Consider the following 215,549-nt stretch of genomic DNA (forward strand, 5'->3'; position numbering starts at 1 on the left):
ACTGGAAGAAGATGGTGATAAGCATAACTGTTATTAAAGCATCAGAGCAAAACAGGTGCTTGGAAGGAAACTCTGTAGCTTTCAATGAATTTCTGAAGGCATTAGCTGTGCTAAGTGAGGGTGACTTAAGTATTTGGACAGTGCAGGAGGGCCCAAACCTTGAATGTCATGCTGTAGCACAAGTTTGCATGGACATATTTTCTCTGATTTTGAAATTGCTTCTTCGGACTGTCAAAGAAGCAGGAGTTACCAAATTTGGCCAGTGGCCCTGCAGTTCTCTGAACCACAGCAATGAATGAAATGGGAGCTTGAGCATATTTGATCTTTATGTTTTCTAAAATCTGGTTTACGTTTTCCTGTTGTCTTTCAAGAACAGGAATCAGTACTAAAGGATTGATTCAGTGGGTCAGCTCTCCAGGGTTGCATAAACTATCACGGCCTGTGTTAAGGTAATTCTAATGAAGCCATTTGGGTTTACACTTACCCAAAAATCTTACCCAAGATGGCCGTTATTTCATTTTGGCACATTTACACTTCTGTGTTTCATCAAATGACTGGTATTGGTGTGAGAAAACAGGGAAAAGAAAACCATGTGGATATTTACATTCAAAGCTAGATGTTACTAACTTATTTGTTCCTAAACCCAAGGGAACTTGCAAGGGCAGGGAATTTTCCTTGCTTTGAATTCTTACCTTTGTGGTCCGGAATATATCAACCAAAAATTAAAAAGCAGGGATGTCACAGTTTCTTGCACGTTGGTCCCAGGCTCTGTACATTGCCTGGTGCTGGCAGGGCAGAGGAGCCCTGGCTGTAACATTTCCAGCAGCAGACTGAAGTGCTTGACACCAGTGAGTGCCAGACAAAGTGTGTTACTGAGCTGTGTATGATAAGCCTATCTCTCTAACAGCAACAACTACTGTAACTTATCCAACTCATTCCCATACCAATTGACATTTTAACTGCACACACACTGCCTAAAGGATCTAGGGAATTTGACAAGGGATTAGTTCAGATAACTTAGCATTATCACCATCCTACCAGCATTGTATCTTCTCTCTACAACGATATGCTTAACAGCATTGTCTGGTAAGCAGCAGGCCTCAGCTTGTTACTGTCCTTCAGGTTAAGTTTTTAAATCTTGGCAAACAGAATTAGGAACACTCCTGAATAATACTGCACAGCAGTCTGTTCCCTCACACTGACCTGGTAGACATCTGGTATGCTACAGAAATGCTTCCAGGAGAGTTGCCTAAGTAGGAGGGAACTGGGTTGGGATGTCCTCTTTAATCCTGTTTACCTGCAATTACCTATGGTGATAAAAACATGAGTACAAATTAGAGATTGCTTTGAACTCCTTCAGAAAATACAGACAAATATTAAACAAGAAGGCAGGTCAACTGTCCAGCACGGTCCATGGAAGTTCCTCTTCTCCAGGAAAATTGGTTCATGTCACTCCAAGTTAGATGCATATTCACATCCCTGCAAAGCTCTTTAGGAACTAGAGCAGTGTAAGATCAAAGCACCTCTCACCTCTCAGCATTTCATCTTGCCAAATATCTCTGTGAGGTTTGTGTGCAATTATGCGACTTTATAGATGAGGTAGAGGCTAAAAGACACGAGTGAGGTCATACAGGAAGTCTGTGGGAGGATGAGGTATTGGACTGACTGCTGTCATCTCTTGGGTGAGGCACCATCTCCAGTGAGGCACTGGAGGTTTGCCTTTTTCACTGCAGTAGTCTGAAAGAAAACAAGGGGAGTCCCTGCTGACAGTGAATGCATCCATGTGAACACATAAAGGGAAGGAATGAAGGGAATTCTATGTGAGGCTTTACAGCTTTGATCCATTTGTTTACGGCACTGTGATGTTAACAGAGAAAAGCAAGTCTCCTTGGGAAACCTAGAAAGAATGTAGCTCCTCTCCCTGCCATGGTAGGCTCTGAAACCACTTGGGATGAGAATCTTGGTTAAAGCTGTAGGATATTTATTGATGTAAAATAATAGCTGATTATTTTTCACTGCTTTTGATTGTAACACACTCTGCACAGTAGACTTGCTGTGCTGGATGTGGTATTTCTGACATACTGACACTTGAAGAGCTCCATGAAGAGCCAGATGTTGTTTTGGTCCCACACCACTGATGCTGAGGGAAGGAAATGTGGCAAGAATTAAGAATGCAATGATTTAGCTTGGAATTGAGCCAGAAACACCCAGCTTCTTTAAAAAACATATAATTAGATGTTCAAGTAACAAAATATGGAAAGATTAAAAAACCCTAGGACCATAAGTTTTTCCCATGCTTCAAGTCAAGGACTGGGAATTTTCTCAGGATGATATTATCAAGACTCATTCAAGTTTATCATTGTACTTTCAGAGCTGCTACCCTATGACATCTCTAGGCCAGGATGCAGCATCTCCCTCAGTGGCAGCATCCTTTTGTTTCTTGCAAAGGCAAATGAACAGCCAATTCTTATATATGACAGACTCTGCTTCTATTTTCCTTCAAGGCCTGTAGGCATGTCAGTGTCTTGGCAGAGCTGCTTGGAGCTGCAGACCACATCCTGGAGTGTCTGTATCACACTGGGTAGTGCAGGGCCAGACCAGACAGCTCTCAGCTCTGTCTTCAGCCTGGGAACTGAGTGTTGCAAATGGAAGACTTCTGCACTCCTGCACCATGTTGCTGGGAATTCCCAGTTCTGTGGGCATGTCTATGTAAGGAAGCATAACCTGCTTGCAGATCTACCCGTGTATCCATCTGAATAATAAGGCAGTCTAAGCAATGTCTGTTTCATTGGTGTGTCAGGTTAAAACTCACAGATGGCCACAGAACTGAATGTTGCTTTGAGCTGACAGGAGAACATGCACCTTCTTTCCTTTGTTAAATAACAGTTCCTGTTTCTACAGCCAGCCTTTCCCTATGCCTGAGGAGATCATTCTGTGTAGTTTTTGTTTAATTTAAAAGAAAGCAAACCAACCAAATGATAAACCCCAGAATTTCAAACACTGCTTTATAGACCCAGTGAGGTATTTAAGTGTGGTATTAAGAGGTATTTAATCTAGCACCCTCGCACCAGACTACACCATTTATGCCCAGAAACAGGTGGCTTTCAGACCTGCTCTAGGGTAGAAAGGCACACAGTCATTAGCCTTTTCAACTTTTTGGTTCTAATGAAGACCAAAACTATCCAGGTGTAACACTGAAGCTACCAGTGCCACCCTGTAGCTTTAACTGAGCCAAAGGAACTAATTTTGCATAAGATTAGCAGTGCAGATGAGAACACTCCTTCCTTGTGAATCAGATGACAGCACAGAACCCACTCAAAAGAAGGGAGTAAAGCGTGCTAGACCATGTTTCAAGTGTGCTAAAGATGTTTCATCATGTTTAGCTCATGTTAAAATCACCAAAAGATTTCTTTGTCCTTCTTCTTAAAAGATGGGATTGGCTTCTAGCTGGGGTATGGTACTGAGGAGACACCAGGCTGGGCTGAGGTGTGCAGTTCCACAGGACTGAGAAGGGTTTGAATCCTAATGGGAGAGTAGTCACAGGCACTCACTCGCTGCACCCTGAAGCAAGTGAATTGAGACATAACTTAGTCAAAGCCTCTCCCATTCTTTCAGGAAAACAGTTAGAAAAAGCCAGCTGGGACCCTGGGGAACTACAGCAACAATATGTAACAAACAGCTGGTATGGCTGATATGAGTACTGGCAAATAGACATTTATTTCTGAAGGTGAACATGACTTTTAAAAAGATATCTCGTGCTAAAGATGTTTCATCATGTTTGGCTCATGTTAAAATCACCAAAAGGTTTCTTTGTCCTTCTTCTTAAACAGATGGGATTGGCTTCTAGCTGGGGTATGGCACTGAGGAGACACCAGGCTGGACTGAGGTGTGCAGTTCCACAGGACTGAGAAGGGTTTGAATCCTAATGGGAGAGTAGTCACAGGCACTCACTCGCTGCACCCTGAAGCAAGTGAATTGAGACATAACTTAGTCAAAGCCTCTCCCATTCTTTCAGGAAAACAGTTAGAAAAAGCCAGCTGGGACCCTGGAGAACTACAGCAACAATATGTAACAAACAGCTGGTATGGCTGATATGAGTACTGGCAAATAGACATTTATTTCTGAAGGTGAACATGACTTTTAAAAAGATATCTCATGAAATTACTGAGGGAAAAATACTTGGTCTATTAAGCACAACGAGTCTGTGGAGATTTATTAGTCTCCACCTTTGTTTTTCCCTAGATTTTAGGGGCAGATGAAAAGTTTTATGTACACTTGCTGCTTACTCTTCTCTGTCCTGTCTCCATCACAGCCTTTTCAGCATGAAAAGCTTCAAGACTGCTGTGGTTAAAATCTAAATTGTCCCCTTGTTTTATCAAGCACTATAATATAATGGTCTGTTTTCTAGCATACATCCTAATTTCCTAAGGGATGTGGTGAAATTACCCAGTGCATGGAGACTGACTTCAGTTGTTTTGAAAGTCTGATTTTCTGTTTCTTTTTCAAAATGGTCAGCATCTCTTTAAGGCTGTTTGACAAGTCTGAAAATGGACAGTAGAGCTTTCTAATGCATGTTTAATAGCAGTCAGGGAATGTTAACAGGATACAAAAGCATTCTCTGCAACCAGACAGGGACTATGAAGAGAAGTGGCCAAATATGGTCCTGCTTCAGCATTCCAAAATGCCTTTGCAGATGCATGAGTCTGAGCAGCAGCAAGTTTTCATCACCACACACAAGAAGTGGACTACAACAGAGTATATTTGCATTGTTGCATTTTTACTGAAAAAACCCTACAAGTAGTCATACACAAACCCCCCCCCCCTTTTTTTTTTTTTTTAACGTAAGGTAGTGCCTTGGAGAGTGCAAGGGTGATGGCTAGAGGAGGGTCCTTCCACACCAGTGCAACTGAGCCCTTGCCAGAGGCTTTGTCTGTTAGCAAATATTAAGGAGCCAAACTACACAGCCCTGCTCTGGGAAGAGTTTCAGAGCTCCCTGGGGACAATTGCTGGCATCCAAGTTAACACTGAAGGCATTTTGGTGTGGTTACTGCTTCACTGTGGGCACAGCAGCTAAGTTAAATAAGGACAGAGGAGGTGTATTGTGTGGAACTGCAGTCCTGATCATGCTGACAATAGAGGAAGTGGTTAATAATTGCACTTTTGTATACAAAATGGATCTTTTTCTGCCTTTCCACAACAATGACTTGTACCTCAAAGAAGAATTATCCTGACAAGAAGGCATACATAGACTTGGTGTTAGCTTCTTCCATTTATAGCATTTGATTTCTCAAAGAAATATAGCAGAGAGGTACTCAAACTACTCCTAAATGAGAGATTGGACACCAGAAGTAGTAATATGAAAAAAAAAATACTTCTGAGGAAGTCACTCCCTTGTCCTTAATGCTAATATTGAGACATTTCGCCCATTTTGTTTCCTTTTCCTGTCCAGAGAAGTTGATTCTGAGCCAAACATAGTAAGAATGAGAAAAACTGTTAACAGTTTAGTTTGAGGAGGAAAAAAGGGAAGAAGCTTTCTATCACTGTACTTCCTAGGTCTCATGCCTGTGTGCAATACTCTTCTGATTGAATTTTATTTTTAAAACAGTTCAAATAGAGCTGTCTGCAACAATTTGAGAACTAAATGAAGAGAAAATAGCTTATTGACCATTCCTGCAATGAAGTTCAGTGTTTTATACCAAAAGTTGTTATACCAAGTGGTTTCCCCTCCAAATCCTGTATGTTAAGATACCTGAAGAAGGATGCTTCACCAATCTCTAATTTTTAAAGACCCCTGACCATACAAACCTTTTCCCAGGTTATAGGAAGAGTTCTCCACAGGTATGTGAAATAACTTGTTTTCCTATGTCCCCCATGCCTGATGAGCACTAGTTCCACTTGTGCTTCTGTGGATTTTAGAGGTGTGGGAGAACTCTTTCCATGAGAAGGGGGCAGGAATAGGACCTGGCTGTGCTGCTGGTAACTTGGGGTAAGTGTTGTGCTGGATCTGAACTGTGGCTATTCCAAGGTATGTTTAAAGGAGGTAATTTTCACTGCTTGGTCTACCTCACCCAAATGTCTTTGGAGATACAAATAAAGAGGAAGCAAAATAGGTTAAAAGATAACCTAACAAGAGGCAGAATTAACACTAAAGGTTATCCCATTTTTGAAACTGTTGTGTTATCCTTTTGACTTAAAATAGTTTAGAGGTTATGCCAAATTAACTCTTTGCCTAAGTTAAACATTGATTACCTCTCTCTAAAGAGAAAAATAAAAATGAATTCCATTACCTATATTCACTGAAAGAAGAGAGGAAAATTGCCAAGAGCCATATAGCTGAGTGGTAGAAGAAATTCAGCTCTCAGGCTTGAGGGCTGTAAATTCTCAATGTTAGTGGAAGTTTTACACAGTCAAAGAGTGAAAGTACAATTTCTGTGTAGCAATAGTGACAACAGTATGGGGGAGAGCTTAGCATGTTAAAGCAGACACACAAATTCCACCCAGCTCCTTGTTCCTTTGTTTCCCAACATTTGTTGAATTCTTCCTACTTTCCATGGTTTATTTAGGAGTTCTTGCAGATGTTTTAGATTTCATCTACTCAAAGGCACTGCTTATGTTGGGTTTTTTTAAAACAATATGAAATACATAATTTAGTATTAAGCTCCATTTTCCAAAACCTCTGTTCCCCTGTGCCTTTTGTTCTCACGTTACCCATTATAAAAATGGACTTACTAACTAGAAATTATTTCTCTAATATTTTCAATATTGACTATTCTGTCTGTTGGTAAAAATTTCATCTATCTCTGTAGTGCAAGAATGCTGTGTGGAATTGTGCTCACTAGTATATTTGCAGTTTCACACTTCACCTGAATTAAAACTCTGATGCAGTTCAGCATTGCTTGCTGAAGAGGTTGAACTGTATTTGTGGTTTGGGATGAGGTGGTGGAGCACAAGCAGCAGCTTTTTCAGGCACAGACCAGCTGACACAAATGGGAGAAATCAGCAACTCTTCCTAGAAATAACACTCTTCCTGCTTTCCACTGCACATCCCTGCAGCTGGGCAGTGCAAACAGCATCAGTGGCTGGGAGTGAGCAAAGCAGGAGCATTGCTCATCTCTGCCACCCCTGCGAGGGTGTGGCTTGATCTCATGTTCTGCTGTAGCTCAAACCCTGCCTTGAAGACTCTGCAGCTCCCAGACCACCTTCGTGCCAGAGGTGCTTGCAGCTCAAAGCAGCTTTGAGAGGAGACACGTCTGGAGCAACATCAACAAAGCTAATTTTGTTTGGTGGGATGAGGTCAGCTGTGAGTCACTGCTGAAAGCAAGATCCTCCAGAGAGTCCATTGCAGGATGATGAAGTTTTCCTACTTCCTTCCTTCCTTCATCTCTTCAGTCCCTCTGCTCCTCTCAAGCAAAGCCAAATTAAGAGGTTCCAAGCAGCTGTATGCCAGAAACACCAGTTAAATTTCACAAAGCTTTTCTCTTACGTTCAGTCCACAAGCAAGGAACAAATGGAAGATGAAAAAGTGAAACTTCACCCAAAATCACTTCCTGAAACAATCACTTTCTCATCAACTCACCTCTCTTTGGTGGGCTAAAAGAGAGTGAGCGGACAAATGTGAGTAGGAAATGCTTTGCAGTCCAACCCTCCCAGCGATCAAGTGCAAAGACAGCAGAAATGGGTCATTCACACAGGCATGCAGGAACTGTCAGCACCAGCAGGCTGGCTGAAGAAGAGCAAGGGGAAAGCTCCAAGCTCACAGTCAAATCATCACCAGAGGAAGTGGAGAGAGAGTCTGAGATTGCAAGACACATTGAGTTTCTACAGTGACAGCACTCTTCTGCTATTAATAGGTTTAATCTTGTCTGTTGTGGCATTTGTCCACTAGGTGGGTGGTTTCCTTAAATCCTAGGATTTATTCCCTAGTGAAAAGGTGCAATCCAATCGAAGAACAAAGCCATGGAATTGTCCTTTTTGGTTTGGTACACAAATCCAGATACTGTTCTGTCTCTCAAATGAAAGGAGTTGAAAATTCACATACAGAGAATATACAACACTTGCAAGGGAAGACAGGGTACTGTTTTACATCAAGTTTCAGCCATACCTGCACCCCAGGGTGGAGTTTACCTGACACATTCTGGAGGCAAGTAGGATCTTGGTAGTGACTTTCCCCCATTTAACACAGGCCTGCATGTTAAGAAAGGTACTAAGCTTCTAGCTAACTCATGTGGACTCTCTCCCTTAGCTATTTCTCTCCTTGGCTCCTGGAAGCAGCTGGTTTTAAGTGATATTTATAGAGCAGGGTGTGCTTCTAACTCATCCAAACGGTAGGCCTCCTGCAAACTTTTAAGAGGCCTCTGCTTGTAGCAGCCATAATTTTCTAGATCTTATTAAATGTTTTTCTGGGCACTAGTCTATACCCTTGTGAAATTCCTTGCTGAGCAGATTATAAGGACAGGCAGTGACCCAATAACCTTCATTTTCCTGGGATGATGCAATAGCTGCTTCATGCTCAGGAAGTAGAGCGGGCTGAGCAGAACGAAATGAGCTGCTGAAATTCCCAAGTCAGCATTTTGTTCCCATGCCATTGAGGATAGAATTTCAAAGTGTAGAATGGTCCTTCAAGTTCTGTCTTTTATGAGGTCAGGCTAAATGCTTCCCTTTTATATATGAAGAGAGGGTGATCTTTGCCAGAGTCTGCACTGGGTTTGCTCTTATTTTGATTTCTGCTTTGGTTGAGAGCTGTGTGTAGCAGGAAACACAGTTTTCAACAGCAGTTCAGGCTCTGCTGGAAAGTGGCCCCTGCAAGAAGCAGTGGGCTGCAAAAGCATCAAAGCAAATTAGCAGCAGAGACTCTGTCACTCAAATTTCTCTTTTCTACTCAGTCTCAGCTTCAAGACTATATTTGATTTGGGGCAGTGAAAACCATGAATGAAGAACAAAGCTCTGAAGAGGTGGCCAGGCTGTGAGAGAAGTGTAAGGATGTCAACATAAACCTGATACTGAAGGGCAGGTTATAAACACCCAGGATTCTTGAAAAGAAAAACCTTTAAGAGCAGTCTACAGGGATCTCCAGAAAAGCATTAAAAAGTATATTAAAACTGGTAGATTGGGTGAAATCACCAGAAAAAGTTTTCTACAGTAGTACTTGCAATAGCAGAGAAACAGACTGGATGCACTAACACACTTGTACATGCATTGGCTTGACTGCAGGGACTGAAAGTAATCTGGGCAGCTGTTTAAATTCAGTCACTCAGGATGATTACCCTGGAACCCTAACACTGGGTTCCCATCACAAAGTAAACACTCTGTAAAGGGCAGAGACACAAAGGCCCTGAGGCCAAACCCTTACTGTGACTGTTAAAGCCTGTCTCCCATTCTTGATGTCAAGGCAATTTGACCTCTCAAAGACTAGTCCAGAATTTTCTTCCTGCCTAATCTAATTTAGGACCAATACATATCAATTCCTCTTATGCCAACACTACTGTGAATTTAAATAGCACCCTGTCTCCCAAATCTGCACTCACCTTCTTGCTGTTTGTATCCAGTGGAGCCATATCTGGCTTAGTCTCTTATGCTTAAACAAAACACTTCTTCCTTTGGCTCTCAGAACAGACTCTCATTTCCTTTTGATTTCAGAATTTCTGCCCTTTGAAATGCTGTGCTTAGCAGTTCAAGATTTCTGACCATGGAAGTTTCTGCAGGGGAAAAAAAGGTGTCAGAGCATTCAAAACTGGTCCCTAGAATGAGTCCTGCAGGAGCAGCTCTTTACAGAGCTCGTGGGGCTCTGGGGAAGCAGTTAGGCTGAAGAGCTGCCAAGTGGTTTTTGAGCAAAGAGATGCATTTTTCTTTGAAAATCTAAACAAAGCAACAGGAACTCACTGCTGATGGAAGGGGCTGGACATGAGACTGGACAAGTACTGCTAACACAAGACAATTTTCCAGGGACAATTTTCTAATGTGTGGAAACAAAGCTGCAGCGAGATGCAAAATTTCTCCTTAGGGCTGCAGCATAAAGAATAGTCTGTTCTTAGTCCAGAAGGAAACAAAATCAGATGAATTTGATCCCAAGTAGTGAACAAAAAAATGCCAGGCATTTTCTGGATGTCTGTGTTATTACAGGGAACAGCCAGGGATGAATTATTTGTCTTTGAGCTATACAGCTGTTAAAGTTCTAAGAAATGAAGTCATGGCTTTTAACATGCCCCAGTTACTGCATATATTTTTGTTTGAACTCTAAGGTGGCTTGGACTCTCAGAAATGCACAGATGTCTCAAAAGCCACTATTTACTTTTCTGCAAGATCAGAAGGGACTAAAACAACATTTGAGTTCACCTGATTTTAAATATAATTCTGTAATTCCCCATAAGTGGTGTCACTGCAAGTGTAACTTACCCTTTTGACACTGCCATTTTTACTGGCAGGGACAAGTAGAGATGGTATAATCCTTCTGGAAGCAAATATCTGAAACAAGCCTCAAATGGTCTTCTTGCTGTCTCAATTAATGTATTTTTGCAGTTTTGCTAAACCATTCTATGAACTTGAAAGTAACACGACATTTACCTGCTAGGAAAATCCAAGTGAAGTTCCCCCAGTCCTTATCCTGTTTCCCTTTTGCAATAAAGATGCTGCAGTGTCTTTCATTTTGTCTATTAAAGGATGGAAAGCTGTTACCTCATGTTCTGACCCCCAAACTTTGGTCACAGGGATTATTTTTTTTGTCTCCAGCACAGGATTTAGACTTGCCTGTGTTGCAGTGTTTGCCCAGCCCCATTTCTAGGACACATTCCCACATATCCAAAGCTGTGCTGGCTTCTCAGTTCCAGTGCAATAATGTGGAACCACCAGAGAGAGACCTCTGCAAATCACAAAGCCACTCCCTAACCTGTGCCTGCCCTTACAGCCCCAGAAGGAAACTACAGGCAACTTTCTGTTCTGTATCCAGCAGCTCTCCCTCCACTCAGAGGCAGCCAGGATACCAGGAACCACACAGCATGTTTGGCAGGGTGGAGGAAGGGTGTGAAACAACACAATAAAGGGGAGTACCTGCTCTCTTCATCAACTGACATTGTGAATCTACTCATTATGAATCTACACAGGGATCAAGCAGTTTGAACTCTGTTGTAAGCAAATACTTTTGAAAAATGACCAAATGGAAGGTTCTCTTTTAATGGGTGTTATCCTTAAGATAGGGAAGAAGATCTGAATAGGCCTGACCTCTTCTGAGATGGGTTCAATGGCAGCCTGCTTTATTTTACAGAACATTTAGTCTACAAAATACTCAGCATATTCAGTTTTTCCAGTTCCAGGGGAGAAGTAGGACATCCTATGAAGATAAATGTCTGCATCTAGCCTATTTTCAAATAAAAAGATCTTGAACAAACCAAAATAGGAGGGATCTGGTCATGTAGTAAAGAGCCACTCCTGTGATTTGGACGAGATCTGAGATGACTCCTGAGCAGTCAAGAAACTAACCAGAAAATTTTCTCTGTGGCCTGAATTGCTGAGCTACAGCATCTGGAAGCATCACAGGCATGTCACGGCAGTGGTTTAGTTTGAGAATTACCCTAAATAGCCTTATTATCACCACTAAATGATAGAGTATAGCAACTGGAATGCAAGCCAAACACAGTGGAATGACCGATGAAGCTCTTTTTCTGAGGTCATCTTGTTGAACTCTTATTTTTTTTCCCCACAGTTTTCACATGTGAAATCTCAGTAACACAAGTCCCAGATCAGAAAAGATCAGCAATATATATGAGATCAGCAACATGTCATTAAAATTCTCACTCACTTTCATTTTTCTAAGACAAAAAGAAACATTCTTAAAGTTACACTCACACACAAACATTTAGCTAAAATCACTACTGACTTCATAAAGCAAAAGTTCAGTCTTAAAAAAAATTATGTCTTAAAACATAATCATCAGACTGGATCTTGAGAAACTGTGCTAGCCTTTTAGAAATATAGTGTCATTTCAACTCATTTATCATTAAAAAATGCAAACAAAAGATGAATATTTAGAAGAGAGAAAATACTCATGCTTATGTAGCTGAAGGCAAAGAGTAAGTAATTCAGACAGACCAGAATCACTGCAGCTGATTAAAGGCATCTCTGACTAAATTTCAAAACAGGTTCTGTGGCTAAAAGTGTCACACTAAAGGCTTCAGTGCCTCAGGATTGTCATCATATTTTCCAGGAAGCTTTGGGAAAGCAGGAGGCTGATTTAAATAAGCTGCAAAGCTTTTGTCCAAATTATTAAAGCTGTCACTTCTCTTGTAGAAAAATCCAGAGAAAAAGAGTGCATTAAGTCCTAAATGGAAGGGAACTGAGGCTGGTGCCTTAACAGAAGTGGTTACAACATAAGGCAAAGCCAAGGAACTGAGCAAAGATTCTTGCAGCTTAAATTCAACTCTGGAAGACAGGATGTTTGTCTAAAACCTTGGCAGTGAAAGATGGTTATTCTTGGCTCTAATCACAATCACTGTTTAAGTCCCTCTGCTATACAGTTACCAATAAAGAATGCATTTCATTTCTCTGGAACTGACAGAGTGCAGAAACATTAATGCACAAAATAATGTATATATGAACTAGATGGGAATATAAGTATTAACTCTTTGCTGAACATGGCCCCCACTGGTCCATCTAGTTGTGTGTAGATCACACAAACTGGACTAGTTATTGCATTCAGGGCAACCTGCTCTATGGATTTGAACAAATTATCTCCCTTCCTGCAACATAATTTTGCCATCTTTAAAATAGGAGTTGCTCATTTGTAGTGCTCTACAAAGGACAAATGAGGAATGGGTTTCTAAGACTAGATTAGTTTTATTAATGCTTGAAATCTGCTGTGGTGATCTTGGAATGGGTATGATGGAGAAGGTGGTTCTAGCAGCATAGCAGTAAAGCCCCCAGGCCAAGCATTGTCTCTCTGAGGTCTGAAACACTGTCATTTAGAAATCTCTTAAGCATGGGCTTAATTCCAAATTGAGGCAACTGTATTGCAGACAGAATATGAAAGATTTAAAAAAAAAATAATGTGAATATATGCTGCAGCGTTTGGTGAACTGGGACTTGAATACTTTTTCTGGTTTGTAACCAAGGCTGATGAACTACTGTCTGGCAGTACATCCTTAATACACATAATGTAGTATGGGTGAACTGGAAAGTGTACAATACAGTGCAAACACATTTATAACATACCCACTGCCCCAGAATCTGACCATTCTTTCCAACACTTAATCAGCTCAACAGTTTGGTGACTTATATTCAAATTAATTTTAATCAATAACTTAGAATATGCAATGCAATTTGAATGCAAATATCATCGACTATAATGCTGGAGGAAGCCTCCCTGCTAACCTTTTTACTTGGTCAGTTGCCACTCACAAAATACAAAGAGCCACAAAGACCTGATTTTGAACCATGTTCAGAGAAGATGGAGCATAGTACAGGCAGTTATTCTATAACCAAAGGGTTATACTAACAGCCCAGGCAGTGCTGAATATTGATCTGTGTGGCATTGAAGATTCCAATTACTTTTATTAAATTCAGCACTTTAAGAGCAACAAACGTATTTAGAAAATAGCCAGTGACATTTTCTCACTGTCTTAATGCAGCTTCTTTTCCACAACTTGAAAATGCCTCTGACTGTTAAATTAACATTTGATTCAGTACTATGAGCCAGTTTTCATCATCATAAGTTCTGGCCTTCTAAACTTAATGCTCCATGTAATTTTTTAATAAAGAGATGTTTAACTTCATAGCAAAACTTGTTACATATAACCGTGCCAAAAGAAACCTCCTTCACCTGGATAAACCCTCACAGTGGACATTTTAGAATGGTACAAAGTCAGCAGCCCTTGTTATCCATTTTAAAAATCAAGAAAATAACCAGGATGGAAATAAAATCATGTTTGTCAGAGAAGCTTTACACCATCCAAATTAGGCAGTATGCACAGAGTTGTATTTGACATGGAAAAATGTCAAATTTTACAAATTTTTTACATTTAGAAATGTAAATCATTAAAATATGAAAGCAAAACATGACTTCCCCCCAAAAAACCCTGAACAACAGCAAGTATTGAACATCCTTGAATAACTGGTGTTTGATTTTTCCATATATTTGCGTGGTTCACATGTACTTTAAGGGTATTGAACAGTCCCAAAGGATACCTGATACAAAGATAGTGACATATCATAAAGTAAGCACTCCTAGTTTTCTCTGTGCAGCAGAACTTGAAATGGAACATTCTTCTCTGTCACTTGGGAATTTTAACCTCTTGCAGGCAACTTCAGCCTTATTTTGCTTAAGGAGAAAAATATTCCTTTGCATGACCACCAGTGTGCACAAGTCACAAATACCTGAAAGGGGAAAGAGAAAAAAAAAAGAAAAAAATCTTTCAAGGGGCTTTTGGCTTATTGTTGGTGAAGACCAAACTAAAATATATTACCTATTTATTTTTATGGCCAGATGAATACTACACAAAATGGTGTGGCAGCATGACCACAAACTTCATTGTGCCACTCTTGGGGTTAAAACTTTAAAAGGAAAGGAAGACATTAAAGTGAGAGCTGAAACCCCTAGAAACTTCAGCATAAAATTTCAAAACTATCTTGAACAGAAGGTTCTTCCACTGCAACAAAGTGCTAGTTTGAGAAAAAACAGGGTTTGTACTGTTTTTTATGTTTTAAAATGTTTTTTTTTAAAGTGACAAAATGGCACTTATAGCTCGGTAAATGAGGGCAATTTCTAACAGAGTGGTGACTCATGTGACTAAACAGTTTTTGCATTTGGCATCACAAACTGTGCCACAGAAATATGTTCTTCCATTAACATGACCAACCACAATGTGTTTAATGTAAGTAACATGAATATGGAAAAGCAGGTTTCAGAAATCATGACAATTATGGGCAGATAATGCTCTTTGTTAACCATGATGCAATTACATAAGGAGAAAACTTACAGTGAAAGCTACCTGCCCCTAAACCAAGCCCACTCCTAAAGGGGAAAAAACCCAAAACCCAAGAGGTTACAGAATATGTAGGGATGGTAAATGCCATACTCCTGGGCTGAACATCTTACCAGTTTGATAAGACTGATGAAAAACAGAAATGCACTCATGATCTCAACATATATAGGTTGAGGAGGTTTCTAGATTGCACTCCTCCCTTCATTAGCAATTAAGTAATGAACATGCAGAAAATCAAAGGGAAAGGGACATAAGAAAAAAGTCTGAATTCAGTTTTTGTTTCAGTTTTGAGGCTTCTGAAGTATAAAAGTTTAGACAAACAATGAAATATTCAATTTTTTGAACAGTTGGGAAATGACATTACACTATTTGTACACAAAGAACTTTGAGGCATTTTGTTTTTAATTTGCATACAATTCTCAGAGTGGATTTCACATGAAGAAGGGTGAGATACAACAGAGCTCATTCATCATTTCACAAGTTAACAGAACAAAGTAAACATCTGTCCTTCTTATTAATTAGCATCTACCCCTTACTCCAACTTGTCACTTCCTGCTGCAAGTTCCCATGCCAAAGAAATGGATGGACTAGTTCCAAACTCCACAGATGTTCACATGTGAACTTCAGCAACACTGCAAATTATAACAGCAAGGAATAAGTTGAAAGACTTTGGATGACCTTATATTAATGGTTCACAAATGAAGACCTAAAATTCTGAGTAAAAAAATACTTCAGTTGTCCAGCTCAGCTATTCACCTGACTGTGGTTCCTCTATCGAGCACCCAGCTAAGGAAAAAATACTTTCTGTCATGTAAGAGGGGGCACTAAATCAGAAATAGAGAAGTCTCAAAACAGCTGTGCTAAAATGGACTTCCCAAACACTTTTCTCTGGAGCACAATTTGAACATGCTCTTACCTTCTACATACTGATAAAGTTTTCTAGCTATATAATTTCCATACATAGCTGCATTTGACAAGGTTTTTTTGGTTTATATCAAACTGGCAAATACCATCCTGACCCAAGTATATTACATCAGTATTATCCCTACAATAAAATAGTGGCATGATGTTAAAGAGAGCATCATCTTTCTTCATGCTTTAATGAGATCAAATAACAGTTAAAGGTAGGTTGAAAGGGAAGTAGTAGCAAATCTGTCTTGCAGATCTTTCTGAAAGAGATCAGAAAGTGAAGCTGTCCAGGTAAGAAAAGGAAAGGCATAAGCTGTAAAGGAGTTGAACCTACCAAAAGGAGCAGAAAATCCCCGTCACTTGAGCAGTCTTTATTTAGGTCTTACAACAATAAACACCAGTTTAGCCTTCTGCCCAAAGACTTACAGAAGCCTTTTTCTCGGTGGAGGATTCCAGACTGTGACACTGTTCACAGTGAGTTGAACATAAACCCGAACTGTGTTGAAGTAGCAAACGAAAGAACTCAGAATAGCACATCTCTGATAGTACAGGGTTTGCATTGCACACACACATCACAGCACATCTGTCAATGCCAGTGATTCCATTTGAGACACACCATTTTTTTCTCATGATTGTGGATTTTCCAGCGACTCTACTGAATCTGAAATATGTCAGTATCAGAGAAGAGACAATAAAAACCTTTTTACACTTCAATATTTATTAATTCTTTAGCGGATTTTTGCTATATATTTAGTACTAGTGTAACAAAATTCCTGATAATTCTGTCTCATGCAGGTAACTTAAATGAGGAGTTAGCACTATCTAAACTGATGAATCTACCATTAGGGGGTTACTGGGGAGTCTACAAGACAGGTGTTTTCTGCAGCAAGGACAACTAGGTGGGTATGCACAGAACACAAGTCAGGCTCAGCTGAATGTACCTGGCTGGATGCAAGGACAGCACAGCCTTCAGAAGGACTGGAGGGGCACATCCTTTGACCTAAACACACTTGTCATTATTGTTAGGAGGGCTTGAGTGGAGTTGGAGACATGTTGGAAACTACTGTTAGGAGAGATGGTGTTTCTGTAGTTATTCAAACAGTTTAGCTTTTGCTACTTAAAGTTGCTGTGATTTGTGTTCTCTTTTTCACATAGTAAAATATGTTACTCTACCCAAGTTGCTATTGTTTAGGTCACAACAGAGATACTGAGAGCATACTGTACCTTTCTGCACAAAGATTGCTGACAGACTGCTGCTATTTCTTCTCTGTAATTCCTTGGTGAATACTTTTTCATCAATAGCAACTATGAAAACAAACTCTCTAGAGTCCAAATTTTTAAAAAATATATTACAGGAAAAACTGTAAATCTACTTGTAAATCACTTATTCTTTTCTCCTACAATTCCCACAGGTTTCAAAACATAATAATTATAAATGTAATTATTAAAATAATAACAAGAGTTGTGATAGTCTTTTGTTGTACTGGGCATTTCCCTTTTTTAACTGAGATACATTCTAACAGAAATACCACAGTACGAACCAGATAATTTCAATAAAAAAACAAAATGCAAACTATTCAGTCCAATGTTAGAGCATGTGTATGTGTGTATAATACTGTAAAAGTAGTCACACATTAGAGGTATATAATTGAAACAGCATTTTCTTTCATGAACCTGCTATTATTGAGGCAGTGACAAGGTTTCCATTTCTTTGTTTTTTGAGCTCTTTAAAGAATGGCTATTGCCACATTATGTAAACCTAAATACTGTACAAGCAGAAGCTTGTTGTATCAGGTAAGGAATAATACTAGTAGTGCAAACAGCTGCAGAGACAATTCCTCCAGTTTTGGGGTGAACCAGCTATATAACACTGAAAGAGGACAGGCTTCTTCTTCAAACCCACACTCGTGCGTGTTTCTCCACTCAGCTATACATCCTTCTCCATCTTGGTCTTCTTTTTACAAGGGTTCTTGGGGGACAACCACCAGCTCATGTGATATTTATCATATGAAAGATTTCTTGACTCTTTTCCTAATATTATCAATATTTTAGAACAAGTCAAGGAACGATAAATACCTCAAGCATCAGGAAAGTGACAATAATACTGACTTAGTATCTTTAGTAAAAAGTGAAACATTCTCTCCTGAGATATAAATCAAGGGAGGAACAGGAATGATGAACCTAACACTGTACCATTATTTGATCATCATGCACCTCAGCTGAGCAGGTGGGAAAGAACAAGTGTTTATTGCCCTCTGCTCATCCAAAGCTATGACAGGCAGTTTATTTAGCTAAGTGCTTGGCATATCAGTATGCTGTCAGAGCAGTTCTCAATGTGCTGTCCCCCTTTAGCTTATTTCTTTAAAAGAAAAAAAGGAAAAAAAAAAAGAAAACAAAAGAATAAAAAGGAAGAAAAATCTCAGCAGGTTAAAGTTAACCCTCATCTTCTCTCAGCTCTGTGGGTAGAAATTTGTATTGCTGTTGGCGGATCTGAGCCAGTTTTTTCCTTGCCTCTTCCAGCTCTCTCTCCTTCTTCAGCATTTCTTCTTGGGCTGCAATAATCTAGAAAACAGAAGCAGCAAGGAATACTGTCTGAAAAATAGTATTTCTTTCTCTATGACACCACAGTCACAGCTGGCCCATGTGAGCATTCTCCAGAGAAGCACCTAATTTCAATGACTTCATCAGGAATTGCTCAAATATTTCCAGATGCCAGGACTAGCCATCAAGAAAAGTATTTCATTTCCACTTGAAAAAAAAGAATCTACCACTATAGTTTTACCATGCACCCATGATGAGTTTTACAGCTCTGCATTCTCCCAACATTCAGCAGGGTGGGGGTTTAGAACATGTAGAATAAGCACCATATCTTAACAGAATGTCTGAGTGACAGTAAAATTGAACATTCCTTACTGCAGGTATGCACAGTATTTTCCTGCATCTCAGAGTGCCAAAGAAAAAATGACAGCAGTACAGACATGCAGAAATAATCAAGTCCAGTATCTTTTAAGTAGCAAGTACAGTATATGATGTACCTCATTCATTAAAAGGAATCTAGAAGTTGGTACCTCAGAGCCTTAAAATCTACTTTTAAATATTGTTATAATTTCCCAATAATTACTATGGTCACAGTAACAAAACATCATTGGTTTTTATCTCTCATTCTCTATTTCTTTGCTTAAATATATGCAAAATCACTGTTTCATTAAGATTTGGGAACATTTGAAGTACATAAGAGAATCCTGAAAAGATCCATTCATTTAATCAGAACAAAAGTAAAAGCAATTGGACGATGGTAACTGCTATTACAGCAATGCTCAGTGGAGAAGTGCAGCTACCACGCAGGACATCACTGTGCCCTTATGTCAGGGGATCATGATAATGAGGCATCAAGTAATTGATCATAGATTTCTCAATAATTTGTCCAGCCTGCAATGCAGCAGGTGGACATTGTAACACCCCTCATTTCTGTGATGGCTTTTCCCTGCTTTATGTCAGGAGTGATTGTACCAACCTGAGCGATGCCACCCACAAACTTTGTTTTGACCACAACATCATCATCCTCTGCTTTTCCAAATGCTGCTTTTTGGGCTGCCCTGACGAGATTGTCTGATGCACGCTTGACAGCATTTCCTGCAGCCTTTGAGAACAAGAAGAAATTTAGTAATAAGGGAAATACATAACTAATATGGATTTGTCTGAACATCAAAACAAACATCTTTGCTTGACTGTACAGGAAAGGTATGGGGGTTTTTTCCCCAGTGAAAAGCAAATTAATCTTTGAAAATCAGTGGTACAGAGAGAACAAAATTCCTTTGTTTAAGAAGTTGAAAGTTGGAGAAGTCACAAATGAGATTTTTTTTCCCCTGCAGTTTGAAATAAAGCAGTGGATGAAATTACGAGTTATATTATGCTGATCGACTTTTTTTTTTTTTTTTTGAGAAAGAAGAACAGAAACTAAAAACTACTGTATAAAGATCTTGTAAACCAATTAAGTTTTTGAATTAATGGACTTCAATCAGGGCAAGTTAGCAACTCCCACAGCCATAGTTATCTCACATTTAAACTTTTTTTTCCTAAAAATTCTCAGATTTCTAGAGAGAAACAGTCAAACATGTGTAATACATCTTTTGTTGTCTGAACTGGATACTGCCAGCAGCCCAAAACAGCCTGCTCCCACATGCTAGAGACACACTGGCACAGGGAAGGGAAGGCACAGCTTCCAACCTTCCCTCCTTCCTAGGCAGGACCAGCTCTGAACCTGTCCCCCTGCCTTTCCCTGGCCCTATCCCATATTTCCAGCTGCATCTCACTTTCAAATATTCCTTACCAAAATGATCCAAGGATAAATTATTTAAAATTTGCTCTGCTCAGTCTGGAGCTCATCCAGAAAGAATGGAAACATTTCCAATTGCTTCATTAAGTTTTGGAAGATTCTCTAACAGCGCTTTCCAAATTTACATTCATGGGAAATGCAGTTCACATTGGGGTATGAAGGAAAAAACCAAGACACTCTAAGTCCTGAATCCAGTCTATTGATTAAAGCTATGTAAAACATTTCTGCTGGGGGCAAAGCCAGCTGAAAAGTCTCAGTAGTTTTGGCATGTCCACCAGTAAAAATATTTAGTAGACATCAACTCACTGTTTTTGCTATGATAAAGGACATGATTTCCAAGTGCAAACTGCTCTTCCTTTCATTATTCATTCTGGGACTGAAATGCAGCTTGGTAAAATGGCAGAGTTCAATTTCAGTCCATGCTTGGGCTTGTTTCCTTTTCACATTCCCTTCCAATTTCTCACATTTGATGTCTATTTAATAATATTTGCCCACAATGACAGAGAACCCCAAATTTCCTGTCAGAACTGAGAAAGTCTCTAGTAGTTGAATTTTTCCTGTTTCTGTTGTTTGTTCTGCATTTAAAATTCCTTTGGACCCATCTTAGCACATAGATATTACGGAAGAAATTGCACTATTCCAGTTACTGCCACCTTCCCCACACCCTTTGGCAAAGTCAGTCTTTGACTTTGAAGGATTCAAAGGAACAAGGATTCAGTATAAAGCACTAAAACCATCTCAGCCTTATAACTGCCCTATGACATTCCACTGTTTTCCGTAGAAACAAACAGATTTTTCACATATTTTTTTTCTCCTAAATATTGAAACCGTTTTTCTACTTTCAAAAAAAATGATGACATCAGTTCCTCATGCTCAGACAGATACTGAGTCATGTGTATTTCTGTTAAATTTGATTCTGCCTAGCCATACATGAACTGTTGCACTGAGTGTCCATTAGCAGCAGCTGTGCAAGTACAAGAAAAAGGGGAATTTTCACTGTTCACCAAAGGTGGTATAAAAAAGGCAGCTGAAATAGTTGTATGTATGTTCCAGGCTGAGCCTGCAGGGCATGATGTCAGAGAAGGCTGTAGTCATTTTAAAAATTACCATCCTCAAACAAAACTTTTAGAGACTTTAGATTTTACCCATCAAAATACAGTGTTAATTCAGCAGCAGCTGAGAGAAGCTCCACATGAAATGGATGTGTAACATAAAAGGGAACCAGTTTTATGTAAAGAAGCTCACTCAGACTTCAGTTGAGATGTTGCGTTAGATTCTCCTCTGATTTTTGTCTAACAATGATTCTCCATTTTAGAAATGCTCTATCTGCACCTGCTGTCTCTTGACTCCTAGAAACAAAGGAAGTCTGACCACAGCCCAGGCTAGCACTTAGAGAAATACTTGTTGAACACATGCATAACCTTGGAGTGCTGAAGCTCTGTTTACACAACACTGCCATGGGCTCTCAGTAATTAAAACACAAGTACCTGTAGCCTCCTCATGGCTTCAGAGTCGTGATCAGCCTTCACTTTGCAAGCCACAAGCAACTGTGCTGTAGAAGCTGCAACTTGTTTGGCAGATGAGATGAGTTTCTCCTCACTGGCATGGCCCTGAACTGAGGCATTTGCTGCTTCACAGAGATTGCTGGTTGCAGCTGCCACCATTCGGGCCTAGAAGGCAGGAAAAAAAAGTCACTGTGTGTTCTCACAGGACATTATTTCTTCAGAGAACGTGCCAGTTTTCTCAAGAGAAGTAGTTACTCACAGCAGAAATAAGTCCCTGAGACCACTGTCCATCATCAGCTGCATTTGCAGGGATTGCTCCAACCTGAAAAAACAGTTCAGAGATGGCTTACAAGAAAACAGAAAATAAAATTGCTCTCTCTCAGACAAGCAGTAATCCATGAAAAAAGGAAACACCTGTACCTATGACTCTGCTCAGCACATTCAAGAGCAGAAAATCCAACTGGAAGTCAGTTGTCACAGTAACTGTGCTTCCAGCACACATCTGCCTGCTCAGCAAGTGTCCAACTAACTATACTGCTTCAGCTGACCCATTCTTGGAACACACAGAAGTAATTACCACAACAACCAGTAATTAGCAGACTACTGGTGGTTGAAGCCATAGCTGAAGCAGCAGTTCCTTAAGTCCCAGGCTTTAAAATAACTTACTTCTCTCTCCATAATACATTTGAATTAACATTATTCTTTCATCTCTTCTCATTTGAGCACTGTGGGAAGGTACAGATCAGAAAGCTTGACAGGAAAGCCCCTTAAGTGCCTTCATGCCTAATAATGGCACTTTAGGAGAGCAGCCCACTTTTCTGCATGGCTTTTCCACTGAAGTGTTCATGGCATCAGCAGTACCAGCAACAATTTGAAGACAGTTTTCTTCCCATATTAGTTGAAAGCAATTAAACTCTAGAGTTGGTTGCCAGACCCACACCCCCAGCTGCATGGGTCTGGGTGGTTTTTGGAGAGAAGCTGAAAGATGTGAAATGTAAACATGGTCCAAAAACTTGTGGTTTAAAAGAAATGGAAACAGGCATTTAAGCATAATGAAAATTCCAGGGAATTAAATCAAATCACTAAGTGCAGCATCAACATAAACAGAAGATATGTTCTCTCATAAATATCGTGACACTTATGTAACTAAAAAAAAAAATCAGTTATACAAAAAAAACCCACTAGGTCCCTAAAGTATTTAGGTTTCAAGTCTTTCTTTCCTCATCATCCCCTGAACAGGTATTTTTAAGCAGACCACAGATGAAGTGCTTGTTGGTCCTGTTAGAAACAAAAGCACAAGCTTTCCAGAACCCAGGCTGAAGCAGACATCGTAGCCTGATTGGGGGACCCATGATAGAGCCTGCTCTGAGTTAAAATCAGGTGAAAATGGAAACCATAGCTATACAACAACAATGGTCCTATAATAAATTGTTCTCAGAGGCAACATACCTGGTTGATGTTTAGATTTTATCTTTCAGAATATACTGACTGTGAAAAATAGTGATGGATGTGAAATGATTTACAGAATCTCAGTTCTGACCACACCAAAAGGATGCCACGTGTTGTAAACACTCCTTGCATTGATTCTAACAGTAACTACAGGCATGGCCACTTAAATGTCCTGAATTCACATGCAGGCCTGTGTCCCCATTGAATCACAAGACACTGAGGGCACAATTACTTAAGCCTTTTGCTGTTCTGGTCCAGAGCAGTATTGTGCATGGTGACATTTGGGTTTGGATCCTCAAACTGTTGTGTGGGTCTATACATTACCAGCTTGAATCACAGATCTTCATGAAGTGAAAAACCCTCACAGCAAAACTCCCAACAACTGAGTAATTTGAAGAGCCAAGCACTTGATTACACTTGTGAGGTTTGAATAAATGTAACTGTGGTATTTTTTAAATAGGTCTGGGCCATGTATTGTAATGAGCAGTTAGCAATTTACATTTTCATTAGTCATTCCCAAGCTCCTTTCCTACTGTTTTTAACAGAACCTTTAGGAAACTAGATGAAATTTTGATGCTTTCCCCCACTACTGTTGTTACATGTCCTGTTTACCCACCTTTCCCTGAGCCACCAGTTCCCTCTGGGCTGCTGAAGCTGACTTCACAAGGGCACTGGTAGCAGCTGCAATGGATTTAGCTGCTTCCAGGATCTGTTCTTCGAAATCCAGAGTCTCATCTGCTTGCTATAACCAAGAAAAAACAATGTTACACATTCACCTGAAAGCAATTATACTTTCAAGACTGAGGACATATACAAAGACAAGAAGATTCTGGAACACATCAGTAAAGTCAGTAAGACCTATAACATCATTTTCTGCAAAGGAGTTTTGTGTGGACTAAAGCTGGGAGTCAACATAAAGTATTTGCTTGCCCTTGTGCCTGCTCACACTGAAACAGAGCATCACACAAGATACTTAAAGCCATCAGCTTTCTAATGCATTGCCTCCACTAGAGCTACTCTAAGCCACATTCAGAAAAGTGCAGGTCTGAAAAGAAATTCTTGTATTTGCTATCAAGATTATCTCTGTAGTGCCATAATAGTGGCTTCCAAGATTGCTAAACTAGGGAAAGCATTTTCTAAATACTTAAAGATTTAAGGCATTGAAAAAGAACAATGATGAATATGTGCTGTCTCATTCACCTGCAGTAAGGAATGTAAAGTAGGTACCAAGTAAGAGCACAGATTTGACAGAGCTGTCATTGCACAGAAAGCAGCTTTGTGCAGCAGTCCAGTTCAGTGATCTTGGAGGTAGGAAGCTCCAAAGGTCTGTCTGGAACACTTCAGTCATCCAACAAGCATGTGCAAAACCTCCTAATGAGGTTTCTTACTATTTAAGATGTAAATTTATTGTTCTATAAAAACTTTCCTGACCTTCAAATAATTTAAACAAATATTGAAAACATTTGTCCATCTAAGCATGCTTACTAGCCTTTGAACAGTTAACAAAATTAGATAGACATGAACAGTTATTGTTATTTTAAACAGAACCAGGCCTGGGCCTTGTATTCTGATAGTTTTTTATGTAAAATAATCCAACAGAATGTATTTTTTGTGAACCAGTCACAAGCCTACTGGAATCCAAGGCTGTATGACAAGTAGGGCTAGTGGCTACAGTATCAGGACATCCTATTTTGTGAGAGAAAAGGCTGGTGAAATACAGGTTTATTCTAACTACAACCACAACATTCTTGTGTCACACAACTAACTTTAGAAACACCAGCCAGGTGGGCTAGGAGTTAAAAAATCGGGCACTTCATTTGCAAGTCTAAGCACATCCATCTAAATTTAAGTCAGGTTTAGTTCTCCTGTTACTGCAGTTTGATGAAATAGTCAATTATAAAATAATAAAGGATAATGATAAGTAATTACAAAATGACCCATCAAGCAGCACTCAGTCCTACAGCACTTCACACAACTGTCACATAGCTAAAAGTCCAGGAGATGAAACAACAGTATCCACAGACACCAGAAAAACTGAACCATCTGAAAATCAAAACTGATGTGTAGATAAAGGTGTTTGGCACTTTAATGTTTTTCTGTTTTTTAGGAAAAGCCACCTAATCCATGAAAGAATATTTATCTTGCCTTGCTATTGAGCTATTCCCATCAACTAAAGTATATGTCTTTGTAATAAAAGAAATTGCTTTGGAAAGTGAGCAAGTCATGTTCCACATAAAATTTTGGCAGTGCTTGCAATGCCACATCATGACCATTATTATACCAAAGTACAATCACACTGGCCCTCTACAGGCCTCAAGCCTTATTGATGAAACTGTTCTTTCAGTCATGACATTGCCAGAGTGATTAAATGGAATCCAGTAGAGTATCTATCAGAATTATTGTCCTTATTAAAACAGATGCATTATTGACTTTGATTTGACTAAAGACAAACAGGAATATCAACAAAAGTCCCACTGACTGACAGTCAATTTAGCAGACTGTTATTGTACTTTTACTTTTGTCCAAGATTTCTTGCTATCAAGTTCTAAAATTCTCATTTCCAACATAAAATATATTATGTGCATTACTCTTTATATGTCAGCACTGTCAGGAATTCAAACTCAAATGAGTGAGAACTTCAATATCTGCTTATTTATTACAAAGGAGGTGTCAGTCTTTGTTGACGTTTAATAAAGTGCTCATGGCCATAGTGTGATCTACTGGACAGCTGTGTATGTGCCCAAATGGAATTCAATTTGTGAAAAAACAGCCACCAAAAAGATGCTGAACAAAAGCAGTCGTAAGTCAGTTCAGGGTAGTGAGTAGACTAAATATTGCACACAGTTCCCTAGCAAAAATTAGTCCTTTGTAAAGAGAATGCCAAGAAATCAAAGGTTGCATTATCAGAGTGCCATTGTACAATGGCTGGATTAACTTCCACTCTGGAGCAGCAGGTGAAGCTCAACAGGAAAACAGACAGCTAAACCTTAGTATCTCGTCTAGTAACAGATTTTTTTCTCCCCTGTTTACCAAGTCACTTTCTTTCCAATTATACTGAAAACCGGGCTTGGGAAATCAAGCCATAGGTCAAGTTTCTCAAACTTCCAAGTCTTGCATTTTCTGACATCTCACAACTTCTTTTACTTCTGGGACAAAACCTCTTGACAGTTGATCCCTTCCGTGAAGAATTTATTTTTGGAGCAGCCTTACACAGCACTCAAACTGTTGAATGCCTGTAGGCTTTTCATCTTTTCTAACAAATCCTTCTTTTCCAGTCCTTCTCTGTGGTTTTCCCTTCACCACTCTCAGGTGTGACACACATCTAAGGGCTGGATACTCAGTGGGGGAGGGGCAGTGCTCAGCCAGCACTGTCGGTGTGCTACTGCCAAAGCTCTACCAAGAGCATTCCCTAGCAATAAGGACAGGAAGCAGCACAAGACTGAGCACAGCAAAATGGCCTACAAGAAAAGTAAATATTCCACCATTCCCACTGTTAAAAGTGTGTGTCTCCTGGACTGTCTTAAGTTCACACTTGTAAACAGTACTTTCACAATGTGTCAGTTCACAGTCTTCATGAATAAAGTTGAGAGCAGAAAATATCACATTGTGAGATTTTAGAGCAGGTATCTTTAGAAAAGCAGATCTATGACAAAAGTGATTAGCTTCTCCTTCCTCAAGCAGCCGCCATGAAGATCAGCATCTCATTTTCCTCACGCCTGAACTAATGTGCTGTTATTAACCATGTGCAGCTATAAATGGATTGGAAAATTAAGTCACCAGAATAGACAAACATTAGACTCAAGACAAAGTCTTTAGAATATATTATCCTTAAAATGTTGATTATGCCACTGAAAGCAAAACAAAAAGATATGGTTTTGTAGGGTATTTTAACCATTTTTCTACAGCATCCCATTATTAGGGGTAGCATAAATAAAGTCAGGGTTAATAGGAAATAGGAAAACAAATGAGCCACCAGTCTCATTGCAAGACAGTAGCAAAAATTGCAAAAGACAAACCATTTTATTTTCAAGCACCTCTAATCTACCTTATAATGAGCAAACTAATATGAGTAAGTTACTGCACTGAGCCATGGAAAGCACAATAACCATTTCAGTGAAAGTCAGTTCTTGGTGCAGCTGCTGCTCACTGTCACAAAGAGCCCTACACACCTTAGAAGTCCCACCAAGAGCAACTCTACTGATACAGGAGCACTCCATGTATGTATTTTATACCAGATTAGATTAGGAGTCTACAGGAAGTCTTCTAAACCTGCTTGTGAGTGACTGTACTCCTTCACATTGCCTTCTACTATGTTAAAACCCCCGGAGACAGGGCAGGACACTGTAGGAATATGTTTGATATATAGTTGGATTAAATAACAACCTAATATATCAAACATATCACACAGAGTCCTGCAGAAAATGGCATCCAGATTTGATTCATCTTGGGTTAAAAAAACAAAGGACCAACTGCTGAAAGCTACCAGCAGGGAACTCTTACTGACAAGACACCCGTGTCTGGAGGCAGAGGCCTGCACAGAAGCATGAAGAGCAGACAGAACAGGGTAGGGACAGCAATGCTCTCTCCTGTCATACCTCAGTGTTTTTTGCCCAGTATTAGCGTGAAGATTTTACTAGATGAAATAGTTTTCTTCTTCTGAAAATTACTAGTTTTGGGGGTTGTTATTTTACAGGAAGTAGCATATTTGCATAACAGAAGGAACATGTATCTGCATTGCAATACAACTGACTCTCCAAATGGAAAACAGAAAAAATAAGAGTCCACATTCAGGAAAAATGATTGTACTTAAAGGAAACATGACAGCCAACTCCTGCATGATAAACCATCAAGATCTCATTGCTTCTCAGATCATTTCCCACCTTGAACACTGCAAGGAGAACACTGAACATGTTTGGTGTTACAGATAGTAGTAACACCAGCTTCTTAGGAGAACCTCAAAGTTCTTCCAAGATATGAGCTCAGAAGACATGGTTCTGTGTTACAGACAGTAGTAACACCAGCTGCTCAGGAGAATCCTCAAAGTTCTTCCAAGATATGAGCTCAGAAGACATACAGATATTTACAGGGTGTCACTGGGGCTGTGGACTACTGGACTAAGCATTTTGGGAGCACATTGACCTGCAGCCAAACAACCAGGATTTAAAGCAAACAAAATAAGCATTGTACAACAAAGCACGGGCAGCAGTTAGCAGGACTGTGTCTCATTTGAAATTGTTCTCTGGGATAAGATGATTCCCAGTTGCAGAAAATGAAGAAGGCTCATGCTATTTGTGTCAGTTTAAGACATCAAGGGGGTATGACAGGTACAAAAATAATGAAGAGGAAGCAAGGAAAAGAAGGAAATTAAAAAATCCAAAAGTTAAAAAAAAAAAAAGGTGAAACAAATGAGAAGAAACCCTACCTTCAACTATTAGGGTTTTTTTAGAGGTAAAAGACAAACTGGAACACGAAGATCAAAATTTCAAGCTGAAATCAAATTACTCCCATTCCCTGCACTAATAAAAAAACTATATCAAAAAACAGAGAATCAGCCACCACCTAGTAATGATGAAGATGATGGATTTCCTGCAGGTAGACGTTCTAAAATTACCAACTGAGGACTCCTCTTCAAGTACACTTGATGATGATTGCTGCTAACCAAACAGGTTACTGTCTAGATAGTCTGTTCCATTGTAGAAAATAACTCCTATTCGTGCCTTTCATAGACTGAGCACAATACAAAGCAACCCTTACCTAGTCTACTATTCCTACTACAAGACTCTGTGTGTTGTCAAAGATGGGCATTAGAAAGCCAGAGCCTGTTCACCAGAGGAAATCCTACTCTGGGAGGATATAAGCTACAAGTCAGCAGCAGAAAAAGTGCTATTTGAGCCACTCTGTGATCTTCCTAGTAGCTTTTGATGTGGATTATAATCCCTATTGTGAAAGAGATTAAATATCTGAAAAGGATGCAGAAGCTGCTGAAATCCCAAATCAAACAAACAGCTGGATATGAATTTTAGTTTTGGAAAATGACAAACAAACCAGTAAGCCACAAGCAGACTGGATACCCAAATTAATATGTTAAATGATGAGCAGGTGTGAGGACTGTATTCACTGGGAAATTACAATGACCCTGGAGGGGCTTAGATGTTGGAAGGAAACTGCTCCATGGTTACCAGGCAACACACATGTGCTATTGTGCAGTGACTGTGTAGAAAAGGTGATGGAGGACTTTTCTACTCCTCAGACTCAGCCTGTGGAATCTCATTAAAAAGGACCATTTTTCTTTATAAACAAAATGGATGTACTTGTTGAAAAATGCAGACAAAGAGCATTTTTTTTTTTTCATGAGCTAATTTATTCTTACCACTACACAGGGAGTGGGGGGTGGGAGGTCCTCAAAGGCTGAAACTTCCAAGAACTATTTCATCTGATGCTCCTAAATAACAAAATACTACCCTGCACCAATACAATCATCCAACACTGAATGAATGGTCTTGAAGCTCTGCTTTTTAGAAAGACTTCTCATTAGCTTTACTTTGAAAACAGATTTGCACCTACAAAGCAGCATAAAGAGGAAAGTAGATACATAGTCCTTTCCTGACATCAATTACACAGCCCAAACATGTTTTTCATTTCAAAGAGATGTAACATAGTAATTTCTACTAAAACCTGCCTGTTAATACCAGGCAAAAGGTAGCAAGTCTCTGGGTTCCACCAGTTTCATATATTCCCTCTGTTCTGCATGTGAAAATAGTTGGCTTAATTTTATAGTATCTGCAGAGACACACTTGAAATGACCTGGCAACATGCAACACTACTTGATGTCATAATGAACTGTAATTTAATTTCCTTCAGGAAAATGACACAGAAGATCATACAATGTATCTGATTCTATACTGAAACAGCTACTCTCTAAGCATGGCATAAAATGCTGGTCTTAGTCTTAGAAAATCCTGCAGGTCATTTGCATTCTCTTGATCCCAACTGTGTTACTGCTGCTTTCTCCTGCTGTACTACACAAATTCAGATGTGAACAAAGGGTCTTCAAAAGAAAGCAAGTAAGAATGACTACACAGCAGTAAAATATGTTTGGAAACAGAAAGGTAAACAATCAACAGTAATGATGCCATAACTCTTATAAGCATTTCTAACATTTGGCTCCTCTTCCTTTGCTTGGTTATGGCTGGTGCTTGACTCACTCCCTGAAAAGCACCTTTTTACCCTCTGCCCTCAGGGGTAAGTGCCATCCAGAGCAGCATTTTGTGGCACTGAGACTCATGCAAGGTTTGATTGCTTACACCATTATTGTGGCCAGTAGCAAAAAGTGCATCCTCTGCCTTGTTAACCTCAAACAAACAATGGGGATGGACACTCACCTTGGGCTTGGCTCTTGGTTTCAGCTGCTCTAACTTCTTTGCTGCAGCCTCAATTGATGCTGCAGCCCCTAATAGCTCTGTCTCTGCAATGACTGTTGGGTCTTCTGGATCCACCCACTCTGTCCCTGAAATTAAAGGAGATGGAGACAATAACTTCAGTGTCACTGTGAGCTGCCACTCAAACAGAGGGAATTCCAATCACCCCTCAAGTGTCCAATACAGAATGTACACCACAGAAGGCTGATTTTAGTGCCATAATGGCATGAAAACAGTGGTTTATGTCACAGAAAACTGTAAAGCAGAGAGGAAAGAATTATTTAGTAGGATTATTCTTTCATGAAAGTAACTTAATAATTGTGTAAGCAAAGAAGCTTCCAAAGGGGATACTGTCCATACTGGGAACAAAACCAGCTGTCACTCAACTTGTGTTTATCAAAGGTGCTACTCAGATGGCTCCTAATTTGACCAAGCCATAGGGAACATTGAGAAGTCTGACACAGTGGTAGAGAGAACAGGCTACAGCCAACAGAGTCCCCCCCAGCACACTCTGCAGTCAGCCCTGCACTGACCTGGCAGTCTGTTCACTGGCAGTGGCTGGGGATGAAGTTAGCCCTGACTGAAGGAAGCACACTTTTGGCTAAAAGTGTGTGTCTAACAGTGATGTAGAAAAGGCCAAAGCAATTTCTGTATCACATCTGAGGGGTAACTTTTTTTTGCTGTTGACTTTTTGTGTTTCTCAAAGAAATTTTGTAGATGAGCAAAATGAATACTTGATATTTTGGAAGTTGTCAATGCATTATTATTTTTGACTTCCTAACATCATTCTCTGAATTGCAAGATTCAGAAAGCATCCATATTCTGAATTGAGGGAAACAATGAAACAGCCAGAAGTTCACAACTTCTGAGGGCATGGTCTAAAAGCCATTTCTCAGCTCAAATGCTGTACAGGATGAAGATGTTCTATATTAAATCCTAATACTGGCTGAAAAACAGGATAAAGAAAAAAAAGAAGGCAGCAAGTATAAATGCAGTCAACCCCAAATTTGTAAAATGTAGTAGTTCCTCTTCAAAAAAAGGCATTTCACAAAGTTTAAAACATTTACATGTTGAATTTGTGTACCTATAAATGAAAATGAGGAAAGAAAATTGTGAATGGCTAAAACACATTTTACTTCCCACAAAAAAAAGCTTCTAAAGTGAATAAAGACATCTTCTACAGGCAGCATTTGAAAAAAAGAAATAAGAAGTGGTTTTTGATTTTAGTGAATATGAATTAAAATGCAAAAATTGCCAGAAATTAATAAATGCATCCAAAGATGAGAACGATATAGAGATTTATAAAAAACACTTAGGGAATAGAAGAAGTCTAATATTGGCTTGCCTTGTTAGCAAATGGAACAGAAATTTTGAAATATAAGAGAATGTAGGAAAAGCTGAAGAATTCAATAAAGCTACTTGAACAGGGAAATGCATAATGTAGATGACTGTTCTATGAAAAAGAGTAGCTCTATTAAGAGATAAGGAGAGAAGGAGGAAAGAAAAAATGTATTCCCATTTATGAAAATTGCTTATAGTTCAGATTCATTTCCAAGGATCATGTCGTGGTAACAGCAGGAAATAACTGAGGAGACCCTGCAGTGTATGTGACACACAATATCAGGTCATTATTTCTGGAGTAATGAGCACACCACACTGGTAGCCTGGCTTCCCAACTCACCCTTCATTGCTTCTGCTGATTGGATAAGCTCTGTGACAGCATTTGCCACCCGCTTGGAGAAAGAGGCCAGCTGATGCTTTAGCTCTGGAGTTGCTTTTTGAAGAATCTAGAGAAAGAGAATGCACATTATTAAGGATTCCAGGATGCTGGAAGATTCCCAAGGCACTCTAGTGAAAGATTTATTTTGTATAGCAATTGTCTGAGAGCCCAGTGAGAGACCTGTAACTGTCAGTGAAGCACCAGGAGCAAAGGCTTACACTGCAATGTTGGGTGCACACCAGGAAAGTGGCACTGCCTTGTACAGCTCCAGACTTCCCCTCAACTCAGGATGGATCAACACTGACCAGGATGGGGCATATGGATGTGCAGGAGGTCAGGTCAGTCTTGATTCTCACTAGTACAGCTTACAAGGAGTTTTACTCAGATGTGCAGGCAATTCAGCTGGAGTTAGCATGTTCCTGGCCCTACCCCTAGCTAGTTGATTAGTGGAGTAGTCCTTTGAGCAAATAAGTCACTTTGTGCCACTTGCCCACCCCTAGCTAGTTGATTAGTGGAGTAGTCCTTTGAGCAAATAAGTCACTTTGTGCCACTTGCCCAATGCAACCTCTACACAAGTTAATACACTGGCTTGAGAAATTTTAGATACTGCACCTGACAACTCTTGCACCCAACATGTATAATTTTCAAAGAAATATGGCTGCTGAATGCCCCTTGGCATCCCTGTGTTGAGGCACCCATGCAAGCGTGCCTAGCCTGACCACTGAGGGTATAGCTGAACTGACAACTGCATCACAGGGTGCCAGATGGACCAGTTAGATTCCTAATCCTATATGATCTGCATTTCTGGAGGTTATAAATTAATGAGATTGCAGACCTAGGGGCTCTAAACCACCAGACACAGCCAACACTGCAGAAGGGGCACAGGGTGGTACAAGGGGGCAGAACTTGCTCGTGGCTTCAGGGCACTGAATGTTAAAAGGCTTAAGGTAGAAAAGGCCTGTTACTTGGATAAAATGGAATATGACTTTCTTACCCTAAGCCTCTTGACTTGGTAGAGAGATAGAAATAAAATGAGCAAAACTGATTCAAGTGTTTGGTCTGTTCTGGCACTTAGTTTGAAACACATAGTGCTAGTCACTATGTGTTTAAAAAAAAAAAATTCCCCACAGTCCTCTAAACTAAAAATGGATCAGACATGTAATGCTAAATCACTTACTGCAATACAGCTCTAAGAATTCCACTAGCAAGTTCCAGTTTTTTTGAACTATTTTACCTGATAGTGGCAAGCACAACTGTGGCTGGACTTTTACTTTATATATAAATTTCAGCGAGTTGATGCAAATAATTACCATGCTCTGTTCTCAGCAGAAAAACTGATTTGGGTTTGCTAATCTGCAGTTATGGCTGCAAATTTCAGTTTCAGAGACTGTAATATGTCAGCTGAGAGCCACCTAAAAGAAATTGCTGATCATCCATGAGCTGATTGCTGATTTAAGTCTTCTCCAGAAACTTCAGTATCTCATAAATGTTAGTTCAAACACATTTTATTGCTTCCTACAAAAGTAAGAGCAACAGAGGAACAAATATTGTGGGATAACCAATATATTATGGGATAATTATGTATGGTCAAGCAAAGCCCACTGACAGCAGGATTCATGAGTTTGGATTTGAGGTACAAGTGTCATGCAGAGCTTTGGGGGTGCCATATCTGATGTGTTGGAGAGTTCTTTGTGAGGCAGTGCTGGCTGGGGATTTTGGGATGGCTTGGAGTAGGTGTGGCTGTGAGAGGCATGTAACAGTGCCTCCATAAAGATTGTGTAACCTCTTCAGTCTGGGGGACAGGCCTGTGCCTAATATGTCTAGTGTTTCTTGAGGGCTTAAAAGAATGCTGAAATGTCTTATTTTAATTCCTGTGTCAGGAACCTTTTTTAGGTTCAGATCCATATTGCCTCCACTCTGATCCAGAATTCCATTTAAGTACTCCAGTATTCCTTCTGTCTCACAGTTAGAGCTGAAGTATTGAGTTTCCATTAACTTTCTCTGACAAAAAACTTCATAACCTTGTGACAAACTGATAAAAACGTATCACTAGCAGTCACTATGGAATGAGGGCAGAGAGATGACTCTCCTTGAAGCAACCCAGTATCTGCATGCAGGTGACTCCTTACCAGGAGAACATGCTCCAGGAGCTCCAGGTAGCCCAGGGTACATTCCGTTCCAAAGCGCAGGGCTCTCTCCCGAACTTCCTCACTCACATCTGGGTGATAGGATGCTTGCTGAGGAGGCAAAACAACATTAGCATCCAAAATGGCTCCCACAAGAGATCAGTACAGAGATGGGGGAAAGAGAAGGGAGGAGATTTTTTTCTAGTGTGCAAATGACATTTGAGCTTAAGGGCCGGCTGTTTCATTAATGGTGTTAGCTTGACAGAGAGATTTAACACAGCAATAGCAGTGCTGGAACCGTCTGTTTAAATACAGAGAGAAGCTGCAGCACTGTCAAGTCTTTGTGAGGATTTCCACCAAGTGTAATGTCTGGCATCTGACATAGGCCCGACTAATTAAACCATTTTATTTTTAATAAAAATGAAACCTGCAGCCTCTTGAAGCCTTGTATTTTCTACAATAAACTTCTAGGGAACTTTTTTATTGAGCAGAAGTACCACTTGCTGCCAAGTGGAAGTTCCCAAAACGCATAGCATTTCCTCTCACAGAACAGTTCCTTCCATTCCTGCGCCTCTTATCTCCGTTGAGATGGGGATTATCTCACGGCTCACTTATTTTCGGCCCTTCCTGCAGCCCCGGGCGGGCGCTGGGCTCCGGGCTCCCTCTGCAGGGGAGCTCGGGATGAGCGGAGCACGGACGGCCCGAGGAGCCGCCTCCGCTCCTCGTCCTGCACCACCCTGGCCGAGGGCAGGACATGGGAGGAACAGGACTGATTTTCCTCATCTCCGGCATACTTCAAACAGCTCCCGAAGCCAAAAAAGTTCAGAACAGTTTTGGTGTTTTTTTTGAATTTTCAAACAGGGCAAAGGGCCCCGGAGTGTTTCTTATGTATACATTGTAAAGCATCCTAAAATGTCTCTTCTGCAGTTAAATATTACTGTAACACAGGGAATTAGAGCAAGCATCTGTAGGAGGGAAATAGAAAGTTCCTTCTGTGTTTTGCATACGTAGCCAAGACTGGTATCAGAGTATTTTGGGAGTATTTTTAAGGTTCAGTATAAATTCTATGTACTTCACAGCAGCCTAAAGAGGTGACAGAAGTTGTTTTAGTAAATAGTTTCTGTAACCCAGACATCTCACTACACCATGGGGGAGTCACAACAGAAATGTCTTCTCCTCCAGCAAAGTTGCTTTAGTAAATAGTTTCTGTAACCCAGAACCATCTGAACACACATCTCACTACACCATGGGGGAGTCACAACAGAAATGTCTTCTCCTCCAGCCCTGGGCAGGTCTGCCCAAACATCTCAAACTGAAACGTGTCTGAAGAAGCAGAACACGTATTTGTTTCCTCATGCTGAGGCTCCCTTCACTATCAGCCCTCCTTTTCTCCCCAGTGCTTTCCCAGCAGTAAGGCAGCCAGCACTGCTGCCTCTGGCACAGCTCCTAGCCCGTCAGCAGCACGGTGCCTCGGGCAGGAAGGTGTGTGGGGGCTGCTGGGAGCTCCCCCGGGGCCATCCCTTCCCTGCTGAACCACAGCTGGGCTGTGTCTTCTCCCAGGGCCTGTGCTCCAGCCTGGGCTCTGCTTCTGCCTCCAGTGCTGAGAAAAGGTGAGAAGTCGTTTCCCTCAATCTACTGCCTATGGAATGATTGCTCACTTCCATTGCTTCCCATGGGTTTGATGGGCCTTTCATATCTGCTTCCTTTCCAACAGCAATCACTACAAATAGTGATACTGTGCACAGGTTAATTATGGCATTATTTTATACAAACATGTAATAAAAAACCGAAATTGTTAGCTTAGGGCCTGCTCTAATGTTCAATAAATGTAATTACAGCATTTCCACTGACTTTAATGAGAGTTGTCTCAGTACATCCCACAATAAGCATGCTTATTGTCTTTTGAAATGGCATCTGCTCATAACAACTGAATTAGTAATGAGCACTGTAAATTCATCTCAGCAGACCGAGCACAGGCATCTACATAACTGTTAATTCAAGCTCCTTATACTACTTGCCTTAGGCAAGAGGCAATTAAATAGAACTTGCATTCAAATTCCTGGCACTGGGGATGTCAGAGCTATGTTCTGTTCAATTCTACCATAGATCATAGACATGCACTTTTTTCTCAGCCCAAAGAACATAAAAATCTGATCATCTATCTGTGCTATTTCTACAGAGTAACTTAATACCACTATAAAACCCCTCCAGTGTTTGTCAAATATCACAAAACCTAAGTCCCATTGCATCACACAGTTTTTACAGCATAGTAGGGCTAAGACTGCTGGTTCCTATCCCTAAAATTCAAGGAATGTGGCTTATCATGGAAATGTCACATCCAGTTTGTAGAATTAATGGCATAAGTTTTCTAAGACTCTGATCAAAATTTGTAGAAACAAGATTTTCTAAATCAAGTCTGGTTAAAACTCTGCATTTAAAATCTTTGTTAAATGATACAGCTATTTTCTCATACATTTTAGGTAATGCATAAAATTAGTGTTCTTGGAGACTTTTATTCTTGTTTGTCCAATAAATGCTCTTGGTCTTAAGAAAGTGGACTACATCTCAGGCATTGGCACTGTATCCTTACAGCAAGTAAAATGATCCCCAGCCCTTTTCCTTCTGTTGATTCCTTTCTTTGTGAAAGCAACTCCCTGGGAGATCACAAAGGCTTTTCCAGCATCCCAGACCTCCACTGGTCTATTTACAGGAAGTTTCATCCTGTCAGCCACTTACAGTGCACAAACGACTCAAAATCATTAAATTAACTGGGAGCAAATGTAAACAAGAAACATAAAAAAGGAATGTTCATAAATAGATGTTTGAAGGTATGTACTGGGCTGTGCATGCATGGAAGTATTTTATAACATTACTAAAATCAGAGGTTTCTGTTCTTGAGACTTTGCTGTCTGTTTGGAAAGACAAATCAAAATCTGAAGCATGCAAAGTGGTCAAGAATTGTTAGACATTAAAAAACCTGCTACAAAACTAAGTCAATATACAAAGTTTCATTCAATGGTTTAGTATAAAGGCAGTTCTAAATTAGAACTTGCACTTTTGAAAAAGAATCATTTTAAAAACAAACATAACCCTTCTGTTTGGGCAGTATTAGGCCAAAAACCAGTCTGGGACTGATGTAGGCAGTTAGGATTTGATCAGATACTGAAAATCAGACACCACACACAGAGCACCATTATTTTACTGTCACCTTCCATACATGGAAAAGCAAAAGTAACTGATTTACAGGCAAAGGCAGTTTACTACTACAGTTACTACTGAAAATTAAATGGAATGAGATCTTCATAATCCCATTTCTTAATCATTTATGCCTAGATATTTTTATCATCAGAACAAGGCCAAATGGCTTAACAGTCATTTATGTAGCATACAGTGTAGAAAATAGAGCTACACTATTTTTATAGGGCTACAGCTTTTTTTATTAAAAAAAATTGCAATAAAAATTGCACACATTTTTGAAAAGCACAAAAGAAATTGAGCAAACCAACAGATTTAGTCAAGGGGAAGAGAACTGCTAAAGATAGATCAGAGTGATTTCTTCACCAATCCTTTCACTGTTCTAGGAATATTGAAATTATATTTGTGACCACAGGAATATTGGTATATTCTACTACTTGCACAAATTGTTGTCTTCTGACTGGAAACCAGGGAATTTCAGCTCAAATAAAATTCCTCATTTTCACAAAAAGAACAGTGAAACAGTGAATATTAGTGCTGGGTTTTGGTTTGTTTTTTTTTTTTTGCATGGTACAAAAAATCCTGAGAGAAGTTCCCTTAAAATTATGAATATTAGTGCTGGGTTTTGTTTTTTTTTTTTTAGTTTTTTTTTGCATGGTACAAAAAATCCTGAGAGAAGTTCCCTTAAAATTTTCTTCAATTTCTCATATGAAAAGCAGAAAACCGAAAATATATAATGCTCTATGGATTTGGAAGCACGCAAACACAAAAAGACCAATCTTAGGCAAGGAAGGGAATCTTTACCTTACAAGCTGTTAGCATGTCAGCTACTGCTTTGCGGCTCAGATTTGCTGTAGCAATCACATCCTCCTGCCTGCACGAGTTCCCAGCTGCAACGGCTTTGGCAGTTGCCATGGTGATTCCTTTCGTCATCCGGATTGATTCTTCAGGTGATGATGTCTTCTCTGGAACCTCGCTCGACTGAAACACCTAAAAGTGAAAGCAGAAGGAAAGTCTGATACCAGTCAAGTCAAAGCAGAGCAACCTTGAGAAAGAGACAGCGAATGGAAGCAGCCTTTAAGCAGCAGGAAATCAGAAACACATTTGGAGTACTTGGATATCATTCCTGCTTGTCATGGGCCTGGATCTGATAAGCCTGCTCACCTACAGACACCAGAGAGGAGCATTAAGCTGAGGGAAGGAGACAATAAAAAAGGTTAACCCATTCATCTCATCTGCATTTAACTACAGGCAGCTGTTCAGAGGCTAACCAGATGAAAAGAATTACTGCTCCCTTCATTATATTCTTTTCTTGTTTAGACTGCTGTTTAGACTTCTCTGCTCACATGAGGAGATCCTTCCCCTGCAGAGGCTGGACCTTACCAAGGGCTTGTTGATAGCACAGAGCAATAGAGACTGAGAACATCACCACTAAAATATTCAAATGTGTCTTAAAAAAGCAGAGGTGGAGCGTTGTCTCTGTGACTATATTTAGTCTCCCTTAGAAACCTGAAGACAGAATTTTGCAGGGTGAATAATGTGAAAGTAGTTCAAATTATCTGATAAAACACAAATTCTGGAATACAGGAACTGTGGGAAGACATGGGTAACAAGAGCTGCACAACCTTACTTTGATCACATATTTTCTTTAGTCTGTATTTGCTTGCCTTTCTTTTAATATACAGCCTCTATTTGCTTGCCCTTCTTTTACTGTGCAGGGGCAATTTGGAGTGCACAATTAATTAGGAGATTTCTTGACCACACACAGTGCAACCTAAGCAGGCCAGTGGTTTCAGAATGCAAATGTCTGGACAAAAATGAGCCTGGTCTATCCTGTGCTCCTGGTAAATCAGTTTTTCACTTCCTCTCTCCAGAAACAGAAGCAATGTTAAAAAATTTATTCTAGTTATACATGTGAAGACATCCCTCGATGTTGCTCAGAGTCAGCCCCTGGAATTCCAAATCAAGCCTGACACATTTTCTCAAGTACCTATGTGTCACTCTGTTCTCTCCATGAATGAGATGACAACACCACAACCAGAGGTCCATCCCTCAGCAAAGCTGACAAAAGCAAGAGGAACATTTCAAACAGATACCAACCAAACTCAGAAAGACATGATAATCCAGTGACAGATCTGAGCAGGTTTTAGCTTAGAGTTACAGGATGGGATGTAACAGCCAGGCCTTCATGAGGTACACGACAGTAACTTGTGAGATATTGTACAGAACGTGCCTGATCAGGTACCAGATCAGGAGGTTTTATGACTGCCATATGAATTCCCAATAACTATAAACAGATGGTTAAAAAGAAAATATTTTAAAATAAATTTCCTCATTACAACAGCTTTGCTCACACAGTGAAAACTGGATGTTTGATGGAGAGCATTTGACAAGAAAAAATGGTGCCACAGTGCAGTTATGGTGTAAGAATTGCTAATCCACAGCCTGTATAACAAAGCATTTCCTGCTGAAGACTGTGTCTACAGGGTTTTTCAATAAAAATGGACTGAAAGTAAAGGAAGGAAAAAATCAGGCTTCTTCACAATCATGCAGGTTTAATTTATGTCATTCACGATTATACTAGTAAAAGGTATAGTCAGGGGTTTTTCTTTACTAGTATAATGTCTTAAGAGGAAAAAAAATAATTGCCATGGTATAACACCTAATGTGAGAGAGAATTCCACACTATCATTAATTCCTGCTTACACAGGATATCAATAGCAGGCCATCTATCACAGGTATGATCATTCCATAATAAAGGAAAAATAGAAACGAGTTTAAACTGCAGACACAGTATGAGAGTGATGTTGAGGAGAACCTACCAAAGCCAGGATCAAAAAAAAGTGAACAGCATCAGATCACAAAACAGTACCTGTACTGAAAGCTTAAGGTCTAAAGAAAAAGGAATCAGTTGCTCCCAGCTTCTATAAGGACACACTTGCAAAACCCACTAGGACAATTTCGTTCTGTACCGTGAGCTCCTGTTTGATGTACTCAATTGTGGCCTCAAGGGCTCTTGTCCCTCGAGTAGCTTCATCTTCTACTGCTTTAACCGTCTTCAAGAGGGATGTGACATTTGTTACCATCACCTGAAGGAGAGAAACGAAGACAATAACATGTGAATCCTTCCTCCTGTTTTCAGGGTATGAAGCAAGGCAAGCTGGGAGGCATTGTTACTTCTAATAGGACCTAAGAGACTTCATGAATTCTACTTGTTACAGGACTAAATATCAACTCTTGTGTTGGCCATGATACCATGATAATTAAACAAAGGAGTTTTCAGGCAGTTAGATATTGCTGAAGTCAAAATTCCACGTGTTTATCACATGTGATTGCACAGACATTTGCAAATAAAATTTAAGACTATGGTTTTACCTTGGCAGCACCTTTCAGCTGGTACATGGATGGATCATCTGCTGGTTTGCTGGCAGCTCCTTTGGTAGCACCAATGAGATCAGAAAGGGCCTTTGCAACATCCTTGATAGCATTGATTAGAACAACCTATGGAATGAGAAATAGCCATAAGGCTCAGGCAATAAAGTGTGTCTGCATGAGGGTGTGATTTTTAGAACACAGCTAAAACAATCTGTGTCTTTTTCAAACATCTGCAGTATTCTTGCCTGCTTCCATTTTACTGAGATCCAAACAAGAAACTGAAGAAATATTAGGGATAATCCACATGAAAATGTTGTAGTGTTAATTGAAAAACAAGACACATATAGCTGGAGAATGGCAAGAGTTTGTCAGCCTACACAAATAACACACAGCACAGTCCAGACATAAGCTGGATAAAGCAGCTTTAAAGACCTGCAAGCTCTTCAGAACAAAAATGGGATGAGCCAGAGTTCCATTCACAAGTTAATAAAAAGAAACCAAATACTTTGCCAGAAGCATCCCAGCTGGAAGACAGCAGTGAAGTAAAAGCAGAAGGATTATACAAAGGTCTGACTAGTTCCAATCAATGCTTGAGCCTTTTGACTGTATTCTAAACAAGTGATATCTGAGTAAACCCAGAAAAGTCCCAGAGGAGAAGAACCATATTGTTTGTCTTAAATCATTAAGTCACACAAAGTTCTGCCAAATGAAAACTGTCCTCTGTAAGAGTATCAGAAAATCTTAAAACATCTTACCTGTGTTTCAGGATCATCAGATCCTAAGCTAGCTGCTCCCAATTTTACTACCTCAGCAAGCTGAGTGATGGTGTTAGCTGATGACTGAGCTGCTTGGGCCAGTTTGTCCTGACTTGAGGCAGCACCAGAAACCAACAACTTTGTGTCTTCAACTAAAGCTTTTGCTGTTTTCAGGATATTTTCCCTGTGGCAAAATAAGTGGAAGCAGGGAAGGAGTGGAAAATGAGAAGAGGGGAAAAATGTGTTTTCCACTGTTATGGTGACTAAAAGCTACATGAGAGAGCTGATCTAAATCATCATATCAGTGTCCGTTCATAACATAACACAACACAGGTCAAGGGTGTAAGTTAAAAGAAAAAAACAAACCAAAAAACAACTATTAAAACAGCAGCAGAGCATCTGGGGCAAATGCAGGGCAGTATAATAAAATGAGCCCATCTTGAAAAGAAAGAGATTGGGCAGTAGCATGGGAGAGCATTGTATGTGAATGCTAAAAGAAAATCTGGCCATGCTGTGAGAGAAGTACCAGCTGTTGAACACCCATAATAATCAACATATTGTAAGAAAAACTAAAGTAATTACAGCTGAGGAAGGTAGAAGGAAAAATGGCAACAGGAACAGCAAGTGTGTCCTGGTCAGGGTTCCCCACCCCCTCCCACCCATATCCATGTATTGACATGTCAGGACAACAAATCCAAAGCAACATTTGGGTAAAAGAAGAAATAATTTTGAGCATGCAGTTCACAAACTCAAATCCCAGGTTTCCTATTCCTCCTCTCACTCCCCTGCCTCATTGAATTTCATTCGCAGGAATACAAAAAAGTAAAAATTCATCTCCGTGTCCCAGTCTCTTCAGTTCCACTGTTCCCCTGGGCATGCACTCTTCCATCTTTGTCAGCAACACTGACCTGTGATCTGCAAATGATTATGCAGTTCACAAACAAGTCAAATCCCAGGTTTCCTATTCCTCCTCTCACTCCCCTGCCTCATTGAATTTCATTCGCAGGAATACAAAAAAGTAAAAATTCATCTCCGTGTCCCAGTCTCTTCAGTTCCACTGTTCCCCTGGGCATGCACTCTTCCATCTTTGTCAGCAACACTGACCTGTGATCTGCAAATGATTCATTGTTCTCAGCATTAAGGGTTCCAGCAGTAGCAAACATGATAGTGGTGTCCAGATCTGCAATTATCCCAGACACAGCACTGGCTGCAGTAATACAGGCCTGTGTGCCTTTGTTCCCTGCCTGGAGGGCAGATAAAACCAAGGAGACCTGGAAACAGCAAAAAGCAACAAGGTGGTCATCGAAAGAAGGTTGGTCCTCTCTTTATCAGCTTTAACTTGAATTACAAGGTATTGTCTGTCTAAATTTGGAATTGTCACTACTCCCAGTCATCGAAAGAAGGTTGGTCCTGTGAATCATTACTGCTCTCTTTATCAGCTTTACCTTGAATTACAAGGTATTGTCTGTCTAAATTTGGAATTGTCACTACTCCTGGGATACATCATGAAGCTGGTACAGAGAGCACACTAACACAGGCTGAAGCGATGGTGTTTGGTGAGATCTGAAAAGTGCTGGCACCAACTCTCAGTGTTCATGTCCAATAAAAGGAGAGAGATGCCATCAAACAGGTTCAACAAAACTACCCAGGCCATTTATTTGAAGGGGATGTTTCCAAGGAACAAGAAGCCCCAGAGTTTGAAGGTGCTGTTCTAGGCAGTTACTTCTGTCCTAAAAGGGGAGGACATTGCTGCATGAAACCACAAGTCACCGACCAACCTCACAGAGTGGCCAGAGAGTGCCTCATAAGGCACAAGAGCCATCTCACATCTTAGGATATTGTTTTGGACCAATCTCCCTCTGACAGGAGGTTGAAGTTTTATTGCAAGGCCTGAGGAAGAACTAATCATGGGCTAATCCAGCACAGGAACACTGAATGCTTGAAAGAAAAGCAAGACTTTTGGTAATTCAGACACTATTGTACTACAATGCAAAGTTAAAAGAAACAGTTTTCTGAATCCAGTTTGACTGGTTTACTCCCAGTGGAAGCCATCTTACCTTTTCTGTGACTGCACGAGCACATTCTATCAACTCCCTTTTGGTGTAGCTGTCTGTAGGGCAAATCTGGAGAGCTCCAGCTTTTTGTACAAGAAAGATACACCCATGGCCAAGTTCCTGCACCCGAGTCCTGATCTGGAACCCAATCTAGATGGTAAAGAAGGCATAGGGAAAAGGAAGAAAGAAGAAAGCAAATAAATAAATGCCATGCTGGTACACTGTGTCAACAGAAATGGAAACACCATCTCTCTGGTGAATACCAATATTCTGCCCACCACTATATCCTCTGCAAAGATTAGAAAAAAAAGCACAGATGTAATTCCATCTACACACAAACCACAACGATATAAAAGGCTCCCTGAAGAAACAGGGCAGGAATGACTTGGGAAAAAGAAAGGGTAGGGTAGGTAACCAAGTCAAAGGGACATAATTCAACTTCATATTTAAACAATGCTACTTCATCATCCAGAACTGCCCTGTCAGCATAAGCTGTACTCAAGGTATGTGCAACAGGTAAAAGCACAAGATACTGTACATTGCTGAAACTGGGTAAAAAAGTACATAAATATGTGATTCTCTTTGATTGGTTTTGAAGCTTTCACAGTCCTCACTCTCCAGAATCAATCACATCCATGTGGAGCACTGAAATGGGGAAAATCCTGCTATTACTGCTTCCAGTTTATTAATAATCCCACATCCTGAGATGTGCGGTCCCCGTTTTGAAACATGATAGCTGTAGTCCCCGCATGTATGCTGTCATTCCAGTGTGATTTGGGATTAATACATGAGCAGGAATCACAGCCATTAGTATCACAAACTGAATTATTTTAACCTCAGGCACAAACATGCAGAAATCGTAATTCAATTTAACAATATTGAGCCAAGTGCAAGGCATTGCTTTTCCCGTAGCTACTGAGCACAAAACATTTAATTAAGTCTATCAGCAGGATGTGTAAGCACAAAGTCAAAAACTCTTTAAAGGACTTTTAGGTAGATAATCTGATACATCTGGAGAAGGTGAGATACCCTGTACCCCACCTTGACAAAGTTTGTCTATGCTCCAGTAAGAAGAGAGGGGTGAAAGGGCTGTGCAGTTGTGCTCAGAGAGGATGCAGCAACTCCCACAACAGGTTAATGCAACTGAGGTGAACAGCCCGTCCTCCTCACTTAGCATGAGGCAGGTAAGATACTTCTCCCACATCACATTCCAGCTCTGAGCTGTGGAGGATGTCCTTCAGCAAAAGACACTTGTGCCCCAACTGCTTGCATGAATTTCACTTTCAGGATAGCAAGTTATACTTAAAATCACTTACAGGCAAGATAAAAAAAGCATATAAATATTTGTAACTTGTCAAAACATGCAAGATTGAAGTAAAGCCACATAATAACAAGTTAAGAGTTTTAAGAGTTTTCATTGTATTTGCAAGTTGCCTGTAAGTGAAAGCTCAAAGTAATTTAGGAGGTTCTGTTGTATTCTACGGAATTATCCACTTTTATCCCGAGCTGTTTCTTTCTGAAGCCAGACAGAGGTTTTGACAAAGGGTTTCTGTTCTTTGACTGGGCAATTCTTACAACAAGGCTTGTCACCTTTACTGTGTTCTTCACAGTAAAAGAACACCCTTGTTAACACCACCATGTACAGAGAATAAAGAGGTCTAAAAAGCGCAGACCTCCTCTGGTTCTGCCGTAGCTGCAGCCATTCGGCCCTGGAGAGCCAAATGCCCATAGTCATTGGTCATTTGCGATGCAAGTCCTCCCAGCTCCTCCGGGTTAGTAACCGACTTAGTCATCTGAAAAAAGAACACAGGCAAGAGAAACAGAAAATTGACAGGCATGAGAATAACTTGTTAATACACCCCAGATTAGAAGCACACTCATCCGTTTGGCCACGCTGATAAAATGGAGTAATCCGCTTGCCATGGAAGGGACGTGTCCTCCAGCAAGAATTCCAGAGGAAACCCAAGCAAACATGCTTTATTAGAGTCATGGCAACTGGGCAATTGCTGCAGATACAGAGGAATCCAAGAGCAGCAGTTAGAGCCAATATTTCACTCTTTGACACAGAGGGACCATTGGCCAGGTACAGCTGTTCAGACTGGGAAGGAAAGTGGGGTTTGTATGTCACAGCCACCTTATTTTGTCAAAGGTGAGCTAATCCCATCAGCCTCAGCTGAGACGTGGAAGTACAGAAACAGAAAAAATCTGAGGACTGATGCAAAACACATCTCAGATGAGGGAACAGGATGGAGAAGAAATAGGCAGGATGACACAGAATGTCTCAGTAGAATGTCAGTACAAATAACTGAATTTCTCTTTAGAAAATTCCTACCTTTTAACAGAGATAGTTCTTCTGTCTCAAATTAATGTAAGTAAGAGCAAAGGAAGTCCATTCCTGGGACAAAACTAGTTTTAGACAAATTTCTACTGTCATAGATAGCAGAATTATGGACCTGCCTTGACTGCAAGAGCAATTGACTTCGTGAAAAATCCTGTCTGTAGCACTCATGAACAGCCACCTCAACTCTCTCAACAACAAATTAGCAACCACTGTACTGTTCCAAGGGAAGATACATTATGCATTACTGTGAAACACAAGTCAAGAAAAATCTCAGTTCAACAGGTGTCACTTTTTTCTTTTTTTAAACCCAGGTGAGTCATAGAAATGAAAGAAAAGGACAGTGTGGGATGTTGATTTGCATTCATTCATTAAGCATTATAGAGATCTGAAAACACTGATATTTCACTGGCTACATGAAACAGTAAGTGTGAAAAAGTATCCCAAAGTCACTGATAAACAAAAGGTGTCATTTCAGCTCAGTTAAGTGGGTTGATGAAAAAAACATGTGATTTTCCTTTTATTTCTTCTCAAAAATGAGCCAAATAAAGAGCTTTTGTGCAGAAGAGCCACGACACAATCCAGAGCTCCTTCTGTAGAGGACCCCTGGATGATCACACCACTAAGATCCAAGAGTCAAATTGACAACATCATCACTCCTTTTGCTCCATTACCCCAAAAGAGATAAGATTATTGAAATTTTGATGATCAAGAGTCTCAACACTGTGCAAATAATTCCATGTTCCTTATGTACACAGAGTTTGGACCCTGTTAAGGTAAATTCTTACCATTTCTTGTGCTGTAACAGCAATGGCTTTAGAATATTTCACCACAGTGGTCTGATAATCAACAAAAGTTCCTTTTGGATCTGGAGGTGTACCTTCATCCAGCTGCAAGACAGAGGGATAACCATGGCATTAAAAAGTCACAATAAACAGCATACTTTACAGTAAAATGTTATTATATATTCAATTCTGTGATCTCCTCCCTCAAGATACACAAGTGAAAATACTGTACCAGGATGTGTGCAAAGAAGCTCAGCAAAAACTTGAGCCCAGGTTATGAGCATGGAAGATGCAGAGAATATACAGGGCAAAGTACAGTTTTTGAGCATGAGGTTTGCTTCTCATGCAAGATCAATCAATCTGCTCTTCTCAGCTAATAGAGAAAGGAAGGTGCAATAGTTACAGGCCAAAACGTTCATGACAGAAGATAATGTAACATTTCTTTATGTGCTACAGTCTTCAAATCTTTAAGTCAGGATAGGAAGAGCCATATATTTGGATTTAACTTATGTACACTTTGCAACTATGCATCTTCAGGAGAATGCATTACAAAGCACAGCATTTCAGGTTTTGACATCATCTTCTCTGCAAGTACCTTGCTTCAAGGTTGGCCTGCTGTTCATTTAAGAGACTGACATGAAAGATAAGGGGAAAAAACGGAAGCAAAAATAAGAAGTCGCTTACCTAAGACGATAGTTAAATGCCAGAATATTACTGAGCAAACTGTTTTGTAGGAATTCTATTGACATGTGGTTGTAAACATGACCACCATGGCCCACATCAATTTTATTTTACAATATGCAAAATCAAATAATTTTCATGTTTCCAGTGACAACATTTCATAACTGACCACTAAATCAGCACCAGTTTGTCCAAAGCTCTGCAATGTGGATCAGCTTTCAAACACAAAGTGAAAAAGAGGTTTATTTCTATGCTCACCTTGGTCATTGCCTCTGCAATTGAGTCTACCATACCTCCAACCATGCCAACTTCACTTGCAGCTTCATTTAAAGTGACCATGATGTCATCCACAGCCTCCTTCATCAGCTGTGCAGCCTCAGTGATGGCATCGTGAGTGTGAGATGCCTGGAGGACACAGAATGAGAGAACTGAGATAGTCAGAGGATGTTCTCTCTGCAAAACAATGTGTGAATCAGAAATTAAAACAGTAAAGGCACTGAAATTAGCACTTCTGGGCAAAGATGACAAGTAGAACACTGCAGCAAAGCAGACAGAACAAAACTTTTTAATCCTACAAGGAGCTGTGGCACACGACACTTTCAGCCTCAGGTGCCTTTTACAGTCTTTTTAAATGTCCTCTGAAGACAGCGGCTCTCTGTGAGGCACAAATCGCACCCGAGTTACGAACGGCTGCGTAATGCTGCTCTCTCCTGCCAAGGGTTCCCATCCCATTGGGCCAGACAAGCCCTGCTTTTTAACCATGTACTTTCTCTATGAGAGCCTAGATAGCTGCTGCCATACCCTTTGTGTCCCCTGACACAGTGCTGTAAGAAGACTGGAATCCTGTCTTGGAGAAATGTTTTCACTCTCAGGAGACACCAGGAGAGCTGCCACTGGCACTTTGACTGCAAACATATCCCTTAACTGTACAGCAGATACGTGCTGGGTTTTCTGCCATACTTGCCTTCCTCTCTCACCCTTAATGCCACACAACCACCTTACCTTGGGGTTTCCTCCCCCTTCTTTGGCAGCATACAGTATCTGTAAGGCAGATTCTGCTAGAGTCTTGCTCTGGTCCAAAATGGTCATCTGTTGCTGATGATTCAGTGTCTTGGATGCCACACCAACTGCAGCTAAAACAAGGGGCTCGAAGTAACTTGCCAGCTGTGTTACCTAAGAAAGCCAGAACAACCCCAGAAAGCCATTAACCACACCTCTCAGGTGAAACAGAGAAAACAATTCCCTGCTTACCACTGGGATGTGGGTTAGCTCAAGGAGCACAATGCTCCTGCACTGTATGGCACTGGGTTTGGATCACGTGCCCAGGGATTGTGTCTCCCCTCACTGCCAAACTCCTCTGCAAAGCCACACTTCTCCTCCTCCAGAAACACAAGGTCCCTTGAGGTTACATGTTCAAGACTGTCACAGGAGCCATGTGCTATTCAAGAGCATCCCTGAAAAGCATCTCCTCTGGGCAAGGCAGGAGCCTCTCAATCTTTGTTGCCACTGCAGTTTTTACTCTCAAGAATATACAGGATAAGAACTTGCTATTTGAGAAACTTCTAACTCTTGCAATAACCATGGTAAATATGCTTTTGGTATGTGCATTCTAACATTTGTTTTTTGGGACAGACATCCTACAAGCATGAGTTTGACTCTACTTACACTCCACTTAACAGAGGAGAGAGAGACATTTACACAAAGCCCCTAGCCAAAAACCTCAATAAGAATCTCTCCCCTCTGGCCCAAAATGTAAAAAGTTTTATTTGGTCTTGGCTCTCAGTATTTGAAAATTCCATTTTTTTTTTCTCATTACAAATGTATTCTTCTGCTCTCCCATAGGAAGAGAAACTGCTATGAAATTGGGGTCTCCCCTAACATTCAGCTGTCCAAGATTTCAAATGCCTTTGTCATGGCAGCACAGTACCTTGTGCCCCAGCTGAGCTGCCTCTCCCCGAGCTGCGGTGGCTATGGGATCAATGAGGTGGCCAATTTCCTGTACAACTGACGTCAGCTGCTCCTGTAGAGCCTAAAAGAAAGAGAAATTGTCAGTTGCTATCACAGCTGTTCTCTCATCCAGATATACCACACTTGACAATCACCCTTGGACCAGCCAACATCCTCAAAGCTGCTCAAGTGACCTGCTGTGGCAGAATGCAGAAATCCACACTGCTAGTTTTTCTCACATACTGGCTCATTTCTTCTCCCTTATCCTCTTTCAACAACAGCAACCCTGAGATGGGCCTGCTCCTCTTAGGTTTATATGACAGATCTGGGGAGAGAGTGCTGACACTAGCAAACTCAGGGCTAGGTGTTCTTTCTCACTGCAATGTGATTAAGGGTCCCCCTGACAACTCCCAAGCTATTTTTGTCCTGATAAAGATTTAGTATCACTGTACCAATCAGAAAATTGTCAGGAGCACTGATTTAAGTGTGAAGAAACATTTTTCAAAGCAGAAAATACAATGCAAGAACAAAAATTTGGCCTCGGATTTTGAAGCAAGTGGGACAAGTACACTGGCAAAGGAAAAATGTCACATCTCTGAAGGACAGAGATGAGGAGTGACCTCCTGAATAGAATCTGCAGGAGAGGAGTAAACAAATTAGAAGCATATTAGTGGCCTGGTCAAGACATAAATACTGGCTTTTAATTCAGAGGCACTTGATGTCTTGGCAGCCATCAGGATTAAGGTCACTCTCATAATAGGCAAGAGAAAAAAAATTATTTTTGCCCTTTGTTACATTCTTTTACTGCTTTATAACTGCCATTTTTGGTAACATTTACTTCAGTTCAACATGGTGAACACAATAACTTCATTTCAAATAAAATGAATGATAACATTTCCTGCAATGACTTCTTTTGCACAGCTTCATTTGGTCTGACATGTTTCTAATATGCAGTGTTACAGCCTGAGGAAACCACTCCAATAAACATGTCATTTCAAGAAGCAATAGTATGGAAATACATAAATACCAAGATGAGAATCTCAACGTGAGCTGAGACACTGAAGTGGGCAGAGAAGGAAGCTTTCTTAAAGTGAACCCATCAATATCAACTTCAAATTTCACTTACTAAAGGACAAACTAGGCATTAAGAAAAAAGAACATTGACATTTATGTCATTGGACTTCTACTAATAGACCAACTTCTGAAACAAATTTATTAAGAATCTTCAGAAACTGATCCTGGCTTCCACATGGCAAGGCACCACAAAAACTCAGTCTGTCATAGCACCATAGGAAGTCAGTAATATATGGGTGGCAGTAAAAAATAACTACTTTCACCCCTACTACTCCCTGGTGATTTTGGGCTCTTTGAAGAAGTGATACACTTTTGTCTGTGTATGACTTTGCCTAGCAAGACCCCTGTAAGGACACGTCTCCCCTCACTGGCAGTGGATTGTGCTGTGATTGAGCAGCAGGGTGTCCAGCACTCTGTGTTTGTGCCCGTGCTCTCTGCCTCACCTCCACGGAGATGTCATCCCTGGTGGCCAGGCTCTGGCTCACAGCAGCGAGCGAGGCCTGCTCGATGTCCCTGATGCACCTGTTGATGCCATCGATGGAGAAATCACATTCTCGCTGCCCTGGGGCCTTGTCCCTGCAAGACAGAGACACTCCACTGAGCACAGTGGCAAGGAGCAGGGTCTTTCCTGAATGCACACAGAAGCACTTTAAAAAAAATAAAAGGAAAAAAAGAAGCTATTTCCCACATATTGCGTGTTGGTACATGATCTATATGGAGGTAATATTAGCTAGTGTTCATTTTCCACAGCATTCTTTATTATATTTACCTTCGAGTGAATTGGGGGTTGAACCAATGAAGGAGAACAGAACACAAACACAGCCCTTTGCTGCAGGCTGCTGCAGTCATCAATTATGATTAAACACCCAGTGTAACTGGGGAGATATTGTGCATCACAGAGCAATTTCCATCAGTGAAAAATAACACAGTGCTAATGGCCATATGGCATTTTTCTTTATGAACAGTTGCTCAATTACTACAAAAGACATACCTGATAGAGGTAATAAGACTCTTGATAGAATCTGAGACTGTATGAGAATGCCCTGCTAGTACAGACCATGTAGGAGGGTCTTTGGGATTGATAGCCAGAGAACGGGCAGTTTTGATCAATAAAGATGAGCTCTCCAACATGGTCCTAGCAGAAACCAGAATTGGCTCCTGTGCTTGTGATCCCTGTGGTCAGGAAGGTATAAGAACAGAAAGAACATTTGAATTATTATTCGAGTTCATCCACACTTTCTGCTCCTAAAAGTCTATTTAATTAACAGCATTAAAAGGGAATTATAATCTCCTCCATTGTACTATTATTATATTCACAGATAGTCAGCACAGAAATAGAACAAAAACAATCAGTTCAACAGCTTTCTTTAAAACATACTTAAGAAACATGTCTCAAGTTAACAAGTGCATTTTCCAGCTGAAAAATGAGAAACAATGACTAGTCCAGTTGCAGACTACAGAAATATCATTGAAAATACACTTTGTCACAAAAATTGTTGTCATCAACAGATGTGCCCTTTCCCCAGTCAGACTACTAACTCCAAGTGATGACTGATGACTCTTGACTGGGATATCATCTGTGTATCTATTTTATTTTATAATCTGATAAACCCAGGTACCACAGACCTGGAGGACACATTTAGATTTCAGTTACAGCCCCACAGCTGTAAGATTGCAACAGCTACTGCATCATCTGATACTGCCATCTGGAGCAGAGCCTGACAAAAGCTGGAAGCAGCCCTTGGAGGGCCAGTAACAACACTTGACCTCTACTCCAAAGCTTTTACAGAGCTTGAGGGGTTTGCTTTTTTATCTCTTTTCCTTGAGGAAAAAATCCAAACCCAATGAATCCTTTATTAGTCTCTTAACATTCTATTCTGCTGTATTTACAAGTTTGAGGATGGAGAACTTGTGGTAAAAAATGAAAAAATACAGCAACATCCCTTTAATTCTTGTCAGAAGTAACTAGGTTCCACTTGTTAAAACTGCTCTTGAGGGAAAACAAAGGATATTTACAATTGTATTGCATGTAAGAACCCAGCTACTAAAATATGCAAATCACCTGTGCTGTATGGCTTTGCTAACAGCAGACTTGCAGCACCTACTGTAGCCAAACTGCATCCTACTGGTAAAAAAGTCAAGGTCAGAGGTTAAACACAACACAGCAGAATGCCCTGTGAATGCCCTGAAATCCAAGGAAATACTTTGGGCTCTTTACACTCACTGTCTCCCAACATGTGATTAATTCAACATTTTCAGCTTTTGGAAGATGGAAATGCAGTATCCTGCCTTACCTCAGTGCTGATCTGTGCTGGGATGCTGACAAATTCTGGGTTTGAAGCAAATGCTGTCAAATTTTCCACAGCCTCTATTAGCGGTGCCGTGGCAATTCTGCACTTGTTGCGGTTCTCCTCCGAGAAATCTCCATCCAGCGCCTGGAAATGAAATGGGGATCGAGCTCTGTCTGAACGAGTTTCTTTAGCAAAATGGAAAGAAGATGGCTCAAGTCTTCCTAGTTTTAAACCACTGCATGTTGATGATATTTGAAAGCTCCTTCCCAAAAAAGATTGACGCAAAGAACGTGATCTTTCAGGAGTGTGTTTGCTTCCTCAGCTGGTTACTGACCCTAAACTTTAAACTGCTGCAGGTTTTCTGTCATTGCACTCTGAGTCTCTCAAGTCTCTCAAGTGTCCCAGGACCTCACACTCCAAAGGGTGGAAGGGGCCAACTCCCACCTTTTTGTGGTTTGTCAACATGGCTGTTTCCTACAGACTGATTTTGAAAATTTTTAGTTATTTCTGTTTTAAGCAAATCAGTAATGTATTGCTCTCATTTTCAGCCAAGTCAATTGATCTCTCTCACAATCTCAGAATAAACATTTCAGCTAATGAAATCAGATTAGATCAGTTAATGGCTTCCAGAAGGGTTCAGAATTGTGAATTCTCCACAGCTTCGTAAGTATTACTTCTGCTTGTATGAAAAAAACCTACCCCCTACAAATTGGAAGGAATCTGGAAAATAAAAGGCAACTATTAACAGGAGACTACTAGCAACATAAATTACTTCTGTTTGGTTCCCATTATTATTTATTTCCTTTTTTTCTCTGTTGATAAAGTAAAGCTTTCAGAAATAGCTCCAAAAATCTCCATATACTAGGGAACTTAACACCATTAAAAACCTTCACATTCAGTTGCTTGCAGATGATTCTTATGGTGCAAGCTCATTAAATACATCAATCCTGAGGGTCTCATATTGGATGGGCCAGCTGCCTCTCCTAATATTAAAACTAACCCATTTTTTTCAATTTGAATTCAGCAGTTGCACCACTGAACACATTTTTTCCAATTCAGATCTTCAAAAATTTAATTAGTGATTTTTTAAACCATGCATACCCAAGAAAATAAAAAGATACTTCTAACTGTTCTGATTTTGTCTCAACAGGGGGGAAAAAACCAAATGAGAAAATCCTCTAAATCACAAAGGAAGAAGAAAGCACAACTAAGCAGCATTTGTACCTTGATAGTTTTAACCAGGTTAGCAGTGCTGTTTGCAACTTCCTTGGCAGATTGCACAAAGTGTCTCTTGGCAACAGGATTTGCTGTTTTTGATGAAGCAATGCGACAAGCGTTGCACAGAGCAGACGTGTGCTTGGCCACGATGGTGGCAGCTGATAAGACCTGTAAAAACCAGCACAGAACAGGCACAACGTCAGAGGGGTGGGACAGCAACCACACTGCAGCTCTGCAACGTCAGCATCCAAATCCAGGAAGCAGAGTCAAAGCAAAACTCCTTGGACTGGACAGGAACGAAGCGAAGCCCCGTGTCCCAAGAGGGACGTTTCCCTGCAGTCACCTGGGATGGGCTGCTGGCTGGATCCACCAGGTTCTGGCAAGCCATCTGGATCGCTTGGTTGGCACGCGCAAACTGAATCGGGTCAACGAGGCCCTGCTGACCAGCCTGGCTGTTTGGATCTGAGATACCGACCAGGTAAGCAGCCTACAAATGGGGAAAAGAAGAAAACAATCCTAGTAAATCATGCTAATTCTGTCTAGGATCTCTGGTAAGCTGGCCATATGTCATAGCACATGGTGGACAGAGATTATTCAAAATCATACTGTGAAATACAATTACCATTTGTTTTTAGCAATACATCTCCAGAATCAACTGAAACCAAGAAAATATACCCTTACACTTGAGAAATTTAATTAGATGAAACAAAACTAATAGTCCACTGTTTAGACAACTGCTATCCCTGAAAACATGGCTTGTTACTTGCACAGCCAATGGAGAGAGCTTTAAAGATTAGAGGTGCTGGCAAATATTTACTGTATTAGCCACGGTTGGAGGCAGTGGAGGTTTTTGTCAAGACTATAAAAGCAATCCAGCAAAGGCACTTCTGCTGAGTGCAGGTCCCATCAGGCCTGCAGCTGCTGGTCTCACTGCAGCCCACAGTGTCTGATGAACCTTACCTTCTCTCAGTTATAAGTTTCATGCCTCTCAACAACCACAACTTAACTGAACTGTCACAATCATATCTGAAGATTCCTCATATCTCTTACAGATAGAATTATCTGTCACCTTAATATGCCAGTAAGGCAACTCAGAGTTAGAAGTGGAGGAGATTTAGTCCATACCGAGGCATTACACATTTGGGGAAATCAAGAAGAGGTATTCAGATGCAGAGCACAATCCCCCACAGCCAAATCCTTCACCAAGGTGACTGTATCAGGCTTTATAGTTCACTCAGTTATCAGACCAGTGAAACCACAGAGATCAGACCCAAATTTAGAATTTTGGTTATTCCAGAAGTATCTGAACAGCTGAAACAGGTTTCTTCTTAGTTACAATGGCTGAAATTTGTAGTGCTCCTTAAGAACTTCTACAAACTAGAACTTGATACATTACTTTTAACTGGGGCTTTTTTGTGCATTTCTCTATGATATAATAGTTCTGAGCTTGAGCTGCAAACCTGAATTCCATATGCTGCAGCTTTGCTTTATCCTCAGCAAAGCTTTCTTCTAGATGGCATTTCTCTTCCTTAGAAAACACTCATGTTATTGCACTCTGCTCCTCCTGCAGTTTGTGCAATTTCTGTGATATACACAGAACACACTGTGTAAAACAAAGTCATCACTTGCTTGCCCACAGGGAAGTGAATTTCAGATTTACAAACCCAGAACATGAGCTTGCTAAAAAATAAAAACTCAATTGCTTTACATCCTTCAGTCTCTTACCTGAGCTGCTGCCTCTGTGAGGCCACAAAGAGCCTTGGATGCAACTCCAACACATTCTCCAAAGACTAGAAGATCCCCAGTTTTTGCATTCTGGGAAATGCCTGCCATTGATTCTCCAAGAACCTCAGAAATTAAAAAAACAAAGTTATCTTCCAAATATGCTTTCCTACCACTTGGAGGCAAGCAATTGCTGGCCTGAAACCAATTTTGGCCCACAAATCCCCTGGACTTAGCTTCAGAATTTTAGACTTCTCTAAACTGGGCACGTTCCTCTGCGTGGTGTGAGGGCTCAGGCACGCACACTGACACTGGATTGACAGGGAACAGAAGCACTACTGCAGCTCAAATCACTAAGAGGGTACAGAATTACCCCTCAGTATTTTGCTGTCACCCATTAGTCATCACAGCTAAGCTGGCACCAGGTGCATTTCATGCAGACTGCATGACAGTCCTGCAGATGCTGTTGACACCTACAGGATCATCTTTGTAACCAAACTCACTGAAGCTCAGTGGGAATGAAACTGCACCTAGACTTGTGGAACCATCTCAGTGTCAGAATGCACATGAATTCCCACATTATGCCTCACTGAATTCAGTTCACATGGCTTTAAAATTCAAAATGAGCTCTGACTGCAGTACAGCATTAGATGCAAGATGATACACACACCCATAAGGTACTTTCTTTTTCTTTTAGAGAAGGAATATGAGACAATTCCAACAAATCAAATAATAAGGACACAAAAGCCAGCTTCAAAGGAAGATGTACAGCACGGTTTGATTAAAAGTAACTGAAGAGGTTTCCCACAGGTTTTCTGATGTGGTGGGGCGTCTGGACTGCTCAGACATTTGGCAAAGCTGCTCTGCACAGAACAACACAATGGGATTTCATTGCCCAGCCTTCCCATTCATGCTTTGGGCTGTTCTAGCACAGCTGCAGTCAAAATACAGCACCCCAAAGTATGACATGCTGTCTAGTGCATGTCAAAGAGAGGAAAGGAGAGAGGAGAAGCTTTCAGAGCATTGTGTACCAGTCACTTAATTAAAAACTTCTTACTGAGGCAATACACCTTCTAAGTGACCAAAACCTGCAATTACCTGTAACAGACCTATCTCAGGCAGAGTTTATCAAGGAGTGTGGCAGACATTTTAGCTGTAAACACTGACTGCACCTCTAACATTCAATATGCATGTGGAAACTTTTGAAAATCCAAACACATTTTATAACTGATACAAAGGTGGGAAAAAGAAGTTACCTTTGAGTTTTCCATTACGCCCTCAATACAATCAAAATACGAGAGATCGCTCACAGGTTCATTTGGGTTATCCAGCATTCCCTTAACTGTCTGAAATAATGAAAGAAACTGATTATTGACAGAGTCTGAAATACTGAGCTGAGAAGAACACAGACCATCATGCCTATTCTGCTTATCCCAGTGTAATTTGACATGTTTGTCTCCAGCAAGCAGCCAAAGCTATACACTCCCTGAGGGTGTGCCATGCAGGAAACCACACCCGACGGGAACTGAGCTGTGGGAACTCCATGTTTGTGCACCACCAATCCCTTGGAAGTTCAGGTTTGCCTCGTGTTTATGATGAGTGATATATGGTCAGAGGTGCTCAGCTTGACATGAGGCAATCTGGTTTTCTGTCAGGTGTTAACAGTGTGACTCATGTTTTCAGTACTATTTTAAATTTCCTAATGTCTCCAGCAAGCAGCCAAAGCTACACACGCCCTGAGGGTGTGAGGGTGTGCCATGCAGGAAACCACACCCGACAGGAACTGAGCTGTGGGAACTCCATGTTTGTGCACCACCAATCCCTTGGAAGTTCAGGTTTGCCTCGTGTTTGTGATGAGTGATATATGGTCAGAGGTGCTCAGCTTGACATGAGGCAATCTGGTTTTCTGTCAGGTGTTAACAGTGTGACTCATGTTTTCAGTACTATTTTAAATTTCCTAAACAGATTTAAAGAAGTGATAAGAAAAACAGTTGCCATTTGTTGAGCACTGTCTGGAAACACAAAGGGTTACTGAACTGAGTACACATCCACCACCTGTCTGCCTCTTACAGTGTCAACAGATTCCCCCAACACAGAAAGATTTTCTGTCAGGAAACTACATATAGTTGGGTTTAAATTCTTTTTTTGACGTGATTCTGAGTCCTGAATATAACAATGTGACAATCAGTCACATACTCATTGAGAAAAATGAATGCTCTTAGATAACAGAACTTGTAAAAAGCTGCAAAATGTAGGAGGCTAATTCTTTTATACATAGAAATATCTGTAGCACACCTTTTTTCAAGTCTTAAGGAACACTATTTTACTGCCAAATATCATGCTGAAAAGACTTGCAATCCTTCTGATGAAAGTGAAATCAATTAAGTAGAGAAAGATACTAGCAGCTGTATCTGACATTTCCTTTCCACCGAAAGGAAATCAAGGCATGATTTTAAACACTTGGACTTTTCTGGTAACACAGCTTCTAACTTTAACATATTACTGAGACACCTACAGTATATTTAACAGCTCAGCTGTTGCTTTGTAAAAGTTTGTCTTAAAGCCTTACAGCAATTAAAAAAGAGAAGAAGGTGAGGTGTCTAGAAAGCAATTTCCAGTTGTCTCTGTCTGTCAGTTCTCACTAACATTGCAGCATCTCTTCATGTTGTGCTCTATTAAATAACTACTTGAAAAGCAAACCAGGTTCCTACAGCACTTACACTGCTTTGGGGACAGAGGCCTTCAGCATATAAGGGACAGAATGGCAAAACACAAGCCAGGACAAACTTCTCACTATCATACATTGGCAATTACTGCAACAACCATGGTACTCTTTTCAGCTGCAATTCTGGGCAAGTTTAGCTACCTCATGGAAGGTTAGACATAAGGTCCTCTCTAAAAACAGTTTTCCAGCGTCTTCAAAGTAGGCCACAGAGACTACTGACAGTATAAAATCCATGCTGAGACACATTCTTCCTATAGAAACAAGGATTTTTAGTAGTTAAGAAGCCCAGGAAAGACTAGGAATAGTATGTGATGACTTCAGGAAATGAAGGGAAGAAGCAAAAGTTTAATCACTGTAAAGAGAAATTAAAAATTAAGACTTCTAAAATTTCATTGGTTTCTCCAGTTACTTTGATATGAGCCTCCAGTCTGATTTCAGGACTGTTTGCTTTTGCCTTGGTTTCCCTTTTTCCAGAAATTAATCTAATTCCATATATCCAGGCTTTTCTCACTAACTCACTCTCTCTGGGAAGTTCAACATGCCACAGATGTTCCTGCTGCCCTTTGCTGGCCCTGCTGACAATCCATGGCAGCATGTGCCATTCTGTGCTATTGGCACAGAACCCTCTGTAAGGGCTTTTAAGGCTATTCTGCCCTACATTTCTTCTCTAAGCTCTCAGTTTTCCATGGTTTATCAGCTGGAGATTCTCACCTTTCACATCCCTGCCATTGCACCCATCTCTCCCTATTAGTGTTTCAGGAAGTCCTGAGGAAAAGCACTTCATTCCCCCTGCTTGCTCCTTCACATTACAGCCTGATTTCCTGGTTTCTATTCTTTGGATTTGCTGCCACTCCCTGTGACCAAGGAGAGAACACTTAGGAAGCTAAAAATTCAGGAGGACAAAGTGGCTCCTAGGGGATCTCCTATAACATTTTGGGATGATAACTGTGGACTTGCATATTAAGAAAACTCACAATATCCTGGAATGACTTTTGTATCCTTATGATACTAAGAGCTAGAAATAAAAAGTTTAATGGTATTTTATGCTCTTGACACAGGCCAGTCACCCCTTGATGTTTTGACCTTGACAGTAAACAACAAATATCTAGTTTAAATTAAAATATTATTTCCTACTACTGAAAGTGGCCCTGTCTGTGATCAGTGGAGGTCTTTCAACTGACCCATTATTTAGCCAGCCAAACCTTTTACTCAGGATAAAGAAGGTGTCTTGCAAGAGCCTGTATTGACACACCCATTGTATCAGTTTGACAGGGAAGGCAGAAACAAGGCATTAAAAGTCCACACTAAGAAAGGTCAAGGTAGAAGATTGCAAACACATCCTAAAGCGGGACGTCAGCAACAACATCTTGCAAGTGGAAAAACCAAGATATTGCAGCTCCCTCCAGTGCACTGGTGGTAGTAGAAATGTCCATCTTGTCATGATTCTTCCTTAAGTAACAGTAAGTATGAATAATAGGGACTAAAGTGTATCTTTGGAGGGCAGGACAGAGGGGATGGGGACAGGGTAGCAAATGTCATTCTGGCCAAACCTACAAGATGTTTACATGGGCTCCATGCTCACCTTGTGCACAGTTAGAATCCCTGCCACAGATAAAGTGAGAAGACAGTAACAGGAGCTATTCAGACACAGAATACAAGGAAAACAGACATTTACAAGGGTCCATTTTTATTTATAGGAACTTTTGAAATATAGTAATACCTCCAGTTCTCTGAGTGCATTATCACATTCCTTCTGCCCGGGAGCTTGTTGGGTGCACAGTGTGATGAGCTGGTTTATACTCTCAGTCACAGCTCTGGGGAGAGTAGGAGGAAAAAAGGTGGATTTTAAAATTCAACTATTCCTCTCAGTAAAACTTTTGTCATTAAATGTATTCTGCATAAAGACATAACACTTGGATAATCTACTACACTGCAGTCACTGTCTGTCTTTCTGATGAATGCTCTGATAATAGGCAAAACTCATTATAACTACATTCATTTCAGACTCATGACTAAAAACCCAGGAAAGTGGCATCTAGATGAAAAAAATCAGTGAAATTGGAGTGCATGGAGAATATGCTTTCCTCTGGCCTTGGAAACTGAATGGCATTTGCATTACTTTCCCTTTCAGAAAACAGGCACTTGATAACTTATCAATAACATGATTACCTGGCTGGATGGTATCCTACTGTTACAAAAGGAAACAATGTGCTTATTGTATTTAACATGTTTATGTTAAATTCCAGGGCAAAAAGAATGGAAACTAATAGACATACTTGTTTAACTGAGACTCCTACCCTTTTCAGCAGCTTTGGTGTCCTTGTGGAGGACCAGGTATTGACCTGCTGAATATCAGTGATTTCTATGCATCACAAAATAATCATTGCATACAGACACAGGAATATATGACAAAAATTGAAAGTTCTGTTCACTCCCAGAGAAACTTCACACAAAAAGATTTTGTCTGCTGTTGATTTTAATCTGAGAGAATTCATACTGACTCAGAGAATATCAGCAATTGAAGAGAGAGAATTATCAGCTTTCCAGAGGAGGCCACATGTCTCACAAATACCATTGTTACACACAAGGTACCTCTCCCAGGAATCCATCCAGTGTACAAACATTTCTCTGAAAACCATCTGGACACAGCAGAACCAGGAAAGTGGCCCATCAAACACCAATTCCAGTGTGGAAGAGGACTGCTAGGACTCCAAAGGCCACATTTGTTTTCATCAAATACAACACACAAATACTTGGACCCTGCAGGGAACTCAGCCAGGGCTGCAGTCCTGCCAGAGGTGGTCAAGAAAAACGCCTCCACAAGGAAGACAAGACTACTGAGAAAGGTGGTGTCTCTTACACCTGGTGCAAATGGGGAAGAAAGCAAAACAAACCCAGCAAAAACCCCAGACTAATCACAGTACCATAGATGATGAGAGAAAAATGAGAAGAAAAGCTATCTTATAATAAGGAAGCTGTGCCTCTTCTTTCATTTTCATCAGAGAGAAAGTAAAAATATTTGACCGTGACCGTATCATAGCAGGGAAAGAGAAGAGAGCCCTGGCAAGCTTGTCACAAGCCAAACAGAGGATCTGAGAAGGGAAGTACAGTGTCTCCTTAGCACCTTAAACACAAACTGAGAACTGGTGCAGTATTTACTTCCCACAGGTGTGTGGTGTCTGTGTAAGGTCTCACACATGCACACACACAGAACAGCTAAAGGCTTGACCTGGCTCACCTCCCTTTTTCTATCACATGCTTCCACAGAGGGAATACCAACCTGGCAGGAACTTACAACTACCTGGTTTCACTGGGGTGAAATTCCTCTACACTCCAATCAGGAATGCTCCAAGCCTAAAGCACAAATCTGGAGCAGTTGATGCTGCAGCAGTAACAAAATCTCATGTGACTCCTTCACTTTTAAGCAGCCTGTCTTTGGTTATCCATAATTTTCATAACATCTATTTATTCCCAGGGAGACAAGACATTTGTAATTTTCTTTTTAAACAAAATACGACAAAGTAAAGTAGCATAAGTTCTTAAGGAAGCCCTTTACTCAGGGAGTGGATTTATAATCCTTAAGTAAGGGTATGCTCCACTGCAGAAATGTAGCATCTAACCCTTCCAGGCATTCCTGATCACACACATGCACACTGTTAGCAACAGGTACCTACACTTTTTAAGCACATTTTATCTAAGAGTATTATTCAATTTCTTTTCTTTCAGGGATTGAGAAGCTTAATGTTAGCTATTGCCTTGTCAGAACACAGATGGTGAGAAAACAGTAAATAAAGTACACTGGTTCCTTTCAAAAACCAGGCCAAGTCTTCAAATGCTGGTTCCTATTTCCAAGGGTAACAAGTTATATCCGTTGAGGAACTACTCCAACATAAGCAACTCTCCTCTGGCCTACTTCCATTTAATCAGAGCTGCAGGTTGCAGCCACTCACTTAACTGTCAATAGTAGAAGAATGTATAAGCACAATATAAATACCACAGAGAAAGGCAAATATCTCAGGAAAACAAAGCAAGCAACACATCCTTACCTTGCTGCAGCTGCTAAGAGGTTCTTGGCATTAGGAGCTCCGGGATCAACCGACAGAGACTTGGCAGCCAGTAACAGCTTGCTGGAAGCCATAGAGATGCTCTTGAGGTTACCTATGACTTGAATCTGGTCCTCTTTAGTCTGGAAAGCCAGAGCAGCATAACATTAAGTACAAAATTAGCAATCAAGAGAGTGTGCTAAAACCACACATGGAAATCCCGTTTGTCTATCTACCTGAAATCACTGACCTACGTGAGCTCAGAGACGGATGGCTCAAGCCATCCTTCACCCAGACAGGTGCCTCCAGCTTCACTTAAATAACAGAAAAAGACCCTTACAACAAATAGCTTGGCTTCTAACAGTGGTAGTATTCACAAATGAGCAATGGAGAAACTTCCCTACTTGTTGAACAATGCTTTTGTTGTCAAGACTCTTATGTGTCTCTGCCTGGCACAACTGCTTTACATTATTCAGCCAGTGTATGCTCTCTGTATTCTGGCATCCTTTGTGCAGCCCACAGGCTCCTCTAGCATCTAACTGGGATTGCTCACACAATATCCTCCAGGAAGTCATCTTTCCCAATAAAATAAGTTTCTATAAGCCTACTTCGGTCAACATTCTGACTTGGATGTTCTATTACTTATTTTAAGCCATTGCTTGAAAAGGGAAACCTGTATTTAAATCCAGTTACAGAAAAGTATTGCATCTTCACAGTGAACAGCTGTGACTAGATTACTCTGCCAATGATCAGTAGAAGTGAACCCATTTTTTCTAACAGTCACTTCATAGTTTTAGGTAAAGGGGTTGCATAATATTCAGCTGATGGAATAGCTTTTACTCTGTATTTACTACATTCTACTTCCTCCTTACTTCTACATTTTGCTAGTCACCTAAAATACCTGGTATTGCTTTTGTTCAGGCCAAATAACTACACACAGAAGGCCTTCTCATTTGAAAGATCAACCATTAATAATTAAGAATAATAACCACCCTGTGTCAGCAGGATCAGCAAATTCACAAAGGCAACAAGGTCATCAGCAGCTGGATTCTCATTTCAAGCAGCCATGTGCAGCATTGTTTCTAAAGGCCTTCTCATTTGAAAGATCAACTATTAATAATTAAGAATAATATCCACTCCGTGTCAGCAGGATCAGCAAATTCACAAGGGCAACAAGGTCATCAGCAGCTGGATTCTCATTTCAAGCAGCCATGTGCAACATCGTTTCTACCTTTGCCTTCATTGAATTGCCTCAAACAGAACATTCTAAAAGTCAATGTGGTCCACAGCTAAAGAGACAGTCAGGTACCTCACTACTGCTCACTTTCAGAGAGTCAGCTGTATATGGAGCTTAACTCACTTCACACATCTGGAACCTGAATGATGAAGTTCTGATGGAGAATAACCACCAACCACTGTCAGATGTCTCTACTCAGTTCTGTCTGCAAAGTATCTGCTTTAGAGAGACATTTCATAAATAACTTCAAAGAACTGACACACTCAGGACCTTCTGGCCATTTTCCAGTGGCAATCATTTATTAGGTGTGCAGGGTCCTCCTACTAACCAGGGTAAAACCATCTGCAGATTCTTTTTTCTGCAAGTCCTCCCATCTCTTCTGATACACAATTCCTTTTTATATGCTGACATGTGTTATGCTAAATCATTGCCAAATGACCAATTACTGAGCTCAGCACAACTCTATCCAGTAAGATAAACTGAAGGTGGTATCTCCAACTACCAGGAATGAGCTCAGCAACATATGACAACATTCCTGATTGTTAGAGCTCATCAGAGTAGAACTCTGCCAGATTTTAAATCACTGAACACAAGTCCAAGTGCTTGCTGTCAGATCCAAGGATGGCATTTTAGGCAGCCCTCTTCAAGAGCTTGCTGCACTCTGTAGCAGGTCCACAGCACCATGGAGCAATATAAAAGCATCATTTCCTCCATCCACTTAAAGCATTTCAAAAGCAGCAAAAAAAGGTGCTACATTTTGAAGAGTGTTCACCTAAATTATGCTCCATGCTAGCTCCACCAAAAGGAAGCAACCCTTTCCACAAGCTCAGAGTTTCAGCACACCTTTGCACCTTTGCAGTTCAAACTACACAGAGGAGTAGGAAGTTTTATGTCTGACTGGACACAGAAACAAATACCAACATCCTGTGAGAGATGCAAATGCTGAGTTCTCCTCACACCAAACATCTCCTCACACAGCAGCACATTTATGCTGCCACATAAACAATGTACTGCACTGCCAGAGGTTAGGCCAAGATGATCCCTCAATCAGCATGGTCAAGAACTTACTTGTGCTTGGCCAGCCATTTCAATACCAGCATCAAGAAATTCATCAAAGTCATCACTGAATTTCCCAGAGGCTGCAGCCAGCTCCCCACTTTGGCCCCGTGTAGCATGGACAACTTCTCCAGCTGACTGATTCAGGTCTGCTGCTGCCTGGTTCAGTTCACTCTGAGCTTCTTGAAATGACTTAGAACTTGGAGGTAGCTGTAAGAGACAAAGTTCAGTATTTTACTGTCACATCACACCAGCCTTTCATGACTGGAGAGTTCAACACGTGCTGAGAATACCAAACGCAACAGAGCAGTGAGCTGGAACTGTGGCACAGCTGTCAACCAGAAATCTGTCCAGCAACTTGTGTCCTGCTGTTTCTTTCAAGGGACAGACAAGTCTGTAAGCTTTTCAAGGGACACAAGTATTGGCAGCTCTTCAAAATTACCCTAAACTCTCTCTAGTAAACCAGTTTAGTAAACCTGGTTTCATCAAAAAGAATTGCACAAACATATCAAAATACAATTCCTCCTTCATTCACAGGATAACAAGGTCAGTGATAAATGCAGCAAAAAAAGCTGTTTAAATAGTATAACCTTCTGGAAAATTACCAATACAAAAAGGATTTTTTGACATGAATGCAGTTAAACAAAGTAACTCTAAACTCTCTCTAGTAAACCAGCTTGGTAAAAAACCCCTGGTTTCATCAAAAGGCATTGCACAAACATATCAAAATACAATTCCTCCTTCATTCACAGGATAACAAGGTCAGTGATAAATGCAGCAAAAAAAGCTGTTTAAATAGTATAACCTTCTGGAAAATTACCAATACAAAAAGGATTTTTTGACATGAATGCAGTTAAACAAAGTAACAATTCTACTCTTTACACAAAATGACCAGGCATTTGTTGACAGATCACAATTCTCCTTCAAGTAAACTGATCACTTCTAGGTGGGAGATGAACTATAATTTTCTAATTTTCATATTCTTCAGAATGTCAAGTCATAGTTGCCATTTTCAAAACTGAAAAGTTAATACCAATCTATGACAATTTTAATGTTGCCTTCACAAATCATAGACACATTTCACCTTGCCCATAAAACTACAAAAATGGTATTTCAGTCTAAATAGCAGCTGCCTAAAGGTGCATACACTTAAAACACAGCTTACATGAAGTATACTTAGGGGTCATTTACTAATTAATGATTTGACACATGGGGAACTCAGATCTGCTCTTCAGTTTTCTAAAATATATTTCCACATGAAAATCCATCTTACCGAATCAACAAGGAGCTTCTTGCTGGATTCCCCAATACTCTTTAAGGCCACATCCACATCCTTTTGTCCAGGCAGACAATTCACACAGTTATTCAAGGAGTGAGACACTGCTTTTGCCACCTACAACACACAAGTGAACACATTCACACTGAGAGAGGTTTAAGTGCTCATTAACAGGAGGCACAGCCTCTACTCCATAGCCAGCAATTCCTACATTCTGACCCTTACAGGAACATTTTTGAGGCTTTCAGCTTTCTCAGTTTGCTGGCCTGCAGTCTTGATTTAGGCTCATCCATTGGATAGGATGGTGTTGGCAGAGCAGCCCCACAACTGCTCCTGACACTGGGATAAAGGCTGCAGCACTGCAGATAAGGGAATCCCCTGAAGTTATCTATATACTAATCACAGAAATTCTTTGCATGCTACTTTTTACAAAGTTCTGCTACTTTTTACAAAGTACCTTTTAAAACAAAGATATCTTCATAAGAAATTATTTACAATGCAGGCAAATTCTAGAACTTTTCAAATCAGTAAAACCAGAATTTGTCACTCCTAAAGAACTCAAACATAGTGGTGCCACTCATGAAGAAAACATGCACTCCCTTTTTGAATGTAACATGGATACAGATCTTTTCTTTGAAAAATATCAGTTTAATGGCTGTCTCACTTTTGCAGTCAAGCAGTCTCCCCACGTATGTTGTGGGTAAAAGCACAGAGCTGCATCTTTCTATATTTTTCTAAGAGATTACTAAAATACCATAATTTATACCATCTGCATTGTTTAACCTAGGCATGATGTTATTCTCTGAGAGCTGTTAAAAGGAACAGAAAGCTGATATACCTAGCAGCCTTATTTTCTGTCATTCTCTCTCCTTATTCAATGCTGATTTGGAGTAAATTCACTGCATGTTTGACAACTCATGCAGCTTCTCAAGTCCCAGCTTACCTGGGCTAGTCTCTGCTGACTGTCTGCATCCCCTGGGGCAGCCAGGGCCTGCTTGGCCTCCTGGATCAGCATGGCAGAGCCTTCCATGACATCCCTGGCTGAATCCAGCATGGCATGGGCTGCCACAGGGTCACTGGTAGATGCTGCAACCCCTCGAGCTGCCTGAGCCAAAGTCTTCAAGGCCTGAGCAGTTTCTCTGGCAGCAACTCCTGTGGTCACATTTCACAAGGATTTTATTAGTACCTTTAAAGATAACCTCTGTATTTCGTGACATGATCTTGCAGGTGATGATCCTATTGCAAAATAACACTGCAAATGCAATTTAAAAGAAAATCTTCACACAGGAACAAATTTGAATTACACAGTATCATTTGCTTATATTTAAATGCCTGTAATGAAGCCATAAAGTAAATGTTATAGCCCAAAGACCACATTCTGGACACAGCTCTCTAATCCAGTGACTACATCCTAATGAAGCACTGAAAAAGAAGAAAAGCTAAAACCTGTAGATGAGGAAAAACTCATACTCCAAGCTATGGGGAAAGTGATTGTTTGCAAGAATGGTGAACAGGAGTTCAGAGCCACAGCACAACAATAGTTTAACTTCAAGCAATCAAAAAAGAGGTTATTAGGAATGATACAACTTGATATAATCTACCATCACTGTGAGTAAAAACATATAAAAATAACTGAATGAAGTCACAGGGATGTAATAAAATTACCTTCTGTGATCTGTCTGGCCAGTGTTAAAGGACATCTCCCAACTCCAGTGCTAAGGTGTAGGACCATGTGAATAATGGTCTCCTTCTACTTATGAAATTATTGAAAAGGAACTCATTGCTTTGTAGGGTTTCCTACAATCTGATGATAAGAGAGCTACCAGATTTAGCTATTCATTATCAGCTGCAAATATCTGTACTCCCTTGCCTGGTACTCAGTGCCTACTTCTGCACAACTATGTGATAGAAACGTGAACCATCTTGATGAAATTCCATCTGCTTCAAATGAAAGCAACTCTAAGTTCTAGAGCCCAGATGCAATTATAACCAATGAAGTGGTAATTACCATAACACATTTTATCAGTAATATTAGATAAAAAATCTTATGGGAGCATTTGCAACAACAGCTTTCATTTCTAACAGAAATAAGGACATAGAACATTTTAACATCTACAAGTAAACTTTTGTCCTTCCTGTAGAGCATTTTTCTTATTAAGGTGTTTTTATTTCTAAACTAAAAGAACAGGTACAAAAATAAATTGTAGAATCTGTGTGTCCATGTTTCCTGTTGGAAAACCATGCAAATGTGCTCAAACCATGCAAAGGTGCTCAATGAATCAGCCAGAGCAGCTGCATTGTACACATGAACTGGTAACACCGAGGAAGAGATGCAGTTCTGAATGTCACCAAGCTGTACCCACTATGTTCATATCCTGTAGCTTCAAAACATATCCGAGGCACCCTTTAAACCTTCTGTAAGGACATAGCAACATTTCCAGTGGCACTGACCTTTAAAATGCAATACATTTTATTTCAGCCTTTCAGAGAGTTTCAGTGGCACATATTTTCAAAAACAACAGATGTCCCAATCCAGTCTGATTAAAGACAGAGCAGATTGCATCACTGTTCTTTTATGAAGCGCGAGTCACACTCAGTTCTTTATAACTTACCACAATTCACTATCAGCACTCAAAAAAGTGAAGTAATTTCTTGATTTAAGTAGTCTGTGACAAGAAAACCTTTCATCAAGGTGATGGAAAGCAGAGGTTTCCCAGAGCCATTATGAATAAAGCAGTACCTGTGTAGTGCTCGTTGCCCTGAGCAGCACAAGTTAACAACTGGGCCATTGAAGAACCGACTGCTTTGGATGTGCTTCCCAGGTCCTGAGTGCATTTCTCAAGCTGTAAAAAATTGCAAAGGACAAATTACTTAGTTTAAGCTCAACAAAAATACACTTGGTTTTAAATAGTACTGAAAATTTCCTCATTCCACAAACACCTAAACTTTCACCTCAGCTACTGAACACAAACACAATTTCTCTGAAATCTGACTAACATGTTTTCCCTGTTCAGAATGCAATAAATTAACATATTAGGTAGTGTTAACAATAAAACTATTTTACAATTAGCAATGGAAGTAAATACCTTCATCCAAGGAAAGGCGCTTTTTTTTTCCCAAATAAACCATTTCAGTTTCTAAGCCTACTAGAACTGGCTGTCCTGAGTTCTTATCATTGTCACTATTGAAAAGAAATTCTTTTTGACAAGACCAAAACATTACTGTTACCAAATTGTAATTTGTACAATAGAGAAGGAAACCCTACAGTCCTATGAGTAACTCTACTACAGAACATACTGTTGCTGTAGTAGTAACATATACTCTTTTTAAGAGAATCAGTGCAAAATCCTGTCAGCATGATCATTATCCAGAGCTTCATTACTTGTTTTGCCTCTAATATTTAAGTTTTTAACAGCTAACTTGGTTTGTTTTTAAATGAAGAACATCCTTCCTCAATTACAGTTTCTCCTGGGAGAGGTTTTAACTGTCCATCCACAGCTGCCATCTTCGCATCTTGCAGTTCATTTTTGAGTGTCTGGACTGTATTCAAAGCAGAATCAATTTCCATTGGGCCACAAGCTTCGTGAGCCTATTCAGAAATCAGATCAGTACCATTGTTAGCAGCTGTATGCAACTTTCAGAAACAGTAAATGCTTCAGATCTAATCTTCCCTCCCATATTATTTCTCTTCCTACTTTAGAGGCCATTGTGAGCCCTCTAAGGGTTATACATCATGGATTCCATGGTTCCTGAAGAATATTTTCAGTCTGTGAAGACAATAACACCCTGCTAAGAGGCACCAGGGGAATGAGGTGCACTTGCCTTGTGTGCATGTCCCTTCACAGCAGGCAGCCCAGGGACTGAGAAAGTAACTGCTGCACTCTGGACTTCCCCTTGTGCATCATGACCAAAATCCCACTGACTCCCTGATGTGGCAGCCCACACTCATCAGTATGAGATGGAAATTCTAGCATTAGCTCGGGTGTAGCCACCTCAATGCCACAATCCTGGTTTCAGGCCTCAGTGTACACACACGCACACAAAAAAGATCAGACTTTCCACTTGCATTTTTTTAAGCCCCACATAGTTTAGAAACCTCTGTGTGAAACAGAGCATCTGCTTCCCTGAATTTTAGAGATGATGATTCCAGTTCACAATTACAGCACAGCAGAGCTGTAGCTGGATTCTCACTGGCTTGGTGGGGCACAAGATGTGTTCCCTTTTCCCTGCTCTCCCTTGAATGTAACAGCAGCTCAGTCTTGATGTGCTGCTCTGTTACTCTGCTCCCATGTCTGGTGTGGAAAGGGCAGCACAAGCTTTTTCAGTTTTCTTGTCACTTCTTGCTCCCCTTTCTCTCACGATACAGAGGTCACCTGGGAGTCTGAGCAAATTTTTGTGCACAAAATACAGCAGTGAGAGGTGAGCACTGCATGGGCCACTCCTCAGGGGAGACAAGAAGTCCTCTTGTTTGAGCTGATTGAAAGCAGTATTTACCTACCTTCTGGGAGGCTGTTCTCAGCTCAGCTAAGCTGGTAGCAAGATTCTTTGCACACTGACTGAGCTGCATTGCTGCTGCCTGATCAGTCACTGTGGGGACAGCAGCTTTAGCAGATGCCACCATTTTACTTCCAGGCTGTTCAAAGAACAACAGTGAACACAATTAGTTTTACCAGCTCATTTTCTTTAAAGAAAGCCTAGGATTCAATAAAACTGCTTCCTCCATTCACACACTCATGAGGTTTCTAGATTTTTCTTTAATGACTAGCACATTCCTGCTCCTTAAGCTGGAACATCCTGTCAGAATTCTGCCACATTTCCAAGTCCTCTGCAGCAGGACTCATCGTGCTTTACTGGGACAATGACTACTCCACTGGTTCCAATGTCTGCCTGAGGCCTTTGAATACTCACACAGACTACTTAAAAATACTGAAATGTGAAATTTTGCCACTTAGCATTCATGTACAATCAGATCATGGTGGCAGAGATGGCAAATTTCTCTCTATGTTTCTAAGTATTAACCTCTGCCAAAATTCTATGAAATTAAAATTGTAATTCAAGCAGTGCCTCTACACAGGGATTACTGCTGATACAACTAAAAACCTTTGCTGATTCTCATCATCACCACTGTACACACATACAGCCCCAGGGGAGATGGATCAATAATGTGAATGACTCCAGAGGGAATCATAAAGCAAATACTTAAACAGAGTGAGAAGATGGTTTGTGATCCCTCTGCCTACACAGGACCACAAAAACCTGCTAACAGCCACCACATTTCAGGTAAGACTAACTGATGCCAAGTAATGATCACGCCATTACACAGAGAATTGGTTTCTGGTGTTGTTCCCTGTAATGTTACCAATAAGCCAATAGTTTTGTTATCAATACTCAATATTCTACCTTTCTATTTTAAGGTGTTTTAGAAAAAGCATACAGTCAAATTTTGTGTTTTTCCCAAACCATCAATCTAGATCTATTATTCAGGCTAATATCTAAAAAACCATGCTAGTGTTCCCTTTTATTTCTGAGGAATTCTGAAACTTGTTGCTGCAACACTAAGTTTACCTTGCCTAAAAAGGTTACAACAGCCTGTCACATATTCAGACTCAGGCCTCTACTTAGAGAGATACTAAATTCTCTCCATTTTGCTCTTTAAACTCTAACCCAGAAGACAAGTGTACAGCACTGAATGTTTCTTCTCCATAAGCATACTTTTGTCTTGTTACTTTTAACCTCAGTGTCAGCAGTCCTCACTCTCCACAGCTACAATGTATTTTAGCCACCTAACCTGAGGAACCAAATTCTGCCTATCTATGGCTCACAGCAGTGAACTTCTTTACATGGTTCTTAACAGTTTATTGGTTATTTATCACAAATTAAAACATGCAGCACTAAAAAAAAAAGCTTTTTACATCTACTGCAATTATTGGTTCACTTCACCTGAAGAAAATTCTGGCTGGAATTGATTAAAGCAAGCTGGGCACTGAGGTCTTCTGCCTGAGCTTGACTTCCTCTTACACCCTGCACCAGCTGAGGAATGTGGTCTGCAACATTCTAAAATGGACAAAGGGAAAAGAATTTTAGTAAGAAAATAAAAACTCAAAATCCTCTGAAAATAAAACAAGCAGGTTTCCCACTTTTCTTAAAGACAACTGCAATATTCCTGAGTAAATTATTTCTGCACTGTCATAGAATTAATTTAGGATGCATGGAACCAAATTAATATGCAATAGGACTTTTTTTAGAGATGTTCTACTTAAGAAATCATTATTCAATCTACTTGTTTGTTAAAGGCTCCTACAGGAAATCCAAGATATTTATGCAAATATATGTGATGTACACAATACTTGTGTACATCAAGTATTAATTATTTCCTTTGCATGTTCAAATGCCAATAGTGACGGTGATAGATTTCTGAAAGCAGAACATTCTCTTACACACGAGCACCTCAGCCTACTTTTCCTTGGCTTTCAGAAACACAAAACATCATACATGGCTGGAGCATTTGCAAGCATATATTGCTAAAACTTGATTCCTGGACTGTTCACATTTATGGGCTTTGTCCATCCATTTCACAACAACACTTGAGCAGTGCAATACTAAATTACCACCACCACAAAAATGTAAAAAAGTAGATACTGAATCTTCTCTGTCATTTGAGAAATGAGCATCAAGAAAAAAATAGAATGAACAATAAACAATAGTTATCAGGTTGCACTTTTAAAAAATTCATTCTGAAATAGCAGCTCTCTACAACACAATTCTGAAGTATACTTGAGCTATCTTATTTCATTCCAACATTTCTTAGGATTGCACCATGACAAGAAGTAATTGCAGAATGTTGATGTGGGTTTTAACAATACCATCTTTAATGGCTTTGTTCTTGTTCCCCTCTTAAATGCCCTTGGATGCAGAAGAAAATCCTTCTGCATTCTGCATCCTGTCTTCTGCAAATACGGCTTAAACACAAAAGGAAAACAGCTTCTCATCAGACTCTGAATTCTAGCTTGGAAGTATAAAAATGTGCTTGACTTCAGGCATACCTTGAAATCTGTGATCCTACAGCTTTAGCTTCAAGCTAGGAATCATGGTAACCCCACTGTAAGGTCTGTCACTTATGTTTTTATGGTGACATTTAAGATCCCAGTTGCTTGGAGGTGGAACAGCAGAATAGCAGGAGCAGCTGTCAGTTATATGATCTCTTATATAACTGATAAGTTAAATAAGAATTTCACTCCATTATAGTAAAAATCACTATTGCTACTCCATCCTTCATTACAGAAAATCCAAAGGTTCCCTTTATCCCACAACAGACCTCAGCCCCATTTCACTGCATGTATGATTCAAAAGCCTGTTTTGATGATCATGAGGATCACACTCACACACTGAATGCAGGGCCAAGGCTTAGAATCACAGTCAAGGAATCACAAATTCCTGAGCAACTGGACCCCTCTGTACAGCCTGTTTTGATGATCAGGAAGATCACACTCACACACAATGAATGCAGGGCCAAGGCTTAGAATCACAGTCAAGGAATCACAAATTCCTGAGCAACTGGACCCCTCTGTACAGTGCTTCCAGTACAGCTCTGCACATGTTCCATCGCTGGCTGATCTGCACCAAAACTTGTAGTAAAAGTACTTCAGGAGAGTTGGTTGTTACTGAGCAGTTACACACCTGTGCATCCTTTGCTAAGGTGTGTGTTAGTGCCAAGTGTTACATGGCACTAACAGTAGCTCAGCAATGCACAGATAACACAGTAAATGTGAGCTCTCCAGAATCCACACACGTGAACACATACAGTGTTGCTCTGTTTTTCTTTTTTTAAAGCTTCTTTTGAGGTTGCAACACTATTATAGAAGGTGATCCTCATCCCCAAAAAGAATTGTTCAAGCATTATCTGTCATGGGCTTGCTGTGTTTACCTTGCAGCTCTGCACAAGTTGCTGGTGGGCTGCTGTGTTCTTATTGGAAACAGCTGCATTCTGAGAAGCTGCAATAGTCTGAGTAGCAGCAGCTGCAGCTTGTTTAGCTGCAATCTTTGGAGAAAAAGAAAGTTAAATCAGTGCTAAAAGGGAGTAATTCAGAGGATGAAACACACATTACTATAGGTAGCTTTGACAGTAACAACATTGACAAATTAATACATTTTATCCCTTAATTTGATTTGCCTTAAGGAAACCTCAACTAACCACCATTGCTCTTCTCTCAAGGTGAGAATGATTGGAATACTGTTATCCATCTCTGATTTGCCAATCAACTGCCAAAGAAAAAGGCAGACTTAAAAGCATTCTATGCCCTTACTCTTTCACAGCTTAGGTTTCAGCAGGAGGAAGATAAGTGAACTACAAACAGCAGAAATGGTCTAAACAATGAGATCCTTTTGAAGGCCAGAGGAAACAGGCAAAGCACACACAGTGCTGCACACTGCTGCACTGATACCTCTGATCCAGGACTCAAGGGAGCCAATTTCTGCTGAGACTGCTCTATGGCAAAAGCAAAGATCCTAAAATGACACAGAGGTACAGAATACTGCAATTTCTGAGTCTAAAAGCTCTGACCCATAGACTGCTCTATGGCAAAAGCAAAGATCCTAAAATGACACAGAGGTACAGAATACTGCAATTTCTGAGTCTAAAAGCATTCTGAAGACCTTCAAATGTTATTATCAATATCTCCCTGTTACAAAAATAAAAATTCAACAATTTATCCAAGGTACTTCCAACATGTCGTACAACACTAACTGGCCCACTAAATAGAAGCAAGCATGAAGTTTATTACCCATTTTACTCCTTTGTAAGGCAGTATATGTTATAACAGCAAAACATCCAAAATTCTCTTTTCATAAAACTTTCTTGAATGCAATTAGAAAATTACAGACATCAGCCTTTATTTCCTAAAGTACTCCTAATTTTTAGTTCAAGACAGACACAGGAACCTTAGTGTATTTCTGGAACATGGTCACCTTACTGCATTTGAACCAGACTAATGCAAAAATCACAGTTACAAACTAGGAACTATGAAAAGTTTCTTCTTTCAATCTGTCTTTTCCTCATTTTAGTTGAGAATGTGAAGATCAAACTTTGCCCTCAAAACAAACTTCCGTGGTATTTTATCCTTACTAAATTGTCTTTCTCCCTCTTGGCTGGGCCACTAGACAGGATCTATCTTTTTACTTTGTTTCTCTTTCCTGATCCTGAGTAATTTCCCAGTTTAAATGGACATGCTGAGACCCTCCTAACTTTGCTCAGAAATTCATCTGGAACTGTATATCCTAGTAAAGGCACAAGAGGTACTGAGGGTAAATGGCACACCACAGAGACAAATTAACAAAGCAATGAAGCCATTTCAGCTCAGCTCTTTAATTTTAGGACTAAGCCACCATCTAATGCCTTCTGAGTCAAATCCTTACACCACTTTACCACTTTATCTGTGATACAAGTTACTCAGCTTTCTGAGGACTATGTTATGATATACTGGCATGTCTAATTCTAAGCTTTGTACTCTGGAACTGAGCTTCCAGCACTGTCATTCTCTGCTTAGCACTTTCACTATATGGTTTCCAACCTCTAATCTGTTGACAATTTTCTTCTTGATGGCATTCTGTGCAGCAGCATTGGTAGCAACCCGCAGTCCCTCTGCTGCTTCTCTCAGACGTTGCTGTTGATCTTCATTTTCAGGATTGGCTGCAGCTCCCTGCACAAAATTTCCAAGCAAAACAAGTAAGTCTGAGTAAAAATGACTGGAGAAAATGTGGATGAGCATCAAGACTTAAGTTCAGACAGCATCTGCTACATCAGCATTAATTTTCCTTAAATTATCATAAGGAAGGTAGAAGAACACTGAAGTATTACAAAACTGCAGAAAGTCTGTTTCTAGTGGAAGGCTGTTACTGTCTAAGTCTGGTACTTAGAGGAAGAAAGCTGAACATTTGCTTCATACACCACTTCAGGTGCTTGGGAAAGAAGCCTTTTTAAACTGCTTCTCCTTTGATCTGAAATAATGTATGAATATAGGTTTTTGAAAAAAAACCCACAGTTTCTAAAATTCCCAATTCAATATGTCTTTCAGTAACTGCAGTCCAAAAATTGAAGTTTAACACAGTAGATCTTCTCCATCTGAAGTCAGAAAAGACTGCAAAGTCAAGGATAGGCAGACAGGCACACAGGACTTCTGGAGTTCCAGCAAGAATGGTTGGCCCTGCTGCAGTAAAAATAATTTCAGTGCAGGATCTGGGAAACAATTCAAAGGCATATTCCTCCCTAGCAGACTGAAACAGGTTTCCAGCACAGAAAGGGAAGAAAAAGTGTGATATTTGTCTCTTGTGAAAACAAGGAGGGAAGGATGTGGAAGGGAACAACACAGGCAAGATTCCTCAGGTGAAGGAAACTGTTTCTTAGACAGAGGGGAGTTGCTTTGTAATGACTCCAGTGAGAGATTGCTGTGGTTCTGTTGTTCCACTTGCACTGGTACAAGACCCTGCACCAGGCCTCAGGGCTGGTGGTAGCTGCCCTACATGGCTTGAGTCATGGCCACTATGCACACAGGAAAGCAAAAGCAGTGCAAGATGATCTTTTAAAACAAAAAAAAATCCAGGTAGCTAATAAATTGATTTTTGGAATGTAGCAAGTCATTAAAGAACTTTTACAGGACAAGAGAAACCATCTTTACTACCAGCCAGATGCTATTTATAAATCCCACACACCCTCTCTTCATTGTGTACAGCCTCACAATGTTAAGCTGACATTTCCCCGGTACCTTTGCAGCTTCAACCATGCGGGCTGTGGAATCTGCCAGGAGCTTTGCAGCAGCCAGAAGCTTCTTGGAGTTCTCCATGTCGATCTCTGCTTCTGCATCAGACCTCATGGCATTGACGAGATCCGAGGTGGCCTGAGCCAGCACCCGCGCCTGCCGCACCATCTCACCTGCGGAGCACAGCTGCATTGTTACTGCTCCTCTCTGCATTTCAGTCTTGGCTTCAAAACTCAGCATCGTTTCACAAGGCAAACAGGAAGTTATATTTGCTGAAGTATTTTTTTACTTGAAAATTATATATATATATATAAAACTTGAAAGTTTCACAAACAAATCTTGTATCCCAATGTAAATGAAACCACTACAGTGTAGATGAAGAAAAAAGAGCAGCATTTGCAATCTAGATAATAAGGCAAAAACACACCATCAGTATTTTTAGGTAATTTTGAATATACAGCTCAAGGAAACTCCTGTCCCAGTAAAGATTAACAACTTTGCTTTCAAATCACAGCCAAGATTTCACTCCTTCAATAACAATTACCCATCTTCTTCCTGTGTTTCTAGGGAATTATCTTTTGTCTAATATAAACTGAGAACTTTCTCAGAAAACAGTTAGCACCATTGAAATGGCTCTAACCAAAAACATCTTGTTTCTTGTTTTAGAAGCTGCACTTTTTAGAAACATCTCAGAAGAAAAAGCAGATGTAAGTTTAAAAACCTACAACCAAATCTATGCATAGTAACACCAATGGCTGTGAAGTACTTGACCAGGTGCCTGTCTTCTTATTTGGAGATGAGAAATTGCTATACAATACTATGAAGTGAAGCAGTGGCAGAAAACAGACAAAATATTACAGTGTTCCTTTAGCGTGGTATTGATAGTTTTCACTGAATATTTACTCCATCTAGCACACAGCTACATGCACACTACTGATTTATATATGGGCTGGATCACTACCCATGACAACAGCACCAACTTAGAAGCAGACAACAGAGAAGAAGGATTTTTATTTTCTTGACTTAAAAGGTGCACGTGTGAACCGCGGCAAGCTACCGCTCCTCGAAGGAACTCACCGGCGTCCCCCATGGAGCTGAAGATGCTCTCGGTGACACACATGATGGTGTCTGTGGCCTGGTCGTAGCGCCCGATGGGCTCTCCCCTGCTGGCGAACTGCCGCACGTGCTGCAGCAGGTCATTGAGGGCCTGGCTGACGATGCTGGCGGCAGCGCTGACCTGCTTCAGCAGCTCGCTGTCATCCGTGGCGGCCTGGCAGGCCCGCACGCAGTTCTCCACCGAGCGGTCCACCAGCTTCCCTGCCTCGATCAGCTGCTCCTGACACACCGGGGAGCTGATGGTGGGACTCACCACCTGCATGGGGAGAGCACCCAGAGCACTCAGAAAAGGTTTAAGAGTCCATTCTCAAGGGCGTTGGGAACGCAGCAGCACTCACTGGACACGAGGCTCTGCCCCTTCACAAACACCTCTGCCTCACCTTAGCGCAAGCCACAAGCTGGGAAGTAGAGAGTGCACACTGGGTAGCAGCAGCAATGACCCTGTTCTGCAGGACGGTGTCCTCAGCCACCTGTGCCACGTTCTTGGCTTTCAGCACCAACATGGCAGCAGCGTTGGCAACAGCTTTGGCCAAACTCATCAGAACATCCTGGTGAAGTAAAAGGAAAACTCAGTCTGTGACATGAAAACACATCCAGGTATAAATTCCTGTAGTCACTAAGTTCAAATAATTCCTATTTCCCCACTTAAAATCCCACCCATATACTTCAGTTTTTTCCTAATGCCTCTACTGTTAAAATGACCTGGTTTTCCAGCAAAGGAAATACCTCCAATACACTTATTTATAATTTCAACATGACAGCAGGCAGAAAAAAACCCATTATATTTAATGAGAAGAAATACAGTGCAAAAAGCTCTCCATGAAGCATCTGTATGATGCACAGAATGAAGTAGGGGTTACTATGAAATCAGCACTCTGTGATTGTGCAGTTAAAACCAACTTCAAAATGGATTTAATTAGCATAGAGAAACTTCAGCATTTTTTAACCACACTTTGAGCAGCCTGGTTTTATGCAGGGCTCTCCTCATTACAAAACTGCACAGTTCTGACAGTGACCAGCAACCCCTCATTACCTGGAACCTTTCATCTGTTTCATTCTCCCCAATTTGTCTCAGTAGCTCCCCGCTGGCTTGTCCAATGCTGCCAGCTGCAGTCAGAACTGTCTGGCGAGGCTGGGAAGAGGTAACAGTGAAATGCATTAATCCACAGAAAATGAACTTCACTTGCATTTTTTATTTCCTCAAGGAACTTGTGCATTAGTGTGCAAGCAATATGGCCAAAAAGAGGGAACCTGAGAAGTTTTTCTTTACTCACCTCTCCTGAAGTAGGCTGCACAGCCTTCAGCAAGTCTGAGACAGCACTGGCCAAGGTTCGAGCAGCTTTCAGGAGATCTTCTCCACTTCCAACTTCATCATCCATGAGAGCAGCAAGCAGTTTCACACCTTTGGACATCTCAGTGAGGTTGGAGGAGATGGTTGTAATTGCACATCCCACAGCAGTGTAATCAGTGTCAACTGGGTCCCCTGCAGAGCAAATGTTTTTCAATGATCAGAATGCTTTAGTGGCTAAAAGGGAAACAGCAGCAGCTACAACAAGCTACACTCTGGTGAGAGATAAAAGAGACATTTCAAGACAGCCAAGCAATGCCTACTAAGTAATGTGTCACTTAAAAAAACATTAAATTGTTGTAAATTTTCTCATTTCTACATTTTTTCTGCAATAATCTATCCTCTAATAGAATGTTTCTTCATTCAATGTAATTTGCTGAGAAATCCACAATTTCAGTCTCCTTCAATACTGAAAGAACCTAAGGCAATATAATTTTGTCTCCTTTAAGCCACTTGCAGCTCCCTCAACCTGTAATTTGCTGAAGAAAAATAAATACACTGTCAATAAAAACAATCTCTCCTTAACAGCTGCCAGATCAATGATGCTTTCTTGTAGTAACCTTGCAAATACTCTCTGTTGGATAAGCCAGCTACATTTTATCTTCACTGACTGTTACACCTTCAGAGAAACTAAAGATAGATAAGAACATAGAAAAAAATGTGCTGGGAGGGACACCAAGTTTGTTCCACACATTAATGCACTTAGCTATCGGTGTGTTTTAAACAAAATTTTCTGCAGCTTCCCCCTACTCTGTTAATATGTTTCTTGATTTAGATTGACAAATAGTTAGGAGACTGCAAGGAAATCCTTCCCATTGAAATTTACCTGCTGTGAGGTTAACAACAGATGCAGTTCCTGCAGTGATTGCGTCAACCTGAGAGTGTATTTCATGTTTTGATTCATCAACTTTGTTCTGAACCCATACTCTTGATGCCTGAAGAGCAATAATGAAAAGAAGAATTAAGGACTGCAGTGAGGTTCTGTAAGACAAGATACTAGGTACATATTCCATTCCTTTGTGAACTTTTAAAAGGGAAACAGAAGACAAGCAGCAGGCCTTAAAGTGAAATATGAATGCAAGCATTTTCTTCTGCTGATTCATTCATTACAGATTTGCTCTCACATTTCAACAGCTGCCCTTTTAAGGTAAATGCCATAAGAAAGGCTAAACACTCTTGACTGACAGTCCCCCATAAGCAATAACCCTCTGGCTCTGTCCTCCTGCCCTAACCTGGATCAAGAACAACAGACTCATATTTTGTTCTTATTTTCCATGTCTCTGGGAGGCAGTAAGTCCCACCATTAATACTGTCCATAGTTTGTGTTTAACTGTACATATGCCCACAAAAAAAGAACATTCCAGGCAGGTTTATGCAAGGAAGTCTGCTACACCTGGTCTCAGGAGACTGATTAGAGTGAAGTGGGCCACTGTACATGAATTCCTTAAAGAGAGCACAACATTTTTACCCCATCTTAAAAGCTTTAGCAGTATCACTTTAGATCTGGGGACAATGACTAAACTGGTCTGCAAACAACCCAAAGCCCAAGGCTCATTTGTGTGTGGATCAGAACTCACCATGTCCTGCCCCAGAGGTGGCAGGTTGTCCACTTCGCTGAGGTCGGCCTGTGCCTGCTGCACCGCGTGCATGCTGGTGTTGATGGTCCCCATCAGGGCCTGCTGAGCTGAGGTCTGCAAGGCAGAGAAGGAAATGGCTGGGCTGTGCTCCAGAGGGCACTTCAGGCACAAGCCACATGTGCATGAAGACAGCCTGAGTGACAGCAGTCCAGCAACCACACCATTTCAGAGAGGCCATTTCAGAGAGTTGCCTTTTCCTGGCACAGTGGAGAAAGCAAAGCCCTCAAACTCTTCTCACAGTCCTGAATCTGCTCATGCCATTTTACACTCTGTGCTACTTTCACACATATATAAAGTGCTCAGCATTCTCAGCTCAAACCATGGCCAACAGACACACACAACCCCACTGAGCTGTTTTACTGACCAGCATTTGAGCAGCATGAAACCTCAATTTGCTTTGGAGATCATTACTGACTTCCTGGGACAGCCTCCCAGTGCAATCAAGGATGATCCTAAAACTAAATTGTCATCAACATGCATAAGCTACCAGAAAACTGAAGGGGTTTAGGCAGAGCAGGACGCTGTCTGTATTCAGTGTCTGTGGCAGAAATTTTAGCAGCAGGGGTGGCCTTTAGGAGAATTAGTCAGAGGCTGCCCCATGCTGGGCACAGCTGGCTCTAGACAGCTCCAACAGACCCAACACAGCTGAGTGCAGCAGCCAAACTGATGGCACCTCTGGGAAAACATTGGTGACAAAGGGCAGTGAGGGCAAAAAGGAGTTCAAGAAACAGCCTTGAAAATGCCAGTGCCTGACAGGGATGTGGAGGGCATGCTCAAGACAGCACAGCTGAGTTTCCTTAGCCTGTGGGAGAGAGCAAAGTACAACAGGTAATTCTCTGCAGTCTGTGGAGAGGGCTGTGTTGGAGCAGATACCCCATATCTGCCCTGCAGACCACAGAGGACCCCACAGTCAGCAGGTGGATATCTCCCTGAAAGGAACTGCAGCCCATGGAGAGGCTGTGCTGGAGCAGGGCCTTGCAAGGAAGGAGCCCAGGGCTGGAGCAGGCTCTCCTGAAGTGAACTGCAGCCCACAGGAAGGACAGGACGGACATGCTGGAGCAAGGAGAAGCAGAGAGGGGCTGTTACAAGTTGGGTACTTGTGAGCAAGGAGTAGTAGAACAGCCATAACTGAAGGAGTGAAATTGAGTCTGAGTAAAAAAAGGGGGTGGGTGAGAAGAATTTTTAGTTTTCATCTGTTTCTCACCATCCAACTGTATTTTAATTGACAGTAAACTAAATTAATTTTCTCCAACCTGTTTTGTCCATGATTTTGATTCTGTTTTGCCCATGAACACAATTGATGATCTCCCTGTCTTTATCTTGACCTATATTGATATAAAGCTTTTTTTAATCTTCTATATCCTCCATACAGACTTCTTGAGCTGAGGAGTAAGAGTGCCTGCTGGGCAGGCATCTGGCAAACAGCCAAGGTCAATTCACTACACAGACTGTTCTTCTAGTAGTATGTAATGATTTTAAGCACTGATTATATTCTCTAAATGCTGTTTAGGGCTTGTGAAAGTCTTTCAATTTAAATGAAAAAAGCACCATCGGTTTTGGGCCTCCTAAAAAATTTCTAAGTTGGTGGGCTAGTGATAAGTTAGAAGTAAGCCTTATCCTTAAAATTGCTTACTTTTGCCAGTCTTTAAACCTTTTTATTTTGCCCTTTGAATACTTAGTTTTAACTACTTACAAGTAAAGAAAAGGCTGGAAGAGCCTGCTTTAAAGAAAATGAGGAAATAAATCAAAAAGTGACACCCTAAATATTTAAGGGATACTCATAACTTCTGCTTGGTAGAACAGTCAGGACACTACAGCCAGGACTCCCGGTCTTAGAAATGCGCCTAACATTCTCTTTCTGACTACTTGCTGCACAGAGAGGTTTCACACACAAAACAAGGGGGTTTCTCACAAGAGGGGGCATATGTCCTCTGTGCATCTGGCCAGTTGTCACTTGCTGCTGAGGGGAAGGCATGATGCCAACGTTGAAAGTCTCGGGGCCGCTGGAGCCGGAGCGCATCACAGCCGGCAGCGCCACGGAGCCGTGCTCCACCTTCCCGGTGCGGTTGAACTGCTGCTGCAGGATGGTGGGTCTGGGGAAACAGCCAGCACACAGTCAGTCAGCTCCTGCAAACTGAGCTCTGTCAGCTCTGCTTCTTCTAGGATTTCAAATGCATTTCACAACGTTTGGAGAAGCTGGAGAATTTGATGGTTTTTCTTTCTAACCATTTTCTAATGTATTGGAAAAAAGATAATCAGGGGCTTCTGGCAGATCAGTTATTAATAGCACTAATGAGCAGGCACCAAGGAAAGATGGCAATGTGCAGTTTTGTTAAACATGATACAATAGCTTTACCCCTTTTAGACACAGAGCAGACAGAACCAGAACCAGGTTTATGGCATAACAACTGTTTTGTTTCAGTTGTATCACCGGCTGAACAATACAAAATAGAAGCACAAACCTTGTGGAGATATTTTGCTAGTATTCCCTAGAATTGGGATAAAAACTTACTTTCTTCCCCCTTTATACAAACAAGCACACACAGTACTTGCAAATAATCTGGCAGTCCCCCAGATACTGGACTGGAGAATAATAAATAAAGTTACTGCCATCCACGGTCCTGAACTGCCTTGCCAGATATACTGCTCATATTTAAACATGATTCAACCTTTAATAGCTAGAAGTGTTGACAGAAATTCAGGCTCTAACAACAACACTCTGCTGAGGGGAAGAAAAAAGTGATTTCAACTATGAAAAAATCCTGTATTTATCTACTACAAGTTTTGGGCTTTTCTGCACAGCACTTAACTAACAGTATATTCTGGAAGTGATTTGGAAAGGGCCATGTCAAAATAAAGCACATCTGAACATGTGTGATCCATCAAAAGATGAAATTTCCCATAAGGCCACATGAAATACCTAACAAATCTATCTCATATAAACTGTAGGCTTAACAATAAATCAAATGGACTTTTCACATACACACTGCTGACACTGCCACCCTCAAAAGCTCCAAGAAAAGACTTGAGTAGCTCATTACAGCTTATAATGTCACAAATCTGTTTTTATGGTCTCACTGCACAGAAAGATCTGACATTCCTTTTCAAGAGTGTGGCCAGCTCTACAGTTCTGTGTTTCCCTATGTTCAGTTACTCTCCCATCAAAACCATAACCTGACCTACTTGTACCAAAGCCTTTCCCCTACCACACCACACATCTGATGGCTTTGGCTGGTGAAATAAGCCAGCTCTGCTCATAACACTGTGTACAACTAAACTGACAGGTGTCAAATCTACTGGAAACCATGGAACTGGCAGACACAAGCAACCAAAACCATGTAAATCACACATGAAGATGAAAAAAAATACTACAACTTTTCAGCTCTGCTTCATTATCCCCCTCTCTGCCCCAGCATTTTACTGAATTACAGCCTGAGTGCCTTTGTTCAAGACTCAAGTTGATGTTGCCATTGCTTGTTGCCCTAACCAACAATTTTGTGACAAATATCTGCTCTTCAATCCTTGAATGAAGCTAGGAGTCTGCTGAATTGCCTGGGGACAGTACTTCCTTCTATTGAAATACTCTGTAGAAAATCATTCTTTCACAGTAATAACTGTATTACTTCATTTGAAAAGGCTGCTACAGCTAAATGTGGCACTCTTACAAACAGACCATTTCCTCCTGTTGCATGCACTCACTTCTTAGGTGAAACAGATTCTTCCAACATGGTTGATTCCTCATCACCTTCAAGCCCAAATCTATCTTTACTTTGTTTCTGGAGGGGGAAGAAAAAAAGATAAGTTAAACAAATGTGTGCTGTTTCTTGCTTTCTCTCCACCATTTCCTTGCCATTTATCACAAACCTAAACAAATGACCTGCAGAGTCTTGTCTGGTGCTGAACACCATGCTCTTGGGCAGTGAGTGAGAACACAACCTCCCCAGAGAAGAGGTACTCTTCAGCATTCAACAGCCCAGGTTCTAAACTCTGGCAGATGAAGTATCTAAAGGAAAAAAACCTGCTGGTTCCTTTTTGAACAAAGGTATAAGGAAAGTGCTGAAGTGTTACTGTATGGTGCTACCTGCTGATGCCTAAAGATTTCAGCCTTTATATTTTTGAAATCTTGTACTGCAATAGTGCATAACTCTAAACTCCATATAAAGTGTTAGTTACCTGTCCACATTTTGGTCAGACAAAACAATCCCTCTAGGTCTGAGATCCAAGGGCACCCTACAGCCTCAGGCCCCAAAAAGTAAAAACAAAAGTGAATTGGGGGGGAGCAAACTGGGGGAATGTGACTTCATCACCTGAAGCTGTAAATGGAGTACTAACTCCTGATATGTAAATGGACAAAACTTATATCTGTCTGAAAAACTCATGATGACCATCATCCATTCTGGGTGTAGCCCCTTGAGGAGGGTCTGTCTGCTCTTAATTCACCTGAAGGCCCTTCATTAAATATATCCACTTTTATTCTTTATCTTTGTCTGGCCTCTGTTTCTGGGTAAGCTCAAAAAAGGCATCACAACCAGCAGGAAGCACATGCCACAAGTAAAGACAATAAATTGAATAGTGTCTCCAAGTCATTTTATCATAGGTACTTTAAAGTTCAGGACAGTCTGACTTCAGGCTGAAGACTGAGGCAGGGGTTTTTCAGTGCTAAGAGATTTGTACATGTACCTAAGGGCAGTAAGTCTAAACCACTAGAAACAACAGGAAACTACAAATCACAGAAATAGTGCCTTATAAATAGTCTATTTCTACTTGTTGCCTAGTGAAGAGAAACTGTCTGCTTTCCCTCTTGCTACATGATTTGTAGTCTGAGTCCTTAGAGATGAATCTAAACAGAGAAGTATCCACTGTGACCTTCCATCCAAGAGGAACTCCTCATGCACATCTATGTGAACACACAACTCCAGAGAAAGAAGTTCTTACTATTAGAGTTTGATTTTATGCAGGAACTGAAACTCCCTATTTCTAGTTATGATTGTGCTTTACTTCCATAATAATGTGAAGTAAAAAACACCTACTGTTTTTAATTTAGATATATGCTACTCAAGTTCTGGGTTCTCTGTCAGCTGATTAATGACCAATCACTAAAATTGCAGGAGATGAGGGGTTGGGTGGAGTGGGGGGGAACACTATACTAATAACACTTGAGCAGAAAAAATGTATCTATGCACACCGGAGAAAAGGAGTTTGACCAGCCCAAAACAGAGCAAGAATTAACAATATGCAACTGAAAGCAACAAACCCCACTTTGATGCATCCATCACAGAGATTATGTGTGAGCTCCAGAACTATGAACTGCAGCTTCTCATATGAATCAGGGATGTTTATGATTTAACTCATTCCTAATTCATTAATTTCAAACTGGCTGTGTCAGCAGATGATAGAGAAAAAAAAAATCAAAGAACTGGGAGTGTAAATTTGCACATTTGTATTCAATCAACACAGAATGCTGCTTTCATTTGGCACTAGACAGCAATGCTACTTTTGAATCAAGTTTTAAACCATCTACACAAACCTGCAATTTATTTGATGTTTATTAAACCTGAGCCTGACAGCCTCAGAGAAAAAGGCATGTGATGAATTCTGTGTGATGAATTCTGGCAATCCTCCTGAACCTCTCATTACATAACCCTTAGTGTTACATCTTACACTGCTCACTAACAAAGGCAATAAATTCTTCTGGGTTACTTAACTTTGTGATTTCTTACTACTAAACTCTATTACGGTAAAGAATGATGTGGTTTGAATGTCAAAGAAGTAAAATTTTGACAAGAATGACTCAGTGCTGTTTGGAACACCTCACTTTTCTATATAACATGCTTAGAATGGGACTATTCAGCTCCATGTTTGTTGGCAAACTTGCCATTTTTTGCTGTTGCACTTGCTAGCTTGGGAATATTTTGAATACTGGAAATTTTATCAGCCCTTCCTCTCTCCTGCCAGGCACATTCTACAAAAACAAGTTTCAAGGCAGTCTGACCTCTTCACAAACACTGATTTTATCCCCCTCTGCACAACTGAGGTCAAATCCTTTGCTTTGCTAATCACAGTGGTTTTAAAGCAATGTACTGTTGGGGCTTTTTGGTTTGTTTTTCTGGCCAAAAACTTTCACCTTTGATACATTATATACAAGAGCAACTGGACAACTATTGTGTAGTCCTGGCTGTAGTTTTAAATACTGCTTCTAGAGTAATTTCTTCCCATCTGATTCATCCCTATAGCTTAAAAATCTAAAGCTGAAGCTTTGGACTCTTCCCCGGGTACACACTCACAGCCACCAGGTCACCTTCTAGATGGAAAAACAGCCCAGGAGTGCTGTACTGAGCCTGACACGTGCTAGAGATGTAATAAATAGCCTTGATTTTTCCAGAAGCAGCACCTTACTTGAAGGTAAAAATATATAACATCAAAACATAACAAGACATAACACTGAGAGAAAAACTGCAGTTTGCACATATCCGAATTTTTGCTTTTTCCTTTTTGCTACATGCCAAGATGTTAATACTGTACCTTCTTTAGGATGATATCAATGTAACCTGCAATTAATTGAGAGATCTGTTCTCCTTCAGTGGTCTGTACTGAGTAATAGCTTTCCTGATATTCACCAAAATCCTGAAGAAAAAGGGGAAAAAACCCAAAACTTATTTGAAAGTGTGAAGTAAGTAAATGCAGAAACAGTACCAAATATGACTGAGAAAATTCAAATGCTGAAATTGTTTAGACATTTTATTATATCCAACAGTAAGTTAAACTTGTCCAAGATTCTAGACCAGTCTATATGTGAGACTGAGGGAAGAGAGAAGAATGCTTTTTATTTCAGTTTACTCACAGATGTTCCATAAATTCAAATGCCCAAGAGATATTTCATCTAACTTTATCAGATTCAGTCACTTGAGGATGAAGAAAAGTATTTTTAGAATTTAATCCTAGAGCATAATCATCCATGCAACTGGAAATTAGATGCACATGAATCAAGTGAATGCAATTTTCTAGCTTCTGCCTCTTGCTCCATCACTTCAAACAACCTTTTCATATGCAAAATATACATTGCAGTGGTCTCCCATTGACCAAATAATTAGCAAAATATCACATTCATGAAGCTTCTCTAAATTCATAATTATCAAATACATGAATGAGCCAGCTGACTTTGTTTATGTTCACATCTTACAAGGCACAACATACATTATGAATGACAAGCATCATAACTATTTACACCAGTGGGAATAATAATGCTTTCTTAACTGGTTCATTAGTTAGGCACAAACCAGATTTAAACAGTGGCTTGTTGAAAGATTTAAGCAGTACTTCTGAGGAACTGGTCTGTCCAGAAGCACCAAACTACAGATTGAACCTGCATTACTGTATCTGCCAGTTTATTACTTGAGGACTCAGTGACTCTATCAGGCTATAAAATCAGAGACAGAACAAGTTACAGTACACAAACTGTTCTAAGCCTCCCTGCCACATAACTCCCTTGTCCTCTGAATACACACACAAAGATTACCAAAGTGAAGCTTTTAGGTGAGGCAGCCCAACGTTTCACAGTTGTCAGTGGCCATTCCTGCAGCACCTCCTTGGTCTTCTCATCCACACGCATCACGGAGTCTTTGGTGACCCCCAGCAAACGAGGAACCAGCTTGTTTTTGCCTTTCATTTTTTCCTACAACAAGGTGTGCAAGATCGTTTTCCTTACAAATGCCAGCTTTCCACAGGACAAAGGAAAAGCAAGATAGAATACACTGCAAAGGGAAGCAACTGGCATGCAGACAGTGACAATTTGAAACTCCAGGCTTACTTTTTCTGTTTACAGACAATGATTTTCAAGCAATGCATTAAGCAGCTCTGGTCTTTAGTGCATCTTTACTATTCAGTTCAAAAGACACCCCCTCTTCTCACTCTTCCAGAAAACTGGAATATCTTAGTGGTTGAGGTAGCAACCCTTAGCTTAGAGAGGGACCTGAGATCACCCATAACCAAGGACACAGGATGGCCACAACAAGAGCTACGTTACCTTAACAAGGAAAAACGACACGCCGTAGGTGCGCAGGGAACGCGCCAGCTTCACATACTTCACTTTGGCTTCTATTTCTGTCATCTCACCACAGTTTTTGTGCTCCTGTAACAGAGTTCAGTATCAATTAGGCAGAACCAAAGCTTCTAGAAAGAAACAGAAAAAGGGTACAGCTTTTATCTATTTCAGGATGCTTAGTTCATAATCATTGCAACTAGAATATCTGAAAAAAATACTGGGTAGAAATGTTAGCAAAACTATCAGATAACACCTCACATGAGAGAAAATAACTAACTTGGGCAAACAGAACACTCCTCTTTGACCATCAACCATTCAATCTGTGCCTCAGACCATGCACATTAAACCCCTTTTGACACAGTTTAAAATTCTAGGTATTCCTGCTATTTGACCCCATTAGGTTTCATACAATTAATGCCTCTTCACTCAGCTTTTAAACATTGTTTAAGTGTACCCGCACCCTTTTTTTTCCTCCCAGAAACAGATTATTTATTCCTGCTTTGTGCCCAAAACTTCTGAATCATGACAGCCTCACACCTTGTACTTGAGACCATTTCTCATGTCTTGTAGGTACTTCCCATGGGCCTTTTTGCCAGTTGCAGCATTATCCAAAATTGTTTTCTATCACAGGAAAATATCTCTACAGCTGAGGAACAAACAATGATTTTTCTGAATAGCGTGTCCTGAAATACTCAACTAAGTGTGTCCTGTAACTCAGTCTCTTTTTACTGTTTAAACAACTTGGTCATTAGTAGATTGATGATTATGTGTAAGTAACAACAGGTACCCATCTTATGTATTTAAATTTATTACATTTAAGTAGCATCTTCTCTCCTATCCAGACCACTGTGCTGAAATCCACATCCCAATGTCTCGCTATTTAAATCCTGTTTGTGGGACTCCCTGTCCCACCCCTCTCAAGTGCCGGCTGCCACATCTTCCATGCTGCCTGATGGCAGCAGGGGGAGCACCAGGAACATGGGAAATGCCTTCTTATTCCACTTGTTCCCACCTCAACAGTGTGGGAGCTTCCAAGGGAGAGCACTGAGAGGAGCAACTGCAACTCCAAAACCTCTTGCATCCCAAGAACACAGGCTGCTCCCATCTGTCAACTTCAGCAGAGAACACAACCGAGATCCCAAAAGAACAAGGAGCACAGATGTAGCGCCTGCCAAGCTCCAGAACTTCATGGCTTGGGAAACAGCTGAGTTTTTCCCAAAAAGACAGCTCACATATTCTACCTTGTCAAATCTTTGCCCAGATCAGTGCCCGCACTGATGAGCTTTTGGTCCATGCACTAAAGCACATAATGATAGGAAGTACTCACAGGTCATATCTGACATGGGCAAAAATCCCGTGCTATGAAAAGCATGGCTGTGATTCAGAAGTGAATGAATCTGGTTTTTGCTTAAACTGCAATATCACTGCACATTGACTTAAAGGTGCACAGAAAAGTGCCAGACACACTCACCTACAAGGAAGTACTGAAGAGTCAAGGCAGAAGAGACTCACTAACTTATAGGATTCTTCAGCTGGGAGTGTAGCAGACAAAAGAAAGGATGTAACCTGTTCCTGCTCTTGAACTTGTCTCCCTAGCTGGGATCACAGATCTCTGGTGTGTCCTTCCAGAAACCATGAGACTTTATCTCACCTGTTGACCTCAGAATTTTCCAGCTTCCATCGCATTGCCAAACTTGTATTTCAGTGGGCAGAATTACCTGGTGCATCTACAGTACTCAGACTCTGAGACCACTTCTAACAATACCAGTCCATTTTACCATTTATACTCAATTGCTCCTGTCTTTTACAATGGGCTGATTCCCACACACACCACTGAATTCATGCATTAACAAGTAGAATTGAGGCTCATGTTTGAACAAAGCACAAAATTAAAACTGGCTTTCCTAAACACGTGTCTATTTTAATACAAATATGCATCTTTATATTTCAAAGCAACTGACAAAGAGATCTTAAAAAGATCTCTCTCCATTTAACAAAGCACATTGGATAATCATCAGTTTAAAAAAAATGACCAGGAGAATATATCCTCTGAAGAAATAAAATAAAAGCTGTCAAATACTTGATACTTCATTTTCTGATAGCTATTTAGTTCAAAGTTCTTGGTATACATACAAAGTATACACCTGGGAATTTCAGACTTTTCTGATAAAGGTAGTGAAACTATAGTAGTTTTTTTGGCCTCACAATTACCTGAAATATTCTCTTTTCAGCCCCTCTTTGTTTGGTATATTCTTTAGGCAGGAATTCTTTCAGGCTAGGGAAAAAAAAAATCCAAAGTTAATGGCTCCTCCTTGAGGAAGGATGCTTTCCATACATCTTTACTAGCACTAGGTCCCCCAGGCTTCCTAATGTGGGTGCTAAATATCTCCACAACAAAACAAAACTCAGTAGAGCAAGTGTTTGTCTTACCACTTGAGTTGCTGCCCCATGTAGTACCTTTTCATGTTCTCAAAATCCATCAAAAACAAACAATAGCTGGGACACTTTCCAATTTAAAATTATAGGATGTCTCTCAGCAGCTCAGAGGGTTTCATATCTAAATGGAACTACATTTATTGTGATCTGGGACAAGGGAACATGGAGGCTGGAGCCAGCTCTGAGTTCAGACACTGCTGTTACTTGACAGCAGCACTTTGATTTATTGATGTGTGGGACCAAGCTCTTTCTCTGTGATAGCCAAGAAATGTTAGAACACTACTACTGTACTGAAAAACTAGAAAGCAATTTAAGTGGACTCTTAACATCACTGTGTTGTCTCAAAGTAAAAAAAGAAGCAGTTTTGATTTCTGCAGCACTCAGGTTCTAAGGCTCTCAGAACATGGATTAAATTAAACAAGTTCAGCCTCCACAACAGAGTTCAGTCAGAAGGAATCCTTCAACACCTCATCTTCCCCTCCTTGCTGTATAATAAAATAACCCTTTATCTCAGCCAGATTTCACCCTAACCTGAGGGCATAGCAGCATCAGGTTTTAACAAATAACTGTTCTGGATTGTACCTTCCCATCTGGAATATTCTACTCTGATGAAACCATGTCATATATTCAGCAGGTCATTTTCCACCTGAAAAAACTTGCAGAGTTAAAATAATTAGTCTCTAAGGATTCCCCCTGCTTTGGACTATTATGACTGGAGAATGTCCTCCTTATTCTGATGTATTCAGTAAAAAAGCAACATTTAACACTGAAGGCTAGACTACCTACCTACTAGGATACAAAGTTAGATGTTTTGAGAAGGATGGATTGTTTTAAACAAGATTGGCAAAAAAACTGCTCAACTGTTCTGTGGGAGTTGCTTCGTTTTTATATCTTGAAGGTGTTTTTGTTGGGTTTTTTGTTTATATTACTGTGCACTTTTTTTGTGTTTTTAAACACAAAAGACTGCCATTGCAGACAATAAAAAATGATCTCAAAATACTAAATTAGTATTTTGTGTTTCAAAAATACTACTCAGTACCGAGGTCACACATTTTGTCTTTTCCATGTTATAAAACAAAGTAAGAACAACTGTCCTTGCTAAACTTTGTTCTCATGTTCTCATAGCTACATCTCACTTATCCATGATAAAGAAATCTCTTCTTGGGGACTTATTTACAAAGACACATCATGGGGTAGGGAAGGCTGAAGAGTCAGATTAAAACTGTAGACAAGGACTGAATACAGCTTATTATCTTAAAAAGCTGGTGTATCTATTATGAAACAACTGGTGCTTTTATACAGAATTTCACAGGTTCAAACCAGTTTAGTTGAATTCAATTCTAAGGCAAATTAAGAAAACAACAAACCCAAACCTGAATTAAACAAAGTTTCATTCTGGAAATCTATTTATATAAACAAATAAATTATAGCTATCAACACACTTTAAATAATCATCTTTTATTAGCTAATTTTCTCAGTTATCTGTATACAGATAAACTATCAAAACTGTTACCTTTTAAAGTTTGTCTACTTAATTTTTAATTAATATAACACTTTAAAAAACATTTCTAAGCAAACATTACTTGGAGCCTCACAAGCACCAAGGACTAAGAAAACAACTTGGTGCTTTGTCCACTAAGCAGCAATTGCAATACCCCTGCACATGTGGGTGGCAATTGGATTGGAAGTATTTTCCTTCCATCACCTTCCACTATTTTTAAATCAAGAGGCAAGTGATCACCTTATCTCAAAGGGTGAAATGCCAGTTGTGAACTGAAATCACATTAATTCTACCCTATAATCCAGATATTTTCCTTACAGACAGTTTCACTTTATTTTGCAGCTTTTTAATGCAGCTAGCAAAAAGAATGGAAATATCATTTAGCCTTCTTTAATCCCTTAAATTACACATATTAGAATGTGTACATTGAACTCAGGTTAAAAAACAGTTAACAGCAAGCAGGGTTGATTTAACCTGGCTTACACTGAGTTTCATCTTCCAGTTCCTTAAAAAGTTACACGAGTGCCAACACTTTGATTGTTTCTCATTAACATAAATGTGCTCTTGAAAAATGCAGCTTAATTCAGCAAACCAGGTTAGATTCAAGAACTGAGCTCAGCATCAAGCTCACTCATCATGTGCAGCTTGTCTGTTTGCCAGTGTGCTTGCACACAAGTGGAGGTGTGCAGTTTGAGGTGCTCCTTTCCTACTGCAGAGGAACAGTGTGAGCTCTTTATTAGATATTCTCTCAGCAAATTCAGCCCCAGGGCTGCCTCTACAGGTGCCATGCCAAACTAGATCTGTACCATGATGGAGTTCTTCTAAATTGACAGTTTAATCCTTTCACAATATACTTTGGCATGAGCTTCATGTTGAATTCCAACAACCAATACCAATGTCTTAGCAAGATGCAGGCAAAAATCTCCATCTGTGCCAAGAATATTTTAACAACAAGAAAAAAAGATACAAAAGGTGTCTCTACACAAACATATTGTATACAGGCAACTAAACTAAGCTGTTTCCAAACAATATCATTAAATACTAGTGCTGTTCTGTTCTGTGCTGGTTTTTGTATGAGCTGACAAATTCTCCTTAAGGGAACCTGTAGCATCTTAATGTTTCAGTAGTGAGTGACTGGATACCTCTCAAATGTATTTCACATACTGAGATACAGCATGCAGTTTATATAAAAGAAAACTACTTTCTTACTTGAAAAGCATCAGTGTTTATGCACCAAACAGTAGAAAACAGTTGGATGAAACTTTACAAAAAGCTCATTCATTTTCAAGGGAATAAAAAAACCATGATTTTTTTTTTTCTGAAAGGATAAGAAATGCAACTTCAGAAAAAAATAATGAGCATTTAACTACACTTTTCTCTATATTGTTCATAGTGAGCCAGGATCATTTGGCTCACTTAGACTCACAAAACAAAAGCATGAGGTTTCACAACAAGGCTGCCATGAGGGCTATGTAAAATAAAGATATCACCACTAAATCATAAACATATACATTTCAAATTAGGAGACAATGACCAGGGACTTACAGTTCTGCAGCAGGTTCATCTACAGAGGAAAAAACTCAATTACCTCCAAATAAGAAATGCCTAATTTTATGAAACTGATGAAACACCAGGACAGAGAGCAATTACATTTGGTTACCTGCCAAGTTTGGTTCAAATACAATCAAAGCCCTAAATGAAAATGAAACAAGAGCAGAGAAAAATGCCTACAGAGTATAAGAAGGTTCTGAATTCTGGAATACTGATTCAAAATGGTTTCCACTGGAGTAACATTCCTTTTCTAATAGATCACTCAGCTTTCATCTCTACTAGGATTAAAAAACATAATGCACATTTTATGAGTGATGACTGTTTCATGATGGGCTCCAAACTACCCAGCACTGCATACAAAGTACAAGTAGTACATGCATACAAAGCAGCTTCAGTACATCATAAAGCACACTCACTATATGGGAGCTTAAGAAAAGAGAAAGGAACTTTCCACTGAAAAAACCAAGCAGCACACTAGAAAATCCTAAAAAATATAAGCAACTGAATGCTGTTCAGCCGTTTGCAAAAGCCACTGGTTAAGCCTGTGGGAAATTACTGCTTTAAAAATTAAAAGCAACTATTTCTGGGAACACCTAACTCTTGAAATCATTACCATGACACAATATTAGCTTAGCATGACATAATACCCCAATGGTTTGCTGCAGGAATACTCTTCAGTGAGTGGAGTGAGAAGGGAAGAATAAGCAGACAATGGACAAATCCCAGAGAAACACTGTTGTCTAACTGGTCACAGTTCTAGGAAATAAAAACCAGGAGTGCACTGAAGCTGTTGCAGTGGGGCCCTGTAATTCTTAGACATCAGTAGTTCTAATAGGAAAGATTCATGGGCCAATCAGGATCAGATAGAGTAAAAAGAAAAGCAGATTATTATTTGAACTGAAAGCTGTTTATTTGTATAACTGAAGTGCTGCTTCAGGAATAGGCTTCAGAAGCAAAGTGTTTCAGACAACCAGAGCTGCAGCACTGCACGTTCCACAGCAAGACACCACCTCAAAGTGCTTCCCTGAGACACCATAAACCCCAAAGGGGCTCACAAAGGAAGCCTGAGGCAGCACTGAGCCCTCTGCCAGTGGAACAGGACACAAACCAAATACGCACCCATTGTTGTGTGCCTCCAGGTAAGGGATTTATGAGCCTCACGTAGGCAAGGCTTGATGGACTGGGCAGTAAATAGCTCTCTTTTACCTTCCTACATTGCTTTCCTCAGACTTCAGCCCTTGGTTAATTCTACTGCAGGTAAACCATTCAGAAAATCCATTCAGTAGAAAAATGGGACAGCTACATTTCAGTCAAACTTAACTTGCCCTCCTGATAGCAGTAAATTAAGTGTCACAATGAAGATGAAAGGATGTGCCTCTTGTGAGCAGGACTTCTGTCCATGCCTGAAACAAATAGCACAGGTCTAGAATTCCATTCATACAACACCATGAGAGGCTGAATCTGACCAAGTGATTAATGCCACTAAAAAGTTTGGAAAATTTAATTTCCACACACAGGAGTATTCACTTTATTCAAATGACAAAACTTCTTTACACTCTTGTACTTTCCTGGTACTAAGTGTGTACTTAACTGGCACTCTGGGAAGAGTCAGTGCCCTTATTAGTGCTGTCTAATAAGCCACTGCCAAAGGTCCCCTCATCAGCTGAGGTTGCTGATTTGTGCAATAAAGCTCCTTTCACTGGGAGATTTGCTACTGAAAATACACTGAATCTGATTACCTCTGCTTGGAGTAATAAAATGTGCTTAATCTGTGACAACTCAACATTAGTTACACTTGAGGTCACCCAAATTTAGAAGTTAGAAGTGTTTACTCTAAAAATCCAGGTTTATGTTTGTGTTCTACATGAGGTCCAAACTGGATCTGTGCTTGAAAGCCTCCAAATTCACAAGCCTTCTCAAAGGAGACGGGATGGGAACCATTCAGAATGTCATCACGAGCCTAGAGGAGACAAACAAAGATGTGTCAGAGACACCCTAACAACTAACCCACCTCAAATTCCTTAAAAACTTGAATACAGCCAGCAACACACCCTTTTCCTTCTGAAGGTCTTTATCATTCCATTCTGGATGTGTATGTGACTAATAAAACAAAGGGTTAGATTATTTCATTGTGAGTATCTACAGAGACTTATTGAAGCTATGATTGTATCAGCTTTGATCAAAAAGAGAATTTGACAGCCATTTCCTGATGCATGTGTAAATAAAATACAACCTTCTTCTGTGTATGTACACACATAGGTACAGATGCATGTGTGTGCAAATACACACACTGGAAAGCTTTCATCCCACTGCCTCATACAGGAGGGAAAAAGATCTCCATAATTAGAAGGTAAAAACAAAATTACTGTTACGGATATGGTAACAGGGACAGGCACACAGCATTTTTCTTCCTTCTGTGTAAATTTGGTGGCCATTGAAGATGACAGATTTTATAGCTCTGGCAACAGAAGGCTCACCTACCCATACACAAAGCAATGACAAAGCATTATCAGCACATACTGTCATGCCAGCCTGAAGGAAATATTTTAGTGGCAGGAGAACAGCTCAGTGTGATAGTCCTCTGAAATACTTCAAAAAGGTACTGCTGTTCTATAAGCAATAGAACAGCCTTGACTTTTGCCTCAGATTTTTAAAATGTAATTTATATAATAACAAGTACATAAGCACATTCCATCAAATTTTCAAATTTTTTTATTTGAAAAAAAACCCCAAAACATTAAAAAATAATTTAAAGCCTACTTTTTTTCAGACTGAATTGCAGGCAACTGCAATGGCAGCTTCACTTAAATACTATCTTCTGCATAAAGTTCCTGGCTTTGCTAAGGTATGCACAGTCCCTCTGACAGTTTAGGAAACCTGTGCAGATGGACTCCTACTGTGTTACATGACACGGTCCCCTTTGATGGAAAGCCTTCCTGCCTTGTGTGCTGTCTGGATTGAAGATTGGAAAGAAGTGCAGAAAAAGTTCTCTCACTGATCAGGCAGAAGACAAAAAGACATGAGAAACAGAAAGCTGTCCACAAGACTGGCCTGAGGTTCCACATGACACAGAGAGCACCATCCAGAGAAGAGAAGAGGAAGTAAAAAGAGCAGCTCGGGACTAAAGACATGTACCAATGTTAAGGAAGCAGGATGTCAAAGCCAGTGGATTTTTGGCTCAGTGTCCATTACTGAGTTCAAAGCATTGGATTAAAAAAATCAGCAAAGCCTCTGTACTATCATGTGTTTTTGGAGGGCTAGACAAAAGAGCAAAACTAAAGCACATCCAGAACTGGAATTCTAGAAGATGGAGTATTTGAGCAGTGTATTTTTTCCAATTAACCTACATGGGTTTCCTCAGACAAGGTAGAAAGTACTGTACCTGAACATAGAGCAAATTAAGCTGGACAGGATCTCTTGAATCTACATTCTGGTCTGAATAAAAGAACTTCCGTCTCAAGAGCAGCGTTTCATTTTCATCCACTCCTTGCTCTCGGAAGGTCCGGCTGTGATCCAGCCAATTCACTGCAACAGAGCCACAGCCATGCACACTGTTAAACCCACACTGCTGCAGCCCTCACAGCCCTTGTGAAACTCTGGGGATAGCTGGCTTTTCCACTGTGGGGGGAAACTCCACAAGAAATGTTACTTTTATTTCTGGTGCTAGTTATCGGTGCTGAAGGTTTGCTACAAATGAGAACTGAAAAACAGCACTGCTGAGTAACAAGGATATACTGCAGCAAACATTGTTAATATTGAAGAAACAACTACAGTAATGTTTTACTAGTAAATTTATATCTTTAAAGCTTCACAACAAAGTAAGTGTACCACATTTTACTTCTAAAACAAATTATTCTGTTTACCTTTCTTATCCCTGAACACAATTTTAAAACATCTTCCTGCCACTTACAGTTAACCTTAGTGTCTTACAGTAAAACAGAAAAAACAATTATCATGACTTAGCACACCAAACAAATCAAATACCATCTTAGTTGTTCTTTGGCAAACTTCACTTACAGTTAAAACTTACACCTTCAAACACAAAACTACCTTTTGATGGCTTTCAGTAGGCATCAAACAACCCTTCACACTTAAGTTGAAATACCCCTACCAAACACATACCAAAAAGCATTTCAAAACACCTGCTAACTCTCAAACTTACCCATTCACTTAATTTAAAAAATACTCAATTGCAGACAGCACTGCATACAAGGGGATGCAAAATACAGCCAGGAACCAACTGAAATGGCCACTGCATGGCTTCTTTGCATTATACTGTGGAAAGATATTAATCTAAGAATTTCTCTGGGATACATGACTCACAATCATCATCTGTGTGAAGCTTTGCCTTCAGTTTTTCCATTTTTCTTTCATCACGTAACAGGGTCCTATCCTTCTTCAGTGTTCCTGTACTCTCCTCTTTCTTCTCTTCGATGCTCTCCTGGATTAATGAATATTCCTCATAATTTGTTATTCCTGGAATTATAAATAAATCCAATATCTGACCTCATCTTTCCAATACAGGATTTCTTTGTCATATGCTGCATTTGCCACTTTGAGAAAGGTATTAAGTATAAGGTATTTTTTTTCTGCTGCCTACCCAAGAGAAGCTGCCAGTTTAAAAACATGATGGAATGCAAAATAACTGTAAATTCCAAAAGGGAGACAGGCTATAGTAAATTTCCATTCATGGATGCCTACAATTGCTTCCTGAGGACTGAGTAATTTCAGCTTGCCCATGATGTAAAAGAAATGTGGCAGAGCCAACTGAGGAACAGAAACCATGTGAAATTCATGATTTTTTTGTTTAAAGTGTTATGACTCAACTCTTCCTGTGAATTTTACATGAAATTGAATCAAAAATCAGTTCAAAATATTTAGCATATATGCTAAGTTGTTCCCATTTCTTTGTTCTGTTTGGTTTTTCTGTACTGTTTGGGAAAGCATGTTTATGTTGTACCAGACAGCAAATTAAATGCTCGCCTACATGACCACATTCATGAAAATAAATCAAAGTAATTTTTGAGGTAAATTAGTTACAGCACAGGAGAATCCAACATACAAAGCCTCAAAACTGAAATAGATTATTCCCCTTCCAAGTAAGGTAATATAAATCAAATTAGGGCCGCTTGCACTCTAAACGAGATTTAAGCAGTTTTAAGACTTAAATCATTCCATGTTGGATGCATACTTGTAGTGCATGTATTAAATACAAATTTGTTTTTAAAAATGTCTATTTAGCTAAGTATTGAGACAGACTATAAGCAATATGACACATTTTTGACCAGCTGCTCTGGATGGCTTCTGTACGTGTTTTTACAAATGACACAATTTTGTGATCAACTCAATCATAACAACACAAAGTCCTAAGCTTGGGTACATTCCAAGGTCAGCAATGTTCCTCTTTTATCCCGTTAACACCGAGTATAAATTCAGTTCTAAACCTTTATCTCATAGCAGGAAAGACTACATAAGTGTAATGTACAATAAAAAATTGGTACCTGTACTGTTGGATAACTTTGTTCCTTCAACTGCTAAATCCTGAAGTCTAAGGATACAGCTGACTCTCTACAGACTTTGATAAAACCTGGACAACAGGTTTCAAGAAAGTGTTTGGTAAGTAGTAACTTAAAAAACAAATTTCAATTTTTCACATGTATGCCAACTTCTAGCCACATAACATCCTAACAATCATAACTTAAATATGACAGAACAAATTCTTAAGCATGTGGGTCACAAAACCTTACCTATCCTGCTGCAAATGGTAACCAGCAATTCACCCACTGTTTTAGAATCATCCACCATGACTGTTTTCACTGAACCATCCAACATACGTATTTTCTGAGGTCTCTGTTTCTTTTTGTACTCCAGTATATCCTAGGAAATAAACACAACTGTTTCTAAATGCTTTTGGAAGCCACCACAAGCCAAACCACTACCTTAGATGCCTAAAACTGGATTCCCTTCCCACTCTCCAAGTCAGATTTTTCCTTTGTTACAGTACAGGCAAATCTACTCATTTAATAAACTTGAGCAGTGACTGCTTTTAGATCTGCCAATGTCATTTTTCAATGATTGTTCTAAGTGGCAAGACCTAGTCAGGGCAGGATAGACCAAAGTACCCTGTGCTGTGAAATCTAGTCCAGCATTTTAAAAGGACTGCAATGCTGTGGTTGCAGCAAGCTGGCCAGAACAGGAGCCAGTGTGACCTCACCACCTCCAGTATACAAGAAACCAACTCTAACACAAGGTCACATCAAATATAAAGTATATAACCAAAGTTATTTTTCAACTTTCTGTTAATCATTCTGTGAAGCCACTACTGACCACAGTAGCACACAGTCACAACCTGAGTGCAGGAAAAAAACTGATCTCTGAGGCAGAGCAAGGAAGAGACTAGGTCAAGCTCAGGAACAGACTCAAGACCCTCCTACCCCTCCAAATGCTCAACATTCTTCTTGCTATTTAGGAAACAAGTTTTCTAAGGATATGGTGATGAAGGAAGCAAGAGACTTGCAGCATACCCCATTTCTCAGCATGTAGTAATCCAGTGTCCTTCCAGCCTCCAGCCATATACCTTTTCGAGGATCATCATCTGACAAGAACAGTCCATAGTCAGAGGCTGTGGGACAGAACAGAGACACATTGAAAAACATCAGACCTAATAAAACCTAATAAAAGCCAACATGGTTTTATTCAAGGCTATTCAGATTCAGAGTTAAGCCTGAATTAAATATATTACACTTACCTTCCATTCTCAATAAATTTGGATAGACTATTTTTCTGTGCTTCAAGAAAAATTCAGTTTAGCAGCAGATAGCAGGGTACATTATGCTTTACAGAAGACTTGGAAAAAAGCTTCACTATGCCATCACATCTTCACATGTCACATCTACTGTGTACTATATTTGTAACTACTTTTTTTTGAGACAACCTTTTTAAAATGCTCACAGGTCCTGCTTTGGAATTGACTAACCAAAAATATAAGCAAGTTTGGCCTTAACAACAGTGTACTATTTCAAGCAGCAGTTCTATTTTCAAAACACAGTTTGCTTTCAACTCTCCACAAAATGAGTTTATTATAAACTTGGGACTCTTTTGGGTAGGTGATTCAGGTTTAGGTATTTAAAAATATACAAAGCTTCTAGAATTATATCCACAGCAAATACAGCAAAACCTTCTATATTTTGAAGGCTAAACAATGTAACTTGATTATTTCAGAAGTAAATGATAAAATTTTCACTGCTACACAAAACCAAACCCAGGCTTAGGTTTCAAAGATTAAACTCCAGATACACAAAATGAAGCATCATGACTGTTAATTTAAGGCCTATCCATATGCATGAAGAATCAATACAGATTATGCTTCACAAACAACAAACAACCATTCAGCAGCTGAGCCTGCTCTGTTTGCAGTTCTGCAGGTTAAGCTGATGCCCCTTCTCAGGGTCAGCAGTGCAGAGTCTGCTACAGCAGCTCTGGGCCATACCTTGTTTACTGTCAGCCATGTGTTAGGAGCCTTTGGCCAGAAAGCCAGGTAAAAATAACTACAATTTTCAGATAATATTTCATCCTTAAATGCCCTGTATAGCAATAATTTACATTTAACAGCATTTACCTTAATCACATGTTTATTTATGCAATTAAATAAAAGATCTTGCCCTTAACTGAGAGAAGTGCAACTGACTTAGATACCCAATTTAAAAGGAAGAACCCTTCCAAAAGCAACTAAGAAAAATGAAAGAATTTCTGAGTGACCTTAATTAAAACTCCCCTGAAAGCTCAAGTGATCTGTACATAGAGGGATATTTATGATACAGATTCAATACAGAATCACTTCTGTAAGATTTTAGAATTTGTGCCTACAAGTAGGTTGTGACCTTTAGAAGCAAAGTGCCTTGCACAGAGCACAGAAGTACCAAGGAAGCACAGACTGCTCTGATACTCATTAGTGGAGCATGCACCTGGTAATGAACCAGCAGGAGCTGTGCAACTTGTACGTGGAAATCATGGCCACCTTTGTGCTGGGACCAGGCTTGTGGGAGAAGTGAAACATGCACAGCTGACAGCCATAAGTACATTTTCTGTTGTGCAGAACCAGTTTGTCAACTGTACTGCACCACTGTGAGTCTTCTGAACTAACAGGCAAACACACACATTTTAACAGCCACCAAGAAAGGGAAAGGATATGTTGGAAACATTTCTATTCATCACTTAATCTCATTTTTAGAAGACTCTAACTGCACTGCAATCATAAGTAAAGGAAAAGCCCTACTATAAAATCTGAGAACTCCTTGGCTTTTCTTTGAGGTTCATGATGTTCAGGGATATTTATCATTCAACTTCTCCAAATTCAACAGCTGTCTACAACCACTGCCTTGAGAGACCATGGTAAAAATGCACAATTTTTATCTGAAAACTGAAGCTCTGTGACTAGATTTTCAAAGAACTCCTGCAAAGAAGAAGTAAACTCAGTAATAGTAATTAAGTCCATTACTAGTAAGTTTTTCTAACAAGATTTTTGAAATGGCTGTAAAGTTTGAGAGCTTGAACCTCAATAAACAACCTGCTTTAAGAATTACATTCCAATAGCATTACATAAAATGCAGCACCAAAGGGTTTTGAAGTATCTGAATTTTTTTACATTTTTGGCTGTGTTAAAACCAGTTCTTTTTTCCATGGTGTTTCCCAGTCTGTATTCACCTAATTTGCTCAATAGGTACAGAGACAGTTACAGCTGATTAACATGTAGCATCATGGTAACTATGGTATGCACAGCATGGTGGTGATTTTAGTTGTTAACCAGTTTCAAACATTTCTCCTTGCACATTTTGGAGGTACCCAGCCATTCTTTTGTAATTTGTGCTGATGCTTCCTTTGCTGAGGCACAAAATAAGTCTGCACAGATTTTCTTAGAACACATTGCCAGAAACACCGCTTTAAGTAGGCAATAACAAAAAAAATAAAAATGCTCTCCAAGCAGGAGAGCAATTTCTCGTCTTTAAGGCAAACAAGATATTTATTCAAGAAATCTAAAAACATCCATTGCAAGAAAACCTTTGTCAGGACAAAAGGAAGAAAAACAACTCAGATACTTTCTATTGCTTAAAAAATCTGTTTGCACTTGTTTCTTTTCACTCCAGACCCCTACAACTTAAATTTAAAAAGAAACAAACAAATCCTCCATCAGGACAATGTAAAAAACCCCTCTGGGTTCACGATTATTTTCAATTCAGCCAATGAAGTGAGTAAGGACAAACTGAGGACCTCACCTTGCCCTGTCTGAGCCTCTGGCACTCGCTCACGGATAACTCGGCAGGCGTCGTACACGGCAGTGGACGGCTCAAACTGCATCGTCTTCACCACGTTGCACTGCCGCACACAGATCTTCAAGGAAAGAGCTACCATGGTGCCAAGTCACTTGTAAGTTCCTGCTAAAGTACCTGAAAAAGCAGTAGTGGCATTGTTGGCTTAGTTTTTCATTTAATGCTTTAATATAATCAGCTTTTCATTAAACAAATGAAATTCATTCAGTAAAATTACATTTATTCAAGTGCAGTTATATATAAAGTCTCATTAAGATAGAAACTAGCCAAAACATGTATTTTTCTTGTTGTAATGGAAATTCATTTTTCAAAAACTTGTGTACACACACTAAATGTTCATACTTTCTATCAGGTAGGTTAAAATGGTGCATAAATCCCAACACACTTATTGGGTATATTGGCAAGATATTTACTGCTGACAGAAAATTCTTTTTCTCTCACCACATATTTTTATTAGATCATCTAGACTAGCTTGTAACCAACAGCTTAAAATAACTACTTCATCAAAAGTCGGATTTTCTTAGCACATAACTACTCTTTCCTGAAGATTCTGAAGTGTGCAATATAGTGTTATGGTTTTTCTCAAGTCTCCACATAGAACTGCTAGATGTTTTTAGCCGGCTGCACAGCTACAGAGAGCTTCAAGAATGAGTTATTTTTCATTTCAGCTATATTTAAAAAAACTACACCAAAATCTGACAGCATTTTTTTACAGAAACAGGAAGCTACAGATGCTTTTTGTATTGTTTCATTTTGCAGATAGTCTGGATTTTGTCTCCAGTGTCTTCCCTTGCTGTTTTAACAGTCCAAACTGCTCTTCCATCACTAGACTTTCCACAATGATCTCCAAGAACTCATCAGAACTTAAATCCATTCTCCATAAATACAGAATGCACTAGAATCCCCAAATAATTTCTGCATAAATTGATATGTGTGTTTTTAAAGAGGAGTTTCCCAGGGGGTCTTAGTGACTAACTTGAAGAGCTGGAAGCTTGTTTTCCTCAAGTTCAGGGCCCTGACTTTACTCTTCTTCTGACCCATATCCCTCAGAACTGGGCAATTCCAGAGTGCCTGGAGTCCAGATTGTCTCCAAACTCAGCGTCCCTGATGAGGCCCTGCTGGTCACCAGGACTGCACCCACCCTGGACGGGATGTCTATCACCTGCTGTACAAGTCACCCTCTCTGCACTCCCTGAGGCTCCTGCACTGCCCAGGCTCACAGTGCTGCTCTCCCAGCAGCTGCAGGAGTGGCACTTTGTCAGCAGGCTCCCCTGGATCAGGGGGCCTGCAGCAGACACCCACCACGAGTGGGTTTCTTTGTTTCCTCACACTCTGATTCTTATCGGCAGGCTTTCAACCTGCTCACAGCCATTCTTCAGATACAGCTCTTGGCACCCTCTCCTGATGTAGGGGGTAACACTTCCCCCTTACCTTCACTCCTGTCCCCTCTGAACTGCCAGAAGCCATTGAGAGTGACACTCCAGCCATGGGATTCATCTCACCAGGTTTCAGTAAGGCAACAGGGCCATGGCTTTCAAGCAGCAAGGTGTACTCTTGTTAGTGTGACACAATGCTCTTCTGGCTAATTTAAAAACAAGCAGGGGTCTTGTGTCTTAGAGAATGTTCTTTTAAAAGTACATTGTTTAGGTTTTATTACTTTCTAATATTTTCACTTTGTGATGGTGCACCCCATAAACCATAAACGTGCGTGTCAGAAAGAACATCAAAAGGCAGCCTAGCATAGTGCCTTGCATTGTAAAATGATGCCTCCCTTTGCTGTCCCTGCCAGATGCTCATTTAATCCATTCTGAAAAATCTCCATCAAAATCGGAGTCCACAATACCCACAGCTAAGCTGCTCCATTTTTCTTTTTCTTTTTACTATTTTTACATTTTGGATGGTTCTCCCTCATACAAGTTTTCAACTTAGGTTCTCCACTCTGCAAAAGAATGTTTTTTCTCCTCCCTACATAAACAGATATGCAAATTTATCCCTGATATCTTTAATGCACTTTTACAAGTTGGGAACCTGTTACTGTGTCCTCCCACCACCATTCCTATTTTTTTTTCCAGGGTCAAAGGCAACTCAAAGAATGAAGGACCTAAACAGATCAGCGGTCTGGTTTCCTTCAGTTCAGTGTTCTTGGTTTCAGAGACACCAAAGGATGCTTCATCTGAAAAAGAGCTTATGAAAAGAGCTCATGACTTATCAGCTTCCTTCAAGACTGTGTTCTCAAACTCAAGAGAAAGGTTTTTATTTGCCTCCTCCAGATTATCATCAGGCTCTAAATCTCTCCATTTGGCTTTCAGTAATAAATGGGATAGGCAGTTTCCATCTCCTGGGTAACAGCCAAAACAGGACAGCTGTTTTTTCTCAAAAGATCTGAGAACTTGGTCAAGAAAAAGGGCTGGGATCACAGAGAAAAACAAGGGGAAAATATCTTCCACATTCCCTTTATCTTCTATACATTGATTCACATCACATTTAAATATTTCTCTGTGCAAGTAATGGACTGTCTGCACCCCCAAAATCACTCAGTCTGTGGAATGGCTGATCAAAACTTTTTTTACAAAAATTTTACATGGAACAGTTTTCCTGGTACTGTCTAATTCTCTGTGAGTAATAAAGTAGGAAATTTCTAAATCAAACTGTGACTAATCTGTGCTTGTAAGGTGGGAGACTGAAATAATAAATTATGAATCTGACAGCTTTGGGAGAATAGCAGCAGCTCTGAGATCTTAAAAAAGCCACAGAACATAACTCAGAGAATCCAATGCCTGCAGATATATATCAAGAGTGTGTATGTCAAAGCCTGGAGCTGAACCACCACAGGGCTCACGTTCTGGAAAATCTGAACAAAACAGAATTCTAAGCAGTGCTTGAATTAAGATGAGCAGGCCTTGGTGTGCTCACAGGGATACCTTGCCAGCAAAGGAAACAAGCACAAATATTTCAAACACGTATTATCCAAGATAATAAGATATAAGGTGAAGCAATAAGATATTATCCCAAGATGTTATCAAGGACTGAAAAATAAAACAAGAATGAGGCAGCAGTAAGGTTCTTAAAAGTAACTTCAAGCTGGAGGAATGTGTGCCTCTGGGTTAAGGAGTGACTACACACCATTAGCCAGAAGATCTGTGGCAGGAGCACCCTCCAGCAGGGCAGCAGGAGGCAAACACTGCCCCAGCTGGCTCACCCTGGGCTCTGGTCCCTGTCCCTTGGCAGGACAAAGCCTGAGCAGACACTTCCATCCATTTGCACAGCCCTCCTGCAGGTCTCACCTGAGTTACTGTAACTTCCCCAAAAGCTCTCTGCCTGGATACATTCCCACTAGAGCTGGGATGCTGTTACATAAATTACAAAGGTGTGGGCTTAGAAGCAGATACATACTCCATGAGCAGTTAAAATATTTTTGTTTAATAATTTCTCTTCATTAAAATATGAAGAGAAAAATCTGAGAATTATAAAAATCTAAGGACTAATATTTACAAAACTAAACATCTCATCATAACTTGTAAAGTAGGTTTTTCAGCAAAGCAATTTGAACATTAAATTAAAAAAAAGTTATTGGATGAAAAATTTATACATGTTAAAAGATATTAAGTCTATTTTACCTGAAATGAAATAAATCTGTAAACTGCCTATTGCAAGTCACAAGCTATTAATTTGAACAGAAGCTTCAACATATTTGTTTGAGAAACGTTCACAAATTAACAGGAAGAAAGTTGAAGCCAAAACACCCCCACCCTTAATTTCCACTAGAAATTAATTTGAAATTGTTTTTACTCTTGGTGTCATTTAAGAGGAGCAAAACAGAACCAACCAACATCTAGTAGGACTGCCAAAGCTGAATTACAAATTAATTTATTCATATCCTCGTGCACCTCTTCCTCCATCAGTTCCAACAGTAATTTCTAGAAAGGTATTTTCTAACTAAACAGTAATTTTTACACTGTCTGTGCTACCATAACTAAATGAACAGCTTTTGCATAGATTTACTCTCAAACTTCCTTGTCCCACTTCTGCTTCAACAAGAAATGTCTTTCCCAACCAGCTCCTTAAAAAGCCTTCTGTAACAGCATGCAAAAATGAGTTTTGTCTGCTGTTTGTGAATGCATCTACGTTAAAATGTTCAAAGCGTTGAGATGGATGACACACATATGATCAAGTTCAGACTTGCCCTAATTAGAGAGCTTCTATGATTTTTTTTTGTCAGGCTCATTAAGAGAATACTAAATCAGTGTAGGATCCAACTCTACACTAGTGAAATTAGAGAAAATTTCACAAGTCAAATCAATACTCTGAATGTAAGCCTCAGGTAATACACAAAATGGGTCTCCATTCCACAATACCTTGCTGAGATAACTAGCATGATAAAACCAAAATTACTTAAATTCCAGAAAAGATTTCCCACAAAACTAAATTGTACCTGAGAGTCCAGCTCTGCTAGACTGGGAAGGTGGCACTGACCTCATCAGCTGCTGATGACAGAGACAGACCAAGGCAAGAGGCAGCAAAGTTATCTCAACAAGCATTTTACAAGACCTCTCAAGAGACATGTAACACAAGGTAAATAGCCGTTCCTCCCCATACTGACAAGGAGAGAAGTTTGTATCACATAATTTCAACAGGAATCAACTATCATCAAGCCAAAAGCATAAAATAAAATAAAACACAAAATAAACAAGCAGGGAGAAGGGGGATTTAGAGGGGAGACCAGACAGTGCACACTGACCTCCCTGATCATTTGCCTATGCACCTGGCTTAATTTGTACCATTCCCACCCTCATATCTACAGTGTCTGAGCTGACGAGGCCATGATTTTATCTGGATATTCTGAACTGCAGTGCTAAGCAAACAGAGAGTGCAAAATGTCAGCTCAATGCTATGAGGGCATGTGCATTTCACATCCTTGCCAAGCGAGTGCTGAGGTAACACATAGCGCAAAACCACCTGCGTTTCAAAACCAAGCAAACGTGGAACAGGCACCAGTGACACTGCCAAACACGGACCATGCCCATCCAGTTAAAGGAAAGTTGTCACTGCCAGTGCTATGGTTAAAAGCAAAGCTCTGCCATGATTTAGTAAAGGTCTGTCTCCCTGGAGATATTTCTTAACTGGTTCATTCAAGCTTGAGCAAACACAAATCTAGGTCATGAGACTGTCACAGCCTAAAAGCCTGTATGTGTACATGCTAGTAGAGGCAAAGCTATGTATTTTTATACCAGACTAACTTTGTAACAATATCCAATGGAACAGAAGTCCTCTACTCTCTTCAGAATCCCACCAACTACCTGCTGGCACTGGAGACCAGCAATACAGGACAGATGACATTTTCTGTTGTTCATAGATGTTGAACATCTAATTCTATTGTACATATGAAATACTTGTTTAGTGGACTGGTGCCTGCTAAGACCTCTGTGAGCAAAATGCACTCTGAAGTACAAACCCAGCTGAACTGATAGCTTTGTGTACTTCCATAATTTTGAATGCAAATGGAAGCATCATCCTTCAAAAACAGAGCATAATGGAACCATAAGGCAGGCAGACAGGCATAGAGAGTAACAACACCCATTTTACTCTAAACTCACAATGGGACCTGTGTTGGCATCTTATAAAAGAGGTGGAGGCTTCTCCTCCTTTCAAGGAGCTCTCTCTTTAGTGCTCCACTGCTGTCAATTTGTAACTCACTATGCCACAATCTCTTAAGGGCTGCCATTAACAGATTTTCTGAGACTGAGCTGATTCTCCAATATAGGAACCAAACTATCATCTGTGGGTTATATGTCTGAAATGTATGCCCACATGTCACAGCAAGGCCATAGTCAACTCCTTGCTGGACAAAACACTGGGAAGATGTCATCACTGGTTGTCGCCATTCCACTGGGAAATGTGTAGTGAGGTGCTTTCAGGGTAACTATCACTCATGCACAAATATCAGACTTGTAAGCACTGGACTGGAAGTTGTCTTGTCAGTAAGGTTAGAATCTCTTCTGGTCAGAAGGGAAACCAAACAATATCTCTTAGTTTCCCTCTAATCAGCTTAAAGCAGAAGGCAAGAGCAGTAAACCAACAGAGGAAAAGCTGATGTTCTAAATGGGCAGCAAGCACAAAGGTATCAACTTGGAAGGTCCAAAAGCAGCCTGACAACCTCAGACACCACACGCTGTCTGGGGTGGCTGATCAGAACTCTTGAAGTTTGAACAAGCAACCAACAAAAGCACAACCCTTCCTTCCATTGGTTAGAATACAAGGAACTTAACACTGTACAGTACTAAACATGGTTTATTCTTTTTGCAAGTATGCACAGACAATTAAAATGCAAGAACTCTCACATGCCCCCCTGCCCTAAGAAAATCCCTGCTCAACCACTGTGGCTGTATACACACACCACATGTGCTGATAAGCAAGTTTACCTTAAAAAACTTCAAGAATCTCAGGAAAAATTCACTGCATTTAGCTGTAGCATGCAGTACTAAATTTTACAAACAAACTGCTTGGAAAAAAATTCCCACAGTAAAACAAAGATGAACCAGGACAAGCTTTGAAAGGTTACTATGAGAGCAGGCTGTAATTACTAGTAAGCATTAATAGATACAGTTCATGCTTTATAGTCATATAGCAACAGCATCTATTTTGCTAAGAGCCCAGCAAGGAAGTTCCCTCAAGCAGAATTATGTAAGAGACCAAAATATTTGGGTCTAATTAAGAGTTGTTTATAAGACAGTCAACTTATTAGCAATTGAACTTCAGCTTGCTTTTTAAGTCAAAAGGCATATTTGCAAACTTGCTCGTATAAATCTTCAAAAGGAAGTATGAATTACAAGAACTACAGAAGGAATGTCACTGTCCCAGACAGAGCCGAAACAGTTTTTAGATAAGATAAGCAAAGAGCTTGACTGGAGCTAGTTGTAATAGAGAAATCACAAGCCTCAGCAGCAAGAGCCTTCACTATGGCAGTCAATGACATATCTTTGAAGAGGCTTTCCAGACTTTTTTCCTATTTTGCAAGAAGACTGCAAGAGAAAACAAAAACCAGAAGCATGAGTTCCTCTAGAAACCAGAAGAGAATCACATCCTATGGCCAGGTTCCTCCCCCAGAGTCCTTGGGAGAACAGTAGCAAATATATGCACAGACTATTACTAAAATAGTATCTGATGTATAGAAGACATTTTTATTTGCTGTGGGTTTGTTTTTCCCTCTTTTTAAAGGGTTTGTTGTTGGGTTTTGGAGGGGTGCTTTATTTTTTTTTAAACTCAACTCCTGTAAGGTAAATCTAGGTCCATCTCAAGCACTGCAACTTGCTTACAGTGGGACATATTTGCATATGTTTATACAGCTTCAAATATGTTTTCTGATCTCTAGTACCTAGGTAAATTATAGGATAAGAAAAATAAATTACAATTAAAAATAGCTCCTATTCTTTGGAATGATGTGGCTGACAAAATACTGATTTTCCAAAGCAGCGGATGTGATTATTTGAAACATTTCACCTAGATTCTAAATCACACTAAGAATAGTAATAGGTTGAACTAGAAAATGGGCTGTTAGATCCAGGCTAGAACAGTTCTGTATATTCACACTATTTTCTATTTTCAACTGCTTAAATACTGTAATGTTTTGAAGGACAATTTTAAATCTTTTTTGCCTCGGTCTACAACACCTGAGCACACTCAATTCAATGCTTTTTTCCCCCACTGAATTAATTGAAGGCACCACTCAAACTTCTGAGCTCCACCTGCCATTCTTGGGAGGCACCACAAAGTCAGATGTAATAAACCACTGGGAGTTCTTACCTGAGTCATTTAATGACACAGCTAGGCTATGACTTCTTGGGTTCACCTGCTGTGGTCTAACTATTACTCTGCATTTTCTACTTTACTTCTTAAGTGACATGTTTTGGCAGAGAAAGAGTATTGCAAAGTCCCAGATAAACTGTCATGGTAAATCATATATGGATTCTTCTTTTGCTTTCCTTTCACCCTCCTGAACATCATCTGATGCTGCCCAGGAACTTTTTTGCCATTTTCTTTATGAAGAACAGCAGTCAACAGTTACCTCAGACACATCTACTTGATTATCTACCTTAGGGAACATGAAGGCAACCAATAGGCTGCTTGAGTTTCTTACAGGCTTTATAACCAAGCTTCCTTATTTGTTCCAGAATCTGAACTACTTAATAATATGAAATTCACTTAGCTACTGCAATCACTGAAGTAAATCCATGCTGATAATTTTGATCAGCATCAGCATTCAGAATTAGATGGGGTTGATAAGTCTTCAAATACAGCTTTGCTATACAGAAGAAAATTAGTGAGGCTCAAATACAGTAATTTTTTGCCAGACCTGTAATGGGGTTTATATGGAATGGTTCTCTGCTCTCATTGATTCATCTGAAATGGTAGACTTAACAGGCACTGAAACTGCTCTCAGTAGGGTTTGATCCATTTGTCCCAAAAATCAATTAATTCAATTATTTAAAAGAGATCACTTAAACAGGAAGTGAGGCAGAAAAAATTAAACATTTATAAAATGTTATTTGAACAAATGTAATAGTAGTCTTAGTAAGTCAGCATTCCACTTATTTAGGTAAGGCCAGAAAATGTGGAGGACTCACACAACTGGCAGTCATGCTAGCATCCAAACTATGATCTCCACAATAAGCCTCAACTCTTCACCTAGAATCTTCACAAATTCGAGATGAAGGCAAAGAGATTTCTGACTTGGAAAACTGTTATTTCTTGCAGGCCCATTTGAAAAGCAGGAGGCTTGGTAAAGAGCTCGCTCATTTAGTGAAAATTCAGGTTGACAGCTTGGAGACTGACTGTCATTTATATTAGGGAAAGCATGGCAAAGTGGGTCCCAGTCAAAGCTACAGGTACTCTTTAAGAGTTCTTCAAGAACACAGAATGCATTAAATCCCTTCTATGTTCAAACAGCCATATACAGAACAATGAAATGCACTTTAAAATCACATAGCTCAGCATCATGTAAGTTCATTACTTTAGCATATTTTTTACCAGATAATACCTATTGGAGAATTCAAAACAAAGCCAAGCACTACTTAAATCTAAATTATAATTAATTCAGTTATACTTCTACCCTTTAAACCCTCAGGTCTCTATTCCATCTACTGTAGTACTACCCAGACAATTTTTTCCTCACAAGCTATCACAATTTGGTATCAACATGAGATTAACACAATTTTTAAAATAAATTGCCATTCTTTATCAATTTTCATTTCATAGAGATAGAAAATAGTTTATGAAAAACCACTAAAAATAAAAAAAGCTTCATGTCAGTGAAGACAGCAATTGTAATCCAACATTCATCCCTCATTAGAAAGGTGGTCACATGGAACTATCATCACATCCTGGCAATGCTGAAAAACTACAGGCAACAGTTTACACACAGTCTACAACTCAGATGGTGCCATGCCAAAGAGAAAATCAGCAGATCATGCAATTGCCTTCCAAAGGGTTTAAATAGCCACTAAAAAACTCTTTTCTTGCTCTTCCAACCTCCATCACCTCCCTGAGATTCACCACACACACATATAGTTTACCACACACACATTACCAGTCATAGTTCACAATTTTTAGAATAGCAATGCTTTGGCTGATGCTACTGCAGCAAGGTTGAGTGACCTTAGTGCATGCTCCCTTCATTTTCTGATGCCAGCACCCTGAACAGAGAGGGAAGGGAAGGAGCAACAAGATGTCTCAAAACTTAACCATTTCTCACCATTTCAAAGGCTGAGTGCCAGTTCTAAACTTTTTTTTTTGAACCTCAGGTTCAAGCAGAGATGTCAGACTCTGCTTTTTAATTACCAAATTATTTTTTATTTTAAAAAAACACTTCCAAAAGAAGAAACAAACAGGGAACGGCCAGTCAAAAGAGCTCTGAACAACTAATAGAAGGATAAAAAGGAAAAAAAAAGAAGAAGAGTAGCTGAGGAAAGGAAAAAGACCTATTGCTAGAGACTGCAGAAAGCTCAGTTACTACCAGAATCAGCAACACTAATGAAAACAGAAAAGCTCAGCAAGAACAGTGTGCTTGCACCCATCAAATTAACACCTCTGTCACAGCCACAGAACAGGACAACACAGATTGAGCTCCAGTTTTAAGAGCACTCCATACCCCCAAGTTAAAAAAAAATCTCACAACCACTGGATAAGGAAGGACAGAAATCAGGTGATGTAATCCTTATACAGATTTATGAGCAGGGTTTGAAAAAAACCTAGATTTCAGAATGGAACAGGACTGAACCCCAAAACATCCACTGCTTCTACAGCAGACAGAGGAACAAAGAAATCATGAAACACAGCTGAACTTTTAACAGGGGGCACAGTGTGTGCAAACATTACATGTCAATTAGATTATACTTAGTCTAGTACACTGCCAACTGTGTGCAAATGTGAACTCGAACCTCCTCCTACACCAAATGTGCTTCACCAAGAGCACATCTCACCAATAAGTTCAAAGTCAGCTTGGCAGACTTAAAATGGATGAAGCTAAATTCACATATTTTGTTATTTTTCTTAGCAAAGCCTACTTCAATGTGTACCTAAAACACCTTCATTTAACCTTGTCCTTAAACATATTTGACACAAACAGACACATTGCTTTAATTATAGGCTGCTTTGAAAGTTCACTGAAGACATTTTTCAAACATGGAGAATTGCAGGACAAAATTCCATTAGCGACCTTTCAGTATTTCAAGCTCCATTTCCAGATGAGCAGTCAAAGCCACAGACACATTTAGAACAGTAATGTGGACAAGGTCAAAGTAACTCCAAGAGATTAAGAACATGGGGTGAGATTTATCAACATCTTGCCCAAAGCCAATTTTACCATTTAGTGACATTCTCTTCTGAGAGCATTACAGTACAGAAGTGGTAATGTATTTGTGAAGTTATTCTAGTAATGATTTTTCCTTGCTCTTTTTGCCACCTTTTACATGTATTCAGATGAAAGAGTTAAGTCATCTTCTCAGCTATTTGTTTCATACCAATGAAAGGCATGGCCCTTTTTCCTAAGGCTTAGAGAAATCACTTATTACATGATCATATTCTCCAGTCTCCCTGGCAGCTGTTTCAAAACAGACAATGTCTGTCATAGTCAGGTTAATCTCCAGGCTGTTAATTACAATATTTATTTGGCACTTTGATATTCATACATCACATTTATTTTTTAGCTCAGATTCTCTCTTCATAAACACATCCACAGAAGTACATATTTCACATACTCTCTAAAGAAAATTTTATACTAATATGTACAAGTTTTTAAATTACTGTAGGTTTTATGTCATTATATGCATAACAAAGAAAATTAAACAAGACCTTACCTCAAAATTAAACTTCATTTAATAGAAAATTAGTTTGTCTGAAAGTACTGTTTGATCACATGGAAGGCTTCCAGCAACCAAGTCTGTAACACAAAATACAAATAAGTTAATTTCTTATCCCCAGTTCAGTAATTTCTGTTTTTCAAGTACCTTCTCTGTCAACACACTGGAAAGAAAACAACTCAGGAAGTTGTAAGTTTCCTTTTCCCTTCAGGAGTCAGAATTTGCATTGCCAAAATGTCTTTGTGCTCAAGAAAATAAATTTCAGTCCAGGTTTCTAAATTACTCACACATAAGAGCTCATAATAAATGAATTCATGAGTTTTTGCAGGTAAACACTTTGAAACTGCCAAAAGTGTCAGTTGTCAGAAAACACAGCCCAAGTCTGGGTGTTAACATAAATTAAACTATCACACTGACCTCTCAAAACCGTTTCTTTTGCATTAGCTGTGTTTTTCCATGGTTTACTGTCCCTGTGTGGAATGACAGTTTAAAGCACCACAACTCAGGCCTGTCTGGGCAATCTCCCTTCTGAAAGTATGATTGAAAAAAAAAGGTAAAAACAGAGTTTTGTTTTGTTTTTAAAAGATGACAAACTCTGTCTCAAGGCTTTGGCTGTTTTGAGGAGGTGGGTTTTCTTGCTTGGGTATTTTCAGGCTTTGTTTATTAGACTTTGCTTTCTTTATTTCCCCCTAGGTTTCTTAGGCTCATTTGTAAGTTTTTACTCTAAACAAAAGCTAATATATCATAGTGGTTTAATAATCATGAGGGTGGGCAAATCAGCTTGCACACAAGCCATTTAGCAATTCTGGATCTCCAGGGTGCTCTGAAATAAAAACCATCATCTCATCCAGTATGTCCAAACACCTCCAGGCACAGCATTATCCAGGCCTAGGTCTGGCTGCTGGCAAAGGCTTGTGTTCCATGTGTGCAGTTATGGAAGGCTCTCATCCCATTTTTATATCTCCTGGACAATCTAAAAATTCAAAATCTATCCAAATTTGAAACCAGTTTATGCATCATTTTAGAAAGACCAGGATGTTAAAGAATAAAGTTATGCTTTCATACAGCTACATGGCAGGGAATGCCTTTCAGCTGAGAAAAGCCCAAAGCAACAAAAGAGCTGCAGATTTTAACCAACCAAATTTGGCAAAAATATTTGTGATAAAAAAAAAATCATCACTGAATGTTTTTCTTGTCTTGGTTGGTTAGAAAAGTGATTTTTTGCTTTCAGTGGACTGTTAAGCAACATTAGCTCTATGCCAACACAACTATTAACTACAGGTTAACAGATTTAATGCAGGCCAGAGTAAATGCAGTATACATACCACAATTATTTCAGCACCCAATTGATCACCTGCACCTGCATTAAAATAGGCAATGCATTAGTTTTCTACTTGGAAATTTAGATCCTTGCTCACACTCATCCAACTTCTCAATGCCTCCCAAGTTTCCAGTAATGAGCAAGTAATGTACAATTAGATCTAATTAAAAAAATGCCAGCAGCCTGCACCTCATGGGCTTCCCACTCAAATATAAGGTGAGGATAAAAGCAAGTTCAGCTCCCAGGACACCTGAGGCATTCCCAGGGTGGCTGTATCAGGGCATAGGGGATTGATCTGCATTACAGTAACATGCCAATTCCTGTTCAGCACATAAACTCACAGCCACCCCACTTCCTGGACATCACTATGTCCTTCTCCATACCTGCACATATTTGAAAGTTCTAAAATTTGTATCAAGTGCAGTTGTGAAGTAGTTCAGTCACTTGCAACTGCCACCTATCTTTGTTCTCAGTCTTTGTTCACAAAGACAGCAGAAGCCCTTTCAAGTCCCCATGTTCTGCAAGCACAAAGCACCAGCTGAAGCATCTTCACCTCTATTCAGAACCACCACCAATGAAGGCTGACACTTTCTGGACTTGTATCAAAAGCTGAATGCCCACAGAACATACCACATCTAGCAAAGAGCAAAACCAGACATAGCAGAGAATAAAACGACCATCCCAATATTGCTTCCTTCTAGTTGCACTGCACAAAGGCCCTCAGAAAAATTTTCCAATTCAATATATGTTGTTACCATCATGATGATTTAAATAGTCGTGAAACTGCTTTGAAATTTGCCCTTTTCAAATGCAGTTCCAAAACAGAATCATTGCTTAAAATAAAAAGAAAAAAAAATCAAGCAAACCCAAAAAAACCCTCCAATAGTTTGTTTTTTTTTCAAGCTGTACACCAAACATGGGTAACTAAAAAGTTATTTTTCTGTAGTTTATCAGGAGGGTCTATCTACTTAAGTGTTTATGAGACTAGGAAGGAAGGGGGTAAGGCAACTGCTATCTTAACACTTTATATCAAGGGATGAAATAACACAACTCATTTGCAAGAACTACGAGAAGAACTCAATTAATACACTAGCATGTTTCAAAATGACAATTTTAAATTGTAGATTTTAAGTCATCAAAATACTTAAGAGTAGAAATTTTGATATATCTTGTGGAGTCTAAGGAAAACAAAAGTTGCTTGTACTATTATGTACTTTAAGACTAGCTGGAATAAATATGACTGTGGAAAAAACATTCATTTTTCAAGTGGGTTAATTACTGCTGAAGCAGCCATATATTTTTTTACATATCAACAGGGAGATAGAGTGTCCCTAAAAAAACCTATTAATCACTGTTTTTTCATTCCATTGTCCTCACTTCCTGGAATGTAGTCAGAGATGGAACTAGACTGCCTAGAAGCCCAGTCAGCAAAGCAGCTGCCCTGAACCCAGCATTTGTTTACAATTACTGGAGGGTGGGAGCAATGAGTGCATGAAGCACCCAACTGCAGAAGTTTACACAGGGCTTTCTGAGTATTTGGAGTATTTCTTAGCAGTAGCCCCCTGGCTTCCCCCTCCCCTTCTCTTAGCTGCAGCTACATTTCTGTGAACTTCTTTTGGTTCAAATGTTAGTGATGTTATTTACAGAACAAGAAAACTCAATAAAGAAAAGCACTGAAGAAGAATGTACTTTCTTAATTCTACTGTAGATTCCTACACGATGAATTAGAAGTAAATTACAGTTTTATCTTTATAGATATTTCCTAGGTATTTTCTAGATTCTTGGTGGTAACAGTTTCATTCACTAGCACTTTGATTTCAGGCTCCCTGAGATCAAACATAAATTCCAGCATCATCTCATACAACATTTTCTGAATGTGGAAGATCTTTCTGCCCACGTACTTCCTCTGGGTTTATGATGTGTGTTTTTCCTATGCTGTGTTTTGTGGGTTGTTCTTTTTGTTTGTGCTTCTTTGATTGTGTGGGTTTGGGGCTTTTTTCACCACAACCAAATCCAAATCTATGGTCCATTACAGGGTATGTTTTAATCCTGTTGGCATTCACCACCACTTCACCTCTGCTAAATGAATCTGCTAATAGCTTAATATTTTAAAGATATAGACAGGGGAATAGTTACTTTGGCACATTGGGAAGTTTAGTTTAGGACATCTGGAACATTGGGGAGCTAAGATCTTTGATCAAGTTCCAAACTATGTTCCTTGCACATAATAAAGATATTGAATGGCTGTTTCAGGCTGGTGTCCTCTAGTGTGTGACTGCTTTAAATTCTAGTTCCTTCTTACCTGTCTCTGTTACTTGCTTCAAGACTACTTCATAAATGATCACAATTCATCTAGTAGAAGGTTTTTCAGCATTTAGGCAAATTTGACTATGCCCCATATGAAACTATACTCTCAAATGCAGTTCTTCCCTACTTGGAACAAAATGTTATTCCTTAAAAATGGTGAAGTTTTTTAAGTGGCGGTTCAAGCCAGACTTTATGGGAACCTGACAGATGATGGTAGCTCATCCCTGCACTGGTCTGCCAAAACTCAGCTTTCAGCCCCTCAGGACCTATTATTGCTTCACTCTTATCAGATCTTAACTACTGTATTTCAGCTATCAATCCTTACAACAACCAGCACATCTGGGATAATAGTTTTGAGGAAGTCTGACAAGGCAGAACAAGTAAATTCTGCAACACGAGAGCAAAGTATGGCATTAATTTCTTCTCAAGGCTTCATGTTTGTATATAGCAGAGAAAAAGTATCTGCTGTGATCATTAAAGTCAACTATGCTCTGATTAATTTTCAAAATTATGTAAATTTAATCTCTTAGATTATGCTGCTGACCCAACTTTCTGTGATTAATGTTCATCTGTTTTCATGAATATGAACTTTTTGTCAAGCAAATATTACTTGTCTTCTGTTCAGGGCTCTTCAAGAGCAATCAATAGTTTTTCATAAAGGAGCAGTAATTATCCAAACTTTATTCTGAACTCCAGCTTCCCCTCTAGGTAAATTTAAAAAAAAAAAAAAAAAAAAAAGCTTCCATTTTTGTTGTCTAGGACAAAGATAACTTTGTTTAAAGTAAGCTGTACTCCTATTATGGTAACTTTCAATCTTTGTATTACTATGATTTTTATTACAGAACTACTACAGCAAATGTTCACATGCAGTCACCCTTGGTAAGTTCTTTAAAACACGTTTGCCCAGAAGAGCTGTCTTGTTGGCATCAAATAGCAATGTCTCTGCTCTGATGACAGGCACTAAGTTTGCCTTGCCTGCACAGGTTGGTGTGAAGTGTAAAGCAGCCAGGCCTTCCCACCCTCCTCAGAGCACTGGGAGGTGCCACATGTCAAACCCACCCACTCTCCTGTGGTGACATGAGTGACCCTCACATGCCAGCACCACTACAGGAGTGGCCACACAATTACAAGCATCAACCACTATTATGTAATATCTGCTAGGAGTTAACTCCTACAGCCATCATCAATGGCTCTTCATTCATTCTAAAATCTCTGGCTATAGATTTGTGCTTAGAATATAGCCTTTTAAAAGCAGAGATAAATACATAATTTACAACTGTATCATACAATATATAGTAATTTAAAATGACAGGTAAAGATGCAAAACAACAGGTCCTCAAAAATGAGTGCATGGCACTTTCCTCACCAAGATACCATTCACACTGCCTGTAGTTTCTGACCTTTTACAATTTGGAATCTATGTTAATATCATCCTTTATTGCAAAACAGACAGTCTGCAAACAGTTTAACAAATGCAAAGAAGATGCTAAGCCTAGCTTTCATAAGAACAGCCAGTACAGCTTGCCTTAGAACAGTTGCAGGATACCAGGGGCTGAGCAGTGAACACAACCCCACACAGCAGAAATCCCTCAGCGAAGGGACTACTTTCTTATCGGGGTTCGCTGTTATTTGTTTCTGCCCCGACATGGGAAAAGTGGTTCTGGGCGGCCGCGCTTCGAAGGACGAGTCTGGACTCTCAGGTTTTCGGTCTTCAATCTTGTTTATTGATTCTTATCTACAATATTTTCTCTCTGCCCAGCCGAGGTCCGCTCAGCAGGACAGCCAAGTGCACTCTCCCCCGCCCACGGGATGGTTGTGTCTTTTATAGTGAAAATTACGTCGATCATATTTACTTTTCATTCCCAATACTTTTCACCCTTATTGACAAGTGTACCTTCACCATGAACCAATCCAAAAGTGCCACCATCACCACAGGAAATAGAAGACATGAAGAAGAAAGAACCCAGGACCACGCCCTGAATCCTCCATCTTGTTTTCATGACCCCCCTGTACCTAAATTCTAAAATCTATTCTTCACCCTGTAAATACACTATTCACACCCTAAAACTTCTCATTTCCTCATACACAGATGTTTCATCTCTAGATGGATCAAAGTCAAGCCACCAGACACTTTTGGCAACATTCCAAGGTCTCCGAGCCCCCCAAGGGTTATCACAGCGACTCTGGACATCCAGAGTGAGGTGTTGAGTTCCCACACTTTCTTCTCATGCTGGGGTGCTGTACACTCTGAATATTCAAATATGTACTTGCATTCAGGTCAAAATAAAACAGGTTTCATCTATGGTGCTAAACATTACAGAATCAGTTATTCAGCAGTCTATGATTCACTGGTTCAGTGGCACCTGCTGAGTTTCTGATCTCCTATGGCAAAATAAATAAAAAATAGTACATTTTGCATGACCTTTATGTAGAAGTGTAAATTCAGCTGTCATAAGCAGCTACCATAAAAACAACAATATGGGAACCTGCACTTTTCCTTAGTTTTTAAGTCATTAATCACTCAGGCCTCAAACCTTTCTCCTCAATATTCTACAGTGGCTTCACATTTCCCTTCAAACTACTTATCCCAAAAGGCATATCAATCCAGGATACAACAGGCCATGTTCCCAATCCCCAGTGAGATTGTCTGTAATGTGAACACTTCTACTTTGAACAATGACACACAATTCATCATCCATTTCTGCCTAAATACCTGCAAATAAAGTAATTGGCAATATGGCTATTACAAGTTGAGATTTCACGTCCAGGGTTGGTGCATGAGCTGAACAGGCAATAAAATAACAAAAGTAATCTTTCAGTGGGCAGGTGAGAGAGAGAGAGAAGAAAAATAACCAATCCCACAACAAAACAGCACAAGGTTTTTGCTGTTTTGCAGGCTAAATCTGTTCACAACAGAACTATGGCCCACTCACACTGTAGCAGACAAAACATACAGTTTACTTCTTTGGCATGACTAACAGCAAGTTTGCCAACTTTCCAAACATACTCCTCGAAAGCTGGGCTGCTCTATGTTTGCATCCAAAGGGTCAGTATAGTAACAGTTCAGAGAGTCCAGATCCCAAGTGTTGGAAACCCAGCTTCAACAGATAGAAACTTTGGGTTTTCCATTTTTATACTATCCTCATTACTTCGGTAGACTGAAGAGCTTCCTTTTAAAGAGCAATGGTTCGTAAAATTTCCATATCTTCACACCAAGTTGTTAAACACTTAATTTAGGCAACACATTAACTATCCCATAAGGAAACACTGAATCACAACTATAGTAAATATTCAAAGTTCATGTTAGCGTATAAATTTATGCTGTATGGAGTGAGAAAGCATTTTGAACTCAAACCAGAATGATACAAAACAAATTTAAATTCCTTTCTGTTAGCGTACCAACAAACCCTTTATGGGCCAGGCCAATCTGCATTACAGAGAATTTCCAAACAAACAGACAGACAGCACTAGTCCTAGAGCTCCTGAGAATGAAGCCTGGTTACCAAAGTGATTCTGGCCCAACTCTAAATACATACACATATGTACATATATGTTGTAAGTTTAGACATGCAAGCACACATGGCCTTCTCACAGAGCTCATCATGACCTTAGCTAGGCGTCCTCCACGCTCCATCACATCAGCATTTTCAACACAGTCAAGGTGAGAAGTTTCCAAAAGGAGGAAATCTATTGCATAAATAACACTCCAAGGTGAAAACCCCATCAGCACTTGGGAAAAGACACAACTTCAGAACACTAGGAAACGTGGATAACATCCAATAAACTACTTCTGGGGGGAAGTAAAGGCCAAGGCACAACTTCTTGATTTTTCCTGTATGCTTGCAGCTCATGTTCTCCCAGTACTACGACTTGGTATCAAGCCTCCAATACAAAATTTCAACATTAGCCATGATTTCTAAACTACTTGCAATACATTTCCCTCTCCAAATAAGAGGCATTTATACAAGTGAGTGAAGACACATCAAACAGATGAAGAAGCCAAGTGTCTACCTGCTGCACTCACTTCTTGAAAGAGGTACATGTCTTTTGATGTGACTGTGGGAATGGGAATTGAAAAGGCAGCTTTAATCACTACTACTTATTAGTGTTCCTCAGCAACGGAGAATTGAGTATGTTTACAGACTGCACACATTACTGCTCTTCACTACACCAAAAATGCATAAAGCAGTTCCCTTTCTGCCTGATTTGCCTTGGAGGACATTAAGTTAACATTTCAGAAAGAAACAGCAGTTCTTTAACTATGCAGCTGCCAAATCAATTCTTTCTGATTCAAATATGCTTTGAATTTCATAAGATCTTTCCACAGACATAAATCTTTCAGTCCCAAGCACTTCCTGTCATTTTAATTACTTCCCTTCAAGTCCCCTAAAGAACAAAAATGATGCTTTGCAGTGTTCACAGACAGGATGAACAGCACTTACTGAGTCCTAGGGGAGAACATTGTCAGGAAGGGCTATTTAAGTGGGGGAAGGAGGAGAGGCAGTGCTGGAAAACACATACCTAAGAAATGCATACAGTTAATACTCAATTGAAACCGAAAATATGAGAAGCTCAACCTCCTTCTCACTGCCCCCTTCCAGTAAATGCAGGAGAGATGCCTTCTCTTGACACACTGAGCTTTCCAAGCACATGTTTCTGGAATGAGACAGCACCTGAGTTACACTGGAGAACACTAAATAATCCTTTTCAAGTTGCTTCTCCTACTTCTAAATATGTGGTGGTCCTAGATCAACGGTTTTTTATATAAATATTTTTTATTTATTCAATAGGGTAAAAAGCAAGCACATCTCCATCACACTTGTGCACTGATATGGTCGAACCAAGTCAGTCCTTTTCAAGTTGCTTCACCTACTTCTAAATATGTGGTGTTCCTAGATCAATGATTTTTTATATAAATATTTTCTATTTATTCAATAGGGTAAAAAGCAAGCACATCTCCATCACACTTGTGCACTGATATGGTCGAACCAAGTCAGACCCCCAGATGTGTACACAGATTGTCAAATCCCAAGTCATGTCCTTTCCAATCACCACCACATGGGAGCTGCTTCCATTTCTAACCTCCTGCCTCACTGTGGGTCACCTTGAAGTCACCTCCTGTAAGCTTCCTCCACACACCAGCCTAGACTCCCATAATCTTGCTGTGAAAAAATTTAAATCAGGTCACCCCGAGGCAATTTGCTAAAGAGAAAGCATTGTTTGCCTTCAGGTCAACTAAGCTACTTAAATAGTGCAAAAAAACTTCAAGTACTCAACAATCTCAGTCACTCAGAGCCGGTTTCAGTTGTTTAAGGTGACTGTAGACCTGCAACACTGCGGCTGCAGATGGAGACAATGCCCTTCACCTGCCACTGACAAGTGGGGCTAGCATGGTTGCCCTGTTCAGCTGCAGGATTTCATGCTAAAAAACCCCCAAAAAAACCTCAAACAAAATTTCCCCCCCCTTCCAAAAAAAACCCACTACATGCAAAAAAATTAGAACAGAACTACTCAGTATTCTCAACACGTCAGCAACACACTAAACTGTTTGTATGAAAAAATGAACTGACTTCTAATACTTTGAATAACAGAGATCCCAGAAAGATGTATTTTCACTGATTTTCCATTCATTGTCCTGGAGTTGAAGCCAAAAAAACCAACTAAATGAGGCAATTTTCCTATCTGGTCTTTTTGAAACACTAACATCAGTGTGCACAGAATGAAGGCATTAGAAAGGAGGAGGTAAAACATTGCATTCTTAGCTCCAGTCAGCATATTGCATTTCAGTATTTTCACAATAACACACAGTTGATATCCAAAGTTAATTCCAAAAGTTTTTTCCTGCAACGTCTGCCCAAGGGACTGATTCCACTGCATTCAGAAAGCACATCTGAAGTGTTTATTGCTTCCAGATTTTGAAAGGAGAAATTACTGTTATAACTCAGCTGAGTCATCTTAGCAGCTCTGCTAAAATCTCTCTGGTTTTCATCCCAAAGTCTCACTTCAGAAAAGACATGCTTCCTGTGTATTAATTCTCCAAGCATACAAAGCCCATATTCAACATTTTGGCAAAACTAGATTTAACAAGGAAGATGAATGCAACCCAAAACTTATAGTGCAGGCAGCTTGAAACACGTAGCAAACTTTTGGGACTTGAGTTACTGCATACAACACTCCTTAACCTTTCTCCCATTCTCTGCCAAAAAGCCAAAACACTACATTCAGAATTTGCACTAAAAGCAGAATTTGATAATCATGACCCGTGTCCAAGTCTGCATTTAATGGTTTTATTGGATCAAGTTAGCACATAGGTGACAACTGACCTCAGTGCTGCAGGCACGCGAATTATGTCACATGAGAAGAGCAACCGCCAATCCAGGCAGACTCCAGTTCATGACAAATGAAGCTGATGCGTAACGTTCAGATCTGGAGGTCCAGTAATGCAACAGCTCAGCTACAGCTTGAACCCAGCAATCAGAGAACAAGCACTAATCAGAGATGCAAAATGGTCTGAAACTTCTGCCCAGAGAGCTTTTGCTGTGAAAAGGCACAGACCTTAAAATTAAAATAAGAGTCTATCAAGAATGCAAGTGACTGTTGAATGCAACAACTAGAATACCTGCTCAGTAGCACTCATTTTGATCACAGGAATGTATGAACCAACATTAAGTTGGTTAAATTATTAGAACAACATTATACATAAGTCATTTTGGATGAACAGAGCAAGTGAGCATGTTCATGAAAACTGGTGAAATAATGCAACTGTACTTTGGTAGGTAACATTTAACAGGTCAACAGGCCAAGTGGCAATATCTGAATTCAACTTGCATTTTTATTGCCCTGATTCTAAATCTGTGGTTTAGATAATAAATGGGTTTTATCATAACAACTTTCAAGTACTCATCATTATGATTTAAGTGATAGATTCCACTTCTGTCACAGTGCACTCTGGAAGTAAAGTTTCTGACTTGTCTGAAAATTCAGAGCAGCCCAACTCGGAGCTATGCTCTGGATTTACTTTCACTCCAGCTGCTCTCATGAATGATTAACACTCAAGTCTTCTACAACTATGTGTTACTGGCTCCTTGGACAGCACTTAGCTGTACGAGCAGATGGACAACAAGCTTTTGGAAGCAATTCTGCCAAGAATGTCCAAGCCAAATGCTCTTTTTGGAATGGCAAAGGGAGAAGCATGTGGGAAGAAACGCACTTCTGGTTGACATGTTTGCCACTTGGAATGCTGCCCTGAACTGGCAACTGGCAAATATTTACAGAGGAAACTTTTCTCTTGGTTAGAAAGTGACAGGGGACACATCAGGCAGAGCATGGAAAACGACAGATCAAGTCTTGTGTTTAGAAGCACCACTGTTGGATCAAGCAAAGACTAAACGCTGCATGACAATAGTGCAGCTTCAAGAAACACACACAATAGGCAGAGGAGCAAAGTTTTAGCAATATAAAATACTCAATACCACAATATCCCATTCTTCTGAAATATTTCTGAATTGCTGGAGGGGAGAGGCTCTCCCTCAGGGAAGAGACCAAGAATCAGTATCTTAAATCTGAAGAAATCCCCACAATTGCCTAGAACTCAGCCAGGGCATTTGAGAAAAGCTCATCTATTCTGGCACTGTTGCTACCTCCTTGTATCTTTGCAACTGCACAGAAATCTGGGAAGGTGGACCGTATTAGCCCCTGATTGCATGGACCCAGAAATGGAGGCTTAAATAAATTCAGGTGACAGAAAAGACTTTTTCACAACAACTATATGGTTGGGGAAGTAAAAAAGCCTTATGATGGACAGTCAATATTTCTGAGCTTTTATGCCTTCTGTCCAAAGAACAGATACGCCCAAAGTGACAGAATCACCTCAAATTATAATACTGAACTTCCAGTCACAGGAAAAGCAGGTGAAAAAAAAAATGGACAAAAACCAGAAGTGAAGGTTTTTTCATTTTTTTCTTCCATGATTTTCCCTAGACACACGGGTATGTACAATTTTAACAATCCTAACCTGTTTGTAACACAGGCAGCAGAGAGAACATTCAAAAAAATGGTAAGAAAAAAAAGTAATCTGATAAGTAATACAGACACATGAAACAAAAGAGATGAGAGGAAATGCCTCTGTACAAAGGAAGTGTGTATAAGGGTGCTGTACAACTATCACAGAGAAGATTTTTAAAACAACAAAATCAAAATTTACAACAAAATAAAAATAAAAGCGTAAATTAACAGCTGTATCTGCTGAACCTTCTGCCTTGACATCTGTACTCCAGTTGAACTGACAGGTCACTGCTGCACAAAACCTTCACAGAAATCAGGCTTTGGGGAAGAAAGGGACACCTAACCATGCTCACCTGTCCCACGGATGCAATAGTAAAACAATAAAAGATATTAAGAATTTCAGAGATGGAAGTAGCTGCTAAGAGAGGCAGTGTAAAAACAACCAGGACCTTGGCAGCTTGGGGGATTTTCACCACAAGGGAGCTGTTGCCATCTTATTGCAAAGGTTTTGTAACTTCTTAGTGATTTCTCATGGGCAGCTCCTCAGCACTGACTCCTTCTCAGCACAGCCAACCAACTCCATCTAACTTCTCAACCAGCCAACCTACTCTTTTACAATACCCATCCTAATTGGATCTAGCTGTGGCCTATTAAGGGCAGGTTTGTTCTTAATGCTTGATAATTAGCACAGCTGTAACTTCTTAAGGGTGAGATGACCTTCATCACTGTCTCTATTTTCCTACATTCTACCCATCCACAGGGAGCCAAATACACCCTCACAAAAACACAGTAGCTTTCTTCAAGGTCATGGCGTGGTTTATAATTCTCCCAGAAACTTCTGTGCTCTCTACTTGAAGCCAAATTTCTCTGAAGTTTTCATCTTCAAGTTGCAATGGAGGTTTTTTTCCCTCTAACTTTCATTTCCGGCAGCAACTGCTCCACAATAGCTTTCCAGTCCCCCCTACCAGGCACTCCTTTGAAACAACCAAGTTTTAGGACATGTTCCAAGGCATCTCTCTTTCTCCAAAGGGGATTTAGAAGCACTCCCAGCTTTCCCACTGCTCCAAAAAACAAGCAGTTTTTTCTGTCGTGTGGTCCATTTTCACTGTTTTCATGAATGCAGTCACCCCTCTGAGGACTGGAGTAAGCTGTCAGCCTTTAAATTGACAATTTTAGCAGAGATGCCAAGGCCCTAAACTACCCTTTGAAGAAGACACTATGCAGCCACACAATTCTCCCTACTGCACAGTACAGCTGAATGCTCAAAGTGATAGCAGTAAAAACTTACTGAAGCTACATTGTACCTCCATATCTTCCTTTGTGGCTGCAAAAGCCCTGCTTTAATCCAGCCGTCCAGAATAAACTTCCACTGTAATTCCAGGGCTTTATTTCACAGAAGGCATTGTGCACAGCAATATCAGCTGGAGAATGAGAAGACACTGTCAACAAGCAAAGCACGTTTCAGCCACATGGTCAAATTCCAGTTGTGACCTTATTCCAATACACTGCAGTGGGGTGATAGGATCTAAAAATACTTGAATTTAGCCCAGAGGGAAAAAAAATCCATGTTTCTGTGGTTATGAACTATCAAATCTAAATTTTCAAAGGTCCCTGCTCCAAATTAAATATTCACACAAAAAGAAACTTCCAATAATGAGACAGTTTCCAGAAAAGTTCAGGGGACTATTTGATTCAGTCTCCCAAGGAATTTGCCTTCCCACACAAGCTGTAAATCTGAATGGTATTCAGAATAGCTGGTTTTCTATCTTTTCTGTAACTAAGATTTGTAGACACTAATGTCAGAATGTTCATCAACAAGCAGCCAACTTTCCAAACAAAACTAAGTTTTAAAACCAGAAATAGTGATTCCAAGACAATTAATTACTGTGCTATTTGATACCTGCTAAAGATAACCGGAAATTTGAGTTCTTTTTCTAGACAACCAGACATCCTGGTATTGCTCTTAAATTTATTTCTAAGGAATGTCTAGTGTTAGAATAAAGACTGAATAGAGGAGTTCTCTGCAGGAAAACTGCTTGCAAGGGTTGTTTTGCTGTTAGTACAGGTTGGGGTGGCATTTCTTTTTCTTAAATCAAACTGTGGTGAAACTTAATTCTTTCTTACAAAAATATTCTGAAAAAAATTGTGTATTCTCGACCAGTATGTACAGTGTTCTTCACTCAGCAGCTTAATTCTGGATGCTCAATGGCAGCTGTGGCAGACCATGTGCATGCTCAGAGAGTCAACTGGTAAATCAGCTGCTTTAGTTTGGCCCACACTGTGCAAGAAAGGGGCATCAGAACCCCACCCCAACTCTAAATACAGCCCTGCACTGTTGCTGTGTTTTCTACTTAACTGCAAATGTTTCTGGTAATGTTTTCACCTAGAGATGGGGGGAAAAAAATCACTGGCATGCTCTAGCCAAGATTAATACCTTCTGTACCTTTTAATATGCTGTGCATGTTATGCATTTTATGTTAGAGCATTTTTAGATAATTTCAGGTAATTTTACAGCTATGCTGTTTAAAGCCACAGTTGAATCACTTCTGACTCTGGCATAGTTTGTTTCATACAAGGCTGTCCACTGTCTTGCTTGATCCAGTCTAAGATGAGCCTACAGAAAAGGAATTCACAAAATGAACCAAGAGAAAGGTGAATATGTACATTTTTTAGCACTACTATCCAAGAGAGCACTTTGGGAATGCTAAATGACAGCCTAGGCAAGGGGAAGGAAAAGTAAAACAGATTCTAATCCTGGAGTTTCACATAGAGTTGTGAGTATGACAAGAAGGCAGGCAAACACTAAAATCTAGGCCATGAAATACCACCTCATTTACATGCAGAGTTTTTAGAAAGACAAAAGTGGCAGAGCTTACAGTCAATGAACCAAAGCTCAGTGATTCTTTCCTAGCCTTCTCAAAGACAAAACACAGTCCTTTCAAACAATATGAACAACCAGTAAGCAAAAGAGGCAACCAATTTACATCAGGCTCTCCACATGGGGAGATTTCCAAATCTGAAACCTGTTGACTACATGTAATTGTCCTCAGTCAAGGAAATCTAAAGTGTTTTAAAGTGTTCTTAGCAACACTTAATTGTTTATCTTCATCATTTCTAGCCTATCTGATAAACAACCTTGACTACAAATAGCTTTATTCAAAATTATTTATTTATTGAGTGAAGACCAAACCCAACTTACACATGTCATAAGAGGAAGCTGGCACCCTATTCCCTTTCTGCTTGCTGCCTCCCAAAGCTGCCATAATTTCTCATGTCTGCCCACAATTTCTTATAAACATCCATAACCTGATTAGAACTATGTAGAAAAAGACCCAACAGCCAAGTCCATTTTTGGAACATTAGCTTGCAACCAACATATCTGAGAGCATCTGCAATGCAGAAAAATCCAGTCAAGGGCAGAGCTTGCTGTCCCACCACTGAAGGTCATTTATACTCCTGATGTGCTCCCACAGGTTTCATCTGTAAAATGCAGTTTGCAAAGCTGCCTCTTTCTGGCCTTTCTGGCTGTGTCTCTCCTCACTACACAACGTGCTCAGTCAGGAGAATCCTACATGAAAACTGCTATGGTTTAAAAACCAAGCAAAATCCAGCTAGGTTAGGTCATTTTCTTACCTCTGGAATACAACAGCAGTTCAGCTATAGAAAGTTAATTATTAAGACTTCAACAAAAAATAGAAGCCAAGCACCAGAGTCTTTCATTTCAGCACTCACATACTATAAAATGCAACAAGATTCAATTGCAGCCACTCAGGCTTTCTTATGTCACTATTTCTACTCTATGCCACATTTCTTATGACAAGACAAAATTTAACTCAGCATGTAATAATTACACAGAAATTTTCACCAACAATGTGTTTCTCCATTAACATTCACTTAACATATTCCACTATGGACACTTCAGTACAATTTCAACCATTTCTGCTCTCAAATGGAATAGATTATGGCATTACATGACAACCATGACAGCCTACAACTTACACTCTGACACTTTGTTACTTAAGCAAATCCATAGTCCCCACAAACTAAACACTACCACTTAGCCTAAATTGATTTGCTTTACATTAATTTCATCATACCAGCTCCTATACCCCTAATAGTACCTCAGGAGAATGTAAAAATAAATTAAAATTAAATTACACTACCACATAAAAATAACTTTTTACATGGTATTGATATAAAAAATATCCAAGTCCTTATTTTCAAAAAACTAGATTCCAAATGCTGGACTTCTGGGCTCTGCTGTAAGGATATATTTAGTGCTGATATACTGCTCTCATCTCAGATTACACTATTTAAATCTAAAAGGCAATGCACGTGCTCAAGAGAACTGTTAAGAGTAAACATGAAAGTCCTGATGGAAAATTTCTGTGGACTAAGTTAAGCCTTACAGAGATATAAAACCAGGCATTACAAGGGAGAACTTGGACACCTTGTCTCACTTTTTAGCCCTCAAAGGTGCCTGTACCAATTCCTCAGTTCAAGATGGGAAGATTAATTGCTCTCCCTTTTAGTGGAGAAGACCTTCTCTCCACCAGGCTGAGACATAAATAGGGCCACCATACTCTCAACATGGCCCAGATAAAAGCTAAGTCCTGTGGTTTCCAAGCTCTTTACCCTTGAAAGGGCAACCAACCACACAAACCACAAAAGGAAGAGGACCAGAACTATTTCTTTTGTATGTTCTTTTGTATATAAAGCTATGAAATCTTTTACAGCCTTGCACAGGTGCTTGATAGCTTGAGATTGCTCCAGCTGCCTCCATTCTCTGGATATGGAGAGGAGTAACAGTGCCCTTTCCAAAGCAAATATACAGCCTTTAAAAGGACCAGTAATAACTGTACAACCTGAAGACCAGAGGGTAGAAAACAGCAGGCTGAAGGGGAAGATAAAGAGAAGGGCTTGGCAGCAATTCCTCCTTCCATGTAGTGCTTATGAAAAAACTGTCTGTGGCATTCACATTTGATGATAAGAAGCTTGAGACACACTACTGCAGGAGACTGAACACCTGGGAAACCACCTTTTGTGGCTCTCCAGAACAACTCTCCAGAACAACTGCCTTGTGCAAGTCAATCCACTGCAGAACTACAGCTTTTGCTGCCCTACCACCACAGCCCCTGTCCTTCAGTATTAGGGAAGAGTCACCCATTTGCTGACCCATGCTCAGAGCTCAGTTGAAGCAACTCCACTTGGATGCAATGGGAAGAAATACAGCCCCTCACTTGTACCTAAATGAATGTTAGGAGTATTAAGCAGATCCTAACTGTTTAATTCCTAACAAAAAAACTGACCTCAACCACATGCATGGCACCTTTAATTATTACCAACTCTAAGTAACAACAGAAAAATTACACTCGGCAATTTCAGAAAATAATTTACAATATTTGAAAATGGGAAAGAGAAAAAAATTACTTAAAGTGACATAAAAATGACAGCATTGTCTTATTAAAAAAGCTTGACCTTTGTGACGTTGTTCCCTAAGGAGCCTTCTGCCTTCTGCAGCAGGCAAAAAGCCAAGTCAGGAAATTCAGGCTGCAAACAAGAGCAAGCTGACAGCATGCAGGTGATGAACAAGTTAAGTGTGCTAAATGGAAGGAATAGTGCACACTGAAGACAACAGCCAGAACCACAACAGTTGCAGGGTTTGTAGAAAGAGGTTGGAAAGGCAGCTGCAGCATTAGAAGAATTAAAGAATCAAATACAGACTGAGACACCCCAGCATCTCTCCTTCCAGTTAACTCAATTTACCTCAAACAAAATTCTTGTTTAAAGATGATCCAATTATGGACTTAAGCAGTTTAAAAATTTTACATTAGAGCAACAACTGCAATGAAAATGCAGGGTTTGTTTTCATTTCTTTTTCCCCCTGCATACATGGAAGGATGGCTGAACTCCTGTTAAACTAAACAGAAGCTCACAATAATGAGATCAAGATTCAGATATAACTTGACAGTGACAAATCTGTACTGACAAGTTTGCAGACACCTTTCTTTTAACCACATTCCCTGGAGGAAGAGAGAGGCTGAGTAAAATCCCCAGATGGTTTGAAAGAGTCAAAGTGAACAGTTAAAAACCAAGGGGCCGCCTCTCACTGAATGTAAACTGAGTAAATGTAAATCCTGCTGAGTTTTCTATCTGGTGAAGACTGAATTTGATCCCCCAGTGCTTCTAATAAGGAAGAAAAGCTGCAGGCACTTATTCTTCCTACTTTTCCTCGTTCAGCTCAACCACTGACAGCCAAGCAGCAGTGTTGGCCCTTTAGATCAAGACACCTTTACAGTTTTAACTTCACAGATTGCGTATCACCACATGAGATATCCTGAAAGTAACCCAAGTGTATCATCAAAGCTCAAGTCATAGAAACACTGGGAGAAGTGCTACAGTCAGTGAAAAATGCAAAATTCATTTGTCAGAAATTGTATATATTGGTTTTTCACAGCACTAATACATATTTGATTTCTTTTTCTATTTACTCCCCTGACCACCTTCTAAATGAGCATGTGCTACCCTCCTGACACCACTCATATGAACTTCAAATCACTTGACCCACTTGAGGACAACAGCAGCATAATTTGAAGCACTTTACTTCACAGAAAAAAACACTTAAATGCCCAAGAGAGTACCCTAGCCAGTACTGCCATTTCCCAGGGAATCCATATACAATTTCACTCACTCTGGTTTCTTGCTGAAGTTCTAAGATGCCTTTATCCTAGCCCACGGGTGGAGATGTGTGCTAACAGCCATGCTATAGAACACTGAAGATAGGGCATAGGGCATGTGGAGCAAGGAAATCCAGCCACAAGGAAGTCAGAGCAAGCTCTTCACTGTGCTCTGTATTGAAGGATATTTTCCAGAGGAACTCAGTTTACTTCAGTTTGTTTCTCTCCAACCTGTAATTGAATAGGTTTTGGGGCCTAGTCCTCCACAGATTTTTGGTCCCACACTCCAAGCATCATCACTGTGTCACCTATTTAATCTTCCCTAGTAAACAAACACTTCTCTTTTACTGTTCTTGTCACCTACAATAGATCTCCTCAGAGCCCAAGCAAAAGTAGGGTGGAAGGAATTTAGTTTCAGCTATTTGGCAAGAGTATTACGGAAGAAAGACAAAGAGGATGCCAATAAACATCCCAGTGATGAAAGCACCTTCTGGAATTAGCCCCACTTAGGTCTAGATATGCAATTAAAATTCAGTTTGGTATTTTATAATCCACTTCAAAATGAGAGATATCTAATCATTTAGTGAAAGCAAAAGAATCCCAATAAAAAACTCATCACACAACATCTGCACATATAATTGCTAAACAGGAAGCTTGCTTTGTTTTGCATAATACCTTAATAAACCACATACTGGATTTTTGAGGTGGTAGCATTTGTAAATCCCAACTGTAAAACAAAATTAAGATTCCAAGTAAACAAAAGCAACCTATTCTTCAATTTACACACAGCTTTCTTACAAGAACCTTATACAAGTATATATTAACTTAGGCAGAGAAAAGTATTTTTTCATGACCAAACATATCTATGGTTATGATGCAGAGTCTTTTCTAGGTTTAGAGTTTTCTAAAAGTTTCCCAAGACTTTTTAAGGAGCTGATCATGGCAGCTGTTTATAAAGTTCCCAGCCATCAAAGAAGAGTTGCAGAAATATGAAAAAAACCCTAAGCTGTAGAGCAAGTTTTCACAGCTTTTGTCCTTTTGAGTTGCTGCCTCACACACAAATAACACACCACTGACCTTGCAGAAGGCTGAGAACCCAGTTCCGGGGCAGCAATCAAAGCTGCTGACAAAGGGGGCAAAACAGCTCCTGCTCCAGAGCTCTTTTACACATGGCAAAGTTTGTTCTGTAAGGGAATATGCATAAGGCACTCCCATTTCTTGAAAATCTTTGAAGTCTCAAGTATTTCCACTAATATGTTCTTTCTATTACATAATTTCAGGCAGAAACTTTTTTCTATAATGTTGAGCACTTCAACTCAAGAAAGTACAACTTTAACTCTGTTCCCATCTCTTATCTAAATAAGTCCTTTAAAGGACCCTGACAAAAAGCCTCCACAAATCATAGATGGGTGTAATTCTTTTCAGCTATTTCAAATATCAGCCAATGACCACCCAAACAGTGGAAGCTGTTCAAAGTTTCCTTCTGTTAGCCGCATTTCTAATTCCTATACTCCTCAAATTCCAGGAAAAGAATTATGTTGTAAAGATAATAAAAGCACTGACAATATAAAACCAGATTTTTCACTCTACACTACGTATCATTATTTGGTACAGTCCCAGCATACTTGGTAGCTCCTCAGACTTTTGGGTTTTACTATGTTACTGCTCCTAAAATGTTTAAGCTTTCCTTCTGTCTCCCCTTAGTTATTAAATATATCTCACCCATTTAGTTAACTTGGTCAAAGCAAATATTTTAAGCTCAATATTTCTTTATACATTTTCAAAAGATATTTAACTTCTCATCATTTACGCATGAAGATAACAGCTTCTGACACATCCTGAAATTAACTGGCTAGAACTGCTCATCTATTCATTTGAAGTATGGAAAGCATATACAAAGAACAAAATATTTGGTAGAACAGAACATTTAAACTGGAATTCTCTCTCACTCCTTCCCACCTCTCAGAAAACAGGCTTTCTCTAGAAGCCAGATCTCAGAAAACATCAGAAAACTCTCCAGATATAATAGAGTTGACTGATAAGATATGCCTGATTACCAAGTATCACTTAAGTTCAGGATCATCTTCAAAGTCATACAAATTGGACTGTTTTTCTTTGAGAACAACACATAAATAATCTACAGGAGAAAAAGCAGAGGGGTAGACAGCTCTGGAATAGCAGAGTAACAGGAAGAAGAATTCCCCTAAAATGTGGACAGGTACAAAAGGCCCTTCTACTATCTAGAAGGTTTAGAGGAAGTGAAGCAGTGTGAACAGAGTTTAGTTAAAATGCACACCATTTTATACCTGATTTAACTGTGACTTTTTAAATACTAAAACAAGAATAATGGCTTAGGTTTAAATTCAGGACAAATATTTCAAGGCCCATTCCAAGGGGTCTTTCCCCACTGCTAGAAAAGGCAGTAGGGAAAGATGCCCTGGAACACCCCTTCAGCTTTACAGCCAGCACCAATTTCTTACAAGCTTTACATTTCTTCAAATATGAACTGACAACTTTCTAAAACTCACAGTATTGGAGTTTTCTTTATTAGGCTACTTACACTGGCTCTGCATCTTAGATTACATTATTTTGTGAGCAGTTCTTTATTACAAAAAGACCCTTTAGAATAATCTCTGAACTGTGGACCTCATCAGCACAAAAACACTAAACCAAAAGTTGCACATTTTGCAGTTGTTAACATCCAGCCCCCAACCCTATCTGCAACAAACCACGCTCGGCAGCAGGACACAAATACATAACCTGAGGCTGCAGTAGGTTTTTGAAGAAGCTGAACAACATCATATTGGCAAATTTCCTGGAACTCAATCTGAACACAAGTCAAGGACACTTGGGCAACACTGTGGGGTTGGTGACACAGCACGAATCCTGACTATAACAAAGAATGCTTCAGCTGCAACTCCAGTGCTGCCCTAAGATCAGCCCTCACAAGCCAAAAAGCCAAGTTGGGAAGCTCTGCCTGAACAGTAACTTTCTTGTTGGACTGACAATGCAGTGGAGATTGGCTTCATTTGGGTCTCTCAGGCTCAATGTTTCCCCCTCAGTAGGAAAGGCCATTTATTATACTCTGCCCCCCTTCTTAAAAGCTAGCATGTGATTAAACTTTGAAATAAATTAACCTTGAAGGTTTTAAGAGTTACTCTACATATATACAGAGTGAGATAAGGAAAGAAAGTAAATGATACTTTTTTTCTCTTAGTTATTTTCAAATCTGGAAGAGAAGAGGCAAAGCTTCCTGGCAATAGTTGTGACCATTGATGTATACATAGTAGCAGCCCCAAGTACCAGAGCACCTGAAACAATCTTCAGGGCTGAAAATTCCTGTAAGTCTGAATGTTTGCACTTCAAAATCAAGTCGGTATTCAGACAATTAAATATAACTAATACTAAGAAGCAACTGTTTTGACAGAAGAAAGCCATGTCAGTAGAGACAGGAATGGCAGTGGGAGAAGAAAATTAGTTTTATTTACACTTGAATGTTCTTGTGCCCAAAAATGGCCTCAAACAAAATACTGAGAAAGCTAAACTACCACACCAATCTTCATTAAAAGAGAAAAAAAGAACAAAAATTAAAAAGTCAAAACACTTGTCACATGATGAAGAAACCTTAGTTTTCAGAGCAAGATAACTGATGAAGATATCAATAGGTTCTCTCATAGGGAGATGTGCAGTTTCCCATCACATTTGAATCACGTTTTGACTGAAGGAATTCCATGTTTCTGCCTCCTCTCATAGTAAATTGAGGCAATGATAAAAAAAAATATTCTAGCATTTCCCATTTCTGAACTATGACAGTATGAAATCCTAGCAACAAAAACCAGGTTTTTTCAGTTCAGGTATTTCTCTAGAACCCAATTATTGCAGCATGACAGATGTTTGGAATACTATGCAGTGTTTATTATGGCACTCCCAGCAAGGAGAACATAATGAATTGCTCAAAAAAACCCAAACTTTCTTTCATTGTTTTTGCTAGAACAATTATTTCAGTAATCATTCTCTTCGTTTTTCATTCCTCTACAGATAATACCATTTCTTCCAGAGAAGTTGTTCAAACATGATATTCCTAGTTTTACTCACAACTTTACAACAACAAAATGAAGCACAAAGCAGCAAAGGCACTCAGGTAGTCCCCTGAGGCTGCTGGTTAGGGACAGCCTCAGTGGTCTGAAACAAGAGATGGAGTGATACATTCAGCTGTTCATCATAGAAAACACACATGGTGATGACACAGTTTGCATGTGCCTAAACCAGAGAGGCCTTTCAGCAAACCTGCTAATGCTCCAGCTACAGAGATGTCAAGAGGGGAACCAGAAAAGAAAAAGGCAAAAGAACTCACTAAGCATGAGATAAGTGGGGAAATCAAGTCAGCTGCTACAGCTACAGTGCTTCAATTCCTGAAGCCAGCTCAGACATCTGGGCAGAAATACCACACTCTGTCAGAAATGCCACCTAAAAGACACTCCCTGGACATTTAGAAAGAATGCTGCTCAGATCACACGACTTGTTTCCAAACTAAGCAACTGTAACAAAATGTACTACAACACAAATCTTCCTATGTATTTACCATGTACCAGTATACAAATAACTCCTGAGAATAACTCACATGCCAAGAACACTGAGACGAGGTAGAACAACACATACACATGGTGTCCTGTCAAAGACAAAAGTTCCTCATGGCAAACTCCAGACTGTCAAATTAAATCTGATCACACAGTTATTTTGAGTACTTTATGGAGTTCCTCCTCCTGTTGATACAATTTTATAGGTTATGCAGTCAAATACTTTCCCTAACATGGTAAGACTAAAATAGAATCTTTTCTGCTCTTTTTTTTCATTTAATATTTTAAGGGATGCAGATGTAAAACACAGTTCTAAGACAGCAGTGCCTAAACTCTGATTACTGATCAGCTAAGGCTAAGAATAAAATAAATGCTGGCACTAGCCACTTGTTTTGCCAGGTTTCTTAAAGCACACCCTGTATCACTCTGACTGGTGCTATCTGGCTTTGAGGTATGTAGAGCATTAAATGCCAGTAAAATATTCCCCCATACCATTGTACTTACTGGTTCCTTCCTGCCAATCTGGGATCTCTGAATAATGAAACAGGTCTACAGGACAATCTAGCAGCAGGCAAGACTTAGATGTTAACACATATCAGAGCACTGTTGTGGGGACAAAAACACTTCAAATACTTCACCTAAGCCAAGAGGTTCATGAAAGAAACAGTATGTTATGACACTGCTTTTCAAAATGACAGACACACCAAGCCAAATAACAGAAAAACTTGAATAACTTGACTCGTGGCAGCAAAGCAACCACATTTCAGCCCTTCAGAGTAAAGTTAATAACAAACTAGGGCAGCTCAAATTGCAGAACTGAGCTGGAATGACCTGACAGGAGCAACTGCTGTCCAAACACACATGAGCTATAGCAAACCTACAGCGTTTGATCAATGCTTCCAAGAAAGTCCATATCAGAGATGTGTGGAGAAGAAAGAAACTCCTGATAGATAATTTTAATATTTGCACTGTCACTATTTCTATCACCCAACACTTACTTGTAGACAAGGTATCTTTATTTTCAAGATATCTGTGATAAAACACTACAGCGACTCAGCAACGCTTCAAGCAGTGACTGTTTCTGAATCCAGCTTCTCTTTAAATGTCATTTGTCCTCACTGACATCCATGAACCTGAAGGCCAAAGTCTGAGGCTGTCAAAAACTACAATATTTTTGCCAAATCATAACAGAGTACCTTTAAGAAATGCCAAGTTTTACATATTTCTAAAAATCCTGTATTTCATTCTCATGCAACTCATCAATTCAGCATTGACATATTTAGGCTAAACTTCACACAGCAAACTAAGCAAAGAAATTACACTAGAGCTAGTAGAGTAAATATTGCAATCCAAAAAGGGTTTTTAGTCTTTGTGAGTGTTAAAACATTGATTCTAAACTGTTAATCTGAGAAAAAAATGTATCTTCTACAACTAAAGTGCTTCTTCATGGACCTCATCTCCCTTCCAAATCACTAAAATTCACATTATGCAAGTCTAACAAATGCTTCTTACTTTAATACTTGCCCTTGAAACTTTCAACATGCTTACAAAGTTAAAAGAATTACAATGTTTTAAAAAGGACTTAGAAGCTGCTGATAGTGTTATCCAGTGATGCAAACACAAAAGCAACCCTACATACACTTGCAGATACACAGCCCAGCCTTTAGTCCTGACTGGTGTCATTACTCCCAAACTCAGTAATGAACATGCCACTACAATATGTTGTTAGATGTTGCAAGCATTAATTTACAAGTGCTTAATTTTTCACAAAAAAAAAAAAAAAAAAGAAAATTATCTAGGAAATGAAGTCATTTGTTGGTCTTGAAACTACAGCAGCTGTCACTGCCATTCACTGCAGCACTGCTGCTCTTCCAGGCAGTAAAGCCAGACGTTCCAAAAGACACCAGATACTCCCAGCATGAGCACCTGCCCTCCTGCCCTTCAATTCACTATTCCACACCTACTGAGGGCAATGTACAAAACTGAATAGAAAATATTCGCTTTTTGCCCTTTGATTAAAAGAAAATAAAGTGAATCAATAGCTTTCCTTCAGTTTTAAGGCTGAGTAGAAAGAAGTATTTCATAAACATGTAGAAGTTATTTTAAATCATTTCATCTCAAGAGTTTACAGATAAGGACAATGCTGATCTTACTGAAGAAAACTGAAGCTATGCCAGAAATAACTGGGGATTCAAAACAAACCCACACTGTAATCTATTGTTAGGTATCTACCTTACCCAAAGTCCTTACTGGAATGATCCTGTGCCTGTTGCCACCAGCAACCCCACTTTATTTAAGAATTGCTGACCTGTCAGGGATATTAGCGAAAAGGCACTTCCAACATCAAATGCCAGGTTGAATTCTGAGATCTCAGCACTGCAACTGTTAGACTTCAGCAATCCACTGGATGGGAACTTGGGAGAACACAACACAGCCAGCACTGTTGTAGCACTGGTTGAACTTGCTTCACTCTTGGGGAATTTTTACAAGACTAGCTGTTCTCAAACTGGGAAACTATGATCCCTGTGTTTTTGAGATACAGAATGTAGTGTTATGCTATGAAATTCCACAATGAATACTCAGAGATGCCTTCTCCTGTGTATGTAGTGCCCATTGCAGATCAGGGATCAGTAAGAACTTGTAGTCAATCTGCACTTAAATACTAGCAGCACACTGTAAAAGGAGCAGAATTCAGACTCTTTTTCTATGACAACTGGGTTGAACTAAAAGATGCTTCAGTCTGTGCATGTCCAAGTCCTTGCAGTGTTGAGTAAAAACTACTGCTCAGACCCAGCTTTCAAATGGTTACATAGTCAGGGAAAGAATACATTGCCAAGGTACTGAATAATAAGCTGGTCACTCAAAAACCATTAGAGCCCTCTCAGATAGAGCACACAAAACTGATCCCATTTCCATCCAGTCCAGCTTGTTAATTACATGTCATACATCCTCCCAGACTGATACTTAAACAAATATTCTGCTGTTTTGCTGCTTCATTCAAAAACAAAAAAGAAAGAAATAGCTGATGGTGGTCAATACTTCTAAATCTGATTATCTAAACTACCCCAAAACTATCCTTGTCTCAGGAGATAATTAAAGTTCTGTCAAGAAAATTGTACCTTATTAACAAGCACACATCCCACAATCTTCTTCACTTTCATACAGGACAAAATCTTCAATTTATGCATGGTACATGTAAACAATGGCTTTGGCTGCAATAGAATAGCTTTGCAAAGAGAAGCAGATGAAGTTGAGCAGCTTCCTTCATGTATTGAAGAGCACTGAAAAACCCACAACTGCAGTTGTTTCTTAATCTCAAGAACTGAAAGTACAATCACCGCTCATAACCTACTTGTGTCAATCATAGAGAAGCTGAACCAGACAAATCTGGGTTTAGTTGGTCTGACATGAGCAAAAGGATGAAAAGGATTGACATGAGCCTATAACAGATGATGTTTTTCAAACTAATTCAGCCTTTGCCCACAGTTTTGTTGTCTTGTTTTGGGAAATGACATAAAACTACTACTTATGTCAAATCAATTTAACTAGCACTTGAAGTCAGAGGCTAAGCCTGCCTTCATTCTCCCTTCAAAACTAGGTTATAGTGATGTACAAAATAATGGAACATCACTAATTATGCCCTGCCATGCACTTAACAGATACAGAGCTTTTTACACTGCTTTACAGGAGCTGTTTTTCCATACAAACCACCAGAAACCTTTGATTAAGAATCCTCTTGTCCAGTGGCACTACCTGCAAGATCAAGTATTAATCATATGATTATATTCTAAATGATCAAATGCTTCCTCTCAACACATTCACATAATTGCAGAGTTGAAGATATAAACAGTGTGACTTGAAGGTGAGGTGTAAACTGGACACCAATACCAACCTGCATTTGGTATTAAAATGTATTTTAATAAGATAACTGATCAGCTAGTGAGATACACAATATATATAACTAAATGGTTCAGAACAGTTCAGAACAGTTAGCACTTCTAGGATCAAATTAGGGTATATCTTCACTAACACTTTATAGAACTGATTTTTAAAACTATGTTTAAATGTGGTCTTAAAGAAAGAACACACATCAAAACAAAAAAAAAAAACATTTGCCATATATTTCAAGTGCTTTGCTTCCACAACAGTACAAGAACCACAGCTCTCTAAGAGAAAGCACTATGACAAAATAATGGAACATCACTAATTATGCCCTGCCATGCACTTAACAGATACAGAGCTTTTTACACTGCTTTACAGGAGCTGTTTTTCCATACAAACCACCAGAAACCTTTGATTAAGAATCCTCTTGTCCAGTGGCACTACCTGCAAGATCAAGTATTAATCATATGATTATATTCTAAATGATCAAATGCTTCCTCTCAACACATTCACATAATTGCAGAGTTGAAGATATAAACAGTGTGACTTGAAGGTGAGGTGTAAACTGGACACCAATACCAACCTGCATTTGGCCAAAAATGTATTTTTTAATAAGATAACTGATCAGCTAGTGAGATACACAATATATATAACTAAATGGTTCAGAACAGTTCAGAACAGTTAGCACTTCTAGGATCAAATTAGGGTATATCTTCACTAACACTTTATAGAACTGATTTTTAAAACTATGTTTAAATGTGGTCTTAAAGAAAGAACACACATCAAAACAAAAAAAAACATTTGCCATTTATTTCAAGTGCTTTTCTTCCACAACAGTACAAGAACCACAGCTCTCTAAGCGAAAGCACTATGAACAAAGAAAAAGGGTTGCCCTTTCAAGCTCTCATATACCCAAGATTTTTTTTCTTCAAATTTCAGGCACAGTGGTGTTTCAGCATTAACAGCTTCTATTGATTCAACAGAGCCTAAAGGAACACAAGGCACACAAATTAGCACATGGACACTGTTTCAATACATATTGTAGCATCACTAACTCCACTAACTAAAAAAGAAACAAAAAGGACTTGTACCAGAGCAATGTTACCTGCTTATGACCTCAAGCACATAGTTTTTGGAATGCAACTACATTTGTTGCAGCATGCTGAGGGCTGGAAGTCACAGTGCACTCATTGTAAGATGTGGCTTTAACCAAAATAGAAAGCCATGAATGGGGCTTGACAGCAGGGGAATCCCCTTCCTTTTAACTGCTATTTATAACTGAAGGCAAGTAAGGTCATTTCCAATTTAACAGGCAGTTCTTAAAGAAACTTTTTCCACAGGGAAGGGAAAAAATGAAAGGGACAAGTATTCCAAACACAACATTCTTACGCTTCATCTGCCAGCAAGACACACTGACCATTTCTACAACACAAATTAGTAAGAGTCAACATTCAGTGTTCTGTGTAGAACATTTATTTTAATGCCAAATGCAGTGAACTTGGAAGTACCTGGCACTGAAATAAGGAGTAAACAAGGAAAACTAATACTAGCTTTCCCACAGCTTTTCAGCTGAAAGAAAGACTAGATTTTGCATTGGTTGGGCTCATTTGACAATTTGGTTTGGCTGCAAGTCTGCTTCATCAACCAGACTTCACTCCTCAGAAAGAATTTCTTTGAAAAGGAATTTCCAGTTTGCAGCTCAACCCAAAAAAAGTGTGCAAACTGATATACATCATTATTTGCTTTCACACAAATTCACAAATTAAAGCATCAAAACACATAGCTGATTAAAACTTCTGTCCCAGTATTAGGCAGAATCTCTCCTAACCCTCTCTAACTCACTTAAATTTAAAATAATGAACACAGGAATGCTTTCAAACTTTGAAAATTCAGGAGAAGAACACTGAATGTCAACCAAGTCTTCTGTTAATACACTGCCCAAATAGTTTCCAGCCCATTTCCATCAAGCAGATAGATATCATACTAGAGTCCACTTAAGCTACAGATTTCAGGAAAAACTGAAGGGTGATTAACAGCAGAGTAGTTAATCCCATCAGGAAGCTTGTTTGTAGATGTTTCTGCACATAAGAGACTGTAAAACAGTTTTTTGCACTGTTGGATGGACCAGAAATTCATCATAGCCACAACATTCAGTAGAGATCTCTGCATTCTCTTAGATCATCTGAAGCAGGAAAATCTTTGGAGCCATATTTCCAGAGGACCTAATACAGAATTCTGGTCTTGAAAGTTGGCATCAAAAGTTTCACTCCTGATGAAAGACTGTCAAACTAACAGAATATCAATGCAACTTTACTTGAAATTAAACAAAAGGGTTTCCAGCACAAAATACACATGAAATAAACTAACAGAATATCAACGTAACTTTACTTGAAATTAAACAAAAGGGTTTCCAGCACAAAATACACATGAAATTATACTAACTGTTGATGAGATTCTCTTTCAAGCATGGCTCAAAAGTAGAATCCAGATTAGGGGCCAGAAGTTTGACACTAGTTGAATTAGCATCCGCCTGTGTAAAGTTAACATGCCCCAAGTCTTTTGAAAAATGTGTTTAAGAAAAAGATGACAAGTCACTAAGATCAGCATCCAGCCAGTATTTTCTGTGTGCACCACCACACACTGTGTGTCACACCCACAGCAAGGGCAGATTCCTCACTGGTCTGCAAACAACTGCTGCATGTCTAAATCCCAGCCCTTCATGTGCTGTGATGGCAGTATTTATGCAAGATTCAATAAACATCAGTACATGAATAGGACCCCTATTTTCACACAGAATAGACAATCTGAGAAGGAAACAGCATTAATGGCAATTGCTCAATATGATGATGTGCTTTGTGATGCTGGAATGAAGTAAAGTTCATTACTTGGTAACAAACATTTCTTGCAAGATTTGAAATTAGATATTTGTTGCCAAACATATCCCACACTTAAAAACAAGGGTTCTCTTTAGTGTTAGCAGCAGGCAACTGAAAAAAGATGTTCCCTATTAAAAGCAGCTGAGGAGGAACCAAAGAAAAGCAAGTGTCTGTCCTGTAACCTGACAACGTTCAAACAAAGAACTACTTCTTACAGAGGGCAAGTGGTAGCTGGACACAGGAAATTATTTTTATGGTATTCATTCCAAGCGTTGAAACCCAAACCTTGCAAGAGGGACACTTTTTTTTTCCAAAGTCTTAATTTCAATAAAACAGGATTATCTCTTTACAGAATAGAAAGATGGGATTCAAACTGTAGCAATGAGTAGAACAATGAGGATTTGCTGTGCAGGCAGACACCTTCCAAGGAATGAGCCCTTTCCTGTCCCAGCTGTACACCAATATGCAGCTGGTAAGTAATTCAGTAATGCTTCCCACGGCAGCAGTTTGGGGGGAAAAAATGCCCAAAAAGCTGGGGTATGGGGGAGAGTGAGGCAGCACAAATTGAACAACCAAATCCAATAACCAAGATGGAAAAAGCTTAGTTTTGAGTTTTAGGATAGAGAATAACAGAACATAACTGAGATTGGATCTACTTTAACTTCAAGAATGCATAATACCTGCAGCACACCAAAATGAGCTGCTCACATTACAGGTGCCAGCTGCTGAGCAAGATCTTTCCACTTTCTCTATTTAGCCATTAGAAACAAACAAGTAGTTTAAAGTCATGCACTTAACCGTTCATCTTAGTTTTAATTTTAACCAAACTTACAACTTATCAAATCCTAAACAAGGTACAAGTAGAGAGGAAGCCACAATCTAAAAACCTATTTACAACCCATTTACTTCTTCAAGCCCAAGTGTCATTAATGCTTAGGAAGCTGGAATAAACTTAAGTTACATGTCACTGCAAGTTGGGGTCAGTTACAACACTGAGTACAAAAAGATAAATATAACCCTGGGGAACTGGAGCATTTTCAACTTTTCCTGAATTGCTGCCAATTTTTTGGCTTTTATTTTTAATAATGCAACAATTGGAATATATTAGCCTTTTTTTCCCTGAAAAATGTATGCTTTTGCAAATAAGGAAAAGATTTTTCACACTACTAATACTTGTGTGCAACACCCATTCCCTGAGTTTCTCAAGTATCATCAGAATATAGCAATTCAGATCTGTTATTTCTATCATGCTCAGTGAGTATATGAAACATTATTAGAGAATGGCATGAGAAAGAAAGGGTAGAGGGATGCAAGTTTAATAAAGCTTCAAACTCAAGCTGTAGGTCAGAATATGCCTTCCAAGTCAGTATTTCAAATTACATTTTCAAATCCAAACTTGACATTTCAGGAACTCAATTTGCTGTAACACACAAAGTTACTTTCCCCTTGCCCATCAAGGTTTCTGCCTTTACCTTTGACAGAGCAATTACAAGCCTGTAGTGCTTCGGAGAAGGGTAAAATCCTGATTGTTTAGCCATGCCTGCATACACAATGTAAGTAAAAAAATGTTCCCCCAGGCTTCCTCTGTAAATTGCACTGTTTGTGGCTGAAGTTGAGGCCTTCTGCTGTAACATGCATACCCACAGCCCATATGGCTACCCAGCTCTGACAGCCAAAAGCCACAGAGCCACACAGGGGCTCCATGCTGTGGGAAAGCATCAGATAACAGGAGAACTTTGCCTTAAACAATCAAACCCATTTTTCTCCAAAAGAAAATGCAGAAAGAAAAAAAATGGATGCCAGTAATTTATTGATAATGGGTATGTTACTCCATTCTACCTAGAAATAGTTCAGATTTCAATTCAATGTCTAGACACTTTGTCACTGAAGCATAAAGACTGGTCCTTGTCTCTGACTCACAATAACTATGCTGAAATACTCAAAGTCAACACCACATACTCCTGGGTCTATTTATCCTTGCAAAGTCAAACAAACCATCTTGAACTTAAATTATTTCCACTTTTCAAAATAAATGTATACTTATTCTTTCTGACCATCAGCACTAAAAAAGCGAATTTATTTTGATGGGAGAGTTGAATTATAGAAAGTAATCAACTGCCAAAGCCACAGGCTGTATTGGTACTCATTTAGACAGCTGTGACACATCACATACATGCTTATTTTAACAGACACATTCCATCAGAGCTGGTCCTCCTCATCCTCAGATTTCCATAGTGCTTCAATGACTTTGCCTCTGTGAATAACTGAAAATTTGAGCTCAGTAGATTAGAAGATATCAAGTATATGCAACAGAAAGCACAATTTCACTATCTCATTGCCTTCAAGGGTAGTAACTGTCACACAGCAAGCTCATTCTTTTGACACTTTATGGAGGCGGCCCAGAGTACTATTTATAAGATTCTTTTGAAGTAATTTGTAAAGTGTAATTCATCTCTCTACACCTCCTCAAGGGCTTCCTATTGGTTTTTGTTTTTTTTTCACTTGAACACTACCACAGCATCTCTCTTGTAATTACAAATCTGGGGTTTATGTTCCGTATTGTATACAGTTTCTATACTGCCTGAAGAAACACTTTGCCACTGTAAGCCTAAATCCATAGGGCCTAAGAGCAACCTAGAGCCCCAGGAAGCCAAATATAATTTCCTTAGTTTTCAAGATGCCATGGTCACCATGGAGACCTAAGCTATTACTAGCTCAATTTTGCATTTCCAGCTTGTATGTCTGTTAAGAGCACCTTAAAAAACAAAGCAGTCCCATTGGTATGTCAGCAGGACAAGAATTTGAAACAACAGCTCAGAAAATGCAACCAGCTGGTTCCATGTGAGAAGTTATTCAACATTAGCACGTACCTCAGAGATCTGGAAGTGGGCAAACCTCCTCCTGCCTACACACTGCTTTATGTAGGACTAAACCTAAGTTCCTATGTATTTGGAATAATTAAACAGCACATGTTAAAGCAAGACAACAGAGCATGCATGGGAAAAGCAGAGCATGTGTGAGAAAACAAGATTTTTTTTCAATTCAAGCATTTCAAAGCTGAGTTACTGGGAAGTACCTTTTCTCGCCTACCTGCTAAGCACTCTCTCAAATACTCAACACTGCTCCTTTGTTCAGTTGCAGGAAACAACTATTGCAAGACTTAGCAAACAAGCCAAGAACAGACATTTAGAAACCAGCAGTATAAACAAACAAATTAAGTTGCAGCACCCTGCAGACTTCCCACAGAATCTCAGAACAGTTAAACATATCAAGTTATACATTCCATCTCAAAGAACCAAGCTCTTCCATAACAAATACTTGCTTTGAGGGCTTTATTTCCCTATTAATTCTGCTAGGAAGATACAGCACTGTACTACTGCAGTATAACACCTATTTAGAGAACCTTAAGCACACTCAGTCTTTATTTCCTTTCAGTGAGATATCAGCCACTGGCCACTGTGTGCCGAACAGGTCATTTAAAGCTTTGCATGATAGACAAGTACTATTTGACAAAGCAGGTAACAAAAGGATGGTGGAACTGTAAAAGGTCGTCTCTAAATCCCCTTTTTAGTGAACTCTTAGTCAGGATTTCTGCCTTCCACACATCACTAGAGTTTTTTTGCCAAACATCGGTTCCTTGTTAGCAACCCCCTGCACTTCTAGACTGTGGGACTTGCACCAAGATCTGCATCCCACTTGAGTTTCATTTCATTGTTCCCAAGACATCCACTATGGAACCAGAATGTGCCTAACAATGACCCAGAGCCTCCTGTTTACATTCTTCACCAAGCCTCATAATAGCTTTTTCATGCAAATAGCTCAGTTTAACCCCATTTTGCATCAGATGCATTGTGGAGAAAAAGCTGGTTTCATGGCAGCACACCCTAAAAACAAGAACTCCAAGAGAGAAGCCCAGACTGGCCTGCCCTACTTGCCCCAACTCCTCCACCCCACGTGCAGCTGTTTCACTACCCAATGGTCACTCACACCAACCAAAACACAAGATTGTCTCCTACCCAGTCAAAAGGCAGCATTCCAAAAGCTACTGACAAGACAGCCATACTCCTCAGGCAAGCCTGATTATACAAATACTAGGCTTTCATTAGCTTATTACTTATAAAGAAGCATTTTCCTATTGCTTAGTTGAATATCCCGTGAATGTTGCCAGTAGAAAGCTTTTCTAATTCTAAGCTACTTGGAGATACCTAAAGTATGACTTGCTTAGATTCAAATGGCAAACCCTAACAAGTACAAGTATTTAAAGCATCTGTAGACTGACCAGGAAGAAACAAAACTTCTACTAAACACTAGAGACCCAGAAGGAAGACAAATTTCACTTGTACAAGTCTCCAGCACCCTGATTCACTTGTCACATGTCATGGGAGAGTTAGATCTCACAGAATACATGTAAGAAAAAATGTGCCAAATAAAAGAAAGTTAAATTAGAGAGTTCTTACAGAACAACTCAAATTCAGAAGAAAATAGTAAAACTACTGAAGACATGAGAACAAGTGTTGATATAAAATACAGCTATTCTGTAAGGTCTGTTTCTGTGATGACATGGTTGCTTTCTGTATCTGGTCATTATAACTCAAAGAGAATTTGACAAGCAGTAATACACTTCTGGTTAAAATGAGAGGTAAACATGAAGCAAGAAATTTGGCATAAGTCAAATTAGTCTGGAAAAAAAAACCCCATACAATTAGTCAATACACACTACTAGAACTCTTCAGTCTTTACAAAGCTGTAACTAAAGTTTGCAGAAAATGCTTTTCTCATTTTTCTTTCTATTCTATCATTTTCTGTCTTCATTCTACATTTCTTCCTTTGCTTTTCAGTGTCTTGTAAACAACTTCTAAAAGCAACTCCCTGCTTTATCTTCTCTTTCTACCCAAAACACAATTATCTGCAATCCCACCTTGCTTTTGCATCTTCCTCAGGGCAAAAATTGTATTTCACTCCTTGGCAGCTACAGAAAGATGAGCTGTACACGAAAAGATACACTTTTTGGGTGAGTACCAAGACAGCACTGGTGCTTGATAGCAGATGTTTTGCAGGTACTTGGAATTTATCTGCTGTAGCCTCAGGCAGGATGGGAACTACACTATGTTGGCTGCTATAAGCAAACTAGAAGAATTGCTGTCCCTCCTTACAAGTCCCAGAAGCAAAGAAAACCAAAAGCAATAAAACTCACCAAAAACTCCCTTCAATTATTTAAAAATGCTTATTTCTAAAAGCTGAACTGGCATAACCTAAGACCACAATTAACAAAGGCATGCTCATAGAAATTTGCATGCTGTCACAACACATGTGGACCATGTAACTAAATAGCCTCTTTTCAACTATGGTAACATGAGACAAATGAAGGCAAGGAACTCTAACCAGGGAAATACACAAGGTTTAGTGCCTTTAGGGCCCTCTACAGCTGCAAATCTTCCTAAAGTCACCTCTGATCCTGAAGACTCTGAAGTGTTACTATGTCAGATACACAGATGCCAAGACAGATCTTCTTTTTGCTTCAAAATCCATATGCAACAGCTGACTTCCCATTCCCAGTAAAAGCTACTTGTCACACAAATTGAGGTAAAATCAACAATCTAATCAGATCTGACTAAAAGTTGGCCAAAAAATTGGCATTATGATAACTATTTGAAATATGGATTTTCATCATTAACTATGAAACTCACTCTAAACATTTTGCTTTGAGATATTAGATAATGATAATATGAAGCCATCATGATCAGCAAGACATTTAAAAATTAAGTTTCCAGTGAAGTGAGGACAAACCTTTACAATTTCTTCAAATCATGTGATACTCAATATAGTACTTCACTTAAAAAACCCCAACCACCTGAACTCAATGGCAAATCTTCAAAAGCCTTCTTTAAGGTTTCTTGCTTTACAGCAGAAGAGACAAAGGCATATGGCATGGGAGACCATTTGATCTTCCTACTGCAGTAAAAAATAGCTGAAATAATACATGGAAGACAATATGGCATTCCTTTATCAGCAAATACTGCTGGAAGACACAGAAAACAGCTGAAGATTAGAGAAAGCAAGAATTAGAACAAATTATGCAGTGTGGGAGGTGTGCTGCACTGTTGGCTGACCTTACAGATGTTTCTTACATGCCTCATCTCAGGGTATATGCTGGATTGTTTCACCAGTGAAACACTGGGAACTTCTCTGTTCTGAACCACTCCAGGAACGATATTTTAAAGTAAACTCAACAGCAAATTATTTCTTTAATAGAAACAATGTTTTATGAGAAAACTGTGCAAGTGTACACTTATGTGATTTTATCTGTAGCCTTTACACTGGAATCCTTTTCTTTTTTATTCCAGTTAAAGCAGGCACTCCATAACCACACATGAAATTCTTTCACTGCATCATTCATAGATAAACTAACACAGCAACGCTGGAGGCAGGGGTGTACCAAGTGCTCAGGATGTCATTGATTATATCATTTTATAAAAATAAGATCTTCAAGCAGTAGAATAGCTTTTAATAAGATGGACAGTGACCACAAAATTCATACTCCCACAGTAAGTTTTGCTAGTTATCTTGTGGCAAAGGGCCTAAAAGAGTTGCCACACTTAATGACACACTATGTGTTTTTTCCTACAAAGGCAACTGTTCAAAATTGTCTGTTCTTTTCTGTGCTGACAAGGGGCTGTCAACATTATCCTAGCTACCAGGTATTTTCAGATAAATACACACCTAAGGTGTCCCTTCAAGGTGAAGCTGGCAGCCTGTGTTAACAGGGATGAAGAAGGTAACTGCTTTCCTAAAGAAACTCACTTTACATAGACTGTTTTGAAAATCAATGTTTGCAAATGTTTCCACTGAAAAACCCTCCTATAAAAACCTCTGAAAGCTGTACATAATTTCTTAAACTTTAAATCCTTTTAAAAACCCCAACACTGTTTAGAAATCTTCCAAAATAAGTGCTTCAGGAAAAGAGAAGAATGAAACATCTTCCCATTAGTCAGCAAGAAAAACTGATTGACATCAGTGAAGGTGGAAATTTAATAGATGAATCCCAAGAAGAATCTCTGCACAGTTAGTGGATGGAAATGGAAAATTAGTATCATTATTTAGTAATCACCAACAATGCACTTCTTCCACTCGGATCTGTCTTTGTGAGGTATCTCATTTGGCTTGGAAGTTCATTAAAACCAAGTACTGAACTAAACTGAACACAGAACTGGCCCTTAAAATGGCTGTATACAAGTGATGAACCAACATTTTAAAAAGAATTTGAGAGGCATGTTCAATCATATAGCTCTCACTAAATTATTCCTTAATGAAAGTAAAAAAGGGTTTTGTTAAAAAATAAAACATTCTATTTGTCTTCTCTTTTATTAATTACTATTTTCGTGTATGTTCTGTAATGTGTATAATAATAGTTGAGTAGTATGTGTGCAAATTTATGAATAATATATATATTTTGGTGTGTGTGCTCACAAATCTTTTAGTGATAAGGATGTGAGATCAAAAAAAATATTTCTAAACTGTTGTCTTAAATGGTAGGCTGGCAATATTATCCCAGAGAAGTTAAGGCAATGGCTGATTATGCTAAGATCCACACGGAAAGCAGTGGGGTTTTTTTCTGTTTTCAACCTAAAGTACTAGAGGATTTTTACCCTCATATACAGATGGCATTTGTAATGCTTCAAACTGCAATTTATCCCTGAAAAGGAATGATAATAGCATTGAGGCATGAACACATTGCTCCCACACAGTTATTCACACTCATTACCGAGCCACTTTCATGGCCTGACCTTACAACTAGTTGCTCCTGTACTGGTGTGCTTGATTCCTCAGGCCACATCCACTCTTCCTCCTGCTTGCAGGCTTCCTTCACCTGTGTTGAACAACCTCCAAGTGCATAACTGCTGCATATGCAGCTCACCTTAACCACACACTTGTACCACAAGCAAGGTGTTTTTCTGCCTCATCTCTTCATCCCCAAAGCCCTGCCATTCCCTTGGGAGTGGTATTACAGAGTCAGCTAAAGCTCTGACATGAAAACTCTAAAAATACATTCTCTGCCTAGGACAGAGAGAATAAATTTTCATTCACCTGTGATCCATTTGAACTGACCCCTTACATGTCCAGGTCCACTACATACAAAGGCCTTAGCAAAAACTCATTACATGGCCTGCAACCCCTCCTCAATATCTGGATGTTTTGTTGCTGCTGTACTGGTGTGCTTGATTCCTCAGGCCACATCCACTCTTCCTCCTGCTTGCAGGCTTCCTTCACCTGTGTTGAACAACCTCCAAGTGCATAACTGCTGCATAAGCAGCTCACCTTAACCACACACTTGTACCACAAGCAAGGTGTTTTTCTGCCTCATCTCTTCATCCCCAAAGCCCTGCCATTCCCTTGGGAGTGGTATTACAGAGTCAGCTAAAGCTCTGACATGAAAACTCTAAAAATACATTCTCTGCCTAGGACAGAGAGAATAAATTTTCATTCACCTGTGATCCATTTGAACTGACCCCTTACATGTCCAGGTCCACTACATACAAAGGCCTTAGCAAAAACTCATTACATGGCCTGCAAGCCCTCCTCAATATCTGGATGTTTTCTGTACTTAATTCGTAGTCTGGTCTGCCCAAGCTCACAAGGCAAAGTTAACCACCCTTTCTTCACAGCTTCTGGTCTTCTGTACACACACATCTACACCAACCAGCTGCTTTTAAGTCTCATTGGTATCACAGTGCAGCTGAACAGACAACGCAGCAAACAAGCAGGCTTATCTGAACCCTACTCACAACTTCAAACATAGTGTCCCTTTTTTTTTTTTTTTAATTAAAAAACCCAAAATATTCCTCAAGTTGATACATACTACAACATCTTAGGTTCTTGCCTGGGGTCTGTATATCCTCAGCTGTTGCACATAATGTTTCCAAAGAGTACTTTAAACATCAGAGTGATCTCATTTCCCACAGCCTTTGCTTTTTTCAACTGAAGCTGGACATGGATCTCTTCCTCCCTGTACCAGTGTCTTTAGTGATACTCTGACCCAGGAGACACCACTGGTTCCTTTTGCTTGACCCTGCATGCTGGCTGTGCAGCAATAACTCCCACTCAACCTTTTCCCCAGGGAGTTCAGACATGCCCTTGTCAACACATATGTCCTTATAACACAACAAAAAATCATCTAATAAAATCTTGCAGTCACAAATGACAAAAAATTACAGGAATTACAGAAATTGCAAGCTACAGTAAACTGAAATATTCAGGTTCGACCTCCTGATTTCACTTTTTCATACAGTCATTCATAGACCTGTTGCTAAATTTTGATTATCATGGTATCTAAACATATTCATTGGGTCTAAGGATTATGCCCATCAGTCCTACACCACCATCATATTCCTGAGAAGATTCCTCCTCCTATCACAAGTCTTCTCTTAAACATGCACCATCACTTCTGTCAGACATTGATAATCTGTCTTTCCTGCTGCCGTTCTGTCTGCCAAGTGCCACTTTGCCATTTCCTGCTACACAGCACTTGGCACATATAAATTGAACTAAGGTAAAAGGTACTCAGTGTAAATTACTTTGAGCCTAATTAATGTTTCCAGCTGAACAAAATCAAGCCAGCAATTTTTGGAACTGTTTTATGCTTATACTTATGTCAACTATACACAGAGTTTAAATCTCACATTCCAGAAAAATCAGAACTTTCCCATTAGTACAGAACACGACTGAAACCAAACCACAGGATAGGCTGGACTTGAGGTTGCTGAGACAAAGGGTTACTTACCACATTACAGCCATCAACTCTCAAGAAAGATAAAGAGAGATCATTATATGAAAATAAACAATCTGTAATAAGAAAAGGATTACACAACTGAAGACTTTTTAAGCTGAAGACAACGCGATTGTTTAAAAGGTTCTCACACCACTACACCAAATACTTCAACAAAAAACTAAACTCTTCAACATATTAGAGCAACAAATCTACCACAGCTGGCAAATGTAAATTGCTATTCAACTCAAAAAAAGTAATCAGTCCATGTAGTACCATTGATTCTTTATCAACTCAATTGTTATTTACTCTGATTTAGAAGCCTGAGAGTCTGCTGCTTGTTCCTGGGTTGTCACTTTTTCACGAAAATAAGAAATCTCAACCTTACAAAAGTTGCCATAGAGAAAGACACAAGGTTCATTTACAATTCACTTCAGACCATACTTTCTTCCTGCTGCCTGAACACAGAAAGATGAGCTACCTACTGAGAATGAAAGGAAGGCAGTTTCAAGTGCCAGCCTGGCCCATCTTGGCAGGAAATCAACTGGTAGCTGCCAAGTAAAGGGACTACAAGTAAGTCAGCACAGTAATACTGTAAAGATATTTTAAGACAAGACTTACTGCTGTATAGTCACCCTCACCTTGTGAAGTCAGTCAGTGCATTTTCTAGCTTTATGAAGATGCTTGAGTAAAAAGGTGCTGGAGCTTTGAGAATCGAGGGGGTGGATCCCTGGGGATGAAATTCCAGCTTGCAACTGGAAGTGGAAAATATCAAAATGTTATCACAATTGCTTCAAGTATGCAGGCTAATTCAAACTCAATTCCAAGATAAGCATGTGTGCACACAGCACACCCAGAGAAATGGTTCTCTGACTACTGTGAAATGGGTTTTCAGCAGCATTAGCAGGAACAGAAGACTACAAAATTCATTGTACACAGTTAAAAGTCTGGTCTTAAAACTAAGCACAGCACTCTTTACCACCTCCTCATACTCAAGCATACCAGCCTCACTCCAAAGATGGAACTTTCTTGCACTCAGAGACAAAAGGCACAACACTCTGAACACTGATCAGACCCAGGATTGCACCACATGCTGTGAATCAGCACTTACACTTCTAAGGAGCTCAGGCTACCTTCAAGGCATTCTTTTTGTAAAAGGAATAGACTGTTTAACCACAACAATAAAAATCAAGTATAAAAGAGCTTAAGACGCAGCATGATGTCCACAATCATAATCTCATCCACTGAGTTGCAAAACCCTAGATTATTTTGCTTAACGTAGCCTCTGGAAGTAGTAAGATAAACCAGTCTGAAAAAACTCTCTGCTTTTTCTTTTGCGTCTCCTTTGCCCCAAAATTTTTACAGTTCAATTTATTGTGTATTTTAATAACCCTATGTGGTCAAAAGCAGAACCCTGGAAGCAAAACCCTGCATTCTCATTCAGGACTACCTAAAACTGCAATTTCCATCTCCATTTGTCCCACCTGAAACACTAAAATCCAAAAGTAAACAAATGAAATGCAACACTGCATTATTAAGACAGCCTCCCCCCATGTGCAACAACACCCAACATTTTGCTTGCTGTTCTCAATTTGCATCAGCATTGTATTGTCTGTAGAAACATGCACAAGCAGACTTGCCAAAAATTTTAAAGACTCAAAAGCAGGGAGGAGAAAAGAATTTCTGAAAGCTGGTACAGTGGTCTGTAAAGAAATTCACACACTTCCTACCTAATTAGGGCCTGGTGCAAAGGCAGCATCTGGAAAACACTGCTTAGCAAGAAACTCTTCATATTAAAAAAAAACAATATCAAGATGTCTACATATTTGGCAGCTTACCAAAATCTCCAAAGGTCAGACAGGACTGGCAGCTGTGAATCAACTCAAATGGTGTTTTTAGTACCATAATGCTAAAATTATGGATTGTAGGGATACTTCAACAAATGGTATTACTCATATCTCATGAACATACAATGCTGATAACCCAACAGTTATCTAACACTACAATGCCACAAAAAGGAATGGAGGTGAGATGCTTGAACTCCTGTCTAGATGTGACTAATTAAGTACTGCCATTTTTGCAAACCATCTAGATTGCATTTGCACAAGTTTAATAGATACACATCACATAAGTAGTCATATAAAGTGATAATCCAAATATTAATGCATCAGAACATACTTGCTATGTGCAGTCAAATCTTTGTAGAAACAATACCAAACAAATGAAAGTTTTCACAGCAAAACTTCTAAGACTCATGCAGTTCAAGCTATGTCACAGCTAGACAGTTCCTTCAAGCCCACTTCTCCCACTCCAAAATAAGATTGGGATTCTACTGTAGTGGTGTTTTGTACTGATAGTTATATTTATAACTGTAGATGGATTTCCTAATATAAGTAGAATTCAGTCATTGTATTAGCTGGCAAATGATGAAAGAAGCCTAAGTAAAACTGTAAAACAAACCAAGCTCAGAGTAAACTACTTAATCCTTTGCAGTTCAAATGCAAGTTAATCTTCCTCAATATTGTCTACTTGTAACCAATCTGTCCATCACACACACCACAAAACCTCTCACCCTCTCAGGCACTACTACAGTGCAATGGCAGTGTTTCAAATCAACTTAAGTTAGGCTGTACCACATTCCATTACATGATATCATGCAACAGATGTTACTCCAAAAACACAGGACAATTATTCAGGATAAACTCCTGTAATCTGAATGGTAAAATGAATGGGTATCCCATATGAAATGTCTGTAGACTTTATCTAATTTTATACTGAGATTCAGAACTTGAATTATTCCAGTTTGCCATAGTTAACCCACTTAGACTGGCAACCAGAAACAAGTATTCCTATCTTACATAAGCTCAATAATTTTGTCACTAATAGATAAGCTAGAATTCCACTTAACCCTTTATAGTTCTGCAGTGACCAGTGAGTTAAATGAGGCATTAGGAAACTCAAATGAAATGCACTTCCAAGAATCAAAAGACACTCCCCCTCCCTCCTCAGCTGCGTGATAACCTTGAATCTCCCCGGAAAATGTCACATTATGAAAATTAAAGCAGGAATGGTAGCTCAGCCAACTTAACTTTCAGTTAACTTGTCTAACAGCTGTTCTGTTGGAAGCATGGCTGACCATTACACCATAGAGATATGAAAGCCTTTAATATACTACAATTTGTAAGGTATTTTTAATTAACAGTGGCAGCTTGCATTCCTACTTAAAACACACCTCCATAAACATACAAATAAGTCATGTTTTACATAAGCAAGAGCAATCTCAGAAATACGTTGCTTCTTTGTTTTTAAATCATAGGGAGATTGTTCCATGGCCATTGGGCTCTTCTGAGAATGCAGAACTCCTCAACGTCTCTAAGCAACATACTTCCAAACCCAGAACTGCCTTGAAATTTAATATGGCCCAAACTTTGCTCCACAATACAGGTCTACAAAATAAGACTTTAAAAATATTTGGAGGGAAGCGGACAATTGTTTAATCTGACAAGAGGTTTTTTCAATCAATGAGCATTCCCACAACCTTTCTAACTACACCTCATAGCAGCATTTTAACACACAAAAAGTGTGTGTTTAAAAGCCCAAAAAATCTGAAATGGCTGGTCAGCAGAACAAAAGCGCTATAGAAGGTGAGCATAAAGCCAGCAGAGGCCCCAGCTCTCAGTAAGGTGTTCCCACGCAGTGACACCGCGCCGGGGCTCTCCAGACACCCGAAGGCAAGGCTGCACGCAGGGACAGCTATCGGCTAGGAGGGCATGGGAGAAACAGAGGGATCGGGACACAGGAGAACCCCAGGCGGGACGCGGACAGCCCCGCTGCACGCACACAACGCCGCCTCGCACTAAAGGAGGTTTTGCGCTTGCCTAGCCCTGGACACGAAGCCTCACCGGGGCAGGTAGCCCGGAACGCTGGAGCCCCGCACGCCCCAGGCCGGCCCGGAGAGCAGCGAGGCTGCGGAGCAGCCGCCCACCCATCCTGGTCTGCGCTGCGCACGCCGCGTCCTTCCCTTCCCTTCCCTCCGGGATGGCCCTACGGGACCGCCCCGCGCCCCGCTTCCAGCGCCAGCCGCTCCGCCGCTCTCGTGGGAAGATGCGGACAGAGACTCAGATAGATACACATCCACGCATATGCAGACGCGGCAGGATCGTCCTTGGGAGGTCGTCACTTCACCACGTATTGCCAAAAGGTTTTTTCTACATCAGGTCGCCAATAGCGCCCAACAGCGAACATCTCCGTTCCCCGGGCAAACACGGCTCCGACCCGGCCACGCCACGCTCCCCAGGCATGATGCGAGGGGCCGGCCGACCCAGCACCTGCCTCCTATTCCAGCCATACACGGCTCAGGGAAATCCTAAAAGACCGCTGTTTCCCTCTCATCCCGGCCCGGCTCCTGACGAACGATAGGTGAGCCGAGGCCGCTCTCCCCTTCCCGGGGCTCAGCCCGCACGGCACTGGGCCGGGCTGTTGCTGTCCTCCCTGTAACCAGCAACTTGTTGGGCAGGCAGCGCTGCCCGCGGGCGAGCCTGCAGGGGCGAAGCGGGGAGCGGCGGCTGCTGCCGCTCGGAGGCAGCCCGCATCGAGAACCCCGCGGCAGCCGAGCGGCTCCGCGCTCCCGCCGCTCAGCCCCGCGCCGAGTCTTCCCCCTCTCGGCGGCTCCGCACAGACCACACGCTCTATGCAATGTGCAACGGCGGGGCAGGACGAGGGTCCTCGCGGGCTCCTACCGGGAACGCTGTTACTGTGGCATTGCGGAGCGCCTAAGCCCCGCCGCTCTCTCGCTTCCTTCCTTCCCCCCGCTCGCCTCTTGCCCGCTCCCGCCGGCTCCACCGCCGCCGCCCGCAGCCGCCGCCGCTGCGGACTCCAGGCGCAGACCCCCGGCGGGGAGGGCAGGAAGCGCGTCATCACTCCGGGCCGCTCCACCGCCCTCCGCCCGGCCCGGCCCGCTCTGGGGGACCCGCGGCTCCCGCCCCGCGCCCGGAGACCGGCGGGAGCAGAGCCCGCCTCACCTGAGGGCTCGGAGCTCCCCCTCACCTGGGCCTGAGGGAGAAGCACCTCCGCCGGCCGCAGCCCTCACCCAGGCGCTGAGGTAGCGTCGTTCTCGCTCTGCCCGCCCGGCACCGCGGCGGCCAGGGCACGGCAGCTCCTCGGGGGAAGGAGGAGGAGAAAGGAAGCCGGAGCAGCCCCTCGAGGAGGGGAAAGACCCCTCAGGCAGGGCAGGGCAGGACAGGCACACCACCAGCGGGGGCACGAGGCGCCCCTCAGGCAGCGCGCGGGGCCGCGCGCGCCCAGCGCGCCGCGCGCGCCCAGCTGAGCCCCGGGAGCTGGGCGGCCGAAAGGCGAGGGCGCGGCCCGCAGGTGTGGAGAGCAACCGCGACCGCCCGCGGAGCGCGTCGTGCCTAGCGCTCACAAGTCCCGGAATCCATTAGGTTGGAAAAGACCACTGAGGTAATCGAGTTCCATCTTAAGATCGATCACCAGCTTGTCAAACAGACCGTGGCACTGAGTGGTGCCAGACGTTTCTTGAACGTCTCTAGAGCTGGTGACTCCATCACCTCCCTGGGCAGCCCGTTCCCATCTCTAATCACCCTCTATGTGAAGAAATTCCTCCTAGTGTCCAACCAAAACCTCCCCTGGCATAGTTTAAGACTATGTCCTGTTACGGGTTGCCTGGGAAAAGAACGCGACGCCCACCTGGCTGCAGCCTCCTTTCAGGCAGTTGTGAAGAGGGATAAAGTCACACCTGAGCCTCCTCCAGGCTAAACACGCTCAGCTGTTCCTCACAGCACCTGTGCTCCAGACCTCTCCCCAGCAGTGTTGCCCTTCTCTGGACCCACTCCAGCACCTCAATATCCTCTGTGAATGAGGGGCCCAGAACAGGACACATCTCGAGGTGTGGCCCCACCAGTGCACAGCACAGGGGAAGAATCACACCCCTTGTCCTGCTGGCCACGCCATTCCTGACACAGGCCAGGGTCCAGCACCAGCAACACGAACTGCTGTAGCAGCAAAGGAGACTCAGGGTTTCCCTCACACAGCTTGTATTGTTTGAACAGTTCTAACACTGTTAGAGTGGTGTCAATGCTTTTCACCCCAGTATATTGATACAAATATGAGAAAAGAAATACCTACTCCAGTTTAAGTCCCTTACATGAATTAGTGCCATATATACAGGGGCCTCTGTAAAACTGCAACAGTTCAAAGTCATGCAGTTAAAATAATTTCACCTGATTTAGTTGAAGTACAGTCATTAGTATATATTTTTCCTTGTATACAGCTGGTTTTGCCTTTCAGAGTAATCTTGCTCCAACAAATTAACCTTGAGACACTAAACTCAATGCATGGTGACACAGTCCAACACAGCTACACAGCTTGTATCAGTGCACTTGGTGGGCATGTTCAAGGCAGACTGTAGTTATAAAACCCAACCAGATTACTTTATACACCCACCCTACAGAATTAAAAGCATCACAATTTCAACATCCCTAATAGTTACCCTGAGCTGTGCCAGCTTTATCAGACCAGAGGTGTTTGCTCTGTTAACTAAAATAGAGGCTACACAGGATTTGCCTTATAACTTGCCAATACTTGACAATATTATGAGTTTTACGAGTTATTGTTGTCATCTGCTACTAAAGAGATACTATCCAACCTGTTATTAAAAGAAGTGATAACTAAAGGGTTTTTTTTGTGGTTTAGAGGTGCTTTTGCACATGTGTGTTACCTATGAACAGCCATAATATTTACATTAAGAGCAGTTTGGGGTGTTTTGGTTTGTCAGCTTTTTTGTTTGGTTTGGGTTTTTTTCCTGGCCTTTTACTACCATGATGATAAGCTTCCAACAATGTGGTTTTCCCTGTGTGGCATACAACCTAAACTTCCCTCTGCAAAAATACATAATGATGTATTTCATTCTTCTCCTCATGCAGTATTATCCTATTTCCTGGCTGCAATACTGCATCAAGAGAAACTTCCTGTACACCATGGCTATTTTTGATTGCCTTATCTTTTTCTGCCTTCAGTTTTAAACCTTTTCCTAACCTGTGTGTTCTCTTACATAGTAACATGCAAGGCCACAATTCCAGTCTGTTGCCCTTGTCATTTCTGTGTTCCTGTTTCCTCTCGGCTCACAGGAAAGCTGTTTAAATCTCTGTGCTGCATTGACCTCCAAATAACTCCTTTGAAATATCTGCAAAGAGATTTCAGCAAAATGTCAGTAAAAGTTGTCCCCAATCCCGAAGAACAAAATTTCACTACAGCATAGAGTCCAATGTCAAGACCAGGCTCCCCTGTATGCTTTCAGTGTCTTGCTCCTCCCAATACATCTGTGTGTCTGGACACATTTACTGTCTCCCTTTGTGCCCAGCTGGTGACTTGCTTTGGGGAAAACCAGGTTTTTTTTCCCCCCTATATTTGCATCATATCAAATACAAGGTAGTCTGAACACACACCTGCATTCTGCAGTAAGAATCCTTGATAAAACTAATGCAATAATAAATGAAATATTCTGTCAATCTGTCATGTGAGGATTCAGCTTTTTTTTATTTCAGTAATAATTCTAGGCTTTATTTGTATTCAGAGAATACTTTGAAATTAAAGCATTCTGTTGGACACCTGACTTCACTTCTAAAGTTGTCTTTTCCTGCCATCCCAGCGATTCTAATACTTTATCTTTCCATCTTCTTATTAGCAAACCCCAGAACTTTAGGGTAAGTGTGTTTTATCAGAGAAAGAATTACAACAATCTAATGTCCTTCTTCAAAGTGGGTGTGGTGTGTGAACATCAGGGATGTTCTCTAGTGGTTTTCCTTTCCCACAGGTCAGGAGACAGACATTAAATGATCTCCCAAAACAGTCATGAAGCACCTTCCCAAATTATCCCTAAATGCTGTCATACTTGTCATACTTGTTCACAACCCTCTGTTAATCCTGGTACTGCAACTACTTTAGCATTCTGGCCCTCAAAAGATCCTGTGGATGAGAGCAGCACTGGCATATTTACTGATGTTTTGGGTGAACCAGTCTGTGTGCAATGAAGTACATTATAAACAATTTTCTCATCTGTCATGTCAAATACATTTTAAATCACTGTCTCAGAGCTAGTAGATTAAAATGTAGCCTAAATCATACCCAAGCCTGTAAACTAGATTCTCTGTGTGTGACAAGACTGTTTTAATAATTACACTGGAGAGTTCAGAAAGATATATTGAAGACATTTATAAAAGTGACCTTTATAATAAGTCACATTTATCCTTGGTAAGGAATACTGAGCAAAGCTCAGCATTGCCAGTATTACTTTAGCATTGCAGGTGGGGATGATTCTGAGTGCTCTCCCAGTCCTCAATGGCCCTGACCAACCTCACCTGGGGCCTCCACCCACACCCCCTGCCCTCGTGGCCCAGGTGCTCAATATGAGAGCAGTCCTGGCACTGGGGCTTTTTGGCTCTGCTTCATTGGTGTAAGTTTCTCTAGAAATTTGGGTTCTTTGTTGAACTTGTCTGTTCTCCTGATGCCTGTCTTGTAACTCTTGTTTGTGTCTTGTAGGGTGGCTTTGTCTGTTCTCTCTCTTACTTGTCTTGCAACTCTTGTTTGTGTCTTGTAGGGTGGCTTCTGGATTTTTTTCTTGTTTTGCTGAGAGTGGTTTTGGTTGGGGTTTTGTTTTGTGGTTGGTTTGAGGGTTTTTTTTTGTTTGTTTGTTTATTTCTTTTGTTAAAATCTTTGGACTAGGGAATACTGAAGTTTCTGGGTGTAGGTGGTTCTGGTATCCTACCAGTCTTACTAGGAAGTTTCTATGGGGAACCAGTCCAGGTTTGTGGTGCTAATTCAGACGGGTTCTTTTTGTTCTGCTCCCTTTAGTTACAATAAACAAGTGGGTTGTAATCTAGACTTTATATTATTGAAGTTGTAACTTCTTAGTTTGAAATTTTTTCTTTGCTCTGCTTGACATCTATTTAGGTGTTCATAGAAAGATTACTAATTTATTTGGGGTTTTTGTACTCTTCTCTGGATCAGTATAACTTTATGCTTTTCAAAATCTATTGCAGCCCTCTCTAGTGTCTTTTTAGCTTTAATTTGTGAAACCGATTAGTTCTGTAGCTGATCTCTGCTATTCTGATACAGAGCTGATTAATTTCTAATTGGTATTTGTATTTAAGCTTTTAATTTTCTCTTTGAGCCCCTCTTTACTAGCTGAGTTTATTGACAGTGGAGCATATCTTCAGATGATTCCCATCATTCTGGATTCTTGAGCCTCTTTCTCAGTACTCACAGGTATGCAGTGCTTAGTTTGCTGTTTTCTTGATACCATGGTGCCTGGTATTGTGAGCAGTTCCTAACTTTGTGAAGAATAAATTATCTCTGCTCCCTTGAGGCTTATTGCTGTCCTCTGACTTCATCAGAGGCATAACAATCTCCTCCCTGCCCTCCTTGGGCAATATCCCAAAACCTCCCTGAGCTGGGGGCAGCAAAAACAGGTGGGCAGGGCATGGGGAAGGAGGATGCCTCTGATTTTCTTCCCCATTGCTTACCCCCACTTGTAGCTGCCAGGTATCCACCAGCAGGTGTAAAATAGCATGTGCCACATCTTGTGTCCAACATTCAGTGAAGGTTTTGTGTGTGAGAGGGAAGTCAATTTGTGGGTGACAATTTTGCTGCTTTGCCTGGTGTACATACTGTTTTCCTTTTTGGTTATTCAATACCATTGCACTATACAAAAACCACAGCTTTACTGTGCTACAACAACCGTGTTCTTAATTTACTTGGTCTTCTTTATTCTTGTAATAATTGGTCCTATCTATAAACTTGTCACTGGTCCTGCTGAAGATCCAGTTGTGTAAGGAAGTAGGTCGTTACTAAGAGGCATTACAGCATTGCTGAATTTTACCCTTCAGATTTGCACAGTAACTTTTAGAAATTTTTTTTTAGAAAAAAATTTTCTTTGGCTGTCAGTCCTTTAAAAAGATCTGAAATAACACAAGGGCTCATGTACCTTTCATCTTATGGTAGAGGATTACAGTATTCTAGGGAATGCACAGCAGTTTAACAGTCTTGTCATGACCTAACAATTTTTCCTAGCTCTACTAATTCTAATTATGATGAAAGGACAGTGCATTTTCTGTTAAGGCAGGATCAGCTATCTTAGAAAATTCATTTTCTAGCTTTGTGGTTACAAAAATAAAATACGGGGAAAAATCATATTTCCCTTTTTATGAGGGTTATATCTACAAAAAAATAGCTATTCCTAAATGAGAAAATAAATGTACAGGGTTAGCATTATTGTTAAGGAACACTCAAGACCAAGAGTGCAGAAAACAAAGAGTATTTTGGTACCTAAACTTCAAGGGAACAGCTACAAGAGAACGAAGGATAGGATTTTAATTCAGATTGAGTTACCACAGAAAATGTCAGTCCTAGCAAAGGTAATGGGACACAGTTCTGGTGGTGTGGGAGGTCAGGAGATCTAAGAACCAGAGTGGCATCCCTCACAGTTGTGTCTGACACAGCACCCACAGTGGCAGGGTCATAAATTGATCCTGTAGGCAGTGTGTCTGGCTGCATTGAGCAGCCAGATTTAATGATTATTTGTATCATCAGAAAAATTCTGATTCCCTACCAGCAGTGTTTTCTGGAATGCTGTCCCTCAGAAGGCAACCCAAGTTCCTTTTAGTTATACATCTCTGTGGCTTCTGATAAACACATTAACACTTCTGTTTGCAGCTGAGCTACATTCTGGTCTGATGAACACTTCGGGGTTTTCAAGAGTGCTGTAAGAAGGATCAGAAAATGAACGTGAGACTGTTGTTCACAAACCCACATCCTGAAGTGATAATTCTCAATATGAACAGTAAGTAATACAGAGTCTTTAATGCAGGGATTCCTAAGTAGCAGTATACATGCTTTACCAGGTTTGTTTTCAAAAACACCTACTAAATTAGTATTGATTTTTAAAAGTATGACCCTCTCTTGTTTTCTTGTCCATATCCAGAACATAAAGTTTGCTGTACAAATTTCACATGAAAAAACTTTATTGCAGTTTTAAAATCAGAATTCAGCCTTCTAAATTGCTGGTGTGATCCAGATTGGATGTGACTTGTATAGAATTATGCTGAACTTTTTGCTTGGTCTGAAATTCATATCATGCAGCCATAATGGGTATTTTTTCAATTGCCTGTATTTTCAGGATGCTGATAAAGCACTGGAACAATGCCAGGTATTTTAGGAAATGCATTGCTGTTTCTCTGGATCACCAGATGTAACAATACATTAACTCTGTTTCCAGAATAAAGAGTAAATTTTATTGTGTTTCTTTAACTACGGTGATTCAGTGTTGGACGACAATCTTTACCTTTAAAATGAGAGATGTTGTTAGCACCTTACCTAATACTACATTTTATCTAAATTATTTGTTTGAAGACATGTAACTCTGTTTCCTTTTCCTTGTATAATCTCTTTCACTGCATGGTAAGAACTGTGCCTCATTTTTATAAAGTTGTTCTATTCTTCAGAATTATTGGTTATTTATGATTTTTAGCAAAAAAGTCTTTAAAAAATGAAACACAGACTTGGATGTATTTAAATGAATCCAGCATGTGCATTGAATCTGTGTGGTACCAGAGGACAGAGCTGTAGCTGACACAGGATTATTTCCTGCTGGAGTTCTGCCAAAGAAAAATTGGTGTCGTCACTATTCTTTATTGCAAGTAGTCTCTAATGTGTGTTTAATAAAACAAACATCTGGGCCCATAGGGTAAACTCCCTGTGTACCAGCAGTGTAACTCTTCCAAATCAATTTTTATTTGCAAACTTTTCACTCAAGCAAAACCATCCTGAAGTATCTGCTTTGGGGCTGTGTGCTACTTTAGTGCTACTTTAGCACTACTTGGGTGAGGGTCCATGGTGAGGCAGAGTCCCCAGGCAGATGCAAAGGAGAGCTGCTTTATTGCAAAAACCAGGCCTTTTTAAAGCATTCAGCCCATTATCAGTTACATAGCTTTAAAGCATAACAAACATAACTCAACCAACCACTATACACCACAATGTGAACACATGGTGGTTATATAACTTGTTTTTCTACCCCTAATTCAGCTGAGTCTCTTTCCCACAGTCCTTTTCTACTCAGCCAACGTAACAGGCCTGAGCCATGATTTTACAAGGCCTTCCTTTTGTAAAGTTTTACTTGTCAGTAACACGTGGGGTTTGAGGAGCTGAAGTATTAGATAAGCTTTGTTCCTTCCTCTGCTTCCCATTCAGTTGCTGTTCTCTTTATGGCCACACTGGGATTTCCATGGCATGGCCCCAGGCTTGTGCAGGCAGCCAGCACTGCTGTGTCTATTGATCTCCTCTGGAGAGCCAAGGAATGAAATCACAGGAAAATGGAGCTGTGTTTTGGGATGGTTACTTCTAAGATAAGGCATGTGGTAGGTCAGAGTACAGGAAGGCATTTGTCATCTGTGCTGTCAGGAAGCTGCTTACATTGATTCCTCAGTCTGTTTCTTCCTGCCTGTTTCTGGTGCTTTCCCTTGTCCTTGTACCCTGATGCTTAACAGCTGGAGTGGGTGCTGCACTCAGGGGTAAGGTGAGCTGTGAGCAGGGGCAGGTGGGCTCATGTGTACTGCACAGGCTTGTGATTCTGGCCTTTTCCAAGGCAAGAGGGAAGCCCTGCCAAGGGCTTCTGCTGTAGCACTTACTGGTCTTAGTTTAAACTAACTTTTCACACACCTGAGATTCTGGTTGGGTGTCTTTCCAGATAGTTGTATTCCTGTTGGGTATCTTGTTTTGTTTTGTTTTGTTTTTTTTTTTTTAAGTGAACCAAATCCTCAAACCTGCTCAAACAGTAGTAGCAAAAATATTTTTTCCTTTTTGTTAAGCAGTGTATGTACATAAAAGCATAAGTTTCATGTGGTAGAAACATGCCAGTGCTTTTACCCAATGGTATTTTACTGTATTGATGACAAATAGTAAAATCTGAGGGGGAAAAATAAGTGGGGGGAGAGGGTGGGCAAAATATAAGCAAACGTCTTCCTTGTAGCTGGTGGCAATGCTTTGAATAGCCTTGAGCTCTGAAAGGGATTGTAGTATGTGGGCAGAATTTTGCTCCATAAACAAAAAGGTTGCATAGAACTAGGCAATCGATAACTTGGAGGATAAAAGGAGTTACCATAAAGAAGGCAGTAGATTTTTGAGCATCTGTCTTTTACAATAAAGTCTTAGGTCAGTTTATCAGTGCTGTCTAAATGGGTGAAAAATGCAACATTATAAAAACCTGATGAAGTAGATCAGCTTTTACAAGGTCTGTGTGGGAAGAGAGGAGCCACTTCTGCCATTAAGTGGGAGACTACAATTATACATAATTGATAATTCTGCATAATGTGTCTTAAGGGTAAGTGTGCATGTGGAGTCCTTGTCTGGCAGTGCTGAGCAAGCAACCTCTACCTGTGTGCATGTTCTTTGTGCACATCAGGATGGCCTGTATTTAACTGAAGTGATGTCTAGATCTTGCAGCATTCTTGTCTGCAGAGGCATTTTCTAGACATTTGTGCTAGTGCTGTTATTTCTGCTTCCTGCTCTAATCAGAGCAATAATTTTGTTCATGCATATGAAACCAGATTTATAAGAATAACAGTCTCAACCAAGTAATTGATAATTTCTGATTATGATTGTCAGGTTCATATATAATTGTCTTTTAGCCATGGGAATAGAAAATTAATTTTCCCTCAGTAAAATGAATAGTTTGTACACTTTGTATGACAGCACGGACAGCACGTAATTAATATAATATTCCATGTAATTTATATTTCTGTAAAAATAGATCAGTGCATCCTTTTTGTCCTATAAATCTTTATCTTAGACTGTTTTGAAAGTAAGCTGCCTTTTCTGTGACTTCATTGATAAATCTCTTGATTGTTACTGTATTTTGTTGATGTATTAAGTCAATAATGATTGAACAGTCTTTTTAAAATTATAACAGCAGTTCCTAATGAGGACTGTACTACTTCAGACATACCTGAGATCTGGGGGCAACATAAATCAGCCATGACTCTAGAGTTTATGCTCTGCTGTGTGACACCTTTGGACTTTCTGGTTTTGGGGCACATTTTGGCACTCAGGGTTGGCCTAATTTATGTTCAGTTGTCCTATCTCCTGCTGAGTGGTGGGAAGTCAAGGATGGCTGGCACTGCTCCTTCTCCCACGCTCTGCTTCAAGCACAGATCCCCTCTATTTCACTAGGAAGCCCACTGCCAGCCCTGAGCTGCCATCAACCCCATTCTTGGGACATTATTCCCCGGAAGGGGCCACGTTCATTGCTTTTGTGCTGCTTGTAATGCAAATGAGGTGGGGTGCCCTGGAGCAGTTAATGTACCCAGCTATACCACTGGAACAGGGCTAAGCATTCCCCAACCTTTTCTTTTTCATTCTAGAGATCTCATAACAGAAGAGTCTTTAAATCTACTAATTGTAATCAGGGCTTGTGTATTTGGCAGTTTTCCCTTACTCCCTGACCAGCTTTACTGTTTCTGCCAAGCCACCCCTTCCTTCCCACAGCTGAATGCTTTGCAAGGCTGGGCCTGAGACAGCTTGTCCCAACTCTGGAAGAGGGACCCATGGATTTCTTCCTACAGATATAATCAATTCTACAAAATTATTTGCACTTTTTGGATTGTATTTATGACCTAAAGAGCAAAATTCACTGTTTAAGTGCAGACCTGCATTCCTTCCAGAAAGGGTTAGTCTTCATTGTGCTATATGCTCCTCCTCCTTATCTTGCAGGAAGGGGGAATGAGAGATCTGGAGCTTTTGTGTGCATAAATCCCTGATGTTTTACTTGCTGGAATGTATTGCATATGAGCATGCACTATTACACATTTTGTGGTCAATTGCTAAGAAAAAATGTATCCCAAAGCAAGGGAGTAGTGCAAGTTCTCTTATATCACTCTAGCCTTGTGCTCTTGAAGTGTGTTGAGGGATTTCTTAAGTGTAGTACATCTTTTTTAATTATGAAGAATGAACTGAGACTTCACTGGGGTGTGTATCCTGATGGGAACTTGGTGTCTTAGGTTTTACAAGCCATTCTGCATCCTGCATTGTGCATAGTTGGCTTTGGTGTTTGTATTTTTTTTCAAGTACTCTTGGAACAATTTGATAATTTAAATAAAGCACAAAACAAGTTCTTTGCCTTCTGGATGCAGTAGGTGTCTGTGAGCATGTGTGTGCATGTACATGCCTGCCTCATTTACCAAAGAGAAGCAATTAGTAGTGACCTTGGCAATTTGGGCAGAGGTGTTTTGGTTTTTTTCTTTTAACATAATGCAGCAGATTTCAGTAAGAGTTAAACTCGAGGTGGGAGCTGACACATACTGCTCATAATTTTGTTTCAACTTTGCAGGCAAGGTTATTGATAAATAATTTCTAGTGAGGTGGAAGTGTATGCAGAGGTAGAACTCAGAGTTGATTTGGGGGTTTTTTTGTACTTTTGAATGAGGCTAATCTCTTAGTGCTTGGCAGGGCCAGATCCAGGCACAGGCCAAGGAGGCAGCAATAGGCATGGCAGAATGGGCTCTGGCAAAGCCCTGAAAACCAGCCTGGCAGCTACTGCTGCCAGCAAAGGGGATGAGAATGTATGAAACAGCAGCCACTTCAGGAAAAGTGGGTCATGTGAGCCTTTGCTGGATCCTGTTCACTTTTCTGTGGCAGAAAAGGCAGCTCTGTGTGTAATGTGTGCACTTCATCCTCAGGGCAGCACAGGGTAGTTTGCTCATGCTGACAAGAAGCCTTGGGCCAACTCTGGTGGTTGGCTTGCACTCACTGTGTCTTCCAAATAGAATGCATTCAATCACTCATTAGCCATTTCACAAATCAAACAGATAATGCTTTAAAAACAAGTATCAGGGAAAACTATTGATGAGTAGTGGCAGACACCCATGGATATTTACAGACAGACAAAAACTTAGACCCACATGAAATGAAATATGAAAAATGAGCAGAACAAGTGAGGAGAAACTCATCTGTTCCAGCAGAGCAGCAAGTTGTGGGCTCTTACATGGTGTGCAGACAGAAGTGGCAAGATGGAGAAATGCAGAAGAGTGCTCCAGATGTCAGAGTTGTGGAGAATGCTCTTGGGCTTTTGTGGGCCTTTGTGAAGGGACCTAGAAGCAGCCTGTTCTGAATTGGTGGAGGAAGTGAGGGATAGAGAATAAGTCTATGGGATAGAGAATCAGGTCTATGAATAATCAGTCATTAATAAGTGTTACTTTTACTTTTCCACAATTCTATCCAGAAGAAATTGTAATAATGTCTCCAGTTGTTGCTGAGTCCAATGAGTAACATTCTCCAGTGGCACACTTCCAACCATTCTTGTCTTCTGAGCTTTCTGAGATGGAATACTCTTCCCTTGCCCAGAAGTGTCATCTCTTTTGTGGCCACTAAACTGGATTTCCATGTAGGAGTCTAGACTGTAGATTCTCCCAAATATCTAAATAAATGCAATAGAGGCTTATTACACCATATTAGGTATAGTCACCTCTGTTAGACAAATGCTGGTGGATTTAGCAGGAATACTGCCAACCAGGGGCAAAAATGAGTTTCCCCTCACTAGTGCTGTTTGAGGAATGATACTGAAGTGCCACAATGTACAGCATTCAGTATCTGGGGATAACTCATCCATGCAGTTAAATGCCAATTGCTCTACTCATTAAAATACGCAAAAACCCCCTACTTTGTTGAATGTATTTTTCACAGAGCTTCAGTAACTGTTGGCACCTTTAGATCCCTTTAGTATTTGTCAGGATTTCTTTGCATTGCCTCTTCCTACCACTCTGACAAAGCTCTGTGTGTCAGATTGTTTTTCTAGGCCCTGATTCAGCAGCCAGCACCAGGATTGAATGTCTCAGCAATAGCAGCATATTCAGAGTTGTGACTGTGGCAACAGTGAAAATGAAAAACTGGTTAGGTCTAGAGTGGCATCCATTTTCTTGGAGGAAAAACAGTCCAATGGGCAAGGATCAGTTTTCTAAAGGGGCCCATCACCTAAAAAGGCCAGTAGAACCCTGCTGCAATTTTGAAATAGCTCAAGTCCTACCAGTCTGTGTCCTATCTATGAAAAAGCTATTCTTTAACTGATTGATGCTGCACCTCTTGAAGCTGATGGCACAAATCCTACTGGAATCTGTGGGGCAGGATTAGGCATTCCCACAGCTTGCTGGTGAGCACTGGCACTCTTGCTGTACTGACAGGGAGAAAATACACAGTGAAGTGATGAGGCAGAGCCCTGTTTTGTGGCCAATAGGCACTTATGGTGTTGCTGACTTAAGGCCATAAGATGAGGTAGTATCTGAACCCTGGCCTGCCAGACATCAGTTCTCTTTCTGTGCAAGCATTTAGGGAATCTTAAAAATGGCTGGCATGGTGCTGAGGCAACAGCTACGTCCAGAATGAATTGTCCTGTTTTATCAGGTGTTTTTTAGAGAACTGAGGGCTGTAACCTTCATGACACAGTGAGCTGGGCTTTTTCCTTTCACTGCTCCTGAGGTTGCCAGGCAGTTGCAGTACTGCAGCAAGCAGTACTAGACACTACTAGTAAGTGTAAGCATCCTGCCTTAGGAATGATTTTGGCATTCCTTCAATAGTATGTAACAGTGCCAGTTAGAGATAGCACACAAATTAGAAACACATCTTGCACAGAAATGTTTTGTATCCCTTAAGTGTTTAATTAAATTGTATCCTAATACAAATTTAATCTAGCAGTTCTAGTTGAATTTTACGTAGTGTTACTTCATGCATAGAATTGGAATGGTTTGAATATTTCTTAACCACCTAGGGAGGAAGAAGTATCTGTCCTGCAGCAACAGAACATGCTCTGTAGCTGTGCCAGCCTTTGCCCTCAGAAGCTGGCATGCAAGCTTTGCAGGTATCTCAAGCTCTCCTTAGCAAACAGGACTGGAACTTCTTGTGTATCATGCATGTCTGGGGGTAGGAAGGAAGTAGAAAGGGAAAAAAAGACTTTTTTCCTAAGTCTCTTGTTTCACAAGAGACTTAAGTAATGAGTTAGGTAAAATATGACAGATTTTTTTCTGCTTCTTGCCTCTCTAAACAGAACTTTTTTCTCATTGTTGACTGCAGCCCAGGAGTAACAGATGAGAAAAGGGTTTATAACTGCACTTCATGTACATGTTTAGCAACCTAGAATCCATTTTGTAAATGTTATGGTACTCTTATCTTCCACAGTCTTGCTAAGTTAATGCAGTTTTGTGCACTTCTGTTCCTCATACAGGGAGGAGGAGGGGAAGGCTGTGCAGTGCTGCAGTACAATGTGGAGTCACCTGTGCCACAGTGGTAACAAGAGATGTGTGTGCCCCAAACACACAGCAGAAGGGTCAGCTCCTCCTTTGCCTAGGAGAGTAAAAGGGATGTCCCTCCCACCCTGGGAGATGGAAATGTTTGGGCTGCATCTCTTGAATATGCTTGCAATGGTTATAGCTCCCTCCTGTGAGGCAGATAGTGGCCTCATTTATTGGCCAAGGAAACTCTCCAGAAGACAGAGGCTGGTACTTGCTTCACCACTTTGAAGGTAACTGCAGAAGCAAGCTGATGGGGCTTTCCTTGAGAGTTCAGTCTCTTCAAGTAATAGAGCCTGTTAGCTGTAAGTAGGAGCAGCCTTTTTGTGTTAAGATTTACAATATAGAATCATCTTATACTTGATGTTCACCCTTGTTTTCCTCTCTTTTAATGCTTTGCACTTTGGTAAGGCAGATTTCATTTGCTCAACTGAAAGGTCTCCAAAGCTGGGCTTGCAGTCTGTTGTGAGCTAATAAGAGCAGCCAAGGTCTTGCATTGCCATAATGCTTTTGTGTTGAGGCACTGCAGGGTACAGGGACCATGATTACCAGGTACTGAGGTAATGCCACCCCCAGACAGGGGGCATATGCACAGGTCTTAAGTGAGTGTTTCAAGGGGTGTCAGAAAATTAACAATGACATGCAACAAGGGGTCAATCCAGGATGCAGCCTGCTGGTGGCTGGGCTCACTATTGCTTTCCTGTTTGCAAGATAGGTAGTGTGTCCTCAATGCAGCCATCTTCGATGCTTGCTTCATTCCCCATCCTGCTCACCCAGGATCTATCAGGCCTCCACTGGGACTCACTTTTCACTTATCTGAGAAAGCCGTAAGTCAGATTTCCACCTAAACCCAGATGTGGAAAAAATGCTTCTTCCAGTGAAAAAGGGGAAATGAGGGTGAAATGGAAATGCCATAGTGACTAAGTGCTTGAACAAAATGAAGGTACTTCTGTGTACATGAAGGACTAATGTTAGTGGGGAAATTTAATTTCAAGATAGCATCCAGTTGTATTGCACCAGTATTAAAGGAAACTGAGGTGGTGAGCATAATTTTTTTTTAGTTGAGATCAATAAAATAATTTTTACTTTCATCCCAAAGTTTCATTTCAGCTCAGGTCTGTGATGTTCCATGTTAGTAATGGCTTTCTTACTTGAATTTAGGGAAAATACTAACCCTGTAATACTTGTCATTTTAGAGGTAAAGAAAAGGCTTTGACAGGGCTGGTCCCTTGGAATCTCCAGTTACCAGAGCCCCATCCATGCAGACATACAGCTGACCCCTTAAGTCTCAAAGGCTGTGCTGCTCAGACAGCAAGGAGGGCAAGGCATAGGAGCTGAAGATTTGGTAGCTTTCTGCCCACCCTGATCAGTGATTGGAATTGACAGTAGCTTGTGATGGATATTTTGGTGTCTTTTCATTAAGTACTGATTCACATTGCAATACTCAGATGGAGGAGCTTGGGTGAGGTGTGTCATCACTAAAAGTTGGAGAAGGGGTTGGAGAGAGCTGGCTGATTGACCAGATGTAGCTGGGGAAATGGTGTGTGCCTGAAATCACTACATGCTTTGCTGTAGATTTTAGTGAGAACTGAACAGCCAAGGGGATGAATCCAGGAAGGTGTGGAATTGCCTGTGTACACAGACTTGAGTGCAGAACTGTAAAAGCACCTGAGCTGTCAGTGCAAGTCCCATAATCCAGATGCTATTTAAAATCTCATTTCAAGAGACCCTGAGTGTTTATTCCCATCACTGAGTGTGTAAGTACATTTTCAACTCTGTCACTGCACACTTAGGTCTGCTGTGCTTTCCCTTCCTGAAAACAACTGTAAGCACTTTTCATTGAGCTGCTTTGCTTAGGTCTTACTGGAGACAGCAGAAATCCCAACCAGCTTAGAGCCCATCAGGTGTGCAAACCTCGCCCCTGTGCCAGCCAGCTTGCCCCACTGCAAGGGTGAGCTCCAGTATTTTAGAAGATGTACAGTCCAGCCCATCACAAGATGTTTCCCAGTTGTATGAGACTGGTGGTGTGCAAGAGCATTGAGTGCTGGGAAAACAGCTATAAACTGGTTACAGTTGGAAACAGCAAATATATTAGACAAGGAGTGGGGGAAGAAAAGGGAGAGCATAACATTAGATTTTCTATGCATTTTTGACTGTGTAAGGAGTCAGTTACAACTTCATAGTTTTGCAAGGAAATTTGTGCTGCTTCAGAAAACTTGGCCACAGGGCAACAGGGTCTACCAGTCTCACAACTCAAAATCCCTTTTTGGCTCTTGGACAGGTTTTGCAGATGTTTCTTGTGTGCTTAGACACTGCTTCTGCTAAACAATTCTCTGAGGGAATAGTATCCTCCTGCCCAATATTGACATGCAGCCCTTCCAAAGAGGGGAGTTATGTTAATTGCCAGTTCTGGGGTTTTTCATGTAGGACATTTGAGGGAAAATAATCCCAAACAAAATCCATGATGTAAGGTGCATTTTGTTTATACTCACTGTTTGGAGTTGTGTTAACTGTGAACAGCTCTCAAGTTTTTGTGGGGACTTTAATACTGGGATACAAAGTATATTGTGCTACTAGAGCCCTGTTCCACACCTCAAGCAAAGGTGTGTACTGGGGAGTGTTTCCTCAAGAGGAAGGAGCCATTATTTCAGGCAGCATGGCCAGTTCTGTGCTTCTGCAGTAGCAGGTTTACTTCCCCTATGGTAACTCAGAACTGGGTTTTTCACCTCATGAAGTAGTAGAAAGCTGGGATTTTTATCTGCATTTCTGCAGCTGACTTGTCAAAAGATGTTACAATTAAGCTCACACACATCAGTGCTTTTGGGAAAGTTATGCCCCGTTATTGATAAAGTCAAGGATTGACTTGGAGTCAGTGAGTTGAAAAATCATGTAGTGTATATCTTTATTTCCTTCCCTTTTAAATGAGGTATTCAAGACAGAGCAGTGAGATCTTTACCATCTCACCTTTTGGCAGATTTGTGATGCATTGATTGCTTTAAGATTTCTTACTCTATTTTTGGTTTATAAAATTTCCAGTTCCTTTGTTTACTTTGTGAATATTGTTAAAATCAGGGGGTTCAATAAAACACCTAGAGACAAACAGATGTAGTCATGGGCCTGAATAATTCTGGGAACTCTAAGTAAACTCATGACATGTTTAATATTTCACTGACAAAACTTATATAAAACATTGACTGGCTATGATCTTAAATTTTCTTTTGAGTTTGTCACATGCCCTGATATCCTGCGGGAAATTAAAGCATCTCAAAAAAAAATCTCTTCTCTTTTACTCTGATTTTGCAAAAATGGAAACCAACAGCTGTTTCAGAGCCAAAAATAAATAAAAAGCATGTAGCAGGTGGTACCATGCATGTACATCTAATTGCAATCTAACAATCTGCAAGCCAGCTACCAAACAGTGAGGAGTGAGATCATAATTTGGGCAGAGAAGGGGAGCAAAGACAATGGGAAAGCAAGAGAAATAGTTTTTTTGGCTCAGGAAATTGGTATCTTTGTATCTTTATAGAGGAGAGGAATGAGTGTAACTAAGAGCAGTGAGTTTTGATATCCTTTTGTTTTTGAAATGTTGTCCTCTTGACTCATCACTGTCTAGAGACACTGGCTATAGATGCCAGAAATAGTGGGGGAATGATGGCATGTCTGGTTCATGGCTCAGTACAAGTAAACCTGATGGATATGTCAGGTGAGATGCAGCTCATGGCTCTGAGGATCACACAGAGCAGTTGTGGTTCTGTCCTGGGCCTCCTCTCACGTACTCTGTGTGTGTCTGCTCACACCTGTGCTGTGGAGGATCAGATTGTGAACAGCCCTTCTCGTTTCCTCATAGAGGAGCTTTCTTAAAGCACTGGGTGTTTTGTGGTGTGGATCTCAAGGGCTCCAGTGAAAGTAATGTTCTGTATGGATAGAAGGACTAATGTGGATAACTCTGGAGTCACAATTTGTAGGCTGGGTCAGAGGGAGCATGTGTGTATTTGGCAGGTGATTCTCTTCTCAGTTGTGCAGTGAAAGTCTGAAGTCAGCAGAATTACACAGAGGTGAAGCAAGCATGACTGAGAGGAGGAAACCTATTCCCAGCTGCTTTCTCTCCAGAGATCTGATGGTGATTTATTTTAGTGCTGTTTTCCACTGATTCCCCCCACAGGGCATAATTTGTTTGCATTTTCTGTGATCAGATCAATCTTCCCTCTTATTGTCAGCTATTCACTGATAGTAATCCTCAGTTAGTTCTTTCTTTTAATGCTGTCTTATTGTACAGATAAGCCATAAAGGATTTCTTTGCCTGGAGGACATGTGCTACTAACTTAAACTGATTCACGAAATGCTTTTTCAGAATTTCACTGGGCAGGACACTGAAGGCATTTTGAAAAAATATTTAAAATTAAAGCATTCAGTACAATAGCACAAGCCCAAGAGTGCTTTTTTCCCTTGTCTGGCACTCCTTTCAGTGGGTGAAATGTACTCCTGCATGGTACCAATAAGATCATATACCTCTGAAACCATCCTTGAAGGGCTTCTGTCAAGATAACTGTCATAGCATCTCCCTGTTTCCAGGGCAAGACTTCAAAAATGAGAAATCTACAAACCTGTAGCTTATTTGCAAGACTCCTTCAGAAAACTTGATCAAGCTCAGGGTCACTAAGGTTCCTCACAACTTCTAAGGGGCTTTGGCTTAGATCTAAGCACAAGCAGAAGAGATCTGAATTATATTCTTAGAGGAGAGCAAACTGTTGACAGGTGAAGTTAGGCTGCTGTTGATGACTTTTAGTCTATGTGAAAGAGCTGGTCTTTGAATGGACAGTGTGGGTTAAGTATTTGGGGGGCTGAATGAATCACAATCTTCATTGCTTTAGGGAAGTTGCTGAGCAGTAAATTGCCAAGTATAATATTTGAATTAGTTAAGATCAGTTGTTCTTCCCAGTTTCCACTGATCACACATTGATCACAGTAAATAGCAATTAAGAGCAATCAGCACAGAATGAGGGTGCTGCTGCCATGGAGCTCAGTATTAGGAATAATCAAAACCAGAGTATTGGGCTTATTAGTGCCTGGGCCATTTGCTGGCCTGCAGTTTGCTGAAGAGTTCTGCTTAATTAAAAGCAGCAGGGACAAGTTGATGGCTTTGTGATCCTGGCCCTACAGTCTGAGAGTGCTGGTGGGGCAGACACTGCTGTGGCACAGGGTGGAAGAGCAATCCCAGTCTGGGGGTCAGAGATGGGATCTTCTCTGAAACAGCAGCTTTCAGGTGTGTTTTGCCCCAGAGACACATGAGAGGGGCTGGTCCCTGCCCTCAGCTGATCATCTGCATAATAAATTAATGCCAGGGACAGAAAAAGACTGCTGCCCAGGAAGTTTCTAATTTATGAATGTAGGAGGAAAATACAGAGCCTGCTGGATGACCTGGCTGGTTTCACACTCAGCTCTGAGGATGGTGCTGCCCATCCTGAAGGAAGAGCTGTGCTTCCCACAAGTACAGCCTGGAAAAGGTGTCCTCCCCTCATGCCCCTCCTTTCTTCTCAATGACCTGCCTATGCAACCTCTTGTAAGACTGGTGCTAGAAGAAGCATTTTCCAGAGCTTTCATTGTATTTGTTGTTTTAATTGAGACAAAATAATGGTGAAAGATACTTGTAAGTGCCAGGAAACAGGAAAGCATCTTCTACTTTACACACTTGGGCAGCAAAAAACCCCACAAGTGTCCTAACAGCTGAAGTATTGGGTTCTGTTTTGGGTGTGCGAAGCCTCCAGTGAAACATGCACTACAAGTAAATTGCAGCCTGTTTTAAGCATTTGGGGTGGAGGAGGTTCCCATGACACAAGTGCCATGTGTTCCACATTGCCTGCTCCAGCAGGAGCCTGCTGGCCCTGGGGGATGAGAGAGGGAGGCTGAGGCAGGATTCAGACTTCAGGCTTGCTTCAGGGAATGAAAGGATGGGGAAGCCAAACAATAAAAGGTTTAATTTTGTTCTCCCCACTTAAGCAAAGCTGCTCACCATGAAACAATTTTTACCAAGTGCCAGAGAATCTGTTATAACCACATGAGCCTATTTCTGCTTTTCCAATGGGAATGTGTGTGACAGCAATAAATGCAAATTATTTTTCTTTGTACAGTAATATCTGGCCATATGTCTAAACTCTGTGTTTAGTAGCAGTAGTTAAACAGCTTTTCTCACGCCTAGTGATGCCTGAGTTGGAAGTAATTTTATCAAGGAAAATCCTTGCATTTCTGCCACTCTTCTTGCTTGCTGCTGTGAGCCAGTGTTGTTCTCCTAACACTAAGCACTTTTAACCTAATTTCCTACACATCTCTGGTTGTAAACCATTAATAGAAGATGTTTAACATGGGAATTCTGGGGTGTGATCCACAACATGCCCCATAGCTGCTGCTTTATCCCAGGATATAATTATAGTATCCTGTAACTTTTCTTCTAATTTTCCTTTAAATGAAATTTCAGACAATCCATTTCCTCATGGTAACAAAACTGTCACTGTCTGTTTTCACCCTTTCTGCTCCCAAAGACCAAAACCAGCACCTCTACAAAATCCTGAGCCTTTTCCCAAAGCTGCCCGAAGTCTGCAGTGCTCTTTACATTAATTAATTCCTGGAATCAGATTCCTCTTACCAGTATCAAGTTAATTAATGGATTTTTTCCCCCCCGCCACTGATAGTCCAAGGGACTGTTGTTCTCCAAATATTTTTTGGGCATTAGGAGCCTCATATGAGGTAAGGGAGGTAATCATAAATCATCTGTGTGAAGCTTTGCAGGGTCAGGGCCATAGCAGGCCCTGTTTTGTAAATGGAAAGTACAAGTGGAAAGCTATCTCATTTCTGAAAATACTCCTGCAGAAACACAACCTAGGGGACAGAAAGCCACAATCTAGAAATGTGGAAATTTTAGGAACAGACCTGGGTTTTTTTGTGCACAGAAATGCTGAGGACAGCCTAAGGGTGAAGAGTCTAGCTTTGAGCTTTGCTTTGAAGGTTGAACTTCAGTGTACCAGAAGCAACATCTGTTTCTTAATGAGATGCTGCTGGTTAGTGAGACCACTCTGAAATGTTTTCCACTTAAAGGTATGACTCTCATGACTACGTGTCCTACCCATCAATATATTGTGGCCAACTCCACCAGTGTGCTGTGCCACCTTCAGGTAGAAGAAGTGTTCAACTAAATTTGACTCTTCAGAGGAAAAAATTACTCTTCAATTATTGGTGAGTTTTCTTTTTTACTGTTTAATTTGCAATGACGAGGTCAGGCTGTCTGGAGTAGCAGGCAGACTTCCCCAACCTAGTTCTTGATCTGCCTCCCACTGGGAATGGGCTGGGGGCAAGGGAGGAACAACAGAGTCCCCACACACAGCTCCATCACAGTATGAGTGCATGGCCTGCAGGCAGCTGCACTTGCTGTTAGGGCAGAGCTTAGAACTCTCCTCCTGCAGTGACATCTCAGTCTTTGTAGCCCATGGCATGGAAAATGATGGGAAGTAATGTTTGCCAACACACCTGTTTTTGAGGTGTTCAGCACTCCCAGTCAAGACCCAGCATGTTTTGATGAGGTGAATTATCCTTTTTGAAATGTCCTTGGCTTGCTGCCTTGTTCCTTCTCATGAGCCCTTGTGCAGCAGCAGGCTGCTGCTCCACCACAGGCATGTCATCTGGTGCCTTTATCTCCATACGTGCTATAGGTGCAGGAGACACTGCAGCCAGCCAGGCAGTCCTGAGAGCATGGATGGCAGGAGCATTACAGAGAGATCCTTCCTCTGTTTTTAAGGTTGCTTTGGATCTGTGCTCTTTGGAAAAGGACCCCTGTGGGTGTGATTGGACAGAGAGGAAGGTTATTAAGAAGTTCTTGTGTAATAAAACCTGCCAGTAAGTGTTTTGCAGTGCATAGATGAACCCTGCCATACTTTTGGAAATCACTATCACCTTTTACAAGTTTCTGCATGATTACAGGAGTATTAAGGGCACAGTTGATGAGGAAACTCTCGATATTATTTGTGCAAATCATGGGGCATACCATGTGATGTCTAACTTGACAGCTTTAACCTTTTGTCTTGAAGAAAGATGGCAATCAGGGAAATCCTAGGAGTTACTCTTCCAAAGAATAACTACTGACATTGTAATACCTGGTTAAGGTGCTAGCAGTAGATAATTATCCATTTGCTAACTCATATAGTCTTACTTTGAGGCATAAAATGATGTCTAAAATGATTTAAAAATTACACATAGATCCATAGCTTTTCTCTAATTTTACTTTTTGAAATGGATGTAAAAAATACCTTCTTTGCATGGACAAGCATAGATTTAGTTTCCTAATACACAAAAGTCCTGGTACTGTTTTCTTCTTCACTTTCTCTTTTACCTTGATATGAGTGATCCTTACTGATTTTAAGATTTGTGGAGACTTTTTAATTTTGTTTCTTTTTTCAAAGGCTCATTTTTATTTGAAAACAAAAATTATTTGTAGCTTTTCTCTTTCATATTTAAATTTACTTTGAGCACAAAGAAGATGGAGAGAATAGTTTTTCTCAGTATGTGTAATTCACCTTGCAGATGCCAATGTAACTTTATATAGAATGAATCAATTTAGGGTACATGAGAATGACCATCAAATTAGACTACATTAGGCATGAGACCAAACTGCAGAAAATATTCTTCTGTTGAGGCTACCAGAATAGAGATGGTTGCATGAAGAGTTTATTTATGCTTTTGTGTCTAAGCAGGGAATATGAGTGTGGCTGAGGAGCAGCTGAGGACACTGTGTTTGCCTGTTTTGAAGAAAAGGGAGCTGAGGGTGACCTAATTGCTCTCTACAGCTTCCTGATGAGGGGAGCAGAGAGGGAGGTGCTGAACTCTTCTCCTGGGATCCAGCGACTGGATGTGTGGCAGTGATTCAAAGCTGGGTCAGGATGGGTTCAGACTGGATGTTAGGAAGCATTTCCTTACCAAGAGGGAGGTCAGACACTGGATCAGGCAGGTGATCAATGCTCCAAGCCTGTCAATGTGTTAAGAGGCATTGGCCTTAATAACACACTTGACAAGGCCCTTAATAACATGTTTTAACTTTTGAGGAGCCCTGGATTGGTCTGGCAGCTGGACTTAGATGATTGTTGTAGGTCCCATTCAACTGAAATAGTCTGGTCTATAAATTATAAAGTTGTACTGCCTGATTTAATTTCTATTTTTACTCTGAAGAAAATACCAGTGGTAATTTTCACACTCATTAATGGGGATGTATCCTGCTATAAGCCACAGCACAGTAACTCTACAAAGACATGACAGCAGTGGAGCTCGTTACTGCTCTAACACAGTACATTTCTGTGGGAAGACCTAATCAGTTTGGTGGACTTTTTTTCCTAAGAATCCTAAAAGGCACTTACTTGGCCTAGTGGGGGAGGCCTGCCCTGAAATTGAGCTGTTTGACACTGTAATAAGTTAATCTTCCACAACAGAAGAGTGATTTGAACAAGAGAGTCTAGGGGCAGTTCTGCTTTCACCAGATGGCAGAATTCTTTAAAGAAACACAGTCTGTAATACAGAGCTGTGACTGTGGGAAATATTATGGGAATTTTTAGGTTTTCATCATGTTTAGCCCTATAGGATTTAAATTAAGCATCCACTAACAATGCAGTTTATACATCAGTCCCTTGAATGTGTGTTCATTCTCTCTTGCTGCAAGGTTTGATCATGCCCAAACTGTGCACCTCTGCCACTGCCATGGCTTCAAGAATCTGAATTAAAGGCACTTGCAGAGTATCCTGTGGAATGTAAATCCTTTAGAGGAAATGCAATTTCCATTCTTCATGTCTGCATCTGTGTGACTTGGCTGTGACCTTATGGCTGGCCTCTCAGTGAGCATATGTGCAGAAACAAAGTCATCTTCCTGACTGGACATCCTTCAGCTCTATTGGTAATATTGATTCCCTGAGGGAAGATCACACACTTTGATGCTTCACAATGGTGGCCATGCACAGGGGTACCAGCAGCCTCCTTTTGAGTACCTGAGCCCTTTTCCATTTTGAAAGATTAATCACTGCAAGTCACTGAAAGGCACTGCACTGAAAGGCAGCAGTTTGCCAAGCCTTGGCTGAGAGTCACACGTGCCTTCAAAGTTGGAGCTGTGTAACACAACTCAGAAATCCCTGCTCTTTTTTCCCACAAGTAAGTAGTCTTTCTGCCTATTGTAATTTTTTTTTAAATTAAATAATCCCACTTTCTTTTATGTTCCTCCCTCAAACTAGTTCCAGTCTTCTTTAGAATCCTTTCCACCAGCATACCTCAACTGCCCAGACTGTCTAGTAAACCCTCTGGTCCTGGGAAATCTGCTCCACTTTGCTGTTGAATTTTTATCCTGGTTGTCTGTCAGGGAAACTGGCTGAGTGAAATTAGGAACAGCATACCTTTCTTGGATTTTTGCATGGCAATTCTCAGCTTCTCATAACAGGGCGATGTAATATGCTATCAAGAATGAATTCTTAATACTTTTAGATTTTTACAGTTCACACTGCTGTGACACAAGGTACTTGAGTTACTTGGCATAAAGTCCCCAAGTGCCTGAAGGGCCCTGCAGCTCCTGAGTTCTTGCTGCCAGCACTTGGGCATTTGCTCATTTAAAGGAGCATGGACATTTCTTGTCAAGCTATGCAGAAACTTGTCTTCACTGCTGAGATAAAATATAAGCTCTGTGATACAAAAAAAGAAAGGTCAAGTTGTCAGATTAGTTTTGCTGAACCTCTGTTACTACTTTGTATTACTATGAAAGAAATGCAGAACGATTTGGCCATTGATTTAGGCCAGAAATGGTGAACAGTCTGCTAATAGATATCTTTGACATTAGTTGAAGTGACAGGAAGGAATATGCACTATACAATGTGCACTATACAATGTGCTATGTTCATGATACCAATCTCTAAAACAAAAATGTATCTCAGTGCTTCTCAGTTGATGAAATCATCTTTCAAGAAGCTACAGTGGAGTTGCTGCTGCATTCTTTAGGAAAATAAAGCTGAACTGGGTTGTCTATTCTCATAAAAGTTTGTGGAAATTTGGAATATTTTAAGTAATAAAATGCACAGCCATTGCTGTTGCTGTAACAGTGGTGAGCTGTTATGTGCTGTCTCATCCAGGACTGGCATTCACATCTCCCCTTTCACAGCAGAGACAGAAGTTTTAGTTTTTCTCTTTCCAGTCATTTTTCCCCTCCCCTGGTGCACATTCTCCAAGGGCCGTCAGCTCCTGCAGCTCTCCTACCTCTCTCTCCCCTGTAAACCACTGAGAGGGTTCTCCTTGCAGTTCCCTGAACCAGCCAGCTTCAGCCCTGTTTTGGACCGATGTCTTACCCCGCAGCTCCCCGGCCTCCCGCAGGGCTGGGGCCGGCCGGTGCCGCAGCCGGAGCTGGGCGGGTGCGGACGGACCTTTCCCGAGCCGGGCCGCTGTGCCCAGGGAAGTCCGAACGGCAGGAGATAAATCCTATCAGTGTCACACGAAGGAAACCTCCGGACTTCCTCCTGTGTTGACAGGAAATTCCATTTCTTTACAGCCCGTGCCCAGATCCCAGGGTTTCACCTGTTGTTGGTACAGGGGTTGTAATAAAGACTTTCCACGAATTATATCCGGTTTAAAAGTGGATTATTGTAGGCACATTTTTTATAACAACAGGAAGTCCTGTTGGCAGCATATTTTAATTATGCTCTGGAGCTAATCAAGGAAAGAATCTGTTCTGAACACAGGAAGCTATATATACACATTTGAGTGCCTATTTCCACGGGGAGGTACAAGTGCTTAAGTGCTGCTGAACTCCCAGCACATGAGCAATCTGTTAAGTGTCTATAAAGCTCCGGCTTTCATAGGAAGGGGAGGATCCACCACCCCGTGTACGGCACCTGCTTCCTCTCTGCAGTCACTGGAGGGAGACAGGCAACTGTGATCGTGAGACTCTGATCATCTCTGGAGAAGCCTGAACTCTTTTCCCTGGCGGTAGAGGAAGAGTAAAGAGACTCAGGAGAAATCATGTACCTATAACAGTGTAGCTATTTGGTTTAATCACTGCCTGATGCCAGCTGTGAACTTAGTGCACCTGAGGCTGGTTGTCATGATTGCTGTATATGAACAACTTTTGTGATCTGTTACTGAAGGCAATAAGGTTTCCACTAAAAAGTGCCATTTCCTTAATTTTTCTCCATGTTTAGAGTTATTTTTTTCTTTGGTATTAAAGGCAGAGATGCATAACATATAGAACAAGCCCACTTACTCTTTGGAAACTACACGGTGTGTAATGCATGATACATGGTATGGTATTGCCTGGTCTGAATGGATAACAGCTAAAAGGTGCACATACTGCTTCCTAAAAGAGAGCATCCCAGCATCTCCAGGAACTCCTCTTAGTACTCTGCTGTAAAGTCTCATAGGCTGGAGAAAGCACTAACCCTCTCCAGAAGCCTCTAAATTAGATTGGAGGTCTTATTTGAAGCACACCCATCAAGTAAGTTCATCTAAGTAAACTGTACAAGCTCCTACAACTGAAACGTCACTGGGATGTTTGGGGTGTCCTGAACCTTTGTAAAAAGCATGGCAGAAAGAATTTTCTTAGATTTTAATCACCAGGAGATTGTTATGCTAATGAAGCCTAACTGGTATAAAAAAATAGGAGAGAAGCAGGGCTTGCACCCAGAACACGTGTGTACCCAGCTACATCTTTCAGCAGGTTCAAAATGTTCCCTGCCCCTGTTGCCCACGGGATTTATTTTCTCTGAGCACATCTCGTCTATTTCGAGCACTCCGTAAACATGCACTTTAGCTCTTCAGCGGAAGAGGGGAAGAAGAATCTTATTTGTCTACTGTCCCTGTGTTATAGGCTTCAGATGAGTATTTAGCCAACCAGTTTGGCAGGCCTTCCTGACTTTGCATTAAAGATTCCTACTTGAAGCGTGCAGAATAATTACAGAGTTGCAGAGGTCCGTTCAGGCTCTGCTGCCTTGGTGAGGAACTTCACGGATCCCACCTGGCTTTGGGCAGGGTCTGTAAAGCGTCCCGCGGGCCTGGGTTTTTGACATGCTGCTTTTCAAGGTGACTTGCCAAAGCGTTTCGTGCCTTGTCTTTCTCCTCGCGGCACCTGCATTCGCCTTTCTGTTGCTGCTCAGTATCAGTGATAAGGACGCTGTGTCAGGGTTCCGTAGTCTCGTGTTCTTTGTGAGTAACGAGGGGTTGGACACACATTCGGATGTAGAAGGGTAGCAAAGTTCTCAAATGAGCTTGAAAACCGCAATCCCCACTTCCTACTGCTCTAACCTGGAAAGCTGCCAGGATTCCCAGAAGAAAAGAATCCCCAAGACAATGTTGCTTTTGTCCTGGGTTTGTTAGTTATCTCGAAACACCTCGGGACGCCTCTGTAAGTAGATATTAATCAAAAAAGAACCTGGACGCAGGGAAGGGGCAAGGGGCTGGAGCGGGCGCGGGCAGCCCCGTACCCCGCGCTCGCAGGCGAGTGCCAAGCGCCGGGAACATCCGCTACTCTGCGGGGGCGAAAGAAGACGGTCAAAAAGCTTTCCCGTGAGAGGCCCTTTTGCAAGTCCCTCCCCGTTGCTCCGGGCACGGCCCCGGTGCCCAGCAGAGAGCCCGCAGGGCAGCTGCGGCGCCGCTCTCCTCCTCTACCCTCCGCATGAGAATAGGAGGTGCGGGTGGCAGCCCCCGCCCCTTCCCGCGGCCGGCGGCGCGACTGGGAGGCGCCCGGCGCGGCTACTAAAGGGCCGGCTCGGCGCGGGCTGCGCGGTGCTGCTCAGAGCTGCTGCCACCGAGCCCGGGCTGGGAAACAACAAGGCTTGCGCTTGTCAAGGTACGTCCTCTGCTAAGGGAAAAGCACGGTAGGGATTATGCGACAGGGACTCATAATCTCTGGTAGTGACTTGATGCTGTTTTCTCTCTTTAGTGGTTTAGTTCTGTTCTTGCCCCATTTGGTTTCGCTAAAGGTAGAAATCATATGGTGAGCAGGGGCTCTTTTGAACGTGGGCTTGTGTTAGTCCTGCCTTGAATGGCACCCTTGTGCCTTGCTTGGCTGCAATGTGTCCAAAAAGGATGTTCATGTACGTTTTCCTCTCTGTGTGTCTGCAGGTGGATTTCTCCTTCAAACTTTTCCCCTTTGAAGATCTCCTGCCCAGCTACAGTGATGTGGTTGTTGGAAAAGATCAGACCATCACATGAAAATGGAAACCTCCCCAGCTCTTCCTTCCTGGGACTGCCACAAGGCCAAAATCTGCCAGAAAAGGCCCAGCTGAGGGCCACTGCTTTTCCACATGTGATCACTCCTGACAGAATCCCTGAATTCTGCATTCCCCCCAGGCTGACCAGCTCTGGCTCCATTAAGGGCAGTGGCTTCCACCAGGATCACGATTCAGTGGATGCAGCTCTTACTTCTGATTATAGCCCCAGCTCTTGCCAACATCTCATTCAGGTGGAAAGTGTTGAAGAGGAGATCTCAGCTCTGGAGGAAGAAAGCACCAATGCAGACCCACAGTCCCAAGCAGCGCTCTCCCTGCCCCACTTTCCCAGAGCCTCCACTTCCTATGGCTTCTGCACTTTGCTGGAGAGTCCCCACACCAGGAGGAAGGAGTCCATCTTCCATGGTGATTCACGTGGGGCTCTGCCCAGCCTGAAGCTGTCTCGATCCAGAGCTAACACCTTCAGTGGCAAAGGGAGCATGTCTAATCCCATTGCTATCAGCTTTGCTTCTGTGAGACTGCCGCCCAAGCATCTCTCTCTGCACCGGCAAGGTGCCTGTGACAGCGACACTGCCTCTTCCAGTGATTCCTCTCCTTTCAGTTCTCCACTTCTCAGCAGGTCACCTCCCAGACCCTGCTCCCTGATCAAAGCACAAAGTCAGGAGGGATTGCTCTGCAGAGCACTGAAAGACAAAAGCAAACACAGTATGCCCAGGAACAATTCTCTCTCTACAGAGGAGAGCAGCTCCACTGATAACAGCCCCAGTGCCATCAGGAGGGCCTCTGAGGGGCTGCTTGGCATACGGGGCTTTAGCACCTCCTGTTCTCCCATGTTTCCAGTGGACCTGAGCTGCAGTCGGGAGAGACTGGTGGGAGAGAGTACTGTGGTAATGGACAAGGGAGGCATGTTGAGGCTGTCAGCTGAATACTGCTCAGAGAACGAGAGGCTGCGGATCCGCCTGATCAGTGCAGAGGGTTTATATGATGATTCTGTAGAGCCCAAAACCATAAACTGCTGTATCTCCTTCTCCCTGGTGCCAGGGAAAACACAGAAGCAGAGAAGCACAGTTATAAAGAGGAAAACCGCAATCCCCACTTCCTACTGCTCTAACCTGGAAAGCTGCCAGGATTCCCAGAAGAAAAGAATCCCCAAGACAATGTTGCTTTTGTCCTGGGTTTGTTAGTTATCTCGAAACACCTCGGGACGCCTCTGTAAGTAGATATTAATCAAAAAAGAACCTGGACGCAGGCAAGGGGCTGGGGCCGGGCGCGGGCAGCCCCGTCCCCCGCGCTCGCAGGCGAGTGCCAAGCGCCGGGAACATCCGCTACTCTGCGGGGGCGAAAGAAGACGGTCAAAAAGCTTTCCCGTGAGAGGCCCTTTTGCAAGTCCCTCCCCGTTGCTCCGGGCACGGCCCCGGTGCCCAGCAGAGTGCCCGCAGGGCAGCTGCGGCGCCGCTGTCCTCCTCTACCCTCCGCATGAGAATAGGAGGTGCGGGTGGCAGCCCCCGCCCCTTCCCGCGGCCGGCGGCGCGACTGGGAGGCGCCCGGCGCGGCTACTAAAGGGCCGGCTCGGCGCGGGCTGCGCGGTGCTGCTCGGAGCTGCTGCCACCGAGCCCGGGCTGGGAAACAACAAGGCTTGCGCTTGTCAAGGTACGTCCTCTGCTAAGGGAAAAGCACGGTAGGGATTATGCGACAGGGACTCATAATCTCTGGTAGTGACTTGATGCTGTTTTCTCTCTTTAGTGGTTTAGTTCTGTTCTTGCCCCATTTGGTTTCGCTAAAGGTAGAAATCATATGGTGAGCAGGGGCTCTTTTGAACGTGGGCTTGTGTTAGTCCTGCCTTGAATGGCACCCTTGTGCCTTGCTTGGCTGCAATGTGTCCAAAAAGGATGTTCATGTACGTTTTCCTCTCTGTGTGTCTGCAGGTGGATTTCTCCTTCAAACTTTTCCCCTTTGAAGATCTCCTGCCCAGCTACAGTGATGTGGTTGTTGGAAAAGATCAGACCATCACATGAAAATGGAAACCTCCCCAGCTCTTCCTTCCTGGGACTGCCACAAGGCCAAAATCTGCCAGAAAAGGCCCAGCTGAGGGCCACTGCTTTTCCACATGTGATCACTCCTGACAGAATCCCTGAATTCTGCATTCCCCCCAGGCTGACCAGCTCTGGCTCCATTAAGGGCAGTGGCTTCCACCAGGATCACGATTCAGTGGATGCAGCTCTTACTTCTGATTATAGCCCCAGCTCTTGCCGACATCTCATTCAGGTGGAAAGTGTTGAAGAGGAGATCTCAGCTCTGGAGGAAGAAAGCACCAATGCAGACCCACAGTCCCAAGCAGCGCTCTCCCTGCCCCACTTTCCCAGAGCCTCCACTTCCTATGGCTTCTGCACTTTGCTGGAGAGTCCCCACACCAGGAGGAAGGAGTCCATCTTCCATGGTGATTCACGTGGGGCTCTGCCCAGCCTGAAGCTGTCTCGATCCAGAGCTAACACCTTCAGTGGCAAAGGGAGCATGTCTAATCCCATTGCTATCAGCTTTGCTTCTGTGAGACTGCCGCCCAAGCATCTCTCTCTGCACAGGCAAGGTGCCTGTGACAGCGACACTGCCTCTTCCAGTGATTCCTCTCCTTTCAGTTCTCCACTTCTCAGCAGGTCACCTCCCAGACCCTGCTCCCTGATCAAAGCACAAAGTCAGGAGGGATTGCTCTGCAGAGCACTGAAAGACAAAAGCAAACACAGTATGCCCAGGAACAATTCTCTCTCTACAGAGGAGAGCAGCTCCACTGATAACAGCCCCAGTGCCATCAGGAGGGCCTCTGAGGGGCTGCTTGGCATACGGGGCTTTAGCACCTCCTGTTCTCCCATGTTTCCAGTGGACCTGAGCTGCAGTCGGGAGAGACTGGTGGGAGAGAGTACTGTGGTAATGGACAAGGGAGGCATGTTGAGGCTGTCAGCTGAATACTGCTCAGAGAACGAGAGGCTGCGGATCCGCCTGATCAGTGCAGAGGGTTTATATGATGATTCTGTAGAGCCCAAAACCATAAACTGCTGTATCTCCTTCTCCCTGGTGCCAGGGAAAACACAGAAGCAGAGAAGCACAGTTATAAAGAGAAGCAGAAATCCCATCTTCAATGAGGACTTCTTTTTTGATGGCATTGCAGAAGAAGAGCTGTACAGCCTCTCTGTCAGGATGAAAGCAACAAATAAAGGGTGCAGTATGAAACGGGATTATACCTTAGGAGAACGGGAATTGTCTTTAATGAGTATGTTGGCAGTGTAGTGCTTCAAATAAACAAATTGTCTGCTGAAAGTTTTCTACTAAATAAACTTTTAGGTTGACTTTTATGTTGTTGAGGTTGTTGTTTTTTTTAAGAATACTTAAAAGCACTACTTTGCTTGGTGTTACTGTCATGCTCTTGTGCCTTGTTTTGCTGTTTAACACTTCAAACTGAGATATTGACAGGAGGGGGGAGAAGGGCTAGTTTGCCTTTATGATAAAGGATTAGGCTGTTACCAAGTCAAGGCTGTTCTTGTTTATGGCTTTCAGGCCATAAACTTTAGGTAGAAGTGTTTTTCCCTCTGCCTGGTCCCTAAGTGGGTAACAGTCTGTGCACACAGTACACCCTGGACTCTATTGCAGCTCCTTGGTACAACATCAGTTCAATGGACCATTTTGACAACACTCATATTTGCACAAACGAATGTTTTAATGAGCCCTGTGTTCAGAGGGAGAATGAGTTCTTTTACAACAGGTGGGTTTGGATTCCCAAAGCCAGTGTAAGTTTGTGTTGAGGATAACAAGATCAGCTTCTGAGCAGCAGCTAAAAGCCACCGGAGGCAGGGCTGTCTTTACACACACCTGCAGTATCAACACTTGAACAGCCTGGGTGAGCTTGCAGCACGGTCAGCATCTTCTTTTACCTTCCCTTTCCATGGTCGGTTTCACAGCCCACAGAATCAAGTTGCCAGGTAATTGCGTTTTGATCAGGAATGTTCCTGAGAGCTACAGCCCTCAGCAATTCAGCTATTGAATCCTTTCTGAAGCAGATAAGATATCAGTGCAGCAAGGACAAAGGACATTTTGGGACCCCGGCATTGAATTCCTGCTTCACCTAATGACTTCACGCATACCTTGCTCAAGTCATTGTCATACAATTAGTGTAATCAATCTGTCCTGTCACCAAGTGGTGAGTGGTGGAAGCACTTGCTTCAGTGCAAGGGGAAACGGGAAACACAAAAGTGCAGAACTCCAGCATACTTGAGACCATCTTCCCTTCTTTTTTTTTTTTTTTAATGAGGCTTACTTGGGGCTGGGAAAAATAAATAAATTAGTGGAAGGAGGCAAAAGTGTCTTGAAAGTCCAGGTGTATTGCTGCCTCCCTTGAATAAGTTGCAGGCTTCATTACATAAAAGTAGATAAGCCTTGATGGAGGATCAATCCGTGCAAGCAAGGGGCAGAGAAAACAAAGGTTTACTTTTGTGTTCCCTTTGAGGCTGTAGAAATAGGGCCTTCCTAGTGTTCAAATACACATCTTAAATGCTATTTCACAGAGATTTTAGCAGGATCTCCCTCTGGCCTATTCTGGCAAGAGTCTAGTCTGCAAATCATGGGACTGCTCACAGGGAGACTGTGGTATTCCTTGGCCAATGAATAACTTGATTCTGTTTCAGACAGAAATACTTCAGGAAGGATAGCAGAAAATTCCTTCTGATAGCAGAAAAAGCCCAAAGGATGTTAACTGTGACCACAAGTGCTCAGAAATGCCTACTGCTAATCCTTGATCCAACTCACGTGAGATGCTTCTAAAAACAGAATCCTTGTGCAAAGGGCAACTCCCACAGGTGAATGGTTGGGTGTATTCCCAGAAGCCAACTGAAATAAAATGGAATAATAATCCCTTTGTGCTAAGGGAAGGAATTAAATGTACTGACACACTGCTCAGATGGAGGTGATGCACTTTCACTTTTATCCTTGAATCTGGGCAAATTGACCATAAGAGGAAACTTGAAGTGGTGAGAAGTGGAATTTAAAAATGTGACTTCTAGGAGGCATGAATAATGTTGGAAAAAAAAAAAAAGCCAATTTAATTAGTTATTGCATGTGGTCTCCTGAAGGAGGGCAGAGGCTCCCTCTCAGGCTTGTCACTCATCCACCATCACATTTAGTTCCTGGGGTTTAGGGTCTCTTCACAGGTATATTCACATGGAGAGATTGGCTGAGACAATACAGAACAGTTCCAGGCCTCAGAGGAGCATGTACAGTCACACTGTGCTGGGGATCCCTGTGACCTGTGACCTGTGCCATGCCAGTGCTGCCCTGCAGGGACAAAATGATGGGGAGGTTTGAGGTGGGGCAGGGGCCTTTGGGGATTGTATCACCTGATTCCTGCTGGAAGCACAGTCAGCTCCAGCAGGTTGCCCAGGACCATGTCCTATATTGGGCTTAAAATGTCTCCAAGGATAGAGACTCCAAAATGTGCTTGGGAAATATACTCCAGTGTTTTATCACCTTACCAGCAGAAAAGGGAGTCTTTTTTCTGCATAAGTAAAATTCCCTGTATCTCAATCTGTCCTTGTGGCTTCTTGTCCTGTCACTGGATACTGCTGAGTAAAGCCTGGCTCCATCCTCTCCACTCCCTCCCAGCAGATATTGACACATATCATTGAGATCTTCCCTGAGCCTTCTCTTCTGCAGCCCAGTGGGCATACTGCAGTTACTGACATAATAGAAATGTGCTTCTGAAGTCTCATCTTTTATCAGGCAGGAAAGGAGTTAAGTCCTTAAAAAAGTTCTCCCTTCCTGTCACAGGAAGATCGGTTTCCAGCTGGGCTCATCTGTTCAAGTATTTAAACAGGTGAAGGCCACCTCTTTGGTTGGTTGAAAGGAAACTCAGCTGTTTTTTAACACTCTTTAAAAAATGATATATTTCTGAGAAAGCCTCCTCATGGAAGTTTGATGATAGGCCTGCAAGTTAGAGGGGGACAAAGCAAAGAAGTAGAAGACTTGCCAATTCAAAGGCAGAGTTATGCCTGGGAAGGATAGAGGGACTTTGCATTAGAGGGGGACAAAGCAAAGCAGTAGAAGACTTGCAGACCCAATTCAAAGGCAGAGTTATGCCTGGGAAGGATAGAGGGACTTTGCCTACCTGTTTCTCTGGTAAATAATTTAGATTCAGGTTTTTCTTGATAATTTTCCTCTTTAATATAAGAACTTTGAATTAAGTACCTATTCAGGTACATTAGACTAGACTACACATCACTGTGACACTAGATGGAAAACAGTATTGGTGGGCTCCCCCCATTTTAGTGTGTCTCTACATTTTAGAGTATTTGATTAATTTTGAGTTTTGGGCTGTTGCTTATCAGGTGTTATTAACAATGCAAATTTCTGAGAAAGCCTCCTCATGGAAGTTTGATGATAGGCCTGCAAATTAGAGGGGGACAAAGCAAAGCAGTAGAAGACTTGCAGACCCAATTCAAAGGCAGAGTTATGCCTGGGAAGGATAGAGGGACTTTGCCTACCTATTTCTCTGGTAAATAACTTAGATTCAGGTTTTTCTTGATAATTTTCCTCTTTAATATAAGAACTTTGAATTAAGTACCTATTCAGGTACATTAGACTAGACTACACATCACTGTGACACTAGATGGAAAACAGTATTGGTGGGCTCCCCCCATTTTAGTGTGTCTCTACATTTTAGAGTATTTGATTCCTTTTGAGTTTTGGGGTGTTGCTTATCAGGTGTTATTAGCAATGCAAAGCCATAACATAATTTGAACACTTCAGTTAGCCTGCCTAGAAAACACAGGACTTGTTTTCCTGTGCTCTTAGAGGCCAGCTAAGCTGTAAGTGGTGAACACCTACAACGCTGCCTGTGCTGCAGCTGCTTTCCGTGAGCGTCAGCCTTATTGGGGCAATTACGTAAAACACCTGCATAAGCAAACAAAAAGGCAACTGGATACTTCAGCCTGGAAAAACTCATGATGCCTCAATGCTTCTGTTAGAGTCAGCAGCAAGAAGAAAATCAACCTCCTGGCATTAGCAAACAGCTACTCAGTTAAGAAATATTATCTTCAGGGGTTTTCAGAACTTCTGAAACAACATGAAAATATGGGAGCATAAATGACTCTTTCAAACAAAAATCCTGTTTTGGGTAGTCTGATCAGCTGTGTTCAGTGGTGCTCACTGGTTGGAAGATCACATCTCAATTTAAATTAAAAAAAAACCAACAACCCAGACAATTGTTTGAGGAAAAGAAGGTCATTGTGCCAAGATCCTGGACTCATGTTCTACTAAGCAAATATTATTTGTTTCAGCTGCACTGAAGTAATACTTTTGCTGGCCTTTTCAAATGCAGTTATTTCAAGCATGCCTCTTGAGTTCTGGAGAAATGTTACTGCAAAGAAAGCCTTATGTTTTTCTTTCCAGAAATCCACTCAGGTTATCTCAAACACAATTTGAGTTGAAATATACTGACATATGGTACGGTAAAATGCAATTCCTGTAACTGAGCTCCTTTTCAGGTAAAATTCAGAAATAATACCAAGGGAAGCAAATACATGTGACCTAAAAAGCCTAACAGGACAGATCTGTAGGCCAGGGATTAGGCAACATAGTGTTTGCAGTATCAAATTCTGCTTATTGCATCACTTTTTCTAAGCTGCTCCCATTTCTCAGGCTGCCTTTGGAGAGGAAGCTGAACACAACACCTATGCTGCTTCTAGGTGCTTCATCTTCTTCTGCTGGGGCTTGGCTTTTCAGTCAGCCACAGTGACTGTGGTGAAAGACTGAGCATATGATGGGGCCTAATGGGCAAAAATTCTTCTATTTTTTTAGTCTAGGTAGTAATTGCTGAGGGTAAACTCTTAGTTTTCTTAGAGAACAGATGAAAGAACAATTAGATAAATGTATAAATCTGTGAAAAGCCTATCCGTGGGTTGCCAAGCTGGGGAAGTTGTCCTGGAGAAATCAGTGTCAATGGGATTGCTCAGTGTGAGGACCTCTCTTGCAGGATTGCTAGGAAGGTCATGCCACAAGCTGTGTGCTCACAGGGCCATCCCATGCTCACCATGCCTTCCCCAGCTGCTGGCTGCTGGTTGTTGTCCTGTGTCTAGGCTGGAGCTCCAGCTTGCACGGGTGCCTGAATTGTGGGCCATGATATTTGGCCATGGTGGGAAAGGGATCGAGCCATATCTACTGCTAGCTTTTTGCAGCAGGATTAAAACAAACAGTAGCCTTATGCTCACAGAATGAATAGCATAGTTAGAGGCTGTTTGTTTTCGAGTTCTGTGTGCCCTGAATAAAAAATGTGTGTAAGATTTATCTGCATATTTAAATGAATGGCATTTCAGTACAGACTTAATGCTGGTGACTGTCACTGAGATGTACTCTAATATTATTAATAGTGCCTTGAAAGCAAAGGCAGATGCTGAATAATCTGTCCTTGTAGCAGAGGTAAAATGAAGTTTAATGTAGTGGAGGGTCTGTGAACTAACCTACTTTGCATTGAGGTGATTGATGTAAAACATAGGAGTGATGCCCCAAAGCCCATCTCAGCCTGGACTGTGCACAGTGCTGCCTGCAGAGTGGGGAAAGGCTCTACACTCTTTGACTATTTTGTGCCTCTACTAGGATTGATAAGCAAGTCACGTTTTGTGCTGCTGCATCTTTGCATTTAGGGTATCATTTTGACAGCAAAAGAGCTTCCAGTTGTTCTTTGTTCCTGTCAGGAACAGAAATAGCTACAGTCCAGGTTCCTGGTAATAGGTGGCAATTGAGGAGAGCTACTGGGAACTGAGCACAGTGAATTGGATGAGAGGAAGGTCCAACAAACAGGAGTGAATAGCCCTTTTTGCTTAGATAACCACCACAGGTGACCAGACATGTCTGGTCTTCTGGTTTTGTTATTCCTACTCTTGCTACTTTTCTCCTTCTGACTATAAATATTCGAATGCTGCAAAATTAGCTATCCTGTGTGGTACAGTGAGAACCTGACCTTGTCAAGCATTGCATGTTCTGGACAGGAAAGAACTGAATGAGATTTTCCACTTTGCCTCTGTTCTGTTAAATCTAAATGATTTTTTTACTTACCTTTCTCAGCCTCTTCAGTGCAGTCAGGAAACATCTGAAGGAGCACAAGGTGAAAGAAGATAATCTGAAAAACCTTAGAGTTGCTTCTTTTTAGTGGAAGGACCAGAGTTTTGTGTCTTCATTAAATTGCTGTGATGGAGAAGTACTTATAGGGAAGCAAGTCACAGCCTGTCTGTTTAAACTGTTGCTTAGAGGAGGTCACACAAGTTGTTTCCCAAAGCTTGCATCCTCGTGTGCTGTGGATTTCCTATGGCTGTCTCGCCAAGTTCCTCGGCTGCCTGTAAGGAAGAACTCTCCCCTCTTCCCTCTCTTAAGAGGTGAGAAAGACATTGAGAAATGTCACTCAGGTAAGAGGCTTATACTAAAGGTGCTCATTTGCTCATGCGCAGAGGTGAAGGATGAGATGAAGTAGCTTAGAATGGCATTGTATGAATATTCAGGATCATTTCTATAAGCTCCTTATGAAAGTGCACAGTTCTAGAAGATGAAACCCTTTAACTCAAATATTTGTTGTGGCTTTGGTGGGGTGATTTTATTTTTTTTGGTCAAATCTTCCTGTGCTAACAACTGCCTGTTTCCCATGAGCAATAAACCTAATAAACCTGAATTTATCATACCAGTAAATATAAAAGCAGGAACAGATATCGTCTTGAAATCCCAGAGCCAACTTCAGCTTGCTTCTGAGGTTTCTGTGATTTCACTAGATTACTTTATTTATGCAATTTTTTTCTAGAAGATACCCTAGCTGTAAGCATGTGTTGCTTGATCCTTTCTGACAGCCCTGTGCCCACAGCAGAGAATTGCTTTCTGTTGAAATCCCAGCTCTTACATATTGCAGAAGGCACTGAGCATTGGGCACAGCTGGCTTTTGCAGTGCTGCATGCCAGAACCTCAGCTGAGCTGGGGGCCCCAGCTCTGCCCCTGCATGCACTTGAACAGCCTGACAAAGCTTTGGTGTTAGACAGGCTCAGCATGACCTGCTGCCCAGCCTGCAGGGACTGCTGTGCTGAAGCTGACAATAAAGATGGAGCTGAAGTGGAGGAGAAGAAGGATCACCCAGTAAAGCTTGTTAAAGGCAAATAGCTCATGCTGAGTGTTGGCAAAAGCAATGTCACAAATGGTGAAAAAGTGACTGTAGTGGTAAATGCTGACTTTCACACCCCTAATTAGCTGCTGTCAAAGCTGATTCAAGACAGTAATTCAGCTGTGCAGTGTTGAATCGGCTGGTCTGTGAGGGAAGAAGGAGAGTCAAACCTCCACAGATGATTTCTAATGGATAGGACATGTTGTGTAGAGCCCTAAGTGTTTGTCTGCCACGTGTGCTCCACCAGTGATGGAGGATGGCTGGGCTGGGAGTGAAGGCACTGTCAAGTGGGATTCGGTAAAGGAAAATATCCACCCTTCTCAGATGCACCAGAGAAATAATTTTCCATTTTTAAGATAAAACTTCTGATTCCTGGAAAGTTCGGAAAAGTTACAAAACCTATCCCACAGCTTTGTTGCTTATTAACCCAGCTGGTTTTTTTAGCAGAATATTTTGCTGGGCTATTTCCTCTGGTATAATTCAGAGGAATCTGAAACAAGACCATTAGTATGAAAATGCTGTTGAAACTGAGAACTATTCTTAACCCACTGGGAAGACTGAACATTTTATAAGTCTGCATAAATCCTAAGCACAAATCTAATTCAATAGTGTGCTTCCTAAGACTTGTCTTAACTAGATCTATTGGAAACACATCTAGTAAATGTAGACAAAGAGGTACGAGAGCCAGCTGGAATATTTCTGTATTGTTCTAAAAAAGCATGTGACTTTTTTTTACCATCTGTTTTGAAGATGTCTTGCTAGGAATGAATGAGTTAAGGTTGCTTCAGGAATTGGACGGGGTGGAAGTTATGGGACAACAGACATGTCCAGCTGACAACCCTTGGAAGTTACTACATGGGCACAGGACATGAGCAGAACACTTGAGAATTGCACAAATATGAACAAAAACAAAGGGAGATTTAATCCAGGAGACTTTTTAAAAGGTCAAAATGCAGCATGATCTCAGGGAAGTTAGTGGAAAAAAACCTGATAAAGTCAAAAGCCAAAATGCAGGGCAGGTCTGCCAGTATGGAACTAATCTGCTCCATTTATTTATATTTCCACTCAGTGTTTGTGTTGTAAAGAAATACTATTTGAGGACTGAGTACCACTCATATTTCACTTTTGCTTGATAAGAACTTTTTTTTCTAAAGAAAAATAGTCCTTGTTATGGCTTTGGCCCATGACTTTTTGTCGGCTTCAGAATCCTGGCATAGTTGATGCTGGCAAGGAGCCAGAGATCCCTGGGTCCAGCCCCCTGCTGACATGAGGTCAGCTACAGCAGTCTGCCCAGGACCACTTGGATTCACTTGGATTTTAAATATCTTCAGAGGACGGAGACTCCACCTCTCTGGGAAACCTGTCCTAGTGCTTCCCCACCCCCAGACTAAAAAAGTGGCATTTTTCTCCTCTTTCTTCTCCTGTGTCATCTTTTGTGTAAATGGAATTTCCCGTTTCATCTGCACCCATTTCCTCTTTTTCATTCTGGTGTCACTGAGAAGAATCTGGCTCCATCTTTGCTTCCTCAAATCACACTACCATTGTTCCTTTTACTCAGTTTCACTTTCCAAACCCAGGAGATGACTTTCCTGTGCATTGTTTATATGTTTTGCTAATACCAGAAGTGTAATAATATAAGATGTCTCACCCATCTTGGCTTTATTTTAAAATACTACAAATATCTGTGGTCTGACCCTGCTTATATTACATGCAAAGGGAATCTCACAATGTCATAAGTGCCAAGCTAAAAACTTTTAATACCTGTGTGAGATGAACTGTCATCAGTATGAAATGCAAGTGTTACAAAATTAAGCAAGACTTAAAACCTGAAAAATATATTGACAAAAATAATTTGGCAAGGCTGAAGTCTTGCTTCTTCAACAGATTACCAGTGCACAACACTGGGATTCAGTCATGATCCATTTCTCTGCTCATTGCACTTAAATTAATAAGATTTTTGACTGCACAGGCTGCAGGACCAAAGTGTGTCAAGTGAAAGGCTGAAAACATTTGCAGTATGTAATTCCAAATGCATCAACCAGACTAACAGCAGTTTAAAAGTGAAGACAGGAGTTGTTGAATGTTCTTCTGAAGAGTGATCCTGAACCCTCATTGCAAAATAATATGGTGAATAAACATGTATTATCACACATGAGACACAGCAATGTCTGAAGAGAAGTTTTTGCCAGAATAAATTAGAAGAGTAAATTCTTTTTACCATAGTCTTGAATATACTAGGCCTATAGCTACCACCTATGCACCTTTAAAAAACAAGGAAAAAAAGAAGGCAGGACTGAGTTAATGGTAGCAGCAGTGGCAGTAAGAACTATATTTCTGTGTATGATGGGAGGGGAACTTTACCTCTTTCTGCTTTCCATTAGTCCCTCTGACATTGTGCAGCCTTCTCCATCTGCCTCACTGTGCCCTCCTGTTTATCCTTATTTTGTTGGGTGATGATTATGTGAGTGGGTGGACACCTCAGATGTGTCCATCTGGAGAAAACCAGAGTAGTCTCAAACTGACATCTGTGCATCTAGACATCAGAGGATAAATCCAGCTAAGTAACCTGAAAATTATGTGTTTTCACCTATTATATTGTACAGATTATGAGCAATAAGAAAAAGTGAAAGTAGCACTTATGTGCCATAGGTCTCATAGGTATAATAACAGCAACAACAGAAACGTGGGTGTATTGAAGGGAGGCCTGGACCCTGAAACAAAACATGAAATATCCCATACAAAACACTGCTGACAATTTTATAAATCAGCTAATCAGAAAAATATCACTTTCTAGTGGATACATCATAAGAAAAAGTGGGGATCACCCCCACTTTAATTCATATTCAATAACATGAGCATTTTGGGTACTGCAAAGCTACTGAATTGTCACCTACATGTCTCACACTGCCCTGGTGACTGATTTTGAAAATGTGGGTAACAGGTCTCTGATTTGGAAAGAGCTGGCAGCACACTGAAGCTTGGCTTGCTCGTGGTGCTCTTACACACTGAGTAGTGGTAGGTGAGAGGAGACCTGTTAGCCATAAACACATGTTAAACTAACACAGGCTGTGCTGCCAGATTTCCTGGAAACTACAAAAGGAGACATAATTGGATGTAAGGGGAATGGAGCAATCCAGTACACCACACAGAACTCTAGTTCTACCAGTTTCTTCACAGAACTCTAGTTCTACAGGTTTCTTCTACACCATGTCCACTTAAATGTCACTGAAATATAAACATTAACAAAATGCATTGGCAGAGCAGGACTTGCTCAGGTATATGAAGCAGAAAACATTTAATGAGGAAACTGGTGATATTAAAGTACATCATAAAACACAATTATTGACCCCCTAATTTAATGAATCATTGCAACTCATTGGAACAAGCAATTGGTGCAATAGAATAGTTTAGGAAATAAGAGACCTATTTATATCTCCCAGTAGTTTAAAATGGTTCTAGAGGTGAAAACAAAACAAAAAAGCAAGGCCATGGTGATGTTAAGCTAACTGTCCAGGTGAGGAAAGATTTTTGATTTGCTAATTTATGATGTGCCTTGACCATATGGGGTTTTTCCTCCCTCCTACTCCCCCACCCCTTCCAGCTTCTGAGTTTCTGTACACAGGCACCAATATATGTGCCTGTCAATAATGTAACAGATTCTACTCTGTGCACGTGAGAGGGAAGCACGCAGCCAGATTCTATGTTCCTGCTCAGTGTGTATGAAAGCAGATTCACAATTTATGCTGCTGCTGAATAAGTCCAGGTACCAGTGCATTGCAATGATTAATTTAACAAAGCTTACTTAGAAATGACATCACAAGTAATACCTAATGGCAGGTTGTTTCACTCTTGTAAGTGCACATTAGCTGTTACTTTTAAGAAAGAACAAAGGGCTGAAAGTCTGTTCTTCCTAGTCAGTCTGACAGATAAAATGGGAGGTTGTATATTTCTGATTCCTCAGGTGATCCCACATAATTGCTCAGGTGTGTCAGCTGCTTGAAGCAGCTTTGGCCTGCAAAGGAGAGGGTAAGTTTCCCCCCATGCACGATCAGGGCTCAGTATAATGTATAATCAAGGTGAATGCTTATCCCTTTCATGAGCCCATGGTGGGTACAGATAACACTCAGCCAGTCTGCCAGTACCACCAGGCTTACTTGGTTTGTTTTGGAATTAACAGTTGCTTCAGACCTGGGACACAGTACCCAGCCTCCAAGTGCACCTGGACAAATGTTTTGAAGAACACTTTGCAACTGTAACTATGTGCCTGTCAGCCATGTACTGCTGATATGTGCCATGAGCTGCTGATGTTTCTTGGTGCAGCTTTGACTTACCAAACAGGTTCTTGAGGCAAGGCTGGCCAAACAGTTTGGTTCATCAGCTTTGCAGTGAACACACCTCCCAGACTGCCTCAGAACAGTCAGATCACTGGACCTGCCATGAAAACAAATTAACTTGATATAAAAATACTTTTAACTTGTAATTGAATGTTTTTGTCAGGGAAATTGCCGAATCCTCATTTCACACGAACAGATATGTGAGTCATAACAGTTGAGCATGTTTATTGTACATGGCAGTTCTTTTCAAAACACACGTTTAAACAGATGGCTTATGTTGACTATTAATGCAGTTCCTGCAATTAAGTCCAATCTGAACGAAGTCGACAGCGACTGACATTCTATTGACATCAAAGCTGCTGTACTGCATCTTCTTACGAATGTTCAAATTTGGATCTGCTACTCCAGCCTCACTGAAACGTCAACTGTGATAAGTCACGATGCAGCTGAAGAGGAGAGATAAGGTACCTGGCGTCTTCCTAAATTACTTTTTGACGGCGATTTATTATTTACATATTCATGCTGTCACATTTCAATGGTGAAAGTCCATGTTTGAGCAAATTGCTAGAAATAAACACAGCAGTAGGGAGAAACTTCTCTCTGTCTCTACAGATGTGGTGAGCTCAAACCACAGGCAAGTGAAGTCCCCATGCAAGGAACTCAAGTCTACGGTGGTGTCGTGCTCTGCCCACCGCACTGCCCACACATGCTGCTGTCAGGCTTATGCTCCTGCAGGCAAATTACAGAAGACAGGAATGGCCACATACCTGGTGAAACTCAAAGCTCTTGAAGTGCAGTGTTGTGTTGAGGCAGGATACTGCAATAGTGACTGGCAGAGGAGTGTGAGAGCAGCTCTGGTGACACAGACCAGACTACAAATCTGGGGTTGCTTTGGGGCTTTCTGATATGCAGCCCATTTTGATGTGTTTAAAAATGCCAGACAGGTTTCTCCTCTAAAATTTTTTTGCAGTGTCTTTGAATTTATGTAAACATTCATGCCTGCAGCAATGTGCTTCATACTTTAGCTGTGCACTATGTGAAAAAATGTCTCCCCGTCTTTTGAGTTAGCTACTATCTTCATTTGACAATCTGCAGGTCTTTCATTGGAAGAAACACTGAACAATTTTTCCCTACTCACTGTCTTTTGTCACTAATGCTTTAACAAGTCTATTCTATCATCTGGTGTGTTTTGCAGCCTGAGGGATTCTATGCTATTTTTATCCCTTTTTCCTGTATTAACTCATCAGTAATTTACTTACCTACCTCGGTCATTTCCAAACACCTGTCTGCAGCAGGTAATGTGTTGGCCCTGAAGCTGGGTTTGTGTGGCTGCAATTCAGCAAAGAGGGTATCCAGCCCCTAGTGATCCATTTAGGAGCTGTTGACTGTGACTTCTGAAGCGACACAGAAGAATAGGTTTAGTGAATTAGAGTAACAAGAATGTCTGTTAGATACTGCTGACCTTTCCCTCCTTCCTTGGTACTCTCCTAAAGCAAATCCATCTTTACTACTTCTACTATATTGTTCACTTTCATTTAGGAGTAGGAAAACATACATTTCATACATGTCTTTAGAAAGAGGTGTTTTCAAATGTCTTTTCATTATCCAGTAGCAACTTTGTAAACATGCATGGGAGCAGCTTTCATACAGCACAAAGCTGTACAGTAGTTATGCTATTTTTCCTATCTGCTCTAGCAGGGCCTGTGACACACATTCTTGAAAGACCTCCAAGTGTCACTGCATGATGCTGGGCAAGGCTGAGGTTGAAGCAGAACAAGGTCCCTTCTATTTCCAAGTCTGGCACATGTTCAGTGTAGCAGGGCTGGCACTGTCCAGCAGTGAAACAGCCTCCATGCTGGAACTCCACCATCTGTTAGAGCAGAGAGCTCGTTTGCAGTCACACTCATGGAAATACCCAGGCAGCCATAGTCAACAATCTAATTAAGTCTGAACATCAATACATGCAACCTAAACCACAAATAATTACCATTCTTTGAGTGGAATTCACTGCTGGAATTAAAAATCCCACTGTATTTCTGGGAAAGACTCTCTGAGGAACAACATGAAAGCTCTCTGAAAAACAACATGCAGTGCTTAAATCTCTTCTGATTTGTTTTTTTTTTATTAGCTTTAACAAAATCTACACCTCATGAAGAAGAGCAACAGCTATATATCTCATTATATAAGTTCTGACCTTTCATTTCAGTAAATATATTATAATAGTAATGAACTGTAGAGAGTTATTATTTCAGCACTATCAGATAATTAAAAAATCTAACTTCACCAAAAACCACTTCATCTTAAACTCCTGAAAACCTATATACACTCTCTCACAAAGCCAGTGAAATATCCTGGTAAGAGTAATTTTCTCTCTAGAAAGTTATAGTTAGCATTTCAGCTGCCCACAGTTCTAGGAAGGAAGTCTTGACCCCAAAGGGAGAACAGCTTGGATGCTTCTCCAGTAAGATGTAACTACAGCAACCATGAGGCACAGCTATTTGCCTTTATAGAAAGAAGCAAAGTTGTGCTGGAGCTTGATTAAATATTTGTGAAGCTGACTTAACATCCTTTCGCCAGGTGAACCCATCATGCTCTAAATAGCTGTGTAAAAATAACCTATGAAAACATATTATTTTTATAACTTTTCTTGAAAAATGGCTGCAGAGAAGTACAGGTAATGAACAGGTACTAGAAACATGGGAAGCTGATTACAATTGTAGCTCAAAAAGCTGGTTATTTTGGTTGCTTGATATTTCTTGTTATTGGAGCTGGATGACAGTCATTGCTAACTTTGTCAAATCACAAGTTTTTGGTCTCATGTTTTCTAGCCTGGATGTTAACCTCAGACTGTATTTTACTGAGAAAATTATTAATTTTTCTTCTGATTTCTGATTGAGCTGTGTGTACATGAACCCTAAAGAGTAATTAAGCTTGTTTTGCCCATGCATGCAAACAGAGTCAGACTTTGCCCATCAAAGCTGCTCTAGGCCCAGCACAGAGCTTGTATTTTTTTGTGCTTAGATTGATCCTGTGCTAGAACCTAATGGATTTATGATAAGAAGGAGAAGTGAAGACCAAGAGGAGGGAGGGGTCACCTTAGCGAGCTGGCAGGACATGGCAGCCCTCTGCAGGAGTGGGTAATGACTCTGGGAACACAGTGGTGGCTGGGGGGGACCAGCCCAGCTGGCCAAGGACTCAGCAGGAAAACAGCTCAAAGAACTGGGGCTCTGAGAAGACAAAAGAGGGAAGAGAGTCAGCCTAGCAGCAGAGGTAAAGCAGTGGAGATTTTGCAGGGACTGCAGCTGCACTGGTCAAGGTAAGAAAATCACCAATAGCAGCAGTTTCTCAAGCAGCAGAACCAGTTTTTTGGGTTTGAGGATAAAATATCCCAGGTTAATAGAATTAATTTTTTAATGTATGTTTTCTGAAAAGTGTTTTAAAACAACCTATTTCAAAAGTATAACATTAACACGATTGCTACCATCACAGGAAGCAGCCAGATCTTTGCTGGAGCAGAAGCTTCCCAAGTTAGTTCTGAAGGATATTGGGAGTGGGAAATTGTTGGTCAAAGGGCAGGGGATGATGGGGGAAGGCAGCGTGGGTAGTCACTTTGAGTCAGAGGAAATCTGATGAATGCTGTTGGTTACCAATGAATGCCTGCAGGTTACATGCATTCATTGAAGAATTTATCAAATCCAAATTATGAACAAATTGAAGGAAAAATGGCCACCTTATGGCCACCACATTTCTTGAATTTTCCTCCCTACTGTGTTAAACAAATATCATTTTGCTGGTGCATTATTTTCAGCTTCCTGTTTATAAGCTTGTTGGCATTTCCTCCAGTCTCAGAAAAACTAATTTACTGAGAGATTATAGAGCAGTTAGTTCGTGTTGGTTTAGGCAGACACTCGGATTCTGTCTGACATTGCAGACTAATCTCTACTTCCCTTCGGCTTGTGGATAAATGCAACAAACTTCCCACAGTCGTATGGGTAAATAAGGATCTTTAAAGGTAAAGCAGGAAAATTAGTGTGGTCCTCTTTGAAAAGTTGTATCACACTTGAAAACAGCAGCTGTCATTGTAACCTTGTGTCTGCTGAGCAGCAGTGGGGATCCTGGTTCGGGCTTCTTTGCTCCGTGCTGCCAGCTATGAGGAATGGAGGCCTTTGTGGCCCAGGTAAATTGGTAGGCCACAAAGCTTGTTTCTCAGATAGAAGTGTGAATGATGTGTGTGAATGATGATCAGATGTTTATTTTGTAGTTTCTATTAATTTTGTGGTTTGGTTCCAAGCCCCCCCCCCCCCCCCCCCGCCAGAATTTGCTGCAAGTGAACAGATTTTGCTTTTCCATCTAGTGGCAGTCAAAGCACCAACAGGTTTTTTCCTTGCTTGTATGCAGAGTATGAACCATCATTCAGGGAGACATCTTGTGAGGCATCCTGGCCATGCTGGCAGCTGTGGCATAGTGGAGGTGTCCTTGTTCCTCTCTGTCATTTGCCTTTGGCAATTGAGTGTGTAGAAAGAGATGGTGCAAGCAGGATACACACACTTCAAGCTACAAAGCAATTATTTGTTGCCTTATGCACATAGTTGAGACTGACAAGTTCCCAGGCTAAGGAGAGCTGGCAGGGACCTGACAGCAACAGGGGAAAACAGTGTTCTCTTGTTCCCTGGTACCAGCTCACCCTCAGAGTAGCTGAGTTGCCATCCTTAAATCCCTATTTTTGATTTAAGTCTTTATGCCTTTTCAGGAAGTGACATTCTCCATCTCAACAATCTTGCCTCTGTCTGTGAAGTTCTCTTGCTCATTTTGTCCAGCCCCAGCTGACACACAGCTCTTGCTTGCAATTTGGTGGTTTTCTCGGAAGTCTGCGTGGGGATTATGCTGCTGTACTTCAAAACAGAGCCTCAGGTTACAGAGGGCTGAGACAAAAGGAGGAGGGTAACAGAGGAGGTGCTGCCATGAACTCTGCTATCTGAACAGGCTGGTTGGTCTGGGAAATCTGGCACACACCCTCCCCCCACTCTGCTGGCACGGAGCTAGGAGCCCATAGCTTGGATTAGGTAAAACTGTATGGAAACCATTTTGGAGCATCATTAGCGAAGAAAATAATTAGTTCTCTCAATTGTCTAATACTGACATAACCCTGTTTATCAGGATCTAAAAGAACCAGCCTGGCACCAGACAGTTCCTGCTTGCTTTAGAAAAAGAGTTACTCATAAGTATCTTACAGGAAAGTGCTCATCCAGCATTCCTGATGGAGGAGAGAAGAGCAAATTTTCATGGCTAAGCACTGCAGTTTAGGGACAAATTTGAGCTCACAGCAAAGAAAAGGCAACCAGAGGATGTTACAAGCCTGTTAAGAATGGATGAGCATGTAAGAAGCCAAATATTTCAAACTCTACTCTTATGTTAAAAAAATTAATAACTCTTGTGGTTAGGGGTTTTTAAATTTTTTTTTGTGTGTAATTTATTTTTTAAATTTTATTTTCTTTGCTCAGTATATGCCAGCACTGAAATCTTATGAATTGAAATGCTACGCTTGAAGTGAGAGCACTTGAAGTAAAATTATCTGTCATAAAACCCAAATGGTGACCATGAAATTATAACAGATGTGAGACTGAGAAACTCAAGCTGCCTGGACACATTGAGTAAATGCTGTGCTGGGACAGAAGGCAGGGTAATTGCTTGGTTCATCAAGTAGCCAGAGACCCACAGCATGAGAAATAAGTCCTGACATACTCCTAAACCAGGATGCAAGATACATAATAGTGGATAAATAGTTGTGATTTGCAGTAGAGACCATCATGTACTCAAATACCAACCCTGGAGGAGGAAAATCATGATTTACTACAGTAATACATAAAAGAAGACAAATGAAGAGGCTTCTGAAAGGAAATTTAATATAAGCTGTGCAGAGAGGATTTAAAGAACTCTTATCAAAGACTTGGATGTATGTACCCCTATCCAATGAGTTTTCAAAAAGACTAAGCCAAAAAGAAAGTGGTGTGGCTAAACAGGAATGGGAACCTTGTTAAAGTAAAGAAACATACAAAAAAAAAACCAACCAAAAACCAAACAGATCCAAATCATAAAAATTGAGAAGAGCATAAGCTCTGGTTATAGAATTAACTTCCCCCAAAAAAGGAAGCCATAAGAACTGAGCTGTATCCCTATCATTCTTCAGTTTGCTAGTCAAGCTCTTCTGTTATTCTCCTGTATAGGGTGGCCAACTCTAATGAAGGCCTTTGTTTTTAGAAATCTGAACTTGTGCTTCATGAAAATTTTGCAAAAGGCTGTTAAATATGAAGACACAATCTAGTTCTGTGTGCTTTTTCATATTTTATTATTTTAAATGATAAGGGTAAATATTAATATCACAGAAGCACATCACATATGCTCAACTACTATAAACTGAAATGAGCAATATTATAATCCAACCAAAATGACAGTTCAGATTAGATCATGTGTTCACAATCTTATGAAGTCATAAATCTAGTACAGTATGTAATCAAAGCATGTGCCTACCAAAGAGCAGAATGGCTATTTGTTAATTTTGCATCAGGTGTTTGAAACAGGAGTTGTTTCCCTTTGGTAAAGGCCTGTCTGTAACAGAGGATTTGGGCAACCTGGGATTGCAGGGCCAGGGTTTGCTGCATGAAGGATATTGACTGCAAGGGAGGATAAAGCCCCTTTAGCCAGGGTTAAGGAACTACAGAGATCTAAACAGGTCCCTTGCCATTTTCTGCTCCAACACTTTCTCCTGAATATCTCATTGCAGTTGCAGAGCTATTGTTCATCCTTTCATTATTTGTTGCCTTTACCTACATGAGCACAAAGCTTGCCAATGGTTTTGCCTAAAGGCTCATCTCTGGACCAGCCTCAGGACTGACAATGGTACATCAATATGGCCAGCTTTCAGATCACTGTTTGGAGCTCAATTTAATCAACAGGATTATGAGCTGAGGTTTGCTTTTCAGCTAATTATGGACTGTCTCTACAAACCAGTACTGTCTGACTTTCTGCACTGGCTGACAGTCAAGTTAACTGTGCACTTTGGACACAATCTATGGAACCCTGTCATCTCCAAGTGGGAAATCTTTAAACTTGTGTCCTCTTCAGAGCTGGTGCTCATTGCTCTATGCTACAAATGAAAATCTCAGAAAGAATCCAACTATCTATTTTAGGTTAGGTAACTGGAAAACTTCTTTTTTTATTTTTACTTCATCTGAGAACATGTAATAATTTATGTGCCAATTGTGTTTTTCAAGACTATTCTTCTGTGTCTACTGAAGTTTTGGAGTTTCTGTTGATCTGAACACATTTTATTTAATTAAAAAAAAAAAAAAAGTACAAATCTAAACTGCTGTAAATGTACCTAAGTTGCCATGTCTTGTCTTTACAGTATATAAATGGGTTGTATTGTGGAGCTTGAGCTATTCAAATTCCAGTTTAAATTCTATTACTGAATATGTAAGAAGCACATTCTTAGTGCTTCTTACATATTCAGTAAAAGCTAGTGTTACACAAAGTATTTTTTAAAGTGAAAAAATTTTATTTCTATACAGCTTATTAGCATTAACTGTGGAAAAATTGGAAAAAAACCTTTTTTTCCAATCACAGCCTGAAAAACTGTATGATTGAACTGACTGATGCCTTAATTAATTATGAGATGCTTTTATCCTTTCCTGTCTGCACTGATTCCCAGAAACAGTGGTGCTTCTGCACACGGTTTAACTCCTTTGTAAACACACCCATCTGCTCAGTGTTTTCCTTCCTGCATAACTTTTACCTCAGTGGCAAAAGCAGCTGACTGAGGGCATTAGGCAAGAAATACATCTGTTCCTGCAGATCACCTTGTTAAAATGAAATGGGAAATCAGGCAATGGTGATTCTCTCAGATGATCCCTATGTTGACAAATGCCAGCTAGAGTTCAAAGGTATCGGTGACAGGACACTTCAGTGACTTTACCTTAAATGCTTATGTGTCAAAGAACATTTTTATTTACTTCTTGGAGACTCTTATAATTTAAAGTTGCTTTTCTCAAAATTGTGTACTCTCAAAGTCAATAAAATTTGATTTGATGATTGGCCAAACTGTTGTGTCACAGAAATCATTATTATTCCACTGACTCCAAATATTTTTCTTGGTCTCAAGAGAAGTAGTGTCATCTTCAGATTTGACCATTTTAATGACAGAAGTACACACTGATGTTCCTGTGGAGTTTAGAGCAGTGGAAGGATCATTTCAAACTCTGATAGAGACTGGGGGTGGGCCCCTTTCATGCTGGTGACAAGTTTCAGAAGTAGGATGCCAGCAAAATTCAGCTCGCCAAAGGCACTTATACTGACTAGCTCTGTACTTTGTACACAAAAATCTCATGCTCCCAGTTTTATTCCATGGAATTTTCCAAGTTTCACAGGTCCCAGAGCCTCTACAGGGAATAAATGTCACTGCAGATCAGACAATTTCAACAACACAGTCATAGTTCCCATGTTATACTTGTGCTGCTATACTAAAATGCTGAATACAAAATCTGGTCTGCTGGTTGCTGTAATGGCAAGTGTTTGTTGTGCTCCCTGTTCTCATGAAGTGAACACAGACAAACTACATGGATTGTGTGTTTTGTGGCAATTGTACCCTTAGGTGTGCTCAGCTGCATCGATCCTCATAGCAGAACACTGTCTCACCAGGGAGTTTGCCAGCTTTCAAGCTGAATTTTGCTTGGAGGCTGTGCATCTCCATGCTGACTTCAACTTCTTCCAGAGGATCAGGAGATATCTTCCATGTTTGGCAGCTCTTGGTTTTTAAGGGAGGACTGACTGGTCTATTCTTACTAATTTTAACTCTGTGTAGATCTTATCCTGTGCATTTTAGAGGAGAGAAAAATAAAAATTGAAATGACATAGACTGTCTGCAGGAGAAATGCTTAATCTTGGGACAAAATACCTGGGTATCTACCCAGGACAGAATCTGGTATTATATAGGTGAATAAATTGAATAAGTGCAGCATGGACAGGCAGGCTACAAGGTGTGCTGGAGACTACTATTTAGAGGTGTCAGTTGGATCAAAAGTATTTAATAAATTCAAGTCCTTGCCCATGAATGAATTTACACTTATAATTTAAAGGATTTTTAAACTGAGATTGAAATGAAGAAAGGTTTGAACATGAGTGGTTTCAGATCTAGCAGTGGAATTCAGATAGAATTCAGATGTGTCCATGCAGTTAACCCCTTTGTGTGACTAGGATTTGGTATAATGTTTAAAGTAACAGGTAACTCGATTTGTGTCTGTAGTTCAGGATAACTGCTTTGCATTCTTTAATGCATAGACCAAGAAATTTGTCATTCCAATTATCTGATTTGCATAGACTACTGCAGCCCAGCACTTGAGTGCCTAATTCAGGTACATGTTTATTTAACAGAGTACTTCTTTGTTATAGTAACACCAGGAAAAAAGTACATATGGTTCCTGCTGTCAAAAATAAAGATGCAGAAACATAGCAAGCAGAGGCTCCTAACTTCTTTCTTTCTTTCTCATCTGCCAAGTACAACCTTTCACCTAAAAAACCCAATCACCTGTGAAGGTAGATGTTAAGCTATTATTTTATTGGGTGTTATTAAATAGCTTCCTCCTGATAAGTGACAGCTTACAATATGTACAATAACTAAAATACCATTCGTATCCATAGACTTCAGCCTTTTCAAGTCATGTAAGCTAAATGTGCAGAGGGTTAATGTTTCATGAGAAAGGCAAGCTTTAGAAATCAGGTGAATTTGTAAATAGCTTCATTATTGAATGTTGGCATTTAGGGCTGTACAATATTTTGAAAATGAAGGGTTTGTGTTTTCCAGTACTTTCTACAAATAGAAACATATAACATATGTTACATATGTTAACTTATAGTCTAGGCCAGGTTGCCTTTATTGCTTCCTAAGCAGCATACAAGAGGCTGTGGGGACAATCCACTTTGTACCCAAAAGGCCACAAACACTGGGATACAGTTAGAACTCTCAAAAAAATCAGCCTGAGTAGGATGTTGCCAAAGAACTCGATTCTTCGGCATTCCTTCCTCTCTGTTTTTAAGGAAAGCCTTTTATTCATAAAATAACAAGCGAAGGACAAGGAAAAGGAAGTGGCACTAATTTGTAGGAGAGCTGTACCAAACAAGGAGCCTTTCTGCTGAGGTGACCAGTGCCACTTCCTGATTTGGCACAGTTGTATTACAGCCTTGAAAAACATGGGTTCAACACAATCTGAGTTTCAAACTTGACATCTACAACCATCTTATGAACTATCACTACTAAAGTTTCTAATGGAAATGAAGTAAGGATTTCACTAGAGCAGTATGAATACTTATATATATCTCCTATTTGTGTTGCACTGTCACAGTGTTGCACACTCACATTGCCTGTGGGGAAAAAAGTTGCAACTCTTGGCTACAGCTTTAAGTACCTAAAAGTCTGAAAAAGCCAAAAAATACTGAAGTTCCAGAGAAGACTGGAAGGCCAAATATAAGAGTGACATTGGAGGCAGACTTTTGGTCTTAAAACCAGGCTTGAGCTGCTTAGTAGCTCTTATTTGTTGAGAAGAACTAAAGAATTTAAGGACAGATACTATGTATTTGAGTTAAAATACAGTATTCAAATATGTTGCATGTTGTGACCTTCAAGTGCCTCACTTCTGGAATAACTGATAACTTGCTACTTACATTTAGCTACATACCTACTTCTTATGTGAGAATCCTGGTCTAATAAATACCCACATTATGCATATAAAACAATGAAGTTGGAATGGTAAATGTACTGATCTTCAATTGAAATATAATAAACCCTGAATTTAGATAAGCTTTAAAAATGCCATTTTAAGGTTAGCTCCTCACATGAAAGTTAGTTTCAACAATTAAGTGGCAATATAAAGACCATGTTTTTCTGTAATGAGAAATGACAGTAACCCTCAGTCTTTGCAATCCTGCTGAGGTGTGTGGAAAGATGAATCCCCAAACCCAGCAACTTACTCTGTTGAGTGTGGCCTTGCAGGGTCTGGAGAACATGTGTCCCACTGGGGAGTAGCCTTCACAAATTCAGCTTTGAATAGCAGACTTTGCACCCCTTGAGGCACCCAGCCACTGTACTAGAGGGTAAAGAAGAAAAAGAACATATTTGCATTAAAAAGCTGCTCAGAAGACTATAATTCTCTCATTATGACTTAGTGGGTTTTGCTGGAGGACTCTTCCAGTGTCCAAGTGAATGTGCAAAAACCTGAAATTTCTAGGAAGGGCAATGGCTTGGCTTTGGATTAATAGATGTTTATGTGTGCTTCCATAATGAATACATTCAAGTCCTTTTCCATTAATGAATTTAGACTTATAATTTAAAATAAATATGTTTCATCCAGACCAGACTACTATTGTTTTGTTCCCCACTTAAAGGCAGCATATTCATTAAAATAAGCACATTTTTATTTCAATCAATTTTCTACCTAACTAGTGGCATTTTCATCTTCACAGCATATCTAAACAAAAAGTTATGACTCTCAAAAATTCTGTCAGACAAACCCTCATGAAAAATTAAGTTAGATTCTTATGACAGAACTTAGCTGTTTTTTGAAGATTCCCTGGCTCAGGATAAAATACAGTAATGTAATTTAGATTCCAAACTTCAGCTGATATGACATGCATGTGATCAATACTGATAAGATAAATCAAACCTCTGGCCTAGAAATTTCATGCAGAAATGCAGATTCTATAATAAACCTTTCAGATGCTGATAAGGTGCAGTAGATAAAGGAAATGATTCTTCAAACTCTATTGAAAACCACCTGTCACAGTCAGATTGGCCATGGAGCTGTCATCATCTATGGATACAGCATTATTTCATACCATGTGGTGTTTACACTTTGCTGTCCTTGTTTTCTCTAATCACATGAAAGCCGTAAAGATCTTTGGGTCTATTCTTTTAACTAACATCAGTGGGAATTCCAGTTTTTAAAATCTAGATTTCTCTGAAAATGTATTTATAGAAGCCAGTGAGGATAATTTTATGCAGGGTTTGTCTTGGAGGATAATGGGTGCACATTTATTTATTTATTTAGAAACAGATGTGGCATTTTTATAGGAGGAAAAATATAATCATTGTGTTAGGATTTAGACAACATGTCTGGTTTAAAATTATTCTGAGAAACAGAACTGGGGTTTCTGCAGATGAGTGAAGTTATTTTTATGAATAAGACCAGCTCCTATTTGCATATCATTTAGTTCTTACATATTTGTGCAAAGCAAGTCTTTTATATTTTATTTTTGGATCACAGAGAGAAAGGACACACAGTGAAACAGTATCACAGCTTTTTTGCAGATGTTACTTCTTCTCCACTGAGAACTGAAACTCTCCAGCTGTTACAAGGGAAAAGGGAAAGCAGATTGCTATGTGTTGGCATCTTCTTAGTGAATCAGACATCTTAATATATCTTACTCTTTTGGGTTTACTTACTGCTAATAAGATTAAGTGTTGCAAAAATTCCTAAGAAATGTCTTAATTGTCAGCAGTGTTCTAAATAGTATCAGTTGTTTTAACTATTTTGCTACTCTAGTCTTTGTAATTTGGGTGTTTATTCTAGTATTTGACATAACTGTTTAAGCACCTTTTGTTTTCATTTACTATCTACAAGTGCATTCAGCGCTAATGAAATCTCCTGTGTATTACTGAGAAAAAAGATTAAAAACAGTGCAAAATGAAGGTATTATAAACATTTAAAATCAAAAGATAAATAAGACTAACCCCAGTATCAAATACTACTATTTTAAAGCATAGTAAACTTTTATTTAGAAAAGACAAATTGGCAAGAACACGAATATTGATCTCTTTCTTTTGTTAGGTCCAAAATGATGTGCTTTAAGTATATAGTTACTTCTGAGGCTGTAACAATCCAAAATTGGAACAAGAGAAATCCTCAGTAGCTGGAAGGAATGAAATATCCCTCATAATCAGAGTCCACAAGGGACAGGGTGCCCAGACTGGCAGTGGCATAATTGGTTTTTGGAGATTTTCTAAAGTTGTCCAAACACTTTTGGCTTTTGGCAACCTGATCTAACTCACCACAAAGTCCTCTTATCTCTCTTGTAGGCTTTGTGATGAGAGTTGATGCAACATTACCTGGCTGATTTCCCAACTGCTAATAGGGATACATTCTGTTTAGTGAGGTACAGTGGATAAAATTTGCCATCTGTTCACTTGCCAACAGTCAGAGGGTAGGAGCTGAGACTTTGTAATATTAATGCAGTAAAACAGGAGAAGAAAGCTTGGCTATTGAGCTTTCAAGCCATGTACCCACCTCAGATTAGAACTGGTATGGCTATTACTTATTTATGTATGCAAGATTGTGTAACAGGCAACTCTCAACAAATACTTGTTGTTGCAATTATTCATAAAACTGAAGCTCTAAATGATACTTTCCATACAGATTTCTTGTCTTTTTTTAGGCTTCATATTTTTGGTAAAGGTTTCCCTAAGAAGTTTGATCAAATCCATGCATATAAAATAGCATACCTACCAAGTTAAGTGTCACAATCTTGTATTTACGTATTTTTTTAGTAAATTAGTGTAGTGATGGAATAATCAGATCCTTTTATTTAACAGAGTGCTGCAATAATATAAAAGGATCCTTTATACAGCAACTAAAACATGTTTTTGATGACTTTTACCTGAGTAAAACTAATTACTCAATTCTATTTATCAAACCAATCATTATTGGAAAAGGCAAGTAGAGTGCCTGGGGTTTTCCCCAGGGAGAATTAACATTA

At 40.5% G+C, this 215,549-nt stretch overlaps 3 protein-coding genes across 16 annotated transcripts; 2 read left to right on the top strand and 1 right to left on the bottom strand.

Annotated features, from left to right (window-relative positions):
- Window positions 1-13,722: 13,722 nt before the first annotated feature.
- Window positions 13,723-159,895, bottom strand: TLN2 (talin 2). 14 transcript variants are annotated; one of them, XM_041418348.1, is made up of 60 exons: window positions 159,719-159,895; window positions 155,314-155,427; window positions 116,591-116,625; window positions 115,263-115,345; window positions 103,858-104,028; window positions 101,110-101,207; window positions 100,333-100,462; window positions 98,909-99,061; window positions 97,968-98,110; window positions 96,418-96,545; window positions 91,309-91,372; window positions 89,080-89,184; window positions 88,573-88,728; window positions 87,579-87,680; window positions 84,756-84,832; window positions 82,969-83,149; window positions 80,997-81,110; window positions 80,246-80,354; window positions 79,346-79,554; window positions 79,105-79,203; window positions 78,452-78,619; window positions 78,033-78,327; window positions 76,962-77,128; window positions 75,771-75,899; window positions 74,129-74,242; window positions 72,145-72,258; window positions 70,703-70,837; window positions 69,665-69,793; window positions 68,945-69,047; window positions 67,148-67,356; window positions 66,202-66,321; window positions 64,941-65,138; window positions 62,639-62,778; window positions 60,313-60,406; window positions 57,124-57,213; window positions 55,871-55,993; window positions 54,489-54,632; window positions 54,152-54,313; window positions 52,931-53,071; window positions 51,628-51,809; window positions 51,080-51,212; window positions 49,543-49,644; window positions 48,618-48,788; window positions 47,874-48,020; window positions 46,938-47,039; window positions 45,485-45,604; window positions 43,815-43,961; window positions 42,862-43,028; window positions 41,758-41,941; window positions 41,003-41,128; window positions 40,600-40,716; window positions 38,432-38,617; window positions 34,436-34,543; window positions 32,268-32,373; window positions 30,551-30,675; window positions 23,785-23,910; window positions 21,979-22,041; window positions 21,702-21,884; window positions 19,393-19,518; window positions 15,354-18,440 (listed from the first exon to the last, which is right to left on the bottom strand). In XM_041418348.1, exons 5-60 carry the CDS (start codon window positions 103,991-103,993, stop codon window positions 18,312-18,314), a joined length of 7,629 nt encoding a protein of 2,542 aa, XP_041274282.1. In that variant the 5' UTR covers window positions 103,994-104,028; window positions 115,263-115,345; window positions 116,591-116,625; window positions 155,314-155,427; window positions 159,719-159,895; the 3' UTR covers window positions 15,354-18,311. The 14 variants fall into 14 exon arrangements, 13 of the variants coding, with proteins under 13 accessions (XP_041274282.1, XP_041274278.1, XP_041274281.1 ...); XM_041418344.1 differs by lacking the exon at window positions 159,719-159,895 and adding an exon at window positions 159,412-159,639; XR_005953697.1 differs by lacking the exons at window positions 116,591-116,625; window positions 155,314-155,427; window positions 159,719-159,895 and adding exons at window positions 13,723-14,361; window positions 159,412-159,639 and having other exon boundaries at window positions 16,305-18,440.
- Window positions 159,896-186,766: 26,871 nt separating this feature from the next.
- Window positions 186,767-188,425, top strand: LOC121343337 (C2 calcium-dependent domain-containing protein 4C-like). The gene is made up of 2 exons (XM_041418386.1): window positions 186,767-186,859; window positions 187,135-188,425. Exon 2 carries the CDS (start codon window positions 187,190-187,192, stop codon window positions 188,423-188,425), a length of 1,236 nt encoding a protein of 411 aa, XP_041274320.1. The 5' UTR covers window positions 186,767-186,859; window positions 187,135-187,189.
- Window positions 188,426-188,849: 424 nt separating this feature from the next.
- Window positions 188,850-190,585, top strand: LOC121343493 (C2 calcium-dependent domain-containing protein 4C-like). Its single transcript, XM_041418713.1, has 2 exons — window positions 188,850-188,891; window positions 189,167-190,585. The coding sequence occupies exon 2, from the start codon at window positions 189,222-189,224 to the stop codon at window positions 190,518-190,520; it is 1,299 nt and encodes a 432-aa protein (XP_041274647.1). The 5' UTR covers window positions 188,850-188,891; window positions 189,167-189,221; the 3' UTR covers window positions 190,521-190,585.
- Window positions 190,586-215,549: the final 24,964 nt, after the last annotated feature.

The sequence above is a fragment of the Onychostruthus taczanowskii genome, unplaced genomic scaffold (assembly GCF_017590055.1).
Source record: "Onychostruthus taczanowskii isolate IOZ18803 unplaced genomic scaffold, ASM1759005v1 scaffold6, whole genome shotgun sequence".
Classification (NCBI taxonomy): domain Eukaryota; kingdom Metazoa; phylum Chordata; class Aves; order Passeriformes; family Passeridae; genus Onychostruthus; species Onychostruthus taczanowskii.

What these genes read in the sequence shown, in the direction of transcription:
- TLN2 (XM_041418350.1), bottom strand. Translation starts at nt 103,993, where the DNA reads ATGGTAGCTCTTTCCTTGAAGATCTGTGTGCGGCAGTGCAACGTGGTG. An exon ending in TGCAGCCTACTTCAGGAGAG is followed by an intron (nt 79,204 to 79,345) that starts GTGAGTAAAGAA and finishes ACCTCTTCCCAG; the next exon opens with CCTCGCCAGACAGTTCTGAC. An exon ending in CTACGGCAGAACCAGAGGAG is followed by an intron (nt 43,962 to 45,484) that starts GTCTGCGCTTTT and finishes TTTACCATCTAG; the next exon opens with ATTGGGTTCCAGATCAGGAC.
- LOC121343493 (XM_041418713.1), top strand. Translation starts at nt 189,222, where the DNA reads ATGTGGTTGTTGGAAAAGATCAGACCATCACATGAAAATGGAAACCTC.
- LOC121343337 (XM_041418386.1), top strand. Translation starts at nt 187,190, where the DNA reads ATGTGGTTGTTGGAAAAGATCAGACCATCACATGAAAATGGAAACCTC.